Below are 255,778 nucleotides of genomic sequence, written 5' to 3'. Positions count from 1 at the left end.
CTTCACAACGAAGGATATTGGACTCCAGACAACGCAAGTTCAACTTCACGACGAAGGGACCGCTGGTTGTCAACAAACAACTTCCCAATTTCAGAGCCAATTTCAACTTCACAGCGAAGGATATTGGACTCGAGACAACGCAAGTTCAACTTCACGACGAAGGGACCGCTGGTTGTCAACAAACAACTTCCCAATTTCAGAGCCAATTTCAACTTCACAGCGAAGGATATTGGACTCGAGACAACGCAAGTTCAACTTCACGACGAAGGGACCGCTGGTTGTCAACAAACAACTTCCCAATTTCAGAGCCAATTTCAACTTCACATCGAAAGATATTGGACTCCAGACAACGCAAGTTCAACTTCACGACGAAGGGACCGCTGGTTGTCAACAAACAATTTCCCAATTTCGGAGCCAATTTCAACTTCACAGCGAAGGATATTGGACTCCAGACAACGCAAGTTCAACTTCACGACGAAGGGACCGCTGGTTGTCAACAAACAACTTCTCAATTTCAGAGCCAATTTCAACTTCACAACGAAGGATATTAGACTCCAGACAACACAAGTTCAACTTCACAACGAAGGGGCGGCTGGTTGTCAACAAATAATTTCCCAATTTCAGAGTCAATTTCAACTTCACAGCGAAGGATATTGGACTCAAGATAGCACAAGCTCAACTTCACAGCAAAGGGGCGGCTGACTGTCAACAAACAATTTCTCAGTTCCAGAACCAATTTCAACTTCACGGCGGAGGATATTGGACTCGGAACAGTACAACTTACTTGGATTTCAACTTCACGACGAAGGATATCCAATTTCAGGCTCAACTTCACGACGAAGGGGCTACCCGCGGTTTCAACTTCACGACGAAGGGAATCGTGCACACAAGCAGCATCCATCTTTAGATAGGATTTCAACTTCACGACGAATGATATCCAACTCAAAGAAGAAGTATCTATCAACAAAGACCTTCGAGTTCGATTACACTCAGCTCCAAGGCGCATCATTTACAGCATAGCTCAAGGCTAGAAGGGCTATCTGTCAGCAAAGACCGTCGAGTTCGACTACGCTCAGCTCCAAGGTACATCGTTTACAGCATAACTCAAGGCTAGAAGAGTTATCTGTCATCAAAATTGTCGAGTTCGATTCCATTCAGTTCGATGACACATCAATTGCACTACTTTTCGGTTGCAGTCGAGGTTTTCAAGTCAAGAAGAGGACATGGGTTAACCGTGCCTTAGTAACAAGCAACCATTTTCAAGCAGCATAGCTTAAGTCAAGAAAAAGCTATCTGTCAATGAAGATTTCTGAGTTCGATTCCGATCCAAGGTCTTTAAACCGAGAAGAAAACCGAAGGGCAACGAGAAGCCACGTGCTGATTCAAATTTCGAACTACGACTTCAATTTCATATCATTTCAAGATGAACTCGACTTCACGACGGATGAGTCATCCGTAACTCAATTCGACAGGGAGTTATTGAAACATCAGAGTTAATTTTCAACTCCACTGAACGAAAAGTGTGCCTTTTAATCTTTGCCCTATCCCCGTTACACGACTATGGGCAAAGAGGGGCAGCTGTCAACACACATTTTCTTCCTACTAGGATTCAAACTCCTAAAAATAGGATAGAATTTTGCTAGGATTCAAACTCCTAAAAATAGGATAGAGTTCTACTATTATTTAAACTCCTAAAGATAGGATCCACAAGCACTATAAATAGCCATTGTAACTCACTATTGTAGGACAGGATTTACACACAAAACACAGAGGAAAGCACGGAAAATACAAAGGCAAAGCTATTGTAAACGATTCGAAAAAGAAATAAATGTAGCATTTTTTTTTCATGTGCACGTTATTTTTCTTGAGATTTAGTTCGAATAACCTAAAACGTGGGTTGCGCTGATGACCAAAAAGGGGTGAGGTTTCGAAGTTTCGAACCTAGATCTACTCCCGAGGCATATTCATTTTTTTTAGTATTTAATATTCCCCCGATTACTTCGAAATTTGACCCCTGATTTTTTTGTTCCAATTTAATCCCTTCATGTTTTAATTCATTTTCTTGATTTCGCAATTTTTACCTATTATACTATATTTTATTTGTTATTACTTTCACTAACAATTATATCTATATATATTTTATATATTATTATTTGTTTCCTCCTCTTCTTTTTATTCGTATATATATTATGTACATATAACTACATATATGTATTTTAGTGTTTCATTCTAACATCTTTTACGTATATTACCTTTTATCATTATATATATATATATTTATTGCTTCATTTTCTTTATGTGTATTTTATTTATTTATTTATATATATTACATTTTTTTTTATATTTATACTATTATTTACTATCATTTTTCTATGTTTTATTTATTTATTTATTATTTTATTTTATTTCTTTTTATTTTGGTTGAATTTATTTATTTATTTATTATTATTATTTTTATATCTAACATGTTTCTCAACTCTTTAAGGGTATCAATCGAACATAGGTAAGTTTTGGATCGTTATTTTTACCTTTTAATTTAAAATTACAATTTTCTTAATTAAGACAACTGAAAATTACGTAGTACCGAAAGGGCGGTTCAAGGGTGCTAATCCTTCCTTGACCGTAACCGACTCCCGAGCCCGACATATTTCTGGAAAGACGCAGATCAGGTAAGAAATAAGGTATCCGATCAACCCATTTATTTTTAAATAAATGATCGGTGGCGACTCCAATCCATTTTCCTAAGTCGAAGCCCAATTCTGGAGCCCAACCGAAAGACGGTTGCGACACTAAGACTTATATTCACAACCCTAAACTGAAGAAGAAGCTAAATACTTGGGCCTAAGCAGCAGTTTAGTAAGAGGAACGGAAACTAAAAGCTTAACCCTCATTAGTAATTTAACGGACCAACAGGATAATCTCTTGCATGGAACATAATGAATAAAAAGAGATACTCGCTACCTCCTATGGAAGCACTCATAGGATCATCATGTCCGCAACCAAATGCTTCTAAAGCATCGGCAAAGCTATTGTCTGCATTATATGCTTCTACAAGAGCTGTTCTGCAAAGGAAATAGAGACAGCAAAATAAATAGATATGCGTGTGTGTGTGTGTGTGAAGAGAGAGCTTATGATTTACAATTTAAGTCACTAAAGTGAGCCCTTGAACCTTATTATAACCTTTTATTTTATTGGTTTTGAGCAATAAACCTATTTACCCTTTTTATTACTGGTGAAATTATATAACAGGCACACAGAGAGAGCAAATTCAATGTTAGATACGAAGACAACAAAGATACATTTATATTAGAGAACAAATTTTGAACTCAAAATCCCAACCAAAGCTTGCTAAGAAACGTATGTTTTTTCATGGAAATTTACATATTCAAAATATCTTGTCAAATCGAACTTGAGTATGTGTCGGATAGAACATGCATCCGGCACATATATGTTCAATCATCTAAAAGCTTTTAAATGTATTCAGAGGATCATATTCTCGTGCCCATCTCCAAGTATGTGTCGGACATGGGTAAATGGTGATTAAAGAAACATGAGAAACATAGTTGTCAGTTAATATGGTGTGGAGGCGACAAGTGAAAAGGCAACCAATCAGAACAACCGTAATGTCCTAAGAATGAAACTTACTAGTCAGAAATCATAATCTCCATAAATTAAAACAAACAAAAATATGAAAATCTCGACACTGCAAAATCCCGTGGTCTCTATCTCGGATCCAGAAATGAAAATCTTAGAAAGCAAATCCTTGTCGCTGTTGAATTAAATTATAAAAGAAAGGACATCTTATGTTTGGTGGATTTGAAATTTCATTTGTTTTCGGGCCATAAGTCTCTATCTGTGCCTTAATACTTTGGGCTCACATCTGAGTCCATATTGAATTGGGCTTATGGGGTCAAGGAGATTCCTAATCCACCTAGTGGATGGATACTTGACTTGAATTCGATGTTTTTTCAATTTGACTGGATTAACTCTTTTAATTTCGGGTTTGAGTGAAGTTTTTTAAATAAATTTGGTTGAGTTTTAGGTAAAAAACTGATTCGATTCGAGATAATATTATAATGGGTAAATCACACAAATGACCCATGATTATAAGGTATTACTTTATTAAGTCTATCGACTATTGAAAATTATAAAATGATCATATGACTATAGAGTGTTACTTTGTTTAGTCTCTTGATTATTAACTGTTACAAATGGTTATCTGACTATTCACTATGTTTCAAACTCGTCATTTTTTGTTAAGAAATTATTGGTCGTCTGAGCTTGATGTTAATATAATATTTGATATGATAGTCGTTTGAGATATAAGATCAAATTTTATCATATCGTATTCAATATGTTAACATTTAGTTCAGAATATCGTTAAACTTTTAACGAAAAGGGATGCGTTTAGAACATAATGAATAGTCGAGTGATCATTTTTTTGTAGCTTTTAAAAGCCAAATGACTCAACAAAACAATACTCTTTAATTAAATTACTATCATGTAACTTTTAATAGTCGACGAACATAATAAAATAGTACATATAATTAAAAGATCATTTATATGCTTTACCCTATTATATATTTAGAGATAATTATAATAATATTCATCTCTATATATTATAAATATATGTATTTGAGTAAAATTATATGTGAATTTTTATCTTAAAAAATTAAATTAAATTTTAAATAGGACAAAAAAATTTAAACACAGATTGAATAGAATGTGAATGAAGAAGTTTAATTTTTGAGACGATAGATTACTAATAATCATGAATATTAATTCCAGAATTAAGCTTTTAAGTGATGTTTAAGTAAAAATTCCAAAGATTAAACCTTTGAAAAAAGGAAAGCAGAAAACCTCGTGGGGGGATAAAATGAAAGGAGCCAGTTAAAGCTTAAATATGTGGAAAGTCCACAATAACTGCATTAAATGTCCACAGGGATTCGCATGAATTCCAAAGATCTGCAGGCATCAATTATATTCACTACTAATAAATAAATAAATAAATTTCACTACAAAAGAAAATCCCCTTTCCTTGATACTTTTGCCTTTGCTTTGCTTCGCTTCCCATTGGCTGAGTTTTAAAGCTCATTTTTTTAGTTTCTCCGGAAGAAGAAGGGAGAGATTAAACAAAGTTCCAAACAAAAGCAAAGAACCCCACACCTCAAAAATCAATAAATAAACACAAGTAATCAGCAAAAAAGTAATAAAAAAGAGAGTAAAACAGCGATTGTAGCAGTTGGGAAGTTTTAGTTTTTAGTGGGAAATTAAAAGGAATAACCGATTGGCGGTTTGTCGGAAAGCTGCCCACAGAAAGGTAACTTCCCTCCTCCATCTCCACCTTTCTCTTTTCAGCTGAGTCGGTTGTTTTACTCAGATTCTTTTTTGTTCAACTCAATTTGATGGGATTTTTTTTTATTTTAGGATATGATTTTGGTTTGAGTTTGTTTTCCCAGATTGCTATGACATTCTTTTCTTTTTTGATATTTGAAATGAAAACAAAAAATGTATGAAAGTTGTCAGTTTAAGATATTGAGCAGAAGTTAGCTTCACATTTTGAATTTGGTTTGGGTTTTACAAAAGTGGGTTTTCGACAATTCTGAATAATTTAGGTTCCATGATGAATCAACAAGCTATATCTTTCCAATCAGCTGCAAGCAACAGTAGTTCTGAGATGATTCCGATGAGTGGTTACTTTGCTCCGGCCATGAATTTCACTAGAAATTCCGGTATTCTTACTGCCTCCCCTGACTTAATCGAAGCCGGGAACTCTTCTGGCTCTTCTCCACTGCTTGACTCGGCTACCGGACTCAAGCAGGATAAAAGCGTAACTATTGAATGGTCTGTTGATGAACTGTACATATTGAAAGACGGGCTTGAAAGGTATGTCCTGATTAATTCTTCTCAATTGCGGAGACCTAATCGTTTTCTTACTGTATGTGCAAGTGTTGGATTTCTATGTTACTAGTATAACTGATGTAGTCGAATTGTCCATGATTAATATTAAGTGATGGATCTCTATTTATGTTATAGAGATGTATTTAGAAGGTACTTATTAGGTATGTCATGTTTATGGAATGAAGATTCAGTTCTGATTTTCATCTTTAATGTACATGTATGTAGATATAAAAAGGAACCAAATATTCTGAAGTACATAAAGATTGCGGCTTCATTGCCTGGTAAAACTGTTCGTGATGTTGCATTGAGGTGTAGGTGGATGCAAGTAAGCTCCCTGCTTCTTTAATGATCCATTACTACCATCATGTGAGTTAATTTCTGTCAATTTTATGTTTAATTGACTGGAACCTATGAAACACCATGAATTTGTTAATGTGCTTTTATTCTTTTTCTATCAGATGCCATATTTGCATATTTAAAATTATATGTAGATTCATTTGTTCTAAGAGAGAATTTTTGGAAATTGGCAGAGAAAGCGAAGGAAACCTGAAGAACTTAATGTGGGGGAAAAAGTGAACAATAGGAAGGTATGCTTGCAAATATTTTAAAATTTTGCGACGCCTATTGTCTCAGCTCCTGTCCCACCTAAATCATTTTAATCATTTTTGTTAAAATTCTTGAGAATTGAGGTATATGATCCATGAATTGAGATTTTCTTTGTATAAAATGGTTTTATCATTTCTATAAAAAAAAATGGTTTTATCATCAATATAAACATTAGCAATCGCTTTGTCCATTGTGAAGTTTCTGTTTTCTGAACATTTCCTGCTCAACTATTTTTGTTAAATTTCTTGAGAATTGAAGTATATGATCCATGAATTGAGATTTTCTTTGTATAAAATGGGTTTATCATCAATATAAACAATAATAATCGCTTTGTCCATTATGAAGTTTCTGTTTTATGAACATTTCCTGCTCTACTATTTATGTCTCGGGTCTGTTCCTGGTAAGATGATTGAGATTATTATATAACAAGAACTCATATGTTGTAATATGAATCTCTCTATTCAAGCTTTTTCACTAATTCGATGAGCCTACTGATTCTCTCACTGCTCTATCTGTGATGCTTTATAATTTTTGCTGAAAGGATTTATAGTTTTTTCACTATTTTTTGTTGAAAGGATAAGCTGGTGGAGTCATCCTCAAAGATGAATATTCCTTCATCCATGCCGCAAAGCATGAGTGCTTATTCTCTCATGACGCATCATCTTGACCAGAATGAAAGAATGCCTTCTGAAGGTATGTATGTAATTTATATTACCACCTACAAGTACCGATATCTTTCTTTCAGTTGTAATTGCTTTTAATTAATATCCTTTTTATCAGTTTTTGTCCACATCTCCCATTTTATGATCTCAAGTAGTGTAAGAATGGATCTAGCAATTTGCATCAGTCAAGTTGCTGAACAGTGAACACAAAGCTAGTGAATATCTGTGAAATAATGAAAACCTAACACCGTGGGAGGTGGCGCTTATATATAAAGAGAAAAGTTTGTTCATAAGAAATATTTTCATATATACATCTTTTTCTGATGGTTGAGTTTTCTCAACTTTGCTACATAATTGTTGAGAATGTAAATGCATTTGAATTTTACTGATAATTGGATACGAACAAGTTATAGGGTGCATCTTTCTCCTTTGATAGGAGAAAATGGAACCTTGAAAAAGGAAATTGGGAAAAGTCTTGGAAGTACTACCGATGGTTATCAGTTATTGTATCGTTAAAGTAAATTTCTTATGAATTGGGCTCAACACGAGGTGTAAATACTCCTTGAAATTTTAATGTAAAATCTGCAAATTTGGCTTGCTTGTGCTATAAATGGTAGCATTTGCATTTGGATATTGTGAATATCTTGCATGATGGCTTGCGGCTAAAGGCAATTGATTTACTTAAATATACTTCTGTGTGTTGTCTTTTCAGGAATCTTTGGTACAACTATGCATCTTTTGAAGCAAAATTCTCAAGTTTTTGGTCAAATCACATCCAATCTTTCTGCATATAAGGTGAGTGTATCATGCCTAATTCATAGCATTGGTTGATTGTCATATGCAATCAGACAGTAAATAAAAGGTGTTAGATGATATTAATACCTTGTCCTTTGTTGTGCTACTTTTTAATGATTAATCTGCAAGTTATATTCGTATTTGCCTTAAATTTTATTGGTTAACTAATGTGATGATTGTTGGTTTAATTATGAACAATGAAGGCATTAGAGTGATAATTTTAGAAATATGCATCACTGATGAAACTCGGGAAAAAATCAGAATATCGAAGTTTTAGCTTCATTACAGCCCGGGTTCCTGATTAGGATTATAAAGAACATAGCAACAGGCAAGCCCATATGTTTTCTAGTTTTACTTATTCAGTTCTCTTTGACTTAATAGCAACCTTAACCCGTTGTCGTCAATGGATCTCTTGCGTCTGGAAGGAGGACATCATAGAGCTCAAGTTGTTATTGTTCTTTTATTATGCTCATGTAAATCTTATATGTGATTGCCCATATCATATACGAGTCTTGTAACATTATTATGAGATGGCTTATTAAGTAAAGCTTTTATGAACAGTTGCAGGATAACATCAATCTCTTTGTTCACGCAAAGAACAATATTACCACCATGCTAAACGAGTATGTGGATGTTCTTTATGATTATTGATTGTATTAATGCCCTGTGGCAAGCATTTTCATTATTATTTGGGTTTAGTGTTGCCTTTTATCAGGTTATTGATTTCTACTGTGATTTTGTGCAGCATGAGGACATGCCGGGTTTAATGAGCCACATGCTGATGTTGCTGTCTCTGTTAATGAGAATTTAGCTAATAGCATGTTGCGTGGTGCAACTCAGGTAGGTTTTCATTTAAATCTAGTCAGTTTTGCATGTGCTGAGGTGGATGGCCGGAGAGGTGGGAACACATAATTTAGCGTGAGCTAAACATCTTCACTTTATGGGATCTGTTGTTAACTTTACGGAATTCACATACAGCTAAACGGCTTATTGGCTCCGATATGCTTCTATCACCGCAATGATGACCTGGAAACTGGCATATGTAGTCATCTTAGTGTGGTCAGGTCACAGAAACCGAGTACTTAACTGTATGTGGATTCCGTTGCTCATGGCACAGTAGGACAAAGGTGGACAGCATGACTAGAGATTAAATTTCACACCTTGCGGGCAATAATGGGAAACTAGTTGTCTCCTATCAAAAAAAATGGGAAACTAGTTGTCCCACAAGGTATTCGAGCATATTTGTCTACACCTGTGTAACCTTCAATCTTGTTATGCCTTTTGTATCCAGATGACGATTTTCGGCTCACCAAGCGGAATCAATCTCAAGCAGGAGCCAAGGTGCTGATCGGGAATCATTGAGCTCAAGGTCCGATGTATCTGGTAATGTGTAAGCTACGGGAAAAAATTCTCATGTAAATTCATAAGAAACCGGTAGGATACTATTCTTAATCTCTGTGTAGACACACTCAATTCACAAGTTGAGTGCCACCATGGAAGAACTTGTAGAAATCCCAATTTTGGAACCTGAAATATTAACCACCATCAAGTAAACCCTAGCACCAGATAATAAGAATGATGAACTGTTTATCATGCTATGTCTCCAGGTAGAGAAAAAAATCATCAAAATATCCAGTTGAATTTTGCATTGAAGCTTTCATGTGTATAATCTGTAACTTGCTAACCTTATTTGGTGCTTGATTTATTATTTCTTATAGGTTTTTTATCTGATTGTTTCTGTTTTTTTGGACCAATTCAATTGTTTTGATCAGATCAATTTCACCGAGTTAGAATGCATTAACCGTTAGTTTTTTAGTTTCCTTGTAATTTTCTTACCTTTTTGGATAAAATCTAGTTGGGAGAATTCAACCCTAATATATAGTTTTTTAATTTGTTTTTTTTTTTCAAAAGATGAATCTGATAATATTATGTATCTTTACAATACAATTCTAAAGTGGAAGAATGAAAAGTTTGAATGGGAAAAGAATTAGCACACCTAAATTCAATGCCCCGCCAAGTCAAGCTACAACTGGTATTTTTATACGCTTAGATGTTCTTCTCTGGGCAAGCTCTGCACGGTGTCCGACCATCGTCCCGGTGAATGATCGCTACTATTTGACGATACATGAGGTGCTGCCCTCACATATCTTATCATCTTCAAAACCTCCCTCATCGCAGGCCGGTTATCCGGTGCAACCGCATCACAAGCCATTGCTATGTTCAAGAGAGCTTGAAGCTTCCCTTCAGATGCTTCATTACCGGAGCTGGGCTCGTCACCGGACTCAGTCTCTTCTTCTTGAACTGATCTTACCCAAGTAGGAATATCAGAACGTGTTCTTGAACAAGGTCATGGAAAGGAGTTTTGCCTGTTAAAAGCTCCAGGAGAAGAACACCGAAGCTGTAAACATCAGCCGGTTGAGTTGACGATTTCCGGATGTAGCAGCACCAGGTTCTTCCAACAAGTCCGGAACTCGGAATACGGTGAGACCATAATCTGTGAGGCAAGATTCGAAATCAGGACCTAATAATACATTTGAGGATTTCAAATTACCGTGAGTTAAGCCCGGATTTTGGTGAATATAAAGCAATCCGGTAGCCAAGTCCTCGGCTATATTCAGACATGATGTCCAATGAAGAGGCTTTCCACCACCACAAGTTCTCGTTCCTACAAGGAAATCCAAAAGAAAATAGGTTAAAACCAGACGATTGCAATGTTAAAACTCGAATCTCAAACTTTTTGAACCGAAGCACGGATAAGCTTCGATATTTTCGGAACCAAATCTCGATTAACTTTCTTCTTCTTTTATCACGCTATCTATGTTACCGGAACGTACCGAAACATATTAGAACATGAGTACGAAATATAGTTCTTTAAGTGTAAAACGTCAACAACACATACCTATCCGATACTCGTTCGAATGCAAATAATGTTAGAGTGGAGCAACTGACAACAATAACATGCCGTATTGGTCAGACTCAGTGAGTTGTCGTATTATAGCAGCTCATCTTTATAGAAACTCAGCTTTGTTACACAACTCACCCTGAATTGTCGTTGTTTACCTAAATCTTTACGATTATGATTGGTAGAGAAATATTATATATCAGATTTCTATATTAATGAATTCCCTAATGAACTTTAACTGAGTTTAAAACTTTGAGTTAAACTCGTATTTCTTATTAAATTCGATTCGACTCACAAATTCAAACACAAAACCATAACCGAAATAATCAAATAAATGAAAATCGAGACAGTGTCACCGACATACCCGAAATAAGCAGCTTCCTATTATAATCTTGATCAACCTGGAATACTTTTTCGATGTAGGGTGAACCGGGCTCATCGCCGGCCCGAAATCGATCACCCGGCATAGGTTTTCAATCTGTTCGCCGCAAAGATCAATATTACCCGAAACGAAGAAATGTTGAACCGAACCAGAGCTGGGGTCACAGGGATTTGACCATGAAGTTGGTTGTTCGAAACATTGAAGAATCTAAGACCGGTTTGGTTCAAAGCCGGAATCGTACCTTTGAGTTCATTGTCTTCTAAGTAAAGCTTGTACAATCGTTTGAGTTTGAGTAAAGAAGCAGGAATTTGACCGGTGATTCGATTTCCCGACAAAACAATAGTTTTCAACCGACGTAAGCTTGTAATTGATTCTGGAAATTCGCCGGTGAAATTGTTTTCATTGAGAAAAAGTACTTTCAGATTGCCTAGGCCGGAAAGGTCGGGGATTTGGCCGGAAATGGAGTTGCTTTTGAAACTCAGGACCCGAAGTTGATCTAACCAGTTCAAGCTCTGTCCATCTAAAGAACCAGACAAGTTCAAGTGTTATAAAAGAAGTTTTGTAACTCTCCCATTCAAGCACTCCTTGATTCCTTTCCATGCACAAACATTGGTTCCTTTCCATGGCAATGAGTTGAAAGGATCAACGGATGATTTCAGTGCTAAAAGTGTCTCTGCATCACCTGATCTAACGAGTGGAATAAGAGAGAGGAAATGGTGAAGATAAAGAAGGAAAGAAAGCAGTACCTTGAAACAAAAGGTTCCATTTTTCTGTGATCTTCAAAACAAAATACCCTTTTCAAATCATCGTATTTAAAACAATGTAGACCCCTGATCCGAATCGATTTGAATTGCTTTCACAGCCCCAACTTCAGATCTGTCATTGTTTCCGCGCACAAGAAACTCATTGACTCAGTGAAGTGACGTTGGCATTTATGGTGAACGAGGAAGGGGAGCGGCTTGCAATGGCGAAGTAGGTTTTTATTCTGAGGCATCTTGTCTCGAATTCGTTACTCGCAATACTCACGAACAACTCAGCGTAAACTTCACGTGAAATCTCAGAACTCGCAGACCCATAATATTTTATATAATGTGTATATATATTGCACCCATAGACAGGCCGTCGCCAGGTTGTCGGGGATACGGTCCAAATTCTTATAAAAGGATCTTATTTTTTTTTTGGATATGTTTGATTTCGGATCTCTTATTTTTATATTTTTTAATAGTAAAAACTGATAGATATATTCGATTTTGAAATCTTTATTTTTATGTTTCTTAATGATAACAATTGATAACAATTGATAAATATACTCGATTTCAGAATCTTTATTTTTATGCTTATTAATGTAACGACTGATAGACGAAGCACCTATTTTTTGGGGCCTGCGCGGTGGCACACCTTACACACCCTCGACCATACCCTTACACACCCTCGACCATACCCCTGCCCATAATTGTATTATATTCCTGAAAGATCCAAATTTCTAAATTATTTTGGGCTGCTCAAATTTCTTCCGACTGTTTGTTGAATGATACACAGCCTTTTCAAACCCTAATATCCTGAAGCTTTGAGCCCTTTGAAGTTCGAGAGATGGGATTTTTCTCTCACCGAGTCAGTTGAATTACTCTGCGAAAACTTGAAAATCTTCAAACAGATGATTGGAACAACAACAAAATTCATAAAAATGGAAAGGAAATCATCAGAAAGACAGAAACAGCAAGAACGACGTACTCTGTCTGATAAAAAATCCAATCTTTCTTTAAAAAAAAGAGTACCGAGATTACCATGAAGAAGAAAAACAAATACAGGTAAGGAGTTCGGTAGTAGAGAGAACAGATCTAACTGTGTTGAATGTAATAACTCAAGAGACGCGCTGAGTTTCTGAGCAGACTCAGTAAATGGGTGAAGGAATTGAAAGAAAAGAAGAGAGTAATGATTGAGTGCCCCTTGCCATTCAAAGTTGCTTCATTGCCTGACATATGTATTATTTTACTGACATACACGTGGCGAAAGGATGTGAGCGAGTTCCTCTATTTTTATACTGGATAAACAATACCATTTGGTCACCAAATATTATCATATTTATGTTTTAATCACCAAATTATTTTTTTTATTTTTTAATCATTAATTTTATATTTTATTTTAATCATGTGTTAAATTTTAATAAATATAATAACTTAATTTAATATAATAATAATAATTTTAATTTTCAAAATATATGCTATATTAATTTAATCTTTATTTAAAAATAATTTAATGAAATTATTTTTAAATTTTATATTGTTTTAATTAATCTTTATTATTCATAAATTTTTTAATATTAATATGAGGTAGAATCCACTTATACTATGTAAAACTATTAAGTCTCACATTAATTTATAGCCATTAGTTTTAAATAAATAAATAATTTATATTTAATTATAATTTATTAATTTATAAATAAATATTTTTTAATTCACATTAAAATAATATTTTTAGAGTTTAAGATTTAAGGTTTAGAGTTTAGGATATAATTTAGGATTTGAGTTTAAGATTTAGGATATATGGTTTAGGATATAGGTTTAGGGTTTAAAATAAGGAATTGAGATAAAAAGAGATTACTGAGTTAAAAGATATTTTTATAAATTATAAATTTTAATTAAATCTAAATTATTTACTTCGTTTAAATCTAATAGCTATAAACTAATATAAAATTATTAATTTTACCTGGTGTAAGTAAATTTTATTCCTATTAACATATATTTTTATAATCATTAATATTTACTAACACCACCAAGATGCAAAAGCAAGCTTTTACACTACGTGGAACCAAAACTCAAGCTCTTGTCGGAAGAATCCCCGCATCTCATCATTATGTATTCACTGCATGAAAGAAAATCTCCACGATCTTTCTTCATGCAAATTATATATATATATATATATGTCCTCCCTGTATGTACAATGTATCACAAAAATAACAATGGCGAAACCCACACTCTTAGCAGCTTCCTTAGTGATTACTCTTTATATGGTTGCCGTTGCAGCAGCTGCTCCCCCTCCGCCTCTCCGGGTGGTGAGTACGAACACGCAAGAACCAAAGGCCTGAACCGTTGCGAGAAATTCTTGAGGGAGAGCTGCCGGGGTTTGAGGGATGACAGCTGCCGTCAACGGCTGCAGTTATGCTGCGGGGAATAGAGAGGATCGAGGCGCGACGGCGGTGCACGGTGGTAAGGCAGCTGGACGATTTCAGAGGTAAAGGAATGATAGAAATGTTGCAGAAGGCTAGAAACTTGCAGGCACTGTGTGCATGGGAATCGGGCGCTGTGAGCCTGTGACATTCGAGTTCCGGTTCCACCGTCTTGGTTTACTAATTTTGGCCCTGTGTTGATTGATCATTGAATCTGAATGTTTTTAGATACCTCTGCCTGTCTTGCTTACCCGGTTTCTCTCGGATTTTGATTGCAATATCACAGTTGCAGTTTCTTCAATAATATTTTGATTACAATACCTTCTAATATACAAAATAATCCTTTCCTTCTAATATTTAATTCCTATTGTGTCATTGAGCTTGGATCCTTTCCTTCAATGGATCTCATTTCTTTTGTTTTAATCACAAGTACTAGACAATCTAATCCTGATAAACAACGTAATCTGGCCATTAAAATCTTCATTGTACCTGCAATATATATAGAGAGAGAGAGAGAGGGAGAGAGTAAGAGATCCTGCTCAAGAACTCGTTGTAAGGCTCATTTGGCGGAAGAAAAAATACAAAAAGAACGTACCATTTGATGATTCGAGTTAAATAAATAGTCCTGGAGTTCATAATAAAACCGTATTGCTCCTCTCTGGAAATACTCCTTGGCAGCACATACAACTCATTTTCAACGCCGTCAGCCGTGAAAAACCTCACCGCCGGGCTTGATCTCGTCCCATTGCATAACCCAAATGTATCAACGGGTTCACTTTTGTACTCGGAACCAGCTGTCATTTCAATCTAAAATATTAAAATTTAAAAAGTCTTTGAAATAAATTGAAAATATTTGTATCCGATTGAGCGTACCTCTAAGCGGCGGTCGCCTTTGCTAAAGGGTCGGATGAAGGAATAAGGGGAGGTGCGATTGTGTCGGAGGATACCGTTGACTATGATGTTAAGGGGTAAGGGTATCCGCCGACGACGTAGAGGAACTCGTTGAAAAAGGCTCTTTATCGAGAATTCCTTTCGGATGTCCGACGCTATCACCGCATGGATGGCCATGGCGTTGTGCAAGTTTAAGAAGAAGGCTAGCCTTTCATTTGGTGTCAGTAATTTCATATTCACCCTTTGCAGATCTCTAGCCACATTTAAGTATCTGCAATCACAAGAAGTAGAAAATTCACTACATTGAAGCAAAATACAAGAAAATTATAATTTCTCTATAAATCATAGACACCCTATACACATAACACCCTTTCTCTAATAATACATATTTAATCAAATTATTAATTACACGAATCAAACGACTTAGTAGTTAATAAATTATTGTTATCCATTGATGTCTTAGATTCGAACATAAATATAGGGTAGTATGAGTGTTCATGTCAAGTGATTTAATATTAAATATTGTGAGAGTGGATAAAGAAAAGGAAAAAGAATAAAAAACCTGCGGAATTCTTCACTTTTGTTGATGGCATTATAAAACATGCAGCCTATTATCCGATGCATAAGCTTCCAGAACGGCAAACATTAACTTGGAGAGCTTATGGGCAAGAAAAGATGCTGATTTTGGCTCACAATCATGGGTTGAAACTCGAAAATTGAAGCATCCCATTAAATGGCTCGCTGTTCTAGGAATCTATACAAGTGATTTCCTTCTTCAACTCATTTTCGCTGCACCAAAATCAAACAAAATAAGTAATTATATACTAATATAATTTAAAAACATAAATTAAATAATCGATCAAATCGAATAATATTAAGTGAATTGTGCTTAAAATTGTAATTAAATAATCGATCAAATCGAATAATATAAGTGAATTGTGCTTCAATGGTGATGACTTCTTACCCGAAACATCGTGGAAGAAGTGCTTATGACCCATACGCTTTGCAGTCATAATCCCTGTATGATTTATAAAAGGACCAAAAACATGTAAATAATAAACTGAATATATGTTTTTCATATATTATACATATTTTTCATATATTATACATATTTTTCATATATTATTATTGCGTGACACATTACATTTTAGGTATTAAAATGATAATAGGTACTAAAATAATAAAATGGACAACTTCTAGGGTGAAGTATAGAATTAGCCCAAAAAAACAAAACAAAATCTATATATAGCAGACGAGCATATTTGAAATGAAAATTACCCTCTTCTGCTGCATCGAGACGAGCAACAATGGCGTCCAACAAATCAATACCAGAGAAGCAATTCCTCATCATTTTCATCCTAAGCAACCGGTCTTGAATCGGCAAACTCCGCCTCAGATACCTCACGGTCTCCACCAAGTCATCTTCGCCTTCCTCATCATTCACTCCATAAACCGGTATCGGCGGCGCTCCTGCCGGGCATCTCTCCCGCCAACTCCTTCATCTTCGCTTCATATTCATCGCTCTCTTTCAATTCGTTCAACTCGGCCAATCCCCAAACCACTTGTCGTTAAAGAAAATCTGGGGTGTATCCGAACTCCCGTTCTCTTGATCAGTTCCTTCTCCCTTTTGGGGTACACGTCGATGTTGATCTCGACGTACGCGAGCCTTTTCTCTCTGAAGAACTGGCGGACGGCGGTGCAATCCCTGTCGTTCGATCTCGTGAAAACCGATATCCGGCCTCTTAATTCGCGGCCGAGCCGTTGGGCTTCGGTTCTCAGCTTTACTATGACTTTGACTCCCGGGATTTTGAACTCCGTCACCTCGAAGTTCAACGAATCGTCTTCACGACGAGGTCGTTCTCGTCTTCTTTTAGAGACGACAAGCTTCTCACGGTTGCCGGGGAGAGACTGTTGCTTCGATCGTTTATGTATCTGCTATGGACGGCATTGTTTCCGCGATGGATAACGATTGTGAACGTTCCACTTTCGGCGGCGACGTTGGCGGGTCGAGTTTCGGGAGGCGAGCTTGTGATTTAATATCGTTACCGTTGTTATATTCTTGGATTCCTTTGGTTTCGGGGATTTGGTTCGAATTCGAAGTGGATTCTTCTTTTTCTTCTCCCGGAGGCTTAATATCCTCTTCCTCTCATTGCTCTTTTCAATCTCGACATCAACGAAGTCTCCGCCGTCATGATCACCGGGCACGGCGGTTCGTTTGGCTTCGCCGCCGTTTTCACCTCCATCGTTTGTGGACTTCTTTTCAAATATTCGTCAACTTTACCTTGCCCGATGACTCCATTTTTATTCGATCGTAAAGAAGAAAAAAATATAAAACGAAACGAACGTGTATATATAAAGAAGAACGAAGATCAAGTATAAACAAAGCGATGAAAACGGAAAGATGTAATGGAAGGAAAAATGTACTTAAGATGGAAATTAGAAATAAATAAATAAATAAATAAAACAATGGTGGCCATTGGCAATAGGCTTTGAGTTGATCAGCGAAAGCAGTAAAATAGATTTTGGGAACTATTTCTACTTGTTTTAAGGCTAAATTTAGAAATATAATATTATTTTCTGATGAATATATAATTTTGGAATTATTAAAAACAGTTTATTTTTAGTGAATATTTAATCAGAATAATTAGTGATAAATAAACAATGGTGGCCAAGACCCAAGACAGTTTAGAATAGTGAATTAGGGTTGTTCATGGACGGTTAACCGATCGTTTAGGCTAAACTATATGGTTATCATCCATGAATAACCCTAATTCATTGTTCATAAATTGTGAGGTTTGGGTGAGAGATTAATTAGTGCAAACAGATTTGTCTTATGAGGTTTTCTCTTTGTTTGCTTTATTTGTAATTCCCCTTGTAGAAAGAGTATAAGCAAGGTTTTGGGTATAAACCTTGTGGGTTGTTGTAAGGTTACACATTGTCCTCAAAGGTAAGCAAATTTAGTAGATTTGAGAAATCCTTAGTGTGGATGCTAAGGTAGGATGTAGACTTAGTTTGATAAAGTTGAACCACTCTAAATTGATGTACAAAAAATTTATTCTTCGATTGTTTCCACCAAAATTCTTAAAAGGCCAATTCACCTTCTCTTTGCATTATTCAGTTGATCGATAAAACTAGCAATTGGTATCAAAGCGGGTCACAATCGACAGTTTGATAACCTTATGAAGATCCTAGAAAAGCTCTATCAACTTATTCATCCAACTGATAAAGATGACTTCAACCTCCGGCTCCTACTTCATTGAAGATTCACAACTGGTCAACAAACTACCATACTCCAATGGAGAAAATTACTTTTATTGGAAGAATAGGATGGGTTTATTCATTCAAGCCACCGAACTTGATGTTTGGGATGCAATCGTCGACGATTTCCTAACCCTCCAAGAAATCAGTCGGAGTGGACAAAAAAACAAGAAGTTTACCCAACTCAACGCTGAAGCCATGCACATTCTCTTTTGTGCACTTGTCCTGGACAAATATAGTATATTATCTTCATGTTATAACACTAAGGATATGAGACAAGTTGGAAGTGACACATGAAGGAACAAGCCAAGTCAAGAAGTCCAAGATTGGCATTCTCACTCTCAACTACGAGAACTTCAAGATGAAGCCCGATGAAGACATAAAGATGATGTTTGATTGGTTCACTTCAATCATCAATGAGTTGAAGAACTTGGGAAAGTGTATCTTAATGAAGGCATAGTGAGAAAGATGTTTGCCTCATTGCATATTGGGAAGGAAAAGTAACCACTATTGAAGAAGCCAATGACTTGGAGTTGTACACCTTTGATGAGCCCATCGGTTCTCTACACACTCATGAGGTGAAACTCCAAAAGAAGAAGAAGAAAAAGGAAAAAAAAGAACAAGAAAAAGAAGGATGTAGGAATTGCCTTCAAATCCACCAATGAATATAAAGAAGATTCAAGTGAAGAGGTGGATGAAGAAGATGAAGAGATGGCCAAGATCTTCAAAATATTTATGTCATTTAAAGATAAAGAAAGGAAACATGAATCGAGAAAATAGAAGGATCCCATTAATTATATGCTATAATTGTACAAAATCGTGGCATGTCAAGTATGATTGTCCACTATTGAGGAAGAAGGGATCAAGCAAGCCAAAGAAGAAGACTTTTGTGGCTACATGGAGTGATGAAGACTCCACCGATGACGAAGTAGTCAATCTTTGCCTCATGGCCATCCAAGAAGAGTCAAAGGTATCTTCCAACTCAAATGAATTAAATTCATATTTTTTGATGAGTTACAAGATGCTTATGATGAATTGATTTGGAATTTGAGACCATGAATTCAAATATAAAAAAATAATTTCTAAGTTTAAATTGAAATGATTAAAGATAAAATTAGATTTGAAAGCAAAAATGAAATTTTGAAAAGGATTTGGAGCTTTCAAAATTTTTAAATCAAAAATTTTGAAAAAGAAATTTTGATTTAAAAATTAAGCTGATTGATTAATGAAAGAAATCATCAAAGTCAATAATGGCAAAATGTTCACATTGTCATTATCATGGTCATACTTCTAATTCTTTTCCTATAAATAAAAGACAATTTTATAAAATAAGACACGTATGGGTTCTAAAGGGAACTAGAGGCATTGAAACTAACAATCAAAGACCCAAAGCAATTTGGGTACCAAAAATCAAGTAAATGTCTCATGTAGGTGTATTGGACCAATAGTGAGCAATGACAATGTATTTGGAAGCTCTAAAACACACTAAGGAATGACACTTGAAGAGAGAGACCTAAGAAACCTAAATTCAAGTGGTAACAAATTTTAATTTCATGCAATTTTGTGCTTTGTATGATTTAAAATGTTTGAAATACACTAAGGAATGACAATGTATTTGTAATACTATCGTATTGTAAATATTATCCGATTTTGGAGGGATCTAACAGAAGCTTTGTAACAAACTTCTATACAAATTTTCACATTCAAAGTGGTTTCATGATCAAATGCTTGGTTCCACAATGTATATAAAGTGAAATTCGATTTGAAATATAAAGTTAGATATTCTGCCCTGTTACTCGGACTAGCGGTTGAGTGTCGGATTCGAAGGATCATGTTCGATACCTGTGTTCGAATATGTGTCGGACAATCGAGTTTGGGGTGTTCCATCTCCTAATAGGAACTGGACAACGAGAATGCTATAAAGTGAAATTCGATTTGAAATATAAGTTAGATATTCTGCCCTGTTACTCGACTAGCGGTTGAGTGTCGGATTCGAAGGATCATGTTCGATACTGTTCGAATATGTGTCGGACAATCGAGTTTGGGGTGTTCCATCTCCTAATAGGAACTGGACAACGAATGCTAACTGAACTGTATAACATTGATTCTGTCATTACTCCTACTTTTAAAATATCAAAATATTACAATTCAACTAAACCAAACTGTTATCACTTAGCAGCCATAATTTCAATAGCATTTGGTTGCATGCAATACCATCGAATTAGGCCACAAAGTTGTTTGAAAACAATCAGACCATTTGACATTTTATTAAGAACAAATTCTTGGTCCATAGGGTGGAAAACAAGCAACTTCTTCCACCCTACATTTTTAATAACAATTTTTGGTAATTTTTTTCTTCCTTCGGCAAGTTTTATGGCAGACCGATAGCCAACTATTTCCTTTTTTTTATATATATATAAGTTAGAGGTCTCATTAAAAACTCCCTTCGTATTCTTCCACATACTTAGAAGTATGTTGGAGAACATTGGAAGGAAGAAAAGAGTGCCTCATATTTTATTAAACATAATGCCAAGTACATATGGTAACACCGAACCCTCATACGGGAATAAAAACCATTACAAAAACCATATCACCTAAAAATCTTTCAGCTTCAAACAAAAAGCCCCTAAGACAATAACCCTATTTCTAAAATACACCTGAAGATGAAAGATAACATAACAAAATAAAAACCAAAAATTACAACCACAAACTAAAAAACGCCTCGGAATGCATCTGCCAAAATAGTCATGACCCAATTGGAGGAACAAGTTCTAGTGAAACATCACAATCTTCAGGGACCCAAGAATTAGGTTTGAAGGAAGGCTCAACTTCATGCACCAATATATTGAATAAATTTGCACCGACCTTCAACTCCAGCATCTCATCAATCTTGAGCCTTTTATGACATTAACATAGGAACAAACGTAGGAATTTGTATGGGGTGCGAACATAAAACATTATACTAAAACTTTAGGGATACAAAATTTTATAATCTTAAGAGATACGAAATTAAATAATTCACATAAAAATAAAGAAAATATTAAAGTATAAGGAGTTTAAAATTTCAGGGGATGCAACCACACACTCATACTCCTCGTCCATCCCTAATTAATATTTATGGAGGATATTAACAAAGATGTAAAGTATGATTTTATAATATATATAAAATTAACTCATTCAAGACTTCATTATGATGCTTTATAACCTATCGAACTCAAAGCACAATTTGACTCGATTATACCAAGTCTCAATACAACTACCATTCAAGAAAATGACTAAAGGGCTTGTTGACACTTGGGTTTAGAGTGGTAGGTTTTCAAGGATCAACAAGTCAAACTTCAGATATAGGTTTCTGAATACTGATGCTCAATTGTTGATCCTGCTTTTCACAACGGCAATTTTTGCATCTTCAATCAGCTATCAACTAAGCAATCTAATCATCTTGCCAAGGTACGTCTCACATTTCCGCATGTTTTCATCTCTTCCTGAAACCAAATCCTTATTGTTTCTTTGGGTCAGAAATCAATTCTTTATGTTGGAAGTTAATTCATACACTTCGACGTAAACACGACCGTCGGTTCGAAAACGGCACCCGGTTTCGGGTTTTAACGGTTACAACAGCATTCCGTAAAGTCAATAAAATTTAACCATCACCGGTATTACCTTACATGAACGTATGGTACCGGAATAGCCGATATATTCCACAATTTCTACTCCAGAAATAAATCAAAAGAAACAATCTAGGAGCTCTCCATTTGAACACATTGAGAAGTTTAGAATCCACGAGATCAGCTTGCGAGTACAAAAAAAAACACCATACTATCAGTTTTTGCCTTCACTATCGCTAATTTTTCTGTTCTTTTGCACAGGGTACACAACAAGAGCCATGTTGTAAAATCATTACGAAAGCATCCGGAATCGTTCAGCGTATGGGATTATACTGCGATACCTCGTTTTGGTGGCAACTTCCTCAAGATGAAAAGGACTAGAGATGAAGGTAATATCTCTACCAACTGCTCAACAAAAGAACCATGTCATTGAAATATATTTCGAAAGTATATCTGTAATCGAAATCAAGAAAACCTTATAATTTCGAACATGGTATAAAAATAATTAAAACATGACACAAAATTTCAATAACTCCTCCAGAGTATATTTTCAAACCTAGAATTAGCCTCAGGCTTATGCACCCAAACGACTATATAAAGCATAAGCAATAAAGCATTAGAAAAAGATCTGAAAAAAATTGGGCGAAAGAATTAAGGATATAATAGTTCTTAGTAGTGAATTAAATACTGGAAGGGATAACCGAGTTCTGCAATCTTATTGTTTTATTTGGTTATCTTGTAAAGCCGAAGCTGTTCATTGCTCGGTAGATACCAACTTAGCTTATGATTATATGAATTATCTATACTATAGTAGATAAATAAAGCATTACTGACACATGGTGAAGATATATAGTATAACAATACCACTTAAAGAGCCAAGTCACAGCAAATTGTGGTCAGGAGTAAATGTAGTACAAATCATATTTGTTGATTATATTCAACAAATAATTATATATTCAACAATACAATCAGAATATAGTTGTAATGAAAAATCCATTTTATTTAATTAACAAAAAACAAACGGAAAAAATTCTCACAAAATCTGAATGCAGTTATCTTCTTCAATTTCATTAGTAAATTTCGAAAACCCTAAGTTCAGACTTAAGTCTCAATTAACAGTGAAACCACATAGGTAAAATTACTAAACGGCTAAACCTAGAGTCCAAAATCTAGTTTGCAGTTGGGTGATGATAGTCTAACCGAACCAAATAGAATATATGTTAAAACAACCCTCCCGAGCTTGCAAAAGTCATAAAAGTTCAATTAAGCTGATCACAAACATTCTTCTACATAACAATCTGATGTCAACAAAAGACTTGGTAGTTTCTTGACATATGCATTCCTATTCATCTGAAAGATGTATATGCAACAAAATAAATGAGGCAAATGTGGCAATTTTTTTCAGTTTTTTATACGGCAATAAGATGAGTTAAGCAACCTTTACACTGTCTCAGTATGAATCTCTTCATATAAGCAACAATAAGCAACATGATAGAACTATTTAACAAACTTAGGTAATATATGAGGTTTAGAATGGGATGGTCCAAAACATCAGGTCAGCGGCTTTGTCAAATGCATTAAAGCACATCTGCACAAAAAAACAACATAGAGGTCAAATATGTTAAACTTTGGTCAAATAACCAATGATTGGTGAATTGGATATTGATCTAAACCTAAACCAGCTAGCAGATAAAGGTTCACCGAAAGTACTTCCATTTTGTAACAGAAGTGCTATACCATTATAGGTATAAAAAAGTTTCACAAAGCCCAAGGAAACTTGCTTAAAGCATGTCAATTTGAAATACGTAGATAGGGAAGCAAGAAAGGAAAGAAGAGATCCACCATAATGCATCTGACTAGGAAAACGAGAAGCATATGGTCGTCACATAACCAACCTGCCCAATCCAAAAAGAAATAACAGTAAAAAGTTGTAAATAAAAAGAAACACGGGAATAAGAAATCACAACTACAGAGTAGACATGTACTTCTTGTAGCTTCTTACGCCGCCCTTTGGACTCTACAGGGAACCGCTGTAACATTAAGAAAAGCCTGCAATGAAATATGTTACACAGCTTCTCCATGCAATTTGCTACAGATCATATTAGTAGATATTTTCAATATATAGAAAAAAAATTGTGGATATAAATGTTTAAAGTGACAATATCTTATGTTTTTATTTCCTAATAAAATGAGAAATATGTTACATTAATTGTGAAATGCATAAAGGTAATGCAACCAATTCTGTTTTTCCTATCTAAAATACTTTTTAGAAAATAAAAAAATAATGATTCAAAAATCAACAATAGAAAATATTTCATAATTTGGAAATGAGAATGAAGACAATCGGTAATAAAATAATGAAGAGAGTAATGTTTTTCCTGTCTTCACAAGATTCCAAACCCCTTAAGTCACTTTAATACATGCTATATAGATCATACATATTGATTTAGCTTGGGACCAAGTAAGATGTCCCATAATTATACTAGGCCTTAGTTAAGAAGTAAGAGAGACCTTTTAACAAAGAGGCTGAAGAGTTACCATAACAGTCACAATTTGAATAACATAGAAAAGACAATGAATAGCATCGCCTTGACATAAACCAAATAATCACACGGAACTTGATCTTATGCCATTAAAACAACTAGTAACAATACAATAAATGCAATATAATTACCTTCCACCATATAGTAAAAACCCAAGGGCTGCAAACAATGATACACCTGCTCATACACATAAGATTAAAATAATTTATTTGTATTTGAAACAAATTGCCATGAGATAAATAACCATAAAGGATCTAAAATTACTTAGGCTCCATTTGCTAAATGATTTTATTTTATTTTTCCCCTTTGCTCTTCTTTTTCTTTTTCTTTGCAAAAAATAAAATTAGAATAGAATACAAAAGATTATCAAAAGCAAAAAAAAAAAAAAAATTACAGCCAAGCAATTATATCCAGAAAAAGTCTAGAAAGCACCAGAGGTTCAAGAACAGTAACCCATTAAGGATACAATAATATTACCTGCAAAGAAAACCTTAGAAAGAACGACCAGAACTGGTATATATTTCCACCATAATATCAGCCACATTGCAATCTGAAATCAATTCCCCCCAGCCCACATAACAAAAAGGAGCTTTAGTAATATCTTCTCAAAAGTTATAGTTTCAAAGTAAATCTAGTATGCAAAGATACTTACAAGAGTTATAGAATGACAGCCTAGTTAGGATGAAAGAAATCTGTCTGTCGGTTCATATTTACTATAAAAATCTAGAAAAGTTCCATTAACACCCTTGTCACTATTCTAGCCAAAGTTAGTGTCTTCTAACATACTACCTTGATCTTATGGTGACTCTTATCCAACCAACTCATATTCATAGAACAAGTATCAGGCTAGCTTATAAGCATTGCTCCAGCAGAAGAAATCATTAACAGAATGAAGAAAAATGAAGCTAATGCAAACACACTGTGCAGAAGTGCAAAGCATCATAGATAATAGCAAAGTCTTTTAGCATAAGTCCCAAACTACCACTCCCTTATTATCAACTTTGTCTTCTCTAAATTTATCTTCTCCCTTGAAGTTGACATGTGTCTTTTGCTTTGAACTAATCATCCCAAAGCCCAATATTCATCTCATAAATGTAAAAGAGTACATTGTTTTAAACTATTGACACCGCAAAATGGACATTTGATTATTTCCTAATGTAACTCTCATACAATTAAAAGAATTAAAACGGAAAATAAGTCTAACAAAATTTTGCCATGTGGGCAGAAACTTCAGATCCTCCCTCCAAGAAAAACAAAGATCATTTATGACCAATATGCTTATTATTATCATCCCATTTACAGTATAGCTATTCACAGCATTAATTGTAAAGAACTGGGCCTTAGTCCATCAGTTGATACAGCACGTGCCTGTTTTAGGATACGTAGAGTTAAATAAATTAATACAAAAGACCCGGCAAGGAGACACTGGCAAAAGGCTCAAGCACCTAACCTGGTAGTAGATCTCAGCCCAAATAACCAACAGTGCATAAGTCGTGAAGAAAGCTAGACTTGGCATGTCAGCAAGATATGTTGAGCATCTAAGAAAAAAAGAAACATCCGACAAAAGCCATGAACAATTCAAGCTAGACACAAATCAGAAATAACACAAGGCATGTAATGGTTTATTGCAAACCTCTGGATGTAAGTTCTGCACATCCCCTCTGAAAACAAATACTAGCCCTCGAATGGCATATATTTGAAAGCATTATAAATACAAAACCAAAATAAAGCCCCAAAGAAAGTGTTCAAAATAGAATTTTCAGATACAAACCCCCATTCACCAGAAAATTCAGAAAATGGAAGACTCTGCGTGGTCCAGCCATACTCGGGAACTCTCAATTGTATCCGAATCAATTGAACCTAAAAATATCAACAATTAAACGAGTTTATGAAAAAAGCTGAACATTAATAAGCGTCTTCCTGGCAATAACATCATATTAGGTAAGTACCAAAAACAGATTCTTAATTGCACTGAGTTCTCGTTTTATAGTATTAGACCCTTCTTTTTCATATTAACATGAAGATAAATCAAATAAGCAAACATTTTTAATCTTTCAATTTGAAAGGGCAAATCATCAATTTTCCTAGACGCAAGCAATCAAACCGAGGGCTAAACCCTAACTACTAACAAATATTTCTTTCTTAAAAGCTAAATATGAAGTTGATGAAAAAGAGAGTATCACATACGAAGGCAACGGCGGCGACGAGACCGTAAAGACGGCTAGAATGTGAAAAATCCGATCCTGCCAGAGCGGCGAGTCGTTAATGTCGTGCCACCAATTCGATGCTTCTTTCAGCTTCAAAGCGACCACGACCTCCTCCAAACCGTTACTCTCATCTCTCCCTCGTCTTCTGCTTTCTCCTCTTCTTTCTAATAATATGTTAAAATCCAAATTAAGAGTTGATTGATTTGATTTTTTTCCTTTTTCTTTTTTATCAAAACAATATTTGAGCATCAAAATCAAAATCAAAATCCTAAGAAGAGTTGAATCAACTTCAATATAATTTCTCGGTTTTTTTTTCACGTTTACGATTATTGGAGCAAAGCGAAGATGGACGACGAAAGAGGAGAGGAAAGAAAAAAGGAGATTTTATTTTTAATTAATTATCATTTTCTTTTCTCCTTTGAAACTACCGGCAATAGCCGGTAATCAGTTTGAGAAATGACAGGATATGTATGGAGGACGATCTATCATGTAACTGCCAATGAATATTGCGCTGCCAAATGTTGGGCTTGGACTGGCTAATGTATAGATTACGTATTTTACTGGACACGTAATAATACAAACAATTATTTTTACTTTAAGTTTTATACTTAAAAATTAAAATATGAATTAATTTAATCATTATAATATTTGTAGGATTTAGATTTAAATATATTTAAGTGTAAGTGAATCAAATTATCTCATAATTAAAGAAGTAATTTTATTTTTAAAGATCTCGAATTACAACACCAGTTATTATAAATATATTTAGTTGTAAACGAATTAAATTATCTCAGTGATTAAAGAAGTAATTGTTATTTTTAAAAATCTCGAATTACAATACCAGTGATTATAACATGAGTGATTGACCGTTCATTTTAAAAATAATTAATAATATTCAAATAAATATTATTTTATAATCATTTTAGATTAATAAAAATATATTTACTTGTATATTATATTAATTTATCATCCTATTTTTAAATAATTTATCATATTCTTTATTAACTACCAATAATAACACTTGGACTTGAGCTTTTTTAAGGAAATTAATATTTTATTTTAACATTCATATCACTTAATGAGTTTAATAGTCCTTAATTTATAGTTAGATAAATTAAAGATAAACAAGCTTAAATCATAATCTTTTTAAATTATAATAATATTTAATTTATATTATATATAATTTTTATTAATATATCTAATTTTGTTCAACTAACAATCAATTGGTTTAGTGATAAGACATTAAATTTTTAAGTAATATCATAAGTTTAAATTTTCTTTTACGAATGGAACAAACATAGTTAAAAGGATCATCATCGTTTTATAATATTCGATCTAAATAATTAATTAAAAAAATTAAATATGGATATTATAAAAAATATTAACTTTGCTCAATTACGCTTGACAACCACACCTAAAAAGCACATTTTCTTTTATAATCTAAGACACACGACTTTGCCAATTCACGTCACGTGTATGCCAACTCGTTTCCGCGTCAGCTATGTTCTCATTTGCAAAATTTTACATAATTTAGTGTGTATAAACTCTTAATCATTTTAATGTGTATTTATAATAAATTTGAAGTGTTATGGGAAATCATTGACAAACCATACTTTAAAGGAAATTAATCTCATGACCATTACTATGGACATATTTTGACCATTGATCTCTCAATTTTATCAATTATACCACTTAACTATTTAAATTATGTCAATTATTTCACTAGTTGTAATTATCACGGTCCGTGGGATCGGGACATTGACACAAGAGTCCACCAATGAGGTTCAATTTGAAGTATCAGACTTGTCAAGACCACAGACTTAGCCCACACTCATAATACTAGAGAACCGGTTCACACTATAATTGCATATATGGAAAATGGCATCATATTAGAAGATGATCATAGGAGCTTGGTAGATATGACAAGACAACAAATCAAAGAAGATTGGGATGATTCTTACCATATCAGTGTGAACACCTATCCAAGGAAAGAATGAGACTAATTGGTGTAATTATATGGAGTGATTGACTTTTCTTAGATAAAGGGATTTTGTAATTAATTGGGTTCATTATAGTTGTTGATGTAAATAGATATAGGTCATTGATTGTGAAGGAGCTCAAGTATCAATAGAGAATCACCCTCCTCTTTTGTATCATCTCATTCCGTTCATTCTCACTTTGATAGAGTAATAAAGCTCTGAGACATTTACTCTAGTTCTCTTGTTTCTTTCAATTGTTCTAAGTTCTCTTTTGTCGTTGCCTCTCTAGGAGGCTAAGAGTAGTCCCATGGTGTTTTACAATTCCACACAAGTATCTAACCTAGGTGGCTTGAGTGGTCACATTTGTTCTAAAGCTTTCACATCCATCGAAGCCTTGAGGGTTGGTTCCAGCCTTTATCGTGTTTGTTGCTCATAAACTTGGTTTAAGACTGACTTAGGAATAGAACCGATCAAGTAGCATCAAAAAACGTTTAAGGTCGCACGTTCCAGAGTTGAAATCTCTAAGGACGTGACAAGTGACATGAGTGCGAGTCGTTGTGACGAGACAACGAGGTTCTAGAGTGGTTTGTGGAAAGTGGTAAATCAAGTAAAATTGAATTTACTTATTGTTTTCTCAAACTTACTATTATGTTAATGTGGCAAGGTTTTGCGTTCAAGCTAGTCAATAGTGATTGAGCTAGTTTGTGGCAAAAAAGTGATCAAGATGGAACAACAAGAAGATGAGTCCTATACGTTGCGTAGCGATGATCATGGTGAAGAAGAAATAAAGGAATATTCAATCAAGGATTACTTGACGATTTGAATGATCGGAGCAAAATTTGCAGCATTAATCACTAGCCTCACGATGCCTGGATGCAGATCATCCAATGTCGAGACTATATCTTCACGAATAGATTGGTCTCTGTCATCATGTTGAAATGGTTGTGTACTACTCTAATGTCAGCAGGTAACTCCTTATCCTCTCCATTCTAGAGCGGTGGCAAAGCAGAATTCCCTAGTCTAGCCATAATTGGTATGTTTCTCGCAACTTTATGGCGACGTTTTCTAAAAGTCCTTTCAATTTCTGGATCAAAAGACTCTAGATCATCATCGTTCTTGGGCATAAACTAGAAAAAAAGTAAAACTAACAGGTAGCCTCTCCGACCAAAAGAAGAAAATATTGACCCACAAGCAACGTGAGCGCCTCCCACTGCCACAAACAAAATTCCCTACCAATTTCCCAATATTCCCTTTCGTTGTCCATCACACAACTTCATAATCCCAACCATTTTTTAAATTATTTTTTATCCTTTTCAATTTCAAATCTTTTTTTTTTTAAGGTCGTTAATATCCAATCGAAAAGGGCACTACAACCATATTTTGCCGATTCCATAGCTTCATTTTAATTCATCCCTCCATTCCATTCATGTTCATTATCACCACCGCCATAAGCAACTATGGTTTCCGTTGTTATCCTCCCCCTTTCCATTGCCTTTGATAAATCTCCAGTTTAAGCTTCACTCTTCTTCCTCCTCTCCTCTCCTCTCCTGTAAAACCAACCTCCGTTTCGTTGCTCGGTACAGAAGAAGAACAAGACCCGACTCGTTAATCTATTCATCCCACACCGGAAGTTCCGTCTTCTTGCCTGTGCAATCCCCAGTCCAAATCCCGGCAGGCTTAATGTAAGGTAGCTAGATATCTCGTAGCCAATGGCTTTTCGAATGAGTTTGTGGATGGGGAAAGTGAAAGTCAGGAAGCTTCAATCCAAATGGGTTTGAACTTCGCTAGTTTCGAACAGGACCCCATTGTTGACAAGTTAAGGACTCAGCTAGGCGTTATCCACCCAATCCCTTCTCCTCCAATTAACCGTAACATTTTTGGGTTTTTTGTTTTCTTCTTTCTTGTCGGGTTGCTTTTGATAAAGTCTGGACTTCGAGGAAAATAGGGCAGATTAGGGGGTCTAGATGGGGACCTTGTTAGTTTGGGAGCTGGGGTTTGGCCCCAAGTTCCAACAAGTCTTTCTTTGCTATTGGAAAAGGATTTGCAAAGGAAAGAATCAGTTGAATGGGTTAATATGGTGTTGGGAAAGTTGTGGAAAGTTTATAGAAGTGGGATTGAAAATTGGATCATTGGGTTATTGCAACCCGTTATTGATAACCTTAAGAAGCCTGATTATGTCCAGAGAGTTGAAATTAAGCAGTTTTCTTTAGGGGACGAGCCTTTGTCTGTTAGGAATGTCGAGCGTAGGACTTCGAGGCGTGCCAACGATTTGCAGTGAGTTTTTTTTTTTTGCCACTTTTGAATTATCTGAACTTTGTTATTATGATTGTTGTTGCCATAGTTATTATACTTTCTTAGTGCACTTGTGTTGTCCATCATTTCTGATTCTTATGTTTATTCGTATATTAAATTCTAATTATCAAGTGTTCTTGATATATTGCTTGGAGGTTCTATAAAAGTATGATGTTAAATTTGATGCTTAATGTGCCATTGATTATTTGAGGATATATGGAGGTTCTGCTTATAAATTTGAGAGCGCATTTGACTTTGGTTTACATATTATAGGTATCAAATAGGGCTTCGTTATACTGGTGGTGCTCGGATGTTGTTGTTGCTGTCGCTAAAATTTCACATTATTCCAATTCTCGTGCCAGTTGGTATTCAGGATTTTGACATTGACGAGAACTTTGGGTTAATTGCGATTGATTCCGACTGAACCTTTTGTTGGAGCTGTTTCGTGGGCTTTTGTCTCACTTCCAAAGATCAAGTTTGAGTTATGTCCATTTCGCTTGTTTAACTTGATGGGTATGTAATACATGCAAACTTCTTATGGTATGGTTGTCCTTTAATTCAATATCTAAGCACATTCACAGAAAGTATGATGTTTCTCCCACTCTCTACCTATCTTGTTACAGAATTTCATCCTACTTTTTCTCGGTATGTTAATATGCTTCTTGTCAAAACTTTTCTTTTCTGTATAAAGTTGGTTCTCTAAGCATTGCTTAATTTAACTTAGTTTTCTTTCAAAGCTCGAGTTTGTTCATTACCCATTAGCTGCGAATTTCATAGTTGATTTTGAGGGTTAGAAGAAATGTTTTACTGGATGGTAACGAAGAAAACAATGCAAACCATCTCCCCTACAGTGTATTTAATTAATTGGATTTTGGTTACATAACCATGAAACGATGAGAAGCATTCCTTCTCTATATTTGCTTATTGAAGTATTTTTTTTCTTCGGAAAATTGATTTGATTCCCTTGTCTTCAAATTCTATAGAAAAATTATAAGGAATTGTCCTTTTATGTTCAAATTGCCTTTGAAGACGCTGATACTTATCTATTTCTCTCTCTCTTCATTTGGCATGTACTGGGCAATACCAGCAATTCCTGTTCTTTCGATGTAAGTGCCAACTTTTACAGTTTCTGTAGTTTATGCGAGCTTACCGATTTATGAATCTGAAAGATTATGATTTTTCTTATCTTGCTTATAGGGGTTATTTTAGATACACGGTTGTTACTTGTTAGAAACAAATTTTGTAATAATTTTTTCGGTTTGAATTATTTTCATAATCCCCTCCCCCTCTTTCCCTTCATGGCATTTAAGACATTATTATTACAAACATCTTATTGCTTAGCTACAATTTCCCTAGCGATTATTGTAGGCTTCAAGAACATGTCAGAAGTAGATAATATATAGTTTCTGCAATCCCCTCTTTGCTCTTCCTCTCCCCCTTTTGATGATGTAAATTAGCACGTCTATCCTCATATTAAACACCTATTTTAGCTGAAAGCAAAGACAAATTCACCTTTTCTTCTTATCTGAAGCTGGTTTTAACGATTTTCTTTGCATCTCTCCTTCTTGTTCTTCTAATATCCTCATGGTAACTGATTGCATTTATATTAGGTTTTGAAAAAACTGCTCACAGTGGATTTTGCCTCGACTATTTGTTCGACGAAGAAAATTGTCCTGGATTTCCAAAAAGGGAAAGCAGTTGGCCCTATTCCAAATGATTTGGAATCAGGAGAAATTCAAGAAGAAAAAAAAAAGGATTTCGTTGGAGAACTATCTGTGACCCTCGTAGATGCCAGGAAACTGTCTTATGTTTTTTATGGTAAGAGTCATTTTTCATTTGAGTGCTGAGAAGATATACTGTTGATTTTTAAGGGAAATGCTTGCCTTCAGTAGATTTGTCTTGTTTGACCTCCTATGGTGCATGGACAATGTTCATTTCCTTGCTTAGCAGGTCTGTCAAAATTTGGTTTAAACTGCTCTATGCTGTGGAAAACTGTTCGTTCTGTCAATGACTGCTCATAATGCATTGAGCACTTCTCTTTAATTGCTGAAGTATACACTTCTTGATACAACGAATTCGACAAACCTTCTGTTTCGTTTTGAAAATTGTTCAAAGGCACTTTCTGTTCAACCCTTTAGGTTAGGATTCTAAAAAAATGGAGATGCAGAGGTATGAGCCTTAAATAGGACATGGGTACTAACACCCAGTTGTCCAAAAAAAAAAAAGGTATGTAGTCCTAGGGTTCTATACTTGCCAGCGTCCTTGAATAGCTAGGTTTGTATTTAGTCCTGCCACTTCATAAGCCCAAAAAAGGTGGATGAAACTCGCTATATATAGGTTTGGCTATTTATTTTTTAGTTTGTTTCTGCTCATCCATGATTGATGCTAAAGAAAATAACAGAGAAAAGCAAAGGGAAAGGCAAATCACTACTTGCTGTTTGTGTGCCTTTTACTCTTTTCTTGCCCGTTTTTGCTAGCCTGAGCCTGTACTAGGTAAGAAGGAATTTGGAAGGAAGTTGTGTTAGACTATTGACAATTTTGTTTAAAGTTCCCATATTATTGACCAAAGGCAATCTTAATGAACTTCAGCAAGTCATTCTTGTACTTAAAGTTGGTCAATGCTTTAAGGACTGTTAATGTGCCCCATTGGAATCTTTTGAGCTTTGTTCATTTATCCTATCTCTTCTCTTGTTTGGTGATATTTTTCTCTTAGACAGAAGGTCCCCCCTTTCAGTCTTCCTCATTCCCCATCTTCACAGCATAACAAGAATAACAAAACTTCCACTCAGGGTCCAGCTCATAACGTATCCTTTAGTTCTATTGGTTCTGGCTACTTGAGTATGACAGGGTAAAGATATAAGTTCGAGCAACAGAGATGTAAATTACTTTTCAATGTTGCCTAATATAGGATTTGAGATAGGGTGAGGGGATAAAATACATAGTCTTCTGATAGTTATAAATAAGATCTTAGGACTCTTTTGTGGTGCATCATCACCTTCGTTCACAGTGTTCATTTTTCCTCTTCTTTTTTCAGGAAAAACCGATCCGTATGTTACTCTAACCCTCGGGGATCAAGTTATACACAGTAAAAAGAATAGTCAAACTGCCGTAACTGGGCCTACTGGTGAGCCAATTTGGAATCAGGTGCAGCTTCTAGGCCTTTTTTTTGTTATTTCCATTTTTTTTCAAAAAAAAAAATCATGTGGAATACTATCATCTCTAATTCAACTTCCAAACTGGATGAACAGAATATTTGAATCTGTAAGATTTCTTTAATTGATATTTGTTTTGGCATTTTGGCAGGATTTTCATTTACTTGTGGCAAACCCTAGAAAAGAAAAACTATGCATCCAAGTAAACGACTGCCTTGGGTTCGCTGATTTGATAGTTGGTACAGGAGAGGTAAACTTCTTTTATTTGTAAAAGCAATGTATATAAGTAAAATTATATGATACATAAACTGTGTAAACTTCAGCTTTCACAAGCATGTCTATTTTAATGCCATGGTCCTATTTAGGGTTTCTGAGTTTATGGTTAGGGTTTAGAGTTTGTGATTTAGGGGTTAGAGTTTTAAATTTTAGGATTTGGGATTGAAATAGATAGGTTGTGTTTACACAGCATGTGTATCAAATAATTATCATGTACATAATTGTACAATACGGGCGTGACAATCTTTGACATTTGATGATTACATACTATAGTTACCTTATTTTTAAAGATTAGATGGTACACACGCATATGTATTCCATTGGAAAAGGTCAAAGGTTGCAAGAGAGGAAGGCTAGCGAGTTGTTCAAGGCACTTATGACCTATTGGCAAGTTGGTCCATCTTTTACATGCTACTTGGCACCTATTTGTTGCAATGAAAAGCAACAGTTGCCAATTTGAGATTGCTGTTGCTTTACATACAGATTATTCTGGATAGAGCTTGAGATTTGTATGAATATGGCGATTAAGACTTGTTCCCTGCCTAGAATTGTGTTGATGGTCTCTAGAGTAAATATCCATGTTTTCTGCTTCAGCTGCTCGTTTGATTGTGATCGAATATAGTTACCAGTTACATATGAATTCGTGATGAAGTTTCACTTTATTTGAAGGCTAACTGATGATAGATTGCAATGGTTTTCCCTTTTCTATGCATACGTTTATCTGATGCACATGAACGTTTCAGGTTGATCTTGGGCCTCTTCAGGACACTGTTCCAACAGTTGTCTTGCAAGGAGGTTGGGGAGTATTCCGAAAGAGATCTGCTGGAGAAGTATTACTTAGGTTAACTTATAAAGCTTATGTCGAGGATGAAGAAGATGACACATCTGTGGCTGGGTCTGTTGATACCGACGCTTCAGATGATGAGTTATCTGATTCTGATGAACCAAACGTGACTTATGAGCAGGGCTTAAAACAGATTACTGATGAGACAGACAAAGAATCCTTCATGGATGTTTTAGCAGCGTTGATTGTGAGTGAGGAATTTCAAGGCATAGTATCGTCCGAACCTGGGAGCAAATATTTTGATGGCCTATCAAGACGTACCAGAAACAAATCTTCTGATGACATATCAAGAACAGGGTCTCTGAAACAAGATTAAGTGGTGTTAATGGGAATATTTGCCATCCGATTCCGATAAAGGTTCTGAATCGTCTCCAGGTGTAACACTTAAATCTCTGTATCTAAGACATAGTTTCAATTGTGTGTCACTGAAGGCATTCAATATTTTATCTTCTGCAGGATCAACCTTGTTCTGGTTTGCTGTGGTTACTAGTATATCAGTGCTAATTGCACTCAGTATCGGTGGCTCGAATTTATTCAACCCGTGATATCACATGATGGACTAGCTAAGTGTTAGTCCTTCAACTTGATCGAGTAATTATTCTCTCTAGAGTGTGATTACATTGCATGCAGTTTCGAGTTACCGTGCTGCTAATTCATTTTATCGTACATTGGCAGGTTTTAGGCCATCGTTCCACAAATGGCTTCCGGTTTTTAGGGGATTTGGAGTTTTCATTCGCGTACTAAACATAGTGTTGAAATGTGCGGCGGGCAAAAATTTCTCTTACATAACCATAATAGGTATTGCTATATGTCTGATTTCAGTAATGAGAATTGAGACATGAGTGTAGGGTGAGAAATTATTACCCTATTCTTTTCATGATGTTCGACACGAATCGAATCGACACAAAAGGCGAGGCGGTATTGTGCTAATGCAGCGACTTCTGCTGCTTTAGAACCTTGATTCCTGACCAGACTCGACTCCTTGATTCCTGATCAGACTCGACTCGACTCGACCAATTCATATGCATGTGCATTCTTTCCTTTCCTGTAATATTTTCAGATACATGTACGTGGTAATTAATCCCTTATGTTTTGTTTTGTTTTGTTTTAAGTATTTGGAGACGAGAATTATAACCAAATTATTTGTTATTGAGTTGAGTGCCATTAAAGGCAAAGTTCTCCACATTAAGCATTTTGTTAGTATTTATATACTTTAAGCATTTTGTTGAGTACTATAATATAGTATTTATATGCTTTCTTGACTATATAATTCTTACCATATAGGTTTATAATTTTATAATTTTTTGAGGGACCTAAGGCACGATTTTACTGTTTTAAATTTAATGGCCATTTAAAAAATATTTGAACACAAAATTTGCATTTCTATCTATTATTTATACTTATAACTCTAACTGGATTTAACCCAACAAAATGAACATGAAGATGAAGATCCACTATTTCTTTGGTTAGGCCAAATGATAGCCTTCAGGAAGATGACCACCGTCTGCTGCTGTATTTGCCAGGCAATGACCGAGCACCGCCGTTGTTGGGGAGGAGGCTGCTGCTCCGATTTTTTCCATTTGCGGCGAATTCAGTAGGTTCCACATCACCTGGACGTCTTCATTTCCACACGTCATTAATCATTTTGAAGCTTCAACAAACCATTTGCATTATAGGTTTCGCCATCTTTGCCACCTGCTAATGATTTTCAAATCATTAGTTTCTTCACACAAAAAAGAAGAAGAAGAAGACTGAATCCAAACTAGTATCATAAAAAGAAAACTGACCATTGACTGTGGGTCGAGTGGCGATCTATTGATTTGGGCTCTGAGATGGTGAAATTTTTTAATATGTAGGGGAATATAGGTGCCGCTAAGCTAGGATTCAAATCGCAGTCGCTTGATTGGATGTCGCATTTACCGCGATTGCTGTCATAATAGACGCTATTACAGGTAAATGAGTATATCTAAAGACAGCGATATTATTATTTTGCGCGCGTTATCGCGATCACATATCGCTATTTAAAATCCTGCCGCCAAGCACAGAAATCCATCACGTTTCTTGGTGGCCGAGCCAAACGTCTCGTATTATTTCAGTCCACCAGTCTGATTCTCGTTTGGCGCTGCTTCTCTTCTCAGTTACTCTTCTTTTGGCTGTTTCTTCAATTAGCATAAAAAATCAAGCTGCTTTTCATTTTTTGTGGCTTTTATATAAAATTTTGCTTTCGTAGTGACGATATGATTCATGAAACTGCTGACATTCATTCACTCGTAGTTGGTTTCTCTTTGATGTTCTAAACATTACTGGATAAAAAAATATACATAAAATCAATAAAATATATAATTTAGATCATTATTTTATAAATAATTTATCTCATTAATTAAAAGAATCACTTTTATTTTTAAATATCACAAATTTGGACATCAACAACTACAAATGATTGAATGTATTTAAAACCTACATTGTTTTATAATCTCTTAAACTTAATAAAAAAAAATAGAGACTAAAGAAAGTAAATACGATAATCCAGAATATAAAAAGATTTTTAAAATTTTAATTTTATAAATCATCAAATTAAAATTTTAAAATAAGATATCAAAATTTAATTTATTTAATTTTAAAATGAAAAGTAAGAATTGTTTAAGCCCTACAAGAAATAATTTAACTAATTATAAAATTTATTAATACTAAAGAAATATTTAAATCAAAATTTAAAGAAACTATAATTATTTAAGGTAAATTACGTATTTAGTACTTAAATTATCAATTTTGGTCTATTTTAGTACTGAAACTATCAATTTTTTCAAATTCATACATAACGTTTAGTTTTCATCGTTTTAGTACCATTCGTTGAAAAATTAAAGTGTTTAGTACCTAAATTATCAATTTTGATCTGTTTTAGTACCTAAATTTTAATTTTTTTTAAAACTTAACATTCAATTTTGAACGAGGTACTAAAAGGAAACAAAAATTAAACTTTAAGTATAATTTAAGAAAATGAAAGTTTAGTATTAAAATGGATCAAAACTAATAGTTTAGGTATTAAACACGTAATTTAGCCAAATATTTAAAAACAATATTTTTTGGGTTGCGGTCCCTCCATCTCCTTGCCTGTAATTTGGGTGATCATCAGGTAACATTTGATAGTAGAGGAAAGAAATAAAATATTAATGTTAGTTTAGAGACCATTTGAGTCATTTAGCCTTAATAATTAATTAGTGACATTTTATTACGACGTTATTTCCCCTAGTGAGTTCCACTGCGCCATCCCTGTTTGGCAAACGAGAAAATATATGTTCTCCTCTCGTATATTTCTTTCCTGCATCTTCGACCTAAAACCCTAGTCCCTCTCTTTCAAATCAACCATAATTTACTGTTTTTGCTTTCTCCTATTCCTAAGGGATTTCCAGGTCAGAGCCTATGGTCTCTCTTCTTTTCTTTTCTTCTATTTGATTTTTTTTTCTGGCGGCAATCTCTTCTTTCTCCGAATTTCTGTATCCAATTATATAGTTTATTTTTATAATTTTTAAAACCCTAAGATAGGACTAATAAGTTTCATTCAAAGTAACTCGAAATCTTATGTTCTCTACTGTTTATCTTTTGTGCCCTAATTTTTTTTCACACATTTCTATGTCATTTCATGTTGAACTAGGGATTTCGACTGATTTGTTTAGTTTAAGTTCTTTTTCATTGCAGGTTTCATTTTGTTTTGCTTTGATCTTCCTTGGTAAGTTAATTTGTAATATCGATTGAAAATGCCTGGGGTAATACCAATATTACCCCTTCCGGCACCACCGTCTGATGGAGATTTAGGGCCATTACCACCCTCTCAGGTGCCGGAAACTCAAAATGAAGAGGCTCCATCGAATGAAGAACAAAACAAAGCCAGCTCAATTGCAACCCACACTAGAACCATTGGAATCATTCACCCTCCTCCAGATATCCGGAATATTGTTGATAAAACTGCTCAGTTTGTTGCCAAAAACGGTCCCGAATTCGAGAAACGAATCATTGCCAACAATGCTAACAATGTTAAATTCAATTTCTTGACTACTTCAGATCCCTACCATGCGTATTATCAACATAGGTTGTCTGAGTTTCGAGCTCAGAATCAGAACCAGTCCAACTCCCAACTGCAGCAACCGGATTTGCAGCCTGTTGATTCTGCTCTGGCAGAGCCTGCTACAGTTGCAGGTGCTGATGGGAATGATTCAGGAGTGGCAGTAGCTAAGCCTGATCCTGCTGCTCTGTTTAGACTGCCGGTGAAAAAGAATCTTGAACCACCTGAAGCTGCTCAATATACTGTTAGACTTCCTGAAGGGATTACAGGGGAAGAGCTGGATATTATTAAGCTGACGGCACAGTTCGTTGCACGAAATGGGAAATCGTTCTTGACTGGATTGACCAGTAGGGAGATTAATAATCCCCAGTTCAATTTTTTAAGGCCCACTCATAGTATGTTTACCTTTTTTACCGAACTTGCTGATGCATATTCCAAAGTGTTGATGCCCTAAGGGTCTGACGGAGAAGTTGAGCAAGAGTGTTGCTGATATGACGACTGTGCTCGAGAGGTGCTTGCATCGGTTGGAATGGGAACGCTCACAGGAGCAAGCTAGGCAGAAAGAGGATGAGATTGAGCAGGAGAGTGCAAATGGCAATGATAGATTGGCATGATTTTGTTGTGGTTGAGACTATAGACTTTGCAGATGATGAGGGATTTGCCTCCTCCAATGACAATCGAGGAGGTCATAAGGAGGAGCAAGGTATCTACTATGGAAGATGAAATTGTTGAGCCTGGAAAGGAGGTTGAAATGGAAATGGATGAAGAAGAGGTACAGCTTGTGGAGGAAGGCATGAGAGCTGCTAGCATTGAGGAGAACGATGGTGAAAAGAGAGATGTAAGAGCAAACGACGAACCCGAACAACCAATGAGAATTGTGAAGAACTGGAAGAGGCCTGAGGAGAGAATCCCTGCTGAAAGAGATCCTACCAAGTTTGTTGTTTCACCAATAACTGGTGAACTAATTCCCATTAATGAGATGTCGGAACACATGAGAATTTCCTTAATTGATCCAAAATACAAGGAGCAGAAAGAGAGAATGTTTGCAAAGATTAGGGAGACAACTCTTGCTCAGGATGATGAGATATCGAGAAACATTTGTGGACTTGCACGCACACGTCCTGATATCTTTGGTACCACTGAGGAAGAAGTCTCGAATGCTGTCAAGGCAGAGATTGAGAAAAAGAATGATGAGCAACCGAAACAGATTATATGGGATGGCCATACTGGAAGCATTGGACGAACTGCAAATCAAGCTATGTCTCAAACTATGATGGGAGAGGATCAAAACGAAGCAGCTATCAACAATACTCAGAACCTTCCTGGTCCCGCTGCTCCTCCTAGACCTGGTGTTCCATCAATTCGACCCCTCCCCCCACCACCTGGTCTTGCTTTAAATCTCCCTCGTGTTCCTTCAAACGCTCCCCAATATTCCGCAGCTTCTAGCGGTGGGCTTCCTATGTCATTAACTCAACCTCGACCCATGAGTGTTCAAATGATGCAACCAATTCGTCCACCACCACCTCCAATGCAAATGGCACCTGGCCAACCACACATGATGATGAATCGACCACCCCAAATGCCTCCATCAATGTCCATGAACGCTGCTAATATTCCTGTGCCCCCTCCACCGGGTTCTCAGTTTACCCCTGTGTCAGTTCCTAGACCCTATGCCCCTCTTTCTGTCCCACCACCTTCTATGCCTATGATGCAGCCACCTCCCCCTCTGCCCCAAGGAATGCCTCCACCACCACCACCCGATGAAGCTCCTCCACCACTTCCTGAGGAACCTGAACCAAAGAAACAAAAGCTTGATGATTCCATGCTTGTTCCTGAAGATCAGTTCCTTGCTCAGCATCCGGTACGAGGATCCCTTGTTCTTATTCTGAAGTACCCCTAATTTTTATTTATTTGTTTTGTTGTACCTCTAACAACTGTTGATTGGGATCTCTTGTAGGGACCTGCTCGTATTACCATATCGGTTCCAAACCTTGATGAAGGAAATCTCAAAGGACAACTTCTTGAGATCACGGTACAGGCCTTATCCGAAACGGTTGGCAGTTTGAAAGAGAAAATTTCAGGGGAGATCCAGCTTCCTGCGAACAAACAGAAATTGAGTGGAAAAGCTGGCTTCCTGAAGGACAATATGACCCTTGCATATTACAATGTTGGATCGGGAGAACCACTTGCTCTTTCATTAAGGGAACGTGGTGGGAGGAAGAGATGATGTGGTTTCAAACCAGGCTATTGTAAGGTTTGTGTTTGAACTTGAAATTTTTCGTGGAATCTTTGGAGATTACATTTTCATTGGTCGGGTCTTTTACTTTTACGAATTTACAATTTCTATAGGATTAAATTCCTTAGATTAAAAGTAAAGGTATTTGATTTCAAATGTACAATGACTGAAAGCAATGGGTGGGTGGTTCCCATAGGTATTTAAATCATTTGATTATGGAACTTGATGCTGTCTCTGATATCAGCTTTATGAAGGGTTCTCAATCAAAGAACATGTTACCAGATTATCGCATTTTCGATTGCAGGACCATGTTGAACCACTTCCGGATGACTCACAGATCCCAGACTCGCCATGAAGGCAATAGGTGTGCCGATGCCTTGCTAGAAGAGGGAGTTGTTCTAACATGTATAATTGAACTTCCGATGTTAGGTGTAATGGTATCAACTCGGATTGTAGTTCCCATGTTTTTTATTTTGGATGCAACCTATTGTTTTGGAGGATGCTACTGTCTCTTAATTTCATGGAACTTCCCTTTCTTTAAAAAAAAAAAAAGAGCATAACTAAACCTTGTTTTATGAGTGAACCTTTCCAGTGAAAATAAGCAAGGGATTGAATTTTTATAATTAAATGTAAAATTTATTTTTATATTAATATTTTATTGTATAATTAAATAAAAATTTGGATTGTGAATTTACGATTTTGTCGAAGGCATGATCGTTAGTGGAATCTATTCAAATTCGTTAAGGTTAAATTATAAACTTTATCTATTTAAACTCCTAAATTTTAAATTTCCTTTGATTTCTTTAAAAAAAAAAGTATTTTCCTTCGAACTAAGAATGGGAAGGAAAGAGGAAGCGAAGCAAATATCTTGATTTTGTATTTAGTAGAACGGTAAAAATTGTAGACCTAAATTATTTTCATCTGAGTTTCATAAATTTTATAGAGATTTTAGAACTAATTGAACAATAGAGAATAATAAGATGAATTTATTGGTGTTTAGTGTGATCGAAAAAACATTAGAGAATAGTGGTTTCAAATTCCAACACTGATATGATACATGGACAAAATTTTAAGTCTCACCTTTAAAGAATATTAATAAAGTAAAAAGAATAAAAATAAAAAATGACGTGGTCAACAAATGACTTCCGCATTAGTAAAATATAGTCTACATCACCATAAAACTGCCGTATCACCATGTTTTTTACGATTTAATCCTCGAGTATTAAAATCTGAATAATTTAGAATTTTAATAATTATTATAAAAAAATTAAAGTTTAGTGATCAAAATAAGAATACTACTAAAATCGAGTGATGAATTTATATTTTTAACCATTTGATAAATATATCTTGTCCAGGAATCATGTGAAGTAGAGACCAATATTAATGTACACAAATTTCACTCATTGGTAATGTATGGCACCAAAAAGCCATATACACAAATTATTCGAAGGCAATACAAATTTCGCTGGAAATTATTCTCCCAAACCTTTACATTTTAACCAATTAAAATGCCATCAAAGCAATCAAAATTCACCATTAAAGAAAAGCACACACACAAGCCGTTCAATTAATTCACGAAAGCGCAATGCTTCCTAATCTCACCTTGATTCCCAGTTAGTACTCCCACTTTACCCATCTTAACCATCGACCCGCGAAATCTTTAGCGAAAGTCGATGCGTGGACGGATGCTTGATGGAAGACGTAAGCTTTCGTCTCCGCATCGTTGAGAAGTGCCGCGTCGGATTCGAACAACCCCCTTCTTTTAGTGATGAGTGTGTAGTAATCGTCGTCGAAGGTCTTGAAGCTTCCGGGGTCCATCTCCACCAATGTCGTGGTGTCTCCCGGCTTGCATTTCTTCTTCAGTTGAGCGACGTAATTCGGATCCAACGACGGGTCGGTGTCGCCTCTGCCAGTGAAATTGTAGAGACGGTTGCCGAAGGCAACGCAATGAGATGTTCCAATGGTGTGCCCTCCTTTATAATGATGAAAAGCATACATAACAACGTTTACGTTTCGATGTCCGAAGGTTGCGTTTGATATCGAAATAGATTTAAATAAAAAATGATTTGCCATTTTTTTTAAAGAAATATACCTGATAGAACGGCTAGATCTTTCATGTTTAGACCTATAGAAGCAAAATTTTGTTTGAGTTGTGTTATATTGAAAAAAGGAGAAGGTAAATTCGCGAGTGCTTCGTTCATTCTCGAAATTCTTCCGTCTCTTCGTCCTAGAGGAACTTCCCACGACGGTCCATGTATCTGAAAAATTTACTCAAAACGAATCGAATTTAATTGGAACACGATGTCGGAATGTCGGTACATAGAAGATTTAATTTCGAATAATAAGTATCGAATATAAATTTTTCAAAAGAACTCGGTAACATTTTTACCATGGAGACTGAATCTCGAGCAACCAAGGCAACGATATCGGCACATGAAACCACACCGGGACAGGCTTTTTCGACAGCAGATTTGACGGTATCAATCACATGGTAACCTCGTAAACTTAGGTTGGGGAATGCGTCTCTCTCAGCTTGTCTGTTACTCGAATTCAAAAGGACCGATCCGTCGCATCCCTGTCGAGAAAAATTGTCAATGTTCACTCGAATCTATCGAATAAAGACACGTCTGATCGATAACGTTATCGTGTTCTAGCACACATGTTTAAACATGCATCAGGTTCATGCGTTGGATACGGACAACTTACTCTAACGAAACAGTCGTGGAAATGGAGCCGGAGCAAGGGAGCAGCGAGTGTCGGTGCTCGAGAAATGAAACCATAAGTCGTTTTCCGGATAATCGACTCGGCATTCGGACATGTTTTGTGGTAATAGCCCAGGCTCAAACCCTGTACATTGCTGTGGCACAAAACCAGGACAGCAACAACAGTCAACTGAAACAAGAAGACCCGTTTGCCGACAACCATTTTTGCCTTAAGGCTAATTACCGAACTGGTTATTCTTAAATTGAAACCATATGTTATATATAGTGTAAGAACAGAGATTGGTTGAGCTTTTGAATAAATTAAATCACCAAGCATAAGGAATCGTGCATGAATTATTGATCAGTTTGGTTGATTGATGATGTTAATATCTCAACTTAAATTCTGTAATATAATTAGTCATTAATGTCTTATTAATATTATATGTTTTCACAAATATTTATATTATCCAATGGATTGATAAGATTTAATGGAACAAAAATATGTCAAAAAGTTTCGATGGTGAAATGGTAACTAAACTGGAAAAAGATTAATTAATTAATTAATTAGTTAATTGATATATTAATGAGTAGACAATGATAAACTTAGTCCTTCCAAAGTTTTTGAAATTATAAAGTTAAGTACAAAGTTCATGACTAAACTTTAAACTAATTCATGTTTTAGTCACTAAAGTTTGAATTAATTATGAGATTTTCTATGTTTTAATCACTCCAACGATGTTTTAATCATCACATCATCCCCATAACCATCCTATCACATGTAAAAACGAATATAATAACAGAATTTGGAGCTTCGCCCCAGTTTCCAAAGCTCCAGTGATGCATCTCATAACAGAAGCATAGATTCCATCCCAACCACCACAGCCACGACGAATATCGGTTGGTTTCATAGTTTAATTGAAGTCTACAAAGCACAGCTGTTTAAGAGCCCTCGCAATTTCATTATTACGACAATCTGGTCCTTCCATTATTTGTTCGTTACACCAACTTGTCATGCAATCTGCCCACCGACGGCCGTGACAGCGGAGACACCCGACCCGGCCTCGAACCTCCGAACATGTCACAAGCACTCCCGTGCCGATTGCATATATACAGCCGCCACTCCTCTCGTGCGTGCGGTATCACTCTCGTCTCGAGCCTCACATGCGGACCGTGACACCAGCAACCCCCTAACACGAAATCAAATGTGAATTAAACGATATCAAATAATTATACGAACCAATCGAACTAAACTTCGAATTTGGCTATTACACAACGAAACAATTAGAGCTCACTAAGGAGAATAGAGAAGCCAAAGAAAAGGGGGGAAATGAACTTTTCTCTGTGGCGATCTTCTTCCCCATCAGAAATGAGAATGAATTTGGACTGTGGATAGGAAACTATATATATATTCAACTTTAGTTCCAATTTTTATTTTTGATGAGTGGCGCAATGGTAGTGGTGATGGTTGACTTCATCAAGTTATATTGCATAAAACCTTTGAGATCCAAGTTTTATTTATTTTATTACCTTAATGGTTGACTTTGCGTGAATGTTGGGCTTGTTGGTGCCATTATCCTTTTCTTTTAGAATCAATTGAACATTAATTCGATTATTATTGTCTTGATATTTAATAGATTATAAACTTAGGCCATTATCAATAGTCGGGCCATCTCCAAAAACAGATTCACTAAGCAGGCCCGTCTGCCGTAGATGATTACTTGTTCATACACAAGCAAAGGATCATGCTTGAGAATTGTAGCTTAAGGTGGCATGCTGTTGAAAATTAAGATTGCATTTATGTGTTTAGACTAGGGATCGGTATCGGTTCGTTCGGGTGAAGTTTTCGGTCCGTCCGACCCGACCTGAAAATTATGTATCATCCATCCGACCTGAATCCGACCCAAAAAATATATACCTTCCACCTGATTCAACTTTTTGAAATAAAATTTGAACTCGATCCTTAAAAATATTATTTTTATTCAATAAAAATATAAATTTAATTGAAAAAATATAAAGGGATATTATAGTAATCATCCCTAAATATAAAAGGTAAAATTATAATATTTTTTCAAGTCAGGACGAATATTTTTCACCCTAAACCCAAACCTAACCCGACCCAAATATAACCTCTAAAAATACTCGACCAGACTCGAACCAGAAATTTTTTTTTAAAAAATATGACATGATCGGATCGAATCAAGTCGAAAACTATCTCTTGTAGACAAGAGATTAAGCCCCTTCGCAAGATTGGAACAAATTTGCAGTAACCTTCTAGACGAAACTCACGTGTTTTTATTCTCTCTCTCTATGGTTTTTTATATCCGAGGACGAAATAATTTGTTGTCATCTCATTCGGGTCAAAGATTTATAACTCTCCATACAAATCCGACCCAACCTTATCATATATAAAATCTGACTTGATTTTGAAAAAAAAACAATTCTATTGAATCGGATCAAAATCTGTCGATTTCATATTAAATTATAATCCATGTTCAAATATACTTAAATATATAAGAACCTCTAAATTAATGATTTGAGAAATAAGGGTGTGTTTGAAAATCAATCAAGTAATTGATTTTTTTTTTGCTTGTTTTGGGAGAGCTTGCAGCATCGTTAATACTATTTGGAATCGTACAAGGATTGCTTCTTTTTCATGTGTTTGGACCCAAATGGGAAACTATCTCTGGTACATCTTCCGGCCTATGGATGGGTATGGAATCTGAATCCGTCGGCTTCCAACTCGAATTGATTAGATCAGATCAGAATTTAAAAAAGTTGATTTAAGTCGGACCAAGTCAATTTTTTTTAAAAAAATATATATTTGGGTCGAGTTAAATTCGAGTTTATGGGTACTATATCCGAATCCATCGGGTTCCGACTCGATTCGATCAGATCGAATCATATTTTTAAAAATTAGTTCGAGTCGAGTCGAGTTAGATTTTAAAAAAAATGTCCGGGTCAAGTCGGATTCGAATTTATGGTAAAAATATCCGACCCGACCCGAAAAATAATATAAATTTATCTTACATATTTAAGAATAATTACAATAATAACCCTTTATATATTATTTTATTTCAATTAGATCCATATTTTTATTGAATAAATATAATATTGTTTATAGATATATTTATTTAGGATCAGGTTGAGTCAAATTCATATTTTATCTCAAAAATCAAATCGAATTCTGATCAAGTAAAATCATTCCTAAACTCAAATAGAGTCGTAGCAAATTTCAAGTGAACGATATAAATTTTTAAGTCAGATCGAATTAAACGAAAACTCTCTTTAAAAACAATTGTACTTTTTTACTGTTTGATGAGATTTTGGAGTTGAACTTGAAAGATACGCGTTTCTACATCCAACCAGCTGGAAAAGAAGGTAAAAAGAAATTAATTTGATTGACAATTGAGTTGGGATTGAGATTGGTGCTGTCTTACGAACATGTCATTGCCTTTCTATTTAATAGGCTGTCGACCCATAATTAAATTGACTATTTGACATAACACTAATTTTTTCTAATATCCTTTTTCTGACTCTGTTTAATCAATATTTTTTGAAGTAGTATCCTTTCTGTTGAGTTATCGAAAGGCGTGTTCTCGGGGACGCGTTTTATCCGTATTTTCGCTGAGTTTGATGCCACGTGTGGAAAGCGTATCCCCGAGGACGCGCCTTCACTGACTCGACTGCCACGCGTGGAAAGCGCATCCCCGGGAACGCGCATTCCATTAAATACCATAAATGTCTCCATCCGTTTTCTCTAATTACCCCCTCCTCCCCTATATAAACCCCCTCAACCCTCCCTCATTCTTCACACCAAAATCTTATTCTCCTCTCTTATATAACTCAAATTCTCCAACTATTTGAGTTTTAAATTTATTATTAGTGGTAAGAAATTTATTTTTGTTATATTTTTTAAATAGTTATTATATTTATATTAATATATTTATGTAAATATTATTTTTTTAAAATAATTTATATAATTATTATTTATTTAGAATTATTAATTTTTTTTGCTAATTATATTGTTTTGTCTACAATTATAATGGAAAACGAAATGCTGTTGCGATTGGATATTGATCATATCTCCAGACATTTTAGCGATATGGTAATATTTTTTTATAATTAATGTTAATATTTAAAAAAAAATTTATTTTAAAGTTATTATGAATTTATATTATTTTTTTTTTTTTATAATGTATTTTAGGAATACTGATCGTATTTTAGAGACTTTTTAAAAATCCACGTATACCGACACCAGAACGTATTTTGCCATATTTGGCTTCTGCCGGGTTCGGGTATATTGCAACAATTATAGGCGGTTGCAAACTCGAACCTGTCTTAATTTCTGCACTGATTGAGAGGTGGAGGCCCGAGACACACACTTTTCACCTTCCATGTGGAGATGCCACAATTACATTGGAGGATGTCTCTATGCATCTGGGGCTTCCCGTCGACGGAAATATGATGTGTGGTATGGCGGATGGTGATTGTCAATCAATGTGCATTGATTATCTTGGAGCTGCTCCGCCAGAGTTTAATGGAGGTAGAATAGCTTTATCTTGGTTGAAAGTTAATTTTGAGGTTTTAAATGAAAATGCTTCAGAGGATCAAGCAAAGGCATGTGCTCGGGCATATATTCTACGAATAATTGGAGGAATATTGATGCCCGACAAATCTCGCAACCAGGTGCATTGTATGTGGTTGCGGCATCTAATCGATTTTGATGAAGCTGGAAGATATAGTTGGGGCGCTGCAGTTTTGGCATTTCTCTTTAGAGAAATGTGTCGGGCGACGAATTATAAGAAAACTGCTATCGGTGGATATCTTCTGCTTCTACAATCATGGACGTGGTTCCGCATGTCTTTCTTATGCCCGATCGTGAATGAATCATACGAATTCCCCTTATTGTTGAGGTAATTTTCGAACTAAATTTTGATTTAAATATTTTCAATTAAATAGGGTTATATTTAGTTTATATTATAATTCATAGGTGTCGATGAAAAGAAAGGACCATAAAAGTATACCTACTGGTTAGAGGAAATTCGTTTACTTATTGATACGAAGCTGGGTCTGAGGTATGTTTTTAAATTTGTTTAATTATTAATATTTTAATTTAAAATGCTAGATATAATTAGAATATTTTTATTTATTTGAATTGTATATTTATATTTCAGTTTCAGTGAATACCTTATGCGAGCGATGAAGTGAAAGCTTGCATCCCACCCCACCTTAGTGGGTCATTAGAGGTATGGATATCGGTTATACCTCTTATATGTTATGCTATTATTGAGTGGCATCCAATTGATCGCGTGCTCCGTCAGTATGGTTGTACGCAATATATTCCTGGAGCACCTAGGAATTTAGACGACGTGCATAACATAGATAGACGAGGAAAGAAATATGTTAACTGGGTGGTGAGACACAGAGATTGGATTGCGCTTTGGGAGAACCGATATACACTGTTGGCCCATCTACAATATTACGCTGAAACTGGTCATATGGTTACGGATAACTATATGGACTGGTTTAATGAAAATGGGAAGCCGTTTCTACTTTCGGTGGAAGCACGAGGGGTTAACATTCCTAGGCGCCGAGAAAGACATCAACCGTCTCAATATCATCATCCCCGACGCGTGGACGGAGAGAATGCGCTACCGGTTCTGCATCAGTCCCACCACAACATCCTTATCCGTCGATGCCGCAGGGGTACATGCCCAGCCCTCCACTTCATATGCCAAGCCCACCAGTTTATATGCCATCTCCGCAGGGCTACATTCCGAGCCCACAGGGTTACATTCCTAGCCCGCCAGGTTACATGCCTAGCCCGCAAGGTTTTATACCATATGGAGGTGCATATACGACTATGTTTAATGATCCAACATATGGTTCATATGCATCTTATTTGGCTGGTGGTGCTTCTCCGCAGACACCTCAATCTCCATCTGGATCACAGACATCGATGCCAATGTTTCCACAGTTTTCATAATTCCCGGGGAGCGGTGGGATTGTTACTAGCACTCCTCCAGGGTCGTTATTTTATACAGGCCCTTCAGCCCCTTCAGCGTCATCTTATACCAAATGAAGAAAATGTTGCTGATGATGATGATAGTGAAGATGAGGAGACTGAAGAACAAGTTCCACGAAGAAATCCTCCACGAAATAGACAACCACCGCCATGTGGAACTCATTCGAGAAGACTAGGATCCAGTTGTATTTAATGTTATTTAAATAGTTATATTTCAGAATTTTATGAATTTGATTATGTTATTTAAATGTTTCATGGTTGTTACATACATTTTTAATGTTATTTTTTATTCACATTTACATTAAATGTTTGATAAATTTTTAAAATACAAATTATATTATTCAAAATTTAAAATAAAAATAAAAATAATATTATTCGAAATTTAAATTTAAAATATAAATTATAGTATTCGAAATTTAACATTAAATTTCAACTTAATATTCCAATTGTAATCAAAATTAAAAGTTATATTCCAATTATAGTTCACAATACTTAAATTGAAATTAAATTTATCCATACATATGATTTTATCATTAACATATATATTAAAAACGTATACATTAAAATCAACTTATGTTGAGCTAATCGATCGACGGAATCGGCCAAGAGGGGGGTGAATTGGCAATTAAAATTTCGGTGGAAGCTTTTGCAGAAAATTGAAAAGATTTGCACAGCGATTTAGAGTGGTTCGACTTTCTCAATCAAAGTCTACGTCCACTACCTTAGCTATCCACACTAAGGATTTTCCACAAATTCACTAATTTGTCTTTCTTTTGAGGACAAAGAGTAACCTTACAAACCCTCAAGAATTATACCCCAAATTCTTGAGAAAAACTCTCTCCCAAAGAGAACAATACAAATTTGCAAACTTACAAGGAAATCCTCACAAGGTAGATTGTTTGCACAATTCTAGAACAAAGAAAAGAACACTCAAAGATGAATACAATTGAGCACAATATGTGTTCTTGAAAGCAAAATGAATATTGAATGAAAATAGGCTTGAAATGCTCAAACTTGAGGTTTGATGCTTTCTCTTTGATTCTCTCTTGATTCTAGTTGCTTGATGTTTCTTGTTTTTGATCAATGGCTTCTAAGCTTGCTTAAATACACCTTGAATCACTTCTGAATGTTAGGGATGATTAATGAAGATAATATAGTCGTTTAAGTGTGAAAACATTTAATAAAAATGCTTGGAGCGTGGGGGAATCGGTACCCTCTCATAGGGAATCGGTTCCCTAAGTGTAAAATTCAAATATTTCGACCGTTGAATAGGGGGAATCGGTACCCCCTATGGGGGAATCAGTTCCCTCCGAGCATTCTGGAAATCTCGCAGCCAAACCATTCAGGGGGGAATCGGTACCCCTTGGGGGGAATCGGTTCCCTCTGAGCAATCTGAAATTTTTGGCTTTAAAATGGTTCGAAATACTTTGAAAGATTATTTTGAAATTGTTTTAAGATTAAAACTTAATTTTATACTTAAGTAAGGATTAAAAATGATTTTTGAAATATTTGGAGTAATGTTTTGATATTCGAATAATTATATCGAATATACTTAGAAAATCATTTGGAAAATCTTAAAATTCATTTAACTTAATTTGTTATATCGAAATATCAAAATATTTTCAACAACTTATGACTTCACATTTATTCGTAAAAACATCTCGATGCTCATTCCATACAATTTCAATGTCACTAGGGATGGCAAAAAAACCCGAACCCGACGGGGAAAACCGAAAACCGAATTAAACGGGTCGGGTTCGGGGATGATAAATGGGGACGGGGACGGGGACGGGGAAAACCCATTTATTTTAAACGGGGACGGGGACGGGGACGGGTTTGGTAATCCCCGCCCCGATTACCCGATTACCCGCCCCGATTACCCGCCCCGATACCCGACCCGATAAATATTAAAAATAATTATTTATATATATATAATATTAATAAATTTAATTTAAAAAAATATATATTTATATATTTAATTTAATATATATATATATACCCGACCCGACCCCTCGGCCCAATACCCGCCCAATAATACCCGACCCATACCCGCCCAATACCCGTTTAAATAACCGTTTATGCTAAACGGGGATACCCGTTTCCCCGCGTTTTTCCCCGATTACCCGACGGGATCCCCGTTTAAATCCCCGCGGTTTTTTAAACGGGGACGGGTACCGGTTTTTTAAACGGGGACGGGGACGGGGGGACCAATACCCGGCCCGAACCCGGCCCGTTGCCATCCCTAAATGTCACAATCAACTTATCACTTCACATTTATTCAATTTATCCATAACATTTTATCTAATTTATTCAAACTTCACATAACGTTTTAATTTAAGTTATTCTTAACTTGCTGAACTTTCAAAAGAAGTTAAATTTTGGTTATAATTAACCTGATTTACTGATATATCTAGTGTCCCCGAGGGACATGAGTGACATAATAGGGCAATGATAACATATTCTCTGACAAAATAATGGAAGGCGCCCCCCCGGGAACGCGCCTTCAAGTCCCCTGAGAAATAATAGGTACTGATATATCTAGTGTCCCCGAGGGACATGAGTGACATAATAGGGCAATGATAACATATTCTCTGACAAAATAATGGAAGGCGCGCCCCCGGGAACGCGCCTTCATGTGAATAGTGAAATAATAGGTACTGATATATCTAGTGTCCCCGAGGGACATGAGTGACATAATAGGGCAATGATAACATATTCTCTGACAAAATAATGGAAGGCGTGCCCCCGGGAACGTGCCTTCAAGTCCCCTGAGAAATAATAGGTACTGATATATCTAGTGTCCCCGAGGGACATGAGTGACATAATAGGGCAATGTTAACATATTCTCTGACAAAATAATGGAAGGCGCGCCCCCGGGAACGCGCCTTCATGTGAATAGTGAAATAATAGGTACTGATATCTAGTGTCCCCGAGGGACATGAGTGACATAATAGGACAATGATAACATATTCTCTGACAAAATAATGGAAGGCGCGTCCCCGGGAACGCGCCTTCATGTGAATAGTGAAATAATAGGTACTGATATATCTAGTGTCCCCGAGGGACATGAGTGACATAATAGGGCAATGATAACATATTCTCTGACAAAATAATAGAATGCGCGCCCCCGGGAACGCGCCTTCATGTGAATAGTGAAATAATAGGTACTGATATATCTAGTGTCCCCGAGGGACATGAGTGACATAATAGGGCAATTATAACATATTCTTGACAAAATAATGGAAGGCGCACCCCCGAGAACGCGCCTTCATGTGAATAGTACTCCGATTATAGACACTATTATATGCAACATATTATAAAATTTCAAAACAAACTTCAGTTCACAAGCTTTCAAAATCTCAATTACCAAACTCTAAATTCTCAAATTCTCTGAAAACGAGTCGTCTTTCTGCTGTTGTTTTGTATGATGGAGAAATTAAGGAAGCTGAAGATGGGGTTGTTTTTGAGTCAGATCATTATATCCCCGTAACCTTGAAGAGAAACATCACAATTGAGGAGTTAATCAAAAAAATTTCGTTAAAGATTCGTGTAGCAGGCCAGAAGACTATCTTCACTTCAGTACAGATTTCCTACTGAACTTTTTCCGCTCACGTATACATCATTTCAGCTTTCAAACGATGATGATGTTTCTATGATGGTTGATGCTCATATGGGGAGTTCACAATCTCTTATTGAAATGTATGCCACTTTTATTGAGGTTCGTGCAACTCGTGGTCTCTCATATTCCTCTCACTTTGGCATTGCATATCAAACTGATCAAGTTGATAGCCCGACACAGCTGATCTGTAATGATTTCACATCATTAATGGCGGATCCAACGCCAGATACCATACCATCAAGTTCAATAGGAAGGCATTCATCTGCAACTGCTTATGATCTCAACCCACGTGGCTTCACCAATAATCCATATGGAAACATCTCTTCTACTTCAAGGGGCAGACATTCATCTGCCAATGTTTTTGACTTATATATGGAAATGCCAACGAGACGACAGTCTATTCACATCCCACATGATACAATGGCCTCAAGTTCAAGGGGAGAACACGCAAGCGGGAACTTATTTGACCTCAACATTGGATTATCGGAGGAACCCTCATCTCCACCAGAAGAACCTCTTCGGGAGTCAGGTGCAGATGGTGCTGAAACGGGATTATTCGTTGAACCTGACTCACCACAGTTTAACGTACATTCTGATGATGACGAGGATGATGTTCCGATAAATACAACACCAGCCGAACTTCCTGCACATATGTATGAGGATGATTATGATGCAATGTATGAGCCTAAATTTCCAGATCTTCCTGATGTTGGCAACTATGGACTTCAATCATTAGTCAATGACGTTAATTTATATATTGGAATGGAGTTCGCATCGAAGGAGGAAGCAATGATGGCAATAAAGAGTTACAATATTCGTAACTCAGTTAAGTCCCGAGTTGATCGATCTAACACGGAGAAATATGTCTGCTACTGCGTCCAACATGACAACGGATGTCAATGGATGGTCCGTGTATCAAAGAGGAAGAGGAAGAACAACTTATGGGAACTAACCAGATACAACGGTCCTCATACATGTTGTGCAACAGGTATAAACCAGGATCATCCCAACTTGGACTCCAACATTATTTGTCAAGCAATCATGCCCATTGTGAAGCAAAGCTCTCATATAGCTATTGCAGTGTTGATTTCTGCTATACAGTCACAATATGGGTACACTGTCTCATATAAAAAAGCGTGTTTGGCAAAACAGAATGCCATTTGCAAACTTCATGGCGAATGGGATTCCTCTTACAACGAGCTGCCCAGTTGGTTTCATGTTGTGCAAAGACTTAATCCCGGGATAATTGTTGAGTTCGAAACTCAACATCATTACGTGAATGATCGAATGGTTCGCGATCGCTGCCAATTTTACCGTGTCTTTTGGACTTACCCTCAGTGTATTAATGCAGTCAAGTACTGTAAACCAGTTGTCCAAATTGATGGTACTTTCTTGTATGGGAAATACAAGCAAGTTTTATTATTGGCTGTGGTCCAAGATGGAAACCGCAATATTCTTCCTGTTGCGTTTGCCCTCGTTCAAGGAGAAGACACTGAGTCTTGGGCTTTTTTCCTTAAAAAATTACGTTTACATGTTGTCACCAGGGAACGAGTATGCATTATTTCAGACCGAGGAGCAGGGATAAAAGCAGCAATGGACTCTTTGGGTAGAATGTATAGACCTCCACATGTTCAACATCGTTATTGTGTCCGTCATATTGCTGCAAACTATTACGGAAAACACAAGAAGAACGATGAACGTCAGTTAGTCGTGCGGATGGGTATGTTACTTTTTCCCAATTTTTCTATCAACTTCTTATTACTTATATATATTTCATATTAACTATTACATATTCCTAATTGCTTAGGTTACGAACTCTTACCTCAAAGGTTTGAGTCGATGCTACAAGAGTTGTTTGGCAAAAATAAGAAGGGGTGCGAGTACATTATGGACATCAGCAAATAAATATGGACAAATGCATATGACGGGGGGTATCGCTATGGTCATATGACAACAAACTTGGCTGAAGCAATAAATTCAACCTTAAAGGGGGCGCGTCATTTACCAGTCACGGCGTTGGTTAAAACGACTTATTTTCGTTTGGGTCAACTCTTTGCAAAGCTCGGTGGACAAGCTCTTACTTGGATGCAAAACGGACATATTTACCACCCAAGACTAGTAGTTGATTTACAAAAAAAAAATGGATGCATCAAATGAGATGTTAGTTACAAATTTTTCTCGCACCCGTGAATTGTTTCGTGTAACCGAAATGCCACGTCCGCTGCAAGGGATTGGAGCTAACTCTTTCAGAGTTAATCTGCAAGAGAGGTTGTGCGATTGTGGTTTCTTTCAAGCACTCAAATATTCATGCTCTCATGTCATTGCTGCTTGCTCACATTCGCATTTGGACTACAAAAATTATGTTGATCCCGTATACCAACTTTCACAAGTATTCAAGGTATATGAATTTGAGTTCCCGCCCATAGGAAACGAAAGAGACCCAAATGAGATTCAAACTTGGCTTACAATTGTACCAGATCCATTGCTATTGAGGGACTCAGGTCGTCCAAAATCTACTAGAATACATTGTGATATGGATATTCGGGAGAAGTCAACAGAACAAAAACGATATGGGCATTGTAGAAACATCGTGCACAATAGAAAAAAATGTCCAGCTCTGTTATCATCATATAACCGTTAACTCTTATGTAATTAATATTATATTTAAATGAATGTTTTTGTTTCTAATAATTTAATGTTATTGTATTTATATAATTTGTCAATGTATGTACACCTAAATAATTTTTTTTAACTTTTAAATACATAAATTTTTAATATATTTATTTAATATAATAATTAATATTATTAGTTATAATTTTTTTTAAATATAATAATAATTCCACTTTCTAAGTAGAGAAAAATATTAAATTAAACAAATTAAAAGTTATTAAAAATTTATGTATACGATGACACATTTAATGTTCTGATTGGAGGATTAAATTTATTAAATTAAATTTTCAATAAGACTAATTTCATAAAATATGTAAGTCTTGAAGATTAAATATGTAATTATACTAATTTAATAACTTATGCATCAATATTTTTGTTAAATATTGATATGAGATGACTAATTGATAACATTTAAATAATTAACTGATAAAATTAATAGATCGATAATCAAAATAAAAAATAATAATATAACCATATGTGTAATATTATAATTTTATACATTTTTCCTATAACTACAATAAAGTCAAAACTGGTTTTCATATATTGTTATATCATATTAATGTAGATAATTCACTCCACCTTTAACACACATTAACAAAATACATTTGATAATTCTTACATTATAATCGAAACACTTTACATAATATATTATTAATTTATAATAATATTAAAAATAAAATATTTATTATTAAACAAAATACGTGGCAGTCGAGCTGGCGAAAGGCGCGTCCCCGGGGATGCGCCTTCCACACGTGGTATCCAACTCAACGAAAACACGAGTAAAGCGCGTCCCGAGGACGTGTCTTTCGCCAGCTCAACAGAAAGAGTGCTACTTCGAGAAATATTGATCAAACGGTGTCAGAAAAGAGATATTAAAGAAAATTGATGTCAGTTATGTCAAATAGCCAATTAAATTGCATTTCTGTGTCAAAGACAAAAACCACTCATCAACACAAAGAAAACGACACCGAATTGAATTTCAACGCCGTTAATTTGTTAAGATTAACTCTATTTAAGTGAAAACACATGCATATTTTCACGTCAAAATAGTCCCATTAAAACAATATCATTTGATTTACGTCGACAACTATCATCCACGTTATTGTACTATTATTGAATTAACGTTTTAATAGTATAATGAAATTTAAAATTAAAGTATGAATTAATTTAATTAAGTAGTTAAAGGAATTGTAATTGTTCTTAAAGGTCACGAGTTCGAGCATTATCTATTATAAAGGGTGATTGAGTGTTCATTGTCAAATAATTGAGAGTATTTAGAACAAATACTATTTGTAATCATCTTAGTTTCATAAAAAATTATTAACATTAAAATCTAATATTATAATAAAAATAATAAAAAATCAATCGTATAAATGATATAACATTTAATGTTTAATAACACCCTTTTTAAAAATTAAAGTATTTTTACAATTACATACCTTAGCCGCTCTCTCTTTCCCCTCTTTTTTTTCCTTTGAGTTTGTGTGATTTTCTTTCTGTCATATTAAATTTTTTCTTTTAATTTTGTTTAGTTAATGACGACATCATTTTTTATGTTAGTTGTTCATCATCGATTTTTTTTATGTTTATTTTTTAGTTTTTAATGAGAATAATTATACTTTTATGACACTTTTTTCCTATATTTGCCTTTTGTGGTATGTTTTTTGTTTTCTTTCTCGATCGTTTGACTATTTTTTATTTATGTTTTCTCATGGTTAGATTTGATGATGCTATGACTGATCAAGATGACGCTTATTTGTAATCATATTGATTTTTCCTGTTATGAACCCTTATATTGAATTTGAATGCACGACTTTGTGTTTATAGATAATTTATCATTACGCTCAACTTTGATTTGCGGTTATCAGTATTCTTTCAATAGCTTAATTCATTTTTATAGTTTGTTTGTCGATGTAGTTTTTTTAACCTTTTTCATATATGATCCTTATATTATCTAAAATTCATAGTTTAAATGTTATAAAAAATGTCAAAATTAAATATTTAGTTTACAATGATAATTATAAACTTTATTATAATTTAGATATTTTTACATTTTAATATTACTACTGGGTTCTATTAAAAATAATAATATCCTTAATGCTGTCAGGAATCGTACCACGATTGCTTCTTTTTCAAGTGCCGGGACCAAAATGGAAAGTTAACTTCATCTCTTCACCCACTCGTTGTATCGTTTTCCCTGTTTGTCACCAGGTTTCCACTCGTTGTAATTTCAATTTCAAAATTCTTTTGAGTTTTGACACTTCAATCGGAATTAGATGACATCCTTTTAACACCCAACCACCTGGAAAAGAAGGATAAATTATTTCGGTTCAAAATTAAGTTGAGATTGAGATTGGTCCTGTCTCTCGAACATGTTCTTGCCTTTTTCATTTATTAGCCGGTCCACGCATAATTCAATTACATTTCATGTCTCTGTCGGAAACAAGACACGAAGAAAACGACATCGAGATCGAATTTCAACCCTGTTGATTACTTAATATTTTAATCTTTTTTGCAACTGCTTTGAAAATCCATCGCCGACGTTTGAAATTTCGTCTGATCTTTCGCCTGAATCGTCTTCTCCACCGGTCAAATAACTCTCTTTCTGTGAAAAAAACCCGCCTGTCTGCACCGGTAAAACCACCACCGTCAGGACGTAACAGCTTTACTTTCAGGATTGAAATCGGAGCTCCTAGCACCGGAAAATTTCGGTGAACCTGTCCCATCTTCCGTTCCGAAAAGCCCACCGCCCCGGAAACTACAAAGAGGCGCATACACCGACCGGAGATTGTTGTGGATGTTTCTTACATCGTACATCCGATGTTGTTTTGTAATAATCATGGAAAAGCCCAACACTATCGTTGTATGCCCCCACAACTTTCCCTCTTTCATTACCCATCATCATAAAAACCCTTGTATTCCAAAACCAAAACAAGAACTCATAAATTTAATATTTTTTAGATAATTAAACAAAAGTTTATAATTTATTAATTTATAGTTATATTATAGTTATGTGATTCAAATTCTTTTTATCATATTGAGCTAGTTAAAGAAGAAATTCATTTAAAATATAAAATAAAAAAGGGATATACGTGGAACTTCCGCATAATGAAATAGTTCAATCGATATAAAATTCTACTTTTTTTTCTTTGCAGACTGATGAAGAATAAAAATCAAAATTTGAGAATTTTATTCATAAATAATAAACATATTTGTATAGAAGAAGTGAGAGCGTTTATGTCGAAAGATTTAGAGTTATATTTGAATAAATATTGCCTTGTACATACTCTAGATCAATAAAAATAATCATATTTATATAAATAGATATTAGAAATTAGAGTTTAAAATCGAATTATTTAAATCTTAAATCGCATTTAATCGTAAATTTTCTTATACTATCTTTTGGTATAATATTTTTTATCCAAAACTTTAATTTTTTTTTATTTTATGATTAATTTACATCTAGTATTATTATACTTACGTTACTATAGTTTTACCATTTTAAAAAGTAAATCCCCTCTCATACTTAGTCCCGTATCTCATAATTTCGAGAATAAAGAGAGAATGAAAATCTACGTAACATAAACAAAATTATCTTAATAATTACAAAAAAAATTGATATTTTTATAGATTTCGGATTCAAACATTAACAATTACAATAAGAGTAATTAAACATTTATTGTCACATAGTTAAAAATATTTAGGACATATACTATTTTATAATCACGTTAACTTAATAAAAAATCTTTAAAAAAACAAGTGAAATACATTATTATTGTTATTATTATCATCATATTATTATATTAATGTCGGTATAAAATAACTTTATACTTATCATTATTGGATACCAAATACAAATACAATAATAATTTGATGAAATATAATAATCCTAATCCTTCTATGCGGATAGAATCCCCACATAAGGTTTCAGTACCGAACCTATGTATAACTCTCCATTGAATTCTTCAATCTCGCTCACGGAACTAAACGTGAGCCCGCCGTTCCCGTCCACCTGTTTCAAAACCTTTCCATCTTCATCGTATTTGATTCCGACAGGATCCATGTCAAACCCGAACAAATCGTCTTGAATACCTTCTCTTCCGCTATTCAAACCGACCCAAAACTCTCCTTTTTCGTTCCTCTTGACATTATCCGGAGTTCTTGATAACTGCACAAACTGTTCAAAAACATAACCATTCCCTTCGTTCCCGAGATTAAACTTCAAAATCCTCATTTTCATCGACTCCGCAACGAGAAGGAACGAGTTATCTTTACTCAAAGCCACCCCGTTGGGAAATGCTAGGCCTTTGTACATTACGGTCACTTGTTTCGTCCGAGGATCGTATTTTAGGAGCCTTCCGGTTCTATCGAAGCTCATTACCGATAAGAAAATATGCCTACAACAATCACTTCTTGTTACACTCATGGGTTGAACAAGTGAAGCTGAAATGAAAAGTTAAAGAGTTCGATACCTTCTTTGAAAAGTATTGCTACTATCAGTAAAATAAATCATCCCGGTATCGGTATCGATGTCTAAAGCGTTCGTCAATTTGAACGGGATCCCTTCGGCCGAAGCCACGAGTTGTCGAGCCTTGCCTCCGTTCGGACCTACTGCTAATAAACCGAAGTAAGCGTCCGCGATGTAGAGATCGCATGTCTTGCGGTTGAATTTTAGACCCAACGGCCTCCCGCATGTTGGTTCGAGGTCTATATTTGTTGCCCCGTCGCACACCTTCTTATCCCTAATCCAACAAACAAAATATTAAGTTATGAGTAATTATTTAATCAAAGAGGAAAAAAAATTTACGGACTTGTATATAGAATGATTTTACTTGAATTAAGTGTATCTGTTTACCATTATTTAAGAACAAATAGCTAGTCTCCAAATTAGGTTAATTTTCCTAACAAACCAAGCATTCAATGTTTTACGTACGGCTGTTGATATTAACGTTGATTTCAATTGTCAAAGCCAAAACAGAAGGCTCCGAGATTGTCCTGCTTGGCAAAACCTAAGCCATAGAAAATAAGAGCTGTCCAACAAGAAACTTGTATCGTCTTTGTATACTTTATCCTGTTATTCTTTAAAAAAAGAATTCCATTTTTATAAAGTTTAATACGTACATTAATTATTCCAATCGTGTAAGTTTTTAAAATAATTTTCTATCATGTTATTTTCCGGTACATTTACAGCGAAGATCTGAAAATACTCCATTTACGCCGTGGCCCTCTCATTTACAATTGCATTTATAAATGCCAACAGAAATCACCAATGAGAATTGAGCCAAATTTATTGTGTACAAATACTGTTGTGATAACGACCTGTTTCTTTTGAAGAGGCAGTCTTCTTCTTCTATTACTATTACTACCACTAATAATAATATCTTGATGTTTGATTAATCATAACGAAAGATTACGTGCGTGCATGCATGCATCTAAGGACAAAAAAGAGGGAGTTTGTTTCTGTTAAAATTAGAATTAAAAAGTTAAAAAAACTGTTTCGCATGCATGGAGTGATACCGTGATTGATTTTGAAACATTTTTAGGGTGGAGATATATGTATTAATAACAAAAATTTGTTATACGAGACAAATAAACAAAAAAAATTCAGGACCGATAACTTCAAAAAAAATAGACAACTAATATAAAGAAATTTGAATTTCACGATAGACCTAGGTTATATATGGATCCGCCATTGGAGTGAGATAAGAGCTATTGGTAGGGATAGCAAACACATATAATTTCGTGGATTTCGAACCGTACTCGCTCCAATTGGGGCAGGGATGGGTATAACTTTAGTTGGTAGTGGGTGGGTGTGGATTTAGAAAGTGGTACCCGTCGCGAGTAGTGGGCGGGTGATGGGTTTGAGACCTTACCTGCCCCGCATCCTCCCGCCCACTAAATACCCATTAAATTTTGGATCATTATGAATTTAGGTATAATTTTAGAGACTAATTTATAAATCTTAATATTGTATAAGATATAACTTATAATTTAACCAAATATTAGGTATAATTTTATAGACTAATATTATACTTCTTAATTGACGTGTTTGTTTTATGTTTATTGCTTATGTATAACTTAAGGTTAATGTTAGGCGGGTCTAGCCGAGTACGTCTCTCATATCGTCATGGGGTGGGCGAGTGGTGGATTTGAAAATATTAAGTGGGTATGGAGATAGGGGATGGGGTATCCGCACCCAACCCACCCGTTTTCCATCCCTAACTATCGGTCTGATACTCGTATTTAACACTTGTATATATATATATATTAACCTACAGTGATTATAAGATAATTTTTATGCGATAAACTCTTAAATATCCATACAGACGATATACCCGTAACCATGACCCTTTAGGAATAACAATAATCTTTTGGACCACCTATATTTGAATATAAATATTAACGTACAATTTTGATCATCAATACTTGCTCAGAAAAGTAAGTAGAGTACCTGTTGGGCGAAGTAACTGCAAATTCTTTCCAGCCGAGGTTCAGCCCTTGCCATTTGAGTATCCTCCCGTCGGATACTCCGACGTAGGGCCCTTCGTTTTTACAATCGAAGGCGATGCTTTCCGGGCCGCTGGCTTTGTGCAGATCCATCTGGTGGTAATTTGCCGGAATAGGAAGCTGTTGGTAGGATCGTATAACGTTCTCTAAGAGAAAAAACACGATGGCTAGAAATTTAACTGAGAAAATATACATTTTCATGTTGAAACTTTGAATCGACGATACAGGTTTAATTCATCCAGACACAATATACTCGGATTTGAATTTACAGCCCTGATAAGCTCAAGCTTGCAATGTGGACATATATAGGGGAGGAGATGCTCATACATGAACTACTAGCTTACTGGCTTTTCTTTTGGGGTAAAATATGTCATTAGTCACCCAACTATTCTAGTGTTTCTATTTTGATCTTTCAACTATTTTTTTAAATTCATCACTAAACTTAGGTTTTTGTTCAATTTTGATCGACCGTTGTTAAAAAATAAATAAAACTATTGACATGATACTTTTTTCAATGATGACATAATATTACCTAACAATGATACATCAATAACATTGTTAATTTTTTAAAGCCGGGTGAAAAACCAGGACAAAAACATTTATTTAGTGATGATTTTGAAAAAGTTAATTAGGTGACCAAGACGAAACTACAAAGATAATTGACTGACTAAATACGTATTTTACCTTTTCTTTTAATTAATATGACCAAAACATAGAAGGCCACAGAACTTAATTGTATGTGAAGAAAAACCCTACTGGCTAATGTCCCACACAACTATCACTTTGCCTAGTTGCCAACTTGCCATTACCATTACCCTACGCTCTCCTTTGAATATAAAAACCAGAAACTATACAGATATGTGTTCATACTTTCACCTTAAATAGTAACAATAGAAATGATCATAATTCTAAAATAATAATAAAAACAAATAATCTTTAATTTAAAAAACCATGGACAAAGAATAAAAATTCCATCCATCAATGTTAAAAATAACAATAATACAAGAGGTTCATGGTTAGGGATGACAAACGGGCGGGTGGGTACGGATACCTCCTCCCTTATCTTCATATGTATTTAATATTTTTATATCTACTCATATGTACTTAATATTTTTATATCTACCACATTTTCACCATTTACAATGGGTAAAATTTTTAAATCCGCACCCATCCATGTGAGTTTATTCTTAAATCCATCCCCATACCCACTGTCAATCGGTTACCCACCACCCATCTCGTACCCACTTGTACTTGTCCATACATGCCTACAGCAACCTCACAGATTATATAAGTGATGGTCTTCAATTCTAAAAATATTATACCTAATATTTTATTAAATTACAAGTCATATATTATAAAATCTTAAGATTTACGGAATAATCTCTAAAATTATACCTAAATTCATAATAGTCCAAAATTTATATGATAGGTAGTTAGTGGGCGAGCGGATGTGGGGCGGGTAAGGTCTCAAACCCATCACCTACTCACTACCCAAGGTGTGTATGACTTTTTATATCCACACCCGCCCACTACCAACTAAATTTATACTCATCTTTGCTCTAATTGAAGCGGATGCGATGCGAAATCCATGAAATTGTATCGGTCTTCCATCCTTATTAGTGGTAGTTTTTAAGTGATAATTAATTTACATTTAATTTTAATTCATAATAACTATTCATAAAGATAATTACTTTTATTATGAAATAAATTTATATAGTAATATATCTAACTAAATTAATTTTTTTTATTTTTAATCAATTAAGTATCAATGGAATTGACACTTTTAGAAGTGTCAAAGTATTAAATTATTAATACTCACGACGTAAAATTTGGAAGAAAAAATTGTACAGATTTTGTTGTGTGTATTTTTTAAAAAAAAAATGGCTGACGAAAATAAAAAAAAATTAATTTTATAATATAGTTGCCACATAAATTCCTAATATCCAATTCTTTTTGTTATCGCAGTACTGATATGGATAACACAAGCCAGAGGGTTCAGAAGAAAAAGACAGAGCAGAGGGTTTGTTAAAAAGAAAAAACTTAAATATCAAATGTATTTTGTTTTTACATTTTATTGTGAATTATTGGTTTAAAATTGAAATCTGGGCTAATTTTTTCAGCTAAAACAGTTGAGTTTTTTATTTCGTAAAAAACTATATTATCGGAATTATTTTTTTAAATGGGGTGATTATTATAGTACATCCTAAAGACGCATTACAGTTCATGAGTCTCTCCCTCAACCACCTGAAGACGCACTGTGATTGCATCATGTAAGGGGAGGGGGAGACGCATTGTGGTCCGGAGAAGAGAGAGTCACATAATGTTCTATGCGACATTGGAGAGACGCGGTGTGTACTGTAATATTCATCTCATTTGAATAAATAATCTCTCAAGTGTTCTATTTAAACAATTTTTTCTCAACTGTATTATTGCAAAAAATCACCCATAAAATCTACATTTATTTTCTCATGAGAGATAAATGTATTTGTCATCTTTAAAACACCTGTCTTTCTCTTTAGAAAATATAATATAAAATTATTTAGGGTAAATTAAAGGATTGATCAGTTTGTTTTGAGTTTTATACACTTATTTTTTTATTGATAAATTAGTTGTCACATAACTTTTTTATATAGAAAGTAGCTAATTTTATTAAAAATATAAAATATCAAGAATTACGATTAAGATTTATAAACATAATTATAAATGTAAATTAAATTATAATTAGTATATTTTTCTATAACCATTGACATAAAAATCACACAAGGACTAAAAACAAAAAAGTTAAAAAAAACTTAACCAATGTTTGAACAAAATAAAGATACAAACAAATCTGACTGCATCGGCAAATGAATAACAAAAGGGGATGAAACTATTGAAATACCATCGAAAAATTGTAAATCAGAGTCAAACGACGTGAAAAAACTATCCACGAACGCAAAACGCGTATCCAATTAATCTGATGGTAAAAACTAGGGAATATCAGCATGATAATAAATAAGCATCATCTTCATCAGTCGTGACGATGTCAAATCTAACCCTGATAAAGAAGATCAACGAAAACAACAGCCAAACAACCGAAAACTACCAAAATACAGAGACAAACATATCATAAAGGTATAGATAAACGTGTCATAAAGATAGAGATAAACATGTCACAAATATATAATTGTTTTATTAAAAAATTAAAAAAAATAAAGAGAAAAGACAACCGACAATGTGGCCCCGACTAAACAAAATAATAAAAAAATTGATTTAATTTATAAAAATTGACACAAATTAAAATTAAAAGAGAGAGAGGAGGAAGAGAACGGCTTGCCACCGAAATTTCTAACATCCAGATTTTAAAATAAAAGAAATTATTTCTCTTATAAGCGGTCAAAATATATATGATCAATGTATATATATATATATATATTTAGAAATTTAAAAATAGGATTCGAAATTATAATATTTTTTATGAATAATGTATATGTAATTTTTTTCTTAACAAATCAAACTAAATTTAATCATTTTTTAAAATAGTAGAGATGTACTGAACTCTTATGAAACTTAGTAGATCCGCCCGTGTGTGTGTGTGTGTATATTCAACTAACATACAAGCTAAACTAGACTATGCGTGTATAAGAAATTTGTCAATTAACTCAAATATTGCATTCCGTAGGGCTTAATCCCATGTATCATAAATTATAGTTTTCTATTTTCTTCATAATTTTTTGTTAATTTCATATATATTTTTAAAATATTCTCAAGTTTACAAAATTTATGAATTAATATAAATCAATTACTTTTTAAACGAATTAAATATTTTTATCATAAAATTATATTTTATTTTCTTATATCAATATGCTGATACCATCTCTGGTACTAACGTTAGCATATCAGAATGGAGAAAGTGATTGCATCATTTCATGGTGAATTATTGGTTTAAAAGCTTGAGTGGCGTTCTACACTGCATCCCCAGTTCTTCCAATAATTCGATCAACCAGACAATTTCAGCCATACACTCGTATTCAACATCAGCTGAGGAACGAACTAGATACTTCCAATTGACCAAAGCCAACTTCAGACAATTATTCGCCCCTCACCAAAGGAAACGACGCGCAATCTGTTCAAGGTATCCCTATTTGTTTTGCTTACGAAACGAGGAGCAAAGAGAATCCCATGATTTTTCTCAAACATTTCCAAAACAATAGAATCCCATGAATTACTATATGAATCTGAATTATTACTACTATATATATGTATACGAAGATGGAAGAAGTTGATGATAACTTGATGCCTAAGAAACTAACAGAAGTCTTCTGATACAGAAAAGGTTTACATATTATTTCACGACGAGCAATGGGGAGTTCCTGTTTACGATGACAAGTTTCTAATTCTTCGGATTCGGACATCTAATCTCCTAATGTTGTTTTCACCGACATCTTCGATTGATAATCGATCAAACAACCAATTGTTCGAACTGCTTGCGTTTGTCTGGTATGCTGATGGATTATAATTGGATAGATTTTGAAAAGAAAGGATATTGTTCTTCAGTTTGCATATGCATATATAGCTTATATAACAAATTAGTCATGTTGAATTTGGCGATAATCGAATAAGTATTTAGTGAAATGTTGTCTAAAGCTTGTAATTTTATGTTAATCGGACAGAGAATCCTGCTTGGGATTTGATCCTGAAAATGTTGCTAAAATGGGAGATGAAGGAATCAACAAGATATCATCGAACAAAGCAATGATGTTAAGATGCAGACAAACGCCAAATGCATACTCAAGGCAAGTTTTTAGTAATTAATGAATCAAACCCGGAATTCATTCCGTTTTCCGGCATCTGCATCTCCTTCCTTATCTCTGAACACTAGAACAGCATCGTTTTTCTTTAGAAAGTTAATGAATTTTATCCATGAAATATACAGATTTTGAGGGAATATGGATCTTTCAGCAGTTTCATGTGGGGTTACGTGAGTTATAAGCCAACCATCAACAAATACAAATACCCCAGATATGTTCCACTAAGAACTCCAAAAGCTGGAGCCATAAGCAAGGACTTAGGCCGGTGATCATGTATTGGTTCATGCAAGCAGCCGGACAAAAGATCGACCATTGGCCTGTTGTTCTAGATATGATGAATGTGTAACCCTTGCTGAAAGACCTTGGAGGCACATTTAACTTGTCTAATTTCCGTACTAACCCTAGTTGAGTCTCGTTTTACATCCTGATTTTGCAGTTTACTGAAACACAAGCTAAGCTCTCGGAGTGTTGGTGTATAAGGAACCTCTTTGTATATAAAGTGAAATAGAAGCCTTGGTTTATGCCTGGTAGATGAACGGGAAATTGAGATTTTTCATTTTTTTTAAGTGTTCGAGTGAGATGCATGTTCGAACATGAATTTAAAAATTTTAAGTTTGGCTTCTTGGCGGAGGCAAAAGAAACATAAATAATTCAAAAGATGGTCAGAAAAGTGATGTTAAACCATCAATGATCATTGCACATCTCTAAAGTTGATCTTTCACCAAATGTAGACATCATTTTGCTTCAAAGAATTAGGCCCCCACTTTCATCCACTTTTTGCCTACCCTCGGTTTTCAGCGGATTTGTTTTGGTTCAATGAATATGATAATTTCAGATAATCCCACATTGCAAACACAAATGGCAGCAAGAGATTAGGGTTTGCCATGCCCAAACTAATTTTTAAGCTGTAAACATACCCTCCATTAAAGTAACTTTATGGTCAAATTAAGCAGTTGTTGCATGATTATGAACTTACTTGGAAAGGAATAATCTGGTAGCTAAAGATTTCATAACACAGATGAAATGCCCAAATTTACATGAATATTTTCTTCTTTTTAGCTTTAATATACAAAATTATTTATCAAAGTTCAGCTGAAAAGTAAAAAGGCGAAAAAAACCCAAATGAAAGCTAAAAGCTTAAGGAAGAAATGCAACAAATTCTACAAACCTCAGCTCTCTACTTAGCTGAAGCCAAAGAATATTTACAAGGACAGGGAGAAAGATTCATCCTAAAACATTCCAAGGGCCAAAACCCATATTACGGAACCTATCCTACAATACTTGTATCTCATTCTCAAGTCTCCAACAATCCTATTTCTTCTTCAGTCAACTCAAACTCAAAACTGGCACGATTTACCGAGCCTCTGTATCTGCTTCTGACCTATGGTAATGGATTTTCGCTTGTTGAATGCTGGGTGGAGCAACTCCTGGAACTTCTCCAGGAAGAAAGTCCACTCCTCTTCATTCATGTCAGCCAGCTTCACAAAGCTGGCACTTGCAGGAAGTTGCTCATTTGCACTCCTATGCCCGGATGAGCTAGTAAGATAGCCATTTTCTTGTTTTGTTCCAGAATATTTGGGATATTTTTGGCTCTCGTCACCCAAGCAGGTATCTTTGAGTGACATTGAAATTTTGGAAATGGATGGGTTCCTTTCAAGAGCTATGAAAGGAGAAAAACTATCATACTCGGCTTCTCCTTCACTTTCATCATCTTCCTCAAAGCATTCCTCCAGCTTCGGAAGTGAAAAACGGTTGTTATTCACAAATCCATTTCCAAATTGGATTGAAGCTCTGGTCATAATATCATCATTAACCATTTTTGGGTTGAAGTCAGCTTCCGGTCCTCGTAGTCGATGTCAAACTGGAACTCTGCATCACCCACATTAGACTTTGGAGATGACAACTCCATCTCTGCTATCAGCCTCCTTGCCTCAAGACAAACAACCTCTAGTTCACTAGGTTCCTCCTCTCCAGCCCAAAATTCTCTACTCATCATCTCACCAATTTCAGCAAGCAGAGACCAAAAGCTGCAGCTTCCTTGAGGAAAATTGTGCAGAGCACCAGAACACGTAAGCAAGCTTCCCGTATCATGGGAAGCTCTCTTCTCAGCATCTCACAATCTTTAATAGGATCAAGCTTCTCTATATACTCGAGTTCATCCTCTGAGAAAGGCTTTGAAGCCTGAGGCCAATGAATCCACTCAAAGTATGGATCCTCCAAAGTTTCTGGCAAGCAAAGGCCATGATCAATAGGAATGAGTTCTACCTGATCAAACCCCCCATTTCCATCAAGCTTCCGTACTAAAAGGTTTCCTGCATGTCTGTCCGTATTGAATATTCGTATATCAAGTATCCCAATGCGATGCACAGAAGAAACGGGAAAGCTCGAGGTTCCATGATCACTAGCATCAAAATCATGGGGTATAAATTGTTGGAAAGATGCAATTTTGCTAACCAGATTCTTTTTGAAAGGTTTATTTCCATTCACACCATCGTTGACATTGAAGACTGAATGAGTAATCTTTACCAGTGCTGTTGGTGGCACATTCGCAAAATGACCATAGTCCAAAAGGTAAGCCACAACTTCTCTGAAACCTGTCTCCCCTACCCGAACTGAACGTTTCAAACCTGGTTGTCCAAGGGCTTTCCCAACAAAGCCTTTCGGGTTGTTTGGTGCAAAAGGTTCTTCATCTGTTGGCTTCACAATTGCGGCACTCTCACCTCTAGGATTCCTGAAGAAGTAGGCACCTCCTAGACCACTATGAACAGGAAGTGGATCGACACCCATCTTAATCGCCTTGACAACATCCTTCACCAGAACTTTCAATACATTAAAGCTATCAGAATGCCCCAGTATCTCAATAGGACCACTTCTATCTCTCTGCTGAAGATCCCTTCCGGTAGGCGAAAGACAAGGAGTGGAGGAGCTTCTATGGAAAGAGTTTCGTGTTAGGAGAAGCGGAGAATCATTTCGAACAGCACTAAGATCGTTCTTCAACTCCACATCCCAAAAGTCAGCGAGCTTTGCTCAGTAGGGAAATTGAGGGCAACCTGCAACCTTCTCTTAACTGTATGAGCATTGTCATTGCGATCTAACTCCATGCCCAAGACACAGCCAGTCTCAGTTTGAACGAAAACCCGTCTCCTCCTAGCAAGTTGTTTCCCTTCCATTGTATTGTCCCTAGGATATTCCCCTCTAAGAGGACTGTTAAACACCGCCACTGCCATTTGAGTTTGAACAGGACTGTCTAACTTGCGAGACATAAAATTCTAGAGAAATCGATCACGGGTTTCCAGGTAGCCTGGAACAGAATTTGACAATGGACAAGAGATTATTTTCTTTCAAGAAGATCCAAACTCCAAAGCCGATCAGAAATGGACCAGAAAAAACTCCAAGTTTACCAACAATCATTAATCAATAAAACCAAAACCAAACAATCCCAACCCAAACAACTAAAAGAGAACACCTGGTCAACAGACGTGGCGCACCAAAATGAAGATCTACTCCTACACTACATTAAACCCGCCATCTTTAGCATCCATAAACAGAAAAGGAAACCTCAAACCAACCTGAAAAAACAAACAAGATCTGAATCAAAAGCCCTGATTTGATTAAGCAAGTAAAAGAATTACAATACCTATATATGCCAAGATACTCTCTAAATGGATAGAGTTAGCCAAGTAAATTAGCAGTTACCATAATCAATGCATTCATAAATAAAAAACAACAAGAATCTCCAATCTCAAAATAAATAAATTTCTTCAATATACACAAGGAATCCATTAAATACAAGTAAGTGGGTATGAATGCTAGCTTAAAATGCATACATATTAGCAACTGATCCAAGAAACTTCCACAGTAAATTAAAAAAGGAAACGCCTGAAGAAATTTAAGATTTTCAATCAATTCAAGAGATAAAACACAATATGAATAAATCTCCAGGCGTTGATCTTCAACGTTCCATTTTACTTAAACCCACGCTAAAACTTAAACTAAAAACAGTTTAAACCCAAAAAATTTAAGAAAATTAACTTACCGGATTTCGATATCTGAAGGAAAATGTGCAAGGAAATGTCGATTGAACTTTGAATCCGATTGAAAAAAAAGAGTTGGACAAAGAGTACAAATCAGGGGGAGTGTGAAAGGAGGCAAGGAATCGTCCGAGTTAACTCAGTTTTGTCTCTCTCTTGTTTTTTTTTCTTTCTTCCTGTTTTCCTTTCAGCTCATTCTCCCCTCCGAAGAATCGCTCTTTAACTCAATTTTCGCCCTTACCCGAGTTAACTCTGTTACACACCCTCTCTCTTTTCCTCCCTCTTGGGATGGAAGGATCCAGAACGAGAACTCTTGACCGTCCGATGTAAGAGGAAGAGGGAATGAGCCGTTGGATGTATTACAATTTGGTTTTATTTTATTTTAGAGGTATTTATTTGTGGCGATGACGTGGAGATAACTGATTGGACTATGTCGTGGCGGGAGTCACCGTCTTTCCAGGTAACGTTAGCAAATGGCCCGGTTTTTACTTCTTTCTTTTTCTCTCATCGGGGATTTGTAATCGACCCTCGTTTGTCGATGAAATAACGAAAGTACCCCAAGTCTACTTAAGCTGAGTCCGAATGCATCTGATGACTTCTTTTTTCATGTTATTCGATGGAATTCCCATCTTTGACTCTTTTTTTCTTATATTCGGACTTTGAATTTCGAAGATTAATCAGTCTTTTTCTTTTTGGCCAGAATATTAATCAGTCTAGTGACTGAATAAAATGGAAAATTTCAACTTTCCTTGAAAATAATTTTATAAACATTAAAATAAAAAATTCCCTATTATAATTTTTAAATATGTTTTTATTTTCATCATAGTCAAATTTTAATTAATAATTAAAATATATATGAATATAAATTATAATAATAATCAATAATATCTATATTATAATAAATTTCAAGAGAATTTAAACATACTTTACAACGATTTGTGATTTTAATAGAAATTCTCGAAATTTCTAAACTTGATATATATGTTTAAATCATATTTAAAGGGGAAATATATGATTTAATAAAGAAGGTTTTTATAGGAAAAATTAATAAAATATACCCAAAGAAATAGCCAACGTGTGTTGGTACAAGTAGTAGAGATTCAAGAATTTGAGCTTGTAAGGTCAAGTTTGAATCCTACAACCGTCACTCTTGATAGACAATTTGTAAATTCCTATGTAAATTTCAATTGATTTTAGGTATACCCTGACTCTGGATTGGGAGAGTCATCCCCGACCTAAACTTTTTTTGTACCAAAAAAAAATAATTAAAATCTTTAATACGGTTATTATATGGTCCAATGGTTGACATAACTTTAGAAATGTGCATGGGTCAGGTTTCCGGCCAACTCGACCCGAAAATTTTATACCTCCACCTGAAACTCTACTAGATTCAAGTTTAGAGTAATTTAACCTGACTCGACTTTTGAGATAAAACCTGACCTATTACTTTTATTTGATAAATATGGAATTAATTGAAACAAAATAAAATAAAGAAGATTATTTTTGCAATTATTCTTAAATATATATATTTTTATATTATTTTTTTGGGTCGGATTAGGTCAAATTTTTTTCACCTTAAACTCAAACCCGATGTGACCTAAACTTATTATTTAAAAAAATCTAACTCGATTCAAATCTTAATTTGAAATAATCCAACCTAATCGGATCGGATTTCATCGAGCTTGGTCTCTTGTTAATCCCTACATAACATGAACGATCTCTTTACTTTGGACTCTTGAAAATGGCATTAATTGGTCATAAGGGCGATTTTCCCGATATATCACCGTCCACCACTTTTTTTCCCGATCAGGTACGTTCAGACTATATTTTTCGATCTAACACCCTTTGCAGAAAGGCGCGTCCCCTGTAGCGCGCTTTACGCTGATTTGGTGCCACGTGGGGTAAGGCGCACCCCCTGCAGCGCGCCTTATGCTGACGTGGTATACACTGTGCAAAGCGCGGCCCCTGGGGAGCGCCTTAGGCAACGTTGGAGTATAGCGCAGGGCAGGGACCGCGCCTTACCTTTAACACAATTATATTAGCCGCGTACCAGGGGCCGCGTCTTAGCTTTATCTAATATAATTATGTAAGGCGTGGTGCAGGTACCGCGTCTTGTAGCTTTTTCCGGCTATAAATACCCTTCCCCCGGTAACTCCTCACATCTCCTCTCGATTAGAAAAAAATTCATACAACAATCAGACAATCTTCCCATATTTGATTCAGAAGTTCGTGTGATTTTTCGTTATAAGGTAATTTTGTGATAATTTTTTTATCATACTTATTGTTTATTATGATTATTTGAAAAAATATTATACTAATTGTTGTCAATTAATTTATGTGTTTGTAAAATTAGAAAGCGGGAGCATACGTCGAAATAGTTTTGCGGTACAGGTAATAATATAAAATTATATTATTTAAATTATTTACGTTTATGTGTAAAAATTATATTGTGTTATATTTTTGTTCATATATTATTTATTTAATCAGCTTTGTTTCAGTTATTTTTTTTGCAGATATAATATTGTCGCACTTTTAAACTCAAAGAATGGTGCGACTTTCAGTATTGTTTATTATGATGGTGAAATTTGAGAAGATGAAACCGGCGTTGTTTTCGTATCAAATGATCGTGTTAAAATATCATTGAAGAGAAACATAACTCTTGAGGAGCTGATAACGAAGATTTCGAGGAAGATTCATGTTGGAAGTAGTAGAAGAATGTCGTTGTTGTAGTACAGATTTTCAACATCATTGTTGCCATTAACTTATTCAGCATTCGAACTTTTGAACAATGATGATGTTGAAATGATGGTTGAAGCTCAAAGTAATTATTCAAACGCCGATATTGAGATGCATGCAACTTTTATTCAAGTGCGTGTTGTTCGGGGTCAATCATTAAGCTCCCACTATGGGCTGACTGAACAAGTTGATCAAGTTGACAGCCCGACGACATTAATGTGTAATGATTTTAATGCCATAATGGGGGGACATTCATCCGCAACTCCTTACGATATGTACCGAGGTGGGTCGACGAACAATTCGTATGGAAACATCGCGTCCAGTTCAAGGGGAAGACATTCATCTGCAAATCCATTTGACCTTAATATGGAGATGCCATCAACGCAACAATCTGTGCAGTTTTCATTTGACACGATGACTTCAAGCTCCAGGGGGAGGCATTCGACTGCGAGCTTTTTCGATCTGAATGTCGATATACCTTCCAGTTCAAGGGGAAGGAGTGCAAGTAGTAGGTTATTCGACCTAAATGTGGAGAGCATGGAGGAACCATCATCTCCACCACAAGAACCGCTTCGTGAGCCTGGTGCGGATGGTGCTGAGACTGGACTATTCATTCACCCAGAATCACCGCAATTCAACTCTGATGATGATTTGGATGAAGTTCCAGCAAATGTGGCACAAACTGACCCTCCAGCACACATGTATGAAGCTGATTATGGTGTAATGTATGCGCCATAATTTACGGATATACCTTATCTCGGTGACTATGAATATTACTCATCAATAAATAATCATGAGTTATATTTAGGAATGGAGTTTTCAAGCAAAGAAGAAGCGATGATGGCTATAAAAAATTACAATATCCGTAATTTTGTTCAATCGAGAGTCGACCATTTCACGACAGAAAAATATGTATGCTACTGTACCCTACGCGAAAACGGATGCAATTGGATAGTTCGCGTATCGAAGAGGAAGAGGAAAAACAACATATGGGAACTAACAGTATACAACGATCCTCACACATGTTGTGCTGGAGGGGTCAACCAAGATCATCCCAACTTGGACTCGGAAGTGATATGCCAAGCCATCATGCCCATGGTAAAAGCAAACTCTTATATAGATGTTGTTGTGTTGATTTCAGCTATACAATCGCAGTATGGGTACACTGTCTCCTGTAAAAAAGCTTGGTTGGCAAAACAAAATGCCATTGTCAAACTTCATGTCGAATGGGATGCATCTTACAACGAACTTCCAGGTGGTTTAGGCTGGTGCGAAGGTTGAATCATGAGACAATTGTGGACTTCGAAACCTCCTATGCATACCATAATGATCGAGTTCTCCGCGGTCGATGCCAATTCTACCGGGTTTTTTGGACTTACCTACAGTGCATTAATGCTGTCAAATAATGCAACCATGTGGTCCATATCGACGCACTTTCTTGTATGGAAAATACAATCAAGTTTTATTATTGGCAGTTGTCCAAGATGACAATCGCAACATTCTTCTAGTTGCTTTTGCTCTTATCGAAGGAGAATATACAGATTCTTGGGCTTTTTTCCTCCGAAATTTACGTGCACATGTTATCACGAGGGGAAAAATCTGTGTCATTTTAGATCACGATACAATAAGTATTAAATGGTAAATGATAACCAAATTATAATAAATTAAAATAAATTAACAAAAAGTCCAACAAATTTAACAAAATAAATTAAAATAAATCCAACCATATTAACGAATTAAAGTAAGTATTAGATGATAAATAAAAAAAAATTACAAAAAAAGTCCAATAAACAACTACAATAAAAAGTACTAAATACAAATATAATAAAAAACAAAATCTATCGATGCATGCGACGCGAATGTGTTCCATAGGGCGGTGGCTGTCGGTCTCGAGGAGGATTTCTTCGTATCACTGGTTGTGACTCCTCGTTGTCATCATCATCACCATCATCATCGTCGTCCTCGTCGTCCTCGTCGTCCTGAGCAGCTAAATTTTGTTGATGAGAAGTTGATGACGATGAAGCACCTCTATAGAATAAGGACCCTGGAGGTGTATGACTGACTATCCCACTGGCCTACGAAAACTGGGAAAACTCATAAAACCCAGACATTGCTAAGTGTAAAACTGTACATGAGGTGTATGTGCTGCGGCCATGGGTGATGAGGCTGAACCTGCCAAAATGTGGGTATATGAACCTCAAGTCAGATATGTAAACATAGACCCATAATAGCCTCTAGAAGAGGTCATATAACTCTGTGAAGGTGGCGGCGGCGGTATCATAAAACCAGGTGATGGTGGCGGCGTTGGCATCGGGTAAGAGAATGGCGGCGTCTGCATCGGGTAAGGAAATGGTGGCGGCATAACATATGGCTGCGGTATGTAAGTCGTTGTAGACGGTGGCTGTTGTGAAGGTTCTGCTGATGTAGCTGAGGATGAACCGGAAACACCTGTTCTCCGTCCACAAGTCGGGGGACGATAGTGCTGTGTCGGTGAACGTCTCTGTCGACGTCGTGGAAATGTCCGCCCTCGTGCATCCTCGGGAAGCAGAAACGGTTTCCCGTTTCTGTTGAACCACTCATAATAATCATCATCAACCGTCAAGTGATCAACATAAATGGGCTCTCTACGAGGAATGTGTCGATGTCGATCCTCCCACAACACGACCCACTCATGATGACTCACTAGCTAATCTGTATCGGTCTTGCCGCGTCTATCTGTGATATGCAACTCGTCCATATTGCGAGGTGCTTCCGGAATTGGTTGAAAACAACCAAATTGCCGGAGCACGCGATCAATGGAGTGCCACTCGACAGTCGCATAACAGATCAAAGGGATCATCGCCATCCAAACATCTGATGGGCCCCTCAACTCAGGTGGGATCACCGTCCTCACATCATCATTAGAATATGGCACCCATTCAAACTAAAACAAATATATATATTTATTTTTTATCAAAATAATAATCTATTTATATAACTATAATCTAAAATCGATTTTTAAACATTAAAATTCATACATGTGTGACAGCCTTCTGATCGATTAGTACCCTAATTTTCTCTAAATCATCAGGTAGCTCCTGATGATTTTTCCTATCAGTAGACCACCTATTCAAGAAAAAAATTTTACTATACGCTATATAGAATGATTAATATATGAAATCAGTTTTATAATTACCTCAAGAGTAGCAGAAATACGAATGAGTTCTTCACAACGGGACATAAAAAGGGCAATCGATACCATGCCCAAGACTGCAGCAGGAGGAGACATCCGCCGATAGCATTTCTCCTGTAGTCAGTGGCTCGACACATCTCCCTGTACAATAAAGCCAAAACTGTCGAGCCCCAACTGAATGATCCGGCTAGACGAAAGTCGACAAGATGTCGCAACCACGTACAATGAACTTGGTTGCGCGATTTGTCCGGCATCAGCAACCTCCTATCAGCTGCAGTATGCATGCCCGTGCATACATTTTAACTTCATCATCAGAGGCGTCATCGCTCAACTCTTGAAAATTGGCATCTAACTAATTTAACGGTATCCGACCACCGTTAAAACTTTCCGGGACACGTCATATATTATCCCGACACAAAGCAGTCCAGGAACCCTGCGCGATCCCCGATATCACATCTCCATCCACCGGAAGCCCCAGGTGCATAGCAACATCCTCAAGTGTAATCGTACACTCTCCGCACAGAAGATGAAATGTGGGTCTCCGGCCTTCAACACTCTACTAAGGCAGAAATAAGGTCTGGTTCTATCTTACAGTGACCCTGATATCTACCTATGTAACCGAATCCAGCCTCTACTAAATACGGCAAGACACAGTTAGGTATCACTAACTTAAGATTCCTAATAAAAGGATCTAATACATGATCCTTCTCCTAAAAATAAATAATTACAAAAATTAATTCTTAATCTAATAATCATGCATTAAATAAATCAATAAATTATTACTAATAATTTTAATTAAATAAAACGTTAAAATGTTATCGTATCAACAAAGTGTCGAGATATATGATTTCCATCCAAGCGAAGTAGACTGTCTTCCATTTTATATCTGCAAAAAAATTAATTAAGTAAAATATTAAATAAATTAAATACATAAAAAATTAAATACAAAATATTAAAAATATAATAAAATATACCTTATACAAAGATTATAAGAGTATTTGAGAGAAGTTGAAGAAATTGAGAGAATTTACTGTGATGAAAGTGATTGAGGATGAGGGTATTTATAGGGAGGGATTGGGGTGTGAAACGTCGGGGTAGGTGGGTAATTATAGCTAAGGCGCGTCGTAGGGGCGCGTGGAGATTCTGGAGTAAGGCACAACCCCTGCACGCTCTATACCTCCTTTACACATGTGTATACCACGTCAGCATAAGGCGCTCTGCAGGGGGCGCCTTTCTGCAAAGGGTGTTAGATCGAGAAATATAGTCTGAACGGTGCCTAATCGGAAAAAAAAGTGGTGGACGGTGATATATCGGGGAAATCGCCGGTCATAAGTGCCCTTTTTATTTATTGTAGGGAAACATGTCTAAATTTTATATTATTTTCTAGTGATTTTAAATTAACCTTAACCAACACAAGATTGAAAGTTTCACCAACTCTTATTTTATATGCAGGAGTTTTGCACTTTTTTATTTGCCAATTCTATTAGTATATTTATAAAGGTGGTTTAATTATTTTGGAAATATAAAATTTTTTATATTAATATTTTCAAATAGGGATATTCGATCCAGATTAATCCAAGACAAAGACTTTGAACTATAGGACAACAAAAAAAACCAAAAAAAAATTACTTTAAGCTCTAAGTTGTATAAAAGACTTTTTACTTTAAGCTCAAACTCGGTCTGATCAAATCTTATAATTCAAAAAATTTGAATTTAAGAAAACATGACACATAAAATTAAACCAGATTAAAACTCATCGGATTTGACATAATATCTATTTATATTCACATGTGACAAGATTCAAAATCTAGACAAAGCACGCACATAATTTACACCTAGTAAATTTGGATTAAGGGTGAGCATTCGATCGAGCCGAGTTGAGTAAGAAATTTTGAGTTATTCGAGTTGACTAGGTGTATTTTACAACTCGAACTTAACTTGAATTTTTTTCTAGTCGAGATATTTGAGTCGAGTTATTCGAGTGTCTATGTTATTTTATTATAGTTATTTATAGTATTATGGTAAGGTTTGGTTTTAATTTTTAACTTTCTCTATCCATATATATATATATATATTATTTCATATTTGTTCACATTATAATTTTATTTAATATATCAAATATAATCTGGAATTATAAAATATATTCACAGTGTTATATTTTAAAGAAAATATTTTGAGGGTAAAATATTGATGAGAGTATAAATGAGTCAAGGAACTGACGGGAAAAAAGAATTTGCAAACAATTGCAATCAAAAGACCAAAAATTGAGTAAAATAAAAATGTTAGAGATAGAGTACACTTTTAGTAAAAAATAAATAAAATTGAAGTTACATATGTAATCTATAGTGGTATATGAGCATGTGGTTCAAATTTAATAAAAAGAGACTTAAAATAAAGGATGAATTGAAGAAATAAGAAAATTATAAAAAATTAAGGAACTAAACTAAAAAAATAGGAAACTTGTCATAAGAAAAGAGAACTAAAAGTACATATGTATTCTACGATAGTTTAAGAGTACATTATTCAAATTTGGTAGAAGATATACTTAAAATGGAGAAATTGAGTTGACTCAAATTTGGTAAATGAAATCATGGACAAAATCAAAAAAATTGTCAAAATACTTAGTCAAATTTTTTACTTTTCGAGTAATTCGAATTTTTAAAATTTAACTCAACTCGAAATTAAAAACTGAATCGATAATTTGAATTGACTCGAGTAACTTGATTCAAATAACTCAAAATTAAAAAATAAAATTTGATTTTTTGAGCCGAGACGAGTTTTGTTCACCCCTACTTGGACTCAAATAGTCAAAGTCAAAATACCTCAGGCTGAATGAATCTATAATTTTTTTTTTGAAAGAACCAAAATTGAATTATAATATTTTCGAAGGGCCAAGGAGAAATTCTACCTTTATATTAATTTAAAATTTCATTATTTTTTAGATAACTTAAAACAGTTTTTATAATTTAGTATGGCATGCCACTTCTCCCCTCTCAATTGTTTTTTTTTTTGGCGAAAAATCTTTTCGCTTCTTATAATAAGGGATATTATTAAATCTCCAAATAAATATCCATGTAAAGCAAGTAAAGATAATTTATAATAATAATCCATGTTGGTGAGGAATTAAATATTTTTTATATTTCGAATTTAATGACAATACTGCAAAATAAGTTTTTATAATCTATTTAATCACACATCACTCTCTGTATGGATTGCATAACTAGGGTGTTCAAATTCGGATACTCGAATTTTTTAGTATCCTAAATTTTGGATACTCGAAATATTCAGGTATCAAAATTTCAGCCCGTGACCCGACCTATAATAATCGGGTACCTGTACGTCAGGTATCTATAAAACTCGAGTACCTGTTAATCCGGATAATAAAGTACCCTATTTTTTTCTTTTCAAGTTAAAATTATGCTATATGTAGAAGCAGTGTTCCTGCCTCCTGATATACACCAAAGACCAAACCAAATTTTGTAAGTAATACAAACGGCAAATTAACCAGTAAATAATATCTAAATACATTAGCAACTAAGAATAGTTTGGCAATTGGCACTTGATAGCAACAATAAAATCTTGTGTTTTCCACTAATACAAGATCCGAGACTGTAAAATTGAATAAAAAAAGGTATAAATTACTCAAAATTTTAAAAAATCACTACTCGTTTGTATCAATTTTTTTTACATTCTATTGCCAAAGCATTTCGTATTCATGCATACCTGTTGGTTATGAGTGATCGCCTGACCGGACGAGATGGAAGAAATAGAACGACAATGTGAGAGAAGCAATTGGTGCGAGCGTGTGAGAAAATTAGGGATTGGAATTTACGATTGGGATTGAGAAATGAGAATTGTGTTTGCGTTTGGGATTTACTGAATAGTGAATACTGAATTATTGATTGACTGCGCGGTTAAAAGTAATATAAAATACAAAAATAAAAAAATCGGGTATCGGATAGTCGACTACCTGATTATGAGAAATTTTTTGATCTCGCCAGGCCCGACCCAAAAATTCATGTATTTTCATTTTTTTTTACATTTTTTTTACATTTTTAAATACCAGTGAATGTAGGGATTAAGTTGAACACAAGGTGGGCTTTAGTGTTCAAATTCTGAAGCCTATTGAGCTTAAGGATCAATGGTGTAATTTCAATATTTTCTGAACATATAAACGAACATGTCAACGGACATATAACATCATTTTGGAATGTTTCTTCAAACGAGCTTTTTTCAATGAGCTTTTTAAATGTAAAAGCATCGTTTTTAACTTCTTGATTTGAGTTAATAATCACTTCTCAAATGTTAATTTTTGATTAAAAATAAGGTGTTCGGGATTGCTTTTGCATTTTAAACATATTTTTTTTGGCCAAAAGCACTTATATAGGCATTTTCAAACTGTCCCGAACATATTCGTGAACATTGAATAAACATATTCTCAAATGCTACACGAATCAAATACAAACATACTAAAAAAACAAACAAACAGAAAAACAATATTAAAAATTTAACCAATCATAAATAATAACCTATTTTTATTTATTCAAACCATATTTATTTACGCCCATATTTATATTTTACAGTACGTGGTAATGAATGTGCACGTGACGGTGACTCAACAACATCTTATTTATTTATTTATTTACTTTTCTAAATCCAACCCATATCGTGGTATTATAAGCCACGTCTTTTTTGGCAGTATTTTCTCTTATTATAAGTACTATTATTTCCTTTTATTTTTTGCCACGTCTTCCTTGTTCAATCTTTCTCAGAGAAATTACACATTTAATATTCAAACTATTAGTTTTAATATGTTTTAGTACTTAAACTTTTGATTTTTCTAAAATTATATCTAACGTTTAGTTTTTGTTTCATTTTAGTACCCCATCGTTAAAAACTTAACGCATTTAATATCTAAACTACTAGTTTTGATCCGTTTTAGTACCAAAACTTTCAACTTTCTTTCAAAACTTAATGTTAAAATTTGTACGATAGCACTAAAATGAAACAAAAATTAAACTTTGGATATTGTTTTGAAAAAATTGAAAGTTGTAGTACTAAAACGAACTAAAATTAATAATTGAGGTACTAAACGCATAATTTACCTTTTTTAAAAAAAATATTATGGAGGAAGCACAGGGGTTGATGGGGTGAACAGGTACAATGAACAAGGAAGAAATGAAGATCCGACAAAGTGATCGTGCAACGACAGCGAAGTTGTCGTTTTAAGGATAGAACTTGGAGCAGAAGATGAGGAATCAAAGGTTGCCTGTTGTTGAGATTTGCTATGGGCGGTTTGTACACAGAATTTCCCGCATGATTGCGCCTCACGTTCTCAGTCTCTGGCATGCATGGCCTCCAACCAACTCCGACTTAATTTATACATATTTTAAGTTAATTCAGACATCATTAAATTATTCAAAATAAATACTATTATGATCAACAATAAAAAACGAAATATGTTGTTTAAATCACAAACTTAACACATTTAGAATGATTATAAAAAATTAACTGACCTTATTATCATATGTAATAGAGTAAGAGGAGGTAGGATAGTAGGCTGACCCCAATGCCAGGTTGAGAACATCTTTCGTAGGAAACCTCCGATAGTCAGAATATTAATACTATGGTTTAAAATATAAAATAGAAAATAGACATGACATAATTACAACGCTGATATATTTAATGTTGAAAGAACGCTGAATAAAATTTAATATCACATTGTGACATGGCTAGATTTATTTGCTCTACACACTTCAGCTAAATGCAATAAAATTTAGGCAAATAGGTAAGCACTTCATATTGACATTAGTAAATGAGAAATTCAAACATTCAGAAGCATTAACGAGCACAATTAGAATAATATAAAGAATTCTCTGTACAGCATATAATGATGTTCTTCTAGCCACAGAACCTGCAATTGTTTCTTGTATTATAATAAATAAACAAATACCAAATCATAATCTCTCTTCCCATCGACCAAACATACAGTACAAGTACCAAATCTAAACCACCGAAATCATATTTTCGGATAACAGCTTCCACTCCAATGTGTTTACATAGTCCAACTCTAAGCTTTTGTTCCTGCAGCATTCTTCTTCTCATCTTCAACATCCTGCAAGTTGCCATGGAACATTAATCACATGTTACAACCGGTTCAAAAGACGAAGAATCTTAGAACAGGCATTGTTGAGGCGAAACTTAAAATGTCACAAGACGTAGATCAAACGATGCATAGGGCAGCACTATGAATAGTTTGGGCACCTTAATAAGAGGAAGTAAAAAATTATTCAAGCTTACAGAATTTTCAATCTTGTCAAAATCATCATCCAGGCTCCCGTCAGCATCAACATCACCATCTGCGTCATCTGAAAGGCATGCGAATAAATTAGAGACTTATAGTATAAGATGATAAATGAAAACGTCGACAAATAAAACATAAAAACATAACATTTGAGTCCCATTCATTTCTACATTGTTTTCTATGAACAAATCAGCAACCAATAGAAAGAATTCCAATGAACATACCACCACCCCCATCACTATCAAAATCTCCTAACAAAAACGTATCCAAATCCTGCTCGGCAGATGCGCTTGATGTTTTAGTTTTTAAACTACTTTCCGGTTCTGCCTTCACAACAGGATTTTCCTTGGGTTTGTCCTCTTTAGCCCCCTCCACTTCTCTCTGTATAACTTCCTCCATGTACTGCCTCTCATAACTGATAAATGTAAACAGGTTACAGCAAAATTAGAATTGGATCCCTAACCCTAAATTATCATCATCATCACAACAACAATAATAATTTAAAACTTACTGTGCAACATGAGTGCTAACAAGAGTGAAATATATCCTCCAAAATTTCCTTTCTTTCATCAAACGAGGACACAATTCATATCTTAATTTCTTGATCTCCTGCATAAGAACAATACTTTCGCATGAATAAGCATTAGAAGTATAAAATCTGGCATGACTACAGCAAATTCCTAGTAAACTTGTGTCTAATTTGTCATTTCCTTTGCAATTGAAAATGAAAATGATAAAAAGAGTTGACCTAAAGAAAAGTTCATCTCAATGCCAAATTCAGCAATTAGGATCCTCAAACGCAGCCTTATAGTGACAAATTCTACAATGAAAATTTACCATTCTCTTTTTTTTTTTTACCTTCACAGTAGTAAGAACAAGTGTCGCATGCCTCTCTTGCCATTCACTCAGATCCTTACGTACATTGGACCCCTTAGTAGTCACATCGGACGGCTCTGGTTCATCTACAAGGAAATCCAAAACATCCAGACTTTGTTAACATACATTCAGACAATTTTACCTTTTAAGAAAAAAATGAAATGAAATTAAACGAAAATTTTACCTTGGACAGGGGAAGGGAAGTTCTGGAAAGTACTTGGAGTAAAGCCTTTGACAAAGTCTCTCAAATCATCGGTGATTCCGAACTTCCGGAGCTCCGAATCGGATATTGGATGAGGATCTGAAGAAGTGGAAGCGGGAGAGGTAATGGAGAGGGAGGATAGTTGAGGAGGGATAAAATCGGAAATGGACTTGGAAATGCCTTGGATTTGGATTTGATCGGCTTGCTTGAGAGCGGCGGTTTTGAGCTCATCGGCTTTCTTGGTGGCTTCCGCAGCAAGTTCCTTCGACTTCTTGGCGGTTTCGGCTACAAGAACGGCGATTTTGCTCGGTGCTGTTAGGGACTGTGATTTCTTAGCCGCTTCTTCCGCGAAGGATTTCGCTCGCTTCCAAAAATCTTCCATTCTTGTGATCTGATATCCTTTCTCTGGCGTATGAAGTACTTTGGTTTTCTTGCTTTTACATCTTGTAGAATCGTTATGCAACGGCGTCGTTTTACCTCAGCCCGCAAATTTGTAGATCCCGATCACGGTCCTATTTTTTAAGGGTAAAGTATACAAATGGTCCCTTAGTTATAAGAAATTATTTTATTGAATCCCTTGATTATCAAAAGTTAATGATCCTTGGACTATAAGATATTTTTGTTTAGTTCTTTGACTATTAAAAATTATAAAATAGTCGTTCGATTATTAATATGTTTTAAACTCATCATTTTTCAAAAAATTAGCAGTCGTCTAAGTTAGAGATTAACATACTCATTGAAATATGATAAAATTTGATCTTATAACTATTTTAGTTATATTTTATGAAACGAGTCTCTATTTACGTTATGTTGTTAAGACGGTGCTTGAAATTTATGATTTTGAGCCAGTTCTTGAAAGTAATAACAATGCTCGTAGATATCATTAAAATATATATTTTATCATATCTCACTCAAATATGTTAATGTCAAACTCAGACGATCTTTAATTTTTCAACGAAAAATGACGAGTTTAGAACATATAAATAGTAAAATATTCATTTTGTAACTTTTAATAGTCGGTGAACTCGACAAAGCAACATTATATAATTGAAAAATAATTTTATAACTTTTAATAATGGAGAGACTCAACAAAATAATACTCTATGATCATGGGTATTTACTTTACCTTTTTTAAAATATCAAAAAATTAAAAATATTTCAATATGGTATAGTATATTGATACAGTTGTGCCTCATGTTAATAAAAAATGAGTATTGTATTCCCTTGAAGTCTTATATTCAAATAGTTATGTCTGCCAGATATGTTTATGTTGTCAACAATTTAAAATTTTATGAATAAGTAATATATTATAATCATTCTAAACTATTAAAAAAATCAATTTATTCCTTACAATTTCAACTGTAGTGCAAGTTATCCAATCTATTTTTCAATTAAAAAATTATATAACATTCTGAAACAACATCATCTAAGATATAAGTACTTTATGTACCATTATAACAATAAAATAAATTTATAGGAACTAAAATAGCATCTAATCCTGATTTTGTAAGCAATACACTGTGGTCAAACTTATATTAATTACTAACGGGATTAGTTCAAGTAGTAAGAACCTTCATATCGTTAAGTAAGGTCTTAGTTTCGAGTCCTTGTGCATGTAGAAAATCCTCGCTAGGAGATTCACCAACCAAAATCAGGTATACGACTCATGTCAATTCAAATTAGTCAAGGTGAAGTCTTAGAACAGGAGGACAACTAAAAATAACTTATATTAATCTATATATTTTTTTGAATTTTATAATTTCGACCTTTACTCCAATTTAAACTCTTAAATTTAAAAAGGCGGCTAATGGGCCTAGGTCTACTCAATAGTAATTAAGCATTGAAAACCCTCCTTAACCATAAATTCACCTTCCTTTTAAGTTGGTACCATATATTATTAGTATTTTAATTTAATTTAATGAGTTAAATGTAAAATTAAAATTTAAAATGTATGTGTATGCTTATAAGATGATGGTTTTGAATATATAAAAAAAACGGTTGTCCCTTATTCCCATATGTAATGGGGTAAGGGGAGGTAAGATAGTAGGCTGCTCCCAACACCAGGTTGAGAGTAACTTCCGTAGAAGACCTCCGAATTATGAAATGTCCTCCGTGGGACTTAATCCCACGACCTCAAGGTCAAGAACCTTGTGCTTTACCAACTGAGCTGGATGGTTTTGAATCTTATCATTAAATCTAAAATCGCTCTCCTCTGTTTTCATTCGATTTTGAGGGTTTGATTTTGTGTAATTGTGGTAGGTCATCGATTTTTTAATTTCTGCTAGGTGTTAAAACCGTTAATTCGGTTATTGCCCGAACTAAATTAGTCATTTTTTCCTTTAAATGTTAATCGAATCGAATTTTTATAATTTTGTAATTAGATTATAAAAGAGATTTTTTAATTTGAGTTAAAATTTAATTAGGTATTTTTAATTTAATGAATTTAGTATGATTAAAAAAAATTGAGTCTTATTTCTTAATGAGTTTGAGCTTAAATTATGGATTTAATATATTTAATATTTAATAATTTTTGGTTAATTCGGTTAATTAATCGATTTCGAACCGAACTAATGGTTAACCGAATATTTAAAAATTAACCATTCCTCGATTGAACTTATTTGGTGGCCAATCAAATTAACTAAATTGATTCGGTTCAGTTGGTTAATTCAATTAAAATTGAATAGTGAACACCCCTAACTTCTACACGGACAGCAAAGGGAGAACCATCATGCATATAAAAGTTAGGGTAAATTATGCATTCAGTACTTAAGCTATTAATTTTGGTCCGTTTTAGTACTTAAACTTTTATTTTTTTCAAAACCATGCATTTAGTTTTTGTTTCATTTTAGTACATCACCATTAAAAACTTAATGCATTTAGTACCTGAACTATCAATTTTAGTTTGTTTTAGTACCTAAACTTTCATTTTCCCCAAAATTTAACGTTAAATTTTGAACGGGATACTAAAATGAAATAAAAACTAAACTCGTGTATAGTTTTAAAAATTGAAAGTTTAAGTACTAAAACGAACTAAACTTGATACTTTAGATATTAATTGTATAATTTACCCTAAAAGTTACTGTTGCATATTCTTTTGGTGTGGAATCAATGTTGCTTTGATCTTGGACAGTGTTACTTGTACTATATAGGGTTAATTATAAGGATCTGTAGTTTAATTTAAGGTTAAACAATGACATAGAATATGTATAATTAAAAATGTTATAAAACATAATAATTTTAGTTGGATATAATATAAAATTTTAAAAAAAATATTTTAGGATTTTAAAATTTTTAAATTAAAACTTCAACAATTATAAAATATTTAAACGTTTATTATGATTAAATTTGAGGTGATAATTAAATTTGGGGATGATAACAATAGGGATGAAAATTTCACCCACATTCGTTGGGTTTTGAACCGATCCAATTTAATAGGGTCGGATTTAGAAAAATAGTTCAGGTCAGGTCGTATTTTTTAAGGGGTGAAATTGAGTCGGGTCGATTTCGAGTGGATGGTGAAAAAACTATGACCCAATGATAATAATATAATTTTCTTAAAAACTTTATTATTATTTTAATTAAATCCTTAATTTATACTTGGTCAGATTCCAGTGGAAGGTGAAAAAACTCTGACCCAATGATCAAAATCGAGTGGATGATATATATTTTCGAATCAAAACAAATGTATAATATAAAATTTTTGAATCGATTCAGTTTAGATTCAATTCAAATGGATAATATATATTTTTGGAGTAGCTCAGATTAACAGGAAAAAAAAATCAGACCCTAAGGGTGCGTTTGGTTCACGGAATGTAAGATTACCAGTGGGAATGTAAGATTACCAGGAAATAGGATTACTGAGAATGTTGTATTTTGTGTTTGGTTGACTTAACAGGAATGTAAGATTACCGTGTTTGGTTAAAAGAATAAAGGATTATTGAAATGTATATTTGACCAAATTGTCCTTATTGTATATTTATTTTTTTAACAAGTTGTAAAATATTTATATATTTTATTTAAAAAATTTAAATTCATAAAATTTATATATTTTTTTTACAAAATTGAAAATATAAAAAAAGTTTAATGAAAGGGTAAAAATTTATTTTAATCACTGAATTTCATATAAAATTTTAATTATATTTTTTTATAAATCTAAATAGTTTAAGGATAAATTCGTAATTTAACATTCGTAAAATTTTTATATTCAATGACAGAAGAATGATTTTTTTGAAATAAATTTTTTTAAGGGCATTTTAATCCAAAACGCCGATAATCCAACAATACCTAAAGTAAGGGAGGTAATGGCATTTTCGGTAATATACTCAAAAAATCCACTATTGGTAATATAAGATTATCGGGAATGACATTCCCGGCCAACCAAACGAGGAAATGTGAATTTCATTCCCATAAGAATCTCACATTCCCCCAACCAAACACACGTTAACATGTTGCCATCCTAGATAATACGAAGGGATAGTTTTACTGTTTCGAGTATGTTAGGCTTCTGCGCGTCTAATCTAATCAAGTCTTAAAGGAAGATTATTGAGCAGTACTGAAGTAATAAATGCACCACGTCTCAAGAGCCTCTGAACAATTAATTAAGCTCGGTTATCAAGGTCCCAAACTGCACTATTTAAGCAACTCTAATTCTATCCCTTTAAAGAGCATCGAAAATGTGTGGCACCGAGAGCAAGAGCCGAAGGCGCGGCAATGGCGATGGCGAAGGAGACGATAATGGAGATCAACTGCGTTGTTCTGTTCTCGACTGTGAGTTAACTCGGCAGAGGTAGCGGTCGGAGCAGCTCTTGCTGTGGGCCTTGTGTTTGCGGTGTAATGCTCCTGGGATCGAGCAGCCATAAGAAAACAATGAAGGCGCCGGAAGGAGCTATCGTTTTTTCCGAGATGACTTCGAACATGATCCGGCAAGCTATTTCCGTGATTTGCGCAAAAGTGGATGAACAGAAGTATGGGATTACCGAGTAGAATGCTATGATGTCTCTTTTGTGATGTGATTTCTCCAATTTTTCTAAATGTAAATGGAAAGTAAGCGGATTAATAAAAAGTACTTCATAGATTGCATGTTCATTGTTTTTATATTAGCAACGCTGCGATCAAAGTTATTAAACAAAAATTCATTAGGTCTCCTAAAACTTTTAATAATTTTAATTGGACTCCAAGAATCCAAAGAAAGCACAAATACTCTCAACCATTTCAAACCTTTTCTCCTCACTTTACAATTAATACTGATCATAAAACTTGTGATCCTACGACATAACTCAATATCAGAGGCATTTGAGGTTTCTAGTTTCAACCATAATATAATGTAGAAAATAAGTCATTCAATGGCCGGAATGGTTGAGTATCACCCAAAAGATCAAAGCCTAGTCGTGGGAGAAGAAACGGAGGATGTGTATCAGCCATTTTGTAGCAATTGAATACGGCGATACTCGATACGAAGTTTATTCTTCTTCAAGCTCCGGTTTCAGAACCCCCCCACTTTACGCAAGCCAGCCACACGTACAAAGCTACGAAGGTGGTGAATGGTGATCTCTGAAATGAAAAGAGGAATGAGAACTCAAAGTCATCCATTAGAATAGGGACGTTAGGGTTTATCGGTATCAAGCAGACGATAAGATTCCAGGTAGTATAGTGAGGTTGATGATGGTTAAGATTAGTGGTGTAAAGCTCGACTCGAACTCGAAACCTTTTATAATAAGCTCGACTCAACTCGATAACTCACGAGCTTAAAATTATTAAACTCAACTCGAACTCAAAATGTAATATTGAAACTTGACTCGAACTCAAACAGACTCAAACTCAAAAATATTTAAAGAGCTCAATTAAAACTCAAGACTCAAGCTCAATTGTTTGCCAAACAGGCAGAGAAAGGTAAATTTTGAACTGCACAAGCCCGCTTATTTTATAGGTAGCTTGTCCTGTCATCTTATAATATCTGGACGATGTGGGATATTGTTGAGACTTGAGAGCACTACTTGTTCGAGAACTTTAGAGCCTTCATCTTCATAAAGTGGCATCCGAAACCCAAAGCCCCGCCCCATTCAAAGCTAAACACTCTCTTTCCATGTCTTCATCATATATATATTATATACTAAGACAACATGATAAGGGATACCATGAAACCCTGAAACTACAAAAAGTTGAACCCTTTGTTGATCTCTCTCCATGTCGGATCATGAATTTAGAGACTTTTATTATCATAATGAACTATCATTTTATAGAACAGAGTGGTGAAGATCACTATGCATTATCATATTGATTACAGCTTTCACCATCAGATGCATCCTCAAGCCTAGCAATAGCATCGATGAGCAATGTTCCTGCTCCTGCATTAATATAATGGTTAGGAGAAATCTGTAATGGTTAGGAGATCAATATTGATCTCAATAAAATGTATGCATCAACTATACGTTGGTAAGAAGTATTCCGCTTTGGAAAACCGGCAAGCAAAACTGCTGAGGATATTAAGTTTAATATTTAGTAGCTTTACATTATCTTGAAAACTTATTTACTATTAATATTCTTGTGCAAGAAAATGGGAGATATGTTTCTGTTTGGTTTAACTTAACGTAACACCTAGCATCAAAAAGTCAAAAATCTAATCAAAGTATGGTAATTTTACTGAAATAATAACTAAATAATGATCACAACCAAATTGATCTAGAGCTTGCTACTTTTAGACGGCCATAGATTAGAGAGTACAACATTATAAGAGTTTTCAATTCTTCCTTAAGCAACAAACCTCAGCTCAGCTAACAAAATTCTAATTGTATGCCTGAAGAGAGATGGACACATAAAAATCAATAACAAGTTTTTCTTTTTGCTGAAATTAATTTTAGTGATAAAGCAAAGACTACAGTAGGACATTTCCAAGACTGGATTCTGCAAAAGCATGCGCAAATAGACAAATTGGCAAATTTGCTGTGGCGTTTAAGGGACAAAGGAACTAGAGAAAAAAAAATATATTCTACATCATAAAACCAATTAGTTTCATCCACCAAGCCTCACCTACGCTCTGTTTGTAACCTTTAACAGCCCATAACATCATTCTAAAGTTAGTATATTAGCTTATATTGGTCATACATTAGTTTTCTCTTAATTTAGTCCATGTTAGGATGTTTTCTTTAATTAGTTGTGTATATTTATTTGCATGTTGATATGTTTATGTGTAAGTATGCGATTGATTTATTGCCCATAACATCATTCTAAAGTTAGTATATTAGCTATATTGGTCATAACATTAGTTTTCTCTAATTTAGTCCATGTTTAGGATTGTTTTCTTTAATTAGTTGTGTATATTTATTTGCATGTTGATATGTTATGTGTAAGTATGCGATTGATTTATTAGGAGTACATAACATCATTTTGCATAATTTGTATGTTACCTTCATGTGCATAACTTAACCTCTATCATATAATCAGATTTAGGTTTTAGGGTTTATAGTTTATGATTTAGGGTTTAGAATTTAGGGTTTATTGCAAAGATATTAATTAATCGACTTGGTATCGATTTATGAGATAAATACAATTTAGGGTTGATGGTTATATTTTAGGGTTTGATTAGGGTTTAGGGTTTAGGGTTCATTGCAATGACATTAATTAAAATTTGAGGTAGTTGTATTATGGATTTTTTAATATATTTTTAAAATTTTATAATTATCAATAGTGTATTTTTAATATATTTTTAATAATGTAATTTTAAAAAATTTAAAATTATAATATAACATTTTTCGAGCTGCTCACGAGCTTTTCGAGTCGAATATCGAGTAGCTCGTTTAGGCTCGTTAAGAACTCGAGTCGCTCGAGTCGAGTCCATTCGATTCGAGTATTTATCGAGCCTTGATCGAGTCGATCTCGAGTAGCTCGCGATCTGTCTCGCTCATTTACAGCCCTAGTTAGATAGTGATTCAAGTTCAAATATTTTTTTCTTCTTGTATATGTACATTTTGGAATGAAGCCTAAATAATTAAATTCGCTCTTTTAGTCCAACTAAATAATTAAATTCGCTCTTTAGTTTAAATTAGTACTGAATTTGATTTTATAATTTAATTAATTCATTTACCGTACGCATTAATTGAAAAAAAATAATAAATTATTGGACAAAGAGAATCTTAAGTACCTAATTGAATCTTAGGGAGAAGTTTAAGTCAAATGGATATTTACTATAATATAAATGATAGTTTGAGTAGTATTATAAACAAATAATAAAAGCAATCTCTTAAAACAACAGCAGCAGCAGCGAAATCCGACGATCTCGTGGATTACAATATCAAAGGTAAAATAATTTTGAAATTAGAAATAAAAATAATAATTTTAAAAAAAATTAATAAAATAAAAAGGGTAGGGTCGGCGAATCCACGAATACCGATTAAGAATAATTTTGTGACCCGATTCAGATCCAATAACCTGAAAAAATAATGAGTCAGATACTCGACCCGCAAAATCGGATATTTACCTCTTAAATATAATTTTATACCAGATCGACGAGTCAGGTAGATAGTTCTAGTCGGGTATTTTTTAACACCCTTAATTATTGATCTTCAGCAATTTCTATAATTTACCCTAAAGACAGTGAAACGACCGTTACGTCGGGGATCATATTGCAAACGAACTAAATGTTTGGTGACTGTTTACAAGTTTTAAAAGTTAGGGGACCTAAATGCAGCATCTGAAAAGTTTAGTGACCATTTTATACTTTACCCTATATTTTTTAAAACTCTTTTGTTTCTCCCAGTTTCATGTTTTTTTCCTTGGAAAAAGTACCTATCAGTCAACATCAAGCAATAATATTTAACTTTAATAAAAACTAAAAAAAAAGGAAAATTAATGAAAAATTAATAGAACCCAGTCCTGAGTCCTGACCATTTCCGATTCATTTCTCTTCAGTTTCTCTCCACTTTCATCTTTTTTTCTCTTCTGTGAAAAGGCAGCCTAACAGTCAACGGTAGTGACAAACTTTACGTCATTATCATTTAGTCACCCAAAATCAGTATCCTTATTAAGTAGTCCATTTTTAAGATACTGTTAATTTAACTATTATTAATGTACCCATTACACCGCCTCTAATAGAAAGATGACTTATATTATTATTTAGGTAATTTAATAAAAAAATTTTATCACGCATAGCTACATCCTTTGGATTTCACAAGTGTCGTTAAATGTAGGTTTAATTATAAATAAGTGCTTAAATTATAATGTTTTTCTACGACTTGGTGTCTAAATTATTTTAAATGTCCAGGTGTCTAACTTTACGACATTATCATTTTAGGAGCACGAGTTGTAACAGCCGTTAAAAAATATCGTAAAGTGACATTGTCGTGCTCTAGGATGAAATCGTGACCGATCAATGACGAATCGATGAACCTAGGATGAAAATAGCGATCTCACATGATTTCGATGGAAATCAACATGAAATACGTCGGCGGTAGTGGTCGTGGTCGAAAAGGCGCAACGACAGTTAAGGTTAGGATTTGGTGATTTTAGAGATTTTTTTTTATAATTTAAGAAAATTAGGGTTTTTATAAACATTTTTACTATATTTTAAAAAAATTTCTAAATCATCAGATTGTGACTCGTGTCACTTAATAGAGGATATTAACACCGTTGACGTCCCGGATACCTAAAGTGGTAACGTTTGTAATTACGTACTGGAATCATCTAAAAATAATTTAGACACCTATTTATGAAAAACACTATAATTTAGACACTTATCTTATATTTAAGCAAAAAAGAAAGTTGTTAAGTAAAAGGAAATGGCAAATGTGTTACGAAACTGGAATGCTAGAAATTGAAAGGAAGCCAGGGGAACATGGTTTGAAAAGCAGCTCTCGTCTATAAAGTTGCTCATCAGTAGTCATTATCACGTATAGCTACATCCTTTGGATTTCGTAAGTGTCATTAAATGTAGTTTAATTATAGAATAAGTGCTTAAATTATAATGCTTTCTACGACTTGGTGTCTAAATTATGTTTTGAATGATCCGGGTGCCTAACGTTACGACGTTATCATTTTAGGCCCCGAGTTGTAACAACTGTTAAAAAATATCGTAAAGTGACATTGTCGTGCTTTAGGATGAAATCGTGACCGATCGATGACGAATCGATGCTTTACTCCCTCGAACCCTAGGATGAAAATAGCGATCCCACATGATTCGACGGAAAATCAGCATGAACTACGTCGGCGGTAGTGACGTGGTCGAAAAGGTGCAACGACGGTTAAGGTTAGGATTTGGGGATTTTAGAGATTTTCTTTTTTATAATTTAAGAGAAATTAGAGTTTTCTATAAACATTTTTAATATATTTAAAAAAAAAATTCTAAATCACCATATTATGATGCGTGTCACTTAATAGAGGATATTAATATCGTTGACGTCCCGGATACTTAAAGTGGTAACGTTTGTAACTTTACGCATTGAATCATCTAAAAAATAATTTAAATACCTATTTGTGAAAAACACTATAATTTAGATACTTGAAAAGAAAATTGTCAAAGTAAAAGGAAATGGTAAATGTGTTGCCAAACTGAAATGCAAGAAATTGAAAGGAAGCCAGGGGAACATGGCTTGAAAAGCAGCTCTCGGTCTTATAAAGTTGCTCATCAGTAGTCATGAATATTCCGAGTTGTTTATGATCACTCTTGAAATATTTTACTTTTGCTTCTGCTTCTGCTTCACACAACTGCAAGCTTCATTCCAAGGTTGGTACAGTTTACTAACTCTTACCATGATTTTATAGTTTTGAGTTTCAGCTCTGAGTTCTTGTTTCCGGTAAAAAGAAAGAAAACCCCTCCAAAATACATGTCTTTTTGCATGTCGTAGTTAAGGGTGCTTAATGAGTTTAGCAGCTCGTAAGTTGATCGAATTCAACTCGATCAAAACTCTGTCAATACTTGATTCGAGTTGATTTGAATCGCGCGAGTTTAAGCTCGAGTTGAGACCTTAACTAGTTAGTCGAGCAAGTTCCAACTCGATTCTATAAGTTTGAGAGCAGTTCATTAAATAATTTTTAGCAGTTACCTAGTTGAACATTTAACTTAAAACTTAAGTTATTCGGTATGTGAGTGTATGACAAGGATAGAACCATGATAAACCTTGGAGGGAGTATGCACGGGAATGTTGTTTTCGGTCTCGGATTCAAGCAGTTGGTGTCTTCAGGGTGTGTTGTCATAACTATGAGAAATATTCTGAAGAAATATCGTTTCTTACTACGCTTTGTGGCTTGTGCAGAAAATTATATAGGCAAGGCAAAGGATCAGATTTCAAGTTATATATATACAAGGATGATAACTTGGACATGGGTATGCGGTGTACTCATAGATCCAATGGGGATAGGGTTCAGATGTCCTGAACGACTGGTTATATTCACCTTTGGTATTTCACAATTTGCTTGATATTTATTCTTTTATATTATGGATTATTCTAATCTCTTTTAAGTAAGATTTATGTCTCCATACACTAATTATCCTTTCGTTTCTAGGTGAACAGCATGTCTTTGTGAAAAAGAAAAGGTGTTTTTTATGTCCTTTAGTTTTAACATATAGACTAATTGTCAGTAACAAGGTAAAGTCAGTGAAACTAATGGTTTGGCATTAATTAAGGTGATGATTCTGATATTGCAATCATATATATAGGTCTTGTTTTCTGCAAGGGGTTTGATGCGTTTTGTGCTGCAGAACCTTATGACATTCCTCACTGATTCCTTGAATTTCAATCTTCATGACGGTCTAAGGAATGTGTTGCAGGTGTTGTTTCCTTATTATCGATGCATGTCTTGGTTATCGATGGGCGTTGATTGTTTCCAGTGTTCTATATTCTGCTGTAAGTTTTTTGTTGTTGTTGTAAATGATACCTTTTTCCAGTGTTTTTTTGTTCGAATAACACAGATTTTATAACTGCGATCATGCAGGGATTTTTCCTTCTAGCACTCGGTGCCTGGAGGTGAAAAGTGTCGTCTAAAAGATGTTTCAAGAAATTGAAACGTACAAGTTTCTGGGAGGGATTAGCTCTTGTGATTCTTGGTGGGGCTGCTCAAGTTATTCCCCTCGACTCGCTTTCTATTGACCAAATCGGGTCGTGAAAGCACCGGAAGACTGTGAACCAACAAGGGTTACAGTTGGATGCTTAAAGTTTGAGGTCAACATAGGAGGCTGGCGGCGATTTCAGCAGAAAGTAATCAGATGGTTTTACTATGGATTCTTTCTGCTGGGAGCCATAGCATCATTCTTTGGTGTCTTCTTTTTCGTAGACTGGAAACAACTTTTTTTGGCATCAGCCATTGCCATTCATTGGTTTACTTTGGTTTCTCTGTGGCTTCCCTTTCTATGGCCCTCATCGGTTGCAGCCTAGTGCTTTTGACCACCATCCGTACTGTGATTGCTGCTTTGCAGAAGAGGCATCTGAATTACCGAGATAACTTGGACCGAGTTCACCCAGGTGATGGAGAAGCTCAAAATCAACTTACAGATCATCTTAAGTGAGTTCCTTCGGACAAGTTTAGCCTAGTTTTATTTTAAGTCCCATGATTTTTCTATTGTAGCTTGATGCTTTCACTGAATACAGGCTGCTAAACAATGCTGCAGTGAAAGAGCCATTGGCCGATGAGATGGGAAAACACAAATGGAGACTTTGTACAGTGCAAGAAGTAGAACAAACAAAACTTCTCATAGATATTATTCCGATGTCTGCAACTTTTGTCGTGTATGGCATGGTAAAATCTCTTGGTGTTACCTTCTTTACCGAGCAGGCAAACAGCATGAACTCTGTCCCAATCGTAATTTTTCAGTTGTCCCAATGGATTTCTGAATATGGAGTCAATAAAGGGTATGAAATGGTGTTGGAAAGACGGATACAAAGAACGAAAAAACGCTACTCCGATGGAGTGAAGATTGGCCTAGGTATGTTAGCCTCCATTATATGCTGTGCTGTTGCATCATTTGTCGAGTCCAAAAGGTTAAAAGCTCTGCGTGGAAACGGCTTGTTGAGTGATCCCAAAGCAGTGTCCCCCATTTCAGGAGCTTGGTTCGCTCTGCAATTCTTTTTCCTTAGCGTAATGGAAGGATTAGCTGGTGGTGGAATCGCCGATTCTTCGGTCATATGCCGGAAAGGAGATATGCACCTATATTTACAAGAACACTCACTGGATTTGGGACAATACTTAAACATTGGATTCATAGCTATTCTAGATTATTACAGCAAGCTCAGATACAAGGAGAGTTGGCTTGGTGATAGCCTAAACCAAAGCCGTTTGGATTTGATCTACCTTGCATGTCATATTAGCCCTGCTCAACTGTTTTGTCTATGCTTATGTCTCCTCATCGTTTTCTTTTGATAATATCATAGAAAATCAGAGGAAGAAGAAGAAACACCGCACGTGGAAATTGTATTCTTATGATAATATCATGCATTTGAACTAAAAAAATGTGAAGAATCACTGTACTATTTCATCCAGATTTGCTGCTAGTTGCTACTTTACGGTGCCATTTACTGCATAATTTTCGGGTTATATAAGTTCTATCAACAAACAAACGCCAAATAAGTAATTATTAAAGTTTACAACAAAGGTTTCAACCAATCCGAATTCCAAGTACTAGTTTGCTGTAAAGAACAAAAGAAAAGCATTGTTAACAAACTCCCACAGCATCTACGTTGTCTTTAAGATGCATCCCAACTATGTTCGCTCGCCAAAATTCCCAGCAGTGACGGAAGCAATCAGGCTGCTCAATAATGCTGCAGTGAAGAGTCCAGTGGCTGATAGCAATTTACCGACTGGAAAACAGAGATGGAGACTTTGTACAGTGAAAGAAGTAGAACAAACAAAGCTTCTGTTAGATATATTCCACTGTCTGCAACTTTCGGTTCACAACAAAATTATCAATCCAATCTGATTCCAAATACAAGTTTGGTGTAAAGGGGAAAAAACTTCAAGTTTTTATAAAGGAGTTCTCTCTTTCAGCATTGCATCACAAACTTTCACAGCATCCACATTGTCTTTAACATTGTGCACCCTAACAATGTTTGCCCCTCCTAAAATCCCAGCTGTGACACAAGCAATGGTTGCAGGTCTCTTCGACTGCATCCGGGCCGGTCACAAATTTCACCCAAAAACCGCTTTCTTGATGGTCCGATAAGTAAAGGAGCATGGGAAGCTGCCAAACTTTGCATAGCAATCTCCGAACGAATGACTGGTAAACCCGTGAGGATGTCCAAATTATGTTCAGTATTCTTGGAGAATCCGATTCCAGGGTCGAGAATAATCCTCCAAGCCGGAACTCCGGATAACTTGCATCCTTAACTTCGACAACAACTCAGAGGCAACCTGCGAACAAACATCAATATATTGCAGGTTCTCACTATTTGCATCGTTGTAGGGTCTCCCCTCATGTGCATCATGATATAAGGAACTAAGGCTAGCAGCCATCTTATGCATGTTAGTATCTAACAGCCCGGCAGATACATCATTAATAATATGAGCTCCTTTATTTACCGCCTCTGTGGCAACATCCGAATAGAAAGTGTCTACAGATACGAGTTTCCCCTCCATATCGGGCATTCCAAGAACAGCTTCTAAGACAGGGATTAACCTATCTAATTCTTCTTCCACGGATATCCTAGAGGCCATCGGTCGTGTAGACTGTGCACCGTATCTACTATCTGCTCCTTCTGAAATCATCGAATGGACACGAGAAACTGCAGTCTCCACCGATACAAACTTTCCACCGTCACTAAAACTATCTGGAGTCAGATTGAGAACACCCATGACCGAGGTTTTCTCCGACCAATCCCACAAGTGATTCCTAATCGGTAAAACCCTCTTCATCCTTCCTTTCCAATGAGGGATTCACACCCAATTTCTCCCATGAACCAAATAGTCCATCTGAATCTGTTGAAAAAGAATTCCAGCAGGCAACGTATCACTGTCGATAACCGACCCTAGTAAATCCATCAATGGTGCCATTACAAACGGTCGCTCCCAAATTCTCTCATGGGGGACTGTAAGTATGTCAGAACCAATTCGGTACTTTCCATAAAACAAGATGTCTAGATCAATTGGCCTTGGACCATACCTTATTCCACCGGTACGACCCATGTTCCGCTCAATTGTCTTAAGAACACCCAAAAGTTCATGAGGAGGTAGCTTTGTAACAGCTCTGACAGCAGAGTTTACAAATTGAGGCTGATCGGTGACGTAGGCAGGTGCCGTCTCGTAAAACAACCATGTCTTATGATATCAATACCCGATTTCCTCATCAACTGCAAGGCTTGATTCAAATTATCAAGCCTATCACCAACATTGCTTCCTAAAGCAATCACCACTTCCTGGTCCGGAGAATGAACTTCGACCGAGTGATCCGGATCCGGATCCGAATGCAGAAATGCAGAGAAAGATGCTGCAGTAAATGTTAACAAAAATTACTACCAAAAGCTATAAAACGATTAATTTCTATAGAATCAACAGATTCAAGTTTCTTTTCCATTAAACCAATCACCAATTCAAATAAAAAGCAAAAAAAAGTCTGAAACTAACTACCACAAGTGAATCCAGGAACCTAAAACTTTGAACAATACGAAGAACCCCTAGTGAATCAGTACATAAACCACTCCAAAAGCTGAATTTGATATTTACTTTTGCAATGCTTTCGGGCACCAAAATCCCATGTTTGGTGGGCAAAAGCTCTTGAAAAGATTCATATATCAATAAGTTTCTTCAACAGCTTCTATTGCCAGCATCAAACTGCAGTTACAATTGAAGAAATGAGATCAAAGCTAGAAATACCCAAGTATATAGAAAGCAAAATCTTTCAATTTTACTAACTAAATACAAAAAAAAAACTAAACAAGAGTTCCTTCCTTGCCTGCACATTCGTCGTGGAAGAAATAAAAGAGATGTCTTTTAATGAATCCAAGTGCTGAGGCACTGCAGCGTGGAGAGAGAGATTTTGCGCCGTTTGAGGCCCTACAATTTAAGTGATTTGGTGAGCCTTTGGAGTTGGACTGAAGATATGAAAGTACTCTGCTTTTTATTTTGACCTAATAACACTTTTAGTCCTTCAGCTTTTAGTTTTTTTGTTAAATTAAAAATTGATAAACAAACATAAACTTGTCAAATTGATCTCAATTATTTTATCTCTTTAACATTCTTCTAATAATTTTTTATATTTTATTATTTTTAAATTAAATAATTAAATTATTTTTTAAATAATTAATAATTAAAATAGAAGTGAAGAAAAATTAATAGATGAAATTTATGTTTAACTTTATTTCTTTGAATCAAGTATATAACTGGATCCTCGTGTTGTTTTGTTAAGTCTTTCGACTATTAACAGTTATGAAATGATCCTCTAATTATAAGATATTATCTTGGTAAGTCCTTTAACTGTTAAAAGTTATAAAACGACTACTCGACTATTCATATGTTCCGAACTCATCATTTTCTATTAAAAGTTTAATGACAGTAAGTTGCACGTTAATCTGTTGATTACAATATGATAAAATTTGATCTTAAAATCTCAAAGAATTATCATATATTTGTCAACAAATTATCGTCTAACTCAAATTATCTTTTATTTTTAAACAAAAAAGATGAATTTAAAACATATAAATAATTTAATGATAATTTTATAATTTTTAATAATCGAAGAATATATTATTATAATCGAAGACCAACGAAGTAACTATCAATATTTTCTTTCAATATTAAATGTGAAATATATACGAGGAAAGCGCGTGTAAATCTAAAATCCCTGGAGCATGAGTTGCCTCTATCCCTTCTTTCATATCCAACCTTAAACCCCCAACAACAACAAGGTTCCCTCTTCTTTACATGCTTTGATGATAACAATGGCATCCCTTTCTTTCCCTCCTTTTCTCTCACTTTCCAGGTTGGTTCTTTCTTTCTTTCTATCCTCTTTTCATTTCGTTTTGCAACTGTTATCGTTCGCATTTCATGGGAGATTTCATACTTTCATTGCTATTTTTTGTTCCAAAGATATTTTCTTTTCGTCCTTTCTCGCGTGTTAGCTGAACACTCTTGTTTTTTTTTATGATTTCCTTGATGTGCTATTTAGTGCCGAATTGTGGAACTTGACGTTTCTTCTTTTTATCAGAACGTTGAATGAAATTTGAAGTGTTTTTCTTGATTTGCCTTAGAGTTAATTATTGGTATGTGTTAATTTGAATTTGATGTGTGTTTTTAGCCTTCTTATCTGGTGTTTGGGGCGTGGGAAAGTTGTTGTCGGTGGAATTTAATGTGGGAATGTATGGTAAATCACTGAGTTTACTCTGCAAGATTACAGATTAACTAGGGTTTTGTCGCAGATTGCTTGTAAATCAGAGGATGATTCTTTCTGTGTTTCGCTATGCAGATTTTTCAGTCTTTAATTCTTCTTTCTGATTATGCAGGTGGAAGTCGAATTCAATTTGTTTCCCGGTGCGTCCTCTGGATTTCCGCTTGCGGAACGAGTGCCGTCTCTCGGCCAAGAAAAATGCTGACATTTTATCTCAGAGGAACCTAGTGAAAATGGAGCAGTTGTCGAGAAGACGACTTCGAGAACTACTCGACGGACGGCAACACGAACTAGGAAGAAAGCAAAAGACGAACAGCTCGATGAAACTGGTTCTGATAACGAGGAAAGCACAACGTCTGCTTCAAGTGAAGATAAAAAGAAAACCTCCAGGAGGACTAGAAAGAAAGGTATTACCTTGGAATTTCATCAACGGCTTGCTTCATCGTACTTTTCTTAAGTTAATTATTACAAAATTGATTTTTTTATTATTCATAGTGGCATCAGCATCTACTACTACCAAGGAAACAAACCAGAGAAAAAGGTGAGGAGGAGGACAACGAAGAAGGATGATGATAAAGAAGTGCAACAAAGTGAATCTGAAATTAGTGAAATGGAGGAGTCGGCTCTAATGTCAAATGCGGGTGACGAGAGTGAGGAAGACCTTGAATTGAACATAGATGAAGGTGAAGATATTAGTTTTACCTACGGATGGCCTCCGCTTGTTTGTTGCTTCGGAGCTGCACAGCATGCTTTTGTTCCTTCCGGAAGACCAGCCAACAGACTTGTAGATTACGAAATTCATGAGAGAATGAAAGAAGCACGATGGGCACCTGAAAATTCGTTAGGCGCCCGGGAGTTGCGCTGGCAGTGTCGCTCTTGCTCTTGCTAAGCTGGGTGGTAAAGTTTCCTTCATGGGAAAGCTCGGGGATGATGACTATGGTCAGGCCATGCTATGCTACTTAAATGTGAACAACGTTCAAACACGATCGGTTCAAATTGATGGTAAAAGGCCAACAGCTATGTCACAGATGAAAATTAGCAAGAGAGGTCGCCTGAGAATGACTAATCTTAAATCATGTGCCGAGGATTCTCTTTCCAAGTCTGAGATCAATATCGACGTGCTTAAAGAGGTAATAGATTTCAGTAAATAAGCAAAAAGTAGTCAATGCAAATGTTTAAGGTTTATATTGTAAGAAAGCTGTATTAGTCCTAGAAGTTACAGACTTATTTAACAACCTCCTTGCAGGCGAAAATGTTCTACTTCAGCACACATTCTCTGCTCGATCGTAACATGAGATCAACTACGTTGAGAGCTATCAAGATTTCCAAGAACTTAGGAAGCGGTATTTTCTACGATGTAAACCTTCCACTGCCACTTTGGCGGTCCAATGAAGAGACGAAGATGTTCATACAAGAAGCATGGAACCTTGCTAATGTTATCGAGGTTACTAAGCAAGAACTGGAGTTTTTGTGTGGAATAAAGCCTACGGAAGAATTTGACACCAAGAACAATGCGAGCTCGAATTTGTCCATTATGATCATGAAGTGTGTGGCACCACTTTGGCATGAGAATCTCAAGACTTTGTTTGTAACAAATGGGACTTCCAAGATACACTATTACACTAAGGAGCAAAATGGTGCAGTGCATGGGATGGAGGATGCCCCCTTAACCCCCTTCTCGCAAGATATGTCGGCATCTGGAGATGGCATCGCTGCAGGTACGGACATGTGGATCTACCTATCTGCTTATGCTAACATGAAAGTGTGCATGATACTTTGGAACCTCTATTTTGGGGCTTTCTGAGCTCACCTTACAAATCTTACCTTTTCTATTCAAAACGTATTGTTTTTAGGGAGAAGCCCGAGAGTTGGTTCACAACCCAACCTGACTCGTGGGCCGTATTGCTAGAGCATAATCTGAAATTGTCCTCTCTAGTTACCCATTAGTCCCCCCTCAAAGTTTTGTCACACAGGTGCACCTGACAGATTCGAACCTGAAATATCACATACGAATGAGTGCACTCTATAGAAAGCATACCAATCGATCTACTACCCAAATAGGACAATTTTGACTTATGATCTCACGATGCGGCCCATCAGACTGGGTCAGGTTGTGGCAGTGAACTTGGTCAACTATTTATATTCCCAAAAGCATTTATATCTGAAACTTTAAATTCATGTCCGACACATTTGGATGATGGGAACATTTGGATGATGGGAATAGGGTTATAAATTCTTAAATATGAAGTCATGGTTATTTGATATTGTTCGAACTTCAGCTTACCATCTTTTTTTGGGACAAATTTTCAGCACTCCTGAGAATGTTAACGGTTCAGCCAGATCTGATTACTGATAAAGGATACTTGGAACACACTCTCAAGTATGCAATTGACTGTGGGGTCATAGACCAATGGATAGTTTCACGTACACGGGGCTTCCCTCCGAGGGAAGGTATTGAAGAAGAAGAGGAAGAAACAGAAGAAGACACAGTTCCTGATCCAAATGGCATAAGATCGATAACAGAAAGGGAATACCGCACAATAGTGGAAACCGCAGATATATCGGAATATGGCACTATGTTGGAATCGGTAAGAATATCATAGATGTAATACCGATTCGTATAGTTCATTTCATTTTATGCCTTCTGAATGTATCTTGTCAACTTAGAAGCCAAATTTTGAATGAATGAAAGAGCGCTTGATGTAAAAACTGAGCATGTTTTTCTATACTTGTTATTTGTGCTTGAACTCGAGTTCGATTGGTCACCCGCCAAATGTTCCCCGAACCAAAGGAATTAAAGGATATATGCACTTTAAAGCTTTGATTTATCAACTGCCAATCTAGCACTGTTTATTATCACTGATGATGGAAATGTATAAGAGAAATTTCCTTGTATATGATACAGGACCCCACATAATCTTTAAGAGCAAAAGGGTATAAGCAAAATAACATACAACAAAAAAAAAAGAAATGTAGCATTCGACTACCCTATAACCGGAGAATGGTTCGCAGTGTGTCGCATAGGTTTTGAATGGTTTGCTGCTCCTGAGTTGCCTGCAATTCTTGAAGTGGCATCTCCTCATAGCACCTGCAATGAATCCGAGACAAATGTGGTAAGAATGAACAAAATAAATGGTAGCTGATAATTCATAAAATTTACTAGTTCTTACATTTTGTGGTAAGCTAGAGCCTGTACCAGATTCATTAGAGTAGAACTTGAAGTGAGCCTTTGATAAACACTAGGAGGAAGTGGCACCTATAGAATGTTAAACTGGTAAACTATTCGCAAGCCGATATAGGAGAAGAATTGAGATAAGGAGGAGATAGTAAGTGACCTCATTTTGCGTTCTTCGACCCTTTCTCGGTTGTCCATCACCAGCAAAAAGTTCCTGCAGTGCTTCCACTGCCACGGTTCCAGTACTATCTTGCTTCATGCCTCCGAGGATATTGTCTGATAAAAGGGCAATTGGGGATATATCCGATGCCCTCAAGAATGGAATAGGTACTGTATTACCGGCTGCATATATAGAAAGAGCTGCAAAACAATTGACAAGACAACAAATCTCAGCTACAGTCACAACAGAAGGAATAATATGGGAATACATGAACCATTTGTAGTGATGGATAACAGGAATGCCCTCAGAATGGAATAGGTACTGTATACCGGCTGCATATATAGAAAAGAGCTGCAAAACAATTGACAAGACAACAAATCTCAGCTACAGTCACAACAGAAGGAATAATATGGGAATACATGAACCATTTGTAGATGGATAACAGGATGAAACCGAACAGAAAAAACCTCGACTGATATCAAGTAAAAACCACAAGTTCCTCAAGTTAAACTTTGAAAAGAAGGGCTGCAATTCTCAGAAGCACAACCATTGAAGATTCCTAATTTCATTCGAATTCCACTGAAATCAGTAAAGTTGTGACCTTACTTCCTCAGAGAGAATTAGATACCGCCCTTAATTGATTTACGTGGATATATATACAGAATGGGAATAACCTTATCTTGTAAAGCAAAGGCCTTTTTGTTTCTGACAGTTTCGTTCTTCAATGTGCGACTACTGATATCACTGCTATCTTTTGTCCCTGCCTGTGGAACACGGTCTGACCTCAGTTTCTGGTCACCAAGGGCCGATATTGAAGGAGAAGATCCTGAGGCATTATGTTTGATTCTTCCATGGTATTGTTGTTTGCTGAAGCACCCTTCTGTTATCCAACCTAGAAAACAGGCCCGAGGAATTGGATGCTTGAATTGACAAATAAGAACGACTTCACTGCTTCAGTGATATACACACGACTAATAAAATTATTCGCAAATAGAAGCAAGTACTGGAGCTTATTGAACTCGGAAGCGTATAGGAAGGGAAGTACTGTGATTCAGGTAACTGCCGAGCTGTGCCATTAATCAACTGCTTTCCAAGTGTTTCAAGAGTAGCTGAGCTTCTTCACCGCTGTGGGGTTCAGTTGCGAAAGTGACTTCCGAGATCCATCCTCACTGAACTATTACAGTGCCAAACTCCACTGTCCAACATAATATTATGATCAGAAAAAGAGAACAATCTAACCAACAAATTTTATCCAGAAACTAATAAAGAACAGTATAATTGTCTTAGTTTCAGTCTGCTCCATTTGAGATATCAACTAAAAAAGAAAACCTCAGAAGTTTTTTTTACATTATTAGATTTGACATGCAAAGGACTCCATACCTTCACCAGTCACATCCACACCATCTAATATCTGTTGCTTCTTCGAAGTGCCAGTCGCAGAAACCTCACTTGCAACTTGAAGACCCATTTTTTGAGGCCTTGATGGAACAGTTTCTCCATAATCATTCGGATCTGAACCTACCACTGGCTGCTCCAAGTTCAGAGCAGTCAGAACAAAAGAGATGCAAAACGCACACCATGGCACTAGTGAGTGTCTAACTCTGAAAATGAATGCTTGTCTGCAACTAGTTGATCATGTTTTTTAAAGAAAAGGAGATTGGCTGCATTTGGAGCAAGAATATACATACATCAAGTCCAGAAATGGCGGGAGCAAGAAATTGTTCTTGTTGAACCATTGCAGCCCTTATTTGCCTAGCCTTCTCAATCTTTGGCAACATTACAGAAGCTCCACATTTGCATTTCTCAATGAATTTGTGCTAAGTTTTAAAAGACGAGATGATTTCAGCAAGAAGTACACAAATAATAAATGAAAGCGCCAAAGGAAAAGGAAGTGGTTAAGAAATGTGTAAATAACTAAATAAGCATATTAAAACAATCCTTTCCACCCTAACTATTAAAAAATGCTTCATTTCAACTCTATGCAGTTTCTTACATGTAGTGACCATATTTAACTCCTGACAGTCATTTTAGCCTACAATAATAAAGAAACCAGAAACTTCCGTTATTGTTAGACAAATGTTACTACAAACTATATCTAGAATCTCCACTAATCATCATTCCTACGGCACACACAAGCATGCAAGATCACCTGATTTTACTTATAGATCAAGTCAATGATGATAATGACACTAGATTCAAATTTCCAGCCATTAATATAGAACTTCTACAAGTGCTCATATAAAGTGTTTAATCAAGCAATGTTATTATACAATAAAGAATGAAACATAAGTACAAGACCAAAAGAGCAAAAATCAACTAAGCATCTGAGTCTAACTGTATTATTAGTGCATAAAGGGGCCCAAACCAAAAAGATTAGATTTATGTACGTCTATTTTGGAGGAGGGGTAAACAACAGTAAAGCAAGAGCTGGAATATGCAGGGATCATAGGTAGATGGAGCCCCAGTAAAGGAATAGAAAACCCAGTCCCCTAAAGAAAACCTATGCATCCAGATATTTGCTTGTACAAAGACTTGGAAATGTGCAATGTGAAATAAACTTCTCACGAGCATTGTAAGGACCAATTAGGATTCTCAATTCTATGAAATCAAACAGCCATCATGTGGAAAATAAGAGTTTTGAACTACCCCTGAAGATAAAAAGTGCATTAAGCATTGAAGCTTTACATGTGACTCGATGGACATAGGGAAAACTTTATGTCATGAGCATGTGGATAAGGTTGTCCTTAGATGATTTAACACTTACAAACACAGACGACAAGTTTATAAGACAGATTTGAAATGCTTAATCTAAGACCGTGAAGGAAAACACCTTCACATTATGATATGTAGTAAATGCATATAAAGACAGATGAAAATTCCAAGTATGAATTCCTGTAATAGAGGTAGAAAAGGTTATATTACCATACCTTCAACATCTCGGATGCAGTATGGCGTAGACGTGGATCCTTTGTAAGGCTCTTAGCAACAAAATCATGAAAGACAAGAGACCTGCATGTCAAACCTACCTAAGTTAGAAAACAGAGAGATTTGATGTTTAATTAACTCGTACTCGAAAGCTGCTAGTAGCTTAACCATTTTTTCTTTGTCCTCAAGCATTGGAGCTGGCTCTCTCGATATCATAAAGATAACCTATTGCAAACACCAAGGATGTCATCTTCCAAAGATTGATTGAGAATAATACAATATGATAACATCATAAAAAACAAATTAAAAAAAGCATAGAGATCCAGAAACACTTAACAAATATTTTACATATCTACAATAGCCAATCACAGAAATGTCATCAATGGGAGTATATGCATCCCCTGCAAGTGCTCAAACACTCATTTTCAGCTGATATACCTACCACAGCAAACAAACCCCAAGTTCTCACATTTTATCCTGCACCCACATGCCCAATACCGGGAGTAGATGTCCTCAGAAAACAATAACAGGGTTTATTGCAATATGTGAAATTCATACTCACATTCTACAACCATTGTAGAAAGACACTAGTTTATGGCTCAGCCAACAGGTTTATGACAACACCAAATTCTGATACCGATAAATTGCTTTAATATGTACCACATCAGAGGACAAATCCCAGGGCACTAGTTTTTTGAAGAAATTCTATTTCATATCACTAATCATGCCTTTGTCAAGGAGAACTAATTCATACGGAGAGAGTTTATGGCAAGATGTATGTATGCTAATGCTTAAAACAAATTGAACTTTAAATGCTTTGTATCAGCACGCACTACTTACCCTCATTGGATGCACAGACGCTCTTGGAGGAAGCCCCTAAAAAATCAAAGAATCAATCAGATTCAATGATTGTTATCAATTCATTCACCTTCAATGTTTCTTCTCAAAAGTCATTCAACGTAGTGCTACAAGACAACTATTAATGGTGTCCCCTATTTTGCTCATAAAAGTTGTAACTTGACTTCTCAGTCCTAAAACTATGAACTAATAACAAAAATCTTTATTAAAAAATTACCCGGCAGGCTAATATATTCGATTCAAGTAACTCAACAAGTCTAAATGCCTTCTTTTAGAAGTGAAAAGAGAAGGAATAAGATGCATTGCCCATTAAAGCTTTTTCTGAGAGCTGCAAAGCCAGTGACAGAAATAATACGAATACCTCTGCCATTTCAATTGCAGATATACCAAGTGCCCACAAATCCACCTGGAAGTAAGATGTTTAAAACAAAAAAGTTAGACAAGTGACAACTTTACTGCTTCAAAGAAATTAAACCATTTTCCATCAGAATTAAATCAATAATTCATACTAACTCCATCAGAATTAAATCAATAATTCATACTAACATCATCCATACAATATTTACTAGCAAGAACTTTACATAAAAATTCTGATAAGGCAGAATCTTCCGATGGTTCTCAAGAAATTTGGGATTTTACAATATTTGCTTTTGGATTTTCCCAAATTTGTTTTACCATCTAAGTTACATCATGCAATTCCAAACTTTCAAACTTTTAGTCATTCTCATGCCTCTACAATTTAAATGCCCCAAACATATTAAACCAGTGGAAGAAAGCATGCCGTGATCTTTTCATTACAAAGCCCCATTCTCCAAATGCTAAGATCTCCAACTTTAAGTGTCATACTTCAGGATTGTACTACATATCTTGATAGGAAGGTAATCTATATTTTCTGTTTCCCAATATAATCAAGCTGTTTTCACAGAAAACATTAATGATACTATATCAACTGATCCTAGGAGCCATAGAAACTATTAGTTTCCTTTCTTGCTGCTTAAAAATTGATAGTTCTAATAAAAGTTTATGCAATTTCCAACCAGCAGATCTGGCAATGGATCAAGAAACATCAATGTCAACATGCAAGCAAATAATTCATTCCCAATTCTATCAAAGGAAAAGAGAGAGAGGGCTAAGCATTAAACGTAAAACCTTAAAGAAGACCAAACCATGCAGCTCAATGAATAAGATACCTTTCCATCATAACGACTTTCCTGAATAACTTCTGGAGCCATCCAATGTGGAGTGCCTATAAACTGGAAACAAAATAAGAAGAGTCACTCACACTTCCAGTAGTGAGAACAATAAATCATCAAATCAAGATATCAATAATACAAATATTAATCCAGCCAAAATATGGTGAGGCCTGTTATGTATAAACTGTTGTTTTATACACCATAAGGTTTCCATAATAAAGAAAGTTACGGAAATTTTGGTATGCCTGTTATGCATAATCTGTTGTTTCATGCTTTTAACATGATATCTAAAGATCTAACCTTTAAAATTATTAATTCAGTTTATCACTTTGACAATGATAAGAAAGTGTAGGATGATTTTGATTTCAGTTAAGTCTTTTCTGAACATATGCTAGCTTAGATAAACCAAAGAATGCCCGAAAGAAGTGAAACATTAGCAAACATTGTGAACTAGACAGAGAACTACATACTGTATTGCGCTTTGACATGGTCCTTGTAAGCTGTGCTGCTACCCCAAAATCACCTGTTCAGTGATCAAAATAACAACATATTTGCAGATCAACAAGTTGTCAAAGAGGGGGAAAAGGTAAAACATTAAGCCCAGATGGGAACAGTTTTCCCATAAACCATTCCCCTCAACTTTGTCTCAGATTTTCTTGACCATCTTCAAGGCATCTGAAGTCAATACTCATGTCTTCTAAGGCCTATCATTCAAATTCAATTAAAAAGTGGACTGTTCTCAAGGGCCCCATATGTTTATCACATTTGTATGCCTAAGATTATGCTCGATATTCAATTAGAAAGAAAAGCACTATCATTTCAATCTTTCTATAAATTAAAAGCATCATCCAAATTAATAAAAGCAATGTCTTCGGCATATTAATCATAGGTCAAACTGATAATCTCTAGGAAAAGGATATTAATGCATTTCTGTTGTTTCTACTGAATTTTCTTATGTACAAAGAAGGATAGCAGGTAAAATGTGTTTCTAGGCACCTTCTTTGCTATGGAAGAACATATAGAAACTTCTTTATCATGCAAAGTGTGCAGTTGTCGAGAAAATAGTTACTAATCATATCAAGGACAACAAAAAAGAATTTTAACTTCCTAATTTCCCATTGATTTCAATTTGAAAGAAAAAAAAAGTTACACAGTGTACTCACCCAATTTGACCTCTCCTTGTTCAGTTAACAAGATATTACCACCTTTGATATCTCTATGAACTTTGAAAATCGAGTGCAAATATTCAAGGCCCTGCATGAGAAAAAAAATGAAAGAGATGATATTAAATTAGAAAGTTGATACAAATTAGAGAATGCATCAACATCATTGTGGAGTATTATTTAATTCCAAACTAAATAGACTTAATAATACCTTTAAAGCTTCCCTACATATATATGCTATCTGATACTCCTCTAAAGGCTCCACAGTAACATGAATTAAATCACAACACTTCCACCTCCACAGATTCCATTACTATCTGCCCAAAAATGAAATAAGTTATCCAAAAAAACACAAATATCAGGAAAAATGCAAATGCAACACAGATAAAATTAAATCAATACAATCTAGAAACTGAACTCAACTCAAACAATCAAGAAATAAAATCTAGTTGGAGAAAAATGCTTATTGCACTAACCCAAAGATATTCGTCCCCTTGATAGCTCCCAAGGTACCGAACAACATTTGGATGACTACATTGCTGCAACATCTCAATTTCACCACGAATTTCTTCATACCCTTGTTCCTAAAAATAAACAAACTTAATAGCATATTCACAGTGGATTATCCAGCCAGTATTACAGAGTACACCAAATATAAAAAAGAAAACCATACATACCCCTTCCGATAAAGATAGAACTTTAATGGCAACAAGCTCAGAAGTTTTTATATCTCTAGCCTTGTAAACAGCCCCATAAGAACCTTTCCCTGCCACCAAAATTCCAATATCAGTTAACATTTGCACTTGCCCTAAAATAAAGAATTGCCGGTCATTGAAACACAAAGTCACACTTCACTTGGCATTTCCATGATAATCATATGAGCATGAGGATAATCATCACTCAATTGTCTTAAACTAGTACAATTAAAAACTTACCCAGCTCGTTGAGCAACTCATATTTAGTGGAAGGATCTTCTCTAGTAACGCTGTCTGGAATCGAACTCAAGGAAGCCTTACTATTTTGCAAGAACCGATTCTCTTCCTCATCGTCGATCACCACAAACGTCCCAAAACCTTCCCGTCTTCATCCTCCTCCTCCTCCTCCTCCTTTCATCAGCAACGTCAAGTCCATCTCTCTATCCCCATCGGACTCGCCACGGGCGCTTGCGGTGGTTTAAACGAATACGACGCTTGACCGCGAGTGTTACGTCCGCGATCGGAATTTCACGATCACGGTTCCAAAATCTCCCGCATCGTCACCGTCGACGACGTCGAAGTCGGTAGGACCGCCGCCAAAGTCTTTAGGGAGACGTCTGAAGAGAGGAGGGAGGGAGGGGTCGTCTTCATCTTCTTCGTCGCCGTCCTTGTAAATCATTGTGGCGTAAAGGTCCGACTCACGAGGACCTTGCGGTTTAGGTTTGGATCTGCCGGAACCGGAGTCGGATTCAGATTCGGATCCAGAGTGGACAACGAAAGTCGAGTAAATGTCAGATTTCGCCGGAGCTTTACGGCTCCGACGAGTGCTGGGCGGGTAATTCATGACTGTTCCCTTCCACTCTCGCTGACAGTAAAGCTCGTGAAAAGACAACGAAGCTTAGAGCAGTAAACGCATAATCGCCAAATAGCCGTTGTGCGCTGAATAAACAAAGACCGTAATTTCCCTTAAACTGTAAAATTGGCGGGCCTCGCCACTTCAATGCACTCACTAAAAGCGGCAAATTTGGCCCATTACTGCATACGGACTTTTTATTTAGCTCAATCACCTTATTTAAGCAATGTTCGAAATTTATTATATATATATATGTAATTGTAACTGTTCGAATCTAAATTTTTTAGGGAGAATAATTCCCCTTTCATCACTAAAATCATATATATAATTTTTTAACATTCTATATCGTCTCGTAAGTCTATTGAGTGGTCTTCGTAGTTAAAGAGTGTTTACATGATATATGCGTATTGTTAAATAATTTACTGTGATTATAAAATAATATCACTTTAAAAGATTTAACTAATTGACAATTAACACTTAAACACCTCTATAAATATTGTTATCGAACCAAAGATTTTTAAAGATTACAACCTTTATACACTTTTACATTGCAAGTATTAGTTGTATATAAAATTAAAAATGTATTTGATATATTTTTTAAAAATTATTTTTTATTGACAAGTGAAGACACATATAATTGCATAAAAAATGTATTATCATAGTAATTTTACATGTGAGTTTCGTGTAATTATAAATATTTCTCATTTTGCATGTTAAATTTGTAATACAAATATAAACACAACCACAATCTACGTAAAGTTATATTTAAAAGATAAATTACGTATTTAATATCTAAATCTGATTTAGTATATAGATTTTTAAATCATATCTAACATTTAATTTTTTTTTATTTTAGTACTATGGCGTTGAAAATTTAACGTATTAAGTACTTAAATTATTAATTTAAGTCCATTTTAATATCTAAACTTTTAAAAAAAATCAAAACTTAACGATAAGTTTTTAACAATGTGCTAAAATGAAACAAAAACTAAACGTTAAGTATAATTATGATCCTAAAACTTTTGTATGTTATATACATATTCATTCCTAAACTATGATCCTAATTCTAAATTAGTCCTTAAAATTTTAAGCAATCCAATAACTAAACTTTTCATTTTTTCGATTATAGCACTGAATTCTATTTTCTACTTCAATTATGTCACTGTACCGTTAGTGATTTAACGACGAAATGGTATAATTAAAACAAAATATAATTAAAAGAATTAAAAATTTAATTATATGAACGAGTCCACTAGTTGGTGTTAAACTGTGAGTAAATAATTAGAGTAATTTGGACTGGCTTACTGTTTCCTTACTGTCAAGAAACGGGTGCTAAAAACTTGGAAGATAATCTGGTAATAATATATATTTAATGCTTGACGGAATCTTAAGTTGATTTGACTTTAAATTATTATTTTTTAAATATTTATATTATTTAAATATAATTAATTAGTTAAATTAAAAGACATTATCTCACGTCATAATTATAAAACCATGTTCAAAGACTGTTCGAAATTTTATAAAATACTTTATTTTCCTGAAAAAATCGATTCAAACCTTAATAATTAATGTTGTATTTAATTAATATAATGATCTCTTTTGAGTTTTTTTACAATTATATGTGCGATGAAGTCTTAAGATTTATGCAATGATTAATAAATTGATTTTGATGATGGTACTTTCTCCCCATATTTTATTTTCTTTCTATCCATGTTAATTAAAGTTATTTTATATACGAACCAAGCGATATTAATAATTAAAAACATTGACGTTATCTCGTAGGATCCCAGATTTGAAAACCGTATATGTTAGAGATATAAATGTTCATTATTAAATGGTTAAGAGTCATTGAACATATATTATCTTATATATACCCCAAATTTAACACAAAGAATTAAAATTGTTTTTTTTAAATTGAAACTTTAGGTACTAAAATAGACCAAAACTAATAATTTAGGTACTACACACATTAAATTATAGATACTAAAATAAAATAAAAACTAAACATTAACTATGGTTTTAAAAAAATTAAAAGTTTATATATTAAAACGAACAAAAACTGATAATTTAAGTATTAAATATATCATTTACCCTTTTTAATTTGCGATTAGATATTTATCATTATCATCTATAATTAAACAAAGCATTTCATCTACAACGCATAAACAACGATGGCCAAAACTTGGACCAAATTCTTTTACTGCCAAGGTTTCAACAAATATTTTAAAGCCTTTACAAGCTATTCTTCAAGCAACAACAATGGCGGAAACTAGCTAAACAGAGAGAGACATCGTTACAAACAATCAAAACTCGCAAAAAGTTAGCCCTGTTAAGACCTGAAGAAAGCTTTACCAGCATGTTCATGGATCTGCATCTAAAAAATCTAACAACTCTCATTGCTTCAACTGAGGTATCGGAATGCGGAACTCGGATTAACGTTACATAAAAAGATTAATAACTGCGTCTCGAGTGTGTAGGTAGGCGAAAGCTCTTCCCTTCCAGTTCAAAGGGTCTCCTTCATCAACTTCCAGATTTGAAGTCCTTGGAAGGGAGACAAGATTTCTATAAATACCGAGCTTATGCTTTCCGAATTCCACCGTCAAAATGGTTTCGTTATGGTCACTCATCGGCCATCGCAAAAGCAAACAATAGATATCTACTTCGAATGCGGATCCACAAGCATTTTGCTGTAGCATTACAGAAACAAAATCAGAGAATTACTAGATGTCAAAGAATCAAGAGACTAGGTGCATGGCAAGTTTCAAACATTTAAGGAGTCCCATACTTATAATATTGAACATGAAAAACAAAGGATTTTTCCACCATTTAAGCTAAATAGCAAAAAGACTATTCTAAATCTTTAAAACATTAAGCAGGCACATATAGAAATTGCATATATTTATGTTACTCAGACTAGAGTACGAGTGATGGATATTTGTATGTATTCAACAGTGTATGTTTCAATTCCCCCAAAGACTTTCATGTCTTTGAATGATCATATCATCGAATATATGTCCGGATATGCGTCGAACATTGGAGTTAGATTATTTGAAGAGAAATGAAGAATCTGAAAAATGAAGGATTAAACCATTCTATTAAATTGGCAAATATTCAGCACAAGTTTACCAGTTCCAATGCAAAAAAGTGTAATGAAATCGATATAGAGCTTCAACAACATGATAAAACAATTAAGCAATGAAGTAAATTACCTGAAAGTACTCATACTAGTCCTGCTTGGCATAATAGTGGGGAGCTAATTCTGTCAACCAAAATCCATCAATTATTGTTATATTGCGGATGTACTTGTTCGTAGTTTTGACAAACTCGTTGAAAATAATGCAGTCAGCTTTCGTTCGGAATAACACAGACGATGGGTGGATCTGCACCACCTCACGACTAGCCAAAGCCCTGCCATTTGGTAAAGTAAATGTGAGGGAATTATCATACAGACCTATTGCATACCTAAACAAACAATAAAGGCTGATCTAATACAAATGAAAGTGAATTAAAAGGAAGGTGAGACCAAGTAGAAGAGATAACGATGAATGCTATAAAAAATAATCAGTGTATTTTTACCTGTATGTTCCATCAGGCTGCTTCAAAGCCGCATTGAGGAAAAAGGCAGCGGCAAGGCATCTGCGGAACTGAAGTGTGTCATCTCCACAAGACGAAATGAAAAGGCCCATTTGTTCAACATGTTGGCGGATTTGACTGCAATGAAGCACCTAACAGACTTAGCTATGCATACTTGCATGTTGCCAAGATAAAACAGCATAATAACTAATTTCTAATTACCAATTCATTACCAAAGACCTTGTTTAACAGAAGGGTGTATTTTGTGTGGAGAAAGAGAAAGTTCAACAAACTAAATATAGGTGTGAGTGTGAGTGCAAACAACCTGTGGATGTCACGGGCATGTCGCAAAGAACGGCTATTGATGAAGTTTTCCTTGCACCACTTTCTAAGAATTTTTTCAGGCTTTTCTTTGCCAACCTCGGACTTTCTCTTCTCCAATAACTCAATAGATGTTCGATAGACATTAATCAAGGTGAGATGGTCTCCCTCAGAACTAGCAAAACATTTCTTCGCAGTTCTTGCCTGTCCAAAAAAGAAAAGCATTTTACGTATTTTCATCATTAATTGGAAGAAAAGAACATAGAACTAAGCAAACATCCAAGCCCACATGCATGACAATGATAGAATTTGTAGTACACTATCGTACCTCATCCAACTTTTCCCGTGGCTCATAAAAGATAGATTCTACAGAAAGCATTGCAACAGCAATTAACATTTCATCTAGGCACTTGAACTGGCTAGCTAGGATGAGAGCTTTAGAATAAACAGGATCTAAAGGGAGCCGAGCCATTTGACGACCAACAGGATCCGATAGTTTGAGTTCATCACTTAAAGCACCTAGCAAAATCAGCTCCTCCAATGATTTTTTAATAGATGCCCTGTTCAAATGTGAAAAAGTGTCATTCACCATAATACACCAAATAATAAAAGGGAAAATAAGCAGCCATGAAAGAAAAAAAGTCCACTTTGTCCAAATCTGTTGAATGTTAATCAGTGATCAAAACCAATAGATCTAATGTTATATGATCAGTGAATGATAGTAATATAAAGCAAAAGAGATCTACACATTAGCTGAAATTTACTTCTGCAGAGGTTCACCTTGAGGGTTTCTCTATGAAATCAAACCCAAATATATCGTCGACACCCAGGGCCTTGAGCTGCAAAATGACATTTGAGAGGTTGCACCGCTTAATTTCAGGCTTGGTTGAATCCTCAAGCTTTTCATACTCTCTCTCTGGGTAGAGACGGAAACACTTCCCAGGTCCTTCACGCCCAGCACGTCCACTACAGAAACAAAGAATTCATATTTTTAAAAAAACATTATGTTAACCATCTTGTTCGCAAAGTACCTTCAATTATAACCATACGAAAGAAAACAGAATAATTGAAACACGAAGAAATTTGAAATGATGTTAGAAAAAGAAAAATAAATTAGAACAACACAGTTCAAAACAAACAAACAAAAAAAGCAACAAACACTCCCTTAACCCTGTTGAAAACCACTCAAGACGATATCAACAAAAAGTTAAATGTAAATAATAAAAAAATCGTTTATTGTTCACCCCCTACCTTCTCTGGGTTGCTTGTGCTTTTGAGGTGGGAACAATAATCAACGATTCCATCCCTTTGACCGGATCATAAGAACGTGCTTTTACAACTCCAGGATCTATGACATACTTAATTCCAGGTATTGTAACTGATGTCTCAGCAATATTAGTTGCTAGTATGACCTAAACAGAAAAATGAATTGAAACGCTTAAGGTAAAATTGCATCATATTGTAATTTGTAAACATACAAGCAGTCAAATCTAAAAGTATGCTCAACATATATTGCATTCGCAGAAATATATGCACTTGCTGCCCTATTCTCATTTTGGTAATAAGAATAATCCGATAAAAATGAATTTAGTAATGCAAACACATTACACCGCAAAAAGTCTCATTTTGGCAACGTTGAACAGTGTGTATTTCCCACCTTAATTACTATATATGATGATCACCAGTTTCTACACATTATTAAATGAATTTATAAAGCTACCTTTCGGAACCCTGCAGGAGCAGGTGCAAAAACTCGCATTTGCTGTTCTGAAGGAAGGGATGAGAATATAGTAAACGTTTTCATATTCCGCTTCTCTTCAGGTAATAGTTGTAAATTCTCGTGGATTTGTTTTTCAACAGACTCAATCTCTTCTTGCCCAGTCAAAAATACAAGAATGTCACCAGAAACCTCCGCTGAATGAATCTAATAAAGTGAAGATAGGTACATATCAAGATCCATACTATTTATATTTTAAAAAAATATTCCAATGCTTTCAGGATGCTTTTTCTCGGAAAAAGGTGAGGACATAGATTCCCAACAAATTATATACACAATCAGTCAGAACAAATTCAGAATAAATGCATGAACATTGATGGATGATTAAAATTGATAACCATAAAAGAATAACAAAAACCATCATTCAGATTGAACCTTGAACCCCAGGCCCAGAACCAATTCAAAGATGCAATAACATTGAAAAGATTAACTAAAGAGCACTGCCAACAAACCTGGAATATGGTGACAATAGTGGAATCCAAATAATCAGTCTGGGGTTCAACAGTATAGAATACATCCACCGGAAACTGTCGTCCTAGAACACGAACAGCTTTCGCACCACCAAAGTATTCAGAGAAAATACGTGCATCCAAGCTGGCAGACATGATGATTAATTTCAAGGGTGACAATTTTCTCCCCTGGCATTGCTTTAAAACACCGATGCAGGGATTGGTGTTTTCTTTCTCCACGATTGTGCCATTGCTTGCTCTCTTATGACCAACACTAGTGTGGTCTTTTATATATTTGGACCTCACATTTTGTACCTCTTTAAGCAAACCCAACAATACATCAGTGTGGACAGTTCTCTCATGAGCTTCATCAACAATTACCACAGAATACCTAGAGAGATACGGATCCAATAATGCTTCCCTGAAAGAGCATAAAAACAAATAAAAAAACGACTAAACATCAGCTCCCACATAACTAAACAATCCAAAATCCAGTTCGAAGAATACTTAATTCACCATATGATTAACACTTTCATCAGCACATTCTAAAACCATATAAAACCAAGATGTCATTAGCAAAGTAAACTATTATTTTTAAAACAAAATAAAAAGGATTACCTAAGAAGTAATCCATCAGTCATATACTTTATCCTTGTTGAGCTAGAAGTTACATCCTCAAACCTAATCGAATATCCGACTTTCTGTCCCAACTCAACACCGCATTCTTCAGCTACCCTTTTCGCAACGGTTACAGCAGCAACACGCCTCGGCTGTGTTATCCCAATAGCTTTCCCATCACGGCAGAATCCAGAATCGAACAAAAACTGAGGTATCTCTACATAGAAACATAACAGCCAATGCAAATATATCAAAAGAATCAAAACATTACCAATTGAAATTAAAAATAAAACCCCAAAAATAGTATTACTCACGAGTTGTTTTCCCACTTCCAGTTTCACCAACAATGATCAAGACATCTTGTTTTTTAACCTCTTCAACAAGTCTTCTCTCAACTACAACAAGAAGGAATAACCTTTGTTTAAATAGAAACATAAACGTGATAATGATTTAATCTAAGGATTATCAGTCTAACAAACCCGAAGCAATAGGAAGCGATTTCCGGTGCTCCAAAATCTTTTCTTTCCTAAAAATTGAAAGTAATTATGAGATTAAGAATACAATTTTGGAAGGATAAAGAACTAAATAAGAAAAAACAAAGAGTGAAGAATGGACCTGGAAAAGAAACTGGGTTTGTTGTTGTTGTTTCTGTTGTTCTTAAAAGAGATGCTGCCGTTGGGTACTTGGGATTCCGCCATCGATGGCATCTTTGCCGTAAGAGAACCAATCTTGAAACTCAAAACCCTCTTCTACTTGGAACAAAGATAGTCTGGACGACGCCGTTTGCTATTTAAAAGATGTTTGAGAACTTTGTTTTGTAGAGACTTGAATGAAATTAGAAAATATTTAATTATTTACATATAATATAAAAGAAGCTTTAAAATCATATTATTATCGATTTATACAAATTTAATATTTAAAAAAACAATTATAAGGTTATTGATGTTAGAAAATAACAAAAGGCTAAAGAGAAAAAATATAAAAAATATATTTTTTATTAATTATTTTTATATTTTATTATTTAATCATTTACTTTTTACAAACAATATTTTGATAACAATATTAAATAATTAAATCTTAAATATTTTATAAACATTTCTCATAAATATCTTTTCATAAAAGGTTTTTTAAAATAATGTTAACCTTCTATAGTTTTTATAATCATATTTCTATACTTTCATTTAAAATATTTTATACTCATATAACTATTAACATATAAATAGTTATATTTATAAAAAAAATCAATATATTTATTTACTTGTATCAAATTTTGTTTTGATATGGCATAATTTTTTCTTCAAAATTTAATGTTAAATTTTGAATACAAAATTAAACTAAAAGTTTAAGTATTAAACGCATAATTTGCCCTTAAAACTATCCATTTAATTGAAACAATTGAAAGTAAAATTGAGTAGTATCTGATATAATTCACCCTTATTATAATTATCATTTTATTTTTATAAGAATAATTGTATTGATTTATTATTATTGTTATTATAACAATAACAGGGGAGAAAAAGAACATGTAATAGGAGATTGTTCAAACGCCATTGAACCTAGAATCAAGCACAGCATAACATAATATTATTACATTTAGCTCCTCTAAAGATTGAACCATAAACATAAACATAGCATTCAATTTTCTAAAAATGTTCCCGTCCGACACAAAATACGAATCGGAAATCGGAGATGATCGAGTTAAATATACTCATATCCGACACGCACACTCAAATTCTGCATAAATGGCAGCTTCATAATTTTGAGAAGAATGTGAATAACAAGGATCCTGCATTGATTCCGATGGCATCGGAATCAGCTGCCTCATCAAAGTTATCACCATCATCACCATAGATACTCTCTGAGAAGTGAGAAAGAAATCCTGTACTTAAACTGGCTGAAACAACCTTCAAATCCCGCAAGCGTCAACTGAAGTAAGATGGTATGTTAATCACTACACTTCCTGCAGATGCCTGGTTGGCTGCTCGATTACTTCCAAAGTTCTTTCGGTTCGACTCCCTTGCAATTCTTGATCCGAACTAACCAACCAAATTGAAAGATCTTTAAATCAAGCTATAAGAAACGTATCATTTCGAATATCAAGCAACTAGTCAAAGAAGGATTATAGAACTCGTTTCTTAACTAGTTTTTGTGCAAATTATATATAATTATCAGATCCCTGTAAATAGTTTTACTCTTTTAACAAGAAGAACGATACCGAGTTCTCGTAAAATTGAATATCATACAGAAGAACATAAAACAACCCGAAAAGGAAAATCGTAAGAAAAAAAGAACACGGACCTGAATTGCTCTCTTGGGAAGAATTGCAGCATTATGCAAACCAAGCATTTGTGCTACCTAAAACAAGATTAAAGAAACAGTATTGTTTTGATCAGTTTTAACCCCAAAACTAAAATTGCAAGGTACAAATACAATTTAACATGAATGTGGTCGCTAATACCGACAAAAGTAAAAAAAAAACGACTTCTACAAAAGAAATGCTTTCGGTGAACCAAATTTGAAAAGTTAATATGCTAACCTCTCTCAGAATCTTCTTATCACCTTTTCCACTTGGCTGATCAAGATCTGCAACCTCCCAAAGAGGAATATCCAAAAGTGTCCTAATAACGTCTTCATCTAAGAACGGAAATCTTGCCTAACAAAGAACACGATAAAGAGTTCAGATGGAATGCAACAGTCGGCTGGAAGACTAAGACAATGAAGCTATTAGCAGTACCTCCTTTCCGCTATCAGCTATACATCTATCATCTCTTCCTAGATTTCTTTTCCAAATTCTCTGCATGTCCAGTTTCATTTCCTCATGTAGCCCGAGCCAACTATTGACAGAGAATTAAGTAATTTCTCTTAATATAAGGACATCATGTTTATAGACATTAGACACATATTTTTCATCCACAACAGAAACAGACCTTTCATGCCTATACTTCGTTTTGTGCCGACCATATCCAGCACATTGCTCATCTGCACCAGAGCCAACAAGCAAAATTCTGGCCCTCGATGTGTACTTAACATGTTTATCTTCATCAATCCCGTGATTAAGCTCTTCACACGTCCAACCTTCTCCACGAGCAGCAAGCCACAAGGCTATTCCTATATTCAGGTCCTGAAAGTTTAAATGCAAAATGGGGTTTTACCAGTTAGGTAAATTAGTACCAAGTGATATATATACATGATATAAGTACTTAAGTAGCTGGTTCAGAATGTTTAAAAGCATATTGTATTACATTTTTACTGAAAGTACGACATTTTTTTAATACTGAACAAAGAAGTATGCTACATAGTCAACTACAACGGTGGAAGCTAGAAGTCAACCGGATCATGGAATAAAAAGAAGTACCATGTACGTATTTGCAGGATTAATGAGTGATAAGACACGCTTTGTTTCCCAAGTCAACTTTGATAAATCAGCATCGATATGAACAAGTCTCCACCTGTATTCCCAACAGATTTGCATTTCAATAAGCAACAAAATTAAAATTGTGATGCTTAGATAAAACGTCATTTTTTACTTTCAAGGAAACTAAACATTGAACCTTCTTAAGGGTGCAACCCTTCTAAGCTCCTTAACTCCTGCTTCTGCGCTGATTCTGTCAGGAGCAGATTCACCATCAAAGCTCACATTAAGGAGATCAATCTCATCTGCCAAGAGATATCAGAATACACAAAAGCGTCAGATAAAAGTCCAACTTATACTTCAGTTTAGCTTAAAGAAAATAATGTTTTTTAAGAGAAAAAGAATTGACATTTCAACTCCAAAATAAAGAGGTGGTTTACATCCCATAATATATTGCTTTTAAACTCCTTCCATCCTCTTGTGTTTAACAAAGGTGAAGGGGTAAAAGAGTTGCTAAGACCAGAATTGTGAATAACTCCAACTTGAATGTCACACTCAAAGGTCCACATCAAAACCAACCGCTATTGTACATTGTACATGAAAGACCACTAAGTTGTTTTGCATCATTAAAATTCACTCATATAAGAAATATGATTAAATTAGCACAAAATGATACTAGTTTTCTATCCATTGAATAACAGATCATATATGGACAGCTAGAGTTCTGGTTCGAAACAAGGGACATGGAAGAGTTCCCAATAAATTTTACAGTTTCCAACAAGTTAATTTGCAGAAAATAAATACATGCATAGATAAAAGAAGATTGATAGCAATACTTACAATTAGGATCTAGGCATTGATCCAATAATGCAGCAATAATCATGGAATCCAATCCACCAGAAAAGAGAACAGCCACAGGAACAGTTTCTTTTTGGGCCTATACGTCCAATTTAAGCAAAATAACTTAACAAATTTGAAAATCAATTAAAGTTCTAACCATTAAGAAAAATATTCAAGATTTATCATATCAAACTACACTCCTGATGTGAGCAATAGACCAGCCGTTTAGCGTTAAATTGAACTTTTATCCATAAAGAAATGAAGAGCTTAAACCAACATATCTTTAGCAAACGTAATTCAGCTCAATCAATTAAACCTGATAAATATTATGCAGTGATATGCGCCGCATCATTGATTCCCTCAAAGCTGTCAGCACATTCTGCGCTAGCACTGAAACTGAAGCATGAATAGGCCCTATTCAATCAAAAACAAAGGATTGATGAGAACTAATCATCATGAATTTTAAATCAATAAACCAAATAAGAAAACTCATTTGGGATATAAAATAAAAAAAGGAACAAGACCACAAAACCATACTGCCTAATAGTTGCAAACTACCTGAAGAAGCTGAATTGATGTCAAGTTCAGCACTTAGAGTCCTAGAAAGGGAAAACTTCAACTGTGCAGGTTCAGGTTTGACTGAAACTCTTTCCCATTCAATCAGTTCTTTCAGCATAGCATTTGTCCACTCATGTTTCTTGATATCACCAAGAAATTTCCAATCTGATTTTGCAGCATCTACTGACATGCTATATATCCCACACGAAAGTTCTTCCCAAAAATTGATGCCATTAGTCCCATTTTCAACTTCAAAATCTGCAACAGGGTGGCATTGTTTGATACACAAGCAGTGAAACAATATTCATAAATGCATAGTCTACAATAGATCAAAAGTTAAGCCTTGTGGTATCATAGTTAGATTTGATCAATGGGATAAACAGTGAATCAATTACATACCTGAATCTTGTAGGCTGGAAGAAGTCGGTGACACAGACGAAAGCAGAAATCGAGGATCATCCATAGTTGGCCAGTGAACAAGAAGGCTTCGCCTACCAAATGCATCTCGACCAAACCACAGGGTTTTCGAGCTTTCCTGGCAATGAAAAATGAACAAAGCCTCGGTAACAAATAGCCTGAAGAAAATGCCATTTCTCTACCAAATTAAAAATGACACACAGTGACTTACCACTGGGGGTTACCTGCCAGTAAATGATAGCCCATGGTCCTTTTATAACTGAAAGAACATCAGGAACAGAACCTTTCCCTTGCCCAGTAAAATCACATGTTGTCTTATGTTCCTGAGAACAGCAGGAACAGCAGTTTCGCAGAGATTGCATAAGAATTTCAGTGTCATTGTCGTCACTCCCAACCTCGATTCCCCCAAATATTTCACCTTTAACCATACAACAAAAAAAGAAGAAGACTGAGCAGTGGGATAATTCACTACCTTATAAAACAAAGAAACATAAACCAAACTATTAAGATAGAAAAAAAGAGAAACAAACCCCAACAATCAAATCAACACAAAGGAACGAACTCTACCATTATAAACAAGAAATTCCCAAAAGAATCTACCAATGGCTGAATACCAGGAGATACTCCCCTTAACTGCAAGGTAGTACCGAGAAAAACAAGTTCTGCAGAACATCCAGAAATATTTGACCCGTTTTCAAGCACGTGAGATTCCTCATGAACAGAAGAAACCCAAGAGTTTAAAGAATTTGAAGCGTCTGAATGAAGAAGAAGAAGCTTCTTGGAGCCCAAACAGTCGGGGCCTCGTCTTTGTAAAGCTGCTTTAAGATCATCTAATGAAAAAACCAGATGGGTTTTAGAGGGTGAAGACACGGAATCGATATTTAGAGCCGATAAGTCGAAGCGAATGCCGGAGACAAGTAAAGCAATTCCACACATCTTGTTGCCGGCGGCTCGCTCTGTTCACCCGGATTTCTCAGTTGTTTCGAGGGTTTTGAGTTTTGACCATGCTAGTAAATTTCAATAAACTTTTATTTTTTTTATTCTTATTTTAAAAAATATTTTGGTAAAAATACATGCGAGATCCCTTTATTTTTGGAAAAACTAATGTGACCCTCGTATTATTTTTCTCTTAATGTGACTCTCCAACTCAGAAATAAATTCAATATGACACTTTTACCAATATTTTTTTTTCGTTGACCGTTACAATACTTGCGTGTAGTTCACCGTGCTGACGTAGTGGTACAAAGTGTCAACATGACAGTTATCCGTCACATTAATCTATCATCCTAAACTGTTGTGTCAGTATCGTGAACTACCACGTCAACACCGTAACAACCAACGGCGAAAAAATATTGGTCAAAGGGTCACATTGAGTTTATTTTCTAAGTTAAGAGGATCACATTGAAAGGAAAAAAATGATACAAAAACCACATTTGTTTATTTTTAAAAGTACAAGGACCTCTAGTACCTTTTGCCAATATTTTTTAGTGAGAATGATTTAAAGAACGGGTAAATTACTTACACGATCATTGGACCATCAATTAAGTTACATTTTACTCAAACATGTAGGTGGTAGTGATGTTGATCAAACTGTATGGAATACATAATCCAAGATATAAAATTACAATCTTTGAGATTTACTTGGCAAAAAAATATCATACAAAATCTTTACCAAAGGTGTAAAAGATATTAATACCATAAAGAAGGAAATAAATTATGGATCCATGAAAGTTCCAATATCTCATAAGAATTTTAAACATGGTTCATAGAAAGCTCAGGATTGCAAACAAGGAACATATTAAATTGCTATACCTGCCTAGTTCAGCATTACAAAAGCAAGGGAACTGGAAAACATGCATAAAGAAGTCTACAAAAACATTTTTTTCTCCCAAATTCATATCTGCTATTTTTCTGCAGATCATTTAGGGTTGTTCTCAGTTAGGGGAAGACGGTCTTTATTTTAGGTGCAAATGTAAAAACTAAAAGTCTGATATGATTTTCATTGTTTTGTGCACTTAAGCAGATCATTTGGGATCATAGCATGCACAAGTAAACCATCTTAACCTTCCGGAGGAGGTTGAATTCATTTTAAACGATGGACAACTTGCCTCATCGTTGGCCTGGTTGAGAGGATATCGACCGTGCACGTAATGGCCACGTGCAGCAGTTCCACGAGATGGTCGTGTGGACCATTTTCCCACAGCCTTGTAGTGAACACATCCTTTGCTTGACCCTGTCGCAGCATCATGCAGGCCCAAGAGACGATATTGAAGCCATTTTCATGAGCGGAAAATGAAGGATCCAAGGCTTTCTTATCTGATATCAACTCAAGCAGCACAACCCCATAGTTGTAGACATCGACCTTCTCAGATACACGACAGGTCATAGCATACTCTGGTGCAACATAACCGAATGTTCCAGCCACACCAGTTGTTGCATGGGTTTCGGAGGTACCCAAAAGCCTTGATAATCCGAAATCAGACAGATGAGCATTACAATCATCATCCAACAATATGTTACTTGGCTTGACATCCCGGTGCAGAACCTTCAGAGTGCATTGGTCATGCAGATATGCGAGTGCATGGGCTATATCCAGAGCAATCTTGTGAATAATCTTCCAATCCACGGCCCTTGCGGACCTTTCCTTAATAAAATTTTCTAAATTACCGCCTGAAAAATAATTGTATATGAGAAACATCTCTGTTTCACTGGCATGATACCCTATTAGAGTCACAAGATTAGGGTGCCTCACAGTTTTGAGGGTCTTTACCTCAGCATGGAACTGCTGATCACCTTGGAACCTACTGGCAGCAAGCCTCTTCACTGGAACTAGGGTTTCCGGAGCTATTTCGGCCTTGTAAGTGGCACCAAAACCTCCGTTCCCAATGCATTTGCCAGCACTAAAGTTCCCCGTTGCCTGGACAATTGTTTCATATGTCAATGGAACCCCAATATCAACGAATGTGGTTATTTCCCTTGATTCAGAAACCTGTATCCTGGAAGGTGGGACCCATTTCCTGGCATAAAAGAAGAGGCCAACTAGAACTACTAGAACTAAAACAATGGCTGAGGCAGATGCTATGGATGCAACCTCAATGGAATCCAGACCTTGATTGTCAGTTGTGTTTCCAGAAGGAAAAGCTGCACCACTTTCTGAACCTTCAGTGTTCGTTGTCATATTGCCAGGGCGAATAGATAGCGAGAATACATGGTGTGAATGAAGGAAAGGCTTTTTATGGACACCGGTATAATTCACTGCATTAGCATTCAATGGTAATGACCCAGACACTGGTGACTTTATGTTCGAGAAACCAAAAGGGATTTCCCTGGAGTTGGTTTTTGCTTAGCTGGAGTAAAAATAGGTTTCTCGGTTTAGCAAGACCTTGTATAATCTCACCAGATAGCAAATTTGGTGAAAGTTCTAACACTTCAAGGGAGCCAGTCAGGTTGTTGCTTGCCAAGGAGAGATGTTTCAGATACTTCAATTGATGAAGTCCTTCGGGAATCAAACCTCTAAGCTTGTTTCCACTTAGGTCAAGGAACACAAGAGACTTCAAGTCCCTCAAGCTTTGGGGAATTATCCTGGTAATTTGATTCTCAGAGGCATCCAAATATATAAGAGATTTACAGATTGCACCAATTCCTAACGGAATATTACCGGACAATCGGTTCATGCTGACATTAGCAATCATCCCATGGAGCTTGTTACAGTTCCCAAACAAACTTCGAACTGATCCAGTGAGCTTGTTTCCTCCAGCAAGACATGCATAATCAATCTGGTCCTCCATTCTCGTTGATGCAATTGGTAGCCTTGGGAGTGAACCAGAGAAGTTATTTCTGCCAAAACTGTGAACTAACACAGCTTTCGAACCGAAAAATGGTAAAAGCATTGCAAGCTGTGTTTTATATTTAAAGAAGGATAAATATGCATATGACATATCACGGGTTCGGAGAAGTTCATAACAAGGAGGAAAAGCCAGGGCATACACTGTGATTAAATCCGGGGATTGATCCAGACATGAGGTTTCCACTGATATCAAAGAGTGACACACAAGGAACTGGAAGTTTAACATCAAGCTGCCCGGTTAGCCTGTTCGAGCTCAAATCTAGATGCTGCAGTTTCTTGCATCCATTGAACACTCCAAATATTTCCCCACTGAAGTTGTTCTGAGCTAAGTTCACGAAAAATTCTCACAACCGTGCCAATTCCTTCCTAACTTCCCCTCAAGATTTGCCCTCGGCACCCAAAGCATTCTAAGCTTCGGAAGGGTAGTAATTGTCATGGGAATTGAGCCTTGAAAACGATTATGCTCATCAGTTGTAGCGAGTGGCAATCTAAATGAAAGCTCTTCACTTGAGCTCTGCTCACTCAGTACATGATCAAAGAGATTAGAAAGGACAAGAACCGACAACCGAACACAATTTCCAAGCTCCGCGAGGATTAAACCGCTAAGTTTGTTTCTAGAAACATCGAGAATCTCGAGCTCATGCAATTGGCCAAGCTCATTAGGAATAACACCATCCAACATGTTTGAAAACAAAGAGTCTGTAACCGTCGACAATTCCCCAAGCTACCATGAATCGTCCCTGTCAAAACGATTTTTTCTAAAAGTTGAAAAAATGTGAGATTTTGAAAATTACATTAATTCTTAATTGTCTCTTTTTATTTTAAAAACTTATGCGATTTAAAAGACCTCTCGTTTCGAAAATTTTGAAATTCTCTTTACTATCGAAAAATACGGTTCGAAGATTCGCCACCAATCTTTGATTAGGGTGTGATTGGGCACCCAAAAATGTTTTGTCATTTTAAATAAAAATTAATTTTAATTAAAACAACAAATTGAGGTATGCGTTACCAAAATCCGAGTTCGGGAGTCGATTACGTGAGGGAAGTATTAGCACCCCACAACGCCCTAAATCGGTACCTAGTCGATTAATTAACGTCTTTGCAATGAACTTTACAAATTCGAATTTATTTTTGATTTTTGATCCCATAAAATAAAAATGTAAATTTAAAACATTCAAAAGCACTCAAAATAATTAAATTAAAATTACCTAGTCGTTTTAGAAAGATAAAGAATCTTCGATTATTTACAAATATTGAGACCAGATCTTAAAGATATAACAACCTTTTCTCGATATATTTAAATAAACGAACATTTCTTTTTCTCTCGTTCCCAAATTTTAGGTGACGAATCAATTTTTTTTGTTTCACTTTCGGGGATACACTTTTATTTTAAAATCATTAAAAGCGGACCTCAAATCAATTATGACTACCCACTTAAAACAATTTTAAATTAAAAATATATTACCCCTAATCCAATTATGAATATGTCGAGTTATGCAAGTGAAGCTATCATGCAAATTATGCAAAAAGTGGATGTCATGCCAAAATTAATTAAACTAAATTAAAAATATCATACAACGTGACATACAAAAAAATTACATACATATTTTTTAATTAAGGATTGTAAACCATGCATATTAACATACAATGTACATATGTGACCTAAATATAAAAACAAAATCATAACATGTTAAACTATAAATTTTAAAAAGTGCATATATATACATGTTTAAAATAATGACTAAATTTGAATGTATGTAAAATTAAACATACAAATTAAAAATTAAAAAAAGGACTTAAATAAAAACACACATAAATATAAGGGATTTTAACATAAATAATCTGACAAAATTACAACTAAAATTAAAACTAGAAAAATAGCGAAATCAAACAAACACAAAAGGTTAAATTCGAAAGCAATCCTAAAAGTGACTAAAGTGTAAATATGAGGCTAAAGTACAAGGAGAGCAAATTATCCTAAGATTTAGGTGGCTAAAAATTAATTAACCCAAAATTATTAATAAATGAAACCTAAACTAAGTAAAAAACTAACCTAATTACACACAGGACCTACCTAACCTCACGCCACACTCCACAGCTCACCTTTCCAGTCTCTCCACTCATGCGACTTACCAACAAAGGAGACCGGGTACCATTCTTACCCGAACCACCATAAATCCTCACCCGAAACGCACAGAACTAAACCACCACCGGACCAAAACTTCAGTTTTTTCACACTTCTAACAAAAATTCAACCAAAACCCAAACACTACACTGCTAGAAATGCCTTGAATCGACCTTATAACTAAACTCCAATAAGAGGTCGGTGACTCCAACTCCACTGTTTACTCCCGAACCTTTCTTTCGGCCACACCCAAAATCGAGCCTCCAAATTCAATAAGACCTATATCTACATGTAAAACCTCCAAGACTAATATGAATTTACACAGAACATACACAGTTTCTTCACGCTTCCCTCTTCAACCCCGACAGCAGCCCCGACGCTAGGCCAAGGTAAATCCTCACTTTCGCTCTTCTTTTTATTTTAGTTTTGTTAAATTAAATCTTGCCTTTTTTCCTTGACAATGGAACCACACAAAGAACAAATGGAATCAACAAGACCCCATTTATGTTCAAGCAGTCTAAGTAAGTCCCAATCCCTCTCTAATTGTAGTTTTAAATAACAATCGCATACAAAAAAATGAAAAAATAATGGAATCAACAAGACCCCATTTATGTTCAAGCAGTCTAAGTAGTCCCAATCCCTCTCTAATTGTAGTTTTAAATAACAATCGCATACAAAAATGAAAAAATGAACTGGGAATAAGAACTAAGAGAGAATTCCTCGAAAACATGTACCTCTATTGCCTTCTTTATTTTTGAATTGTGAAATTACACCACTGTTCCTTTTCGTATCCTTTTTACACTGTGAAATTGCAAAAGATAATAAAGTTTTCTGTTCCTAGTCTCCTCCTTTTGGTTTTTCATTGGTTTTTTTGTCTCTGGCTCCTCTTTCGTTTTTTGCTCTGTGCCACCGTGATGGTGTTTCCCTCTCTGTATCTGGTCGTCCCCTTTGTGTTGATTGTGTTGTTCTCTTTTAGCAATGATGATGGTTAATAAACCCCCCACTTACAAAACAGTTTACTAATGCAGTTTCCTAATTAATTAAAAAACTGACCCGATAACTGCTTTTAGTCTTCTACGGAGTATTCACGTGGACTTGAGTTGGGCCTTCAATTGCTCAGCTTTGGGTCTGCTCCGATCTGGCCCCAGACAAAACTGAGCATCTACAGCTGCCCCTCTTTGCTCATTGTCGTGTAACGAGAATAGGGCAAAGATCAAAAGATGATCGAATTTGTCTGGTCATGAGAACTTCAAAAAAATTAAACCACTCACTGTTACGTCGGGATAAATGAAACTTGAAAAATCTTCAAATGACGAGCATGCTCCCTATTCCTTCAGGAAGTATAAGACTCAAACAATCTTCATAAAATGTGCATGCTCTCTATTCATTCAGAGAGTATAAGACTCAAATAATCTTCAACAAACGGGTCCGCTCCCTATTCCTTCAGAGAGTATAAGACTCGATCTTCAATAAACGTGTCTACTCTCTATTCATTCAGAGAGTATAAGACTTGAACAATCTTCCATAAAATGGGTCCGCTCTCTATTTCTTCAGAGAGTATAGAACTCGGAAAATCTTCTATAAACAGGTCCGCTCCCTATTCTTTCAGAGAGTATAGGACTCAATCTTTAACAAACGTGTCGCTCCCTATTCCTTCAGAGAGTATAAGACTCGATCTTCATAAAATGTGTCCGCTCCCTATTCCTTCAGAGAGTATAGGACTTGATCTTCATAAAATGAGTTTGCTTCACTAATCTTCCGTGAAGGCTTACAGATGGTTTGCTTCACTACTCTTCGTGAAGGCTTAAGATTGACCTGTTTCAAAGGTCCAACTGAAAATCAAACATTATCAATCATTAATGTATGTTTGAAAATATTATATTCAAAAATTTAGAATTTGATAAAATTTCTGAAAATCCATCTCCATCGCGAAAACTTGTCTGGAAACCATTGAATACGTGAATCTGCTTTGGCTCAGTTTTCGTATAAACATCATTCTTTTCAAAATCTCCAAACCAGTTATGTTCATCTCGATGCTTCAATATCTTCAACTATCTCTGGGAAACCTGTAACTGCTTAAGTCATCATAAAATTATGAATGTTATGATCCTAATCATGCCTAAAATATATGCAATTATGCAATTCAATGTGTTTTCTTCTTCGAAGGAACTCTATCTCCTTTTGATCTCGATAGAACTCGGTTTCATCTTGGGTACTAGACATTTGACCATTCACCCCAGTTAACAATCTCAATTCCGTCTCTCGGCTTAACAACCTTGACTCTTTCCTTTCTTGAAACCCGCCAGTACCCATGACCAACTTTCCCTACCACACAAGCTACATGTTTAAACCATTGTCAACTTCAATACCTGCATTTTCCAAAACCTTTGCACAATAATACAAAATGATCTCATGTACTTCAAGTTAAGCTATATGTTTTAACTTTTCAAAATAAGATGCTTACAAAAGGGAAACGAACAAGGAAATACATCTCTTTATTTACATAAATACAGAGAATTTTAGGCAACTAAATGGCAAACTTTTAACTGGAAACAGTAAAAGAACAAAAGAGTAGGCGTCTTCAAATATCAATAATGCAAATGCTTTTGAACTGGCATGCCGTTAGAATGTCTCGAGTGTAGTTTATGTCAAAAAGATCTTCAAAATTATGATGCTTAAGAGTATGAAGCTGCTTCTAAACTCCCAAATCTCTATCGTTAGATGCCTTAAACCAGTATTGAATCTCATGTGCATTCAATTTCTCTTGGTTATTTCAATCGAGACTCATTAATCTTTAGTCTCATCCCTGATCACCAACTGTCATTTTTACTATCCATATCAGGAGCTCTTTCCACTTCCAAAATTGATTCAGAACCTCCACCATGCACGAATTCTGAATTTAAAACTCAAGTCGCCCTTTACAGGTTTTCAACTTGAGACCTCCTTTGGTTTCAAGACGCCCTTTGCGGATTTTCATATTGAACCCTCCTTTTTTTTCTTTTTCTTTTTTCTTCTTTTTCATTTTTTATTTTCTCTTTTCATTTTTCTTCATTTTTCTTTCTTCTTTTACCATTTTTATTTTTTTGTCATTTTTCTTTTCTTCTTTTTCTTTTTCTTCTTCTCATTTTTATTATTATTATTTTTTTCATTTTTTCTTTTTTCTTTTTCTCTTTTATTTCTTCTTCAAGCGAAATATCTCTTAACAGCGTCGGAATTCACTAGATATGGTAATTCTGATCCGTCCATTTTAGTTAGGACTAGAGCTCCCCCAGAAAAAGCCTTCTGGACAACATAAGGTCATTCCCAATTGGGCATCCATTTTCCTCTGAAATCCTTCTGAATAGGCAAAATCCTTTTAAGCACCAAATCTCCCTCATGGAATTCTCGAAGGCGAACTTTCTTACCATGTGACCGTATCATACGTTTTTGGTACATCTGACCATGACAAATAGCTTTCAATCTCTTTTCTTCAATCAGATTCAATTGGTCATATCTAGCCTGTACCCATTTTGCCTCACCGAGCTTTACTTCTGACAAAATCCGAAGTGAGGGAATTTCCACCTCAATAGGTAAGACAACTTTCATCCCATATACCAGAGAAAATGGAGTTGCTCCAGTTGACGTTCGTAAAGAAGTTCGATAGGCAAACAGAGCAAATGGCAACTTCTCATGCCAATCTTTATAGGTCTCAGTCATCTTCTCTATGAGCCTTTTGATGTTTTTTATTGGCGCTCTACTGCCCCATTCATCTTCGGCCGATAAGTGGTGGAATTATTATGCTTTATTTTGAACTGTTTACAGACCGAGTCCATCATCTTATTATTTAAATTCAACGCATTATCGGAGATAATCCTCTCTGGTAAACCATATCTACAAATGATCTCCTTCTTTAAGAATTTGCATATTGTAGACTGGGTAACATTTGCGTAAGAAGCCGCTTCTACCCACTTGGTGAAATCTATGGCTACCAGAATGAAGCGATGACCATTTGAAGCTTTGGGAAATTTGTCCAATAACATCCATGCCCCATTGAGAATGGCCACGGAGCTTCATTACGTGCAACGGATGAGGATGAGTATGTATTCTATCTCCATAAATCTGACATTTGTGACATTTTCGGGCATAATTGATACAGTCTGTTTCCATAGTTGACCAATAATGCCCAAATCTCATAATCTGTCTAGACATAGCATGCCCATTAGCATGGGTACCACATATTCCCTCATGCACTTCTTCAAGATCAATTTGGCTTCTTTCGCGTCCACACATCTAACAAGACCTGATCCAGACTTTTCTTGTATAGAGTCTCACCATCAAGACATACTCTAATGTCATTCTTCTAATGGTTCTCTTATCATTCTCAGTAGCTTGTTCTGGATAACTCTGATACCTTATATATTGCAAGATATCATAATACCAGGGGTTTCCATCTTCTTCTTCTTCAATATTAAAACAATGGGCTGGATACTCATAAGCTTTCATTTCAATGGGCATCATATTTTGAATACTCGCTCATCTTAAATGCCGCTGCCAGTGTGGCTAAGGCGCCATTTGATTCTCTTCTCTGGGGAGGTAATTGAAAGTTACTTCTTCAAATTCTTCAACAAACAAGCTTAGGATCTTTTGTCTCACATTCTCCCCTGAGTTGGTAAATTACCAAAGCTGAATCCCCATACACTTTGAGCATTTTTATTTTGTGTTCAACAGCAGCTCTAAGACCCAGAACACAAGCTTCATACTCGGCCATATTGTTTTTACATCAAAATTAAGCTGGTGAAAGGATAATGCTCTCCCTCTGGTGAGACCAAAACCGCCCCGATCCATGTCCCAAGGCATTTGAAACACCATCGAAGTTCAAATTCCAATATTTACTAGTGATGCCACTGCTTCTTCTACAAATGGACATTAAATCCTCATTGGGAAATCAAAGCTCAACGACTCTTTTCCGACGCCCTACTTGCACTGAATTTGCTATAGCACTTCCTTAATTGCCATTGGTTTACATACTGGATGTCAAACTCGGACAATAAGATCTGCTCAGTTTGGTCACGTTGCCCCAGCACACACCCCATTGAATTTTCATAAACCGACAAATACAGAATCAAAGGTTTGCCTGAGATGGGTGACGCTAAAATTGGAGTGCTCGACAAATATCTTTTCACTGCTTCAAAGCTCTTTGACAATCCTCACTCCATTCCCCTGAGTTATTCTTGCGAAGAAGGCGGAATATGGGATCACACTTTTCCGTCAGCTGTGAAATAAATCGAGCTATATAATTCAATCTCCCAGAAATCCTCTGACTTCTTTTTGTGTTCGTGGGGCTGACAAGTCTTGAATAGCTTTTACTTTATCTGGGTCATTTTAATTCTTTTCGGCTCACTACAAATCCCAACAGCTTCCCAGATGTCACCCCAAAAGTACATTTATTTGGGTTTGAGTTTTAGCTGGCATTTTTTAGTTTTTTAAAGAGCTTTCTCGAATTCCCGATATGTTCTGTGTCTTAGCTTTGACAATCATATCATCGACATAAACTTCTATCTCTTTATGCATCATGTCATGAAATAACGTCACCATGGCCCTTTGATATGTTGCCCCTGCATTCTTCAGTCCAAACGGCATTACTTTATAACAAAACGTTCCCCATATGGTAACGAATGTCGTTTTTTTCATATCTTCAGGGTTCATATTAATTTGATTATAGCCAGATAAACCATCCATAAAAGAGAACAAAGATTTTCCAGCAGTATTATCCACTAGAGTGTCTATATGTGGCAAAGGAAAATTATCTTTTGGACTAGCTCGGTTGAGATCCCTGTAGTCGACACACATTCGAACTTTTCCATCTTTCTTCGGTACTGGGACAATATTTGCCACCCACTTAGGCTATTTAGCCACTTTAAGAAACCCGGCATCAAATTGTTTATTCACTTCCTCTTTAATCTTGAGCAGCATCTCAGGTCTCATTCTTCTCAGTTTTGGTTGTACCGGTTTACATTCAGGCTTTATTGGCAGTTTGTGAACAACCAGTTCTGTATCTAAACCCGGCATATCTTCGTATGACCAAGCAAACACATCTTTGTATTCTTGAAGCAATTCTATCAAATCATGTCGACCTTCAACTGACAGAGTGGTACCAATCTTTGTTTCTCTCTTATCCTCATCCGTCCCCAAATTCAAACTCTCAGTAGACTCTTTATGAGGTAGAATCTGCTTATCTTCATTCTCCACCATTTTCAGCAATTCAGAAGGTAGTTCACATCCTTCATCATCATCACAATCCTCGATCTCCCCTTGACATATAGGCTTCTCGAAATCAATATCCGGGTCAGAGTCATTGGTATTCATATTACTGATATCTGAGCTCCTGAAAAAATAATGAAAGAGAAGATATATATACATATATACATATGAGAGGATCTTTTCCCATATAAATAAATAGAAATAAATAAATACATACATATACAATAAAGAATGAATGAATGAAATGCATGGGAGAATGTTTGCCATTTGGAGCTAACAGAATGCATCTTTTATTGAAAGCAAGAAAAAACAAACAGCTTAACCCTTTACATAAAATCACCTATTGCCCCAGGGTATGAACAAAAGGGAGAAAGTTTCAGTGCATTACTCTGTAAAAGATTTGTAAACTACAGGCAGTTCTTCCGCGGTCCAATTGTTCAACACAAAGCCCGGCGGTGCAGGATAAATGCCCATAGCTCTCATTTCCTCAAACTCACCATCAGTTATAACATTAATGCCTAAATCTCTCAAGGCATCCTCAACCATCACCTCAATGTTCCTTGAATTCCCTTGAAACATATGTCCCCCAGATATAAAAATGTTGCTCAATGACGGGAAGATCATAGGTTCCCAGCTAAGGTCTTCACCAGCTAGTCTGGCCTTTCTCATTTCCTGACCCTTCTTAATTCCCCTCAGCTTATCCCTTGGAGTTGGTTGATACCCCAAACCAAATCGATCTTTTTTAGCAACAGGGCATATTGGATTCACCGGTCCTTGCAACTGTCGACCTAACCCCTTTCCAACTTTCGCTCATTTTCCAAGAGTCAATTTGAGCCCCATCTTGGTACAGTTTGACAATCGAGGCTTTGGTATCTTCCTGCCTTCGGCCACAAACGTGGCATTGACAAACTCTAACAATCTGAAAGAACACTCGACGGCTTGCTCATCAACTTCAATATACGGAGCAGTAGTAGAAACAGAAGCAATAATGTCCTCTTCAGCATGAATACATACCAACCTTCCATCAATCACAAATTTCAGTCTCTGGTGCAATGTGAACGAAACTGCACCGGCCTGATGAATCCAAGGCCTTCCCAACAAACAATTGTACGTAGGCATAATGTCCATTACGAGAAATTATACTTCATAAGTTGCTGGACCAATATTCAGAGGAACATCAATCTTGCCCAACACTTCTCTTTTAGTCTCATCGAAAGCTCGAACCACACTTTGACAGGTTCTCATAAGTGTACTATCTAATGGAAGCTTCTTTAGAGTCACTAAGAGCATCACATTCAAAGCTGAACCATTATCAACCAAGACCCGGGACAACACATACCCTTTACATTTAACTGTAATGTGCAAAGCCTTCTGACTACCAATCATCCCAGAAGGGATCTCATCTTCCGAAAAAGATAAAAAATTATCAGTTTGTATATTGGAAACTAACTGGTCCAACTTTTCAAGGGCAATTCTTTCGAACAAAGTCTGGTTTCAAAACCTTTAACAAAGCATTTCTATGGGCCTCTAAACTCAAAAGTAATGATAAAACAGAAATACGGGCTAGCAACTTGTGTAACTGTTCCACAACACTATATTCACTGTGCTTCAGAAACTTCAAAAATTCTACAGATTCACTCTCGGTTACTGGTTCATTGATAACAGGCTTATCTTCTTCTATCTGCACATCAACCTTTTTCCCCTTATCAACTGCAACCTTCTTCTCAGACTCTTTAGGGATTAAGAGAATAACACCTACCGCTTCTAGTAAAGCGTCCCACCTCATCTACTTCCTCATTCTTTTGTTACATCCCATCTGGCAATCATATCTCCAAAGGCACTTGTTTATTATCCCGATATGGGAATGGAGATGGAGGTAATAACCACTTTCGGGGCTACCTTCTCAGCAACTCGATTTTTGGGAGTAATAATTAGGGGACAACTGGCATTGTATACCCCTTTAGCTGATCCTTCTGAAGCGCAAACTTCCGCTTCCTCTTCTTCAACAATCTCTCTAAGGAACTCAATTTCTTTACTGTCAATCATGTCTTGTACCAAAGATAGAAAGTCAGGACATTGCTGAATACTGTGTCCTTCACTGTTATGATACTGACACACCTCTCCACTGTTAAACTGTTCACCCCTCAAACTGGGCTTCAACAATCCTACCTTGACCATCTGGAACCACACCCAACTCATGGGTGATACCACCTCACTAACATTCCTTACAATTCTCTTTCCTTTCTTCAGTAATCGCGTTAACTCTGCCCCTGCATGGCTTGGTAACGGATTCTGAGCTATTTGGTTGCTCACTGTCACCAAAGTTGATGACATTCCTCGTTCTCAAAGCTTGGACAACCTTCTTAAAAGTAGTACAATTCTCAATGGAATGCTCAGGGTTCCCTGCATGGTACTCACACTGAGCACTAGCATCATACCATTTGGGAAAAGGAGGTTGCATTGGAGTCACATGATACGGCGAAACCACATGTCGATCATACAAAATCTGAAACAATTCCTTATAAGTTATCGGGATGAGGTCAAATTGAGGCCTCTATCTCCTCTGGTCCCTTGCCCCTTGCCTATTATCATTTTGTGTTGACAACCCTGCTCCTTGAGAACGGAAAACAATGATGTTATTAGAATCGTACTGCCTCACATTACTGACTTCGCTTTCCTTTTTCCTCGTTGGTGGCCTCTTACTAGACTCTCCTCCTTCGAGCTTTCCACTCTTAATCGCCATTTCAATCATTTCTCCTGCTGTAACCACATCAGCAAAACTTCGATAAGGATTACGATAAGATGCGAGAAAAAGGAGCCTTTAAGGTGTTGACAAAAAGCATATTGTTTCCTCCTCTTCCAATGGCGGGTGGACTTGCACTGCTACATCTCTCCATCTTTGAGCATATTGTCTAAAACTCTCGTTAGACTTCTTTTCCATTCTTTGCAATATCATCCTGTTGGGCCTAACATCTTTCACATGTTTGTATTGCTCAAGAAAGGACTTAGCCAAGTCTTTCCACGATTTAATATTAGCTACTCAACTGGTATACCATCGGATTGCCGAGCCAGTTAAGCTTTCCTGAAAGCAGTGTATCAACAATTGATCGTCCCCTATGTATCTGGTAATCTTCCTACAAAACATCGTGATATGCGCAGAGGGACATCTAGTACCATCAAACTTCTCAAAGTCAGGAATTTTAAACTTTGGAGGCAAGACCAGATCAGGAACTAGACTTAACTCCTTTGCGTCAAATCCATAGACAATGGTATCTTCCTTCATGGCTCTGACCTCTCTTTCTAACTGCTTCCATTTCTCTTCTAACAGATTGTTTTGGTCCTTCTTGGCTTCTTCATCAAGGTCCAGAACTTGATGATATTGATGTTCTTCCTGATACGAACTAGATCCAGGCTGTACGTTAACAGAAGCACCGACTGGATTAATGTGTACCTTCCCGACATGAACAGGGGTCACTTGAACATTCTGAGATTGTTCTGGGGTTAACCCTGGATGATGAAGTGGTCCCTCAGTTACACCTTCTGGCATAGGACTTTTCCCATGTTCTGGATTTCTTCCTTCCAACATACTCGCAAACTTGGCAAACATCTCCTTTTGGGCATTAATCATATCTTCTTGCATTTTCTTGATATTATCTTGTAACTCCAACTGAGCCTTCTCAATTTGGGCAAGTTTGTCCTCCATAACTTTCTTCCTGGTTCTGTAGGTATGCTTGGGATTTTCCAGTATTACTCTGTCACAGAGTCATTTTGTTATCGCTGATATTTATTAATGAATATAAAATATGATTATGAATGAATAAAATGCGATGCAAAATTTAAATGTATTAAAAATGCATATGCAAAATGCAGGGTGTGATCTTGGAACGACTCCTTAGAACAACTCTTTATATAGAACGACGTTCAATTACAAAGTTGAAACATATCACAATAAATCTGCACCATCTCTCCTATTTGTTGTACATGTGATAGCAACTCCACGATCTTCTGGTTTTCTTCAGCCTCGGGATCCAGTTCTTCAGTCACATCAGCAGCTTCCTCGGATAAAATGACCAAATATTGAGCTATTCTCCTCGCGTGTCCTAGGTAACAAGCAATAAGATCTTCTCTTTACTTAACTCTAGCCTGAGCTCGCTCCCATCGAAAACGCCATTGTATATCCCCCTCATAAGGAACTATCGATAGCTCACTTGTTTGCCTCTGAAAATCTCGAACCATGGCTTCAAGCTCACTCACTTGTTTTTTCAGACTCTCAACTTCCCTACGGCTTGAACTACCTTCCCCGCTTCGGTATCGTCGTAATGCAATCTCTAAACTTGAAATTTTCTCCTTCAACTTCTCATTCTGGGCTTGACTCTTTTGTAACTGCTGCTCTAAAGAATCTTTTTCTTTCGATAAAATCTTCACTTGGTGCCTGCTTTGCTTGAGCTCTTCTTGACTCTCTCCGGCTACTCTTTTGAGGCTCGCCACCTCTTACCTCAATTCGACAGACTTACTCGAGCTAGAACCTTCCTGAGCTTTTACCATTCGTTGATAAGTTGACCGAAGATCTTCAAAGTCGCCGAAGTTGTTTCTCCACTTTTTCAATTCGATCTGCTCTACTCTTCTGAATGTCGATCTCCAATCCCTTTTGATACACTTCATCTTCCAGTTTCTGCAAAGTCATTCTCCATTGTCTCCGTTCTGCTTCGAAATCGCGCTTGGCTAACTCTAATAGAGATGGCACCACTCTCAACTGTTCCTCCACCGGCTGAATATTTTCAGGATTCACTATCAGGATGTTGTCGTTTACTCGACCACTTCTCCACTGCTCGTACTCTTGAGATAACCCAAGATCATAGGTGAACAAATTCACGCGACGAGTTTGCTTCCAGGCCTCAGCAACCCCCTTTAACTTTACCCTTATATTGATCTCCTTTGAATGCAAAATACGATCCTACCAAGTCCCACGTGGCTGGAATGAACTGCCTCGATCCATACTGTCTGGAAACTAGTATTGATGCATACCCAACAGAACCCCATATATACCTGGCAAAGGAACCCAATCTCGCTCTCCACATCGGTAAAGTATATCCGAAGAGGTATTCCACGAAGCTCGCCACAAAATATCTCCATCTCTGATATCCTTGAAGATGACCATCCATTTTTCTTCTGTGAAGCCCCCAAGCCATTCTTTAGAAAGAAAATCTTTCAAATGCGAAAACCCCTCTAGAAACACTCATCCTAGTGCTCTTTCAACATGTTTGAAATGACTCAGAATCCACACTAGCAGCAAAGGCGCACATCCTATAAAGCGTCATTCTCTCCCGCGCCTACAAGAACTCAAAAACCGGAACGTCTCAGCTAAAATGGCTGGAACAGGATCCACGTGCTTGTCTAATCTTTCAAACAGGTCAACGATTGATACGTCTACATATCCTAGCACCTTTGGAAAAATAACGAGCCCATAAATCCCTAAAGCAAACAAGTCAAGCTTCTTTTTCTTATCAGGGTGATGATCAATTACTTCTTTCAAAGCAACCCAAGAGATACACTCACTGTCCCCCTTCTTCTTAATGTTTCTGATTACCCAATCTTCACTCATTCCGGTCATCAATAGTAATTTCTTCTTAAACGATGGAGTGATTGGCAGCTTGGTATATATTCTATCTATCTGGGACCTCGGACAACGGACCAAAGCTTGATACTCCTCTATTGTTGGTGTTAGATCCACTCTACCAAATGTGAAACAGCTATAAGCCCGGGTTCCAAAACTGTGCCAATGCTCTAAACAGATTTCGGTCAATAGGAACATCCAGAAGATAAGGAATATCGCCGTACAACTGATAAAACATCTCTTTATCGGCTAATGTCCATCTTCCCCATATCTCCTTTAGCTCACTTAGATCATTCTGACGCACGTTGATGTGAGTATAACCAAATAACTCTGACACGTATCCAGGCATCACGCTGTCCCCATTGGTCAGTTGGGACTGTTCTGACCACCTCAAAACATTTGCATTGTCTTCGACCTCTTTCTGAACCATTCGTTCCATATTACTGGCCTTCTATATGGACATCGATCCCAAATCAACACCATGTAATGGATAGTGCAATGCAAAACAGAAAAGAAACAAGGCAAAGACAACAAGAGATCGGTTAGCAAATATAAAGCAATTAAGTCGGGATAATAATTTGTTCAAGAATCCTACCCACATGCTGGCTACCCAATCATGCTTTAGTAGATCCTACCCAACATGATATCTACCCTTATGCTTTGTTATTCACAAAAATAAATCCTAACCGCATGATATCTAATTCGCATGATTATTCAAAAAATAAACCTAACCGCATGATATCTAATTCGCATGCATTTATTCGAAAAAAACGAAAATAAATGACTCAAAAAAGCTTTTCTTTGTGTACCCTCCTCACGGGATTCTTAAGGTTCGGGTTTGGCTCAACCTAAGTTCAGGCTCTACGTTCACTATATGCAGGGTTAGGTTCTAAAGTAATAAGTTCTCGAATTGTCCTTGCCGGTGCCCATTTGGGCTTTCGAACCCTCAATCCTGGCCCATCATAGGCTTTAGGGGATCGAGTTCAATTTCGAGGGAACACACCTCCTTATGTCCATGCGGAGGTGATTACCATCACGAGGACCATAAGGCGTGAGCTCCAGGAGCGATCCACTATCCCATGCGGAGGTGAAAACCACACAAGGGCATAGTCTCTCACTCCTACTTAAATAGGACGGAGCGAGGTTTTAGCTCATGTTATGATAATGCAACTGTGCAGTGTGTGAGGAAAAACGAAAAAACAAACAATAAAAACACTCAAAATCAATTCCTAAAACAAACAATTATTCTGAAACCATTAGCAAACAGATTAGTACAACTATTTAATTGTCAATCGAATTAAATTAAAGAAATCAAAAATACAAACAAAAATTATTAAAAACCAAACAATGGATCAAAAACCAAATTAAAACGAATTTGTAATTTTCAATTGCAAAGACAATTAATTAACCGACTATCGGCCTGACTCTCTAAAAAAAAGTCCCCAGCAGAGTCGCCAAGCTGTCAAAACGATTTTTTCTAAAAGGTGAAAAAGGTGAGATTTTGAAAATCACATTAATTCTTAATTGTCTCTTTTTTATTTTAAAAACTTATGCGATTTAAAAGACCTCTCGTTTCGAAAATTTTGAAATTCTCTTTACTATCGAAAAATACGGTTCGAAGAGTCGCCACCAATCTTTGATTAGGGTGTGATTGGGCACCCAAAAATGCTTTGTCATTTTAAATAAAAATTAATTTTAATTAAAACAACAAATTGAGGTCTGCGTTACCAAAATCCGAGTTCGGGAGTCGATTACGTGTGGGGAAGGATTAGCACCCCCACAACGCCCTAAATCGGTACCTAGTCGATTAATTAACGTCTTTGCAATGAACTTTACAAATTCGAATTTATTTTGATTTTTGATCCCATAAAATAAAAATGTAAATTTAAAACATTCAAAAGCACTCAAAATAATTAAATTAAAATTACCAAGTCGTTTTAGAAAGATAAAGAATGTTCGATTATTTACAAATATCGAGACCAGATCTTAAAGATATAACAACCTTTTCTCGATATATTTAAATAAACGAACATTTCTTTTTCCCTCGTTCCCAAATTTTAGGTGACGAATCAATTTTTTTGGTTTCACTTTCGGGATATACTTTTATTTTAAAATCATTAAAAGCGGACCTTAAATCAGTTATGACTGCCCAATTAAAACAATTTTAAATTAAAAATATATTACCCTTAATCCAATTATGAATATGTCGAGTTATGCAAGTGAAGCTATCATGCAAATTATGCAAAAAGTGGATGTCATGCCAAAATTAATTAAACTAAATTAAAAATATCATACAACGTGACATACAAAAAAAATTACATACATATTTTTTAATTAAGGATTGTAAACCATGCATATTAACATACAATGTACATATGTGACCTAAATATAAAAACAAAATCATAACATGCTAAACTATAAATTTTAAAAAGTACATATATATACATGTTTAAAATAATGACTAAATTTGAATATATGTAAAATTAAACATACAAATTAAAAATTAAAAAAATGACTTAAATAAAAACACACATAAATATAAGGGATTTTAACATAAATAATCTGACAAAATTACAACTAAAATTAAAACTAGAAAAATAGCGAAATCAGAACAAACACAAAAGGTTAAATTCGAAAGCAATCCTAAAAGTGACTAAAGTGTAAATATGAGGCTAAAGTACAAGGAGAGCAAATTATCCTAAGATTTAGGTGGCTAAAAATTAATTAACCCAAAACTATTAATAAATGAAACCTAAACTAAGTAAAAAAAACTAACCTAATTACACACAGGACCTACCTAACCTCACGCCACACTCCACAGCTCACCTTTCCAGTCTCTCCACTCATGCGGCTTACCAACAAAAGAGACCGGGTACCATTCTTACCCGAACCACCATAAATCCTCACCGAAAACGCACAGAACTAAACCACCACTGGACCAAAACTTCAGCTTTTTCACACTTCTAACAAAAATTCAACCAAAACCCAAACACTACACTGCTAGAATGAATCGACCTTATAACTAAACTCCAATAAGAGGTCGGTGACTCAAACTCCACTGTTTACACTCCCGAACCTGCTCTTTCTTTCGGCCACACCCAAAACCGAGCCTCCAAATTCAAAATAAGACCTCTATCTACATGTAAAACCTCCAAGACTAATCTGAATTTACACAGAACATACACAGTTTCTTCACGCTTCCCTCTTCAACCCCGACAGCAGCCCCGACGCTAGGCCAAGGTAAATCCTCACTTTCGCTCTTCTTTTTATTTTAGTTTTGTTAAACTAAATCTTGCCTTTTTTCCTTGACAATGGAACCACACAAAGAACAAATGGAATCAACAAGACCCCATTTATGTTCAAGCAGTCTAAGTAAGTCCCAATCCCTCTCTAATTGTAGTTTTAAATAACAATCGCATACAAAAAAAAATGAAAAAATACGAACTAGGAAATAAAGAACTGAGAGAGAATTCCTCGAAAAACATGTACCTCTATTGCCTTCTTTATTTTTGAATTGTGAAATTACACCACTGTTCCTTTTCGTATCCTTTTTACACTGTGAAATTGCAAAAGATAATAAAGTTTTATGTTCATAGTCTCCTCCTTTTGGTTTTTCGTTGGTTTTTTTTTTGTCTCTGGCTCCTCTTTCGTTTTTTGCTCTGCGCCACCGTGATGGTGTTTCCCTCTCTGTATCTGGTCGTCCCCTTTGTGTTGATTGTGTTGTTCTCTTTTAGCAATGATGATGATTAATAAACCCCCCACTTACAAAACAGTTTACTAATACAGTTTTCCTATTTAATTAAAAAATTGACCCGATAACTACTTTTAGTCTTTTAGAGAGTATTCACGTGGACTTGAGTTGGGCCTTCAATCCCAACAAGGAAATTCCCCGACAGATCAAGAAACTCTAGATACCTACAATTATGTCCAAATTCTCGAGAATCGGACCGTTTAGCTGATTATTAGACAAATAAAGACCCTTCAACTTGTAGAAGCCACCAAAATAACCAGACATAGACCCCTTCAGCTTATTCCCAGCTAAATTCAAAACCTCCAAATCTACAAATTTGGACAGAGATGCCGGAACCTCCCCTTCTAGCTCATTTAACCCGAGATTCAAAACCCGCAAATTTCTCAACCCCACAATCTCATCAGGCAACTCCCCAGTAAATGAATTCCCTTCAAGATCAAGCTCTTCTAAGTTCTCTAAACCCCATAGTTCTAAAGGAATTTCACCCACCAATATCATTAAAAGCAAGAAACAGAACTCTAAGCTCAGTAAGTTTCCCAACCAAAGGTGACAAGTTCCCCACTAATTTCCCCTTTGAGTATGCTCTTCTCCTCAACCCAAAACCATAAAACGGCAGCCTATAAAGCTTCGAAGGACAACAACAATCTGCAGTAAAGTTACCTCCACAACCACCAGAAATGTCGATGAATATGACCCGAGACCTCGAGTTGCATGAAACCCCAAACCAGGTGCAGTGATTTGGGTTCTCCGATGATTTCCAGCTTGAAAGAACACCAGAAGGATCGAAAACGGAGTTTCTGAACTCCAACAGGATTGTTTTCTCCGAAGCTAACGTCCCTGAAACCGAGAAGCAGAGAAACAACAGTTGAAACATAAACAAGATCAAAGGTTTACAGAACAGAGAGCATTCCATGTTTGTTTGTTTTTTCTTAGTGAAAATGAAGAAACCACAAAACGAAGGAGATAATATGGCTCAGTTGTTTGAAAGAATCCAGCCTCCTCGAGGACTCGAGATCACTACTACTAACCTCAGAAAAATGGTTAACTACTAATGCGTTGTTTTCTTGGGGGGAGGAAATGGTTGAGTCTGAACCGTTCATCGACACACGACGGCTCCATGGAAGACCAGGCCGATTGTGGGTCCCATTTCGTATCCCCATCTAATTCTTTTTCTTCGTTATCAGTCAGTAGGTTTCTTTTTCAAACGATGTGATAGTTTATATTGTGAACTATTAAATAAAATGTTAATTTAACTCTTCAATTTGGGAAGTTTTACCGTGCGTTACTAGTTTTATTATTATTTAAATAATAAAATTAATAAAAAATATTTAAAAAATTATTATTTTTATCTAAAATATAAATATTTTTTTTATATTTTTTGATAAAGTGTTCAACAATAACAAAATCAGTAGAATAAATAACAAAATTAGTAAAGCGTCCAATAATAACAAAACCGATAGAAATAATAATGTTTTCAGTAATTTTTTACTGATTTTATTTATTAAATAATAAAAAAACTAATAACACCTTTTTTTAGCCGTATACTAAGACTATCACACGTGATCATTTCCCCTTGAATTTAATTAAAGTATTGGGTTGTTAATCATAATTCAATCAAAACTAACATCTGATAAGTTTTTTCTTTTTTTTCTCATTTTTTTAAAGTTCGTTTGGCGTTGTTTTTTTAACTTATTTTTAATTAAAAATATTGTTTTGATCGTAAAATTAATATCAAACGAATAAAATTTAAAATAATTTATGGTGAAAACGATAATTTTAAATCAACTACAAAAACTAAGATTTATATTTTTTTCATTTTCAACTGTCTTTTGGAATTAAATTATAATTTTACACTTACTAATGAATGGGCTCTACTACACTTTATTTTAATAATTTGATATTAACATCCTTAAAAATAATTTATTACTTAATGATTTATTTTAATTACTTAAAAGTAAATGAAATTCATGATTTATATATTAAAATTCACTTTAATTCGCAAGCACTTATGTATTTTTTATAATATTTTATAAATTATAGTATTAATAAGTGTAAATATAATTTAAATTTTATATTTTTAACTTATAACATAATATCTATAATGGATATTTTATCTTTTCAAACTCATCTTTTAATAATAACCTCATACAGTTAAATTTTAAATTATACTTTTAAATAATATTTTTAAAAATTATTTTATACTGTACTTCTAAAAGTCAATTTTTAAAAGTCGCGTTGACCCTTAATATAGATTATCAAGCTATCTTCTCTTAATGATTATTTAAAATCTTTTCCTCTCAAACTTATTTGTAGTCTTTTCCAAAAGTCATTCTATGTAAAGACTAATATTTTAGATTTATTCTTATAGAACTAATGTGGAGAAGTAAGAAAAATGACAAAATTTACAACAATGATATGAAAAGAAATTGTTTGAATAATGATTTATTCGAATTATTTATTCGAATAAAATACATTTATTACAGTATAAATCGTATGAAGCACAATATAACACCTACCTAAATCGCATGGACTATCTTGCGACACTCACATGATTAAGAATGTGTGGGTTCAATAAGAATGGATTAATATAAGTTGATGGAAAAGCGTCTATGAAACAACAAAGTGGTGAATGAAAATAGTGGTAGCTAACATTAGGATAATAGATGGAATTAAAACAGGGACAGAGTCGTAACTAAATATTGACGGGATCAAAATATTATATTTTTTAAAAAAAATATAAAGACTTATTAATTATTTAAACTCAAAATTCAGCATGAACTAAGTAACCTTAGAGTGATTAAGGGATTGTTGTTATCGTTGAGGTTTCGAGTTCGAGCATTGCTCATGTGGGAGGTATGAGCGTTCATTGTTAAATAGTTGAGAGTCTTTGTACATATATAGGGATGGGCATGGGTCGGGTTTCGGCCAACTCGACACGACCCGACCTGACAATTTTACATCATTCACCCTACTTGACTTTTTGAGATAAAATCCGAATCCGATCCGACCCGAAATAATAATAAAAAATATCATTTTTATTCAATAAAAATAATATATAGAGGGTATTGTTGTAATAATTCCTAAATATATAAGATAAAATTATACTTTTCGGGTTGGGTGGGGTCGGGTATTTTCACCATAAACCCGAATCCGACCCGACCCGAACATAACCTTTAAAAAAACTCGACCCGACCCGAACCCGAATTAAAAAAAACATGACCCGATCGGGTCAAGTCGGAACCCGTCGGGTTCAGGTCACATGCCATACCTATACATATATTACCTTGTATTCACCCTAAATTTATAAAAATATAAACATAAAAAAAAAACTCAAAATTCACAAGATAACACTTAATTTGTGTAATATTAAGACTTACAATGACCTAAATTGTTATTAGACTAAAAATTTTGAGAACACGTGATTATCCTTCTTTAGTTCGATCCTACTTGATTAAATATTTAATAAATTTTATATTTTTTAATTTAAATATTTATTTTTACATGAGCCAAAATAATATTAGACCAAAATTACATCAAATATACAAATTTAACAGGGACAAGAGCACCTTTGATCCTCACTATGCTCCGCCTCTAATTTAGAAGAAATAGGATAATAAGTATTTGAGTATCACTGTTTATATTAAGTCGTAGGACTAGGGGTGTAAACGAGCTGAGTCGAGTTTGAGTATTGCTGAGCTCGACTCGACTCGAAAACTCTGAAATGGAGCTCGATGCGACTCGAAAACTCGCGAGCTTAAAATTTTCAAGCTCGACTCGAACTCGAAATCCTGAACTGAAGCTCGTGAGCAGCTCGAAAATGCTCGAAATGAAAAAAAAATCTTAAACTTAACTCAATTGAAGCCTCAAACTCGAACATGAACCTTAAAAATATGAAATCTTACTGTATTTTTAAAAAAAATCAATACATAAATATTAATATTATTATTAATTTATTTTTTAAATAAAATCTTAATATATTATATTTTCGAGCTGCTCACGAGCTTTTCGAGTCGAATATCGAGTAGCTCGTTAAGAACTCGAGTCGAGCTCGAGTCGAGTCCATTCGATCCGAGTATTTATCGAACCTTGATCGAGTCGATCTCGAATAACTCGCGATCTGTCTCGTCACATTTACAGCCCTACGCAGGACAAGCTAGATGAGTGTCGCATGACATTCCATGCGACTTAAGTGTTGTACAACATAGTATTAGAGAAACTCGTTGATATTACTCAAACATATATTTTCATATTTGTTTATAAATCAATTTATATACGTAATTATTAAAATCCCAAATGATGGATATACGAGCATTTTACTTACACTATATTTTTTTATTTACGTATTAAAACTGATAATATCGGAGATTTTATAAAATTATATATAGAAAATCATTTTTTTGCTCACTAATAACCCAAAATAACATAAATTAAATTAACTCTAAATAGTTTCTTATATGAAAGAAAAAAATCTACACATCGATACTTATGTGTTTTTCATCCTTGACAACATAACTACATTCAATGTGTAATTAGTAATTAGGGTGAATTACACCAATCATCACTAATTTTCACTTTCTCATGTTTCACTCATTGTATTTTAAATTCGTTTAATTTCCTCGTTGAATTTAACACAATTAACATTTTTCGTCACTCAACCATTTTTCTCACCAAACGGCGTTATAAATGAGTTGTTATATAGATGCAAAACGACGTCGTTTTGTTGAAAATTTTGTTTTTTTAAACGGCGTCATTTTAACGTCGTTAAATATTTAACGACTAAATGACAAAAAAAGCTAATTGAATTAAATTTAGTGAGAAAATTGAACGAATTTAAAGTACAATGAATTAAATAGGAGAGAGAGAATAAAGTTAAATAGATACATTTTTGTGTTTCTTGAAGAATACAATCTTTATATTTATATACTATTTATAATATATTTTTTATATATTCATATAAATCATTAAACAAATATTTCGAGTATAACCATGTGAAGATGGAATGTCCAAATAATATTTTAATTTTATAACAATTAAAATCAAATCATAGATGCACACAACTTATGTAAAATATTAAAATAGATTGAAAATATTAGATTTTATTTTAACCAATATCTAAGTCAAATAAAAAGGGTAAAGTACACAAATGGTCTTCCGACTATATGATATTGTTTTATTAAGTCCTTTAACTATTAAAAATTACAAATGATTCCTCGATTATAGGTAATTGTTTATTGAGTCTATCGACTATTAAAAGTTACAGAATGAACACTTGACTATTCACTATGTTCTAAACTTTTACACAAATGATCCTCTGACCATAGAATATTGTTTTATTATTATTTTTGACTATTAAAAGTTATAAAACGGTCACTCGACTATAGATAGTTGCTTTGTTGAGTCCATCAACTATTAAAAGTTACAAAATAGTCACTCGACTATTCATTATGTTCCAACCTCGTATCTTTTCATTAAAAAATTAACGGTCATCTAAGTTGAACGTTAACATGTTGACTGAAATATGATAATTCGTTTGAGATTATAAGATCAGATTTTATCATATCTTAGTTAGTAAGTTAACTTACAACTTAAACTACCATTAATTTTTTAACGAAAAAGAACGAGTTTGGACCATAATGAATAATCGAGTGACTATTTTGTAACTTTTAATAGTCGATGGACTCAACAAAGCAACTTCCTATATTTGAAGGATCATTCTGTAACTTTTAATAGTAGAGGACTTATTAAAGCAATATTCTATAATTAGGGACCATGTACTTTACCCAAAAAAAAATACGTACGTAATACTCAAAAATGAAAAAGAAATAAGTAATTTAATATGTAACTAATGATTATTTGTTGATAAGCAGATTAATTAAGTTAAAGAGAGCCAAAACGCTTGTGGAAATTGTTTAATGGTGGCAATGTCATCCGTGGTTTCACTCGCTTCCATTAAATGCAACAGCGCGGATCCTAGATTCTTCAATCCACCACTTTTACCGATTTTGAATCTTTCCTTTTAAGTGGTATAATCATTTGTATTCTCCTCTTTTCTCTGCGTCTTTTTTAAATTGTTAATGGAATTTGCTTGCTTCATCGCTTAATCTTCCGAACAAGATTGGGTTGTTGTTTATATATTTGGGTGTCTAGATAAGTTGACATTTTCATTACTCCAATTATACCGGTTTTAGGGTTTTGGAATATTGGGAATTTTTCTTGTTGGTTTAAGATTATACCGGTTTCAGTTAACTATATACTGTGGATTTAATTAATGAACCATATTATATGTTTCTTAATTTGGTATTTTTATGCTATTTTAGGGGCTTTGAGTGTTGGGCTTTGTGTTTTTTCGATAGAGAATTGCACCTGCTCGAGTCAATTTCATTCTATAGTTGAATTTGTGGTTTTCCCCTTGCTGAATTGATTAGTGAAGCATGACATTAAAGGTGGATTGCTCTTTCTTCTTTTCTGCTTGTAGATTTTCAGCTGCTAAAATGAGCCGAGTTTTTTCTCAGATTGATTTATTAATTTGGGTTTCCTATTATTAATTCTGTGATTTTTCTAAAGTGATACCTTGCTTGCTTTCTCGTATACCTACATGAAGTTGTCAAGACTCCCATTACCATCTCGTGAGCAAGCTGCTGTTGTTACTATGTCAACTGATAAATCACATCTTTACAAAACTGTTTACTGGAATTAAAGGAGGAAAAACGAAAAGACCAATGGAAGAATCACAGGGCCTTTTTCTTCCCTCTGATGTCCCTAAACCGTCATCTTCTGATATTGGTGAAAGGCTTACTTCAAGTGCACAATCCAATCGTGGGTCTGGCTTTCCAGGTGTGAAGAAGAGAGGACTCAGTAGTCGTTCATGGATAAAGATTGATCAAGATGGAAATTCGAAGGTTTTGGAGCTTGATAAATCCAGAATAATGAGACACTGTTCTTTACCATCCAGGGACCTAAGGCTTTTAGACCCTTTATTTATTTATCCGTCAACAATACTAGGAAGGGAGAAGGCTATTGTGGTCAATCTTGAGCAAATAAGATGTATAATCACAGCAGAGGAGGTTATCTTGATGAATTCTTTGGATATAAATGTTGTTCAATACAATTCTGAATTATGCAAGCGTCTTCAGACGAAAAAGGACCAAGCGGGTAAAAATCTGTTCTTACTAGCCTGTAGTTTAATTTGGTTTCAATTGGATGGCTGACAGAGTTACAAATAAACAATTTCGATTGCTACTTGCTGTTGAAACCATTGTTAAGAAATATCTGATATGCTGTTATCTAGGCTCTATCTCCACAATATCCGCTGATTTGTTATAGTGTGTAGAGAAGCATGTGATAATGTAATTGAATTCGACTGCTATGCTGTTCCTGAAAAAACTGAGACATCTCTCTGAGTTCAGTAAAAAAGTGTTATAAATCTAACCCTAGTGATTCTTTCAAAATTTATTGTCTCCTTAGGGATTTTGATGGCAGTTCCTATTTGTGTCATCTTCTTTCTTAATTTATTTGGCAGTTTGTAACTCCTACCTTCTATAAAATTGTCATATAACATGCTTACACTCATCTGCTGGTTTGATTCAGATGACCTGCCGTTTGAATTTAGGGCTCTGGAACTAGCATTGGAATTAACTTGCATGTCCCTTGATGTAAAGGTATTCCATAACCCCTATCACTACCTAAACGTTAAGATTGCGTCAAATCACTTTTTCAGTTACGTAACCCATTGAATTTCTTTTACTCGTCCCTGAGGGGACATCCTACAGGTGCATCCTGTATGGTCTTTGCACCCAATGTCTAAAATTTGTATTCGGCATGCAATTGTAATCTCATCAAGCCAAATGTCTGTCTGATAATATAGGATTCTGTCTTCTTGAAAAGGTTAGGGTAATTAGGTTGGTTAAAACCAAAGTAAACTATTGGATGGAAATCAGTATTCATGTTATTACAAAATCAGTATTAGCCAAAATCCTTCACATTCTGGATATTTATTTCTATAGGTGAGAGAACTGGAAATGGAGATATATCCAGTGCTAGATGAATTAGCATCATCCATTAATACCCTTAACCTGGAACGTGTTCGTAGGTTAAAGGGTCAACTCCTTACATTAACCCAGCGGGTTCAGAAGGTACAGATGTTTATATATAGTACCTTGTGGAATACACCTGCTGTAGCTTTGTTTCTTATATAATTGATTTTAGATTGAAATTTCAGGTCCGAGATGAATTAGAGCATCTTATGGATGATGACGGTGACATGGCTGAGATGTATCTTACTGAGAAGAAACTAAGGTCAGAGGGTAACACCCCCAGTGAACTAAATGAGCAAAATAATTTTTTCAGTGGGACCAGAGTAGTTTCAAAATCTGCTCCTGTTTCGCCAATAGCATCGACCAATGGAGCCCCGAGACTGCAAAGGGCATTTAGCAGTATCGTGACAAGTAAACAAGGAAGCTTAACTAGTTCACATGATGGGGAAAATATTGAACAACTTGAAATGTTACTTGAAGCATACTTTGTTGTTATTGATCATACACTCAGCAAGTTGTTATCGGTAAGAGACTTTTGACTTCCTACCATAGATATGTTATTTTGATCGCATCCTACTGGTCTACCACTAATCAGATGAGGTACAAGCATCAACAATGTCTCTATTTTTGTCACTGCTAAGTTTAACATACAGATGTTGCATTGACTTTAGGCACCACAAATAGTGTTCTGGTAACTTAAAACTAACATTTTCATTTCTAAGGTTGTTGAGAATGACCTGTGTCTTGTAAACCACTGATGCCCAATTTTATTGATTATATTCAGCTGAAGGAGTACATCGATGATACTGAAGATCTGATCAACATTAAGTTGGTGAGGATTGATTGACTGTCTCATTGATGCCCTCTCTTTATCATGCATTGGGAAATAGGAAATGAATATAATAATAATAATAATAATAAAGATCATTTTTCTTCCTCTTTTCCTAAACAGGGCAATGTCCAAAACCATCTGATTCAATTCGAGTTGCTTCTCACTGCGGCGACTTTTGTGGCCACATTATTTGCTGCTGTAGCAGGCGTCTTTGGAATGAACTTTGCAGCTTCAGTTTTCAATTACCCATCTGCATTTACTTGGGTTCTGGTTATAACAGGTTCTGGGTGTGGGTTATTGTACTACTCATTCTTGTTATATTTCAGGTACAAGAAAGTATTCCCATTGTAAGCCGTTGAGCTTAACGCTGGATATTATTATTCTTTTATCAAGGAGTTTATTTACCGGCAGAAATACTGCAAAAAATGCAGTTTTGAGGGTAAGAGTCACATGTAATATTTTCAGACAGCATGCTCGGGCTGGTGACCCAAAACAATACCAGCAAACTGAACTAGTTTCAGGATGCAAGTGTTTTAGCTGAGCAACTATCCACAGTGCAGGCCAAGATGTCTCGATAAGCCCGGGATATTCTGAAAGAGTCATAAACCTTCCTGTCACTACTCTTCTTGTATTCAAACAGCAAAGTTCAAATGATCGAAAGCTGTAAGTTCAACAAATCAATAATCATAATCTCTATATAAACTCCATTTGGTCTTGAGAGTGGTGAATGGTGAAAGGCTTGCTCCTCCCCCTCCCCCTCCCCCAACTTGTATCGTTCCCTTCAGCACGCCCTTTTAACTGTTTCTCATCGCTAGTGCATTGATCCTGTACCATGGAACATTCCCAAAACCAATCAGTTTGCGATAGGAAAACTGATTATAAGTGCTGAGGTTTGAATCTCAAACATATAGCACATGAACTACCTAGACTAGTTCTGATTTGTTCGGGATAGATCTTGATTATGGGTAAAAGTTTTAGGAGTACATCGTATATGAGACATGTTCTTTCATGATTATGCACATGGCCATAGATGGCAATGTCAACCTTGGTACTTTTGCCAGAGTTTTTGGAGGCTTTCCCTTGCCATTGGTTCGACAAATGACCCTTCTACGGCATAACTGATGCCAGAATAATATCCAAGAACCCTATGTGCATGAAAGATCATCCATGGTTGCTTTTGCCTATCAACTGATGCAAGGCAACGATTGATGAACTTGCATTGCTATGTTCCCTCTCGCCGATCATGTTCGTGTCTGCTATGCAGAATCGAAACATGCCATGGTCAGAAATGAAACCCGATATGAACAAGTTATAGTATCATGTGAACTCATGCAAAGACCTAAGTTGTTGGGACATAATATGGGTACGTTTATTTTCCAAGTTTTCTTTGACATATTTGGAAGAATCACATCCCATAGGTCCATACTTATGTTCAAATATTTGCCCGACGTAAAAACTTACATAAAATAAAGACTTGTGGTGGCATAAGATACCCATACTTTGCTCCATTCCAATCACATTCACCTGCAGTAGGGAGCTAACAAAATATTTGCAGTAAATGGGAGGGAAATGCAGCTTCTTCATACATAATAAGATACACTTTATTTTTTTGATTAAACTAACGTTCAATCATCCTACTGCAGTTGTTGATGTTTAAACTCGTGATCTTCAAAAGTAATTATTGTTTTTTTAACCGCTAGAATAATTTGGTTCATTTAAGATACATTTTATTCGATCATAACTATTGTAAAAGTTGATATTTATATATTTGGGAATACGTCATCCAACAGTATAACCCATAGAATGTTACGATGATTTGAATTATACTTATGATACATCAACAAATATTTAAAAAATAAATATTAAATTTCAAATTTGAGCGACAAAATCGAGGGTGAATTCACGAGATAATGTTCTCGAACTTTTTTATTCACGAGATAATGCACATCCCAGATTAATTGCTGAAATGGGCTGAATTCTACAGCGACCTTGGAGGTCGCCATGGCATCCGGGCGACCTTGGAGGTCGCCATGGCATCCGAGCGACCTGTGTGGTGTTTTGCAGGTGTAGGTCGCCATGCAATCAAATAGTATTGGAGCATGCATGGGGGAGTTGTGGGATGCATGTGGGAGCTGTGCATGGGACGTGGGAACTGTGCATGGGACATGCACGTCGAACGGTGTAGGTCGCCATGGAGTCACGGCGTGGTAGGTAGGTCGCCATGGAGTCTCGGCGACCAAGCTCTGGGAGATTCCTGTAGCTGCAATCGTTGCATCATAGCTGGGAGATTCCTGCATCCGTAGCTGCATGTGTTGCATCCATAGTTGCGTTATTGCAACGTTAATTTAGCTGCCAAATGCAGTAAATATTATTGTTCAATTGCAGCCTTTCAATGCTCAATAGTTATACGATGCAATGCTAATATTATTTGCTTCAACAGTCAAATTTAATGACTCTGTCCAACGCTCAGTTGCTTTATATAAAGTATATGGGGTTTAGGGTAGAAGCACAAGCAGAACCAGAAGCATAAGCACATATAAACTTTGCCGAGAGAAAGAAAAGAGAAGAAGAAAAGAAGATAAAGGCTCAAACATAGTTCGTGAGATAATTTTTTATTGTTTAATTTAGTTTATTATATGAAATTATTAGTTTGTTAGTTTCGGGTTTAGGGTAAAACTAAAATCTAGTTAATTAGTTTGTTAGTATAAATTATTAGTTTGTTAGTTTAAGTTATATTATATTAGTTTATTAGTTAAGTTATATATATATTATATAAAAAATTAGTAATTAGTTTCTTAGTTTAAGTTATTAAATATAAAAAATATTAATTAATTTGTTAGTGTCTTTAAACGTATATTAGGTTGTTCGTTGAAGTTGAAGTTATATTATAAAAAAATTAATTAGTGCTTAATTAGTTGTTATTTTAACTAAGTTATATTATAATAAAGAAATAGTTTATTAGTTTAAGGTATATTATAATATATTAGATATATAAAATTAATTTGTGGGAGCTATTGTTGTTTAAATAAATATTTTGTTTACACATACATGACATTATTTCACAACATTTGTCCACGTACAGATTGATTCGAAGAAAGAAACAAGGCATGAAAAGAAAGTAAAGGAAGAAGGCATAAAGACGTGATTAATTATTATTTTTTATTGTCCATTTTTTGTTGTTGTGTGTAAATTAGTTAGTTAGTAAGTTTATATTAGATTATATAAACTAATTTGTGCGAGATAATTTCCGTTTTAAAAAATATTGTGTTTAAAAATATTTAGTGTTGTTTTAAAATATTTTGTTTAATTTACATTGTATGTGTATATTAGTAAGGAGTAAAAATTAATTGAATAAAATAATCCGGACAACGCATTATCTCGCGAAATAATTATTTCGAGAACATTATCTCGACAGTTTTGCCTAACAAATTGTTTGATATTTTTAAAAAATAAAAAATATTATCAAACTAATCATTATTATTAGTAATAATTACTAAATGATTAGTATCAAATCTAAATCATTAAATATTTATAATAAATAATTATTAGTGATTATGACTAAATCATATTATTATTAAATCATTAAATATCAAATCATTAAATTAATAGTAATTATCAATCATTATTAGATTTATTAGTAAGCAATCAATCAAGTTAATAATAAATTTTATTTGATCATTAATATAATAGTATATTATATTATATTTAATAATTTATGAAATTATCTTATCTAATTTTTTAATCTAAATTAATTTATTTTTTATTTGTAGAGAAAATGAGCAACAATTTTTTCACGATTATCCATTATAATGGACAGATTATGGAAAATGAGTCGGAGTAGTTTTTCAGTCTGAAAAACCAATAAATATGATGTTCAAAAAAGACATCACATTTATAGAAATAAAGCATAAGATAGAAAGAAAAATTCGAGCTGCGGTTGATGGTTTGAGGTATAGGTTTGATATGCTCTAACCCAGTCAATATGCTGCAGTTCCACTTGAAGAAGATGATGATATTGGAACCATGGTTGGATTACATGAGTCAACCAATATAGCAGTTATTGAATTATTTGTTGATGTGCGTAACATATGTGATGTTCCTGGGGTCATCAAGAGGTGTGGCTCAAAATCCATCTGAAATGGCTTTATATAGTCAGTTGAGGAGCCGACATACAGGTTCCCGAACAGTTTTATGGCACTATTGGAAAGTGTAAATGAAGTCGGGGGGACATCTACAGCAGCAGAGTATGAGACGAGAAACATACCGGAATTGGTTGTTGATATTGACGCTGAAAATCGATGGGGAGAAATTCATGATGATTCAAGCGAAGATGAAGAAACTGAAGAACCCGTTTTGGGCGGCGACGAAAATATTTTGGTGGAGGTGCAATTGATGAAGTTCCGACACCGTATGAAGCTACTCCTCACATGTACGAGATAGACTATGATGCAATGAGGGCACCTGAATTCCCAGACATGCCACATTTACCTCCGTACCAAATGACTGAATCATTCGATAATTCTGGTGAATTTTCAGTTGGGGTGCAATTCAGAGGAAAAATGAGCTACGCTGGCGATTAAAGAGTACTGCATCAAATGCCATGTTGATGTCCATGTTGCAGAGTCCAACCAGAAAACCCTATACGCAAAGTGTGTAAAATATGGCCCAGAGTGCAAGTGGAAGATCAGAGTGTCGAAAAATCAAAGGCACGATGTTTGGGTCATCACGAGGTACAATGGTTCGCACACATGTTTGCGAAACTCCATCGAACAAGACCACCGACTATGGACTCCGATGTAATATGTGAATACGTGAAGGCGATGGTTGAAAATGATCCAAGGATATCTTGTTCAGTGTTAGCTGCATCTATTCGAAGCCAATTTGGATATCAAGTAAAATATGGCAAGGTGTGGAATGCGAAAATGAAGGCAATGAAGTTGACGTATGGAGATTGGGATACATCGTACAATGAGCTACCACATTTGCTACAAGCAATGAAGCGATTTATCCCAGGAATTATAGTGAAGTCTCAAACCATGCCCGCATATGACGAAGAAGGTCAACTTCTGCCAGGGAAAAAAATATTTTATAGACTATTTTGGGCATCCAAGGCATGTATTGAAGGATTTCCATTTTGCAAACGTATGATCCAAGTAGATGGTACGTGGTTGTATGGTCAATATAGGCATGTACTTTTGATGGCAGTTGCTCAAGATGGTGAGCGAAATATCTTCCCAATTGCATTCGCCATTGTTGAGGGAGAGACAACAGAGGCTTGGGATTTCTTTCTGACCAATCTACGCATATGTCGTTCGTGAAGATGGAGTTTGCTTGATATCCGATAGAGGAACGGGTATTTTGGCGGCAATTGAACGACCAGGAAGTCGTTGGATACCTCCGTATGCATATCCGACATTTGTATCCGTCATATTGGCAAGAATAGTATCGACCAGTTTCATAACGCACATATTCGTAGTGAGATAGTCAGCATGGTAAGTTTATTTTCAATATTGTGTATTTTTACGTGGTTTTTTTAATTGCGGTTTAACACAATATATTATGGAACAGGATACGAACTACGTCGACCAAATTTTGACAAGAGATTGGAGAATTTGAAGGTATTTTACGATGATCAGCGTGTTTGGAAGTGGGCTTCAAAATACCGCGGGAAAATGGTCGCAAGCATAGATGAAGGTCGGAGATACGGACATATGACCACAAACCTTGTTGAGGCCATTAATTCGGTACTAAAAGGTACACGCCATCTCCCAATAGCGAGTGTGGTGAAAGAGACGTACTTAGACTGGGTAAAGTTTGGTCGGACAAAGGCAAGGAAATTGAGAGTCTCATAAATAGAGGTAAAACTTGGGCTCCTACAGTGGTGGAATCAATGGAAGCAAATGAGCGATTGGCAACATCAATGGTTGTTCATAATTTCGACCGTGTTGGTCATACTTTTTTCGTGTCGTGCATACGTCGTAACGTCGGAGGAGAAGACCAAACATTTAGAGTTGATTTACGACACAAATTGTGTGATTGTGGTCGTTTTCAGGCATGGAAATATCCATGTGCTCATGCAGTCGCTGCATGTATGTATGCTGGTGTAAGCGCATACACTTATGTTGATGAATGCTTCCACCTACGTAGGATATTAAATGTCTACAGCTATGTGTTCAGACAGATCCCAAATGAATCATATTGGCCCAAAAAGGATCATGATGAATGGCTACCAAATCCAATGCTTCGCAGAAGTCCAAAGGGTCGACCTGAGTCCACTCGAATTCATACCAGTATGGATTTCCATGCTATAGAGAGAGGTCAAGCAAAGAGATGCGGATTATGTAGGGGTGAAGGCCATTCAAAAAACAATTGTCCTAATTTACCAAGATATAGGCCTCATCATTAGTAATCATATATGTATTTCTATGTATTTATTAATCATTATAAAAATTATTTAATAATGATTTAAATATTTAATGATTTGATGATTAGTAATGATTTGATAATAATCATTATAGTAATGATTTGATAATAATCTTATAATAATGATTTAGTAATAATCATTATAAAAATGATTTAATAATGATTTAAATATTTAATGATTTGATGATTTAGTAATGATTGATAATAATCATTATAGTAATGATTTGATAATAATCATTATAATAATGATTTAGTAATAATCATAAAAATGATTTAATAATGATTTAAATATTTAATGATTTGTGATTAGTAATGATTGATAATAATCATTATAGTAATGATTTGATAATAATCATTATAATAATGATTTAGTAATAATCATTATAAAATGATTAATAATGATTAAATATTTAATGACTTGATGATTTAGTAATGATTTGATAATAATCATTATAATAATGATTTTATAATTATTTAGTTATATTTTAGTAATTATTTATAATAATGATTAATACTAATGATTTAATAATTATTACTAATAATTATAGAATACTAACAATGAGTGTACAAGTGTGGATTACTGAGTTTAAATTTATACATAGTCGAATTTATTAATGATTTTTAAATATTTAATGATTGATACTAATGATTAATTATTATTAATAAGGATTTATTGTTAATATTTATTATTTGATACTAATGATTAAATAGTTGATTTACTAAATATTTAATTATTTGATACTAGTAATGATTTGATACTAAAAATCATTGTTAAGGTTAAAAAAACTAGTCTAATTTCAATAAATAATTTTAATAAATAGCAAACGAGTTTACAATTGTTGTCGATGCCGGGGTGTTGTTGAATGATAATGTCGGGGCGGACGTCTGATACGTTGTGGCCGTTGGGCTCAGGAGTATTGTACCCATCCCCCTCATTCATTGGGGGTATTTGAACTCATGTGTTCAAAGTCATACGTCGACGAAAACGTAGGAGAATAGATGGGTGCCTCAGGCTGCACAAACTCTGGTATGTATGCCGGGACAGTAGAATCATCACTGCGTGATGCAATGATTGTGGTGCGCTATTATCCACATGGGTCTTTTCGCTTCAGGTTGTAGAGATGAACTCCCACCCACTTGGTAGAGAGTATTCAGCTTTACCAAATCTTTTCTTAAACCTCAAAAATGTCGCCTCTCTACTATTGTTGTGAGGAACGGCTTTCCATTATCCAAAAATAAGCAAGGTAAGCCGAAGTCTCAAAATTAAAGTCGTCGTCTTGAATGGCATCAAGAGTTGGCATGAATGAAGCCCTATTGTTCCAAGCATTAATGTAGGTTGCATGCTTCTCAACCCAATTACGCTTTCTTTACGACGACCATCAAATCTGTGCAGGTCGTCATGCGTCTCAACCCAATTCACTGGACGACGACCATCTAAGTTTTGGAGGAGGTCATGATCCCATGGACTCCGCGGAATAGGTTGGTGGAAGTGGAATTGCCTCAGCACTCAACAAAAGCAAAATTGATCAATGGTGTAACAGCACACCAATATTGAAACCCATCTAAAATATCGTGCGGTATCAACGCAAATAATTCTTCATTCATGTATGGTCTCCAATTAAACTGTAAAATTACAAAAACAATAAAATTGATTTAAATCAAATAATATAGTTAATTTAAATAATAATTAAAAAATACAGATTATGCATACTTTTTGGCCTTAATGTCGATCTTCAACCTGAACTCTTTAATGTTGTTTGTGCACCAACCCTGTGCCTTCAATTTTATGCCTCCATCTGTATATCAATCAAACAAAAATAGAGACATTTTGTTCAATAATTTTAATCAAAATAAATATTTTTAATTAATATTTTATATTAAAATAGAGGATTCATATTACCTTCCGGCAAGTGGAAAGTCAACCGCAGTCCGACTAATCGGTGTCAAAACGGAAGTCTATGCCAAGCCATGATTGTAGCAGCACAGACATCCACCGATTTCTACTGTATTATTATCATTCACGACTAATGACGCCTTGCACATCTCACGATACAAGAACGCCAATATCGCCGAACCCCATCTATATTGCCTACAATTCTCAAAATTGTAAAAAAAAAAGATACTGAGTGTGGACTACCGGATTTATCAGGCATCAAAATTCCCCCAATCAATTGTAATATATGCTCGTGTTGCATATATAATTTCGTGCTCCGTACTATTTGATTGAAGTTGAAATTCATTATTCAACCATGACAACCTCACCCCGCCACCCTTTACACTCTGGTGGTACGGGCGCTTTCCCAAGAAACAAGTTGCAAAGTTGTTCCACCTTATTAAACTCATGTGACATTACCACCGGCATCCCATTAGTTTGGACCCCGAGTTGCATTGCCACATCCTCCAAAGTTATCGTGCATTCGCCATACGGCAAATGAAACGTGTGCGTTTCTGGTCTCCAACGTTCAATCAACGCACTGATCAACCTGGGACCAACTTGTAATCTCGCACAAATGTTATATACCAAAATCCAGCCTCTTGCAAATTTTCTTCTATCAGTGGGTGTGGCTTGGGCACTTTATGTAGTCGAAGACGAAGGACTCGCTGCTCGTCCTCCTACAATTAAATATTTCAAAAAAATTATCACAATCATAAAATAATATTCAAATATTTATTAATTATAATTCATTAAACAATATTTTTTAGTCACCATTATTCCCAAATGACTTGAAATATGTTCATTGTCAAGCTCAACAGTGGAATTTGGTCAGCCATTGGAATGAATCTGTAAAAAAATTAAACACAATATTTAAAAAATCATTTAATATAATCTAATATAAACTAACTAACTAATTTACAACACTAAACTTTAATATAATAACTTATAATATAAATAAAACTAATAAACTAACAAACTAAACTTTTAAAATAAGTTAAACGTAACGCTAAAACCTTAAACAACTAATAAAATATTCTTTTATATAATAATAAACTATTTTTTCATTATAATATACTACTAAACTTACTAACTAATTTTTTTATATAATATATTCAACAAACAAATATAACTTAACTATTTAACTAACAAACTAATTAAATAATTTATATAAACTAACTATTAACAAAACAACTAATTAAATTTTTTAACTATATAACTATCAAACATATATACTAAATAATTTTAATTATGTATACTATAACTTAAACTAACAATCATATAACCCTAACCTAACAAACTAATTAACTGCTTTTTGTTTTACCTAAACCTAAACTAACAAATTAAACATTTATAATAAAACTAATTTAAATATAAAAAAATTTACCTTATCTCCTTCTTCTTCTTACTTTCCTTTCTCCCTTTCTTTCTTTCTCGGCTGCAATCTCTCTCTTTCTTCGGCTGCAATCTCGGCGACCAAGCTATGGCTGCAATCTCTTCTCCTTTTCTTTCTTTCTTTTATGTTCTCACGATAATGCACACCCCATATATAACCAGCTACCTCAATTATTTCACCAATAATTGTGCAATTGCAGCTATGATAGCAGCTGATTTCACGCAGCAATGGTTCAATTATTGTACCAATAATTCACGGCTCAAATGGTTCACATGCATGCATCAATAGCTGTAGGCATGCAGCGGGGAGCAGGAGGGGAGCACGTGAAGGAATCTCAGTTGTGGCTGCATGTGCATGCATGGTCTCGTGAGCTAGGACTACATGGCGACCTACTTGGTCGCCGGGACTACATGGCGACCTACAAGGTCGCCGGGACTACATGGTGACCTACAAGGTCGCCCAGACTGTATGGCGACCTCTCCATTGGCTCGTATGGCTCGTATATGGCTTGTATGGCTCGTATTCGTATGTCACCCCCGTATGTCGCCAAGATTACATGGCGTCCTACAAATCGCCTAGATTGCATGGCGACCCATGACCATTACTGTAGAATTCCCCCCATTTCAGACCATTACTGTAGAATTCACCCCATTTCAGCAATTAATCTGGGATGTGCATTATCTCGTGAATAAAAAAGTTCGAGAACATTATCTCGTGAATTCACCCCAAAATCAACCTCACATATATATGTAAAAAAAGGGTCAACGACCATGTTTCCATTGACATGGGACTCTCCCTAACTGAAGTACATTAGTTTGTAGACTGATTATGTGACCCATTGAAGGATCACAAAAGTTTAACCATTACTTCCATGTTTGATGGAAGCCTCGAAGATGACAAAGCAACAACGCATAATCGAAGAATGGAACGGATCTTCCTTCCTCTACTAAGCTTTTCAAAACCGCCACCATCACTTTCTCCCCTTCCTTGCAAATCCAAAGGTCTTTCCTTTCACTTTTCACATTTTTTCTCTTTTTCGCTCTCGAAAGCTTTTATTTTTATTTTTGTTTGGCTGAAAACAGATCATTTAATGGTTTCAACCATGTTCGGAGACGATTCTTCGATGCCTTTGTCCCCGAGGCAAGTCTCCTCCTCTCTGTTTGTTTCCATTAAAAATCAGATTTTGATTGTTGGGTCATTTAGTTTCGTGAAAATTTTGATAAACAATCTGTTCTTCGTTTCACAAAATTGCTTCATATTTGGATACCTCAAATCCCAATGTTGATTTCAAGTAAATGGGTTTTCGTTTCGAGTCCTGAAGTCAGCTTTGTTTGCAGGGTTTCCCAGGTAGTGTGACTGCTGATTATGTCCCTTTCCAAGTATGGGACTCTTTGAAGGTATATATATATATATTGATGAACATTTTTGGACTACTTAAAAACTAGTATATATATATATTGATGAACATTTGTGGACTACTTAAAACTAGTAATCCATACTCGATCGAGTTTAGCTCAGTTGACATCGTTGTTGATACACTACACATGAATACTTGGAATTGACCACGTTTAAGCGCTGAATATACTCCTATCTATGGCTGGGGAGGGGTCTGGATAGTATAGGCATTGTGTCAAATCGTTCAAAAAAATAGTAATCCCTACTAACTATAGTTAAAATTTGTTCGGGTTTATTCTACATGTGTGTAGGGACTTTCGACATATATAAGAATAAAGCTTTCCACACAAGTAAGGGTCAAATCCTATTGATTTTGAACTACACGTGTGTTCCATATACTCTTATGTTGATGGTTTCTGTATTTGGTTGTTGTTTCCTGTAACTTCTTTCTCAGGCTCTATTGAGTGCTACTGGAGTTGGTGAGAAATCCGCAACTATTATCGGTGCAACGTTTCAGGTAGAATTAGCATCCGATGTACAATTCTATATTAATCATTCCCGTAGTATTATACTTGATCTGTGTTAGATGGGAGTTTTATGGGATCCTGGTTGGTTGAACTCTTGAGGTTAGTTTAGGCTTTCTCATACCGAGTTATGGTTATTGTAATTCTTGTAGTGGTTCTTGAGAGATCTAACAGGAATGCTAGGAGGCATATTATTCGCGCTTTACCAGGTTTGCTCATTGAGACTACTTCATTGATTATATTTTAAAACCGTCTTTTTAAGCTCATGTTGAGTCACTTTACCAGACTTGCTCACTGAGATTTCATTGATTGCATTTTTCTTCTTAATCAAAACCGCCTTTTCAAACTCATGTTGAGAGTCTAACACCATGATGGTTTTGCATTAGGGCTCAAACCTTGATAGTAATGCCAAAATGTGGCGATTGGTTGCGGATCTCATGAATGATTTAGGTATGTCGATGTTTCTTTTTAGAGAAATTGCATTGCAGTAACGACTGCAGATCTTTGATCTTTCTCTCAGCCCCCCCATATGTATGTGTTTACATTGGCGCAAATACATGCCCATTGGCAGACTAGCACGTACATAATTGTTGAGGCTGCTCAAACTCTTCATTTTTCTTGAAGTATTTTTGTTCTACTTCCAAGTCCGACACATATTTGGACATGTGTATGGGGATATGACCCTACAAAAATATATAAAAACTTGGAAAATATTGAACATAAGTATCGAACACATTGTGACTTTTTTGTGTGTGTATTGGCTGTTATATGCTGTATTCAAACAAGAAATCATGTGTTTGGGTGAATTATATCAAGCTTTCTCTCTGTATGATTGCTGCCTCGATTTGCCTTTATTCTAAACTCTTGAACTTACAATTTACATGTTGGTATTTGGTTTTGACATCTTTTTCATTGAAATCAGTTCTTATTTCTAACTACAAATGTGGGCTTTCATGTTTTATTGCAGGAATGTTGATGGATCTTCTTTACCCTTTGTTCCCTTCAGCTTTTATTTTCATTGTTTGCTGCGAGGTTGTCAAGATCATTCAGTAAGCTTCTAAATTCCTTAAAACTAAGAACTTATCGGTTCTTTGAGCCATTTGGACACTGCGGAGCACAATTTCCGCTGGACACGTTTGGTTTTTGCAATAATCACTTTATTATGTATGAAGTTTCTTGTTATCATGTAAAAAGAATGAAGCAATTTCTGTTATGGAGGAGGCTCGTTTGAACTTCTAATTATGCCTTTTTCTGCATAATTTCCCTATCCAGCCGGTGTTGCCAGTGGAGCAACCAGAGCCGCTCTGACACAGCATTTCGCCCTCCAAAATAATGCAGCTGATATATCTGCTAAGGTACCTCAAGAGTGATTCCGACGTTTGGATGAAATGGCAAGAGCCTGTTGTGAGAAGGGATAGTTTTAGTACTGAATATTTTTTTTTTCTTTTCGTTTCAAAACTATTGGCAGGAAGGAAGCCAAGAGAAAATGGGAACAATGATTGGCATGGCATTGGGAATGCTTCTTGCTCGAATTACTACCTAAAATCATCTCGCCATTTGGTTATCTTTTCTCTCTCTGACAATGTTCCACATTTATGGTAAGTTGGTCGACATCAAGGGTCTCAGATTGTTAAATGCAGCTAATATCTTAGAAAAACCATACATATTTTGCTTAAACTTGGAACATCTTGCCCGCTGTACTACATAGAAAATGCAAGGCCTTCAGTCTCGAGATCATACGATAATCTCTGTATACATAATAATATGATGTAAAATCTGTAGCATATCGGAACTAGGGCATTGTTCACCAGATTTTTCTGTCATTATGACTTATCTTCTTATTTTCTTTTCCCTGATTGCATAATTAATTGGTGGTTTCCTTTTTCCCTATGCATAGCAAATTATAAAGCTGTCAGGTGCCTAGCTTTAGACTCACTGAACTTTGAGAGGAGATCGATTCTTCTACAGCATTTCGTAGAATCTGGCCAAGGTAAACAACCACAATCTGAGTTGCAGTTACTCCCTTGAGGTAAACTTTTATTGAATTTTGGTCCAGGACATAAATGTCCCGGGAGGCTGTCTTATCATTGTTTTAAGCTATGCTACTCGAACTATGCTGTGTTCAGCATGGGTGTGTTGCCTCTGTTCCTTTTTCTTTCTTTCTTTCTTTTTTTCACATTTTTCAAACTCTTAACGATTTCGTGCGTCGTATTTTCAAAAGCAGATGTTAATGTCTTTCCTGAATACATTTCCAGTTCTATCCCCTAAAACAGGTCTCAACTATGGAGCATGTTTTGCCCTTGTGGACCACTTTAATGTCATCAAAGTGTGCTAAGCTACTGCACACAAATGTAAAATTAGGGTTAAGAGTTTCCACTGTTGATCTCTTAAACATGCGAGTATTTTGAAGTTTATGCTTATCATCATGTAACAAGGGTTGCCTTCAGCATCTGCATTGTCTTGATAGCTCTAATATTTAGATATTGCCTTAATAGTTATTGAGTAATTTAATCCTTGTACGTTTAAGTAAAACCGATAACAATATGAACGAAAAACCGTCTAACTATTGACCAAAGCATATGTTTTTAATTGATTTAGTCTGTTATTGTACTGACTGGTGTAATGATAATCTCGAGCAGGACCGGCTTTCTGAATTCAGCTGGATCATTTTACAATAAAGTTTGGAACTTTTACACATTGTATGTAGAACATTATATATAAATGATATTACCCTTTTATCGATGATTAACGTCGTCGCTAACTCCGGCTATATTGTTACTCTAGCTGAGTATTTACTGCTGGAGAGAAGGGAATCGTCATGCACAAAGATTCAACGGGTGCAGATATCTTGAACTCATATATTCATGCACTTGTTATGGTCAATCTTATGGATGAAAAAAGATCTCTACATCTGGAAAGCCAATCATGGATGGATAAGCACTATGAAAGTTTCGTTCAGAAGGTAATGTTTATGAAATATGTGCATTTAACTTGAAATTTGTTATGCTTGATGTGATCAATGTGTTTCCTGATTACGTTCGACTTTCTCTCACCGAAGATTGCATCGATTGTCTTTGTTTTTCATCTGAAGTTAGCAGGGTGGAAAACTGAAAGGCTTCTCTCTCATTCAATCGTATGGAAGGCACACTGGTCATTGGATGAAAAAGCTGACTGAGGTATCTTCATTTATGTCCATGGTTGTCCTATAGGAGAGAAAATTAAAGCAAAAAAAAAAAAAGATGAAGAGAAGAATCAAATTCAATATCTACTTATCTACTGCTTCCATGGTGCAAACCAGACAACCTGGTTTAAATCAGATTCATGTCTGATATGGAATTGGCAAGGAAAAAGATTCGGAAGTTCGGATTCAACTACAGGAAGCTTAATTGTCTGAGTTAAGAGACTAAAAACTCATAATAATTTATTTTGGTTTTTGAATTTTTATATATGACAAAGCTTTAACCTTTAATTATCATAATTTTGAGTATGTTAGACACGATAAAAGCGAACGATGATTTGACCGGTAAAAATCCGAATCTGCTACTCTTTTCACGAGCATTGTACTCGTGATTTCCGATTTCGTGTGTAATTACGAAATAATATTTATTCAAAAAAGTTTTTAACCATTTACAACACATATTCTATAAACGTAATTGTTTGAATCCGGGACCTCTAGAGAGAACAAGACTCTAGGTGAATGGAATATCATATATTCATATTGCTAGCTACATAATCTTTCACACGTTTGTCATAGTAAAAGATGTTATGGCACGCACTATCCACTCGCGTGAAGCGGAAGTTAAATTACAAAAGTCCAGATTGCGCGGTTTATCAGTTAGTATCAGTTATAAGCATGCTCAATCATATGTTGTGCACTTCCTTTCCCCTTTGTGAGAAGGGGGAGACCTATGTTAAATCTATGTTCCACCGACTTGAATGTGAGTGCTGGATACAGATATGTATTCGGTATTTGTTCTTGTTCAATATTTTTCAAGTATTTCATGTATTTGGAGGGCTGTCCTTGGAAGATAATGTGTGTATATATATACCCTATATCCATATTTGAATATGTCGGACATGGGTACTTCAAACAAAATGAAGAGTCAGAGCGATATAGTTCAGTAGTTTTTTCTCTTACTTAGGTATCTATATTGAAGAATTACCCACTACGGTTATATACAACCTTTTTGGTATTCAAGGGTGTGCCATTTAACACCAGCTTAGAATGGACTAATGTAAGTTTTCCTCACTAAAATGATGTTAAGCAAAGTAATGCAGTATTTATCAGATGAATTGTTGTCTATTCCAGGAAGCTGGTACATTTTTCAATTTTGCAGGTTGAAGGGGGAATCTAATAGCTATTCTATTTCTTGTAACCCTGTCCAGATAGGTAGATTGCATTGCCTGTATCCTTGGTGGGAGGATGCAACTGTGAGTTTTATGATTAGTGGTGGCTACAACGTCTCCCGACAGATAGATCAGGTATGCCCGACTTCATTTTTTTTAACCGTGGGAAACCAAAATTAAATGTTAGGTATGATTTTGAAAAAAAATAGTTGGGTCAGCAAAACGAAACAAAAATGATAGTTGGGGTACTTAGCGTATAGTTTACCCTAAAAGTAAATAGAAGAGTAGTTATCTTCACTTTGAGCAGAAGTTTGTGTGCTTTATATCAGATGGAAGTGCAATAAAATGCGTTGATTTTCATGCAACTTGTAAATATTCTACAGGTGAAGCAGAAGACACTTATCATATGGGGTGAGGATGATCAGATTATTAGCAACAAGCTAGCAGTGGTTAGCAACTCAAACTCTTGCTCCATACAGCCATAACATCACATTGAGAAATAATAATAATAATGTATGGATCGAAGCTCCGGTGTTGATTTACTAAAATTTCGAACTTCATGAACACTCCTGATACAGTAGCAGAATGAAAATGAACTTGTTCGATTTCATGTTGCAGAGACTGCACTGTGAACTGCCGAACGCGATTGTTCGGCAAATACCGGATTGTGGGCATCTTCCTCATGTCGAAAAGCCAGATTCGGTTGCCAGATTAATCTTGGACTTTATGAAGGATTACTGCCAGAGAAAGTCCCAGTTTGTCCCCATGTAATCGAGGTTAATGTTGCTTAAACTCAGAACTATATTTTAGCTCGGATCGTGCCTTACCTGTACGTTTAATGGTTAAAATGCTTATACATAACATGAGAAAAATTGATCCTCTGAAAGAAAGATTATAGCCACTAATTTAATCGGATTCAGTACTTCAGCAGTGACCCATCAACGTTTCTCTATTTGTCTCGTCTTCATTTTCGAAATATTCAGTAACCATTCATTGATTCAAGGCAAAGATGCAACATACACATATATCCATGTTTCATCATTAGTACCTTCGATGGATAAGGAAAATGTTGTTCTCTTTAAGGGTTTCAGAATGGAAAAGTTGCGTATGAAATAAGAATGTTATTATTCAATTTGGAATAACATTAAAAAATTCTAAAATTAAAACGGTAACAATGAAATAAGAATGTTTTCAATAGAAACCAGGTTGGGGAAAATACCCTTATTAACCAAGCCGTCTGTAGAGAGAGAAAGATAAAAACTTTACCATTTGCTTCATCTTCAAGAGTTCCATATGGGTTGAAGAATAGGGCAAAGAGAAGAAAAAGGTTCCAAGATGTTGGACTATGACTATAAATATATATATATATATTAAATATCTTTTGTATTTTCAATTAAAAATCTATTATCGTCAAAATTTTAAAAGTTAGGCGTCCCTTATTGAAAATAAGATAATGTTTTCTAGTGAGGAGATATGCTTCTATGTATGGTTCAGTTGTGACACTCGGAGAAGCAGGGATTGATCCTGAAGGTCAAATATTAATGGGGGTGCTTTTATTTCCAGTAGAACAAGACCGACTTGTAAGTGCATATGACACTACAATGTTCCCGGGTACCATTAAATTCAAATGCGTGGAAGCTCTGCCAAACAAACAAACGGTAAAAGAGAGAGAGAGAGAGAGAGAGAGAAGGCTTGTCTAGTTGAGGATAATAATGGTGGGTCCCACTTGTCTTTTTAAGAACCAGATCTGACTTTTGTTTAAAGTTTATTTATTTACCATTGGAAAATTAAAACCCTACTTTTATTTTGATTTTTATTCACCTCTCTACTGGAATTATCTCTTTCCGGACGTTTCACCCTACATAAAAATGGACCCTTTTTTCTCTTCCATCACCGTAGCTCCTCAGCCCCCGATCCCTCCCCCGTTCGTCGTTGCTCCTCTCTTCGCTTCCAATCCCCCGCCGCCCACGACGGGGACCGGTGGTCCTCCTCTGAGCTTCGATCACCCTTCTTACTCTGACATGATATGCGAGGCTATCGCGGGTTTAAAAGAAGCCAACGGGTCAAGCAAGAGGGCTATAGCCAAGTACATAGAGTCAGCTCACAAGGACTTGCCACCAACTCACTCGGCCTTGTTGACCCACCACTTGAAGCGCTTGAAAAACAACGGCATCTTAGTTATGGTGAAGAAATCTTACAAGCTTGCTTCTGATGCTACCAGATCTGAAGTTCCGATCCCCGATTCCACTCCCACCGATGCTCCGACCGGTCTCAAAAGGAGCCGCGGTCGCCCTCCTAAACCCAAACCCTCAATCCCCGCTGCTGGCGCCGAACCCGTTCCGGCTCAGCAACCGCCCGCTCCGATTCCCGATGTGACTAAAAGGACTCCCGGTAGGCCGAGAAAAAATGGTCCGGTCGATCAACTTGGCGTTAGGAAGGGTCGGGGTCGTCCACCCAAAACCGGGCCTAAGAAGAGTCCCGGTCGACCGAGGAAGCCTAAGACGGTGAGGTCAGTGGTGGGGGCCAATGCGATCAAAAGGGGTCGTGGACGGCCTCCCAAGGCCCCTGCTATGCCGAACCAGGGTCAGGTCGTGGCCGTTCCTTATGCTGATACTGCTGCTGCTACCACTGTCATTGCTGCTAGTCCGAGACCCAGAGGAAGGCCCAAGGGCACCACCGTAGCTGCTGCTGGCGGCGTCGCCGTCAGTGGAAAGGGGAGAGGTCGACCGCCTAAGACCGGTGGGGTCGCCGCCAAGCCCAGGACTTCAACCGGTAAACCCGTTGGCCGTCCCAAGAAGGTAAAACCACTTTACTTGCATATGGTTTTTGGTAGAAGACTAGACTAGAACTGTGTCATAAATGCAGCGTCTTACAATGTAAAGTATTCGAAGTAAACAACAAACTTAAGCCTTTTAGTCACTTATAATCATCCTTTAAGAAAAGGTTATGGGGATAATTGATGAAGAAATGCAGGATATTTAAGAGAATGATATATGTTACTCAGACCTGGGATGAATGCAACATCGCAGTGCTCGTATTTGTAGGATCAAAGTTCTCGGATACGGGTATTTTAGGGGGAAACGAAGAGTGGGAATATGTAGATTAAGTGATATTTAGGTCAATAATATGAGCACTATGATTTTGCAATGCCTCTAAGCATTTCAGTTTTGTTTTAAATTTTATCTTCTGCTTGATGTTCCTATGTTGATCTGATGTCATGACCTTGTTCTTCGTTTTTATATGAAGACATCGGGCGGAGCAGCAACATATGCAGATCTGAAGAGAAAACTTGAATTCTTTGTAAGTGAGATGATTTTAATCATACTACTGTACTCGAATCGCCCGTACTGTACATAATCGAGGTATATTTGTATTATATATGATTGGAAAATGTTGATTGCAGCAATCGAAAGTGAAGCAAGCAGTTGAAGTACTAAAGTCTCAGTACAGCAGAGAGAACAACATCAGTACAATCGATGCAATCCAAGATTTGGAAGGACTTGCCATGATGGACATCGGCGAACCGTATAAAGAGGATGCTCGACTGCCGGAACCGACACAACCACCACCAGTGCCGCAAGGCGAAGGACAATTGTATTGATAAAATCCCTTTCTCCCCTGTATGATTATATCAAGAACAATGGGGGGAAAATGTTCTGACCCCTAGACATGAAATTTGTGATATATTTTGTGTAAAGGGAGGAGTAGGAAGTTGCAGGTGTTGTTTATTGTTGTTGAGGTGTGTTGTTTGTAAAACCTTTTTCTATGTAGTGCAACATTATTCAGGCATCATCCCTGGCTGGGTTTTTGCTTTAGTACTAATATGTATCGACACAAGTCTATTTTGATATATTATTTCGAGTTCACTATCATTTTATGTATTTACACGCCTTATCTGATGCATTTTTCATGTAATTTAATTTTATACGTTTACACGCATATGCTTTTAATATTTTAAAGGATCAATTACACGTTTAGTACTTAAGCTTTACTTCTACTGCTCTTCATCACTAATCTCTGGAGCATTCTATAAGGGGAACGAAGATCAATCTATGTTTTAGTTAGGACATTGTGTTTTTTTTTTCCTTCTCCAACGTGGCAAAGGATGTATGATTTTATCATGATATTTTTGCCATTTTAATATTCGAAAAGTGGTTGTAATTGTAACTATAACTCTTCTTTAATCCTCTTCAACTTAACCGAAATTGTTAATTTTGGCATATATAATTATTATTTGGGTAAAGTATAGTAATGGTCACTGAACTTTTCTAAAGCTTTCATTTAAGTCCCCCAACTTTTAAAACTTGCAATACAGTCCCCAAACATTTAGTCCATTTGCAAATATGGTCCCCCAACAGTTACATCGGGGACCATATTGCAAATGGACTAAATGTTGGGGGATCATATTGCAAACGGACTAAATGTTGGGGGATCATATTGCAAACAGACTAAATGTTGAGAGACTGTATTGCAAGTTTTAAAAGTTAAGGGACCTAGGGGACCTAAATGAAATCTTTAGAAAAGTTTAGTGACCATTACTATACTTCACCCTTTATTTTAATATTTAATTTTTTTTTTCAAACGTACATGTTTAATAAAACAAAAACACGTTTATGATGAAAGCTTTTGATGTGTCGAACTTGAGCGAGCGAGAGAGGGAGCAGCCTTTCTTGCACATATCCGTATATGAATCTGTCATGCCAAAATCCCATGTTTTCGCTCTACATACATAACATGCATACATACACATGCATGAATGTTGATGCCTCCTCAGATCCAAGAGCAACCCACAACAATCCAAAGTGTAATGGCAAAAGTGGAGAGAATGTTGATGGTGCTTGTCAAAAGAAATACACCACGATTGGGATCAGTGAACCCTGTGCTTGTCCCGTTGGCCCCAGAGTGGTGGCGCCACCACCACCGAATACCGGATACCCCGTGGTCGGCGTCGTTGAAGGGATCCCGGGTGTTGTTGGTGTTCCCGTGGTTGGCGTCGAGCCACTGCAAAATTTAGCAAAAATAAACACGCATCCATTCATGAATAAAACTTGGTAAACTACGCATTTATTATCTAAATATTAGTTTTAGTTTATTTTAGTATCTAAATTTTTATTTTTTTTTCAAAATCATATCTAACGTTTAGTTTTTATTTCATTTTAGTACCCACCATTAAAAACTTAACGCATTTAGTATCTAAACTATAAATTTTGGTCTATTTTAGTACCTAATTTTTTTTTATTTTTTTCAAAAATCAACGTTAAATTTTGAAAGGATATTAAAATGAAAAAAAAAACTAAATGTTAGGTATGATTTTGAAAATTTTGAAAATTTAAGTGCTAAAACGGATCAAAACTAATAGTTTAGGTATTAAATCTTTAATTTACTCATAAAATTTTTGAGAAACCAAACAAGGGTGCCAATAACCATACCTTGAAGGAAAACTGCAGGAAGAAGGCACATCTGCAAAAATCACAAAGAAAATCATGAAAAATCCAAACACAAATACATATACATACATACATACACATACATACATACATACATACATACATACATACACATACAGAGAGACATACATACATACATACATTGCGAAATGGATTTGGGTTTTGAAGAAATTTACTTGGAGGAGGATTTGGACTAACAGTGGCAGTGCCAGAAAAATCACAGCTCCCTTGAGCTTGACTTTTCTTCTGGAAATAACTATTGACTGCATAATTGCAGTGATCTTTCACGGTGTTAGGATTATAGCAACCGCCATTCTGATTAATCTGAGATCAATCGGCTCCTGTTCCGCATGCATCTGTTTTTTGAAGCATCTGTTCACTCACTCCATCTTTCAACAAACAGTGAGTAGCACCTGCACCAAATCATAAACAGATCAAAACACCCTTTTCCCAGAAATCAACAAAGATTTCTATCAGAATCCTTGAAACCCATCTCAGAAATCTTGAGCCATGGATCTCAAGTTGAAAAAACAAGGATCTTACTTGAATGTCCAGCGAGGGCTAAGACCACCCCTAGGTAAACTAAAAGGACCATGATCGAGGAAGAATTGGAATCACAACTGATTTTCAAAGATTTGCAGAGGGACAAGAAGAGATGAGATATATAAACCCTTTTTATTACAGTATGTAGAGTAATCTTAGGACAAAGTATTCATATCATATCTTAGTTAAGATACATACACAAACGAGTGAATCAATAGGTGGTATAAGTAACTGTGCAGGATTCTTATAAGAAAAAAATGGGGGTTTATAATGTGTCTTTGACTATGTTTCCCCCTTTTTCCCAGCATTTCCATGTGTATGTATGTTCATGTTATTGCATGTTTGTCTAATATATAGTGAGGGGTTGAGTAAGACTTCAGGAATACTAATTACTATGGCGTGTAGGGTTGTTTCTAACAAATTATTACATTTCATCTAATCAAAGTTTTACCAACAGAAGAACTAAAGTTGTTGGTAATAAAAACAAAATTAGTAATTTTTTTGTTAGTAGGGTGAATACAAACTAATATTTGTTTAAAAACTTTATTTTTTTTTATGATGAACATTAACATAAAAAAAAGTATTACTCTGAATGAATATAAAATAATATTTATTTAAAAATTTAATTTTTTAATAATGAATATTTGTATACATTTGTCTACGTGATGTTCGAATTTAAAACACAAAAGAATAAAAACGATTCCTCAAAAATATTCTTTTAAATCAGAATAAGTGAGTAAAAGTTCGACCAATCAAACAAAATAGCTTTAACCTAATAATAGTTAAAACATGGATTGGGTACTTAGGGTTGTAAACGAGTCGAGTTCGAGTATTGTTGAATTCAACTCGATTCGAAAACTCTAAAATTGAGCTCGACTCGGGTCAAAAATTCGCAAATCTAAATTTTTAAGTTCGACTCGAACTCGAAACCATCAATTGAAGCTCAAAAAAGCGCAAAATGAAAAAAATCATAAATTTAACTCGACTAAACCTTCAAACTCACTAAAAACTTAAACCTTAAATATATAAAAACCTTATACTCTATTTTTTTAAATAAACACATAAATGCTAATATTATTAATGATTTACTTTTAAAAAATAAAATCTTAATATATTATATTTTTGAGTTGCTCGTAAGCTTTTCGAGTCGAGTATCAAGTAGCTCGTTTCCACTCGTTAAGAACTCGAGTCGAACTTGAGTTCGAGTCGAGTATTATTGAACTTTAACAGAATCGATCTCGAGTAGCTCACGATCTATCTTATCTTATTTACAGTCCTATAAATACTGTATGAAAATAGGATTATCTGATTTTTTTTATTAACCTAAGGTGAATTATAAAATAACATCTGTTTTAGATAGAAGGGTGCAAAAAGGTGCAAAAAGATCTGATTCAATCTGTTGCCGCAAACCTAAGGTGAAATTATAAAATAAAATCTGTCTATAAGGATAGGATCATCTGATTTTTTTTTAAACCCAAGGTGGATAATAAAAAGGATGCTCGGCCGCCGGAACCGACACAACCACCACCGGTGCCGCAAAGCGAAGGACAACTGTATTAATTAAGTCGCTAATGTTCTGACCCCTAGACATGTATATACCGAAAAATACTCACGTGCGGTAGTTTTAATATATGGTTAAAGAAGATGTTGTCGGTTTTGTTATTTATTTAAATAACAAACCGGTTAAAAATGACTGAAAATATTATTTAGGCGCTAAAAATTATCGAAAACATTATTTAAGCGCTAAAAAATAAACGAAAATATTATTAAGCACTAAAAAATAACCGGAAATATAAAAAAAAATATTTTAGATAAAAATAATAATATTTTAGATAATATTTTATCAATTTTATTATTTAAACAATAACAAAACCGATAACACTTTATTTTAGCCATAAGGGTAGCACTGTAGAACTCCCCGTATATATCTTGTGTAAAGGAAGGAGTAGGAAGTTGCAGGTGTTGTTTGTAGAACCCTTTTCTATGTAGTGGCTGTGCCACATTATTCTCAGGCATCATCCCTGGCTGGGTTTTTGCTTTGCTACTAACATGTATTGACGTAAGTCGATTTTGATATATCATTTCGAGTGTACTATCATTCTGTGTATTTACACTCATTATCTGATGCATTTTTTATTTAGTTTAATTTTATGTATTTACTGGCATATGCTTTTAATATTTTAAATGATAAATTACGTGTTTAGTATATAAACTATCAATTTTGATTCATTTTAATATTTATTTTTAATTTTTTTTTAAAAAACATATCTAATGTTTTATTTTTGTTAATTATAGTATCCTACCATTAAAAGCTCATTTAGTACTTAAACTATCATTTTGGTCAATTTTAGTATCTAAACTTTTATTTTTGATGTCAAATTTTAAATGAAATACTAAAATGAAACAAAAAAATAATCTAATATATTTAGAAATTCGAGTGAAGGGATGAGTAAAACTTCAGGACTACTAATAACTATGGGGTGTAGTGTTATTTTTAACAAATTATTAAATCAAAATTTAACTAACAGAATAACTAAAGTTGAGTATAATAAAATAAGTGACGAGCTAATAAAACTGAAAATTATTTGTAACAACAAAAAAACTTAAAATTAATATTTTTAAAATTAAAATTTATGATTACGGGAAGATAGAGAGCTTTCTTTGATCTCTTGGTAATTATCACAAGGAGCTCAGTATCAAACGGAGTAACCACAAAATTTAAGAAAAAGGGGATGAATGAAGTGCTACAAATGCCTAAAAAGAAAAGGTAAAACTGAAACAGAAAAAGAATTGGACCTTCTCTATTCTACACTAACAGCCATCCTCCATGCTCATTGTCCAGTCATTAAATATCAAAAACCCTGTCGAGAATTCCAGAGCGTTTCTGGCGATGCCGCCGAGAGTGTTCATCTCCTGCCCAAAATAACATCCTCATCAGTTCCATGACATGTTACCTATTAACTTCGCGCATATGCTAGCTAACTACAAGTGGAACCCGACTTGTGCAAGTTTCGGGTTTATAGATCTCGATTATCTTTTGATCGGTACCGGAAATAGATATGAAAATATGATCCAAGGATGAGAAAAAGACCTTAAGGAAATTTGAGTATATAACCATTGCACCCGCGGTTGGCTCTTAAGCTTGGTACATGATACCATAGAAAGAAAAAATACTTCATAGAACTGAAATATTAGCTCTAAAGATAAACAATGGACTCGTTCTCCCCTGGTGTTTAAGGCATAAAAACACCGGCCTGCATTTTATTTGCAGATGTGTCAACTAAGTTGAGGCTCACAGACATGTTTGATATTTTACTCTTTCGGTGTATGCATGCATGAGTCATCGAAAGGGTTTCGTTGGATTAGTTTGACAGTTACCAGTTCAAAAATCGAAGATGACGTCTGTCGCCTTGAGACCTTCTGGTGCTAGATCAATCATCTTTTCATGAATGGTTTCTGACAAACAAGTAGCCGACGATCATTACCATTCTGAATGTCAATCACCCTTGTATCCCATCGTACTTGTATAGCATGTGCACGGGCCAATTCTATAACTCCTAGTTTATCAGAGATCACAACCCAGCCCTGCAAACGAACACATGCTCATACCATTTAAATTCATAAACTTCCAATATACAGTTGATCAAGAAGTAACTATTTCGGAAAGTATTCATTAATATAACATATTTTAGGGCACATCGTATGGAATGGCATTATACGGCATTGATTAAAATTATCAATTTTCATTTTCAATAGACGAGCATGTTGAGGAGGATAGTATGTTGAATATACATCGATGGCTTTTCCTTCAAACAGTCTTAACACCAAATACCTCGGACGCAGAACATGATTAAAAAGCGACTGTATAGAATATGATGATATAGAAACCCAGAAAAAACACCAAATACCTCAGGACGCAGAATTCGATCCATCTCTACAAATAATTCCATCAAACTGCACCACTCTGAAGTAAGATATGAGAGGAGCCCATCCGCATGAAGCAGGTCATATGTTCGAGGATATGTAGGAAAGGGTTCACACCTGAACATACCAGATATATTAGATAATGATAATATGATCATTTGAATGATTGGCGCTTCATGCTATCATGTCAAAGGAGAAAAAGGAACTTTTGAATGTTCAACTGGACTGGACCTCAAGAGAGAGAAATGCATATGCAGATTCAAATGTAAATTTTAAGTGAAGTAAAAAATAGTTCAAATTGCAAACAACTGAAGATTCATTATATATAGAAAAGTTACTCGCAACAGTAAATTCAATTTAAGAATGAATCTAACAAAAGAAAACTATTTTAACAGAATCATTATTATCCACAAACTTCAATATTAACTTAATCTTGGAACAAAGTGAGAAACTGCACTTCTAAAAACCTGCGGAGATATATACAATCAAAACAAATAAGTTAATATCTGAACTCCAAAGCCAGCTCATAACTACCAACTTAAACAAATTACTTTCATGAAGTTTTTTAAGAAACTAACCAGTCATGCAAAACACCAGGAAAGCCTCGGTCAAGAATGAGAGGAAGTGTATTCCGTGCCCTAACATGCACAACATTCATCACCCACACAGATTTCATTTCCTCCAAGAATGCAGCATTTAAACCCCCATAATGAGCATTCATGTCCATCACATTGCGTACTATATTAAATGGAGGCAATGGGTCTTCATCACCTGGCCTCTTGGGATGGTCAGAGAAAATTAATGGTGTAAGCAAAGACCAATAGTTTTTTAAAGCTAATTTCCAAACTTGCAAGTCTTCAAAGAAATCTTCCGGACTGACGCCTGCAAGGGTAAACTTAAATCAATATACTGCATAAACTGTCGATTGCATACAAGTGCAGAATGAAAACATGGATGCAGGGAGAGAGATTATTTGGGTTGGAAAAATACTTTCCATGAACTTCAAGCTCTGCAGAGCTCAAATATGAGCTAGAAGACTTGTTCTGAATAGGAATCCAGCGTTTGCTGGAAGCTCCAATAATACATGGCATAAAGGTTTGATAATAGTGAGCGTCATGTCCTTCTTTACATAGGAGCACATCATTCTTCTTGCTATATTCAAGAAAATTGAAGTAAGCTAACGGGAACAAATACAATCAAATCAAAGTGAACAACCAAAATATAGTTTTAATGAATTGTTTATTATGAAATCGAAGAGTCAATTTGAAAAGAGTGAAAAATATCAGTGTATGCTCACAGAGAAGAATAGCAGTGAACATCAGCAGTTTTCTGCCAGATGAATGTCTCATCTTGCTGAGCAATAAGACTCCAACAAATTTTTTCAGTGAATTCAGCCAGTGGTGTTAACATGCTTCTTTTCTTCTTACTTGTTGCACGTCCATGTGACTTACTTATGGGTGAGGTTATAACAAAATAACCTCCAGGCTTGAGTAACCGATCAAATTCTATAAGAAACATCCCCTCTGTTTTATAAAATCATAGTTAGAAAGTAAAGCATAAGTAATTTTACCATAGGAACCACTACCATTCAACTCTGAAAGTACCTTTCTTGTCCCAAACAATACCGCACTGCGCACAATGAACCATGTCAAATGATAATGATGGATATGGTAGTTGTCTTGATATGAAATTTCCAATCATTGCTGGAAGACCTCTCTCAAGAGCTATTTGGACTTGGCTTCCAGTTGCCTCATATGCAGCAACACAAAGAGCCATCAACCTTAGTGAAACTAAATGAGCTCCAAAACTTCCAAATCCACAACCAATATCAAGAACAGTGCGTACCTGTAGCCAAAGTAGGATCATTAGATACCATGTAGTGCAGATAGCTTTACTTTCCCTTGAAGACCACACACAAATTATCTTTCTCATATTTTTAAAAATGACAATCTAAAATATTGGGAAAATTGATTCTGAAATACCAAACTCTCATAGCTAATGGTACCCCAAAAGGGTAAAAGTTGCATCATGGAATGAATTAAAGACTTACGCCAGCTTGAAAAAATTCAGAGTCACTTCCCAGTCCCATCATCTCTGCAATCTGGCGAGTATAATCTTTGACACCATCAAAGATTAAGCCGTCTTGAGAGTGGAAAGCAATTTGATTCTCTTCGAGCAACATCATTCTATACAGTTCGTCAAAAGATTATGAAGGCAGATTAGAAAGCTGTATTTTATCGCATAAAGAACAAAGAATGAAGGATATAAGCTGCTACATAGCAAACTCTATAAGGCAAAGTTTGTAACCAAGGGAGACATGCCTGATACTTTCTCCTACTTTTAGAAAACATCCAAATGCATTTAATAAATACCTCTTTGTTATGCTTCCAGACGAAAGGAATTGGTCTTTGGTTATCTTGATATTCCCACTCCATATTACATCCCTACCAGCAGGCCAACGAAGTGGAATCTTGTAATCCTTTGGTGGGCGGACTAAACAAAACTTTCCTTGGCTTGATACTTCACAATGCCGATCAAACTCCTCTCCGTCTTTAAACCCTAACAATAAGTTTTCCGTCACATTGTAACAAGGAACATAATTTTCTCTTTCTTTTCCGCAAAAGCCAAGTTCCTCTTGACGACCAGCTCCCGACGAGACAGTTCTCAGCTGAAAATAATCAACTGCCACTTGCTCCTTTAACCTTCTATAGTTTGAATAAATCTCAGGTACCGGGATGAAAGTTATGGAGTCAAAGGAATTAGAAAATGTCGATCCAAAGACTGCAATCAGCACAAGCAAGCAGGCAAAGCACAATAACAACCAACAGACCGGCAGTCTACGGCCACAAATAACAGAAAGTAAAGGGCTTCTCATGTCCAAAGCTTTAAACAACTGAGGTTTGCGAAAACCACTAAATAACCAGTCCCTTTAGTTTAAATCTACAAGAACCACTGAAACCATAACCTATCATCACATATAAGCTTCTATATATGTTAGCATTAACCAGAACAAGTCCAATAAGCACTGAAACCACCTCCTCTACACTCCTTCCCTCACGAATCTCTCCCCAATCATCACAAGCAACAGATAGGGAGATAGTGAAAAACACCAAAGTTCACCATAACCAGTATAAAGAAAAGCTAAAAATCAAAACTGAACCGAAATTTACTGCATTATATACTTTTTCACCATACTCCAAACAGAGCCGACCCGAACTAAATTTTGAGTAAAGCCAAGTGCTCAGTTTCCAACAAGTAAACAACCAATTGCATCAAGCTGCAAATAATCCAATGAAATAAAGATTTCACACGAGGGAATAATTTAACGGTCTCTTTGGCAGATGAAACGGTATTCTAGAGCTTACAACATAAAATTTAAGGAAAGTTAGATCTCAAAACGGAAACAATAACAGGTCAAGATCATTGAAAAAACAAAAAAGAATAGTAAATTGAAAACTGAAAAAGATTAAAATAAATAAGAAGCAAATTAGGGATTACGTGGGAGCGTACCGGTGGAGATTCAAAACCCGAAATTGACAAATGCAGAGAGCGACAGAATGAAAGAGTGAAGCATAAAATGTTTTATTTTTTTAGGAAATAAATATTTTTAAAAGGAAAGTACAATTCTTTTATTTTTAATGTTTATGGTAGATATAATAATCTTTAATTATTTTTTACTTATCCATCCACTAAATAATAATAATTTTAAAAAACAAAAATATATTTATATTAAGAAATTATTAAAAGTACGAACAGAAACTGGTAAAATTATTATTATTATTTCTTGAGATAACAATTTCAAGCACAAAAACTATTAAGAATATGAGCGTTCAATATTAAATTTACCTTATATTAATAAAAAAAATTACTAGAAGGGTTTACATTCAAAATTTTATATTTTAAAAGAAATCATTTACTTAAATGCAATAATTTAAAAGTTTTATAGTTAAAAGATATTATTGTCCATCTTGTATAATCATTGGTATATGATCAATTAATTAACTAATTTCGATTATGTACTTACAAAAGTAAGAACGATTCTTCTAAACTATTTTTTTATTTTTAAATATTATGAGTTGAACCTTTAACTTTACTTAAAACATTTTTTTTTATAATTTGTGTTAATTTTATTGATCAGTCTAATTTTTCCTTTTTTAATTTTGCTTAACAGACGACAGCACCAGTTTTAATGTTGGTTGCTGACTGTTGGTTATTTTTTATTTTTTTAGTTTTTTTAATAATAATAATTATGCATTTATGACATGTTCTCTGTCTTTATGATATGTTTATCTTTGCCTTTGTAACATGTTTTCTTTGCCTTTTGGTAGTTTACGTTTTTTTACCGTTGTTTTTGTTTATTTTTTCTCAGGGTTGGATTTGACATCGCCACGATTGATCAAGATGGCGTTTATTTGTTATCATGAAGATCTTTCGTGCTTTGGACTATCGGATTGATTTGGGTATGCATTTTGCGTTCCTGGATAGTTTTCTTAAGTGACTTGACTCTGATTTACGATTTGTTAGTGGTCTTTCAGTAGTTTCATCATCATTTGTGGTTCGTTTACCGATACAGTCGGATTTGTTCGTATCTTTGTTTTATTCGAGTTTTTGGTTAGGTTTTTTAACATTTTTCTTCTTTGGTCCTTATGTGATTTAAGTGGCTAGTTTTTGTGTCAATGGTGATACGAAAGTGTCATAATTATATTTTAGGTTTACAGTTATGCTTGTAAATCTTCATTGTAATTTTAGATATTTTCTATTTTCAATAAAACTAGTGACATTATTTCAAAAAATAATTACTTAAAACATTTAATATATCATCTTACTAAACTAATTTATTGTTGATATAATTCCTTTATTATATCTCAACCTATTTTTATGTATATTCATTGTTTCTTATAAACTGTGCTAAATTTAAAATAATACATTATTATTTTAAAATTTTAATATTTATAAATATTTAATTGTTATTTGATAAATTTAGAAATTATTCGTTAAATAATATATAAGAGGATTGGGACTATGCGCTTTCAAATTGTAAGCCTTAATCGATAAAATTCCAGCCCTTATCCTTAGTATTTGCCCTCCTAACATTCAGATACATTTGTTATTTTAGATATGCATGGTACCATAAATATCAATCATCATAAGATATGCATGGTACCATAAATATCGATCATCATAAGATATGCATGGTACCATAAATATCGATCATCATAAGACATGCATTCTCTATTGTTCTTTCTCTTTCTCACCCGCGACTTTTCTCTTATTTTTGTTGTGTTCGATAAATTGTAGGCTTTATGTAAAAATAAGTATTTCAATTATATCTAAAATTAATTTTTTATTTTTATAGAGATTTTTATTAAAAATATATATCTAATGTTTTTTTCTCGTTAAATTCCTAAGTACCTGTGGTTTAAAAGTTAACATTTTTTGTTGAACACAATTTAAAATGTTAATTTTTTTCTAAATTTTTTTGACTGTACACCTTGTTTATAATATTTTCAATTGACAACCGAAAATATTACCTTCTTCGTAATATTTTAGGATGTACTCAATCGAAAATGTTATATTCTTTATAACATTTCCGATTATATTCATTTTATATCGTTTTTTAACTTTAAATTAAATTGTCCTACAATATAATTTATCAGATTAGAATCATTGTACTCACCAGCAGGAGAGACGTCCAAGTCTTGGTCGTTTCAATTGCTATGCTTATGTTCTTTTATATTTATGCTGTTCGGCCTCAACAACAATGGAACCCCACCACCTTTGCTTGTAACATTTGCTGATACGTTGTTTACGTCATAAAATGATGACATGTTAAATTCATATTTCCCTCTTAATTATTTGAATTATAAAACTATCGAATATGAATGTATATTTTGATAACCCATCATTTAAATCTAATATAAGACACGAACCAAGTGATTTAATTAATTAAGGAAATATTATTATCTCTCGACGTCTTGGATTTGAGTATTGCATTATTTGTATATGTTAATGTTATAAGTGTTTATTGTCAAATGATTTGAGAGTCTTTAAACATAGGGTTGTAAATGCGACAAGACAATTAGTGAGCTACTCGAGCTCGACTCGATCAATGCTCACACCTCCTGATATTTCTGGTACTCGAATTCGGTACCTCAAACAAGAACAACAATTCTTTACCTCTGAGGTGGCTCGATTCATGCGAGATTTTGACTTCGAATACGTAGTTAGTTGCTTGTAACTTTGAAAACGATGCCCTAACTTGTAAACAATTAGGTGGTAGGTTTCAAATCGATTTCAATTGCCAGTTTTGTTCATAGAATTTCTTCCCCCACCCATCAAATTATTAAGTTGTTGAACGTTGATTACATCGTTTACATCATAATGTTTAAATTGCATTAATTTTTTTTTATTAATAATTGTCACGTAATATCAACAAATATAACTCACAAGTAGATAAGTTCAAATTTATAAAATTTTAGGGGTTAAAATCATATTTTCAATAAAAATATTAAAATTTTAAAATATAATAATTTTAAATATAAAAAAACTACTATTATACCCGTTTTACTCGATCCATCTTTGACTATGGCTGTTAGTTTTTTTATGAAAGATGATAGAAAGATATATGGGAAGAGCAGGGACGGAGCTCCCTTAGGGCCCAATGGAGCCGTCCCCTGTTAAAATTTATATAGTCGAATAGTTTTGGTTTAATAGTTTTTTGGTCCATGTAAAATAAATATTTAAATTTAAAAAATATTAAAATTTATTAAATATTTTATCAAGTAGGGATCGAACTAAAGAATGACAAGTCTATGTTCTTAAATTTTTTGTCTAATTACAATTTGAGTCATTATAAGTTTAAATATTAGACAAATTAGAAGTTGACTTTTGACTTTTGAGGGTGTTTTTTTTTAAATTTAGGGTGAATACATGATAATATATGTACAAAGACTTTCAACTATTTGACAAGGAACGCTTATACCCCTATATATGTGCTTGAACTCGAGACCTCAAGGATAACAACAATCCCTTAATCACTAAGGTCGCTTGGTTCATGCTGAATTTTGAGTTTAAATACCTAATAAATCTTTATATTTCTCTTAAATTGTCTAATATTTCGACTCATGTCAATATTTAATTATGATTATGTACATGGAAGAGGTAACTTTTATTTTTCAAACCTTGTTAGTTTTCATTTTTTTTAATAAAGTTTCTTGTTATATTTGCAAGATTCTAGGTAAGTAGGGTGTGTGTCATATTAGATTTATATTTTCTCTATTTCCAAAATTCACTATTAATGTATAAAATAAATATCATTTTAAGATAAATTACGTATTTAATACATAAATTATCAATTTTGATCCGTTTTAGTAATTTAACTTTAATTTTTTTCAAAATCATATCTAGCATTTAGTTTTTGTTTTGTTTTAGTATCATTCGTTAAAACTTTAACACTTATAGTACATAAACTATCAGTTTGATCCGTTTTAGTACCTAAACTCTCAATCTTTTTTCAAAATTTAACGTTAAATTTTGAACGAGAGTACTAAAATGAAACAAAAACTAAACTTTAGATATGTTTTTTGAAGAAAACAATGAAAATTTAAGTATTAAAACTGATCAAAACTGATTGTTTAAATACTAAACGCGTTAAAGCTTTACCCGTTGTTTTAATAAAAAATATTATTTATAGAATATCAGTGAAAAACAATTTTACAAGCGTGTTGAAATGTTAAATGTATTTTTATGTATATTAAAAATCTAGAAGCAAACTAGACATGTAATATCATATAAATATTATTTATAATTTGTTTTTATTAACCACATATCAAATAACAACCCTTTAAGTAAAATGTAAATTCCTATCATTAATTTAAGAGAAAATAACATCAGTGACAAAAAATGCCTTATAATATACGATTTTAACCAACTTTTTTTGGATTTGTCAAAATGACCAACTAAATTGCAATGCGATCTCCGGTATCGCAAATCAGTTTCCAGATTCGCAACGCGAACATCGACTATCGCAATGCGATTTTCCAAATTCGTTGCGATAGTCGAAGTTCGCGTTGCGATTTATTCCAAATTCGTTGCGATAGTCGAAGTTCGCATTGTGATTTATTCCAAATTCGTTGCGATTGTCGAAGTTCGCGTTGCGATTTATTTCAAATTTGTTTCTTAAGAATTTTCTCTAAAAAAATAGTATTCGCGCGGACGTGTCGAAGACACGTATTACCACGACCACGACCAGACCCGACCCGAACCCGAGGCGAGACGAAAGGCGGCGGCGCCGGCGCGCGAGAGTCCCCCTTGTTTTCTATCACTCAATAAGGAAGTGGAAAAGTCAAGCCTTAAATACCATTCCTAATAGTGTTTCCAATACTATGTGGGATTGAGAATTACCAACACTTGTTCCCAATACTATGTGTGATTGAGCCTTAAATAGTGATATTATTTGTAAATTATAGTTAATGACTTTAGTATTTGTATGAAAAGTATTTGTGGTTCGTTTAGTTTTCATACAATTCTAATTTATTTTCAATTGATTGTAATTGCACGATAACAATTTTTTTTATTCTCGCGAGTGATGCATTTTTTTTAATGTTTTGCTTAAAACTGCAATAATCGTGATTGATTGTAGATTGACTTTTAATTAGGACATATTTAATCGTATATACTAATGCAATTGGTTGCTGATTCAGTTGTTTTAAGTGCATGATGTTAATTGTTTCATGAATAATCACATATTGAAACAAGTGTTGGTAATGCTCAATCTCACATAGTATTGGAAACACTATTGGAATGGTATTTAAGGCTTGACTTTTCCACTTCCTTGTTGAGTGATAGAGAACAAGGGGGACTCTCACGCCGCCGCCGCCGTTCGTCTCGTCTCATGTCGTGGTCGTGGTCGTGGTCGTGGTAATACGTGTCTTCGACACGTCCGCGCGAATATTATCTTTTTAGAGAAAATTCTTAGAAACAAATGCAATATCACGAATTTGTAATAAATCCCAACGCAAACTTGGACTATCGCAATGCGAATATGTAAATCGCAATGCGATAGTTGAAGTTCGCGTTGCGAATCTGGAAACTGATTTGTGATACCGGAGATCGCGTTGCGAATTATCGATCGCATTGCGATTTAGTTGGTCATTTTGGCAAATCCAAAAAAAATTGATTAAAATCGTATATTATAAGACATTTTTTATCACTGAGGTTATTTTCTCTTAATTTAATCATTCTCATCGGCAGTATAATAAATAACAAAATAAAATACAAAAAAATAATATAAGTATATGACATCTAAAATCAATTAAAATAAAAGAAAATGCATTCACGTTTTAAAATCAAAATGGAAACGCAATCATGGTAGTAAAAGTGGACCTTAAGGAACCAAATATTAAAGTGGACAAAGTATCTGTCACACTCTCATGCTTAATAATATTAACAAAATATAAAGCTTTTTAAATGTCTGCACATCTGGCCTTGTACAACTGCTTCTAATTACTCTGCAAATTCCAGCGAAGTTGACAACAAATTTGCATATTATATAAATAAGTGGTTTAAATATATGAGAGGTCCCTGCATTAGTTTAAACTTTGAAAGTTTGTTATTATACTTTATTCTTTGAAAATTAAATTATTCTATTCAGGGACCGACGCAGAATACATCGAGTCTTGAAGACAACACCGGTTAGTACGAGGGTACAAACGAGTCTCGAAATTTTCCGGGAATTACCCAGCTCTCTCCTCCATAATGGTCTGTCCGTACGGAAAACTAGAAGTTAAACGGTTCATTCGGATCAAGTTCGGTTCGGAACATTTTGATTTAGGTTGTTTTAGGTTTATACTTAATCCGGATCGGATTGGATTATTTTGGGTTTCAATTTATGTTAGGGGGACAAACTTCAACTTATAAAATTTCAGAGGTGAATAAAATTTTAAGGACGAAAACAAAATTTTAATAAAAAATACAATTAAAAAATCTAAAATATATTATAATTTTAGAATTTTAGAGGGGCGGCCACCGCCGCCTAAGTCCATCATTGCTTGTATTATTTTCTATTTAAGAACTCACTATTCACTAAGTTACTTCAATGATAAAAGATAATAATTTTTTTTCTAAAAGTCTCATATACATCAATAGCTAAAAAAAAGCTATAAATATATATTATTATGTAATCTTATATAATACCATTAAAAAAATCATAATTTCTTCCCAAACTTATATCCAATTTTGTTGTTAACTATGGACTTAACAGTTATAAAAAAAGGTAAAATTATTTTTAGTCCTTTACACAGACATATATATATATATATATATATATATATATATATATTATTAATTTGGTTCTTAACATTTTATCATTACAACATGAGTAATTTTTTTTTTATAATCATCGATATCTAATTTATTAATTGATTAATTTGTATTGGATTATGCAGAGTAAAGGATAACCCTCCAAACTCAATTTATCTATTTACAAATGCTAAAATTTAAACTTTTAACTTTACTTATTAAATATGTATTTGTTCACTTCTAAAGTTGAACTAACTATCACAAATTATGATGTAATAATAATATAAAAGGTTATTGGTATTATGTATAAATAAATAAAAATATTAATTAAATTTTAAAAAGTGATGCATTAATTAAAAATCTTAATTTAATAAAATTCAATTATTATTTTTTAAATTTTAAAAAATAAATGACCAAAACAATTATTTAAACATAATTCAGTGACTTAATAATGTAATTTATCCTATATATATATATAATTGAACGACTGAATTGAAATAATATAAAATTATATATTTTAAAAACGAATAATGCTGGGTCAAGGCAATTTAGGTGACTCTATAAATAAAGGGTCGTCGGTCTTTCTCATCCTTCACCTTCTTCACCCAGATCTTGTTTCTTTCCCCTTTGATCTAACAACTCAGGACCCACTAAGGTAATTTCATCTCTTCTTCCCTTTTCGGCTTCGATCTTGCACTTGTCAGCTTTGTTCCTTTGGGGTCTACAATTTTGACTCCATTTTGGATTTGTTAGTTGGTGGATCTGTTGTTTTTTTTATCAGATCTCTAAGATAAATGTATTTACTTGAAGTTCTAGTTCAATTTTTTTTAAATGAATTAGTAAATTTCTGATCTCTGGTGTTTTAATTCCCTGTTTTTCATTTCGGAAACCATAGATCTGATTTCTGTCAGTGATTTCAACGATGTTTGTCTTGTTTTGTTTTACTTGGAGATGGACCCAGTTATTTTATTGCTGCCGACATCATTATTTGTTAATTACGATCTTTAATTAGTTGTATTTTAGGGAGCTGTTCTTTAAACACTCCATGATCTGACAAGAAATCGTCTGTTTTTTTTAATGTTCGTAGGTTAATCGAAAATGGTGAAGATTTGTTGCATCGGTGCTGGTTATGTCGGTGGGCCGACGATGGCTGTTATTGCATTGAAATGCCCTGAAATCGAAGTGGCCGTTGTCGATATATCTGTCTCGAGAATTGCTGCCTGGAACAGTGATGTTCTTCCTATCTACGAGCCCGGACTCGACGAGGTGGTTAAGAACTGCAGGGGGAAGAATCTGTTCTTTAGCACGGATGTCGAGAAGCATGTTTCGGAGGCTGATATCGTGTTTGTTTCGGTTAACACCCCGACGAAAACGCAAGGTCTCGGAGCTGGGAAGGCTGCTGATCTGACTTACTGGGAGAGTGCTGCTCGGATGATTGCCGATGTATCGAAATCTAACAAGATCGTGGTCGAGAAATCGACTGTTCCTGTTAAAACAGCTGAGGCCATTGAGAAAATTTGAACCACAATAGCAAAGGCATCGATTTTCAGATTCTCTCGAACCCGGAATTCCTTGCCGAGGGAACGGCGATTCAGGACCTTTTCAATCCTGATCGGGTTCTTATAGGAGGCAGGGAGACACCAGAAGGTCAAAAGGCAATTGAAGCATTAAGGGATGTGTATGCGCATTGGGTCCCTGTGGACCGGATCATATGCACCAACCTCTGGTCTGCCGAGTTATCAAAGCTTGCTGCCAATGCCTTCTTGGCACAGAGGATCTCTTCGGTTAATGCTATGTCGGCGTTGTGCGAGGCGACCGGCGCTGATGTGAGTCAAGTGTCGCATGCTGTTGGGAAAGACACGAGGATCGGACCCAAGTTCTTGAATGCTAGTGTCGGTTTCGGTGGATCGTGTTTCCAAAAGGATATTCTGAACTTGGTCTATATCTGTGAATGCATTGGCCTTCCCGAGGTTGCCAATTACTGGAAACAAGTCATTAAGATCAACGACTACCAGAAAACTCGGTTTGTAAATCGGATTGTTTCCTCAATGTTTAACACCGTTTCAGGGAAGAAGATCGCCATTCTCGGGTTTGCTTTCAAGAAGGACACCGGTGACACTCGTGAGACCCCAGCGATCGACGTGTGCAAAGGGCTGTTGGGCGACAAGGCTCTACTGAGCATCTACGACCCTCAAGTCAACGAGGAGCAGATCCAGAGGGATCTTGCAATGAAGAAGTTCGACTGGGACCATCCGGTTCACCTTCAGCCGATGAGCCCTACTTCGATCAAGCAAGTCAGCGTCGTTTGGGATGCCTATGCAGCAACAAAGGACGCTCACGGGGTTTGCATTCTGACAGAATGGGACGAGTTTAAAACCCTTGATTACCAAAGGATTTACGACAACATGAGGAAGCCCGCATTCATCTTCGATGGTCGGAACGTCGCGGAAGAAGCTAAGCTGAGGGAGATCGGGTTCATTGTCTACTCCATCGGCAAGCCATTGGATCAATGGCTTAAGGACATGCCGGCCGTGGCATAGACCGTACTTTTGAGAGACGCATAAACCGATTATACAAATTTCATTCGCACCGCACTTTTATTTGTTATAGTTCTAAGATTCTGTTTGGAGTTATATCGAGTTATTACATGTGTCTGTAGTCCGTAGAACATATCCGATTTTATTGCTGTTTTATTAAAATAAAACCTGTACTAGTCAATTCTATGCCAATTATCTTACTCATGAATCATGTTCATGGTGATGCATGTTTATTTGAAAACTAGGTGCTTAAGTTAGGCCTTTTTCTTTATTTTGGGTCTAATTTTTTGGTTAAATTAAGCCTTTAGTATTTTAATTTGGTAATTTTTCACCATTTGATTCTCGTATTTTTTTTTATCATATCAGTCCTAATTTTTGTTTGAATTAATCACTGGTATCTGATTTATTGACGACTAATCCAGACAGGATACTACAGAGGTGAGGGCGACCCTCCCAACTAGGGGTGTAAACGAGTCGAGTCGAGTTTGAGTATTGTTGAGCTCTACTCGATTCGAAAACTTGCGAGCTTAAAATTTTCAAGCTCGACTCGAACTCGAAATCCTAAACTGAAGCTCGTGAGCAGCTTGAAAAGGCTCGAAATGAAAAATAAATTATTAAACTTAACTCGATTGAAGCCTCAAACTCGAACTCGAACATGAATCTTAAATACAAGAAATCTTATTATATTTTTTTATAAAAAAAAAAATCAATACATAAATATTAATATTATAAATAATTTATTTCTAAAAAAATAAAATCTTAATATATTATATTTTCGAGCTGGTGACGAGCTTTTCGAGTCGAATATCGAGTAGCTCGTTTCGGTTAGTTAAGAACTCGAGTCGAGCGCGAGTCGAGTCCATTCGATCCGAGTATTTATCGAACTTTGATCGAGTCAATCTCGAGTAGCTCGCGATCTGTCTCGTCTCATTTACAGCCCTACTCCCAACCCAGTTTGTGCCATTCGTAAATGTCAAGATTCGAACTCCTGACATTACTTAAACATGCCGGCCGTGGCATAGACCGTACTTTGAGAGGACGCATAAACCGATTATACAAATTTCATTCGCACCGCACTTTTATTTGTTATAGTTCTAAGATTCTGTTTGGAGTTATATTGAGTTATTACATGTGTCTGTAGTCCGTAGAACATATCCGATTTAATTGCTGTTTTATTAAAATAAAACCTGTACTAGTCAATTATCTTACTCATGAATCATGTTTATTTGAAAACTAGGTGCTTAAGATAGGCCTTTTTCTTTATTTAGGTCTAATTTTTGGTTAAATTAAGCCTTAGTATTTTAATTGGTAATTTTTCACCATTTGATTTCTCGTATTTTTATCATATCAGTCCTAATTTTTGTTTGAATTAATCACTGGTATCCGATTTATTGACGACTAATCCAGACCGGATACTACAGAGGTGAGGGCGACCCTCCCAACTAGGGGTGTAAACGAGCCGAGTCGAGTTCGAGTATTGCTGAGCTCGACTCGACTCGAAAACTTTGAAATGAAGCTCGACTCGACTCGAAAACTCGCGAGCTTAAAATTTTCAAGCTCGACTCGAACTCGAAATCCTAAACTGAAGCTCGTGAGCAGTTTGAAAAGGCTCGAAATGAAAAAAAAAATTATTAAACTTAACTCGATTGAAGCTTCAAACTCGAACATGAGTCTTAAATACAAGAAATCTTATTATATTTTTTTATAAAAAAAATTAATACATAAATATTAATATTATAAATAATTTATTTCTAAAAAATTAAAATCTTAATATATTATATTTTCGAGCTGGTGACGAGCTTTTCGAGTCGCATATCGAGTAGCTCGTTTCGGCTCGTTAAGAACTTGAGTCGAGCTCGAGTCCATTCGATCCGAGTATTTATCGAACTTTGATCGAGTCAATCTCGAGTAGCTCGCGATCTGTCTCGTCTCATTTACAGCCCTACTCCCAACCCAGTTTGCGCCATTCGTAAATGTCAAGATTCGAACTCCTGACATTACTCAAGGGATCTATTGTCTCATCTCACTAGACCAACTGGTTGTTGGTTCGATCCTAATTTCTTTAAAACCATAATAATATTGGCATGCCACTTTACGATACATTAGTAGATATAATTTTAATGTTTTATATTATTATAAAGATTAGAAATAAAAAAAGTAATTCAAGAATTGATTATGACCTAAATTGAAATAAATATTTTTTATTTAAAGATAAAAATGAGAGGAAAAAACAAACAAACGCGGTGATGGTGGGCAAGCAAGATGGCAAAATGTAACATTTTGGCTTATGCATATGATCATCCATCCCTTTTAGTGGGTGTATATTCGATCTGATTTTATAATTTTGATTTTTTTAAAATTAGATTTAAATTGAGTTGAATTTAAATTTAGATCGAAAATATTCAATATAAGAATAATATTATATTCTTTAAAAAATTAATTAAATATTATTTTTCCGAATAAAAGTAAAAATTATATTCGAATCAGATTGAAATTTTATCTAAAATTTCGGATCATAATCCAATTCGGTTAAAACTTATTTAAATCTAAATCGGATTGATATCGAACGAATAATATAATTATTGAATTATATTTATCTTAACTAAAAATCCGATCTAACCTAACTCGAATGAAATAAAAATATATAGTTTAAATACATAATCTATTTATAATAAGTTGAAACAAACTGGAGAAATCATGACCGTTGGATCCAGCAGCGAATGGTTCTCGATAGAGTGCACGTGGCGCATATCGTTTACTTGCCTTTTTTAATCTCTAGCGTTCCATGCATGTAATTCTCAAAGAGAAATAGTCATGGTTTTTTGCTTTGATTGTTCTTCTCCTAGAACTGTTCATCGCCATCGTTAGCGACCCATCATCTCTTCCCTTTTGATTTTCTTCAGTTAAAAAAAAAAACCCATTTTTTCTTTTACTTTTAATCTGTTTCAACAAATCGAGATTGATAAAAGAATCGAATTTGGATCTCTTCCTTGTACTTAAAACGAAGAACTGTCACATCACGGCAACTTTATGATCTGTTTTTGTTTTCTCGATCTGTAATTGTTTATTTTTCTCTGCTTCTTGTTTACAGCAAAAAAATGGAGTATTCTTTTGAAGATTTGAGGTAAGAAATGAGCTACTGATCTTGTCTTCTTTACTGGGTTTTTGTTTTGTTTTTTTTGTTTTTGTTCTGTTTGTTTCATTGATTCATTAATGGAACTAAACCAAGAAAGAAGTTCGTTTGCAAATTTTGCAACAAGAGGTTCCCTTGTGGGAAATCATTAGGTGGTCACATAAGAACTCATATGAACAACGAGAATTCTGCCGAAACTGAGGAAGAATCAGCTGATTTTCCCTTGAACAAGCTCAAGAGATTTGCTGGTTTGAGGGAAAATCCCAGGAAAACCAAGAGGTTTTCGGATTCGAGCAATGGTTCTTTGTTTAAAGAGATGGTTTGTAAAGAATGTGGTAAGGGTTTTAGATCAATGAAAGCTCTTTGCGGTCACATGTCTTGCCATTCCGACAAGGAGAGAGCTTATCATTTCGACAATGGCGATAAACATAAGCTGATTAGGGATAGTCAATCGGACACCGAGACGTCGACGACTCCGAGTCGGAGGCGATCTAAGAGGGTTAAGTATAAGAACGATCGGTGTTCAATCGAATAATTCGGACAATTTGGGGAATGGTTCTTCATCTGTTTCGGAGATAGTGCAAGAACAGGAGGAGGTAGCAATGTGTTTGATGATGTTGTCGAGGGATTCCGGTTTTAAGAAAGGTCCGAATTCAGTTGCCGATTCTTCGGACAACAACCTGCTCTCCTTGGAAGATAAATCGTCGTCAGTCAATGTGAGGATCACCGTTAAGAATGCCATGAAATGTGTTTCCAACAAGAACAAGTTGAAGCAATCTGCTGAAACTTGTTATTCTTCAGAGAATTCTGATTCAGGGTATTTCAGAAATGGACCGAAGAAGGCGGAATCAGACGATTCCGTCGATGAGTTTCGCGATAGCTTCGAGTCCAAGAAACCTAAAATGGTGTCTGGATCAGGGTTTAAAAGCAAATTCAAGTATGGTTTAAGAAGAAATGGAAAGAATGCTTATTACAGTCCTCAAAAGGGAAGCAAATACGAGTGCTTAACCTGTGACAAGACCTTTGATTCACATAGGGCCCTAGGAGGACACCGAGCTAGCCATAAGAAGGCGAACGACTGCACAGAGTCGATACACGAGAGCCGTGAAAATAGCTTAGCCAGCGATTCTTTTACGGCTCCGATGAGTCATACCAAAGTAACCAAATCTAAGAGCCTTGGTGTCGCTAAAGGTTCATCTAGCAATGCTGAGAAAAGATTGGGTTCAAAGAAGAACAAGGGCCATGAGTGTCCATTTTGCTTCAGGGTTTTCAAGTCGGGCCAAGCTTTGGGAGGTCATAAAAGGTCGCATTTCGTTGGAGGAGGTTTCGGACAACAGAACATTGGTGATCAAACAAGACTCGACCGAGATTCCGGCTCTAATTGACCTAAACCTTCCGGCTCCGGTCGAGGAGGATGCAGCGGGGAATGCTGCTGGATTCATGTCTTGGTAGACTCGAAACATGACTTGAGGTCACCGGCACCTCTATCGGTGTCCGACCGATGCCACTTTCAATCTGGGTTTGATCTTTTCTAAGTGAACCAACTTTTGGGCATAGGTTCCTCGTGATGCAAGAGGTTTTAGAGAGTATAATAGCCAAGTGAATTTACCCCCTCAACATATTCTCTTGCTTCTAAAACTTGTTTTATTTTTGCTATAAGGTAAATTCCATCATATATGAGTTTAAGCATAAAATCTCAGTCAAATAATTTGTTATAATCAAATCAAATCATAATTTTACGTATGTAATTGTTATAAAATTAAAATTTATGTATCACATTGTATATTATACCAAAATTTATGAGTAACTCTGATATTAAATAAATATCTAAATTCACATTTTAAGACTAAATGAATCCAAAAAATTAAAAGACTAATCAAATACTTAAAAAGCAATGGTGGGGACGGGAGAGATGCAATTAGGGATGGATATAAGACCAATCCGATCGGGTCGGATTTTTATAATAAAAAAAAACCGGGTCGAGTTTTTTTAAATGTGATGTTCGGGTTTAGGATAAAAAATACCCGACTCGGAAAAAATATATAATTTTACCATATATATTTAAGAATAGTTACATACCCATCTATATATTATTTTTTTTTAATTAAGTTATTGTTTTTATTGAATAAAAATAATATTTTTATTATTATTTCGGGTCAGATTTGAGTGAAATCTTATTTTGGTCGAGACGGATCTCGAATGGAGGATTCTTTATTCTCGAGTCGGGTGAACCAAAAACCCGAACCATGCCCATCCGTATATGCAATGTCACGAGTATGGTAAAAAGTGGGCTTTACACCCGAAAACTACACCACATTCACATGTTGAATGGGTTTATTTATTTGACAATTATTTTATATTTCACAAATAGAGTAACAACATAATAAATATCTTTATGAAAAAAATTAAAAATAAATATTAATATTTTTAAAATAAAAAAACTCTTTAGATTATGTGAATTTTCTAATAACTCTCAAAGAATTTAAAAAATAATTTTGACTTAAAATAATAATTGGTTAGAGGTGAGTATTCGATTAAATCGAGTTAAAAATTGAATCTTTAAATTGGTCAATTTTAATTTTAAACTTAAATTTTATTTAAATTTTTGAGTCAGTTCAAGTTTAATAAATTCGAGTCAAGTTATTTAACTTTCTACTTAGATTTAAATGTAAATATTTATAATGTTATGATACTAATTGATTATAATTTAGATGATTTTCTATAATTGTATATGAAGAAACACACACACATATATATATATTTGTTATATGTGATACATATATCATACATAGATAAGAGATTTGACTCAACCGTAAAAACAGATACGCTAATTATTTTTTGAATTATTAAAATTATTTAAATTTTATTTTATAACTCAAATTTTATTTAAAATTTTTCTAAATCGAATCAAGTTTATAAAATTATAAATCGAGTCAAATATTTCAGTATCAAATTGAGTCAAAAAATTTATATTTTAATTCAAAACAAATTTACTCGTCCCTAATTTATTATTGAAAATTCAATTGATTATTTAATAAATAATATTTTATAAACTTTTTAAACAGTAAAGAAGTAATCAAAATTTAAATGTCATCATATCTAAATGATGCCATCAATGAACTATAATAGGGTAAACTACACTAAAGGTCTAATATTTGAAAAAAAATTATTTTTCCTACTAAATTTTCAAAAATAATAAAATTAATCACTAACGTTATTGATTTATAATAAATTGAGACTCGTAATTATCAAACGTTATCGTGAGTGATGAAAAACTGACATGGCACATAATATGATGACCTAGCACTGTTTGACCAACATTTTGACCCAACTTTCTCTTCCATCTGTCATCTGCACTCTTTAATCTCCCCTCCTCAATCTTCAAGTTTTATACATGCAATGCTCCCAGAGAAAAACAAAGCAACGCTCTGATTGAGGCCCGACCATTTCGTCGTCCCACAGATCTCTAGCAATATCATTTTTTTAGATTTATTGGTTTTTATTTATTGTTTCTTAATTTGACTATATGAGTTTCATCTTTTTTACAGTGAATTGTTAGTTTCTAAATTTGATTTGCGTATTTGTAGTAAATCTAATGATGGATGGATTGATTAGTCAATCAATCTAGTAATTAATCTTTGATGAATTGGTAGACACGTTGCCCAGTTCAAAGCCTATGGCATCTTTTTAACAATACTTCTTGTATATACACAATTACAGAGCTATGAGACACGTAGCCGTCGGCCCTCAATCGGAGTGTGGCTTTTTCTTCCCTCTGGGAGCAGTGCATGTACAAAGCTTGAAGGTTGAATAGGAAAGATGCATAAAAACTGTGGGTTTTGAGGAGTTAAAAGAAATGTGGAGAGTGTAGAAGAAAGAGAGGTAGGTTAAAATGGTGGTCAAATGATGTGACGTCAGCAGTTAACGTGTAACATCAGTTTTCCTTCATTTATAATAACCTTTGTAAACGGTGAGGGATCGATTTATTATAAATCGATAATTTTAGTGATTGATTTGTTACTTTTTAAACTTTATTAGATAAAACAAAAATGTGCTTAAATATTAGTGATCATTTGTGTATTTTACTCATTATTACATAAAGGCAACGCATAAAGAACTGGTCGAGGACTACTGAGGAAAAATGGTGTAGGGGCAGGGGCAGGCTTTGAGAAGAAAGCAATGTCGGCGGGCTGCCTAACTCTGAAGCAACTTTGAGACCCACGCAACTGACAAAGAGAAAAAAACAAAACAGGTGGACCATTTTCACACCCTTTTCTTCTACTACATGCTCATATTATGAATTTCGGGGGGAAATCTACTACCGCCTTAATATACTATTACAAAAAATTGTTATCGAAAATATTATTATTTTTTAATATTTTCAGTAAAAAAATTATGTAAAATATTATTTTTAAAAAAAAATATTTATGTCTTTTAACATTTTTAAGGAAAGTGCCCAATATTAATATTTATGATAAAAAAGTAATTTTTAGATAGTGTTTTACTAGATATATTAACAAACTCGATAAAGTGCTCAATAATAATATTTATGGTAGAAATAATAATATTTTAGGTAATTTTTTACCGCCAATGTTAAAAAATAATAGCATTTCCAGTAGCGTCTTTCCTTAGCTGTATATTAGACTGCTACACATGAGACTTTCCCAAGTAATTTAAGGTTAAAAAATAAAATTTTAAATATAATTAAAAGTGTAATAAAAGTTATAATATTTTTAGATTAATCATAACTTAAAACACTATCTTCTTTTAATATTTTCAATTAAATCGAAAATGTTATTTTGTTTCTTGAAAATACTCCATTATTTATAATATTACTAAAATATTATAGAAAATGAACATTTTAGATTTCCATCAACTTAAAAAATGTTATACTTTTTATCATATTTTCGGTTACGTTCAAAATCACTAATTTTTTAACATTATATTAAGTTATCGCACAACAACAATTAATTATTTTAATCTAGCTTTAGCATTGATTAATCTCCTGAACATCTACAACTAATAACCAGGAATATCAATATTCAGATGCATAGATTAGAACTCAAGGGTTGAGATTAGATAAACCTGGGCGTAAGACTATGAACTGATCAGAAGCATTAATAGCCATTATAGCTGAGTTTGTGTTATGATATTCTACATGGAATTGTGTTAAACTGGTTAAGTTCTCGCTTCCATCTTGATTAAAAATCTCCTTGCATGCATGGCGTGCCTGCTCTTCAGCTTGTACTAATCAATAACAGGACTGCAGATACAAAAAGGGTTGTCATTATTTTTCCCTTGATGAGAGAGACATCAAAGAACACAGCAAACCCTAGATATAATCTAAATTCTAAGACATGTACAGACAGGTGTATTTATATATTTCAAACTATTGAATGATAAAAAGGGAATATAATTCTCCTTTTTGAGAATTCGGATTCAAACAATAACATATATAGAATGAATGTTATTATTATATTAAAATAATTTAAACAAATATCATCTTTTAATCGCATATATACAAAAGGTTAGGATCACCTTACATAATATAAAACTTAAGTTTTACATAGATTTAAGATAATTAGATGTGTGGAAAATAGATGGTTGAAGTTGATTTTTTATTTTTCCCTCAGTAAATATCTTCATATTTTCTATTTTTATTATTAATCTCAATCATATGTTTTCACAGGATAACTGTATCTTAACCATGTATATATATATACTGAGACGGCAAGCAAGGCAAATTGTCATTTTGTCATGACTAGTCTTCTTTCTTAGTTTTCCTTCTACTTTTAGTCACCTCCACAAGTGTAGAACAAAGACCTACCTATTTTTTGCTTTTGTCGGCAAACTGTCACGTGCTTTTTGTTCTTTTCGCCCACATGATAAAACCGAAAGTTATATAGTTCGAGTCCTATCATGATCGGTTGGCATAATCATGTAGAGTGCAGACCATGACTGTATCCAGAATTATAAGATATTGTACTCCCTGTACCATATACTTAAAAGCAGATTAATCCTCTACACTGAACATTTTATCATTTTAACATTTAGTTCTGAAAGTAATACTATAAATAACAGTAAAATTGGATGTTAAAATATGTTAATTTACTTCCAAATTTCAACAATAGAGAGGTAGAGAAAGAAGAGACGAATAATATATCTTGATTTCATGTTGGTTAGATAATAAAAAATGTTGATAGGAGTGATAAAACAAATAATGAAACGAGTTAGTTGATGTCTAAAGTGATTGATCAAAGAAGACAACTTGAATACAACTTTACCAATGGCAAAGGAACATCTAAAACGTGAATCTAAATGATTCTACGGGTACTTAAGAATCTTTTCACAAGCACTAGAGTTGCATTAATCTATCAAAACCCATGTCTATAAAACGCTGAATCCTAAGAAACAATAGCTGATAAAATTATGCACCAGAAGTTATTATTGATGTGGAAACAAGCGAAGAAATCACAAGGATGATTGTGGCCTACCACATCACTATAGATACCAGTACATCGATAAACATTAAGGGTCCAATTCTATCCTATTTATTAGTACTCCGCTACAGTTAAACTTTTCCAATATAGATTAAGACTGATCAATCAAAGAGCTTTCTATACATCTCATGCTTGTGGGGTTTAATATCAAAACATTAATCACAGTGGTCCACTAGCTAGTATAGCTAAGAAGGTCTACACATGTGAAAGCCTCAGACATGATGGCTATGGTAGATTGAATTACACATCAATAACTAAGCTATGCATCTTCCTTATTACTTCAATATTTTCCCTTTGGCGTCAAGCTACTTTGCTACTGATTGTTCCTCCTAATTTGAGTTAAAAAAATGATACCGCAGTCCTCCATTTAAAGCACACATATTCAAATGGACAATCACATTAATTAACTTGATTTAGTTTCAAGGAAGATGTGCATACCATATTTTCTTTCTCATCTGTTACGCATTCCAGGAGGGACGATATCACCGAGTAAACCTTCATCCGTAGGAGACTTTGAGGCGGTGGGTTCGGGCACCGGACGAGATTCTCTGACGTCAATGGGTGCTTCGCGTGCCTGTGACTGTGATTGTGTTATGCTTGAAGGAATTTCCCTATGTAACTGTAGTCCTCGATTATAAAATTGTGAGACTGCTGGTGTCAAGTGACCACCAAAGGCAGCTTCACGGCTCATGAGTCCCCCTCTGGGGAATGCTACACTGTGATGACAGTGTTGACCTTCATATGTAGTAATGACAATGGTAGGATCTTCAGAAGAGCGTTCTACCCTCTTCTTCACTGTGCATTTGCTGTTTGTACAGCGATAGTAGCTCCTGCGAGAACCAATATGTGGCTTAAATTTGCAATACAATCTGAAAGTTTTGCTTCCATTAATGATTTTAAGCATGAATTCATCATTTGACTATGCTCTAACATAATGGTTCTATTGAGGGTTTTTGCTACATGATAAAAGAAATCTCAACTGGAACCATAAGGGGAGTTCAATTAAACTAATACAAATTTCAGATTCGATTCCTAACAACCCTACCCCTTCCCTTATTAAAGACTTTGCTTTATAAATTTGATCACTTTAGATAATGCAAAGTAGAGCTTTTTCTAGCATAAATAAGGCTGAACAAAAATATTTATGCAGTAAATAAATCAGACTAGTGCTTTAAGAAAATAGAGAATCAATTTTTAGGATGTTAAACAAGTATGGAGCTAGAATTAAACATTGGGATCAACTAAATTATTTTATATAAAAAGGATAAAGATTTAACAAGTATTTAAATTTAAAAATTAAAAAAGAATTTTTATTTAATTAATATTATATTAAAAAATCTAAAGTATCATTATATAAAAAATTTAGGGTCACAGTCCCTCCCACATCTTTAAAGGCTTCGTCCTTGGTGCTAAAAATGGCATACTCATGAACTGTTGGAATCTTCCTTTCCGAGACTATGAAAATACTCAACTAATTATAATGGAGAAGTTACCATGTTTCAGTATATTGTTTAATTTTTAACAGAAATATGTCACTGAATTAGTTCTAAAAGTGGGTAAAATGTCAATTTTCAGTGTATCATCAATAATAGAGAAATAGCAACAGACCGAGGAAATGGACTGTTTTTAACAGCTTTTTGTCCATATTTCCGCCATCGATAGCCGTCTTCAAGATGATCAACCTCACTCTTGGTCATAAATGCAAAACGTGGCTGCCGTATTCGTTTTTGCCCCTTCTTCCTCACCTTACACCTACAAAAATATCCCCCCTACAATTATCAAAATGAAAAGAACAGGAAAATCCCTAAAAAATAAAAACTTAAGTTTGAAAAAAGGAATTAAATGTGAAGAATTAAAGATACTTGTACTTCATGCTATGTAAATAACAAGCAACTTTCTTATAACATGAAATGCAATAACATATTAACTGCATTCACATATTCCTAAAGCAATGGAGAAACTCACCTAAAAAGTAACACTCAAATAGCATATAATGAATGATTTGCAATACCCATTTCACTTTTACATGAGGGGATGAATTTAGAGCAAAAGAGAGACTTCATAAAAAAAAACCATGGAAGGAAGTATGATCTGAACTCTATGATTAACGTTACCAAAAGAGGGATTTTACCAGCTATATTCCCGCTGTTTGCCTTAATTTTAACGTGATTAAAACTTGAAAAAAGAACCGACAGGGAAAACTAAGTAAAACAAAAATAAGAACGGCACATTCCCGCCGCAATAGCCCGGTGTAACGGCGTTCAAGGCCACTTCGTTAATAGCCGAAAGGTTCCTTTAGGTTTCACCCCAATATTCCCTTAATCACACCTATTGATTCACAAAAAATACGACACTACTTTATCCCATTCCCCAACTTGCACGAAACATTTTTGTTTATTTTTACAGTTTCAGAATGTACGGACACCGAAAATTGAACCCTCTCTACTACAATCTGTTATTTTACCACCAAGATCTGTACGTATTTGCGACTCAATCCTCGAAATAATAAAAAATAAAGAATTAAATAAACGGTCAAATTTTTTGGGTGATCTTTTATCTTCATTTTCATCATTGGCAAAGGATATTTATTCACTACTAGTACTACTCACGGTATCTCGGGCGGTTTTGCGCCGGAGCCAGTAGATTTCTCCAGCAGATCCTCGCTGGAGCTCGAATACCCTGACGGATTCGACGTCGACACATCAGCTGACCCACCCGGATGCAAAGCCGTCCCCGAAACTGAACAACGAGCAACATCATCAGCTGCAGCGCAGTTTTGTGAGTCGCTAAAGTTTCCCGCCAATTCAGGCCGATCTAGTTCAGTGAACCGTCGAAACTCATCGGCATGGTCCGGCGGTAGATCCCAGCCGAATTCACCGAGAATATTACTCTCCCCGTCGAAGAAGTAATTAACACTGTTGGACACCGAGTCAGGTCCTCCCTCGGAAAGTGTCCAGCTCGACTCCGATGTAAACTCAGCTCCAGGATTGCTCCCCTCTTTATCTTCCATATCAGCGAACCGAAGTCCAAAAATATCAAGCGATTCAAAGCATCCAAACAGAATCTAAAAGAAACGCGGAGATATAAATAAGAAGAGCTAGGGTTTTGGAGTTCCTCTGCGTATGTGAGAGTTTTAGTGTGGGGGAAGGCACGCGTAGTTTTTGAAAAGCTTTCTTTTTGTCCCATTGATCGAAAGAGAGTGAAGGAAACGAATAAAGAAAAAAAATTAAAAGTTACGCAGAAAATGACTAATTTGATTTCAGTCCTATACTCTTTGTATATTTGAAGTTTAGACTAACTACCTTTAATTTTATGATTTTAATATTTATTGCTCTTCTGATTTAATAATTGATTCCAAATTGTTTGGTATAATAATTTTTTATGACTTTTTAATTTAATTACTAATCAAATAAGACATTTATCTTTTAATTTTTTTAAATTTAAATATCTAATATACCTTTATTCTTCTTACGTGAAATATTTTTTAAAAAATCTTTAACCTTGTATTTGTCTCTATTTCGATTAACTTGGATTATGTGATTTCTCAGAGAAAACAAATTTTCAAGAGTAAAAATTAGATTATATTTATAAAAAGAAAAAAATAGGGAAAACTATTTATTTGGTTACTCACATATTACTTAATTTTTGCTTTGGTCATCAACTTTTACTTCTTAAAATTTATATATAAAGTTACGTTTTAGTTTTATTTTGGCCACCTATCATTAAAAAATTACGATTGATGTTGATGTGTCGCCATAAGATAATGCCACGTTAATCCTAAAAAATAATTAAAAACGTCATGTCAGTATCAGTATTATTTTTTAAAAGGCGATAGAACCAGAACATACTGTTGAACATGATTTAAAAAAAATAACAACTGAATGACCAAATCAGAAACTAAGTAATAGATTGGTCATAAATAGGTAGTTTACCAAATAAAATATTACTTACACTTAAAGTAACGAATTTAGATAGATTCCCATACACATGATGTTCATTTGATGAGCCAATTTGATTCGGTTGCAGTCTAGTCTTCAGCATCTAAGCCTGGATCCCACTTCATTATTTCAATCAGATTTTACTCTTATATTTTATACTCAGAAATCGATATTAAAAATCCCACCACCCCCTTGTCGTAATCATCTTTAATATTATTTTATTAAAAAATATCATCACGAACACCTCCAAATCCTATTTTAATTTGGCCAATTATGCTCTTCAAATTCTTATTTGATTAAAATTTATTATTATTTTATAATAATCATTTTAAATTCTTAATAATTAATAACATAATTTAATAATTATATATATATATATATATATATATATAATTCATCATTGTTTCGAAAAATGGTCAGCGTAAGAAACCGCACCTTAAAACTTGAACCCGTCATGGGAAACAACTACTATATGAGGATCAAACACAGCGTTTGCTGTCAAGATCGATACCCAATTAGTTGTTAATTAATTAACTAATTAGGTTTAACATATATGATTAAGGATAAAGTACACAAATGATCCCCAAACTATAGGATATTATTTTATTGAGTCATTTGACTATTAAATGTTACAAAATGGTCTCTCGACTGTAAGGAGTTGTTTTGTTAAGTTCCCTGACTATTAAAAGTTAAAAAAAATGGTCATTCGACTATTCATTACGTTCCGACCTTTTTCTATTAGAAAATTAACAGTCGTATGATATGGACGTTAACAGGTTGACCGAGATATGGTAGTCGTTTGAGATTATGAGATCATATTTTATCATATCTCATTCAACAAGTAACCATACAACTCAAAATGTCGTCAAAATTTTAATGGAAAATAACGAGTTTGGAACATAATGAATATTCAAGCGGGGACTCAACAAATCAACTCTCTATAGTCGAAGATCATTTTATGATATTTTATAATCAGAAGATCATTTGTGTATTTTACCCTATGATTACCTATGTGATTGTCATCACAATTCAGTGTTGATACGCGTTGTTGTTCGTAACATATATGATTAACATATTTTTTATTTTAACCAAATCAAGTTCGTGAGAAGTAGTATAATAAATTTAAAATAAAAAATATTTAAATTCAAATCATTTATGTAGAATATAATCTCTTTTTATTATTAAAATAAAATATGAGATGGTTGCCCACCTACCCTTAATTTGTTGTTTAAGTGTAGATGCTTGTGCTTAGCCTTTATATAGATATTCCAGCCTACACAATAAAGTAGATTATGTGCCGACAATATTTCTCATTAACAATCCCGATGTGGGATTTGATCTAAAGCAATCAACCTCAGATTTAGGTTCTGTTTTCTTATTATTACGCATATTCCACCTTTTTTCAGTCAATTCTGCAGTTACCACACAAAGTTTGGGTGACATGATTTCTATTTTACATGTATTTTATTTAATTACCGACACTTTGTTTCTTAATTAACAAATTTATATTAATTTTTTTATAACAATTTTAAGTACATAATAACATGATATGATTAGTATCATATCAAACAATATATAAATTTTATCAATAATTTTGGGATAAACTACGCATTTAGTATCTAAATATAAGTTTTAATATGTTTTAGTATCTAATTTTTTAATTTTTTAAATCGTATCTAATGTTTAGTTTTTATTTCATTTTAGAATCCCGACACTAAAAACTTAATGCGTTTAGTACCTAAACTATCAGTTTTTGTCCATTTCAGTACCTAAACTTATACTTTTTCAAAATTTAACGTTAAATTCTGAATGGCGTACTAAAATGAAACAAGAACTAAAACTTTTAACGGCAAGGATACGAAAATGAAATAAAAACTAAACTTTAGGTATGAGTTTGAAAAATTGAAAGGTTATGTATTAAAACAAACCAAAATCGATAGTTTAGATACTAAATGCGTAGTTTACCCATAACTTTGTTAGAAAGATGATTATTTTTTGCTACAACAAAGTTTATGTCAGAGCTGGCTCCCCCAGTACAGGCACATGACATATTTAAGGCTCAATTGAGACTCACATAAGAATTTACGAATTGCCCACTGAGAATGACGGTGATAGGATTTAAACAGTACCTTACAAATTTAAATTTTTAAATATCAACCACTTGTACTAACCCTCGTTAGCAGAAATATGATTTTATTAAATGAAAAATGTGTGAATACCATTATATGAAATTTATCGATAATCTTATTAGAAGGATGACATGTAAACACCATGCATTTCCCTAACATATATAAGATTAAATCAACCTCATCCCTCACCTAAACTTTTGAAAGCATTTAAAGTAAAGAAGTAGAAAGGAAATAGAAGAAATACTCCATAACATCTAACAATGAAATAATTAAATAAAATTAAGCAATGTGCATCCCTAGGGCCGTGGCTAGGTTTTCGGGGGTCCTGTACAAATTCCTATAAAGGGGCCCTATTTTTAGATATATTCGATTTCGGGGCAACAATAGTGGCGTTTTTTTGAAAAAACTTCTGTTGAGTTAATCGAATGACAAAATTGGCCAAGAGGGGGGTGAATTGGCAATAAAAATTTTGTGGAAGCTTTTGCAGAAAATTGAAAGAAATTGCACAGCGATTTATAGTGGTTCGACTTTCTCAAACAAAGTCTACGTCCACTACCTTAGCTATCCACACTAAGGATTTTCCAACAAATTCACTAATTTGTTCTTTCTTTTGAGGCCAAAGAGATAACCTTACAATTCCCTCAAGAGTATACCCCAACTCTTGAGAACACTCTCTTTTCTCAAAGAGAAGATTACAAATTTGCAAACTTACAAGAAAACCTCACAAGGTAAGATGTTTGCACAATTCTAGAACAAAGAAAAGAACACTCAAAGATGAATACAATTGAGCACAAAAAGTGTTCTTGAAAGCAAAATGAATATTGAATGAAAATAGGCTTGAAATGCTCAAACTTGAGGTTTGATGCTTTCTCTTTGATTCTCTCTTGATTCTAGTTGCTTGATGTTTCTTGTTGTTGATCAATGGCTTCTAAGCTTGCTTAAATACACCTTGGATCACTTCTGAACGTTGGGGATGATTAGAGAAGATATTATAGCCGTTTTAGTGTGAAAACATTTAATAAAAACAGCTTGGAGCGTGGGGGGAATCGATTCCCCCTCATAGGGAATCGGTTCCCTGAGTGTAAAATTCAAATATTTCGACCGTTGTACAAGGGGGGAATCGGTACCCCCTTGGGGGGAATCGGTTCCCTCCGAGCATACTGGAATTCTCGGAGCAAAACTGTTTAGGGGGGAATTGGTTCCTCCTATGGGGGGAATCGGTTCCCTCCGAGCATTCTGGAAATCTCGGGGCCAAACCATTCAGGGGGGAATCGGTTCCTCCTATGGGGGGAATCGGTTCCCTCTGAGCAATCTGGAATTTTTGGCTTTGAATTGGTTCGAAATACTTTGTAAAATTATTTTGAAATTGTTTTATGATTAAAACTTAATTTTACACTTAAGTAAGGATTAAAATGATTTTTGAAATATTTGGAGTAATGTTTTGATATTCGAATAGTTATATCGAATATACTTAGAAAATCATTTGGAAAATCTTAAAATCCATTTAACTTAATTTGTTATATCGAAATATCAAAATGTTTCAACAATCCCCCCCTTTTTGATATAACAAAATATTTTAGTAATTTTAAGATTTTTGAAATCAAGTTTTGAAATTACTCCCCCTTACTTTAACACTTCTGTAAAACATTTAACACCTATTCTTCTCCCCCTTTTTGTTAAATCAAAAAGATATTGTAAAACAAGGTTTTGAAATCATTTAGTCAATTGATTTATTAATTATAAGCTTAAGCTGCTAAGATCACAATCAAAAGAGAGGTTAGCCATTAGTTTCATAAATCGATATTCATAAATAATGTGATATGGCAAAATTGGTTATATTGCTAATGATGATGTAAATGATGCAAAAATGAATAAAACACCAAACATATAAGTTCACACAATTCATAAATCCAAAATCCAACAATCCACAAAATCAAACAATCCAAAATATCCAAAATGTTTAAACTTTATTCTTTTTGTTCAAAGTTTTAAAACTAAACACATAATCAAACATCCGGATCGGTATGAGGAAAACGGGCTCGCATAGCGGCCATCTCGTGTGTGAGTTCATTGATACGAGCGTTGGTTGATTCATTGTTTGCACGCATCTCCCGAAGAATCTCTAATTGTTGAGCTCCCATTGTGGATAAATGAGACTCTATAGAGGAAAAGCGCGAGTCCATGGTAGCGTATCGGAAATCGAATGTCTCCATAAAGGATTGAAAATATGGAGGCATTTGATGCGTTTGTTGTGCTTGCTCCTCGGGCTGCTCTTCGGGTTGATCAGGCTCATCTTCGGCTTCATCGATATCTTGCATTAATTGCTCAAGCTCAGGATCTTCGTCAGCTTCGGGTGGAGCTTGTGAAGAACTAGCTCCCGGAGTAGAAGATCGAACCCATTCACCGGTTTCTTTGTTCTTTACCTATCCCGCTCTCGTTAAGGAAAGAAGATTGATTTGTTTCTTAAGAGGAAAAACGGCATCTAGACCGACTCTAAGCCCAGCTTTGGAAAACAGATTACTCAAAAAGCAACCGTAAACTAGATATGAACAGAGTTTCTTGTTAGGAACAAGATTTACGGTTTCAACAATTTCAGCAAAAATAATCTGAGGTAGGTTAATTTTAATACGGTTTTCGAAACAATGTAACCACCAAAGATCCAAAGCTCTAAGAGTAGAATAACGACCTCCGGATGGTCGAAACCACCAAGAAATCATTAGATGAAGAAAACGCTCATGTAGGTCTAAGACACTCGCACTATCTCTTCTTTTATAACGAGAACCTAAAATTTGTTTTTCATTCGAAATACCATCATTATCTAATCCAAATGTATTGGCTGTATATGCCGGGTCAATATATAAGAATTGTCCTAGAAGGTAGGAACGAATTCCTATGGTTTCGGTTTCATCTTGATTTTTAACACAAACGGCATTAGAGTAGAATATACGAACAAGTTGATGGTAAACGATGGGTTCAAGATCAAATAGTTTATCAAATTTCCATTCTTGTAAAATGGGAAGATATTTAAAATCGATAGCTAACATAGCTTGACGAGAAGGAATACGAATCGAAATATTGATAATACCAATATCGGTGATTTCTAGACCCAGGATGATTGAAACACGAATTTTGGATAGTCAAGTTAGGATCAGTGGGATTGGGATTAGAAATTGGAATAGAAGGAGGATTTGGAGGTGGATTTGGTTGACGACTAGAACGACTAGATGAAGACCTAGGACGTTTAGGATTTGACATGGTGAAGGAAATCGGAATAGATAGAATAACCTGCAATTTTAAAACAAATGTATGCAATTCAATTAATCCCAAAACTCAAATGAGTCCTCAATATTTCAAGATTCTCTAAATCAATCCTAATGGACAAAGTTTTTGAAAAACTTTTGAAAAATATGGTTTTGAGAAACAATATATGTATAGTTTTTCATAACAACAACATAATTTAATCAAAACACAATAATTTGAAAAATAACATTTTTATTATTATTATTTCGAAAATTTAAAAAAAATTGAAAAATTCTTGTGTTTTTGATGAAATTAGTTGTAGCATCTAGTTTCTAATCACTAAATAATCAATGCCCGATCACTATTTCAACCTAGAACTAATTGAAACTAATCCTATGTTCAAAAATAATGAAATAAAGAGTTTAGAAAAATTTACCTTGAAAGATGAAGATTGAGGGGATTTAGATGTTGTTTGCACGATTTTAATGATTCCAACAGGTTTAGAAGATGATTTATGAAGCAAATTCCGATTAATATCGTTGATTTGAGGCAAAAATGGAGATTTGAGGGTGTAGGAGATGAAGAACGGCGGAAGAGAGGGAGAGAAGGGTTTTGGGGGTGTTCTGCCCGATTTTAACAGAACCCCAGGGGGGTATCGATTCCCCTGTGGGGGGAATCGGTTCCCCTTCAAAGGGGGAATCGGTTCCCTCAGGGGGGGGATCGATTCCCTCTGCACCAAAATGCTAAAATCCGATTTTTAAGCACAAAATGCTAAATTAATCTTTTCTAGTGGTATTGGCAACTCATATATCAAAAATTAATTATGTTCAAACAATTAAATTAATCTTTAATCGATTTTTGAACATAAAATTAATTTTCACTAAGAATCACAAACTCCCCCTAACTAATAGCAAGAATGCAATCAAAAATTATTATTATAAGCATTTTTCAAGATTTATTAAAAGTGCTAAAATTATTTTAAACACTAAGTGAAGATAGGTCAGTTAAACCTAATTCTCTCCTAAGTGTCCAAAATTTTTCCTTGTCTAAGGGTTTTGTAAAGATATCCGCTAATTGGTGCAAAGTATCAACAAATTCTAGAACTACATCTTCCTTAGTGACATGGTCTCTAATGAAGTGATGTCTTATTTCAATATGCTTAGTTCTAGAGTGTTGGATGGGATTTTTAGTGAGACAAATAGCACTAGTATTGTCACACTTGATAGGAATAGTACCTACTTCAATTCCATAATCAAAAAGTTGTTGTTTCATCCATAAAACTTATGCACAACAACTACCGGCTGAAATGTATTCCGCTTCAGTGGTAGATAATGCAACACAATTTTGTTTCTTTGAAAACCAAGAAATCAGCATATTTCCAAGGAATTGGCAAGTACCGGAGGTGCTTTTCCTATCTAATTTGCATCCTCCATAATCCGCATCAGAAAAAGCATGCAAGCTAAAACTAGAGTCTCTAGGATACCAAAGTCCTAAACTAGGAGTGTCCTTAAGGTATCTAAAGATTCTCTTAACAGCTAGTAAATGTGATTCCTTAGGACATGATTGAAATCTAGCACATAAGCAAACACTAAACATAATGTCCGGTCTACTTGCAGTTAGATAAAGCAAAGAGCCAATCATTGACCTATATAATTTAACATCTACACATTTACCTCCTTCATCTAAGTCAAGCTTTGTTGAAGAGCTCATTGGAGTGTTATGAGGTTTCTCATTTTCCAGTCCAAACTTCTTGAGCATATCTTTGACGTACTTAGCTTGATTAATGAAGATGCCATCTTTTTTTTGCTTGATTTGGAGTCCCAAGAAAAATGAGAGCTCCCCCATCATGCTCATCTCAAACTCACTTTGCATTAGCTTAGAAAATTCTTGGCAAAGAACATCATTAGTAGAACCAAATATTATATCATCAACATAAATTTGAACTACTAATAAATCTTTACCTTTTCTCTTTAAAAACAATGTAGTGTCAACCTTTCCTTTTAAAAAATCTTTTTCAATTAAAAAATTTGACAATCTTTCATACCAAGCTCTAGGAGCTTGTTTTAAACCATAAAGAGCTTTTGTCAATTTTAAAACATGATCCAGAAAATTTGAATCTTCAAAACCTGGAGGTTGTTCCACGTACACTTCTTCTTTTATAAAACCATTTAAAAATGCACTTTTAACATCCATTTGATATAATTTAAATTCATTGAAACATGCAAATGCTAATAACATTCTAATTGCTTCCATCCTAGCTACGGGAGCGTATGTTTCATCATAGTCTATGCCTTCTTCTTGAGTATAGCCTTGAGCAACAAGTCTAGCCTTGTTCCTCACTATATTACCACTTTCATCAAGTTTATTTCTAAAAACCCATCTAGTACCTACAGTAGATTTATTACTAGGCCTTTCAACTAATGTCTATATTTTACTTCTCTCAAATTGATTTAATTCTTCTTGCATAGCCATAATCCAATGTTCATCTTTTAATGCTTCTTTGATGTTCTTAGGCTCTATGCATGAAATAAATGCAACATAATTACAGATATTTCTAAGAGAAGATCGAGTAGTTACCCCTTTTGATGGATCACCTATAATTTCACCATCTTTGACATAGTTGTACTCTCTTGGAAAAGATACTTCCCTTTCTTCAATGGTTGGATTCTCGAGGGGATCATGAGTTTCCTCATCTTTTGTTTCTTTCTTTGATGATGATTCTCCAACGTCATGTCTAACGTCATTTGCTTGTACAATACCTACATCATCATTAACAGAAGAATCCTTCCTCGGAATGGGATTATCATCGAAAACAACATGTATAGACTCTTCTACAACTAAAGTTCTTTTATTAAATACACGATAAGCTTTAGAATTTAAGGAATAACCCAGAAAAATTCCTTCATCACTTTTAGCATCAAATTTACCAAGATTTTCTTTACCGTTGTTTAAAACAAAACATTTACATCCAAAAGGATGAAAATAGCTAATGTTAGGCTTTTTATTTTTGAGAATTTCATATGGAGTTTTCTTTAAAATTGGCCTAATCATTACTCGATTTATAACATAACAAGCGGTATTTGTGGCTTCCGCCCAAAAATATTTTGGCAAATTATTTTCACAAAGCATGGTTCTAGCCATTTCTTCTAAAGTTCGATTTTTCCTCTCAACAACTCCATTTTGTTGAGGGGTTCTAGGTGCTGAAAATTGTGGCTAATACCATTAGAATTACAAAACTCAATAAATCCAAGATTTTCAAATTCAGTTCCATGATCACTTCTAACACTAGTGATAGAGTAACCTTTTTCATTTTGGATTATTTTTGAAAATGTGATGAAATTTTCTAATGCTTCATCTTTAGTACTTAAGAATAGAACCCAAGTGTATCTAGAATAGTCATCTACCAAGACAAATGCATATTGTTTTCCTCCCAAGCTAGTAGTTCTAGTTGGCCCAAAAAGATCTAAATGGATCAATTGTAATACTCTACTAGTTGATACATCATTAATAGATTTAAAAGAAACTCGTTTTTGTTTTCCTTTAGCACAAGCATCACAGATTTTATCATTATCAAATTTAAGCTTAGGCAACCCTCTTACTAAGTCTCCTTGAATTAACCGTTGCAAAACACTCATACTAGCATGACCTAGTCTCCTATGCCATAACCAACTATCATGCTCATCCTTAGCAACTAGGCATAAATTAGTCATATCAATAGAATCTAAATGCACCACGTAAATATTTCCTATTCTATGACCAACAAGCATAATCCGATTAGATGCAATGTCAATGACTTTACAACCATTAATTTCAAATAAGACATTGAATCCTTTATCGCATAATTGACTAATACTCAATAGATTATGCTTTAATCCATTCACATATAAAACATTCTTAATTTGTATGGAAGAGGTATTACCTATTGTACCAATACCTTCAATGTAACCTTTTGAATTGTCTCCAAAAGTCACTTCTCCTCCATTTTTGGCGTTAAGCTCAATGAACCGGCTTTTGTCTCCGGTCATATGTCTTGAGCATCCACTATCAAGGTACCATGAATTTGAATTTGTTTCCCGTGCCTTGTAGCAATGCTCCTTTCCCTACAAACATAGATTAATTTTTGATTTTTGGTACCCAAATTCTTTTGGGTCCATATTCATTAGTTTCCAAAATCCTAGTTCCCTTAGGTATCCATTTGTGTAGGATATCTTTATCTTTAGTAGTAATGAGTCCTTTAGGAACCCATATTCTTCTAAAGATTTTACCATTTAAGGTTCGTTGAGGATTTCTATGATTGTAGTTTCTAAAATCTTTTCTAACAAAGTTGGATTTTGAATTTTCTCCTTTTTCAAAACGCTTTGTTCCAACTTTATCAAAAGAAGTTTTAAGATCATCAATTTTCTTTTGATGATCATCATTGACCTTTGAAAGTAAATTTTGCAAATCTAAATTTTTCTTTTCAAACTCTTCTAGTTTGATTTGCAAATCTTTGATTTTACTTTCAAGATCATTGTTGGTTTTGGATATGAGTTTATTTTCATTTTTCAACTTTGAAACATCATTTTTATATTTTAAAAATAATTTCTCATAATCCGAAGCCAACCCATTATATTCCTCTAATAGCTCATCATAAGATAAATCATCAAAATCAGATGAGTTAGAGGTTACCTTAGAATCTTCCCCAAATGCCATTAAGCACAAGTTTGCTACTTCTTGTTCTTCTTCATCGGAATCTTCTTCATCGCTCCATGTAGCCACATGAGCCTTGTGCTTATTCTTTGATTGACCCTTCTTCTTCAATTGTGGGCAATCATATTTGACATGCCCTGGCTTTTTGCATTCATAGCAAATGATCGGGTCTTTCTCTTTTGGTTTATCTTTGAGGCCTTCATTTCGTTTGAATTTTCTTCCTCGGTAAGGTCTCATCATTTTTCTGAACCGTTTGGCAAACAATGCCATTTCCTCGTCATCATCATCATTATTAGAATCACTCTCATCTTTTGTGGATTTGAGAGCAACTCCAATGTTTTTCTTCTTCTCCTTCTCCTTTGGTGTCTCTTCAACTTTATCAAGATCCACCTCATCTTCAAGCATCATCTCATGAGTGAGGAGTGAACCGATAAGTTCTTCAAGAGTTAAGGACAATAGGTCCTTAGACTCGATGATTGCCGTCTTCTTTGATTGCCATGATTTTGGGAGGGAGTAGACTAACTTCCTCACAAGCTTTTCATTTGATATGATCTCTCCATATGATTTGAGACCATTGACAATCGTTGAAAATCTATCCGTCATAGCTTTGATGTCTTCATTTGGTTTCATCCTGAAATTTTCATAGCTATGCGTTAGAATACTAATTTTTGATTTCTTTACCTCATTGGTACCTTCATGTGTGACTTGAAGCTTGTCTCATATTTCTTTGGAGGTTGTACACGATGAAACTCTTCCGTATTCATCTGGTCCAAGAGCACAAAAGATAATATGGATGGCTTTGGAGTTGAGCTGGAATATTTTTGTATCTCCTTCACTCCACAACCTTGGATGAGTGATAGGCTTAATGTATCCTTCTTCTACGGCATTCCATGCTCCCATGTCACTTGCTTGAATGAAGTACATCATTCTATTCTTCCAATAGGCGTAGTTAGCTCTATTGAAGAAAGGAGGCTTGTTGACGGGCATCGAATCGAGACCGGAGTCGTAATTTGAAGTGGAGGCCATTGATGACTTGGTAATCGATGTAACTCTTCCCGGATCGACTCAAGAGGCGATTAAACCTTCAAATGAGTTAGGCTCTGATACCAATTGTTGAGTTAATCGAATGACGAAATTGGCCAAGAGGGGGGTAAATTGGCAATAAAAATTTTGTGGAAGCTTTTGCAGAAAATTGAAAGAAATTGCACAGCGATTTACAGTGGTTTGACTTTCTCAAACAAAGTCTACGTCCACTACCTTAGCTATCCACACTAAGGATTTTCCAACAAATTCACTAATTTGTTCTTTCTTTTGAGGCCAAAGAGATAACCTTACAATTCCCTCAAGAGTATACCCCAACTCTTGAGAACACTCTTTTCTCAAAGAGAAGATTACAAATTTGCAAACTTACAAGAAAACCTCACATGGTAAGATGTTTGCACAATTCTAGAACAAAGAAAAGAACACTCAAAGATGAATACAATTGAGCACAAAAAGTGTTCTTGAAAGAAAAATGAATATTGAATGAAAATAGGCTTGAAATGCTCAAACTTGAGGTTTGATGCTTTCTCTTTGATTCTCTCTTGATTCTAGTTGCTTGATGTTTCTTGTAGTTGATCAATGGCTTCTAAGCTTGCTTAAATACACCTTGGATCACTTCTGAACGTTGGGGATGATTAGAGAAGATATTATAGCCGTTTTAGTGTGAAAACATTTAATAAAACAGCTTGGAGCGTGGGGGGAATCGGTTCCCTAAGTGTAAAATTCAAATATTTCGACCGTTGTACAAGAGGGGAATCGGTACCCCCTTGGGGGGAATCGGTTCCCTCCGAGCATACTGGAATTCTCGGAGCAAAACTGTTTAGGGGGGAATCGATTCCTCCTATGGGGGGAATCGGTTCCCTCCGAGCATTCTGAAAATCTCGGGGCCAAACCATTCAGGGGGGAATCGGTTCCTCCTATGGGGGGAATCGGTTCCCTCTGAGCAATCTGGAATTTTTGGCTTTGAATTGGTTCGAAATACTTTGTAAAATTATTTTGAAATTGTTTTATGATTAAAACTTAATTTTACACTTAAGTAAGGATTAAAATGATTTTTGAAATATTTGGAGTAATGTTTTGATATTCGAATAGTTATATCGAATATACTTAGAAAATCATTTGGAAAATCTTAAAATCCATTTAACTTAATTTGTTATATCGAAATATCAAAATGTTTCAACAACTTCGCAATAGGTCCATCTGTAGTGGTGTTTATTGGAAAAACGCTACTATATATATACTTTTTTGGGCTATTTTTTTGCCCTGCACAATAATAGTGGCGTTTTTTTAAAAAACGTCGCAATAGATCTATCTATAGTGGCGTACTGTGCATCCTTTTATCAGATTCTACTTTGTGTTTAGTTAAATTGCTTATGCTTTTAGAGACTCTAAGGTCGTAGCTAGTTCATTATTAATGCCAATTGTGACATGGGGGAGATGAGATCCAAAGATGCTTTTCAAAAGTATTCAAACCACAAAATTATACAAATTTGAATTTATCTATTTTAAATTAATCATTGATATATGATCTATTTATCGATTAATTTAAATCGAATTTACAAAGGTCCATTATGGAGTGACCCTTCCAACTCAGTATGCTCCATACACAAACACTAAGATTCTAACTCTTGACATTGTTTAAGGAATCTAATGTTTCATCTCACTAAACCAACTGATTGTGATTTTGACTTTATTAATAATATAATTTTTATTTATTTATTAATCAATTAATTTAAATCAAATATTATGAATATTAATTATAAAAATAAATTTTAATTCATTTTTATTCATAATATCATAATTCAATTTTTTAAATGTAATAATTCATCTCATTAAATAAATTGATAATTGATGCAGTTCAATCTTAATCATCAATACAAGTAACAACTGGAATTTAGATGAAGAAAGTCTTCTTTATTGGAATTCTTCTAACACTATTTTCCTTAAACGAATCGATTATAATTATCTGTTTGCTTTGACTAGCTTTTGTCAATGAGCTTTTCTTTTATCATTTTTATTGAATTAATTATTTCATAGGATTAATACTAAAATAAGTATTTAAATTATACCTAAATTCTCGAATATTGTCTAAACTATTTTTGACCCATCAAAGTGCTTAACGTTATAAATATTACTCATTTAGGTACTCGGGACGTAAACGATATAAGGTGGTTTAATTTTTTTTTTGTATATTTTTAAAGAAAAACATAAACATCTTGAAATAACCCAAAACTTTGAAAACATTCATTTCAACCCCTACACCCATGTCGGTCGTCGCCTTTTGCCATCGACGAAACTCCACCCGACCTCATCTCCCCCGACGACCAAAACCCCTATGAAATCGTGATCAATCGACAACAAATCGACGTTTTATACCCCGCAAACCCTATGATGAAAATCACGATCTCATGTGATCTCGACGGCAATTACCGCAACGTATGACTAGGAGGATGGCAGAAACTACGTCAATGGCGGTGATCGTGGCCGAAAAGGGCGGAAGTGGGTTAAGGATAAGATTTTAGGGTTTTAGGATTTTTATAATTTAAGAGAAATTATGTTTTTTATAAATATAATAATATATTTTTTAAAATAAATTTTAAAATAAATTTTAAAATAATCAAATTGAGATACGTGTCACTTAACAAGGAAAATTAATGTCGTTGACGGTCCGAGCACCTAAATGGGTAACGTTACACACCTAGATGTGTCAAAAAATAGTTTAGGCATCTACTGTAAAATTTAGTATAGTTTAGACGCTTACTTTTATATTAAGCCTATATCATATTATTTAAATTTATTATATTTATTTTATATTAATTTTTAAATATTTTAATTTCATCCATGTAATACAATTTTTCTTCTAAATTAGTCCTTAAAATTTTAAAATAACATATTTACTTTTAAACTACAACCTCATTCCAAGTTAATCCTTAAATTTTGGAATCTTTCAAATTTCCTAATTCTTCTCAGTCTGAAATATTAATGCTCTTTATTCTAAGAAAATAATAATTAGGGAAAAACCATGGCGCGTTTATTGATTCTGCTTTTCATTTTCTCTCATTTTCCCGGCCTTTCCTTTTCCAACACTCTCAAACGCGACGGTAATGAACTTAGTTATTCTGAGTTTCTACATTAATATTTCTTTCTTTAGTATGTTTTGTTATTGGTTTTGGTTTTGGTTTTGGCAGTTAAAGCATTGAATGAAGTAAAAGCGTCGCTAGGGTGGAGAGTGGTGCACACCTGGGTCGGCGACGATCCTTGTGGCGACGGCAACCTTCCGCCGTGTTCCGGCGTCACCTGCTCCGTTGTCGGCGACTATAGAGTTGTCACTGATCTGTTTTTTTCGGTTTTTCTCTCTCTTTTCGAATTTAGTTAGCTTCAGTTTTTTTTGTTCTTAGTTTGGTTCGTTTAATTGGCAGAGAAGTTCATGCAGTTTTAATCGCCGGGCCATTTCCTGTTGCAGTGACAAATTTGCTCGATCTTACTCGACTGTATTATTAAATCTTTTTCGCAATTTTTTGTTCAGTTAATTAACTGAATGATTTATACTGAAACTTAGTATGATTGTTGAATATGACAGTGATCTGCATAACAACAAGCTAACCGGACCGATTCCGCCACAAATTGGTCGGCTCAAACGTCTTCGAATTCTGTATGTTACCTTATTTTCTCTTTGTTTTAATCAACATCATATGTTCTGCAGCGTCATAGCTAGCCTAGATTCTTTGATTATGGAATAAAGCCGTATTGCTTTGCATCTTCATTTTTCTGGAAATATCTGTCTGACAACTGTGTTCAACACATTTCCTGACATGGGTGCGAGAACATAACCTGCCAAATATATGAAAAACAATAGAAAAATTTAAACATATACCCATATCCAACGTTGACATCAAAGTCCGAGTAACATTCAAATAAAAGTTTTCTTTCTCAGGTTTTCGTAACTTTGGTTTGATTCCGTTTCTTTGATTTTTTTGTTTGTTTTTGGTGTAGTAGTTTGAGTTGAAATAAGCTACAGGGTGTTCTCCCTGCTGAAATTGGTGAACTAAAGAGTCTAACACATTTGTAAGTGAATACAAGCTTTATTAGTTCGAGAGTGGTGAGTGTATGTATCTTAAGTTGTTCTGAAATCACCAAGTGGAACTTGTTTAGGTACCTGAGCTTCAATAATTTGAAAGGGGAAATCCCCAAGGAGCTTGCAACTCTACCGGAGCATCGCTACCTACATCTACATCAAAACCGTTTCTCCTGTTGCCGGCTGAGCTAGGCAGTTTGAAGAAACTTTGGTGCTTTTAAGACTACTATTCTCCATAAAACGTTTAATGTTCTTGATCAATCTTTGCATATAAGGATATCTGTTCTACTTCCATTGTCTATATTGTGCATCGTGTTCTAGCACTACATTGTTGCAGGGATGTCGGGAACAATCGTTGGGTTGGTACTATAAAACAACTCATAAGCATTGATGGTTGCTTTCCAGCACTTCGGAACCTGTAAGATTCATTTCAGTTGAGTGTTAGCGATGACTTTGTTGAGTTTCTGAAACCCTGTACTTAAGAATTGTCTGAATGCACAGCCCTTTTTGTTTGAAACTATGGCCTATAGGTACCTAAACAATAATTACTTAACCGATGGAATTCCAGAACCGCTCGCAAACTTGACCAACTTAGAATCTCGTAAGTACGGTGATTTTAACCTCTGAGGAAATGAAATATAACTCTGATTTTCATTAATTGGTATATTGATTACAGGTACCTATCTTACAACAAACTGTCAGGAGAAATACCATCTGAAGTTGCTCGTCTCCCTCGGTTGACATCGTTGTAAGCTCCTTGCTTTACATTTTTGGTCCTGATTTACATGACACGGATGCCCTGGGGTACGGTTTCATTGTATTAAAACATTGATGTCCATTGGTTTGCTAGATAATAGTGTGATTTGGAAGATTTTTTTATACTAAGTGATATCCTCAGAGTCCTACACAGACTTTTCAGGTGAACTTAAACATTGATGTATATATCTATGTAACAGTATGAACTTGTCTTCGTACATGTTCTTAATATTTGCTCATACCGGAAATGCAGGCATTTAGATCACAATCAATTTGCTGGAAGAATTCCTGAAGCATTCTATAAGCATCCCTTCTTGAAAGAAATGTAAGTTTTTTTTCTTTAACGTTATGATCATGCAAAATTAACTCTTGTAATGTCTGTTATTTGCGAGGTTATTTAACTCTCTTTTCAGGTACATTGAAGGAAATACGTTCCGTGAAGGTGTAAACCCGATCGGTTTGCACGGATTTCTCGAAATTACAGGCTCAGAGTTACTAATTTAGTCAAAACAACAATATATGATTCCTTCCTGTCATGTCATTTCTGTAATATTCATTTTTGGGTCTAAGACTTGGTATCTGATAATCATATTAGGGCCTGATTATTTCAAAGTTGAGTCAGATCGAATTGTAAATAGCAAAAAGCTCTCTGAAGCTCAAAACTGAGATTTACTTCAAAAGATATCAAAATTGTTTATCATTCTGCCCAACAGGCATCAGTTTTATAAGGAAATTTCTCTTTTTAAACCTCTCATTCTCGAGAAAATATTTAGTTTGGTATAAATAAAACAGATTAATGTAATTTCTGGTGCATGAATTTAATTATTGACTTTATCTTGTTAGGATATTAAATTTCTAAATTTTGTTTCACGTACGTAACAGAGCTGATTTGCCCGAGAGGTTAAGGGGGCAGACTTAAGATCTGCTGCATATAAATGCGCTTGAGTTCGATCCTCACAGTCAGCAATGTTATTGTTTGATTTAGTCTAATTATTATTTTAGTCCTCTATTTTGCATAATTTGATATTTGATCTCTATTTTAATTTTGTATAATTTGCTTTTTATATATAATATAACGCTCAGGGTCTGTCCAATTAAAAATTTACATGTCAAGAAAATAAGTAACTTTTTTATTTTAAAAAATCTCTGTCATCATTTTGGCAACAACTAAAGCCAAAGGTGTTGTCAATTTGGATCTAATTAAAATATTATAAAAACAAAGGCACCAAGTTATGCTAAATTAAGCCTGTCGAAGATTAAGCAAGACATGCTACTCTAGCAAACGAAAGGTGTTTATTAGTTTCCATCTCTGTTATGCTACAACCAGGGTCTTTGCTCAATCCTCTCTGCTTCATCAATTCTCTTACCTGATTAACCTGAGCCCATCTCCCATCTGAGGCATACAAGTTAGAAATTAGCACGTAGTAACAGGCCTTATCAGGATGCAGATCGAGCATTTTCTTGATAGCCGCTTCTCCGAGATCGAATCTCGAATGGAGTCCGCATCCATGAAGAAAAGCTCCAAACAAACTATGATGTGGTTTAAAAGGCAATTTTTCAATAAAATCGAAGGCTTCTTCAAGCAGTCCGGCACGGGCCAACATATCAACCATGCATGCATAGTGCTTCACAGAAGGAACAAAGTTGTAGTCTTGGCACATTGAATTAAAACATTTCCATCCTTCCCCGAGCCGCCCCGTATGGCTACATGCAGATAAAATCGTTGTGAAGATTACTTCATTTGGCTCTAAGTTTTCCTTAATCATATCACTGAAAAGTGCAAGAGAACCACTACTTTCCCCTTGAATTCCATAACCACCTATCATTGCACTCCACGTGACAGTGTTTTTCTCTCCTATACTGTCGAACACGACACGGGCGGATTTAGAATCCCCACATTTGGCGTAGAAATTCAAAAGTGCGGTGCCAACATAAACACTAGACGATAGTAGGCCGGCTTTTATAGAGTAAGCATGAAGTGAAGAACCAACTTGAAGAGCACCAAGTGAAGCACAGGCTGACAAGATGCTAACCAGTGTAACAGCATCAGGTGACATCGATTTCGACCTCATTCGATGAAACAGTTTGAGTGCATCATAAGCAAACCCATTTTGTGTGTAACCATAGATGATCGAGTTCCAGGCAATTAAATTTTTATCCGAGACAGTCTCAAATATGTACCTAGCTTCTCTAACCGCTCCACACTTTGCGTACAGGTCCACTAGAGCGTTTACCACAGTTGGATCGGTAACTCCAAGCCGAATCCCCAAAGAATGAACTAACCTTCCAATGCTCAAATTGGTCAACTGTGCACATGCTGAAAGCAAACTTGCAATGGTAACAGCATTGGGGAATATTCCAAACCTTATCTTATCGACAAACAACTTCAAAGCCTTGTCAGGAAATCCGCTCTGAGAATATCCAACAATCATTGCAGTCCACGATACAAGATCGACAGAAGAAAGTTTGTCAAATACAGAACGAGCATCCCGTAGATTACCGCACTTCACATACATGTCTAGAACAGCAGTCACCAAGTAGGAATCAAGTTCGATACCAGTCTTGATAACATATCCATGCACCCATTTCCCCTGATGCAAAGCCCCCAACTTCCCACAAGCGGTCACTAAGCTCACTAACGTGAAATGATTGCTCTCAACCATTTCTTCTCTCATCCTATTAAACAAAACCAATGCTTCTTTAGAGCAATCATTCTGTACATACCCTGCAAGCATCGAAGTCCAAGAAACCACATTTCTATAAAGAATTTCGCCGAAAGCCTTCCGCGAACATTCAATTCGGCTACATTTAGCGTACATATTAACAAGACCAGTTTGAACAAAACTATCAGGATTCCCTAACTTGATGATTTCGCAATGTACTTTCCTCCCTTCATCAATATCCTGCAATTCGCTACACGCCCTTAACACGATCGAAAAGACGACATTATCACACGGTCCAACACTCATTCTCATACGAGCATAAAACCCAATAATCTCCGTATACAAATCGTTCAAAAAGTACCACCTGATCATCACTTTCCAGGAATAAAAATCTGGTTCAGAAATTCGATCGAACACCAACCGGGCACAACCAACATGCCCAAATGTCCCGTAAAGGCTAACCAATTTGGTATCGCACAAAAGATCACCTTTGATCCCACTTACAAAGAACAGGGCGTGGACTTTCTTCAGATAATCGATGTTCTTGCAAAAACCCAGAAGAGCAAAAGACGGGTTCGAAGAAATCGAATGCACTGGAGTAAAAGAATGGTCCGAAGAAGAAAGGTATTCAGAAGGGAGATCAATAGTGTAAGAAAGAGATCTCCATTGAAAGTAAGGCTCCCTCCTGGTAAGAGGACGAGAAACTCGCCGATGAAAGAAAGCGAGAATCTTTGTCACCATTGTTATTTAAAGCTTAAGCTTTGTGGTTAAACGCACCCGCCATTTCTTGTCGTACGGTTTGGTTTCCTCAGTTATGATTCGTTAATTGATTTTGAAGTAATTCCAAGAGGTAGGTTTCTAATAGCATATCAGCTAGGGTTGGATCGAATGTATTTTTTAGCAAGTCTAAGAGGTAGATTTTCTGTCTATATAATGATATTTTATTAAGTCTTTTTGCTATTAAAATTATAAAATTGTTATTAACGATTAATTATGTTTTAAACTCGTCTTTTTTTTGTTAAAAAATTGATGGTTGTCTAAGCTGGACGTTAACATGATAACTGAAATCTTATAGTTGTTTGAGATTTCAGGATCATATTTTATCATATCATAATCAACATGTTAACGTTCAGCTCAAAATGTCGTTAATTTCTTAACGAAAATGGATGAGTTTGGAATATGATGAATAGTCGGGTGACCATTTTGTAACTTTTAATAATCGAGGGTCTCAACAAAGCAACACTCTAATAGTCGAACGACTATTTTATAACTTTTAATAGTTGATGAAATTAATAAAGCAATACCTTATACTTATCTAAATCTTTTTCTATTCATAATTAGGGTAAAATCATAAAACTTATTGGAGGGTTGGAATTGAATTATATATTTCTAGAGTCAAAGTGTAATATTACCATTGCATCAGCTTATACATTTATAAGGGAAAAAAATTTTATTGTAATTTTACCATTGAATTGAAGTTTTACCATTTTAGAAGGGCCATAATCTATTTTAGCAGTGCTAATTTAAAATTTTACAATTTTAAAGGGACTTAAACTACAATTTTTATTATATTAATTTGAATGGAGGATCAATCTGAAAATAAAAAATTTAAGCAAGCCCAAAAATAAAAACTAAAATAAAATGGGGGACTTGACATTGAAAAGTGGAAAGTGATCTGAAAGTGATGAGGCATTTGACTGATGATAATGAGATATATTGTACTACAAATCAACTCAGACTCTGACACACCTTTTCTGCTACATACGAATCCTTAATGTTCTCGTTCTTTCTACACGCGCTCTTCCTCTTCGTGTTTGCCAGTTTCTTATTCTCCTTTTTGTTTTATTCTTAATTAACACAAAATAATAAATGGTAAAGTACACAAATGATCCTTCAACTATAAGGTAAAGTATACAATTGAAATAGATTTGAGATTGTTTTTATCATACTTCAATCATAAGGTTAATATCTAACTCAAACGATTGTCAATTTTTTAACAAAAAAATGATGAATTTGTAATATATAAATACTCAAGTGACTATTTTGTAACTTTTAATAATAAGGGAGATCTACAAAGCAACACCCTATAATAAGAGGATCATTTTATAATTTTTAATAGTTTAGGGACTAAACAAAATAATAATTACATTACTTATGACAAAGTTTTCCCATATTTTTCTCAGCTGTTTTTCGAAATTCTTTCTGGGATATTTACCCTTTGTCGGAAAAACGTTTCGGAAATGTATATATCTGTTGGAGGAGCCGATGCTCGTATTCGTTGAATGCATATCCGAACATGAGTATGGGATATATGACAATGAAAAGATCCTCCAAACACATGAAAGAACCTAAACAAAACTGAATATACCGGCGATCCGACACTCACAACTGAATCCGAGAAACATGGATAAGAGATTAACCAGACCAAACAAACCACAAACACTCGGCGCCGTTCAAGTCACCCTCAATGACACAAGAAAAGCTCTTAGGGTTTCACCATATTGACAAACTGAAGGAATGTCAGTCCTATATGTCTTGGAAGTAATAATGCAACATTACTTATGGATGATGCAAGTAAGCAAGTTGTTCTTTATCACCCCAAGACATAAAATCAAGTATTGCCTAATTTCAGGCTAAGAGGAAATCTCAAAGCAGATGAACAATAATGATTTAGTTTTCTCTATGGCAATCTCGATGAATAAAGCCTCAAATTCTTTTGTTCTTAGGTTAATGCGATAGATGGAGGATTACCCGTCGGACATCGTTGCCTGCGAGGCCGTCTAGTTGTCTTCCCCCATCCAGTTAGGCTTCGATCCTCCAGCCCCACTTCAATGTTATTAAGCTTCTGTGTCAATGGCATGCAAGTTGTGTCAGCTACGGGAGGAGAGGAACTAGTTACCGACCGTCGCCTCCCCCGGCCACACACGGCTCTGGTAGAGTTCCATGAATGACCGGTCGCTCTCATAAGTCCTCCAAATGTCTGAAGATCTTCCGTTACCTCATACCTTGATAGGGAAACAAGACCTGGAAGGATGTCCCTTTGAAAGTCTCTCCGTTGCCTTCCTCGCCTTCTCTGTCCCCTTCGTGCTCGAGTCGTTAACAAAGATGTAGTTCCTGTTTCTTCTACTTTGAAGTTTTCAGGTACCAGAGGCTCAGGCATATAATCCTCTTCCCGGGTTTCTGCTAAGTTCAAAACCATTGATTCAAAGTAATCAATCTCTTCCAAGGAAGATTCATCTCGATCTCTATCTTTACCAGTAGTAAGAGCCTTGAACTTCCTCTCGAGATCTTCCTCAAAAGAGGAAATTGTCTCAACAAACCAATTTAGGGGGTCTGTCATAGTGTTTTCAGATGAATTGCAATCAACATCATCCAAATTACTGTCCCGACAAGATGATGAGATGGCAACTATTGCCTCAGCTGCAATCTTTGCACGTTCATCCTGCACATAGTGATCTTTACTTTGTGTTGACTGCAAAGATGGTTCAGATGCCTTTTCCAGTAATTCTTCTCCATGAATGACTTCTTCAGGCTCAGGAATTAGCGGTGCTTCCAAATCTATCCCTCGAGTTGTCTTCGTACCGGTGCTCGGAACGGAGGATATAAAAGAAGCTTCATCCTTGTCAACACAGGAGTTCAAGTCCCATTGAAGTCGGAAACTTGACGTCTTTTTATTTGTTTCCTTCTCTATCACTGAATTCTCTGCAACAATGTCGTGGTTCATGTCCAGAAGAGTTGCATCACAAGGTAAGTTAATATCAAGTAACCTATTCCTTCCTTTATTTTCTGCTTCAACTTCTGCACGTCGAGCAACAGATGCATGCGGTGCAGTCAAAGAAGTTTCGTTCTTAGAAACAAAAGGCTTTTCGAAAATGGGGATTCCGAGTATCTTTTTGTTGTGCAGATATTCACTAACTTCACTCCTGCTGGTATCAACATTATTGGCGAATGAAACAGACTTCACATCCTGTGTAACATTTTGACTGAAATCATTGCCAGCACTTGTGGCCTCATTCTTAGAATAAGGCATGGCTCGTAGCCACGGTAGCCCTCGAAGATGATCCTCACAATTTCTTCCTCCATCTATTCGAGTACCGCATTGCAAAACTGGCTCATTAGATTCACTGTTTGAAAGCATCGCATTCAAGTTTACACCACTTGTTGACTTCATATCAACGCCAGTCGAACAGCCGTAAGGCTTAGTTGAACCATGAGAAGGGAAGTGCTCAGAGACCCCCTTACTATCATAACTAACCGATGGGAAGCGAATGACAGATTCCTTGGAACCCGATGAGGAATCGTAATAAAAACCATTTTGATTGGGAAATTCACTTTCGAAACTTGGATTAAGTCTAGAATTGCTACACGCCTGCCACTTCTCTCCGAAAATCCCAATGCTCGGGGATGACATCACAGAACTCTTACTCGAAGGACCGGGTGAATTAAAAAATGGGTGAGTTGGAACTGTCATTGACTTCTCGCTTAAGCTACAGGAAGGCTTGTCCCAAGAAGTAACCGAATGAGACCACTGCTTTATGACATCAGAAGAAGCAAATGGATTCAAACTAGGTACATTAGACATGGCAATCGACTCCGGATGACTGTTATTCGAGATTTCACCATTTCTTTTGGGAACTTCTAAACCTCGAAGCATTCTTTCTTTCGAGAGAACAGCCTTGCTTTGATCAGTTACCAAAAATGTTCGAGGATCAGGAGTTTTTTCATAAGGAACCTGTACCTGCTGAGAAGATACAGGCAACTTCTGCTGATGAAAACCTCTAGAAATCGACTTTGAGTTGCTTTCACTATGCCCTGCAAACGGAGATAACAACCACACAAGAACAACCGTAAATACGTGTAACGTTACGAAAGGAAGGGCAATCAAGCAATCAATGATTTTTTAAGTTCAGTAGTTCACAAGTGAGTATTACCTGCTTCAAGCATGTCACAGAAGAATCGTCTCACGGTTCTGTTTTTCTCAACATGTACATTACTTACAGACTTCTCACTTTCGCGAAGAGAATTCACAGAAATGCCTTTCGGCAAACAAGGAAGCTCTTGCTTCGGGTTAGCAGACAGTTCATGGCCTAGAAAGTGCGAAAATGCAGAACCATCAGTTTCTTCGATCTGAGCAGGCTCATTCAAGTCAGCCAAACTATTTTTGCCCCTCGAGCATGAATTGGATCTTGAAGCATCTTCGAGACAATCAGTCTTCCCTGCATGAAATAGTTTCCCACCACTCGCAGGCCCGATTTTCCAATTTCCGTTCAGAAGATAACTTGATGTGCCAGATGCTGTGTCATCTCTGAACTGTTCTGCTTCTTCAGTATCGATGTACTCGTCTGCTGGAAGTTCAAGGTCAAACATTTTACTTCTTACTTTTGTGGGTCTGCCCTCTAACATCTCAGCATCCTTTATGTTACCTCCATTCCGGGACAAGGGATCGGCTCGGGTGCTACTTCCCTTCACTGAACTAAGGGGAGAATAAGTGTCTTCAACACCAGAAACTGACGGTAGACCATAAAGAGAGTTTGCCACCGGAAAGCTAGGGATATGCAATTTGTTAGCCTCTTCGGTTGTAATTTGCGACGCTAACAGGCTTGATGATAACGATGGCTTAATAGGAATTTTATTGTTCTGTAAATCTTTCTTTTTAAATTCATCCATCAACTCCCTTTGTATTCTGTACAAGCGGTGAAGCTCAGACACCTAGATGAATACAAAGAACTTGGATACTTAAATATCTTCGAAACAAAGTCAATTATATAAACAAGCAACACTCGGTGACTCAACTCCATTGAAACATGCAGGTGAAGACCATATATAAAGGCACAAAAACAGCAGAGATCTTAGTTACCTGATTCTTAAAAATAGCCTCGTGCTTAAGCATTATTCTCTTCAATGTGTCCTTATCATACCCGAGATACACATCGACATCGGCCCTCGAGAAAAAGCCATTGTAATGCTGACTGTTTGTCAAGGTTTTATCCTCATAATAATGTGGCCAGCTACAACTGTTTGAATCCTCATTGAGATCCCTCATTGAATAATGTCCGGGCAAACAGCTTTTCAACTGAACTTTTGTTCCCATTCCTGAAATCAATAAACAATTCTAGAATGACATAACAAGGAGAATAGAACCCTATTGTTGCCAGACTCCATGAACCATATAGGCAATAACCATTAGAATGGAGTTATCAGTTATGGAGTCGTTTTCGTTTTACATAAAAATGACTACCGACATTAAACCAAGCCTGATATCTGCAATAATTGAAGGCCTAGGTTCCCAGTAGATGAGTGAATTCAACAGGCACTCGGGATGATCGTAAACCATCACAAGAATAAAGAGCACAATCCACCTAAACTTGCAGGGTTTCACCTTCATACCAAGAACCAGAGAATTAAAGAAAACACCCTCATTGAAGATATCTGCAATTTCATATTGATGCATGCAACTACAGCAATCGAAGCTCGTGTCGTGATGTGCAAGTCCATAAGCAATGCAACCAAAAGCATACACATACACTAAGATAAGTATAATGTAAGCAACAACGGTATCAATTAAGCACCACACCACTTCATCTATGTTGAAACTTCCCATGTAAAGGCAAAATTTTGCAGAAAGGGATATTGATAAAATAGGAAAGTTAGGGATCCTATGATCAATAAGGCAAAAGATCCAACATAACTAATACCAAAATTAAGCAAATATTAACATATGAACAAACCATCACAAAAGCTGTGATCAGCCATCAAATCATAATTTCATTAATCAAAATCCAAAAATAAAAAATAATAATAATAAAGTTGAGAGTTTAGGCTTAATTAACTCAATTGCAAAGCCATTATAACCCCCAATTTATCAGACTAGCCAAAAAAAGGGAAAAAGCAATGAATAATTAAAGAAAATAAAGAAATCCCAATTAACAAAATCATAAGATAATAAATTAAATATATATGTCAAATTACCAGAAAGTGAAAAAGGAACAAAATTGTACCTCAGACCCACATCCTCTAATCAAAACTCATTCGAGATTCTCCCATGGATTCAGCTTCAACCCTTCCCCATCATAGATAAATTCAAAAGCTCCCAAAAACTTGTCAGGTCATCAACAAAAGATTAAAGCTTCAAAACAACAAAAACACAGTAATAAAAAAGACAATACAGCTAAAACAACAAAGTGGGTGTTTTGTTTCTAATATTTACTTTTGTTTCTAGAGAAGGAAAGCGGCAATATATATATATAGAGAGAGAGAGAGAGAGTGTGTGTGGGAGGGAGGGGGAGCAGTTTATTGCTTTGTGATGGAGTTTAGAGAGAGAAGGAGGGAGATCCCAGGTGAAGAAATATTCTCAGGAAACAAACGATCTTCTAAGAACAGTGACATAAAATTTGTCAACATCTGGTCTTTCTCCATTATTTTTTTTCTCTGTTTGCACTTCTTCACATCTTTCTCTCACATTTCCTTCATTTCTAAAAATACATTTTTTATATGATTTTCTCTCCCCTTTGGGTTTTTTGAGGAACTACAAAAGAAATGAGCATTTCTAGATTCTCTCCACCTTCCTTGCTTTTTGGTACAGATATTTAACCCCATTATAATATAAACCCCATTATTTATTCTTAAAGTCTAAAATATTAAAAAAAATAAAAATTTAAAAGAATAATAAATCTGGTAAATTTCAAGTTAATTTTATCGAAAAATCACTTTCACAAGAAATAATTACTTAAAATGGTTAAACTTTTGGAGATATTTTTCATTTTTAATCAGGGTTTAATTGGGTGATAGTTAATACTACAACAGACAATAAGTGGGGCCCTCTGATACTATGTGAAGGATGAGTTTTCTTGAGGTTTAAGAGAGAGAAGACAGTTTGATTAATCAGAAACAAATATAACTATAAAATTAACTCTGTTCTATTGGGTAAAGTACAAATTTCTTCACTAAACTTTACTCTTTTTTATTTTATTCATTGAACTTTAAAAGTTTTTAATTTTCTTATTAAATTTAATATATTAGTTTTTTTGTCACTCTTCAGTTAGTGATGTCGTATTAAAAAAATAAAATTTTCATCAAAATAGTGTTATTTTACATCTATATAATAGTCCATTTATAACATCGTTAATAAGAAAATGGTTGAGTGATAAAAAAACTTTATGTATTAAGTTCAGTGAGTAAATTAAAAATAATTAAAATAAACTGAGTGAAATAGAAGTTAGAGTAAAGTTTAGTTACCAATTTTGAATTTTACCCTTTTTATTGTGTTTTCAATTACTGACGTTGTTTTTGTTGATTTTGATTGGTCGATCCTCTGTTCCGCTTTACCATCAAACAAAGGTTTGTTTATTATTAAAAGGGATAAAGCAACTTTTAGTCCCTGAACTTGGAAATTTACCCCTCTCAACTTTTTCTGGTACACATTAGTCCTTTGACTTGGATTTTTTCTTATTTTTAGTTCTTTTTTATGATGCAACACTCTACACATTACAAAATCTCAAAGTTTCACATTATCAAAATGATAAAAAAAAATATAAGTTCAGGGATTAATATGGGCTAAAAAAGTTCAAAGACTAAGTTGAAAATCTTTTACAAGTTAAAGGACTAAAATTTATTTTCTCTTAATAAAATAATTTTTATAAGGACATATTTTGCTGCTAGTCCTTGGACTATTTGGGTAAGTTATAGGTTTAGCCCCTATGATCTAATCTAATAATTATAACTTTTAATTTTTTATACTTTTTGAATTTAAAAAATTATCTATCCCAAACGGCGTTAGGGGTGTAAATGAGATACTAGTATTCACAAGATATTCGAGTTTTACTTGAAAAAATGAATTCGACTAAGTATAGTCGAATCGAATTTGAACATCAAAATATTCGACCTGAATAACTGGTAAGCCTAATCAAATTTTAATTAATATATATTTAAAATACTTTATAAATCTTTATTTTACATGTAAAAGACACTTAACTAGAGTTCAATCTTAAATACAAACGAGTTTAATTAAGCCCGATTAATCGAGTTTGAGTAAAAAATTTAGCAATCAAGTTTGAGTTCGGGTCGTATTAGGGTTCGATTATCGAGTCAAGCTTGAGCTTTTCATTATTTGAGTTTTCCACTATTATTCTTTATATTATGCATAAATTGTAATTTAATTGATATTCTTCTATTTGATAAATTTTAGCTACATTGTCCCTGTATTATTTGAATCACGACTAAAATTGTAAATTTTGAAAATTACAAAGATTAAAATTTAATAAACTATAGTATATAGATAAAAGCATTAGCTTGTACATACTATAAGGACTAATGACAAATTTGTCCAAAAACAAGAGTGAAGAGCTGTAAAATCTAAAAACCTAAGACGTGGCCCTGTTCGAGATTATCATGGGATCCAATGGCCAAGAATAAGAGAGAGAAAAGTCGGCCAATCCTTAGAATGTTTATAAACAAACAATTTTTTTTTTAAATAATGATTAAATAAAGTTTGATTATTTCGTGGGTCTTTTTTGCCCTTTGTAAGTGGTTCTAAATATTACTACGTTGTCATAGTAGGAGTGTCAATAATATTAAAAATATTAATAAAAATAATATTAAAAATATCGTATATGATTTTATAATGTTAGGAAATAATAAAATTTAAGTTGAATATCATAAATTACATATTTATTTATATATAATAAAAACAACATTCAATTACTTTTATGTTATTTTAACCAATATTAAAATGAGCATCACAAAAGTAATAATGAATATTTAGAGTTGGTAATATTTGATAAAAATTAAGTTAAATTGATCGCTTTTACAATAATTTATATAATACTTAATATTAATCAATTAATTAATTAATAATCGAATATCGATAATTAAAAAAAGGGTAAAGTACATAAATGGTTTCCGACTATAAGATATTGTTTTATCGAGTCTCTAACTATTAAATATTACAAAATGGTCCCTTAACTATTAAAAACTACAAAATGATCACTCGACTTTTCATTATCATCCAAACTCGTAATTTTTTTGTTAGAAGTTAACATGGTGAATGAGATATGTATGGTAGTTATTTGAGATTATGAGTCCATATTTTATCATATATCAGTCAGCAAGTTAACGTATAACTTAGGTTGCCATCAAAGTTTTAACAATAGTCGATGATCATTTTATAACTTTCAATAGTTTAGAGACTCAACAAAGTAACTCTCTATAATTACAAGACCATTTTATAACATTTTAATAGTCAAGGCATTCAATAAATTATTATCCTATAGTCGAAGCCATTTGTATACTTTAACCTACTTTATTTATTCTCGCTTTGAGTTTGTTATTCCTTGGAAGTCAAACTGACTTTGTTTGCATCGAAGAGCTAAGGTTATGAATAATTTATGAAGGTAATTTACTAGGAATGTACCTTATGAATATGACATAAGAAAAATAAATTTGGACTTATCAAGACTATGCAGATTGTGTTTGGATCGATCAGAAAGTATACTAAAATACCAAAATAGACCTTTTGACCATTTTACTTTTCAAATTAAGTCCTTATCGCTTGATTAATAGAAAACCTTATTTATTTCCATTTCCATTCAAACAAAACATTATTTAAGTCAATATTTTGGTTAACAGTTCAAATTGGGACCATAAAAAGGTCAAACATTTCAAAATAGTCCAATAATGATTAAATCTTTTTGAATGTCCTCGAATAAAATCTTTTAAAATATTAAATACTTTTGAAATTGTTTGAACATTTTAAAAGATGGGCCATTATATCAATACCCCCTAAAAATTTGACTCGAATTTAAGTATCTGATATAAAATTTAATTCATATTAAGGGTTTATCTTAAAGCTTATTAAAAATGATTTCTTGATTCATTCTGGATAAAATTAAGAGTATAAAGATTAATGGGTAAATTACGCTTTTAGTATCTAAAATTTCATTTTTGATCCATTTCAATACCTAAACTTTCAATTTTTTCAAAACCATACCTAATGTTTAATTTTTGTTTCGTTTTAGTACATCCCATTAAAAACTTAACGTGACACATTTTTATGGGTAAATTGCATCATTCATCACTCAACTATCTTTTCACTCCTATTTTAGTCACTAGAGTTTAATTTTTTTAATTTAATTACTAAACTTTCAAATTACTCATAGTTCAATCACTCTAACTTTCAAAATTATTTTTATTTTTAATTATAAATTAATATAATAATAATAATAAATGCCATGTCATAAAATTTATTAATGAAATAAAATAGAGTGACTAAAATAGGAGTATTTTGAAAGTTGAGTAGTTAAATTGAAATTTTTTAAACTTTAGTACCAAAATAAGATTGAGAAGATAGTTGAGTGATGAATGATCTAATTTATCCATAAAAATGCAGCCGTTAAGTTTTTAACGGCAAAGTACTAAAATGAAACACTAAACATTGGTTTAATTTTGAAAAATAAAAGTTTAGATATTAAAACGGATAAAAACTGATAGTTTAGGTACTTAATGCATAATTTACCCAAAATTAATTTATATGTAAATGAGGACGTTAATTATATTATTAAATACTTGGTCATATAGGCATTAGTTACAATTAGATCGTGATTTTATAAACATGAGGTATCAATTAGGCAAGAAGTAATTAAATGTTGCATAGATTTTTATTTTCTCTTTGTCCCATCTATTATTACTTGGTGGGTTCAAGATGTAGTTGCCATGCCAATTCAAGAAGATCGGATGTGATAAATGTGGCCCATCTCCTTATCAGCTTTCCAACAGGTCGTATGAATTGAAAGGTTTATTCATGATCTAGCTCCTCAAACTTTTCCTCCTGTTTTTATTATGATCATTTATAATTTACATTCCGTTTTCGGACATTTAATAAGAACAGCTCACGAGCAAGCATATTTGGTTGGTTAGTCAAATTGTTTATATTTGTTCTCTTGTATTTTCTTATGTTATATGTTCTAGACCTAGGGATGATAATTTAACTCGAAATCGTAGGATTCTGACCTAACCCAATTTGATAGGGTCAAACATTTTTAAAAAATTAGGTTCGGGTCGGGCGGAGGGTGAAAAAATATGACTCGACCTGACCCAGGATAAATGTCACCCAATTTGATAGGTCCAGGCTCTTTTTTTTTTAAAAGGTTCAGGTCGAGTCGGGTGGAGGGTGAAAAAAATATGACCCGACTTGACCCGGGATAAATGTAATTTCTTAAAAAATATTCTTTTTAATTAAATCCTTATTTTATATAAAGTCGGGTCGGATTTATGTTCTAAAAATTCGGATTGAGTCAGAGTCGGTGGAGGACATATAATTTTTGAGTCGGGTCAAGTTCGAGTAGAATATACATATTTTTCGAGTCGATCGGGTTGACCAAAAGCCCAACTCAATCCGTTGTCATCCCTATCTAAATCGACTAGGAACACTCTTTTCTCTAGAACCTCCCTTCCTCTCTCTTCGAAATAAGATTAAGATTAAATCTAAATCATGTGTATTGTTTTTATTACTATCTTTTTTTAATACATTGGGACGAATAGGGATGAAATCAAGAAATTTGTAAAGAATTTAGATAAAATTATAAAATTGTGTGACCAAAGCTAAAAATAAATTGTGTTAAAGGGTTCAATTGAATTATTGATTCTTAATTATCCAAAAAAAAGAATTATTAATTCATAAGAGATGATAAAAATGAAAAATATATATTTAATCAGATATCTGAAACGACTTACTGAATTAATAACTTTTTTAAGACGGACTAAAGATATAATTTTGCCATCTATCATTTTTAATATTTATGTTAAGGATTAAAATGAATATGTGAATAACCAAAGGGCGTTAAACACAATTTATCCACTTTTAGAAATTTGTTTACACGTTCAAAATGAAACTTCGTAAAATTTAAATGGCGGTCATAGGTGGATTTAACGATTTTATATTTAAGATTGTTAAGCTGTAATCATTTTTCTAAAGGCTATAAACTTAGATTATATATGTAATTACTTCTGATAATATTTATATTATAATGGTTAAATAATTAACTTTTTTAATTTAGATAGAAAATCATAATTGATAAATTTATCGTTGATAATCGATTGAAATATATATTTTTCGAGATAAAAATATAAGCGGAAGAAAAAAAATATTTGTTCGTTTTAGAAGTTTAATTTAATCTTTTAATGTACAGTTTTATAAGAGATATGTTAAATACTTGTGAACTTCTTTCATGTCAATTATTCGATATTTATTAATATATACTTATTGCCTATTTTATTTTATGCCTATGAAAGAATTGTTCGAATTAAATTTATGTATTTTTTTAATAAAAATAAAATGTTATTTAAGCATGTCTATTCAAATTATTTAAAAAATAAAAAAATATTCCTATAATTATAAGAAAACACAAATTCTCTTAAAATATAAAAAAAACCTAACTCACTAAGAATCCTAAATCTCTAACCCTACCTAGGGATGGCAAAAAAACATGAACCCGACGGGAAAAATCGAAAACCGAATTAAACAGAGACGGAGAAAAACTGTTTATATTAAACGGGGACGGAAAAAAACTGTTTATGCTAAACGGGGACGGGGGAAAACTGTTTATACTAAGCAGGGACAGAGACGGGTCAGGTTTAGTAATCCCCGCCCCGATTACCAGGCCTGATACCCTACCCGATAAATATTAAAAATAATTATTATATATATATATATATATATATAATATTTATATATTTAATTTAAATATATATACCCGGCACGATACCCGTTTAAATAACCGTTTATGCTAAATGGGGATACCCGTTTTCCCGCGGATTTTTAAGCGGGGATGGGTACGGGTTTTTAAAACGGGGACGGGGGATCAATATCCGGCCCATTGCCATCCCTAACCCCTAACCCTCATCACCGTCGACTTAGTCTTTGCCATCTTCTTAGTCATACGTCTCCATAGTTGTCGTCGATTGGCTATCGAGATTGTGTGGGATCACGATTTTCAGCCTAGAGTTTACGGGATATAAAACGTCGACTGGTTAGGATTTCATAGGGTTATATTGATCGTCGAGGGATGAGATCGGATGGAGTTTCGTCGAAGGCAAATGGCGATGTATGTTGTAAGTTTAGGGTTGAAACAAGGATTTTTAGAGTTTTGAGGTTATTTCAATTTTGTTGTGTTTTTTAAAGTATAATTTTAATTTTTAATTTTAAACAATTTTTTTTTAAAATTACCAAAATGTAAATCATGTCATTTAATAGATAAGATTAACAGCGTGTACGTTTCAAACACTTGAAGTAGTAACATTTGTATCATTAGACACATGAATCATTAAAAAAATAAATACCTAATTATGAAAATTATTATAATTTAAATAAAAATTGGTTCCATAAAAGCGAGTCAACTCAAAGGCGACCGAGGTAGTAAGTAAATCAATGATTTTGAGCTTCATAATTTAGAGAACGTCATGTTTCCTTTCCCCCGGCTTTTCCGATAAAGTAAGTCGGAAAAAAGATTTGTGTCATCTTCCACCCTCCTAAATTTACCTAATTATTACTATAAAATAATTATTAAATAATTATTTAATTTATTACTAAATTTGATAATAATTTGATAAATTTTATACGTACGTAAACATCAAAGGCATTGATAGGGCTTTTCTCTTATATTTTATTGTTTTGTCGAGTGGGAGTTCTTCGAGACCCTGAAACTCAAGGCCTATTTTGGTACATTTGACCATTTGAGCCATTATATTACTAAATGGAAATACAACCCCAATAAAAGTGGATGACATTTACGCAACATTGTTCCAAAATTACCCTTATGACTGGAACCACCACAAGCTTTAACGGATGGAGATATTATAAAATTTCCCCTATCTACTGTTACATAAAAGTTTAAGATTCTATGTTAAATGCCGTGATGGTTGGAAAATTATATTATAAATTTCGAAATATAGAATTATAAAATTTGTAAGAATAGAAAGCATAAATAAATGTTTAAATTATATAAGAATTTAGAAATTTTAGGGGACACGCTCATCTCCGATCATGGATAGATTAAGGGGACGGATGAAGCAGTTGTCCCCCTAAAAATTTAAAATTACTATATATTTTAAATTTTATCTATGTATTTTCTATTGAAAATATATTTATGCCCCCGAGAATTTTATAATTTAAAGTTTGTTCCCTAGGTTCGCACTCTGACACAAAATCATGTGTTTGTCCCTGTCTTCGTCTCCATGTAACCTATCATTGAACAGAGTCGGCTAATAGGGGAGCTCCTTAAACGATTGCTCATAACCTCCATTTTTATATGACTCCTAATTTTTCAATTTTACTTTTTATATTTATAATTGATGTTTTTAATTTTTTAAATTTAATTTTTTCTTTTTATAATCGAGACCTCTAGTTTTTGTAATATCACATTTTACAATTATAATTGAGCCACTCAATTGTTATAATCTCATTTTTTTACAATTATAATTGAGCCCTTAATTTTTACAATCTTACTTTTTACATTTATAATTGGTGTAATAACAAAATTACCCCCAACGTTTACACAAATGATTACTTTGCCACTATCATTTTTTGGAGTATTTTAGCTCCAGCCCCAATATTTTATTTTGGAGCAAAATGTCCCCTAGGTGGATGAAAATCGTTAGTTGACTAAATGTCAACGCATGTTATTGACGTGGCAAGTCCACGTGTGATGCCATGTCATCAAAAAATATTTTTAAAAATGTATATGTAATTAATTATAGTTATAATTTACTCTAAAAGTAAATTTTTTTGTTGAAGTGACGTCACACATAGACTTGCCACGTCTGTATACAACAATTAGTCAACTAATAATTTTCATTCAACCATATGACATTTTGCTCCAAAATGAAATATTAGAGGTTAAAATGCTCAACAAAAAAAAAGATAGGTGATAAAGTACGATAGGATAATTTTGCTTTTATACCTGTATCATTAATGGTCCTAATATTTGTAATTCCACTTTTTATATTTATAGTTGAGACCCTAACTTTTTAATCTTACTTTTTACGTCTATAATTGAGGACTCTAATTTTTCTTGTCCCATCTTTTACTTTTATAATTTAGGCCCTAATTTAACTATTTTATAATATTTATTAATCGTAATATTAAATTAATTATTTTTTTGTTTTACAATTAGGAAAACTGCGTTAGCAGTAAGGGTATCTTCTCCTCTGAGGAGTTCGATCAAAAAGTAGAATACGTTGAGCTTCCATTGGGGGATACTGAAAAAGTGCTAATCCCATATCCATTATGCGCTCAAGTTTGGTCATATAGTCAGCAAGTACGTTGGATTCTCGGTGTATGAAGTTGATCGAAACACACCTCTGTTTGTCTAGCGGAAGCCTGATTCTTTTGGTAATGGTTGGCTCGTGAGGCCGATCAGTCGAGCTGCGACATCGGACTGCTTCGAGGCTGTCCGTTTCCACCTCCAGGTTCCTAATGCCACACTCCCAAGCGATAGTTAGACCATCCAGGATCGCCCAAAGCTCTGCAGGCATATATACTCTATGAGGATATTCGAGTTAAGCTTCGAGGAATTTTTTAATGTTTTAAGTAAAAAATGTAAGTAATGGAACAATGTTGTGAGATAACAAAGTAGGGTTTTATGATTTAAGGAAGAAGATTATATCTTACAAACAATACCTATTATAGAATAGAGATTTTTTAGACTTCAAGGTGTCGACGTACTTAGAATTTTGTCTGTGATCTAGCCTAGTATCGAGAGTTATGATCGAGTGAAGGACACTTGGCTTTAAGTTGAGGGAGTGAATTAAATTTTTTAAAATTATAGAATGACAGATTTATAATTATAAAAGTTTATTGAAAGTTAAAACAAATTTTCAATAAAAAAATCTAAAAAATCTAAAATATATAATAATTTTAAATATTGGACGAGTGTCTCAGTCCATCCTCTCTCTCAATCCATCCCTATATGGTTAGCTCAATCCATTCCTATCATGGATGTCAATTGGGATTGAAATGTTGTTTCGTCGTCTCATGATCTATTGAGAGTATAAAGTTTAACATTATTCTCATTCGTTGATATGTAAGATTAAAATTACATATATGAAAGACTCACCTAATTTTTGTTATATCAGTCTTACGACTCATTCCACACAATATATTTATGAGTGTTAATTAAATACATATTTGATTTATTTGTTTTGTTCGAAAAATTGTTTTTTTTGGGAATGGAATCATTTATTTTTATGATAGAAGAATTACCTAAATTATCACTATTGGTGAAAATGGGGAAGTATCACTTACGGCAGCCTTTATATAATACACTACCAGTTTTGTTATTATTTTTTTAATATTTTCGGTAAAAAATTACTTAAAATATTATTATTTCTGTCGATTTTGTTATTATTGGACACTTTACCGGGTTTATTAACATATCCAATAAAACACTACCTAAAACATTATTTTTTCTATTAATTTTGTTATTATTAAGTATTTTATGAAAAATATTAAAAAAATTAATATTTTAAATAAAAATAATAATATTTTAAATATTTTTTTACCAAAAATTTGTAGAAATAAAAAAATATTCTTTACTAATAAACAATTTTCGCGAGTGTCCGGACGGCAACCTAGCGTCAACTCTGACATTACTAAGAATTGCTTCGTTTTATTAAAAAAATATAAACATAATTGCAAACGGTTTTATAAATGCACGTGGCACTGCATTGCAAACATAATTGCAGGAAATAACATTTAAATCAAATATATAAACTATAAGATACGCACTGCATCACATGGGGAACATGATTAGGTATATTGCATCAAGTATGATTCTGTCATATGTTCCGCGACTATCAATAAACATTATTATTAATGATGATCACTATTAATTTAATTTATAAAATTTTAAAATTATAAAGTATTTAACGTATAATTATTAATTAGTTAAAAATATAAACATAAATTATTTAAAGTAAAATATTAATTACATTATTTTTTATAATTTTATTTTTAATCATAATTAAATCAAATATTAACTCCTTATCGGAACCGTCTTTCGGGTGGGCCAGGAATTGGGCTTCGACTTGAAAATATGGATTGGAGCGCCACCGACCATTTTAAAACGATTTTAGGTGGGTCGGACACTATCTTACCTGATCAGTGTTTTTACCAGAAATGTGTCGGGTTCGGGAGTTGGTTACGATCAAGGAAGGATTAGCACCCTTAAACCGCCCTTTCGGTACCAATTAATTTTCCAGTTGTTTTTAATAGCGAAAATTAAAAATTTAAATCGAAATTTAAAATTTCAATTTAAATTACTTACATCTGATTAATTAAAATTGACCCTAAAAAAGTTAAAATGTTATATTGAAAGATAAATATTAAATAAATTAAAGAGAGAGTAAAAATAAATTGAGAAAATAACAATAAAAATATTAAAAAGAATAAGAAAATAAAAATAAAAAATATTCAATCTTGAAAATAATAAAATAAAAGAGCGTATATATATATATATATATATATATATATATATATGGATATGAGACAATATTTTTAAAAGAACAAAATAAAAAAAATAAAAATATATTAAAATTAAAAGTAATAAAAAATAAATTAAAAGCATATATATATAATATTTTGTTCTAAATCCATAGATATTATATATATATATATATATATAATTTTAAAGGTTTTTTTATGAAATATTTAATAACCATACAATGATGAGAGAGCAAATAGGGTAGGCAATTGGAAAAAAAAACAATGGTTGTAGCATGTAGGGTAGACTTTTATTTCTTTTCAGCTACATTTATTATAATAAAACAAATATTAAAGGCATCTTCAACATATTCAAAGCAAAGAAACGTGAAGAGATGGTATACACATTGCCTTAGCATACGAAGTTAGAGAAGAGGTTCATTGTTCGCCAAATCTTGAGTCGGCGAAGCAAAGTAAATTCAACAGACCCAAAAGATGAGTGATGAAGCCACCCCAGAAGTAAAGCCTTTTCTTTTTCCTTCGAAACTCCTCAGAAACCGATGACTTTTGGACCCAACCACCGGTAAGAATCTTCCCCTTTTCTATATTTTCCGCGTGTATTTTGCTTCCCGCTTTTCCGAATGATTTTTTTTGTGTAACTTGCTCCGAATCTCTCGGTGTCTCTTGTGTAAACCGTAGTAAATCCTTCAATCTGATTTATATCTTTATTTATAGCAAAGAATTTACTATTTTTGGTCTTTGATGTAAACTGAAAATCCTCTGATTTATTGGTTGTTATTGAATCCTACTAACACACGACTTTGCTTATTTGTTGGTGATGCTCCTCGTTCGTCGGAGGACTTGGTGTAGCCGCGTGAAAGGAGGGGACTTCAACGGGTTGTTGCGTGAGAAGCGGCACTGGTGGGGGGCTGGAACGGTTGAGGCTGCTGTTGCTTAAGGATGAAAAAGTTAGGGCTCGTAAACCCCAATCTGTTACAAGTCGTGGGGCTGATTTACGGGTCTGGTGGGTCATCAAACGGGCCACGGGGTTTGGGCCTGAATCATGTAAAAAAATATATTATAGTAATGTAAACAAAATATAATATAATATGTAGTATTAATAAAAGTAAAGAACGAAATTAGGTGTCTACAGCTGCCCCTCTTTGTCCTTTTTCGTGGAACGAAAAATAGGACAAAGACAAAAGGACACAAATATCGTTCGTTGGAGTTGTAAATTGATTCTGATATTTCAATTAAGAATAACTCCCTGTCAATTTGAGTTGTGGATGTCTCCTCCGTCGCGAAGTCCAGTCCACCTTGAAATGATATGGAATTGAAGTCGTAGTTCAAAATTTGAATCGGGATGCGGCTTCTTGTTGCCCAATTGTAGTCAACCTCGGTCTTCTCATCGGTTTAAATACCTTGGTTAAAAAATTTGACTGTAAAGTAATTCTTTAATTCCACTGTGTGGTTTACAGGCCCTTGAGCTTAATAAAATCAAACTCAAAAAGTCTTCGTTGACAGATAGCTTTTCTCGACTTAAGCTATGCTGCCAGAAAGTGGTTTTTTGTCACCATGGCACGGTTAACCCGGGTATTTTTCTCGACTTGAAAACCTTGATTGTAGCCAGACAGTAGCGTGATTGATGTGTCATCGAGCTGAATGGAATCGAGCTTGATAATTTATTGACAGATAGCCCTTCTTGCCTTGAGCTATGCTGTGAACTTGATTTGCCTTTGAGATGAGTGTAATCGAACTCAAAGGTCCTCGGTTGGCAGATAGCTCTTATCGACTTAAGCTATGCTGCAGATGATGTGCCTTCGAGCTGAGCGTAGTCGAACTCGAAGGTCTTTGGTTGGCATATAACCCTTCTAGCCTTGAGTTATACTGCAAATGATGTGCCCTCGAAGCTGAGTGTAATCGAACTCGAGGGTCTTTGGAAGTTAGCCCTTCTCGACTTAAGCTATACTACAAATGATGTACCTTGGAGCTGAGCGTAGTCGAACTCAAAGGTCTTTTATTGGCAAATATCCCTTCTTATCTTGAGCTATGTTGCAAATGATGTGCCTTGGAGCTGAGCGTAGTCGAACTCGAAGGTCTTTGTTGGCAGATAACCCTCCTAGCCTTGAGTTATGCTGTAAATGATATGCCCTCGAAGCTGAGTGTAATCGAACTCGGGGGTCTTTGGAAGACAGCCCTTCTCGACTTAAGCTATGCTGCAAATGATGTGCCGTTGAGCTGAGCGTAGTCGAACTCAAAGGTCTTTTGTTGGAAGACAACCCTTTTAGACTTAAGTTGTACTGCAAATGATATGCCTTGGAGCTGAGCGTAGTAGAACTCGAAGGTCTTTGGTGACAGATAACCCTTCTAGACTTGAGTTATGCTGTGAATGATATGCCCTCGAAGCTGAGTGTAATCGAACTCGGGGGTCTTTGGCAGATAGCTCTTTTCGACTTAAGCTATGCTGCAAATGATGTGCCGTTGAGCTGAGCGTAGTCAAACTCAAAGGTCTTTTGTTGGCAGACAACCCTTCTAGACTTAAGTTGTGCTGCAAATGATATGCCTTGGAGCTGAGCGTAGTCGAACTCGAAGGTCTTTGGTGACAGATAACCCTTCTAGACTTGAGTTATGCTGTGAATGATATGCCCTCGAAGCTGAGTGTAATCGAACTCGGGGGTCTTTGGCAGATAGCCCTTCTCGACTTAAGCTATGCTGCAAATGATGTGCCTTTGAGCTGAGCGTAGTCGAACTCGAAGGTCTTTGGTTGGCAAATAGCCATTCTTGTCTTGAGCTATATTGCAAATGTTGTCTTAAAAAAATGGTTTCTCTTCACAGGTCTAAGCCGGTCGTAGTTCTTCAGGTGGTTCCTCTGAGCGAGTCTGAACCAAATGAGACGATCTTTAAATGACTCCCCTTTTACGGGAAAGCCCACTGATGAATTCTGTCAGCCGAATATCTTCCGTCGTGGAATTAAAATCTGGCTTGAAGACATTAACTTGAAATATGTTGTTCTTTGTTGAGTTGTTGAACTGGATTTGGTCTGAATTGGTTCTCGAACCTATCTGAAATTGGTTCTGAGATCTGTAGATATGTCAAGTCGGTTGAGGTATAGCTTCTCACTGCTGAGTTAAGCAACCACCATCGTTCTTCAAAGGCGCTTGTGAATCGAGTATCCTTCATCCTGAAGTTGAAACTTGATTCTAAAAGCTGCAAAAAATCATGTATGCCAAAATGACGAATGTGATGCACCTAAGTATGTCTAAGATGCATGCAACATGAATGAATTATGTGTTATTTCTTGGATGGAGTCTCATGTTTGGCATGTCAATCTGGTCCTTGGAATGGATCGTGCCCCATTTGCTTCCCGAGCTTTGGCTTTACAGACCTTTCATATCTGAGACTGTTCTGCTTGAAAATATTTTTCTCCTTTTTCTTGTTTTAGGAGAGAGAAATGATAAAAATGTTGTAAAATATTGTTCGCAATTGAATCAAATTGTAAATATGAGTTCAAAAAATATCAAAGGAATCAAGAGCTCTTTTAATGCTTTCAGAGTTACAAATCTTTGACAAATGTTCAAATGAATGAGTTGGCTTTAGGTTGGCCTCCTTTCTAAGGTTTTGGTAACCCAAAATGTCATTTTTTTAAAAATATCGAAATATGCTTTGTCATTTCATTTGGGTGCGGACAAAATGACGCAACTAGAATGACCAATTACTAGACATTTTATTTCAGTCCTCTGAAATCTTCCATTTGTTCAAGCTTTGTAGGCTCTTCCAACAAAGGCAGTGCAAAAAATATCGGTCTAAAAATGAAATTCTTGAGTGCTCGTGTGTAGTCGACTATAACATGTGTTCCTTAACACCCTTATTCCAACATTACCGAAAATTTCTTGCTTAGATAAATTTGATTTAATTTGCCGTTATCTGGCAAGCTGGATCCATAAAGCCGGGGCATTTAACCAATTGCTTTAGAGGGACCACTTATAATCAGTTTTATCAAGTTCACTGAAGGGTTCATTTCATCACAGAGTCTTCAGCCTGACAAGAGCAGTGGAGCAAACACCGAATTGCCAAGTGTCCGAGCAATGTCATGGTTTGAACGTAATCTACTCATAAGACCAGGGCTTTCAAGTTTCCTCTATAACCAATTGCCTTAGTGGAATAGCTCAGCTTTACGGTTTTAATTTCTTAAGATTGTCAAGAAGAACCTGTTATAGCCTAGGTGTTTGTTGAAAGTCAAAAATTTCATCTTTAGAGTTCAATTTTCAAGCAATTGACCTAAACTGGATTCACCTACTCGACTCTTTCATTTGTAAAGATCATCATCGTCATTGAACATCTTAAATAAAAAACATAGTAATTGTCATATGCAAATGATGCCCCATGTTGTCCGTACCTTATGAAAGGAAAAGGTTGTATTGGTTAATTGTAAGAGCAGGGTACGGTGTTTGAGGGTATATTCTGGGTAAGGTCAAGGTCCTTGTTTTAAAACATGTTACTTGGTCAAAGATCCGTAACTTTGAACCATTCACATAGTTTCTTAATTCAAATGATATTCAAAGAATTGCAAGTTTGCAAATGTGATTCATTGATCGTCATCATTAAAATAACATAAATGTTCTTACAAAACTTGAAAAAGTGAGAAAAAACAAGTTCAAACAGAATGCCTCAAATGATGAAATGATCTTCTTCACTTGGATGCCCCCAAGTTGTTGAAGTCGATCTAGTTATGGTTACACATCTTCTGTACGACTCTCTTGAATATGGAGTAGTTCTTGATAGTGCGCCCTGGGACACCGCTATGATATTCACAATGAACGTTCTCATCATACTACCTAGGGTACAGGGGCTTCATGGATTTCTCTGGATATGGTGACATCACATGTGCATCAAACAACTGTTGGTAAAGCTCCTTATATGTCATAGGATCGAAATGTTCTCATTTTTTATGAGACATGTGAATGTAATAAAAAAAGAGAAAATAATGTGAAATATGCAGGAATGCATGATGCATGCAATGTTCGAGGCATTGATCCAAAAATGTGTATGTTATTAAAAATAATCCTTATTGGGGACAAAAGTGTTTTATCTTTTAAGAGACAAGAATATTCTGACAACTTCTGACATGTTGACTAGTCTTCTGTGTTCGTCTGTCACCGGTTGGATAACCTGTCGAACCGCTCCGACTTATGCAGATGATGAGTTGTTTGCCCCAAAAAGAGTCTCGAATGACTGCATCTCCGGCTTCCACTCTCTGCCGAGTCTGTTCCAAACGAAAGTGTCATTGGAGCCCTCCAACCGAAGTTTGTCGACTTGTTTCTAGAATTTATCAAATGATTTCCAGCTTAGCTATGGTTTCGTCATCTTGATCTCGCAGTTTTCGAAAGGACTCTCCGGGTCAGTAACATTTTCCTCGTCTTGCCCCTGCACCCTTTGCCTCCGAGTATTCTTTGACCACGGCTGGGCTTCTGAGCTTTTTATCTCTTTGTATTATAATCCCTTTGTCCATTAATGCATATTATTCATGTTTAACAAACACGTTTTTGGTGGATCAACACCTCGTTTTAATGATGCAAATGATAAAAAATGCAAAAGAACAAAAATGAAAGGAGAAAAAAGTTAGTGAGATAAGGATAAATAAAAAAAATGAAAATGAAAAGTCTTACCCCACATGATATCTACCACGCATGCTTTAATTCCTACCCGGACATGATCTCTATCCCGCATGCTAATTCTACACAAATCCTAACCGCATATTTGTCTAGTTCGCATGCTTTGAATAGAAAGTAAAACATGAAATAATTCTGGCATCCTAGGGTTTGAAATGAGATTTTGAGGTGGGCTCTAACTCCTTGTAGTCTCCCGAGTTAGGTTCTAAAAAAACGGTACCCGAGTTCTCCTTGCTGGTGCCTCCTTAGGCTTACCAGACCCTTAGTCCTAAACCCATCACAGGCTTGTGTGGACTAAGTTAAACTCGAGAGGAAACATTCCCTTATGCCCATACGAAGAATAAATTCACACGAAGACATAAGGTATATGAATCTCGAAGGCTACTTGCTAGGCCCGCACGGTGAATAAATTCACACGAAGGCGTCGCTTTCACCCCCACTTAAATAGGGTTCGGAGCTTGGGTATAGAGCTAGAGATGTCAATTTTGAAAATTCTGAGATCATTAAAAAAACGTCAGTACAACTATTTACTTGAAAAATAATCAAAGGTAACTAATTAGAATCGAATAAATAAATTAAAATTAAAATTTATAACTTTCGCTAAAAAAGACAACTGAAAATTAATTTCGGCCTGACTCACTTACCTGTCCCCAGTAGAGTCGCCAAGCTGTCGTAGCCGTCTTTCGGTTAGGCCCGGAATTGGGCTTCGACTTGAAAATATGGATTGGAGTCGCCACCGACCATTTTAAAACGATTTTAGGTGGGTCGGACACCATCTTACATGATCTGCGTTTTTACCATAAATGTGTCAGGTTCGGGAATTGGTTACGATCAAGGAAGGATTAGCACCCTTAAACCGCCCTTTCGGTACCAATTAATTTTCCAGTTGTCTTTAATAGCGAAAATTAAAAATTTAAATCGAAATTTAAAATTTCAGTTTAAATTACTTACATCTGATTAATTAAAATTGACCCTAAAAAAGTCAAAATGTTATATTGAAAGATAAATATTAAATAAATCAAAGAGAGAGTAAAAATAAATAAATAAATAAATTGAGAAAATAACAATAAAAATATTAAAAAGAATAAGAAAATAAAAATAGAAAATATTCAGTCTTGAAAATAATAAAATAAAAGAGCGTAATATATATATATATATATATATATGGATATGAAACAATATTTTTAAAAGAACAAAAAAATAAAAATAAAAATATATTAAAATTAAAAGTAATAAAAAATAAATTAAAAGCATATATATATAATATTTTGTTCTAAATCCATAGATATTATATATATATATATATATATATATAATTTTTAAGGGTTTTTTATGAAATATTTAATAACCATACTGTCGTAACCGGTTTTCGTCCGGGCACGAAATATTATACTTGGCGGTAAAAGTGATGTGAATAAATGGTTTTGAAAATAATTTGGGAGTCGCCATCGGCCTTTTGGGTCAGGTAGGTCGAATACCTAAAAATTATTTTTTTAAAAGAGTTCTAAGAAAACATCAGTTAAAAAATGAACTGATCTGCGTTTATAACCAAAAATTCGTTCTTTTTAATAATAAAAAGGGATTCGTGGTCGGTTACGTTTAGGGAAGGATTAGCACCCCTACAACGCCCAAAATTGGTACTTTTTAATTATAAATTGTCTCTATTATTAGAAATTTAAAAATTCAAAAATATATTTAATTTATAATTATGTTATTTCAAATTTATTAATAAAAAAATATTAATATATATAAATATATTTATTTATTTATAAATATCAGAAAAGGGTTTCTAGGTGCTTTAAGACAACTCTTTTCTTAATATAAAATGAATAAATAAATATTAAAACATTTATTTAAAAATAGATATAATTTATAAAAGTAAGATATTTATTTATTTAAGAATATCAGAAAATGACTTCTAGGTGCTTTAAGACAACCCATTTTCTTTGATATTAAAATAAATAAATATTATTATTTAAACAAATATATATATATATATATATATATATATATATATATACATATATATATTTATAAGACTAAAATAATAATAAAATAATAATTAAAGTAATAATTAAAATACATTAAAAGTAATAATAAAATAATATTACAAATAAATAATGAAATAAAATAAATAAAATTAAAACTACAATATAAACACACTTAACGTTATATTAATAATAAAATACCATATAAGCAATCTTTGTAAATGAATAGAATAAATACTAAAAGAAATTTATATTTTAATAAATAGTTATATAATAAAGTCAAATAGTATTAATGTCTATTATAATTAAAATGGAAAGTAAATTTAAAATACCAATTTTAAATAAATGCAAAGAAAATTAAAGTAAGGAAAAAATAAAGTCAAAGATACAAACATCAATGTTATAAGTAATTAAGGAAAATGAAACATAAAAAGTGAATTAATCTGTTATGAATAGTTAATTGACAACAAATTTGGGAAAGTATTAAAATAAAAATAAATTAAAACAATTAAATCATATTCATAAATACATAAAATTCATATTCAACGTTAAAAATTAGTGATTAATTTATAAAAGATCAAAATTAATGAACATAATTAATAATATCATAAAATATAAATATCAATACTGTAATTTAGTCATAAAAATTAATTCGGGATCAAAATAAAAATTATTAACACTACAGTGGCTAAATGTGTTATTTTTCCTAATATATATAAAAGCCTATTGGTGACTAAAGTATAAAGAAAATAAAATTAAGATACCGAATTAAAATAATCGTAAATTGATTTAAATGATCAAAATACGAAATTACAAAACTGGGAGTACTGTGGACGGGGTTTACTCCTTAGGGAAATTACACCCACACCCCTCCCAAAACGACGTCGTTCGGGGAGGGGTTTAAATACCCATTAACCAGATGTGAAAGGCTTAAAGCCTTTCATTTTTTTTATTTTTCCTTTCTCTCTAAAAAGAGAGATATAAACTCTCTCTGTCTTCTCCGACGAGGGAAAACCGGCTGGCCGCCGCCAACTACGCCGCCGGCCACCGCTTATGGTGGCCGGAACTATACAACATTATGTCACAAGGAAGCGCTAAACACCCCCAATACAAAATCCAAACTTACTTTCCCCTAAAAGGCTCCTAAACGGAGCAGATCTACAATAATACCTTCGTGTTTTGGTGGTTTTAGGCGATGTTTGCTCTCCTCCGTGGTAAGATTTTTTCCTTTTCTTCTGTTTTTTTTTTCTTCTGGTTTTTGTGTTGTTGGTTGCTCTGTTTGTTGTGGTTTCCTTGTTCTTACTCGCCGTTATGTGGTGGTTCTCCTTTCTTCTGTTTTTTGCTGTAGTTGGTGGTTGTTGTTGGCTCTCCTCCTTTTTTTTCTTCTCTGCAGGAAATGGCCATTTATAGGCCTCGTCGGTGTCTTCTTCAAACCAGTTAAAGGAATGGCCCTCGGTGAGTCACCGAACTATGGTGGTGACTCACCATAGGGTAGCAACGTGGACAAGGCAGCTGGCTTTTGGAGGCTTCAGCGTGGCAGCAGGGCGTTGGATCACCTGGCAGTGCTGGAAGCTGCTGCAACTGATGCGTGGAGGGGCTGCTCGCTGGAAGCTGCTGGAAATGATGTGTGGAGGGGCTGCTGGATGGAGGGGGCTGCTCAGGTAAAAATTTAGTGTCTACAGCTGCCCCTCTTTGCTCATTCTTGTGTTAACAAGAATAGGGCAAAGACGAAAAGACAATAAATTTTTGTTCATTTGACTTCTCTTGATTAAGATGGAAATGTTGAACAAGTTCTTCTTTGTTTGGATTAGTTCTTCTCATTATGAACTCTTCCATTCTTCCACTGGGGATGACAATTTATTTTCTTCCATGATGAAATCTAGCAAAAAGTTGAACAAATTCTTCTCATTATGAACTTCTTTTTCCTTCTTCAGATGAATTCTTCTCATTATGAACTTTCTCTGGAAATGTTGATCCATCAAGTGATGGATTTGAGCAAAAGGTTGAACAAGCTCTTCTCATTATGAACTTCTTCTTCCTTCTTCAGATGAGTTCTTCTCATTATGAACTTTCTCTGGAAAAGTTGATCCATCAAGTAATGGATTTGAGCAAAAGGTTGAACAAGCTCTTCTCATTATGAACTTCTTCTTCCTTCTTCAGATGAGTTCTTTTCATTATGAACTTTCTCTGGAAAAGTTGATCCATCGAGTGATGGAAATTTATGTTTCGAGTGAAACTGTCTCGAGCGAGACAAATTTTGTTTTAAGGAAAACAATTTCAAGTGAGATAAATTGCTGTTTCGAATGAAACTGTCTCGAGCGAGACAAATTTTGTTTTAAGAAAAACAATCTCAAGTGAGATAAATTGCTGTTTCGAATGAAACTGTCTCGAGTGAGACAAATTTTGTTTTAAGAAAAACAATCTCAAGTGAGATAAATTGTTGTTTCGAGTGAAACTGTCTCGAGTGAGACAAATTTTGTTTTAAGAAAAACAATCTCAAGTGAGATAAATTGTTGTTTTGAAGGAAAATGTTTAATAAGTAAAAAACTAAGAAAAATAGTTTTCTTACTTTTCAACAATTTCATTTTCAGAAAAGATTGAATGAGAAACTTTGGAAATCGTTTTCTCATTATGTTTCAAGATAACCTGTTGATTGGG

The 255,778-nt window shown here is 34.7% G+C and overlaps 16 protein-coding genes, 1 long non-coding RNA gene, 1 other non-coding gene and 16 pseudogenes across 25 annotated transcripts; 15 read left to right on the top strand and 19 right to left on the bottom strand.

The window, feature by feature from the left end:
- The first annotated feature begins 5,032 nt into the window (after positions 1-5,032).
- LOC120216058 lies at positions 5,033-9,540 on the top strand. Of its 4 annotated transcripts, none has more exons than XR_005525022.1 (9): positions 5,035-5,320; positions 5,616-5,886; positions 6,127-6,226; positions 6,432-6,488; positions 7,083-7,200; positions 7,882-7,964; positions 8,526-8,587; positions 8,710-8,804; positions 9,256-9,540. XR_005525022.1 is itself a non-coding variant. In XM_039213572.1 (8 exons), exons 2-8 carry the CDS (start codon positions 5,621-5,623, stop codon positions 8,729-8,731), a joined length of 708 nt encoding a protein of 235 aa, XP_039069503.1. In that variant the 5' UTR covers positions 5,035-5,320; positions 5,616-5,620; the 3' UTR covers positions 8,732-8,920. The 4 variants fall into 4 exon arrangements, 2 of the variants coding, with proteins under 2 accessions (XP_039069504.1, XP_039069503.1); XR_005525021.1 differs by lacking the exon at positions 9,256-9,540 and adding an exon at positions 8,943-9,148; XM_039213572.1 differs by lacking the exon at positions 9,256-9,540 and having other exon boundaries at positions 8,710-8,920.
- A 365-nt stretch (positions 9,541-9,905) lies between these two features.
- On the bottom strand, positions 9,906-12,150 carry LOC120215805 (annotated as a pseudogene).
- Positions 12,151-14,833: 2,683 nt separating this feature from the next.
- LOC120215804 lies at positions 14,834-19,119 on the bottom strand (annotated as a pseudogene).
- Positions 19,120-21,822: 2,703 nt separating this feature from the next.
- LOC120216057 lies at positions 21,823-22,694 on the top strand. Its single transcript, XR_005525020.1, has 2 exons — positions 21,823-22,013; positions 22,433-22,694. It is a non-coding gene; the product is annotated as an uncharacterized LOC120216057 (long non-coding RNA).
- An 886-nt stretch (positions 22,695-23,580) lies between these two features.
- On the bottom strand, positions 23,581-27,282 carry LOC120215803 (annotated as a pseudogene).
- A 3,299-nt stretch (positions 27,283-30,581) lies between these two features.
- On the top strand, positions 30,582-36,583 carry LOC120215802 (annotated as a pseudogene).
- Positions 36,584-38,755: 2,172 nt separating this feature from the next.
- On the top strand, positions 38,756-42,258 carry LOC120216055 (annotated as a pseudogene).
- A 975-nt stretch (positions 42,259-43,233) lies between these two features.
- Positions 43,234-44,707, bottom strand: LOC120216056 (annotated as a pseudogene).
- A 15,967-nt stretch (positions 44,708-60,674) lies between these two features.
- On the bottom strand, positions 60,675-63,524 carry LOC120215801 (protein STRICTOSIDINE SYNTHASE-LIKE 10-like). Its single transcript, XM_039213361.1, has 3 exons — positions 63,228-63,524; positions 61,249-61,518; positions 60,675-61,173 (listed from the first exon to the last, which is right to left on the bottom strand). Exons 1-3 carry the CDS (start codon positions 63,482-63,484, stop codon positions 60,675-60,677), a joined length of 1,026 nt encoding a protein of 341 aa, XP_039069292.1. The 5' UTR covers positions 63,485-63,524.
- Positions 63,525-65,255: 1,731 nt separating this feature from the next.
- LOC120215800 lies at positions 65,256-68,451 on the top strand (annotated as a pseudogene).
- Positions 68,452-69,198: 747 nt separating this feature from the next.
- LOC120216054 (phosphatidylinositol 4-kinase gamma 7-like) lies at positions 69,199-72,318 on the bottom strand. Its single transcript, XM_039213570.1, is given in 5 exon segments — positions 69,199-69,913; positions 69,916-70,086; positions 70,089-71,081; positions 71,084-71,642; positions 72,110-72,318. Coding segments are annotated over 4 exon segments (1,920 nt in total). The 5' UTR covers positions 71,337-71,642; positions 72,110-72,318; the 3' UTR covers positions 69,199-69,410.
- Positions 72,319-83,905: 11,587 nt separating this feature from the next.
- LOC120216052 lies at positions 83,906-85,841 on the bottom strand. 2 transcript variants are annotated; one of them, XM_039213568.1, is made up of 6 exons: positions 85,377-85,841; positions 85,175-85,278; positions 84,828-84,925; positions 84,541-84,731; positions 84,313-84,380; positions 83,906-84,145 (listed from the first exon to the last, which is right to left on the bottom strand). In XM_039213568.1, the coding sequence occupies exons 1-6, from the start codon at positions 85,774-85,776 to the stop codon at positions 84,083-84,085; spliced, it is 924 nt and encodes a 307-aa protein (XP_039069499.1). In that variant the 5' UTR covers positions 85,777-85,841; the 3' UTR covers positions 83,906-84,082. The 2 variants fall into 2 exon arrangements, with proteins under 2 accessions (XP_039069499.1, XP_039069500.1); XM_039213569.1 differs by having other exon boundaries at positions 83,909-84,127; positions 85,377-85,836.
- A 10,651-nt stretch (positions 85,842-96,492) lies between these two features.
- On the top strand, positions 96,493-99,294 carry LOC120215799 (annotated as a pseudogene).
- Positions 99,126-101,270, bottom strand: LOC120215798 (annotated as a pseudogene).
- An 897-nt stretch (positions 101,271-102,167) lies between these two features.
- LOC120216051 lies at positions 102,168-105,371 on the top strand (annotated as a pseudogene).
- A 174-nt stretch (positions 105,372-105,545) lies between these two features.
- LOC120215797 lies at positions 105,546-113,788 on the bottom strand (annotated as a pseudogene).
- A 2,152-nt stretch (positions 113,789-115,940) lies between these two features.
- On the bottom strand, positions 115,941-121,213 carry LOC120216049 (pre-mRNA-splicing factor ATP-dependent RNA helicase DEAH10-like). The gene is made up of 13 exons (XM_039213566.1): positions 121,069-121,213; positions 120,933-120,979; positions 120,768-120,848; positions 120,454-120,670; positions 119,839-120,256; positions 119,330-119,533; positions 118,861-119,021; positions 118,390-118,575; positions 117,938-118,169; positions 117,614-117,813; positions 117,292-117,426; positions 116,925-117,123; positions 115,941-116,402 (listed from the first exon to the last, which is right to left on the bottom strand). Exons 1-12 carry the CDS (start codon positions 121,158-121,160, stop codon positions 116,940-116,942), a joined length of 2,157 nt encoding a protein of 718 aa, XP_039069497.1. The 5' UTR covers positions 121,161-121,213; the 3' UTR covers positions 115,941-116,402; positions 116,925-116,939.
- An 849-nt stretch (positions 121,214-122,062) lies between these two features.
- LOC120216050 (asparagine synthetase domain-containing protein 1-like) lies at positions 122,063-126,628 on the bottom strand. Its single transcript, XM_039213567.1, is given in 14 exon segments — positions 122,063-122,489; positions 122,752-122,808; positions 122,990-123,106; positions 123,188-123,287; positions 123,381-123,574; positions 123,809-123,902; positions 124,005-124,110; positions 124,646-124,742; positions 124,962-125,059; positions 125,204-125,461; positions 125,603-125,738; positions 125,845-126,038; positions 126,188-126,202; positions 126,205-126,628. Coding segments are annotated over 14 exon segments (1,932 nt in total). The 5' UTR covers positions 126,557-126,628; the 3' UTR covers positions 122,063-122,375.
- Positions 126,629-127,703: 1,075 nt separating this feature from the next.
- On the bottom strand, positions 127,704-130,149 carry LOC120215796 (LRR receptor-like serine/threonine-protein kinase RPK2). The gene is made up of 4 exons (XM_039213360.1): positions 129,856-130,149; positions 129,608-129,787; positions 129,018-129,516; positions 127,704-128,875 (listed from the first exon to the last, which is right to left on the bottom strand). Exons 1-4 carry the CDS (start codon positions 130,147-130,149, stop codon positions 127,704-127,706), a joined length of 2,145 nt encoding a protein of 714 aa, XP_039069291.1.
- A 17,204-nt stretch (positions 130,150-147,353) lies between these two features.
- On the bottom strand, positions 147,354-148,357 carry LOC120215794 (LRR receptor-like serine/threonine-protein kinase RPK2). Its single transcript, XM_039213359.1, has 3 exons — positions 148,291-148,357; positions 147,858-148,034; positions 147,354-147,667 (listed from the first exon to the last, which is right to left on the bottom strand). Exons 1-3 carry the CDS (start codon positions 148,355-148,357, stop codon positions 147,354-147,356), a joined length of 558 nt encoding a protein of 185 aa, XP_039069290.1.
- A 4,747-nt stretch (positions 148,358-153,104) lies between these two features.
- Positions 153,105-156,472, top strand: LOC120216048 (magnesium transporter MRS2-5-like). Its single transcript, XM_039213565.1, has 7 exons — positions 153,105-153,220; positions 153,799-154,349; positions 154,785-154,855; positions 155,201-155,329; positions 155,416-155,754; positions 156,015-156,062; positions 156,183-156,472. The coding sequence occupies exons 2-7, from the start codon at positions 153,917-153,919 to the stop codon at positions 156,411-156,413; spliced, it is 1,251 nt and encodes a 416-aa protein (XP_039069496.1). The 5' UTR covers positions 153,105-153,220; positions 153,799-153,916; the 3' UTR covers positions 156,414-156,472.
- Positions 156,473-167,092: 10,620 nt separating this feature from the next.
- On the top strand, positions 167,093-170,962 carry LOC120215793 (annotated as a pseudogene).
- A 903-nt stretch (positions 170,963-171,865) lies between these two features.
- LOC120215723 (uncharacterized hydrolase YugF-like) lies at positions 171,866-172,959 on the top strand. The gene is made up of 4 exons (XM_039213316.1): positions 171,866-171,968; positions 172,120-172,215; positions 172,464-172,529; positions 172,699-172,959. The coding sequence occupies exons 2-4, from the start codon at positions 172,174-172,176 to the stop codon at positions 172,849-172,851; spliced, it is 261 nt and encodes an 86-aa protein (XP_039069247.1). The 5' UTR covers positions 171,866-171,968; positions 172,120-172,173; the 3' UTR covers positions 172,852-172,959.
- Positions 172,960-173,897: 938 nt separating this feature from the next.
- Positions 173,898-175,872, top strand: LOC120216046 (translation initiation factor IF-2-like). The gene is made up of 3 exons (XM_039213564.1): positions 173,898-174,878; positions 175,327-175,380; positions 175,484-175,872. The coding sequence occupies exons 1-3, from the start codon at positions 173,949-173,951 to the stop codon at positions 175,679-175,681; spliced, it is 1,182 nt and encodes a 393-aa protein (XP_039069495.1). The 5' UTR covers positions 173,898-173,948; the 3' UTR covers positions 175,682-175,872.
- Positions 175,873-176,748: 876 nt separating this feature from the next.
- Positions 176,749-178,122, bottom strand: LOC120216047 (annotated as a pseudogene).
- Positions 178,123-180,894: 2,772 nt separating this feature from the next.
- Positions 180,895-185,058, bottom strand: LOC120216045 (probable methyltransferase PMT5). 3 transcript variants are annotated; one of them, XR_005525019.1, is made up of 9 exons: positions 184,367-185,057; positions 184,045-184,180; positions 183,599-183,839; positions 183,292-183,517; positions 182,987-183,146; positions 182,573-182,874; positions 181,979-182,111; positions 181,449-181,655; positions 180,895-180,983 (listed from the first exon to the last, which is right to left on the bottom strand). XR_005525019.1 is itself a non-coding variant. In XM_039213562.1 (8 exons), the coding sequence occupies exons 1-8, from the start codon at positions 184,867-184,869 to the stop codon at positions 181,506-181,508; spliced, it is 1,851 nt and encodes a 616-aa protein (XP_039069493.1). In that variant the 5' UTR covers positions 184,870-185,057; the 3' UTR covers positions 181,400-181,505. The 3 variants fall into 3 exon arrangements, 2 of the variants coding, with proteins under 2 accessions (XP_039069493.1, XP_039069494.1); XM_039213562.1 differs by lacking the exon at positions 180,895-180,983 and having other exon boundaries at positions 181,400-181,655; XM_039213563.1 differs by lacking the exons at positions 180,895-180,983; positions 181,449-181,655; positions 181,979-182,111 and having other exon boundaries at positions 182,705-182,876; positions 182,985-183,146; positions 184,367-185,058.
- Positions 185,059-192,858: 7,800 nt separating this feature from the next.
- On the top strand, positions 192,859-195,006 carry LOC120216044 (annotated as a pseudogene).
- A 3,036-nt stretch (positions 195,007-198,042) lies between these two features.
- Positions 198,043-199,565, top strand: LOC120215792 (annotated as a pseudogene).
- Positions 199,566-203,049: 3,484 nt separating this feature from the next.
- On the bottom strand, positions 203,050-207,613 carry LOC120216042 (probable WRKY transcription factor 57). Of its 2 annotated transcripts, XR_005525018.1 has the most exons (5): positions 207,073-207,613; positions 206,072-206,215; positions 204,902-205,293; positions 203,791-203,952; positions 203,050-203,226 (listed from the first exon to the last, which is right to left on the bottom strand). XR_005525018.1 is itself a non-coding variant. In XM_039213560.1 (4 exons), the coding sequence occupies exons 1-3, from the start codon at positions 207,471-207,473 to the stop codon at positions 204,915-204,917; spliced, it is 924 nt and encodes a 307-aa protein (XP_039069491.1). In that variant the 5' UTR covers positions 207,474-207,613; the 3' UTR covers positions 203,050-203,224; positions 204,900-204,914. The 2 variants fall into 2 exon arrangements, 1 of the variants encoding a protein (XP_039069491.1); XM_039213560.1 differs by lacking the exon at positions 203,791-203,952 and having other exon boundaries at positions 203,050-203,224; positions 204,900-205,293.
- A 14,355-nt stretch (positions 207,614-221,968) lies between these two features.
- LOC120215791 lies at positions 221,969-224,366 on the top strand (annotated as a pseudogene).
- Positions 224,367-225,214: 848 nt separating this feature from the next.
- On the top strand, positions 225,215-225,297 carry TRNAL-UAA. Its single transcript has one exon. It is a non-coding gene; the product is annotated as a tRNA-Leu (tRNA).
- A 278-nt stretch (positions 225,298-225,575) lies between these two features.
- LOC120216041 (pentatricopeptide repeat-containing protein At2g03380, mitochondrial) lies at positions 225,576-227,762 on the bottom strand. The gene has a single exon (XM_039213559.1). It carries the CDS (start codon positions 227,733-227,735, stop codon positions 225,588-225,590), a length of 2,148 nt encoding a protein of 715 aa, XP_039069490.1. The 5' UTR covers positions 227,736-227,762; the 3' UTR covers positions 225,576-225,587.
- A 1,663-nt stretch (positions 227,763-229,425) lies between these two features.
- Positions 229,426-234,140, bottom strand: LOC120216040. The gene is made up of 5 exons (XM_039213558.1): positions 233,993-234,140; positions 232,852-233,087; positions 231,926-232,703; positions 231,733-231,806; positions 229,426-231,687 (listed from the first exon to the last, which is right to left on the bottom strand). Exons 2-5 carry the CDS (start codon positions 233,083-233,085, stop codon positions 229,717-229,719), a joined length of 3,057 nt encoding a protein of 1,018 aa, XP_039069489.1. The 5' UTR covers positions 233,086-233,087; positions 233,993-234,140; the 3' UTR covers positions 229,426-229,716.
- A 9,027-nt stretch (positions 234,141-243,167) lies between these two features.
- LOC120215790 lies at positions 243,168-243,518 on the bottom strand. Its single transcript, XM_039213358.1, has one exon. It carries the CDS (start codon positions 243,516-243,518, stop codon positions 243,168-243,170), a length of 351 nt encoding a protein of 116 aa, XP_039069289.1.
- Between the last annotated feature and the right edge of the window lie 12,260 nt (positions 243,519-255,778).

The sequence above is a fragment of the Hibiscus syriacus genome, unplaced genomic scaffold (assembly GCF_006381635.1).
Source record: "Hibiscus syriacus cultivar Baekdansim isolate YM2019G1 unplaced genomic scaffold, ASM638163v2 tig00110156_pilon, whole genome shotgun sequence".
NCBI lineage: Eukaryota > Viridiplantae > Streptophyta > Magnoliopsida > Malvales > Malvaceae > Hibiscus > Hibiscus syriacus.
This window is presented reverse-complemented; position numbering and strand designations above follow the sequence as displayed.

Coding starts and splice junctions, on each gene's coding strand:
- LOC120215801 (XM_039213361.1), bottom strand. CDS start 63,484: ATGAAAATGTATATTTTCTCAGTTAAATTTCTAGCCATCGTGTTTTTT. Junction 61,519..63,227: donor GCAGTTACTTCGCCCAACAG/GTACTCTACTTA, acceptor TTGTTGGATTAG/GGATAAGAAGGTGTGCGACG. Junction 61,174..61,248: donor AGCAATACTTTTCAAAGAAG/GTATCGAACTCT, acceptor TGATTGTTGTAG/GCATATTTTCTTATCGGTAA.
- LOC120216058 (XM_039213572.1), top strand. CDS start 5,621: ATGATGAATCAACAAGCTATATCTTTCCAATCAGCTGCAAGCAACAGT. Junction 5,887..6,126: donor TTGAAAGACGGGCTTGAAAG/GTATGTCCTGAT, acceptor ACATGTATGTAG/ATATAAAAAGGAACCAAATA. Junction 8,588..8,709: donor ATTACCACCATGCTAAACGA/GTATGTGGATGT, acceptor GATTTTGTGCAG/CATGAGGACATGCCGGGTTT.
- LOC120215796 (XM_039213360.1), bottom strand. CDS start 130,149: ATGTTGGATGGTGTTATTCCTAATGAGCTTGGCCAATTGCATGAGCTC. Junction 129,788..129,855: donor GAATGCTTTGGGTGCCGAGG/GCAAATCTTGAG, acceptor AACTTAGCTCAG/AACAACTTCAGTGGGGAAAT. Junction 128,876..129,017: donor TTCACCAAATTTGCTATCTG/GTGAGATTATAC, acceptor ATGCTAATGCAG/TGAATTATACCGGTGTCCAT.
- LOC120216048 (XM_039213565.1), top strand. CDS start 153,917: ATGGAAGAATCACAGGGCCTTTTTCTTCCCTCTGATGTCCCTAAACCG. Junction 155,755..156,014: donor CACTCAGCAAGTTGTTATCG/GTAAGAGACTTT, acceptor GATTATATTCAG/CTGAAGGAGTACATCGATGA. Junction 156,063..156,182: donor ATCTGATCAACATTAAGTTG/GTGAGGATTGAT, acceptor TTTCCTAAACAG/GGCAATGTCCAAAACCATCT.
- LOC120215790 (XM_039213358.1), bottom strand. CDS start 243,518: ATGCCTGCAGAGCTTTGGGCGATCCTGGATGGTCTAACTATCGCTTGG.
- LOC120216041 (XM_039213559.1), bottom strand. CDS start 227,735: ATGGTGACAAAGATTCTCGCTTTCTTTCATCGGCGAGTTTCTCGTCCT.
- LOC120216049 (XM_039213566.1), bottom strand. CDS start 121,160: ATGCCATCGATGGCGGAATCCCAAGTACCCAACGGCAGCATCTCTTTT. Junction 120,257..120,453: donor ACTGATGGATTACTTCTTAG/GTAATCCTTTTT, acceptor ATGCTCTTTCAG/GGAAGCATTATTGGATCCGT. Junction 119,534..119,838: donor CTATTGTCACCATATTCCAG/GTTTGTTGGCAG, acceptor TCACTTTATTAG/ATTCATTCAGCGGAGGTTTC.
- LOC120215794 (XM_039213359.1), bottom strand. CDS start 148,357: ATGGGGATACGAAATGGGACCCACAATCGGCCTGGTCTTCCATGGAGC. Junction 148,035..148,290: donor CCGTCGTGTGTCGATGAACG/GTTCAGACTCAA, acceptor TCTCGGTTTCAG/GGACGTTAGCTTCGGAGAAA. Junction 147,668..147,857: donor CATTTCTGGTGGTTGTGGAG/GTAACTTTACTG, acceptor AAATTCCTTTAG/AACTATGGGGTTTAGAGAAC.
- LOC120216046 (XM_039213564.1), top strand. CDS start 173,949: ATGGACCCTTTTTTCTCTTCCATCACCGTAGCTCCTCAGCCCCCGATC. Junction 174,879..175,326: donor CCGTTGGCCGTCCCAAGAAG/GTAAAACCACTT, acceptor TTTTATATGAAG/ACATCGGGCGGAGCAGCAAC. Junction 175,381..175,483: donor AGAGAAAACTTGAATTCTTT/GTAAGTGAGATG, acceptor TGTTGATTGCAG/CAATCGAAAGTGAAGCAAGC.
- LOC120216042 (XM_039213560.1), bottom strand. CDS start 207,473: ATGGAAGATAAAGAGGGGAGCAATCCTGGAGCTGAGTTTACATCGGAG. Junction 206,216..207,072: donor GCAAAACCGCCCGAGATACC/GTGAGTAGTACT, acceptor ATATTTTTGTAG/GTGTAAGGTGAGGAAGAAGG. Junction 205,294..206,071: donor AAAAACAGTCCATTTCCTCG/GTCTGTTGCTAT, acceptor TGGTTCTCGCAG/GAGCTACTATCGCTGTACAA.
- LOC120216040 (XM_039213558.1), bottom strand. CDS start 233,085: ATGGGAACAAAAGTTCAGTTGAAAAGCTGTTTGCCCGGACATTATTCA. Junction 232,704..232,851: donor AGGCTATTTTTAAGAATCAG/GTAACTAAGATC, acceptor GTATTCATCTAG/GTGTCTGAGCTTCACCGCTT. Junction 231,807..231,925: donor CTGTGACATGCTTGAAGCAG/GTAATACTCACT, acceptor CTCCGTTTGCAG/GGCATAGTGAAAGCAACTCA.
- LOC120216045 (XM_039213562.1), bottom strand. CDS start 184,869: ATGAGAAGCCCTTTACTTTCTGTTATTTGTGGCCGTAGACTGCCGGTC. Junction 183,518..183,598: donor TATTGTTTGGGACAAGAAAG/GTACTTTCAGAG, acceptor TTTATAAAACAG/AGGGGATGTTTCTTATAGAA. Junction 182,875..182,986: donor CAGAGCTTGAAGTTCATGGA/AAGTATTTTTCC, acceptor ACCCTTGCAGGC/GTCAGTCCGGAAGATTTCTT.
- LOC120216052 (XM_039213568.1), bottom strand. CDS start 85,776: ATGGAAGATTTTTGGAAGCGAGCGAAATCCTTCGCGGAAGAAGCGGCT. Junction 84,732..84,827: donor GTTAGCACTCATGTTGCACA/GTAAGTTTTAAA, acceptor TACATTTATCAG/TTATGAGAGGCAGTACATGG. Junction 84,146..84,312: donor TTGACAAGATTGAAAATTCT/GTAAGCTTGAAT, acceptor ATGTGATTAATG/TTCCATGGCAACTTGCAGGA.
- LOC120215723 (XM_039213316.1), top strand. CDS start 172,174: ATGATTAGTGGTGGCTACAACGTCTCCCGACAGATAGATCAG. Junction 172,216..172,463: donor TCTCCCGACAGATAGATCAG/GTATGCCCGACT, acceptor AATATTCTACAG/GTGAAGCAGAAGACACTTAT. Junction 172,530..172,698: donor TTAGCAACAAGCTAGCAGTG/GTTAGCAACTCA, acceptor TTCATGTTGCAG/AGACTGCACTGTGAACTGCC.